Source organism: Gymnogyps californianus, chromosome 16, assembly GCF_018139145.2.
Source record: "Gymnogyps californianus isolate 813 chromosome 16, ASM1813914v2, whole genome shotgun sequence".
In the NCBI taxonomy this organism is placed as follows: domain Eukaryota; kingdom Metazoa; phylum Chordata; class Aves; order Accipitriformes; family Cathartidae; genus Gymnogyps; species Gymnogyps californianus.
Genome location: NC_059486.1, coordinates 5583750 through 5870613, shown reverse-complemented (window position 1 = coordinate 5870613; position 286864 = coordinate 5583750). Strand labels below are relative to the sequence as shown.

Here is a 286864-nt window from a genome sequence, read left to right as displayed (position 1 = left end):
TGAAGTGCAACAAGTGCTTAGGATACTGTTATAGCCCAACAATTTAAATTCATAAACTTCTTTTTCAAAGAGAGAAAATTACATTAAAGCATTTCTGACCTAGTTTTTTATATGACTTTATTGGCAGTTAACTTTAATTTATGCTGCTGGTTTTAATTTCTTTGGGGCGGGGGGGGGAGAGTATTCTTGCCATATTCAGCTCAAAATTAGATGCATTGCAAGCAAGATGAAATACATTTCTTCACAAATGATAGTGGTCCATAGTGGCTCTAGCAGACTTTAGTCGCAGAGCAAAACGATTTTTTTTTTCTTTGAAGAGTTAAGATAATTACAGCTCTGAAAAAGTGGTAAAATTTTTGTAGACATGTATATTGGTTTGTTATTTTTCAGATTTGTATTTATATGCATATTCTTACACTTCTGTCTTACTGTTTTGTTCTGGTTGTTTGTGTCAGCAGTTACTGGAATGAACAAAAACCTATCCATAAACATATTTTGTGGGTCACCAGGATGTATTTGATCACTTGGATATGTTCTATGTCTTTTGGGTTGAAAGTGTTTTAAATGTTGTGCCTTGTTTATGCACTTTTATATGCAAGAGTGTGTTTTTACAATTTTTCATCCCAGCTACAGTGAATTCATGTATTCTCAACACTTTGTTCGATCACAGATGGAAGAGCGTCGAGACAGTATGTTGGAGACAGCCAAATTGTGTTTTACGTCAGCATCTCGCTGTGAGGGAGATGGCGATGAAGAGGAGTGGCTTATTCACTACATGCTGGGAAAGATTGCAGAGAAGCAGAAACAGCCTCCTGTTGTCTATCTGCTTCATTACAAACAGGCAGGTCATTACTTGCATGAGGAGGCTGCCCGATATCCAAAGAAGATTCACTACCATAATCCACCAGAACTTGCCATGGAAGCATTGGAGGTAAAACAAAATTAAATACATAGGCTTGAAAACCTTGTTCTCTACAGATAATGGAATACCAGTTGTTATTAGTTGATATTACTAGGCATATGTACATGGTGCTCTGCATCTGGGAACATTTACAAGACTAAGTTGGAGAATAAAATGGAGTCTGTTATTCAGGCTAGTTTTGTTTTAAAGACAGCTTATTGGACAGACAGGCAGAAATTCCACTTCTGGATTTTGCTGCACGCAGTTCATTAGTCAGTTTCTGTCAAAATCGAATGTGGATAGGTTTCACAAGCATCTTACACCTGTGAAAGCATAAGTTCATGTATGAGTTGGAATAGTAGTCATAACACCTTTGCTTTCACTGTGTTGTCTGGTAAAAATAGTGGATCTAGAACGTATACCCAGTGGTGGCTTGCTTCCAAGGAGACCAGGTCTGCTTTCACTGTTGTATTCCATAGGTTGCAGTCATAAAATTTTTACAGTGTTCAGGTCTTGTAATTTAGAAGCAACTTTCAAAGGCAGGAAAAGTCCTATTCAGGTAAGTTTAGGTAACAGATGACTGTCTTTAATAACTCCTGCAGTTTCTACAGAGAAGAGACTATTTGTAATAGGTTGCAGAGGTATGAATTCTCTACTGACCAAATGGACTTCGGTGTTTTCTAGGTATACTTTCGACTTCATGCTTCTATTTTGAAACTTGTGGGGAAACCAGACTCTGGAGTAGATGCAGAGATACTAGTTAGTTTCATGAAAGAAGCTTCTGAGGGACCATTTGCCAGGGGTGAGGAGAAGAACACCCCAAAAGTTGCAGAAAAGTGAGTGCTAATTTCCAGGAGTGTCCTCTGAAAGCATACTTATAAACTACTGTATAATAAACTAATAAAATGAAGCTGAATGAAATATAAACAAAACAAAGTGATTAGAATTAATTCTAATGTTTGCAGTTTTCAGGTATCGTGAGCAGTAAGATTATACGCTACTTTGAGATTTTCTCAATAATTGGCACAGTGTAGATGGGAAGGGAACAAAATAGAACAATTTTGATCTTGTGATCCATTTTGAAGCCACTGTTTTTATTTATTAATAAAATTAAATTTTTTTATCAACTATTAACAAATGCAAAAGCATTTTAATAAGAGACTTTAGACCTCATAATCTGTCTCATTAACAACTACAAAATGAAGAATGTTTTACTATTGACCAGTGACAAGGGAGGAATATAACCTGTATTAAAAATCCATTATTTAGAATTTGTTAGTAAGATTTGATTACTGTATTGGAAATGTCGTAAGAACATGTAGTCTCCTTTTGTTCTTTGTATATGTCCCTAGTATGTTAACACTTTATTTTTTTTTCTTGCCCCTCCCAGGGAGAAAGCCTGCATGATTGATGAAGACTCTCACTCTTCAGCCGGAACAGTGCCGGGCCCTGGGACTTCCATCCCCTCATCCTCTGGTCCAGGTCTGACATCCCCACCTTACACAGCCACTCCAGTTGACCACGATTACGTCAAATGTAAAAAACCCCGTCAGCAGGCAACGCCGGACGGTACAGTCCCTGTTCTCAATACTGGCAGCACAGGGAGGTGCTCTAATCATGGGGGGTTTGACCAGGAATGATCAAACTGCTCATTTCAAGGAGGGTGATGGGTCTGTGGTAACACGGGCAATATTGAAGCTCATTACCTTTATAAATTCAGTGCTTTAAATAGAATCAATGTACGGTCAGAGCTTTAAATACAAAATTCAAAGTTGTCACCTGCCACCATTGGCACCTGTCACTTAGTCAAAACGGGAATGTCGATAGGAGGAGTATGTAGCTGACTGAATTTTCAGTGATTTTTTTTTTTTCTTTTTAAATTTTTTTTTTTTTCTCCAGAGCTAAATGTCTGTCTGAGCTTATTAGGAAAGATGTGGTTCAGTCTTTTGAGACTGGACACTGTTTCAGTGCCTGTGTGAAATGACCAGGTGAAAATTTGAACTGTGGCTGAAACAAGACAAATTGTTAAAAAGGCAAAACAAAACAGAATTATCCTTTTTTGAAGGAGGCAGGTGGCAACTATTTTGAATATATTGTGTATCAGCACGAAGTGATTTGCATGACAGTCCAGTAGACTTCATCTCTTAATTTTTCTTTATCATTTACAATGACTGGTTAGCAGCTCATCGCTGTAGAATATAAAGTGATATAATAAATAATTGGCTATTAAATGCAGAAGGTAGGGTGGTATCACAGTGTTACTGAAGATTTTGCAATATACATATATAGTAGAAATTAAGTTACTATTTAAGTAACCTGACATTATTATTTGGCTAGGACTTTGATTCTACTCTCTTGGCCATTTGTTTATCCATCTGGATCTATGAGTATCAGGACTCAAGAAGGAGTAAAATATCTGCAACATATAGCATAGTGGCAGGCCCCACAAAAATGCTCTGCTTGATATGAATTTATTTCTGGAGGGTGGGCTGCTTCCTATTGTCATTTTCTGAAGAACAGTAATTTGTAAATAACTTTGTTGACATAGTTTTGAAACAAATGTTCATATGCCTGGAAACTCTGCAAGGTGAATTTATTCATTTTCCCCGACAAATAATTCTTGGTGAAACTGATAGAAGATCCTTCATCTCTTTCACTAAATTGAATAGAGAAATGTTTGTTTTATTCATGCTTACATTCCAAGCAGGAGTAATTAATTGGACAGTTTTGATATCATATGTGGTGTGTTAGTGTGAATGGGTTATGTAAAGATCAGGCTCTTATATTAGCCTTTTGTTGTCTTTTGACACAGCAAACACAGAAGGGAGCAAATATTTAAATATTTCCTAAATGATATTCCCTGTGAGAAGCAGTTCTGCCTAAGACTACATCTGCTTAGGTCCTGAACATTGTTGAAATGTTCCCAGGAGACACATAAGTTAGATAAATATTCCAATATATGTCACTAGTACATTCACTCAAAGTAAGATATTACGGACTGTGGCATGCTGATTGCCCAATGGGAGCAAAGTTGGCTGCTTAGCAAAGCCTGAAGGTGCAAGCTAAGGAACGTCTACCTCTGCCAGGGCTGAAGTAGCAGTTCTTGGGTCTGCTAGCTTAGCCTAGCTAGGGCTAAGCTTTGCTGCTGTCCAAGCAAATCAAAATGTCAGCCGCTGAAAGAAGCGGAGTTAGGGTGATCTTTAGGAAGCCTGTGTGTAACCATGACAAGTAGAATTGCAAAGTACTGCATCATTCATAATGTTTTGTAAGTTGCTGGCACGGCTAAACTCTGGATACAGCATATTGAAGAGCCCCAGGAAACTGAAATATTTGCCTTGGGGCTGTTAAAGATGGAAGGAGAGCTAACAGGCTGAGCAATGCTCAGGAGTCTTCCACTTTTATATTATTACATATACTGTGCTCCTCTGCATGTATTTGCATTTTACTTGTATTAAAATATATACTTTTGAAGTAAAATGCTCTTGACATCTTACACGTAATCACATCACTGAAGAAAACCGGTGCCTGCATTTCCATTGTACCATTCCTAAAAATAGCAAGAAAATATCCATCATTTGACTACTCTTTAGATAATTTTTTTTACCATTCTGACAGCAAACAAAACTGTCTATATTGTTGCTCACAATTTGGCCTAAATTCAGCCTAGATATTTATTCTTTCTGAGGCCTGACTATACTCTTATTTACTCTTACTCTTGTATCGATATTGTTGATCATATATGACATAAACAAAGTAAGAGCATTATACAGAGTCTTACCTACAAAGTTCTCTTCATGTTACCACAAGCAGATATGCTAGTTGGGATCCCTGTCACTGCTGACCTGAGACCTCTTTTGACCATTTTTGTGTGCTATGCCTCAAGAAAACATGACCGGTGAGGAAAGAGAGAAGGAATTGGGATGGTTTGTCTAGAGAGCAGAAGACTAAGGGGAGACATGAAAGCAGTGTAACCTAAATAGTGTCGAAGGCTGTACAAAGAGTTAGAGGCAAAACCCCAGGATTTCCATGTCTATGGGAGACAGAACAGATGATATTAGACTTAAATTGCATTTTCAACCTGGACATTAGAAAATAGTGTTAGAGTTGTATTAGGAAATACCATTTAGCAAAAAAAAAAGTGAAACACTATAATACGTTCCTGGGGATAGTATAGCACTGCAACACTTCAGCACTGGAAGTCTTTAAAAAATGGCGGTACAGCCATCTGCCAGGAATGATGGAGGTATAATTAATCCTGATGGGAAAAGGAATGGACTAGATGAACTCTCGTGGTTCCTTCTGAGCCCTGTTTTTTCTATTAATTTTATGTTGTTTGTGGGGTTTGGTTTTTTGGGTTTTTTTTTTTTTTTTTTTTTTTTTTTAACAAGATATCCAACAATGCGCCTTCTAGTGCAGCAAATTATCTCATTACAAGCAGGAGAGAATTACTGCACAGGCAGACATCTTTTCTTGAAAATATTGGGACTCTGATCTTCAAGCATTCATCTGTAGATAGGTGAAGTTATGAGGGCAGACTTATTTCTGATACATTATATTTAAATGGGTCATTATAGTTCTGTAACTCTCCAGCACGTTTTGCTGGTGGAAAAAGAAGACCAGGATATGCAGAAATCACTGTTAAAGTTGAGAGCGTTGAAACGCTTTATATCCAGTGAATGCTGGTGATACTAGTTTTAAGTCATATATTTGATGGAAATGGGAGAAAGGAACCAGTAAATACAGCTTGTAAAGTAACTAAACTTCTTTTTCTTCATGGCAGCTGCTAGCATATATCTCCTTCAAGGAGACAGAAGTATTGCTGAGTGGCAGCTGTTATTTGCTGGCTGACTAGCTGCTGTCATGTGTGTAAAATAGGCAACTTCTTTTCTCTTCTCTTGTCCTTCCATTCAGCAACATCTTTTCCGTCCTTCTGTTAATCCTGTCTTTCCTGTCATCACCCCTGCCTGTTGCTGTTTTATAACCCTCCAAAATGAAAACTTGCATTTGATAGTAGAAGCCTGAGGTTTAGACTCGTTTTATTTTCCAAGAGCAAAGTAGGAAATAAGAAAAAACAAACTCAGCAGGGTCCAAGACTATCATTACCTGGGATGTCACCATATTTACACAGCTAAATGGCCAGTGTTATATGTCAAAACAGACATGCTTATTGTGCTCCTTTATACAGGCTGAATGTATGTAGTCAGTAAAGACCAATTGCAGTACAGACTTCAAGCAGTTTAAATTTACCTAAATTTTGTGCTAAGCATTGAAGTTAGTTCAGAAAGCAGTAAAAGTATTAAAATTAAAAAAAATAAATCTGAATGAGAAATCTGTTTCCCAAAAAGTGGACTAGGAGATTGTTGTGAGGTCTTTTTTGCTGTAATATGCCTTTGTTGTGTTGATATTCAGTTCCATATTATTGTGGTGGTATGCAGATGACGTATTCAGTATCCATTGCTATTGCAGTGTTAAAATGTCATATTGTTTAAGTCTTCATCCATGTCATGTAGTATGTTGTGTGTAGTTAGATGTAATTGTCCTTTTTTGTGTTTGTCTTTGCCTGATCGCTTTTGCAACCAATATTGCCCGTGCTGCCTCTAACCTTTATACAAATCTCTGTTCCCCAGGCATTCTCTTCCTGCTTTTACCTGTCACGGCTTGCTTTTAATAATTGGCAAAACCTGCATGATAAACTCACTGGGAAAGGCTACTTGCTTCATGCTGTGGGAGAAGTCTCACTTCATAGTTTGTTGGTCTGTAATTCTGCAAATGTTACAAAGATGCACAGTTTTTTGTAAATGAGGGTTCTCAACATCCTGATGAGACAAAGGTGATCTCTGAGAAACTTTCTGCACCAGGTTGTCTAAGCTTCTAAGATGGAGTGGATATTTCTGTGCATAAAAAGAATGTCCACATTGCATTTTGGAACATTAAAATCTTACCCTTCAAAATTCTCTCTCTCCAGCAGTTTAAAATGAAATCTTTCAGTCTGCAGTACATATCCTTTTCTGGCACATGGTACTGGATGTTCATGGGGACTGCATACTGGACTACATGAATAATGAATCAGATCCAGTTTATTGCAATATGCTCCATTTTTACCTTTCCCCAATTTAACCTCTCTCTGATTAGTAAAAGTGTCACACTGACATTTAGTGTGAGATTATGTAAAAAGGATTTGACTAAATAAATGGAACATTGATGAGATACACTGTTGCTCTGCACTTGAAGACAGAACAGCAATATAGGACCGCAAGTTACCGAAACACATTCAGTGTTCAGTGCGGCCAGACAAAACACAGACTCTCATCTTTGACTCATGTTATAAGAGAACTCCCTTTAAACATTCAGAGGACTTGCTGTCCTCAAGAAATTAATCTGCTCCCATGCAAATCTCTGCAATTCTTTTGTTTTTAATAATGTGCGAGTGCCTTTTGATACAGAGGTGAATGTTGTCTTCTGTTATGGGTGGAATCTGTTTCAAGAATGAGAATTGTGTGATACGTCATGTTTCTGACTACAGACTGATAAAGAAAAATGCTCATACATACAAGTGAAGAGGGGAGATACGGTGCCAGGCAGGCAGGACAAAGAGAGGGAGTCTGTACATCCACAGCCTGTGAACAACCCACCTTTATTGCATGAGACAAGATTTTTTTTTTTTTACACAATATATAGTTAGTTATTCATAAGCTCTGAACTGTGCAGCAGGATTTTTCTTTACTGTAAATTGAGTTAGCATATGTATATAGCTCTTCAGAAAAGCCTTCTGCGCCACTCGTTTCTGATTTTTGACTTGTAGCTGATTATCACATTTCAGATACCTTCTTGTAATAACTGGGCATACATTTTCCTTTAGATATTTAAGACAGAAAAAGATACTATTCAGAAAAAGTGAGTTATACCCTATTTGCTTTCTGAGCCTGTTACCTACCCCCACATGCAGATGTTTCAGAGGTCTTCTCCCTCCTCCTTTTAATTTGCAAAAAGTTTCAAAGGATGGAGGGCAGACAACATGATTACTGAGCTGCATAGTAAGTAATTGACAAAGGTGGAATACCTCATTCATATTGGCACCACGAAGCTGTACTTCAGCTCCCCTGAGAATACATTATGTAAGCTTGTACCATGAGATGTGTTACCTGGTCAGCACTTAGCAGTAAGAGCTCTGTCATTAGGATTGTATCTCTGCTAGTTCAGGTCGCTTACACTTTAACACATCACTGTCTCTTCTCTTCCCTCCTTCAGCCCCGTGAGCGGACACAGTTTAGGTAACAAGGCTTACGGCGTATGGTCCGCAGGGCTTATGGGGCATGTGGGAGAATGTTGGCACAGGGTAATGGCTAGTGAAGTATTGAGCCTTTTTTTTCCTGTTGCATTTTAAAATTAAGTAGTCATTTAGATTCCCCAAAGTTTAACACAACTTTTTACTGTTAATTGGTAGGCATGCAGGTGTTGTGCCTGAATGCTAATGGAGCAGTGACAATGACATGCTAATGGCTTTTTCTGGTATGGAGGAATAGCGTGGAATAGGGATTTTTGAAGTCAACCCAGTAAACCTATTTCATTCAGGATAAGATTAATCTTAAAATGCTCTTAAGCATAGAATTAAGTCAAATGGACCACAGATATTTTTCTGATATAAGACATGTGTTTCAGTGATGATAGTTACTTAATTGTCCAAGTGACTGACAGGATCTCACTGTGATACAATAAAGGTCTTGGCAGTATAGATGAACATACAAGTTCTTTCTTCCCAATGACTTCCTTCCAATAATAATTAATTTTTTTTTTACTAATATCTTGGAAAGTTAACAAGATTCTTCCTTTTGACCTTTCTACATCTTCTGTCCAGAGCTGCTCTTTTTCACCTGTTGACAGAGTAGGTGATATAGTCTGACACAGAAATCCCTGAAATGTCACAAGCTGAGTACATTATGAGGGATGAGTTTAAAAAAAATAAAAAATAAAAAATTTGCTCTCAAGTGCCATTTCCTTAATCTCTAGAAATAAACATGAAATATTTAACTTTACATCACATAGAGATTTCAGCTCGTCAGGTTGTTTGAAATCTTCCTAAAACTTAGGAGTGATGCAACAAAGTAATGAAATAAAATGTAATAATACCAAAGAGAGAATCTGGTATCAGGACATATTTTTAATAGGAATTTTGTTGCAGTTGCTTATGCACAATTTAGTAGACCTTTTTCCCTATTCTCTTCATTTCCACTACAGATAATAATTATTTTGGGACATTAATACCCAGTTGTATTTTTATCTTAGCTTTTGAAATAATAGGAAACTTTACAGGAAGGGACCTCAAAAGAGTATTTAGTCCTTGATTTATCATTTGCTTATAACTGAGGGATCACTTTAGCTTTTTGGAAAAGCTTGCATTTTTGCTGTTGCCAGATGGGGGAACTAAGAAAATACCTTAGGTAAACAAAATATTAAACCCAGTAATTTTTTAACTCTTAAATTACACTGGGTTGCATTAAATTGTCTTTAATTATAGCAGAAATTATTAAAAAGCACTGATGTTTTCCTTGGATTTGCATCTTTCAAAAGGACAGGTATCAATAGCAGTTGGGAATCTGGAATTAATTCTCATGTCTCTCAGACTGCAGTGGTCTTCGGCATGTAGGTTGAGAAACACTAATGACTGTCTCAACTACAGTCAACTCTTACCAGATAAAGGAAAACCTTTATAACACAATGAATGTAATAATATATGCTATGTGTCTGTCTAGTATAGATATATTTGTGAATTTAGGCTAGAAGAGCACATATGAAAAATATGTAATTTTTTTTTTTTTTAAAAGCAGAGTTAGGATGTGACTTGGTGCAGTTGCCATGAGTTCTGCATTACATACTGCAGCATTTAGGTATTGACAGAGCTTTTTTATTGTATTAAGGTACATCTTGGGTAACCTGACAAATGATAGCTCCTTGTCTACCTGCCCTTAAAAACCTCCAGCGATTCTATAGGTTGTCTATGCAATTTTTTAACTGTATGTAACAGTTAAGCTGGAGATTAGGGGGGGGGGGGGGAAAGCGCAATTTTCTTGCTGCAATTAAAGCCTATTGCATCTTGCTCTGTACTTAGTGAATATGAAAAGCAATTATTGTATTCTTATTTTGGTTAATTGTATGTATTTGGAAATTCTCCCTCATCTTTTTGAAGATAAATAAGTCCAGTTCTCCCAATGTTTTTCTTATATGCCATCTCATTAATCTCTCAGCATTTTTTCTCCTCTCCTCTGAATTCATTCTAGTTATTCAGTGTATTTTTTAAAATGTGGGTCCCAAATACAGACACCATAATTAAGCTTAATTTTCATTAGTGCTCAGTAGAACAGGAAGACTCTTATGTATTTTTTCTGTGAAGTTACTGATTATACATTCAAGTGTGCTAGTTTGCTGAATTGCTTTTACAATAGCACAACATTTTGGCCATTTCTGGTTTGAGAATCAATAATTCTTTACAGGCACATGTGAATATATGTGCTGGGATACACACACACATTTTCTACTACTGATGTTTTTATCTTTTAGGTGCTTATAGACTATTTATTTATTTATGTTCAAATAATTCTGTGGAAAATGAAGGCTGGCTGGCTAATAGCTTTGACCTTTTATCCTTTGTAAAGATATGTACTATACTTTATTTTCCATTCCCTGGAACTTCACCCATCCTCTGTGACTTCTGAGAAATTAACACTAATAACTGGTGGCTGCTGCTAATTTCTGAAATACTCTAGTGTTTTTCATCAGACCCACTTAGTTTGAAAGCTTCTACTGCATTCAAGAAGTATCTAAAACAATAGGAAGTTGTCTCAACAGTAGTCTTCCTCTGTTTTTCAGTGATTAAGGAGCCCAATGTTAATATCATTAAGATTTTTTTTTTAAATGTAGTTAACGTACTGAAAGAAAAGGAGAATGAACATACATACCTAGACCTACACTCATTTTAGTAGAAGTTTCAAATCAACATAGCTCGCTAATTGTAAGGAGGCATTTGCATTTGTTCCCTATAGGGAAAAGCTTCCCTATCATGCATACGTTTGAAATTTAACATGCTAGATCATTGTCTATCTTTGCATGCTGAGAAGCTAGTGTAATTTCCTAGTGATGTGATATCACTGGCATATTGGTCTAGCAGTTCTTGATTTACATTCTAATGCATCATCTGTCATAACCCACACATCAGAACTGACCTCCAGGCTTATGGCAACATTTGGAAATGTGCAATTTTTTTTTAATTCCCTAGATGAGTAATTCAGCCTCTTTGGCACAGATGCAGAAACTTCCTTTAAAAAAAGTATCAAGGGAGCTACTGTCAATGTTTTTCCTAATGCCAACTGGGAGTTCAATAGTATCCATTTGTACCACAGAAAGTTATTAAAGCTTTATAAATGAGTCATTTAAAGCTTGACTGACCTCTCTTCAGAATCCTTCTCTTCCTATTCTTTATAATTATATTATTTCTGTATAAAACTTGTCACCATTAACCAACTATATAACTTCCAATTAGGAAGCGAATACTGTTCCCCCATTCTTTTTCAAGATACAGTTTTATTAAGATCTGTTCACTGAAAGGGAAGGTTTTCTTTGTGTGGTAGTGAAAAGCCTACAGAGTGCATCAAATTTGGTTTAAATTTGTTGGAATCCTAATAAGCAGAACCTGATCTGCAAGCTGAAGGTCTGCAGAGGAATTTATCTTGATAAAATGAATTCATAGGAGGCCCTTAGCTCTCTCCTGAACAAGTGCAATTCAGATGGAACAGAAGAAATTTAATTAAATTATCAGCTCATCTCAAAGCAAAGGTTTTTGCTTTTTTAATTTTCTTTCTTGATCTTATCAAGAAAATTAATGAATAAGAATGCAGTGGAACTACGTAGACAATGGATGTAGCATGCCTCTTGGTTAAGGTATTCTTGTGTCTTAAGCAGAAACTGGAAATTAATCTTTTGGGCTACAGATTTAGAGAGAATTGCCTGTATCGGAATTTTGTGTTGGACTGAATTATGTTGGCACAATTTTACAGAAAAATGCCAATTTCCCATCTCAGTGGGAACAGGCATGCATCTTTCTGTTGGAGATACTAAGCTGCATTTTTTAGTTATGCAGGGCTGCCTCTGATAAACCTTGATGTAGAAGAACTGGGGTTATATCAGCCAGGTTTCAGACATGGGTGGAACGTTTTCACTCGCCTGTTTGTTCTGAGGTGTGAATTTTATCCCCCATGATAAAGTCACAATCCCGTACAACTTTTCCTGTGCTGTAACAGCCATCAGCAGATTAACAACTTAGTTGTGACTGTAATGTAGTCAGCAGCCAACGTACACTACTCCACTCTGTCAAGGCAAAGTCACTTCTCCTATTCTTCTGTCTACTGCCTTGAAGTCCAAGAGTTTTCCTGTCTGTCTTAGACTTAGTTCTTTGATAGATTGTTTATTTGCTGTATCAAATCACCTTTCAGAACATTTGGTGAACAGCATCTAACACCTGCAGGATAGATGGCATCAGTGATCACTCCTGTAAGTCTTTGCCCTCTAATGGTACTGATTTTTCTGTCCTTCATGAGTAATTTTTACCAGTATTGTTGTTCGTGGTTTTGTTTTGTCAATTGAGCTTTGCTTGTGTCAGACTCAAAATTATACTGGGTGTTTTTCAAGTTAAATGGCACAGTAAACCCGGGAAATTTTATAGGACCATACTAGCTGAAATATTGCATCCTCAGCCTAACTGCTTTTGAAAGTTGAGCACCATTGCTTTTGAATCAAATTCCAGGATTATATTCTAGGAAGAAATGTGGTGGGGCAGGGACCTCCCTATTACATTAGTGTTAAGTAATACCTAGCGAAAGAAGATGGGTTTTAATTTCTTAGCACAAAGAGGTGAGATGAAAATGATAAGTTGAAGCAGACAATTTAAAAGAAAATAAATACCTTTTAGACAACAGAATTGGTGGTTGTTAAGGATCCTGTATTGCACTTGTAAGAGGTTTGTAGAGTGGCTGCAGTTTTATGTTGCTGTTACCAAGATGCAAGTAACAGCTTGATGAGTATGAAATGGTGCATTCCTTCCTTATCTCTTTTGCAGAGAGGAGTCAGGATAGCACTGCAGCGGTGCTGTCTGACTCCAGTTCCACACAGGATATGTTTAATGAGCCTGCCAGTTCTCAAGACAGCCTGAGGAAGACTTACACAGAGAAGAGGATTTCTACTACCTGTGCTGATACACTGATGCCCAGCAAAGAGACCCTGGGATCTACAGAGGAAAAGAGTATGCCCGAATTAATAGATTATGTCAGCTGCTATATTCTCATTAAAATGTTTTTTCTGGCATGCAGAAACACTGAAATATGCTGCACTGTGACTGAGAATTTTAACTAGGCATTATTGCTGCATGTGTGTAGCTTAAAATTGGAACTGTGCTTTGTTTATGTGGCCATCCTCCCAATTTGTACTACCTGTTAAACCTTAAAAAGAAAAGAATAATGATAAACTGCCGTCTGTGGTGGCCCTTTGACTGGCTTGCCTTCTTTTAGGTTATTATTTACTCTTTCTTCAATGTTTCAAATCTTTAAATAATTTAAGAAGTCGTTATTTGAAGATAATCGCAAACAAAACATTTTTTCTTTTCCCCAGGTATAGATGCCCTTTTTGTTCTGGCCCAGTAGCAGCTTGATATTCAGTACATAGAAGAGCACAAGTAGTGGAATTAGATGTTTTATTCCATTGAATACTTTATTTCAGTGAAGAAGTGGAATTGCTCTCTACCAAATTTTTCCATATATAATAGTACTAAGTGTTCTGTATTCCACTGGAAAAATTGTTTCAAAATCCATTAGCTGGAATTTCCCTTCATCTGATGTTTGTACAGTTGGATGTGGCAGTAGATAGAGAGGCTGGACTTCAGTAGGGAAAGACAAACAAGACTAATGTGTAAATTTTGCCCACCTTTCCGGGTTGTGGCCCTTTGTGGGATGTTAACTCTTTTTTGCCAGTTCACACTATACTTCAGTCTTTTCCAGTTTCATAGATCCAGAAACCATGGTATGTGGATAGCTCTGATTCACTTCACTGGTCTCACTAGGAACAACTGCCGACTAGTCATCTTTTTGTTCGCAGACTTGGATTAGTTTGGTTTCTTGTTTTTAAGAGTATTTTACTTCAGTCTTGCCTAAGCTAGGGAAGTCTATGATGATGTTTGCATCAATACGGTGAAATAGATGCCACTTCCTAGTTTTGTGAAATAGTACTTACATAATCACTAAATCCAGTAATCTTTTGGGTACTAGACTAAAAACATGGCTCTCTTTCAGGCTTGCAGTGCGTTGTGTTATTGTCATCAGTTGTCTGTCAGAAAAACTGTGTTGAATGCATTCTTACATTACGGACATTTATTAGAACAGAAGTTGTGTTTTTCCATAAAACTATCTGTAGAGTAAAATTATAATGGATACATAGATTGTGCAAGCAAATTTTGAAAAATTTCTGTTCTGGAAAACATGTTCGACTCAAAGTTCAGCCTTAGGAAAAAAGCTAAGGAGCAGCTTTGTACTTGAGGTTGAAGTGTATTCTACTGTATCTCTAGCCTGCTAGGAGATAAGATCTAATTTAAGAGGCTCTTTATTCTAGCAAAGACAAAGACACAGTAAACTTCCATGACTAAAAATCAAAGTTAAAAAAATTAATCTGCATGTAGCACGCATGTTTTCAGCAATAATGACTAGCAAACAGGAAACGTGGAAGCTCCTGCTGTCACAGATGTTTTCTGAAGTAAGATTTGGTATCCTTCAAGAAAAGATGGGTCAATTGAACTATGAGTTACCAAGTTAATCGCAAAAATATTTGGATGGAACTGTAGGTCCTACATTATCCAGAAGGCCAGGTTAGCTGCTGCTAATCATTCTGTCTGAGCCTAAATTGTGTTCTGGAATTGTGTTCTTCTAGGTAGATTGTTAAGAATAATACATTTCACTTGGCAGAATGGCTTTAATTTTCTGTTCCTTCTTACTTTCTTTGCAATAGAATTTTACTGAATTTACACTTTCATTTTGTTGTTGTCCCCCCTCCTGCCCCATCTTCCAACAGTATATAAAATCCTGCATTGTGTAAGGTGTGCTGAATTCTTACTATTGCTCAGGGAAAAACCCAAATAAAGACAATGGTGAGATCAGTGTGTGGCTCTGTTAATGAGCTGAAAATTACTTATTCATTAAACATAGGAATAGTCATAATTTTTTCAGGAACCACTCAATAATTCTGTCTATGCTTTAATGAAGAAAAGGATTACCATTTGTGTATTTAATTTTTGTCATTTTGTATATTTCATTTGCCATTTTGTAATTTTCATTGTCACTTTGGTCTTCTCTTAATGTTCCAGTTGCAGGAAAGTCAGAAGAGCTGCTGGAGAGCTCAGAATCTTACCATCCTGCTGAGCCTACTGGCCAAAAAATTCTGGTGGATCCTCAGTCTGCTTCTGGCAATCCCATCAAAGCTGCAATCCCCCCACCCTCCCAGTGGGACTGCAAAAAGAAAGCTGAACCTTGTGGAGATACATCTGAATTTCCTCATGGTCTTCCAGCAGACCTTGAGGAACAGCGGAAGTTCCTGACAGAGCAGTGCATTGCCTCCTTCTGTTTGTGTCTCAGCCGCTTTCCCCAGCACTACAAGAGCCTGTACAGATTGGCATATCTGTACACATACAGCAAAACACACAAGGTGAGCAGACCACCGATACAGTAGCTGACTAGCTGTGTTTATTGCCCAAGTAAACAAACTGTATTGTCATTTGTACTAATTCAGAAGTCTCAGTGTTAAAATACAGCAGGTAAGTTTGTTTAATGCAGTTTGGATTGGAACTATGCTTTGGGAAGTCTTCAGCTCATAGATTGTCTTGATTCATGTGTGAGAGGCCAGTTGAGTAGAAAATCTCTTTTTTTTATGACTGCACAAGTCATTTTTTGTCATTCAGCAGAGAATTATCTTTTAGATATGTCACATAAATTAAGATATTCTCGTAAAAATGACAGCAATTATTTATTTTACTGAATAAGTGGACTGAAAAGTGACTTGAAAGCAGAAATGCATCAGTATTGGTGTAAACACATCATGTGACACAGACTTTCTGGGTTTCTTGGGTCTTTGTAGAATGAAAGTTTTTCTACTGTCAGAGCACAGAGGTCATCCTGAGAAAGACAAAATTATTTGCTGTTTAGAAATCACTGAGTGAAAGTCAGTCAGAGGTCCTACTGCTCATGAGCTGGTGATTTTGGATTAAACAGGAATAACAATGTCTTGGTGGCTGTAATAGTATCAGTTCCTATTTGAGGTGATGGGAAAATAACTTGCTTCCTCCAGCGTGACCCTTGCATATTCTTCATAATAAAATTAATTTCAAAAGCCTTCTGCTATGAATTATCATTGTTTTGGTTTTAAAATTATGTCATTCTTTATTTTACTTCTGCATACTTCTGTTATTATAATCCTTTGTCTTTCTGAAGTATCAGTTAGTAAAATGTGTATGAATAGTAGGTTGAAATTATCAGTGTTATTTCACTAATTGTCATAATCAAGGTTTGAACTCACAGATTTTGTATTTGGAAGTCTTGTGTTATGTCATGTGCTGCACTGCATGGCTTCCTGTATTCTCTTCCCCATCAGTACTGAAGCTTGTGTGAATAATAGGGAAGGGAAGGTAATGGAAACAAATCTTATCCCTTGCCTCATAGTAGCAAAGCATATCAACAGTACTGCTGCAAATTGAGCAGTAGCATGTCGTACCGATCTACTGAAAGGTGATGAATATTCCATTTTGCTGTACAGTGATTATCCAGAAAAATATTACCATTTTTTTAAAGATAGCTTGTTTTGAAAACATTCTCATGCTGTTTGTATGTGACAGTTGTTAAATTTTTCCATGGAGCTAATCATTAATAGGAGCCGTAGATTCCTGCAATCTGTCATTACTGTTGCTGACAAATGATTTTGTATCAACATTCAACAAAAAAGGCTGCCTGTTTTCAATTTACTGGTTCAAATAGCATGTCCTTGCCTGAGGAACTGCTTGCAAAATGTTTTCTTCTATTTTTTTTCCCCATGAAGCCTTCTCTTTTGCTTTTTATATCTTTCTCCCTATATAAATATCAACTTAGTGATTTGTAATGTTTTTCTGTATGAAATACACATTGTTTTCTAAATCTGTCTCCTCTTGGAACTCAGAAAAATTGAATCCTGCCTGTTTGAGCCTAGTAGTTACCAGGTTGGCTTCAACTAGCCAATTGTTGGGTTTTACTGCCCTTTTTTATTACTTCTCTGCATAACAAACAACTACTTAACACTGCAAAAAGAAATCTTCCTACTGATATATCTATACTACATACTTTCATGAGGTTGTAATTTTCTTTCTTTGATGACTCATTCAGGTTCTTTTGTAGAGCAATGTCAAATGTCTGTCTTAATGGTATGCTAATATGTCTTTAGTGGGAGTTATACTCCTGAACAAACTTAAAACACAAAATGCATCTATGCGTTTTCAGCAGTAACTGGAGTAAGAAGTATGCTTAGATATACTGATGATAAGCCTGATTTAAAAAATGAGATAAATTACATCAAGTTGAGTTGCTGTGGGGGCAGAGTGGATTACTGGTAAATTTTAGAAAGCTGAAATTAATTTTTAAATGCATATAACAATCTTGGAAAATTCAGCATTTATGTACCAGTGCCAGGAATTTGTATGAAGAATTTAGACTGATAGCCAAAATTCATGGTTGGCTGGGAAAGGAGGGGATTGGCAGGTCTCCATAGTGCATAGAAAAACAAGTTTTCCATATGCAATCTGTTTTCTCCCATTTTACAGGTTTTGCTGTTGCGAGATTAATAAAAATAGTTGTTGAGTGCTTTTTTTAACATCTTTTCAAAATCTTTCAACATTTTGTTTGGCTACATGTTCTGTTTCTTTTTCCCCTGCAAAATCCTGCTTACTATTTGGAGGCTATTTCTCTTTGTTTTACTCTGTTATCAGAGCAAATTTGTACATAGCTGTTTTTTGTTGGAATAAATGTGCAGGAAAGTAAGGATGAATTTTCAGAAGTTACTTCATTGCCAGTTTGGGCAGTAGTTCTAGTTTCCCATTCACCTTGTCTCTGTCTTGAAGTAAAGTCTTCATCCTTTGTGATTTTTACCTCCAAAATAAGTGTTGGCACAGTTTGGAAGGAGAAGATAAGACTTGGCAAGACGCTGTTCATCAGTATAACTAAAAAGTTTTGTAAAAAGTATTTGCCTTATGGTCCTTATGGATCAATATGTAGAACTGGTCTGATACTCTGCAACCAGCAGACTGTCAGGAAATAAAAAAGCACATAAGTAAATATTTTTATCTCAAAATAAAAAATACTCTGTAAATCCTGGAAGAATCTGCTCATCGATATTGTTTGTATGACTTAGTTTTTTTAAGTTTGTATCTTCTATTATGTCCATTATTAACAGAGCCCTTAATGGGGAAATTAATGTCAGGTATAACATAATGTCAGTGGCATGACAATTTAGTCAAACTAGGCATAATACATGCATGTAAAAATTACAAGATTATATCTATGTAGGTTTAATATATGCTTAGAGACGGGCATAATCTGTAAGCATAATAGATGTAAGCATTTCAAGTAGCAACAGTTTGGTAATAACAGTGCATTCAAAAGGCTACCCTTCAAGGTCAATAGTGTTTTTATTTTGCTTTTATTTGATGCAGTAGCACTAGGGGTTTTTTGAGACAAAGCCTTCTAACAGACTATAAAAGAAAATGGAGGGAAGGATTAAGGTATAGTAGAATGTTTTGTACACCTCTCAGCAACACTTCATGGAGTTTCCAAGTTAGGTAAAGGTGGCTTCTGACACCATTGAGTTAAGGGGTATCCATCTCAGGTGACTCAGATTTCCACTTGGTTGACCATAAGAGATCTTCCTTTTCCACTTTAACAATGCTGGTAAACTGTTCTGCAAGTTATTGTACCCTTGTCAGTTGTCTTGTCTTTGACTCTTGGGGTGATAAAGATGTGGGAGGCAACAGCTGAACTGGAAAGAGTACTTCATAATTGCTCTGAGTCAGACAGCCAAATCCAGCATTTCAGACTGGCAAGCAGTGTGCCAAGAAGAATAAATCCTTTTTGCTATGTCCTGGATCCCTTCACCCACTCCTAATAACTTCATCAGCTAAAAACTAAGCAGAGCGGACTCTGTGAAACCTAATGAGTTGAGACCTGCTCAGGCGTATTTACTGGGAATAACTGATCATGCTGATTTAAGGAGAAGGGTAGTGGAAAATCTGTAACTACATCTTTTATTCCCATTAGTTTTGATTGTGTGAAGTTACTGTGTAATTGCCCCATTTGTCTGAATGATCTTTTTTCCTCCTAGCTAGGTTACTGTCATCATCTTTTCAATAAAAGCCTATGAATTATATGTACCAAATACATGCCTATGGATGGTCAATATAATGTGCACAGCAGATCACCAGAGCATGATGCTACACTTAATGATCTCTTAACATTTTCATCGTAAAACTCAGATTCAGGAATACATCCATAGCTAAAATTTGTTTAGACTGGTATTTTTATATTTAAGCTTTGTGGTGGTAGCTTTCTTAAGGGTTTTGTTTTCCTTTAATTTTTATGTGATAGTTTTAACTGTAAGATTCAGATTGCCACACATTAGGTAATTTTTTACTTCGTTTTCACACTTGGAATTTACTTATGTTTCTGATAACTATGATTGGCACAAAGCATTTATGTGCCTGGATCTTGGACGTTATGATAGGCTTATTTTTGCTGGATTCTGATTTTATTCAAAACAGGATGACTTTCACGGAAGACCAGATTTTTGTATGTTCTTTTCTGTGTTGTATTTTCTTCTGTATGTATTTCAAAGTATTTTGCAGGCTTAGGTTAACAGGATTACAGAAATACATATTATAAAAGAAGTACCGTAGGAAAAAGTTAGTATACAGTTAAGTTTACATACTTGCTTGCTTCAATCTTAATTACATTTGACACTCAACGATAATAATTAAATTTACGGGTTCCCCTGACTAGCCAGAAAGTACCTTGTGATGTTTATGAGTGAACATGTATTTGTTCCGTACCAAAAGAAAGCTATCCAAATCCCCTCGACTGTCATACGCTATAATCATGAAGGTCCTATATAAGTATGTATATCAGCTCTCTGAATGAAAGATTTTTGACATCTGTAAATATCTGGTTAGTATTTCTAATGTTCAGCTCTCATGCACATGAATCACCATTTTGCTAGAGGGGATGCTCCAATTCTGGTAAGACTGGAGATTTCTGCGTGATTACTGTCATTAGGACAAAAGCACTTACGATTGAGCAGGGCTTTTACTGTTTCACCAGGGTCTTGTAAAGCAAATAATCTGGAAGACAGGATAAGAACTTTGCTAATAAACACCCCACCCCCCCGCCCCCTCCCCCCCCCCAAAGATATTACAACTGGAATATACTTCTTGGATGGACATGATTTAATCAAATTTATGACTCACAGAAGCATATTTCCAGCCCACAGAACACAAATCAGAATTCAACATTCTCATTTGTCTCTATGAACCAAACATCTTCCTGTTTCATCTGCTCTGTAGTGAAGTTGTCTCTAAAAAAGGCAGTCTAATGCGACTCAAAGGCTACTTTCTAATACTGAAATTAAAAACTGAAGTAAATCAAAACTTCCGTCAGTGAAACCTTACAATTAGTAATTGTCCCATCTGTTAGTAACGTTTTGCCTGGAGCCAACAGCTGTCCCTAGTTCTCAGCTACACAAGAGATGTTCATGCATTGAACTCTTAGAGGGGTAGTGCTTTTATGAATTCTTGATTGCTGCCTATCATTTAGTCTCCTACCGATACTTTCTTGTTAACTCACTGAGCGCTATTAACCAAATTTGATGATAGGCATGGAATTTTCCAGAGAGGTTAGTGAAATTACATGGAGGGCAATGGCTGGGTAGAGGTAAAAGGCCTGAATTCACCACCCCACTAAAAGAAGGCTGCAGTTTAAGCCCAAAGGTTGCCTCTTCTGTTAGGCCTGGGCGCTAGGGAAGAGCTGAGGGGCGGCTTCCAGAGCGTGTGTGTGGGGGGCAACTGGAGGGACTGAGGGACAGGGAGGGCCAGGCCGGGGCGGGCAGTGAGGGGCCTGGTGTGTGGAGGAAGGCTGCAGGATACCCCGGACAGTGAGTTCCACTGTTTGCTGAGAAACTTTATATGTTTATATATAAATTATTTTATACTGAGCATTAAAATTCAGCTTTTAACAAAAAATTTAAGGTGATTTAAATATACCTATAGTTCAGGTTTCTGTAGGTGATAAGAGATGGAGGGTGGATCTCAATGAAATGAAGACAGGTTAAAAAAAAAAAAAAAGACAAAGCAAAACTTGATGATAGGAGGCTGGACTCAGCAGCTGTAGGGGACTGACTAGTCTGCTGGGGCTGATCAGTCTGGGTGCTTGCTCTGAGAAGCCAGCTGGCTGCTCTCTCCTGAGGGGTGTCTTCTCCAAATCCCATGCCTCTACAAATACTGTTGGAACAGCAGCTACGTGGAAAATGAGAAATGACAATGCAGGTTAATAAATCAAAGCAAGTGAGTGCTTTGTACTTCTACCTATGGTGGCATTTCCATCCCCTGCCTGCAACTCACCTGCCCTGTTTTCGTCCACAGAACCTGCAGTGGGCCCGTGACGTGCTGCTGGGCAGCGGGGTCCCCTGGCAGCAGCTGAAGCACATGCCTGCGCAGGGCCTCTTCTGCGAAAGGAACAAGACGAATTTCTTCAATGTAAGTTTATACAGCTGTTAAACACACCGGTACTTTCTCAGCCATCATTTTAACACCTGTTTCTCATTTGAAAGATTTGCAAAGGGATGATAATGTGAAATTCAGCAAAGGCGCATTAAACAAGCCATGAGCGGCTAAAGGAAAGGCAGAATTGTATTATAGAGATATTTACTGGGATTTTCCTGTCTTGAAGGGAAGCACATTAGAAGGATTATTTCTGATGAGCTTGAAAACGTGGGGAGTGAAGCACCAACATTTCTCAGTTATGCATCATTTACCATGAGCCCTATATAAGAATTCTAATTCTGTTCATCTTAATTATTCTCTTGTTTACTGTTTCTCAACTAGACTTGCACTTCTCATGACAAAAAAATAGTGCTGGTTGCTGTAAGAAATCTCCGGAGTGGGAAGGAGCTTTCTTGTATTCAGCTTTTGTAGCATGGCTCAGCAGAAAGAGTATTTCCAAGTCCCACAGTGTAGTAGCAGTATTGTCGTATAGACTGTCCCTGTGTGATATCTTCTAGTCCATAGGGGTGTCTGTGCCTCTCAGTGGCATGAGACACAGAATACTTCTGAGACTTACATGAACATTTATCTGTCAAATTCCCTGCTGTGATTGCAACTTAACACATTGCTGTTGTCTTCAGTATCTCTGGCTTTTTCTGTTGTATGTTCTAGGTTTTTGTGCCTTCTGTTCTTTTGTGACAGGATTCTTTAGGTGTTTTGTGGCTTGCAATGTGTGGCGAGAACCTGGAGATGTTCTGTTTGTCTTTCTGGCCTATGTATCTGTTACATGGTTGCCTGTGATTGCAGTGACAGAATTTTATGTCTCTGCTTTCCCATCCAGTGCTTCTGTTTTAATATTTTAATTGTGAAATTTATTTCCATTTTATATCTGTTAACATCTACATTCTTGCTGTATGTTGTGTTAATTAGCACCTCTGTGCAAACTTCTGTTAAGTATAAGGTAAGTACTCTTCTCTGATTATAATCCGTCAAATGGGTTGAACAACTAAGGAATACTGACAATGGTTCAAAATTGTATCATGGATCAGTTTGCAAAAAGAGCTTCTATGTCATTCCATCTTTCTGGATAGAAGTTTTGATTAACAAATACTGTCAGCCTGATAGGGTATAGACCAAATAGTTGTGACCTGATTGATGACTGCATGGCTTTGTTCTGGTTATTTCCCTGCAATATCTGCCTGCTTTCTGTACAAGAATCCTGCAATGTGATTAACTCTTCAAGCTGGTGAATACTTTGGCTCAGATCCAGATAACACAAGTATTCTCATAGAAGTTAATGAAATTACTCAACATGCTTCAAGTCAAGTGTGAACTTTGCATGATCGAGGCTGACTTGTTCATCATTGCAGGGTTAAGTGTCAAGAGTATCCTGTTTTCATGTATGAGGAAGATGAGCAGTAGGGAACTGAGCAGTGTATATAAAGGACTGTTTCTACCTGAAAATGTGAATTACCACATTAAGAGAGATCAGTGGTTGACCTAAATCATATCTAGTTTTCGAATGCTAATGCTAGATAACTTAATCTAAAGATAGATTCCATTGTATCCCTAGGTGGATGTTTCCAGCATTATTTCAAAAAACAATCATTCCTTATTCCACATACTGATCTTTTTTATACTCTGAAGGATGAAAAGTGCTAGTATAGATACTAGACAGCTGTATAATAATTGTTTTGTAAATCAACAAAAAATTCCCATAATTGAATATTATTAATTTTCCTTAATAAGAAATTCAATATGCTTTGAAATAAAAGATAACCTTCAACAAAAGGTATATGCTAGCCCAGTGCAATATATCGGCAATACTGTTAGAAAAGAGAAAAGATGTGTGAAAATGATGTTCTCAGCTTGAACTTGGGTCTGCCAACAGACGAAGACAGTGTTAGTCAAGAGTCCTCCATGCAGACCGCTGCCTCCAGGCTTGAGAAATTTCAATTTGGGGACTCAACTCTAGTGTCTCTCAGCTATGGTGATAGTATAACTAGCACATGGAGTGCCTCAGACAGCAAAACAACTTGTTGAGGTCTTTGTGAATCAGTGCTAACATCTTGACTTATTCCTGCATGCATGTAGGTTAGTCTTCCTGTTAACAGGTACAGTGTACATTATGAGTTTAGCATGATAAAATATTTTGGTGGTCTCATTTTCTACCCAGCTATATTTTCAAAATCCTCTTCAAGTAACATTCTGTGTGGAACATGTGGCAGTAATCCAGTACAGATCACACAGACATAGCACAGTGAGAAAATCCAGATCCAAGAGAGAAGGGGCTACAAGCGCCCATGAAGAAAAGCTGTTAGTGTCATCTGACATCCCAGAATTGGACAAACCTAAATCTGTGAACAACTTGGAAAAAAATCTCTCAACACTGCATTGCCCTTGTCTGGGTTAAACCTCAACTAGTTTGTTCTTGCGCAAAGCTCCTAGCCGGGCAGTAGGTAAGCAAATGTACTGCACCATCTGGGTCAGTGCTCAGAATACAGACTTGTGTGTCATCCATTGCATACAGATGGTGTTACAGCCCACTGTCCCAGCTAGTGTCTTCACATACAGAGTCGGGTGATAAAACAGAAATTACAGAGCTCTACAAAAGTAAGTAGTCGCATCTAATCTTAGAAATTAAATGGCCAACCTTAAGATTTTCTAAGCTTATTAATGTCCTCCAGGGTTATTTTCAAGAGAAACATTTTGCCTAAAGTGTTTATTTGCTTCCATGAAACACATTTGGTTTTATTTTTGAGAACTCTTTGGCCTTCATGATGCAAAAGAGTTAAATGAATGTCTAAGTGGCTTTCTGTAGATATTTTACTGTTGAAATACCTTTTTCTTCTGGAGCAAGTAGCACTAGTGTTTTTAATCTCTTGTACAGAAGATTCAGGGTTGTTGAAATTATAGCTGACTCAATTTTACAAGTACAAACAACAGTGTGCAAGAGAGAAAGCTAGCAGCTCAAAGACAAGTAGGGACTGTGCCAGCCTGCTCCTCCCAGACATTTTATAAATCATGCATACTCCTAGCAGAATTATTTATGAAATGTTTATGACAGCACTATATGAAAAGAAATAAACCTGGGTAAAGCTGTCTCCTGTTAAATTTTACTGCAGAATTGCTGGTCTGAATCTGTGTGTCACGGTCTGTTGTCTAATTTGTTAGCTGTCACTCAGCTGCAACTGAAATCTCTTTGAATTCATTTTTTACTGTCTTCAGAATGAGCAAAAAAGGCATGTTCACTTAGCCCTGATTTCTTCTAATTTGACATATTAGAATAATGTCAGGATGCACAGAACTTCCCTTTTTCAGTTCTAAGAAAAAAAAATGCTTACTGCATTATTGTACCTATTTGTTTCCCAAACAGAAAAGAACAGCCCTGATTTTCTAGGACCAGAGGTTTTTGCACGTTCACGGCCCTGCTAGTGATAGCAATCATTGTATGAATGATTATTGCAGTTAGACTTACAGGAGTTTTAGCTGTGTTCCTATAAATGAATACCAAGTCTTTTTTGTTTGGACAGTTACACATTTCTCTATAACCTGCACGTATAGGTACAGTCTAGCTTTTCTCCTCTTCTTTATCTGTGTGTGTAAATATAGAGAGACTTTTTTTTTTTCCCCCAAAAAGAGGGCTCCAGGATGGTTTCTATAGTAACTAAATTAGAAATCAATTCACCAGGCCAAAAAAAAAAAAAAATCCCAAAACATTGCTTTATATAGTAGGGCACTTTTTTTATATATTCGGATTTCATGCCACTATTAATAAAACAAAGTTAAACTTTGTGTACAGATGATGGGTATTCATCAGTCTGTGGGTGGGTGGTGATTGTGGAAGAAGCGTTTTGATGGTTGAGCTCAGTGTACCAGTAACTTCTCCATATGGTTTAATATACAGTATTTGTATTTTCCTGGCATATCTTCTGTGGTAATAATAATCTGTTGTAATAAAGATCTTGATGTCCATCTTTGGTAACTGTTCCCCACATAGGAAAGATGTGCATGCACACAATATACTATAATGCAGACATTCATTTGCATGAAGTCTTGCTGCAAACTGTTAAGGATAATTGTTCTATTTTTAATTCCAAAAGAAAGGCAGTATGTTTATTCTATGCTGTATCCCTGAAGCTCTTCATTCTGTGGTCTGAGTAAGCAGGGTCAAATTAAGGTAGCAGCATCTACTGGGAGCCAGAAGCTGAGAGATAGCAGTGATTTCACTTTAATTTGCCATTGTTCATACCAGGTGTGACTGGGCACTGGCAGGAGATCTCTGCTGTGCAGAACTGCAAGTTCTGGACACTGAGCAGTTGAAGAATAAAGTCTAAGTTTGGTGCTGCAAGTTTCTAGAAGTAGTTCTTACTATAGCATGGTGATGACCAGTGGGCGCTTTCTCTGTTACTCTCCCTGTGTAGCAGGTTCTTTCCGAAGTTGTGTTCCAGGTTGAGAGTTAACGTCTCTCTGTCTTACCAGAGGAAAGTTGATTCTGAAAAGGAGAGCAAGGTGCAAGGACTAACTCTGTTTTGGGATTCTGTACAACCAGAGCCACACAGGTGAATTTGAGATGTAGGAAAGAAGGCTGTTAGAAGTCCCTAATACCAGGGGACTGTCGAGGGGGGGGGGAAGGCAACATGCCTCAGCATCCCTGGAAGCTGGATAGTTATATCAAGGAAGTTTCATTATATGCCTCAATTTTTATACTTTCCCATATACATACATTACTGGTCACTGTCAGAAATATGGCACTGAGTGAGTATATGGGATTTTCTTTTGATCTGATACAGCCTTCTTTTGTTTCTCTCCCAGCTCCTGAAGCGTAACCTCAAGCACTAATGATTCCCATTACTTGAATTAAAATGAAACATTTGTTAAGAGAATTTAATGTCTCTGTTAGAGATAACTGGCTATGTATCATCTAAGGGAAGAGGGAAATCCATTAGGGTGGTCTGAACCTATTCTAGACATTTGTTCTGCCCAGTCTGAGGTTGCCACTAATGTTGACCTGAAGAACCCCCAAATACCACACAGGGCCAAGGGCAGCTCTTCAAGGCTGCTGGTGGCAACCTGACTGAAGCCTCAGGTTCACTGTTTCCTACCATGTACTGGAAAAGCCTGAAACTGGAGACAACAGCAGACTAAAATCACTTTCCTAGAACTTCTACTGCTCTGCTTTCCTTCCTGTCCTTGGCTGGTGATAGATCTGAGTTACTCTCCTCCTGCTCATAGCTGGTGTGTGTCTTTTTAGTTGGCAAGTGTGCTTCCAGCTCCTAGACATCTGCTATGTGGAACATGAGTCTTCTGAGAAAAATAGTGCCATTTGAATCAGATTGGGGGAAAAGGGAAAGAACTTGAAGAAACTTACTGTGCATCCATGTGAGTTGAGATTATGTCTCAACGTGGTGAGAGTTTGAGTTTAATCACGTATGGGGGCTCTAAGAGAATTAATGGTTATGTTTTAGCTTGATCATGATTGGTTGCAACTTTTTGAAAAAATGTTGGTCTTTTTAGTGCTTGTAACATTTTATGTGAAAATGAGTATGAGAGGTTGCCAACTCAAGTTTAAAAAAAAAAAAAAGCACAAGTGACATCCCAGAAATCACAAGGGTTTAGTTATTCAATTTTGCCCTTCTTGCTTCTGAGTGTTTTGGATGCCATTTTTATGCAACCACAAGGGAACAGAAACCATAACGGAATCATTTAAAAAAAACCCTTTTTGATTCCAGCAACTAGATAACGCTTGAAACAAGTTATTAGACTTAGTACCATTTAATAGGTGGTATACAAAAAAAGTGTCTAGAAAAGGTGACCTCCACCATTAACACTGACCTTCTGTGTAGTTGCATAAAACAAAATAATAACGATACCATAATGACAACACATGTTAATAGTCTAATATTTTTATGCTTGTTTTTTTATGCTTATGGTAGGCATATGGGGACATCTGGTTAGAGGATGGTTAAATCCCTATGTAGTTTAAAAGACAGAATTGTCTTTAATCTTTTCAGGAGATGGCCGTATTGTAGCCATGAAATATCTGTGTTTTCACTGTGCAAGAAATAGGCCCTGAAAGAGTGAGCTTTCTGGTTTGTAAAAGTGCCATTCAGTAAATGCAGATTCTTACTGCCAGCTTTCTACTGACTGTGAAGTATTCAGATGTTAAGTAAAAGACATCTCCCTGCTACGTATTTTCTTCTTGTGCTAGGAAGAGCCAGCTACTTTATGAAATGATTTGACAATTTAGAAACTAGGGCTGTCAGCAGTGCGCTGGTGTGCTGCTAGAAGGCACTATGCTGCAGGGAACCTTTGCTGCAGAGGTGCTTGCGTGAGCTGAGGCTGTATGGGTCATCCAGTACCTCTCCTTAAGAAGAGATAACGGAGACCTTGCTGTACTGCATTGGAGATATGTTTGAGCTAGCATGCTGCCTGCCTGGCCTGCTTCCTCAGTAATTTTAACAAGTATTTCATCGCTTTTCCTACGTTCCTGAATAATGTCATTATAAAGCTATTGTTCTTCATCTGTGTGAGGAAACCATTTCTGGTGTGGTGAAGAGACACTTGTGTGGAAAGCTGCTGAGGAATAAATAAAAAACCCTCCAGGAGTCTCTTCTGAGCCAAATGATTGTATAATCCTATGCCTTAATTTGTAAATGCAGTCAGCTGTATAAATGGCAGTTACAGTATAAACTAAAGTTTGGAAGATTGAAGAGTGAAACCAAATCAGTGTCTTCCCATCCTCTGTTTCTTGTTTTTCTTCCTTTTTGGTCTTCATTAATTTTCTCAATTTCCCTTCACTATATCTTCTGTGGAGCAACACCGTGTCACAGGCGTGGTGCTCCCAGCACCCATCATTGAATGTCCATTGAGCCACAGGATAGAGGAACTTGTACTGAAAAAATCATTGTCTCGCCTGCCTGCAGATTCAGGAAGCCATATTTGCGTTGATTAAATATAGTTTGTATATACAAGGGTATTTTTGCATCAAGTCTAGAAACTTTTTTTTTTAAATGAATGCTTAAGTTTTGAATAAGTTGGCTCATTAAAATGCATAATGAGGTGATAGCCTGGCCCTTCTCTCAAACCATGACTGAAAGTCAATTTTGTAAAAGTGAATGTATGGAAGAGAATGTGTTTTCTGTGACTCCATTAAATTTACTGATATTGATGTCTATGTTTGAAACAGGTAGACATTTTCTATGTGGAAAAAGGTAGCTTTTTGAGAATCCGCATATTTTAGTCAAGTAAGCATATTAATTTCCATTGTTTTTCTTGTCTATCATGGTAAGTGGCTTCCACTGGGGGAAGGGGAAGCGGGAAATTGTGATGCTAGTTGCCCCTACAATAAGAGTTAACATTTCATTATTTCTTTTCTGACTTTACCCTTATAGTTGTTCTTTTGCTAGTAGCAAGCCTTTTTCCTTCTCTGCTCCTTTTTTTTTTTCACTTGTAAAGTTAATGTAATTCTACTTATACATCTCCAGCCCAGATTTTCTAACATTTTAATTGGAAGAATGCTTTTAGTGGGTACAAAGGAGTTTGTTCTCTCATTCTCTCTCGCTTGCGGTCGTGTGTGCTCACTTTCTTATGCAATCTTAATACCAACTCTGAAAACAAAGGTAAGCAAGGAGTTAACTGTGCAAGTGAAACTTTCATAGTGATTGGATTAAAACCAGAAACCCAGTAAGCAATGAAGTCTTGAAGTTGCCTATAAAAAGCTAGATAACTTTTTCAACCTCTGCCCAACATGTTATTTACAGTTCTTCATCCTCTTGGAAAAACAGAACTCATCAGTGAAAAATGTCCATCGTTCACAGAGTTTTTTGTCTCAATATATACACGCTGTTCTTTCTGGCTAACTTTGCAGGCTTCCAAGACCCAGCTAGTAAAGATGCCAATAAATCTAAATCCCTGGAGATACAAGCATGGGGTTTTGAACTGTCGTTTGTGCCAGTGGATATTAAACAGCTATTTTTTTTCCATTCTGTTTTCCTAGGAAAAGTTTCTTCTTTTGTTGAGTAGATGAATTTCTAGACAAAGGTAAGCTAGGGAACAAATAACCCTGAAATAAATGAAGATACGGCTTTGTAGAAGAGAGATTGTCATGGAGGTTGTAGTGTGTTACAGGACGTAAAGCAGTTAGTTTTAAAGCTGGATCTTAAAAGTTTAACAGCAACCGTTTCACCCACTCTAAACAGTATTTGAAAGATGCAGGCTTGCTGGAATACTGTGTGACGAGTGTCCTTTTACAAATGTGTACTGACTAAATCCATAATTTGATTTTTCCATCTGCCAGCTGTGTATCAGATATGGATGGGAGAGCTACCTTTAGACACTTAATGGGGTTAGTTTTAAACGTTGGTTAGGTTCTTTCCTTTTAAAAAAATCTAAATAGGACTTTTTTTAAAACTAAATAGATTTTTAAATACAGTAGGAGAGCAGAGTTTTAAAGGTGATGATCCATGAAAGGTCTTTAAAATACATGTTTTTATATTATATGTCTGCTATCTGGTTATCAGACTAGTTTTTGCAGCTTCTTACTGTGAGTTATTTATCCTAGTTTTATCATAGAAATAAATGGCAAGAACAGTTACCTCAGTGTAGACTGCTGCATAAACAAAACAAAGCAAACAAAACCAGAAAAGAGTAAATTTGGAATCTTAAAAGAAAATCTAAGACATAAAATTGCATCTTTCTAATTAGCTAGCACTAGCATTTTCCTTTCCCCTACAAATTCCTATAGCCTCTGACTGAAAGCTTTGACATAACTCCTTTTAATATCAACGTGTAGAGTTCACACAAGAGTGTTGAACACGCAAGTAGTGTGTATGTGTCTGAAGTCATACCTTGTTGTCTTTAAATACCCTCTCCTTTTGTTCTAAAACTGATAGCATTACTCTGAGGAACATAAATTTAATGGATGTATAGCCAGAATCAAGACATACTCAGAGCAATTTTCTTCAACGTTTCTTTCTTAGGTGAAACTATGTGTGATATAACCAAGATGAAGTATTTTTTTTCTTGATGAGCTGTTTCTACCAGCTGTATGTTAAGAAGATTCTGTGACATTAATCAAGGCAGTTTCCTCTTCTCTGTATTTAATTTTGTAGATATTTCCAGGGCTGCTTTTGAGGTAGATATCAGCCTGTATCTGATCTTGCTTAGTACAGCACTTGTCTGTTCCATATTCCAGGTATGACAGATTTTTTTCATTCCTGTATCTTGTCTGTGTAAAAATACCAATCTCACTCTGAAGGTTAAAGGAGCCAAATGGCAGTAAGTGAATACAAAACCAGCTACCATCAGACAAACAGCTCATACTACCTTTCTGAAACCCTGCGACAATTTCATTCTGCACCTGTGATGGTTTTAATTTACCGGGCATTATGGTGATTTATTATAACTTTCATCCTTATAGAAAGAAGAAAGTTAATAGTGAAATTAACTTTATTAAAGCAGTATATTTCATGAGAAATATTCCTGGAATTACAGTTCTCAGCAGAAGGATTGAAGTATTTTTCGTGGATATACATTGCCGTAGTGTAAAAATGAAAACAGAAGAATGTGGGATGACAGCAGGATGATACAAGTCTGTGTGTACATCTGTGCAAGTGGATAGCATTTATAGATAAATATTTTTAATTTAATGGCTACAGCAGGATATAATTGGCCAATTAAAAAGGTTAAGATGGAGAAGATAAGATGGCAGATGATGATAGGTAAGAACATATTTTGTTGTTGTGCAGTAGCTAGCGTATGATGAACGGTTTGCTAGCTGACAGCAGTGTCACTGTGTGGAGCTTAGATGAAGATATTGAAGCAGGAGTTCTCTGAGTAATAGTACTCCATCTTTGGCAAAATTCCTAAAGTTAGAGGAGTAAAAATGTTGAATATTGTATAGTGTATTATTGTTCCAGACTGTTTGGCTCCTGTGGAGGAGGTAGGATTTCCTGGTATAATATGAACACTTTTTGAGTTTGCATGATAGCTACTACGTGAAACAGCAAGGGTTGACCGCTTAAACAAGGTGACTTTCTCAGTCTCCTGAAAGGAATCAAAACAAAATATGATTGAGTGGGTGAGCGCAAGTAATGAGTCCATAGTGGTCAGTATTTTAGCTTGCTCCTCTAAACATTCAAATGTATTACTGTGATCCAACAAGGGAAGTTCCTGTAAGAGCTTGAGTGAAAAATGGCTTATTTCCAGGAGCTTTATAACCTTTGTTCATTTCAGTTGCCCACACTTCATCTCCACCAGTTTACTTACTCACCTCCTGTCAATAAACAGTTTCACAAATTTGGCTTTTATGAAGTTGTTTAATTTTTCTATAGGTTAGAGGAAGCAAAATCAGAAAAAACACAGACCTTTCACTTGAAGCACTTCCTAACAGTTATTCAGAATGAATTATGAATTTTGCTGGCTATTTGGTTTGCTGACACAGAATAAAAATCAGAATTGAAAACTCCTACCAGGTCATTTTCTATTTAGATCTTTTTGTCTTCAGCTGCTCCCTGTGTGTATATTCAAAGTGTATCAGCATTTACACTATGATCTCCTGCTTAGTAGACTGGAACTAGTGTAAGTCATTAATATAATGGCGTTTTCTTAAGTATTCAGATGTTTGAGATAATTTAATGAGCTTGGTGTAACAGCTAAAATGATTTGTTTACACATACCTAGTTTGTTCCTCTGGACAGACTGCACTGTTTAAGAGTATGTGTTGGGGTTTGTTGCTTGTTTTTTCTTAATTAATGCTATAACTATCCAGTACAATATTTCAGGGTCCCTGAGCTCCGCTTACTCCAGTGATACTGACTCTGAAGTGACTAAAGTATTTCCAGAGGGAAAAATTGGGACAAACCTGAAGACAGGCCAGGCTTTTATGTCTATGTAGCTCATCCATGGAGAAGAGTGTAGCCATCCCAAACTGTGACACTTTAACACACTGTCTTCTATCATGACTGATCTGCTTATTATAGAGTACATATTTTATGTTTATAATCCATGCATGTATCACAGCTAGTGGCAGATTCAGTGTTAAAAAACTTTAATAGAATCATAAATCAGATTTTAAAAAGAAGTAGGGACTACAGGCCAGTATAGTTGTATAATGAAGGTGGGACTTTTGATGTGAATGCAGTGCAATGATTTCAAAAGCATTTTCTTTGTAGCATAAGAGAAAATACTCCTAATAGGAATGTAAGTGTTGAAATAAAACGCACATTCCAATTAGTTTGTAAGCTGAAATACTGACAATGGGATAAACTTAATCTTTAAAAATTGTATTTGGTGACACATAAAGGTGATGTTTTCATGTCTGTAACAAAGTAGTTGTTCCAGCAGGCTCAAAAAAACCATCTGGCTTTGTTTGTTTGCCCTTAGTCTGACAGCTCTGTACTAAAGGTCTTACTGAAAATTACTTCCCAACAGGTCTTAGGTCAGGATATTTTCATCGTCATTTTCTTTCCAATAAACAAGAAAGCAAAAGTATTTTTCTGAATTAATTATACTAAAGTGAATGTTGCTTTCAGGACCAAAAAAAAAACCAAACCCTTTATATTTTTTAGCATTTCAAGTAAAATGTGCAACTACATATACAGACTAATTTTTTGAAAGTTAAGCTAATTCAAAACAAAGACTGAGATTTTGGAAGCTTAAGCTTTTACCAAATGTTTTTTAAGAAAACTTTTTTTTTAAATACTTAATTGCAACAGCAAATAAGCAATATTCCATCTAGTTTGTAAATAAAACAGGTATAAAAGTATTAGAAACTGATGAAAATTTAAATTAATAGCTAGTCTTGTTTTTTGTATCAGAGTTGATGAGAATGAAAAATGAAACAAGTAGTGTTTGATGGGCATATTTATTCCTTATTAGTTCTTCCTTTGCACAAATCTTGAAGTAAATGTACTGCATCTCCTCTGTATCTTTTATAACGAGATGTTCTTGCTGCTTTGCAAGCACAGCAAAGCAAGAAAAAAATATTTGTGAGTAATTTTTTCACTTTAACTAAATGAGAATTCACCAGTTAGTGCCATATATGGGAGGAGTTACTCTTCAGACTTTGCCCCCCATAGTTCTTGTGGCCATTGTCGTATGAAGTTTTTTTTTGTTTTTTTCATCTTAACCTTGCAACAGTAACCCCCCAAAACAATAGAATAGAAAGAAACAAGTAATTTTTCACCCTTTCATAGCTGGTCTTCAGTCCTTGCAGCACAATGGATCCATATATGTATCCCAGTTTTCTCCATGGGGGGAGGGGGGGCGGACAGACACACATAGGAAAATGCATCCTGAATGCTTCGTCATCAGTAAAACGGGCTCTGCAGGCAATGAATTCTTGTCTTTCAGGGATTAAACATGAGCAACAGTAAAAGGACTTTTTGAGTTTTACTCTGTGTGCATGCACGTGTGTGTGTTCATGTGTATTTTAGGAGAAAGAACAGTTGTAATGTTGAAGAACAAAGACTTTTTAAGGCAGGGTAAAAATGAAAGAACTATTATTTTTAAATCTATTAGGCAGTAAAACTAATCTTAATAGGAAAGAAATGTTATCTTTAACAGTGGCTAGAGGACTTAGTCCTACTCCTGCAACTGACTGAATTCCAAAACTAAGATTTTGGTGAGAAGATAGTAGCACAATGAGACACTAAAGCACTTTATTTAAGTGCATTGGTAGTTTATTCAAATGTCTTGTAGAATTATGAAAGCTAAAATGAATGAAATAATACTTCTGAGTCCAGTTGCAGCTATTTCCAATCACAAAGAAAAGGGTGGAAATTAGCTTCAAGATGCATTCGCTATACTTCACTGATGAGGGACTGCGCAGTGAGTATGCTCAAACTGGAGGAAGTCTAATGGCTCTCAATCAGGAAACATGCTTGGGTTCTCAGCATTGCTAGGTTGCATTACAGAATTTCAAGTGAAGGAATTTACAAAAAACAGTCTTAACTGCTTTGGAGATCATCAGCATCTGGATGAGAAATTTTGGAAAGTCAGTTCCCATGCTGAAATTCAGAAATATCAACTACCATTTCATAAAAGTTATTATTTCAGCTTGTGTCACGTAGCACCCAGGCACTTAGGAAGCAAAAAGATTTGAATTAGGGAAGAAAAGAGGAGACAGACAGACAGGACTTAACTGCCTTAGACACTTCATGCCCAGAGAGTTCTCAGCCTAGGATTTAGACAATCAGTCAATGTGACCCTGCTGACAAAGCGTGGGAGAAAAGGGGAGAATGATTTTAAGCAGAAGAGTGGGTTTCTTCTTTGTAAATTAGTAATCGGTGAGTATTGCTCTCTTTCTGAAATCTTTGCTAGAAATCACAGACAGTGTATTCTGGGCATAGCATTACTGTGACAATGTAGGCAGGTAAACCATTCACATGTAGGCCTATTTTCTGGGTTATTTTGTCACTGTCTTTTCAGTACGTCACTTTTCTCCCTTCAAAATCTGACAAGTCTCTGCTTGCTTTTTGTGAATAATTGAGCCAGAAAAAAATTTCCTGCGTCTGTATGTTCTGAAATCGATGAGGTAAAGCAAAGCAAAGTGTCTTTCTTCCTGAAAACTTCCGTCTGAGAGCCGTCTCCAGCGGCAGACTGAAGCTGACAAAATGAAAGGCCCACCAGGAGATGAGTCTGAATCTGAAGTCTTTTAAGTATGTGGACAGCAAGGTGAAAGACAGCAAGATGATATACCACAGATTTCTGTTCCAAATCTCCTTTTGGTTTATCTTATTCCTGTTGCTACCTTTTGACATACTCCTCTCCTATTTTTCCATTTGCATTTATTCTTCTTCCATTTGCCCTTTTAAGAACAGCAGTTTAAATGTAGTGTGTGGACAAATAATTAGGTATTATTTTACATTTGTTTGTCTCTAGACAAAGACAGCATATAGTCCATATGAAATTCCCAAAATAATAGCTTTATCCATAGAAATTCCTGTTCTTAAGAGGAGTAAGTTTGTCAGGCATAAAATGATATCGAATTGGTTAAAATATTCTTTTGCAGTCAAAGTTGTGGTTTTCAAGGAAAATAGTAATTGTCAGAATTGAATTACCCTTACTCATTGAATATTGGAAAGAGACAGCTTTTGAAAAGGTACAAGTCCTCTGAAGGTCCAGATTTGACACTTGCTGGTTTATGTTTCTCTTTGAAATTCAAAGGGAATAAAATTACCTCTTAATATACAAGAAATATAAACCTGTCTATAAACAGGATAGCATCTTTGGATAACAAAATTGGTGACTATATGAAATGTGAAAATATATTTTTCTCCCCTCCCTCCTCTTCACTCTCCTTAACCTCTGTCTTTCTGTTACCTACTGACCACTGTGTGGGTTTCACTTTAGTGCAGGTATGTTGTTGGTTTTGGTGGTAGCAGCCAATTCTGCTGCTCAGCATTAGTGGTCTCCTTACAGTAGTTCCAGCACTGATGGAAAAGAGAAATTTGCTTGGAAAATACTTACATAAGACCACAAAATTTGCTACTCTGGATTAGACTGGGTTTTCTAGGCAAATATTCCAATCTGGTAGCTATTGTTATCTGACTGTTTGCAAGAAGATTAAAAATATCTGAGGTAAAGGAAGCAAATACTGCTGCTGAAGGAAGAATACTTTCTAGTTCCTGTAGGACTTCCATTGCACTGGAAACTTGAGATCACTCTTATCTCTACAAGGGGAAAAAAAAAAGAGCCATCTATAAGTGAAAACAATGTCCTACTTCCTTAAAAACAAAAGATGAAATCTACTCTTCTTAAGTGGAAATAGAGTTCATGCTAGGATTTACAATGCATATCCTCTGAACTGAAGAAAATAATTTGAAAGTGGAGCAGAATTTTGAATATAGTGACCTTAACAAACTCATATGCTGTGTTTGCAAGGAAAGCTAGCACCCTTATCTCGACAGTGCAGAGAGGTCTGGAATCTTTCTGAACATTCGTTATTCACCCCAGAACATTTCATCACGAAATCCCAGTGTGCAAAAGTTAAAAATGCTTAAAAGTGTAAAATCACTTCCATCTGGCTCCTAGTATGGTAGTACTGGAGAGCATGTGCTAGAGCTCACATCCCGTAGGTGATTCTGGCTGAGACATTCGTCAAACTTTCTCTGGTTTTTATTGATTTAAAGATGCAGAAGATTAAAAAAAAAAAAAAAAAGAGGGGGTGGCATTTGATGAAATGAGACTCTTAAAGAAGGAAACACGGAAATATAGACTTGCCACTTTTTAATGGTCTGGAAGAGTGCTTTGCCCTCCTCCTTTCCCATCATAAATAACTGAAAGACAAGTATAGGACATGGTCTTTGAGGATTAACAGTTGCACCTAGGGTAATTGTTCTTCCTTCTCAGAGATGAACTGAAAGTATTCGTTATGAGTATTTACTTTTAAAAGGACAAATGTTAGGTCATCTTGTTGACTCTGGGCATGTTTCAAGTTCCCTGTAATTGCTCTGCCAGTCTTTTTCCCATCCATCCTTCCTTGCCAAAATGCATAAAGTCACATTGTTGTGTTCCTGTATCACCTAAACTAAGCTTAAAAAGCAGCAGATGTTAGCTGTTTCTACAGCCCTCATTTGCAGTGTCTCCAGCTAATTAAACAAGAAAATACTGTATCGTCTTTTACCCCTGATCAGCCAGAAGACTTGAATAGAGTGTCCCAAATATTGCGCTGTGTAAAAATAATTAATGTAAAGGCCTTTGATATTACATAGTGTTATGTCTGAACCAAGAATGCAGGCCTAATGGTGCCAGCCATCTTCTGCAGCCGATATATCACCAGTGAGCCTGGAGCAGGTGGCAATGGGAGTAGGACTACCTAAGCCAGAGGTGTAGCTTAGACGTGTGCTTACGGGTGCATGTGAATAACTCGAGGTTATTTCTGACATGAACACCGAACATTTACTCCCTTTTTGTGAACACCAAGTAAATAGTTTTATCCACTTTTTGCCACAACCCTACTGAATTTAGGGCCTCTCTGTAGCGTATCTCCCATATCCAGAATGTGGAAGTCCCATGATATGTTGCTGGTTCCCACAGGGACAGGGGATGCCACTTACACTTCACTGAGCGTCTGTATTTTTTACCTTAGGTAACTAAATTGGAATTCTTTTGCTTAGTAGCACCGTAAGTTTTGAACACCTGCATGTGCCAATAGTGCAAAATTCATTCTGCTTTTGATGGTTCAGACAGCTGAATAATGTGTGCTGTAGGAGTCTGCAGTGCAAACCTGGGAAATTTTGTGGTGATTAATAAAAATGCTGATTGAGAGAGATAAGAATTGATAAGAAACCTTTGGAATTGGACAGATTCAAAGATAAATCTGTGGTGAAAAACATATCCTTTTAAACTCTAAAGAGACAAATTTGTTTCCTTAATTTAAGTTGGTAATGGACCTTTACCAAATAATGTTTCTATACAAAAGCCATAATGAATCAGACATGTCGTTAATATTCCAATTAGTGATATTTTTAAAATTTGCTTGTTTGTAAAGCATTTTGAAATCTAGTAACTATTATTATAATTCTTGTTTACCTTTTATTATCATTTAAAGATGTCTGTGTTCTTGCTGCTTTTTATGGTACCATGACTGTTCACTGCAACAGCTAACAGGTATTAATTAGAAAACAAAATCCTTACATTGCCATGCTTATGGCTTAAAGGTGTTTAGTTGTGCAGAACTTTTATATGACATAATTTCCAATCTAGTGAACACGCAGTCCTTGGGCTATTAACTTTAAACATTTTATGATGTATTTAATTCCAGGTACAACTACTACTTAATTTGCATAAAATAAATGACAATACATAGGAAAAAACGCCAGTGCGATAGAGTAGATAGGAGCTCTGTGGGTAACAGTGACTAAATGAGCAGATGAAAAAGGGCAGGTCAAAAAGAAGCCTATTTGCATGAATACATAGAAAGTAAGTATTCATTTCAGTTCTGTATTTAAAACATAAATCTGTGTTATGCAGTCAAAAGAGTAAAGGTTAATGGATTTTTGAAGTGGTAGTGCCAAAACTGCGTTGTTAATCGGTATAGAACAGGTTATTGTCTTTGGTAGCAAGATGTAAGAGGCGATGAAGACATGGGTTATTTTGAAGAGTGATAATGCTCATAGTGAAATCTTGGCTTTAAAACAAAAAAGCTGACTCTTACAGTTTAAGTGGAGAGATAAGACACAGAGTATTGTCGATTAATGTAATTTTATAAAAAATGGGATCGCTAAATTATTCTTTAGCTTTTTTTTCAAGATGCTGTTAAGCATAAATGTATATATATGAAGTATGCAAATAAGTAGGAAGGGACAAGGTATATGGGGCTTTCAGTGTGAGAAGCCTAGAACTGATGTGTTAAGAGGAACATGAAGAAATGAAAAGATGGGTAAAAAGTGGCTAAAGTGATGGGAAAGAAAGATAATCTTAGCAGCTGCCTTCTGCATAGCATGTAGGGACTGTCGTAGTTGTGGAGCAGGCTTTTAAACCGGAAGTGTTAGTAAACAGGATAGATTTTGAGCACTTCAGAATAATCCTAGCAATCAGGAGGGGAAAAAACCTAACAAAACAAACCCCTGCAATGCTTAGAAAGGCAAGGAGGAAGTCAAAGCAATTGCCCTGCTTGCAAAAGTGAGAGAAGGGAACAAGCGAAGAGAAAATGTTTAAACTTGTGATGAAGGTAATCAGGAGCAGAGCCTGGATGAGTGGCTGGGAAAAGAAGGTAAGTTTAGCTGTGCTAAGCTCAGATTGAGAAAGACAAATCAGAGGGTTTGCGAAGCAGGATTAGATGGACTGAGGTTGGCAGCGGACTGGCGCATGTTTCGGGTCTCTTGACATGGAATTGACCGAAATCATGGAAAGCACGGAGAGGGAAGTATGGGGGGAAAGGACAAGGGTAGACCTTTGTTTTCCCCTTCAAATAGTTTGAGAAAGGGAGAAGGATGTAATGAAAGAGGTGGCAAAGGACTGGTGAAAGGAATGTGCCACCAGCACCCCCTGGCATTGCAGAAGCTGGAGATCAGTTAAAAAGCCCTAGGATTGGGGGAGGGGACGAAATGACAGTATAAAGACAAGGAAATGGTGTGCGAGGATTGTCCTGCCGTTTGGTGAAAGGTGTTTCAGTGACATGAAGGGGAGCTGCAGTGTAGCGCGTTGTGGGGGCGAACACACAGCCGTACTTGCTGCGTGCGGTGGAGGCCCCGCGGCCGCCGAGCAGCCATGGCTGCTGCTGCTGGCGGGGAAGCTGCCCGCGAGGCGGCGGCGGCGGCGGCGGCCGGTGGCAGGAGGCCTCTGCCTCTCCCCGCCGCGCGGAGCATCCCGGCGGGCTCCGCCGGCTCAGCACTGCGGGGAGAGGAGGGAACCGGCCACGCTTGAGAAAAATAGGTCACGAATGGGCCTGCGGTGACGGCGAGGTGAAGGGCGATGAAGCGGCACCAGCGGGGTTAAACTGGGTCAGGGAGTAATTTGGGAAGGTTTGGCGGACAGGTGGGAGCGGATAACTGTTTTTCATTAATGCTCGCAAACCGACAGAAGCAGCTGTTTACTCTCTTGCCCTAAGTGGGATGGCTCCGAGCCAGGCTCGGCAGTAATTGGGACCAACATCCTATGTCAAACAAGACCGTCCTCCGCCAGGAGAGCGAGCAAACAGCTCCAGCCCTGCACGCCGCCCCCCGCCCCCGGCACCCAGTTGCAAAGAAAGCGGGGAAAAAAAAAAAAAAAAAAATAGCCGCGGCGGCAGGAAATCTAAGGTATGCGGTTTCCAGAGGTCGGGCGAACTCCGGTGCGAGAGGAAGTGTGAGCCGAGCCGGGGCGGGGGCGCAGCCGGCGGCGCGGCGGGGCTCGGCCCGCGCGGTCAGGTGGGGGCGCGGGGGCGGCGCGGAGCGGGGCGGCGCGGGGGCCCGGGCGGGGGCGGGCGCGCTCCGGCTCGGCGGGCCGCCGGGGAAGTCCGGCGGAGCGAGCCCGCCGCCTCGGTAATGGTGAGTGCGGGGGGGGCGGCCCCGCGGCCGTGGGAAGCGGCCGCCCCGCGCGGGGCGGGCGCGGGAGGCTCGAGGGAAACTTCTTCCCCCCGCCCCGCGGGGAGGCCGGGGCCGGCGGGCAGGAGGGAGACGCACCGGTGCCGCTGGCTGCAGGCAGGGCGCTGGGCTGCGGGGTGGTGCCCCGGGGGGAGACCGGGGGAGCCGGGCGCTTTGGCGGGGGGGCGGCGCGTGGCCCTCCCTGGCGCTGCGGCGGGGACAGATGCGGTGTTGTAGTAAGTTTGATTTCTCTCTGCCGCCAGAAGCACAAATAGCTGCCGGCTTCCCTCAATTGCAGGGCGTTTCTCGGTGTGGCGTGCCTTTGCCCCTTCCCGTTCGGCTTGCCCGCGGGTGTTAAAACCCTTCCCCGAGCAGCTGGTCGTCACCCGCGGTCGCCGCGGGGAATCCCTTCCCCGGGGCTGGGCTGCCTGGGGGCTGGGCGGGCTCCGGACGCGCGCAGGGTTCACCCACAGCGCCGAGCAGGCAGCCGGCAGCGCAGGGAGGCAGGAGATGTGCTCTGATGACATTTGCCGTCGTGGTTGGGAAATACTTCATTAGTTCGGTTCGCCTTGGGTTAGAGGCTGTAACAGATCTGCTTCGCTGCACGGAGGAAGATCCTGAGAGCAATGGGAAACGGAGGCGTCGAGAGAAGTTTGGAAGGGGGGACGAAAGGGTGAGGGATTTTTGTTTTCTTCTGTCTGCATTGTTTGGGATTTCTCGGTCTCCTTCCTCCACCCCCTTAGTGGGATGAATTATTTAGCACCCTCGTTTTCAATTCAGCCCTAAAGCTTGCAAGGGGAGGCTTTCATGTCTAGAAGAAAAAAGACACGGTAGGTCTGTAAAAATCATGTCTGGCACAGAGCAACCCAGCTGTGATCTCTGGTGTGCACTCTGCTGTTCTGCCTACGACAGCCAGGCTCACACTGGAGATTCCCCTTCTTAACGGTGACCTAACAGAGAAGCCTGTTGTTCAGCGTCTATTTTGCATGAGCTACTATGCTGTAGCAGTCGCTGCTTCATTCAGCTAAAGAGAGAGAGGATAAGAGGATTCCAATTTAATTAGCAGTTTGTTAAAACCAGTCAGCTTTGTCTGGTCACATGTTTATAATTTTAGAACATATGTCTTAATTGCAGTAAATTCTGGTGTTGTGCATAAAGCAAGTGCCACATGCTGTTTGTGGCATTGGCTGTGGCAGCTTCATGTTTCTATTTTTTTAATTTACTGCAGCATGTGTTTATTTGTGCAACGGCAGATTTTTGTGTGTGCTGTGGGTATTTTGCATGAAGCAGATCTAGGAGATCTAGGAATTAAAGCATATGCTGTGGAGGTTTTTATTACCCGGGGAGCTGCAAGATGTGTCTTTTTTATTGGAGCATATTCAGGTTGACATCTTGAATACCCAGATACTGTTCTGATTGTTTTCAGTAATAGGACTTCTGTGTGTTTTTAGCATCTTTATCTTAATCTGAAATAATCTAAATGTTGAGACCTTCCTCACTCCTCCTCCCCCTCAATAATTACTCTGGTTGTTCTCAAATAATTCCTGTCTCACAATATCCCTGAAATCAAACACCAGCAGACTGTCCCCTGTCTTCTGCCTAGCTAACTGAGTCACTGCCATGCCTTGTGCTAGATTAAGCTGTTGTAGTATTGCTGCTGGTTGAATATTGAAGATCCCCTGTGTATACTGTGATTTACGTTATTGTAAATAGGGTAATTGAATTATAGCTTCTCTGCAATGTCTTGTTCCTCTGGTGTTATCAGAGATCAGTTGACTTTAGTTGGGGTGCTAGGCACGCTGCTGCCTAAATGTTTACTTGAATTAGACATTTCCACTAACTCTTACAATTGGATAAAGAACTACTTTTGTTTATAAACCCTGTATTGCTGAGGAAGCCCTGGGAGTCTCTGAAAGCACTATGTGTTAACACACATTCTCCCCCGCCCCCCCCAAAAAAAGGTAAAATACTTGAATAACAGAGTTAATGAAATTCTTTTTTGTTGCATGAATTCCTGTATCAGAGGAGAAACGATATTCTGAGGTAGCTATGGGGTGCATGACAGTAAGAGATTTTTTTGCCTTTTATAGCAGTCAGGACTCATTCAGGGCCTCCACTTGCTGGACAGAGAAGGGAAGTGTTTTATGGATGCTGCTGTAGTGGGGGGAGAAGAGACAAGGCAATGAGTTATCTATCAGCCCCTAATAACTTAATTTGAGGATCTTAATTGATCAGGATGAAATGTGCAAACTCACGTAGAGCTTTAGTTGTTTGAGAGGAGTATGCCTTCTCCAAGGCTTGACTCCTTTTTACCACTGCATATGTCTTTTTCTGGTTCATAACCACTAATATGGGATATTTGTTTCTTATTACCTATTTTAAATAAGCTGCTTCCTGCCCTCAACTTCAGCTGACAAACAGTTTGAAATCCAGGATGTGTACTTCTGTCATTCCTAAGCCAGTATGAAACCTCAGACAGAACTGTGACCTTCAAACATGAACTAAGTCACGTGTTTGCAAACACATATCTTTATAAAACTGGTATTGAAAAAAAGGAATAGGGAACCCTAGTCAGATCTCACAGGATTCTGATTTGAGATTAAAAGGCTTTTCCACTAGCTCCTGCTGTCATTTTACCTCTGTCGGAACACTGAAGGAGTTTAAATTTTTGTTCATTTCAGCTCTCCGTTGCTTTTGTTCTTCTCAACATTGACAAAAGATGCAAGTATTTCTTTGTGCTTCCAGATTGTGTGCACATACCGAAATACCAGCCGGTGATGGAACATGCCATTCTTGCCGCTTTCAAAGGGCTTTTAGAATTTAATGGCTGATAGTGAACAGTTGAGTATAATTTTTTTAGTACCATTCCTGCTACGTATGGCATTTTATATTTTCTCCTGGTTGGTAGTACTTGTTTATATTCATGCTATTAAAAATATTGACAGTTCTTCATTACATTCCAATATGCAGCTCTCTTAATTTTTGTAAATAACTTCACAGTCTATTCAGTGAAATCTAGCTTTTTCCATAATCTTGATTTGTTCCTAAATAAGCTGCAAAAAACCCTACCTGTGTATATTTTGAAGGCTGTGGCTCATAAGCAACTAAACATGAGTCTGAGGTCATAACAACTCTAACGAAAATTTGATGAAACATTGCCAGTACCCAAACAGAGGTAGTCGTTACAACTACGTATTGATATGTCACCTCCTAATGACGACATGGCTCTTTTCTGACCAAGTTGTGGTATGTACAGTACACAAATCTGTTTGGTTTTGTGTTGCATCACCTCGAACCTACTTACTTTTTCATACTTACCAGGTCAGTCAAGAGGAGCTGTGCCCAACAGGTTGCTGAGGAAAAATGTATTCTTTTGAAAAGTCCTTATGTGGGCCCCCAAAGTTAGATGATGTGGCTGCATGATCACTCACAGTGCTCAGATAAGAGAAACTCATGTGTCTGAAGGATGCATCTTAGCCAAAAGGTATTGTAAGGAGAATGCTTCTAGGTAATTTTATATGAAGATGAAATTTTATGTCAAGATGAAATTAAGCTGAAGGCTCTTCTCTAGTAGTTTTAAAGATTATCACTTGATTGTATTTTATGAGCTGCCGTGTGATACTGCTTTAGAGGGTTTTCTCTTTTCAAAAACTGTGATGGAAACTAGTAGCAAGTGGTTTTTTGGACCTTTTGATTTATGTTCCTTCAGGCGTAAAGACCTCTTTCAGCAGGATCTCCTAATGCCATGTATTCTAGTGATTTGGTGTTGACAAGAAAGAACATTGAGTGCTTGATCAGTGTTGTTTTCTGAAATGATAGCATTTTCCTCCGCACTACTGATCTAACCTGAGACCCTCTAGCTTTTGGTATTTTCTGAGATTTTGAGTCTAACTTGGTGATATATTTGTAAAACATACAGGTGGATGTTGTTACTTTTTCTAAGCATTGTATGAATATGCTGATATATTTTGCAAACACTGGGATTTTTATGTGTTGGGTAATGACTAATGTACATCTAGAACTTGGATATTTAGGTAGGTGAAAATGTGGATCTTCAAATCCTGTGAAATCCTTCAAGCCTACTGAAATAGTAAAAGGTGGCATCCTGTACTAGAAGGAGACCTTACTGCAGAGTTTCAGCATGAAGAATCTCCGAACAACTCGTAATTCTACATTAAGAATGTGCCGAATCTCAAAAATTAGCATACCTCTTAATGTTACGAAGTTCTTGTCCTCCTTTTCTTTCTAGTACCACGTATACTGCAGTAGATTATGGAGGTGGATCAGTGTAAGCTGTTTGGAGATAGACAACTTTAGGTACCCGTAAGGCAGGTAGGTAAGATTTAGCATTTTTCCTTTACTGTACTCATCCACCCAACTTGAAAATTAGCTGATGTTCTTGTGAAAAATCTGTCGTCTTGTAGCAACTGCCTTGCCCTTGGCCCATTTGGACATTCCACAGATTGTATCATTCTCCACATCCTTTTGAACATCTGTCTTATGTTTAACTTCTCCATTTAAGCATTGTCCTGTTGTTATTTCCAGAGGAGTGGAAGGGCTACCTTTTGAAGAGAGACATTTGAGACTTACCTCCAAACTTTAACTCTTCTGTCACTGCATTAGACTGCTAAGTGTTTCTAATCTCTCTTCTTCATACCTAGGCTTTGTTATGCTCTACTACTCTTGTATTCTTTTAAGGCAGGAGTGCTGTCAGAATAACATTAGTAATACACTGTGCCAGGTTCACTCTTTTTGGGTGTTACCAGATGTAGGCAAAGATGATAGCTGATAGTTCTGTGTTCTGAAGCAATTTTCGATTTGCTTAAAATTAGGCTGAGGTAACCCTCCCTCCACCAAATAGAATCTAATACGGGTTAAAGTGCATGTACGCTACTAGCTGTTTACTCTCTTAACTTCTGGGGAGATGGGGAGTCACTCTAGTGACAGAAGTGTAGGGGTCTGTGTAAAAAAACCTCACGATCCTGAGACTTGCCCTTCTCTGGGAACCAATGGCTTCTCCCAGCTTTGTGTTAGCCCCAATTCTCTTTCTGATTCTGCAGCGCCTCTGTTAGGAATAAGAATGAGTAGTGGGGCTCGACCTCGGCATGCCACTGATAGAGACCAGAACCACCCTGCAGACTTGCCAGTTGGCATTTATCTCCCCTAACATCTGTCATCTTTATGACTTAGTCATCATCCTTTGCATTCAAAGGAGATAGTAGTTTCTAGCGTGTAGCTCATCTCATCCTAAGGTGGAGCCTATAATAGCTCAGGTGAGCCACATCCCCTAAATACCTTTTTCTGTCTATAAAAGGTTTCTAGGTGATATCATTAAATGTGTGTGCCTGTATCATAGTCATGTGGAGTTAGATTAAATGAATCCCACATGGTGTTGAAAAAATGAGAGTTTGCTAATGTCTGCAGGGGGCTAATGCAGGAGCCTGCCCACTTCCAGGCAGATGGATGGGCTGTACCAAGCTTGTTTCATTAGCTTCGAGTACCATTTGCATCTGATGCCAGGCAGTCTGGTTGTAGCAGATATGCAGAAAAGATCTAAGCAGAAAAATCCTCTTAAAACAAGGAAAGGCTGTCTCTTAGGCAAAACCAGAGCCCCTGTCACTCTTTAGATGTGCCCTGCTAACCATTTATTTTGGTGGTAAAGAAATCTTCCTGTGTCTGGCCCCTGAGAATGCCTAAAGAAATGCGGAATCCTGGTAAAGAGTTTTCTGGTCGAGGGTTTCATATTTTCATTATGTTTCTGCATCAAGTTATTTGCTTATTAGAAGATCTAGAAGCATTCTGTATTCTTTGGATTCCTATGCTTTACATCCTCCCAAAGAAAGAATTGCAAGCTCTTTCGGACAGGGACAGGACATAAAACAAAATGTACCACTCCCCCCAAAGTACTGAAGTAACAAAGGCAGAGTCGGAAATTCCAAAGTGGGTGAGCAGACACCGTTCTCGGTGTTTTCTTTTGAGTAGATGGAAGTGCCTGACTGAATCTCTGGATGACTTCTGCTCTTCTTGCATCCCTTTGGCAAGCCTCTTTCTCTCCTTTTTGAACCCTGGTTTGGCTGCAAGACACAGTGAGTGAAACTTACTGCTGATAATTTAATTCCTTTCCTAACCAATCCCTTTTTCTCTCTTTTCTAAAATACAGCTAGTAAAAGGGAGCAACTTCTGGAGGAAAACCAATAAATGTACTTAAGAAACTTGTCCAAAAGTCTTTTTATCAATAACTGACTTTTCCAGCTTGAGGAGTTGTCCAGCTGTCCAAAAGGGAACCTTTTTTAATGTTGGCAACAGAAGGCGGGGGGGGGGGAGTCAGTGTTCCACAGCTATATCTTCAAATCCACCTTTGCTTTAGCTCTGCAGATTTGCAGAGCAGAGAAATGAGGGGCTAGACAAGAGGGAATCTAAGGATTGTTTCTTAGAGTACTCTGGGGAAGGATACTCCACTGGCGCTGTTGTCGTTAACCCTGAAAAGTAGTGTGGGGAGCAGCCGCCTTCATCCAGGGGATGATGCATTATGCACACACCTCCTGCGTTTCCCGCATTTTCAAGTGGGTGATGTCTACCTGAGGCACACCATTGCAGAGCTCTGGAGGGAACGCAGCTGTGTCATTGCTTGAAGAGGATTGCACCTTCAGAACAGGTTTTAAGGGAACAGCCTGTTGCTCCTTCTCATGTTCTTCTCTGTCTTTCTTTCCATTGTAGCCATGGAATAGAATGGATTCTTTTTTTCCTTTTTTTTATAGTCTAGTTAGCCATTTCTCTTTAAAAAGAGATGATGTGACTTTCTGTTGACATCGTTGTGAAATCACATGGTACATGGGAACCATCTGAGTAAAAACTCCTCAGCCTCCTGACCAAGTGAACAAAAACCTCTAGATTCTGCCTGGCAAACGGCCAAACCCAATGTTTTGCAAAGGCTATCTGTAGACCTCAGTTTCTGTTTCACTAATTCCGCCTGAACTTGTAACTCATCATCTTAACAAGGCATTTCTGGTTTTATATAATTGCTTATGCAGCAAGGAAATTAGTCCCTTTCCCTCCCTCATGTGTGTATGTCCCTGACTCATGCTCACACATGATAGTCTCTTGAAGTGCATATGGCTTGGGTGTATTTTTCATAGGGTTAAAACCAATTTAATGTCAAGTCAACTATAAAATGATTGTTCTAGAAATTGAAAAATCTGAAATTTAAGACTCTGAAAATATGTTGTATTTTGAAGAGAGAAATAAGAGGTGAAAATTGTCCGTTATGTTTCTTTATCAGCATATGACAATTGGAGAATTTTCATTTGTCAATATTTTTCATGCTGCTCTCTTGCTAAAATAATGCTGCAGAATTCCACAGTTCTTCCAGAAAGCATACATGCTGTTTATTCACTTCAAAGTGTGTGTGTGTATTTAAAAAAGAAAAAAAAAAAAGAAATAGACAATATTTACCTTGTAGACCAGGAGTTGTAATCCTGCTTAGTTCTGACTTACTGAAAGGAAGTTGCTGCAATTTTGCCTTATTTCTGTTTCCTTTTCCAGGCTGATAAAATGTCATTTATTTATTATCATACTATTTTTTTATATTCTGTTACTGTACTATGTGAGCAAGACTAACAGTAGACAAGAGGAGTGCTGTTTAAATATTCCGAAAAAGTTTGTAAGATTTTTCTGAAATCGGCTAATTTATTCACAGAAAGCATGGGCTGCCTTTTTTTTCCTTGATGACACAAGTTCCTGCAGCTAATAATTTTAATATTCTGAATATAGCTGCTTTCATTTCTTAATACTTTTGTACCCACTCGCATTCCTGTTCACAGAGGTGGAATTGTTCCGCTACATACTGAATAGCAGTGTGGATGAAATGAGGAATTGAGGAAGAAAAACAATAGAATTGTCTGTAGAAAAGAAGAAAAGCCAAAATCAGATGACAGAGTAAAATAATAAGAGATATGGGAGCATGTCAAGATTGGATGAGAAAAGGTGGTTTAGTAATTTGCGAAATGGGGGAGGGGGCAGCGGTTTTAATGGTTACACTCAGAACTAGCAGGAAGTCATGAGTCAAGCAAACACACGCTTACTGACTTGAACACTAAATAGAGCGATGCTTACAGAGAGGAGTCGGGATATTCAAGGGTCTGGGCTGTACTTTCTTAGCTGAAAAGAGTGAGGTTTCAAATCCTGTGTTGAAACTGTTCAGTTTGAACCATACTCCTTTCCCCAGTGCAAGATGTTATGTTGACGGAAGTAACTGTGAAGAGAGGACACGAGTAAAGCTAGTAGTACTTCAGTATGTTGTGCTTAACCCTGTATTAAAACAGAGACTTAAAAAAAAAATTTAGGAAAGTGTGAGCTTTCCAGGGATTATGAAATTGTGCTTAGTTCAACTTCTGATTTTAAAATACTGTGTAGGTTGTTCCATTATTAATCGGCAGCTTCCCTGCACCACTTTATTAGTTGGTTTGTTAGTTTTGTCATATTTTCTAACAATCTTAAAATAATATTTAAATTAGATTTGTTTTTACTAAAGGCTCTTCTTAGTAGGACATTACTGAGACTGACAAATGAAGAAATGTTGGGTTTTTGCTTTGGTCACTTGAAGGCAGCAGTGGAATTGAGTTTGTGTGTGGTACAACTTGCACTTCTGGGACCCCTTGGAAAAAAAAGAAAAGGAAAAAAAAGAGGGAATTGAGTCATAAGTAATTGGAGGTCTTTATTTGTAGCAGTAGTTTTTTTATGTGTTTGCTTGTTATATGTGAATCGGATCATCTGAAGTATGACTAGCATTTCTCCATTTTGTTAAGAACAGAAACCGTGGAGCATTGAGAGAGTAAAGTTTGATCTCTGCTTAGAAAATGGCTTACTCTGAAGCTCTGCAGTGTCAGCAGCAGCCATCCCCAGAGAAGTTTGGATTTTGTTGAGAACTGTCAGCCTTTCCTCCTCAAGAGAGGCATTCCTAAACCCCAGGGAATCCCCTCCCGTAAAGTTCTGGAGTAAGCAGCGTGGAGGAATAATAAGCACTTCCTTCCTTTCTATTTTCAGTGACTGAACTAGAAAGTATCCACTATTGCTGTAGCTCATGCTCACAAAACCCTGTGCAGCATGGTCCTCTTCTCCTCACCCTCCTCCCCGAGTCTTCAATTCTTCTGCAAGGGGAGGTTGTGCAGCAAGTTTCAAGGTGAAAAAAATTTTAAAAGTGTCACCCAGAATATGGTATACAGACTTCATTATTCGGTTTCATATTTAAAGTAAAATTCAGTATTAAGTTATCGGCAGAATTTTCATGTACTCCCAGATCAGGCTTGCAGATCAGGCTTGCTTCCCCCGCCCCCAGCTCTTACAGAGTGTTTGTTTAGCCAGGAAGGCATGGAGAGCAGCTTGATGTTTCGAATCTTGAGAGGCATTTTGGAGTTGTTGGAAGTATCTAACTCCTTCCTCTAGTTTCATGTAAACAGTTTCGCTGGCTGTTGCAGAAGGGAGGAGAACCTTTCAGCTGCGGGAGTGCTGGCCAGCAAACAGCAGCGGTGCGTTGGACGTAAAATCCTTTTGGTGGCCAGAGCCGGAGACATTTTGTCAAGTGGCCTGAGTGGTGATAAAGAACTGCAAATGTTTGTCACAAGGATCTGCACTCCTCGGTGTGTGTACTTTGAAGAGAGGTACTTTGCTAAACAAATCTGAATTTTTCAAATGATGATATGAAAACTTTAATTTTAGTCAAACTGGATAACTTTTTCCAGCCTCCTCCCCAGTTGTTTCATCACAAGCTTTGCATTTGTATCTTTCTTAAGTTTTGTTAAAAAAAATAGCCTAGCATTCAGCTTTTTAAAAAAGTTGCAGCATATGATCGGAATTCAGAAATACTCTTCCTGAAGGTTATTGATACTTAGGAAGGAAAAATTCATGCCTGATGGGCTTAGTTAAACCTCTCTTTGGGAGAGGTTTGAATGAGACTGTTTCTTTAGTCTCTGACTCAAATTGCAGTCTTAAAAAGAATTCAGCATCACTCATGAAATAAATTCTGATAAACTCACTTTAATATCAGTGTTTTGCATATTGCTTAATAAAATCACAGGAGGTGGAATGAAGATTGTTCTGACTCCTGATGGCAGGTTTCTTTCTGCTTTTGGCTTGAGGCTGCATGTGAAACAGGCAGCTATGTAACATAGGACAGTAATCTTATTTATTGCTGTTTTGCATTTGTAAAACTGCAAGTCAACACATGAAAAGTTAGTGACTTTCCTTTTAAAATCAGACCTTCTTTTGTAATTGCAATGATAAAGTAAACATCCCTTTTGTGAGTTTTAATTTAAGCTCTTCTGATGTGCCCTTTTGTAGAAAGACTGAAGAGCAGCATTCCCCAAAATGTGCAACTTTGTTTCTATCAGATGGACTTTGTCACTTTCATGGCTTTCTACCTGCAATTAGCATATTCTGTCATTGCAAATGGTTTTACTGCACTATTGTAATTTCCGGGGTAGCACGAAAATGTATACATAGGATGTGAGAAGGAGCTGCAGAATTATTTTCAACTGATTCCAGATACGGTATCTGAAAGCGTCCTCCAAGTGATCTGCCTAATTCAAATGAAGGATGAGATAATACTGAAAAGGCCAGGAACCTACACATGGGCTGTCTTCCATTCCTACAGTATGCATCTAAGTTGACCATAAATTGTTTTGTATAGTTAAATTGGCTAAGTAGGTTGTTGCAATGTGGTGCCATTATGAGGCATTCAGTTGTTTTAGGATTTGGCAGAAATCCCGTTTACATATGTGCAGAGAAGCAAAAAATATCAGCTGCGGAAAATGTGTGTGTTTCATCTGTAGCCTGAAAGGAAAGTCATTGTATAGTTTGGGGGAAGGAAAAGCTTCTCTATTTAAGAAAAGAATGTGTGCTGTTTTACGGAACTGTTACCTACAAGATCTGTACGTGCTTGAGAGCTGCTGAGCTACATGAGCAGATAAGATCTTTGCCACCAAGCCGCAGTAAGTGTTTGTGGATGTTGGTAGTTGGGGATAGGAGGAAGCGACGGTTGTGCCTTGGGGGTCAGTCATGGTACAGTTTTAGGTACTTTCTGGAAAAGGGAAGCTACAAAAAAAAGTTTGAAATAAAGCTTCAGGGAGCAAAGAGGAAAAATGGCTTTTTCTGTGATCACTAGGGAGTAAGAGTAGAGAGCATGAGGAAAAGCAAGAGTAAGAAAATTTGGCAGAACAGTCTGTGCCTTACATCTAGTTGAAGTCATTGTTTCCTATTTAAAAACACTGATATTTGTGTGTTGTTTTTTCCCAAGTTCCTATACATCCTATGGAGTAGAACTGCAGATTCTCTGAAGACATGCAGGGGGAGGGTCTGTTGTAGAAAGGCCGGTTACGTATCTGCTTCTTTTGTGGTCAAATGTCATTTATGATTGCAGTGATCATTTTCTTTGCTTCCACCTTGCATTAAGTTCTGAAGAATTTTGCTCACACTGAAAGTAAAGCTAAAAATACCAAAGCAAGACCTTTAAACAAGGATAAAAGAGTAAATATTTGTATATCCTGCTCTCTGAACAGGTTTGGAAAGCAAAATTCATTTTCAGTCAGGTACTTCTATCAATGAGACTATTCTTTCCTGCATTGTCATAAAATGGTATATGTGACCAGAGGATTTTGATCTTAAAGAGCTGCTACAGGAAAAGTTTCAGAGCTGAATAAAGCATGAGGAAAGGGTTTGCACTGATGTAACAGCAGTTTTTGTGAATGATCATAATATAAGTTGCATACTAACATGCAAGCATAGTAGTATTTGCATTGCATTTTTTCAAATATGGCTGACTAGTGTGTTGACAGCATCCATGTTAAATACTTGAAAAAAATCTCCTTAGACTTATTAGACATTGCAAAATCTGAGCTGACTAACCATAATTAAATTATATATTTTCTATCAGTCTCCCGCCTTGTTCCCCAAAGATTCCCTTGTCCCAGAAATTTAATTAGAAGGGTCAGGATGTATGCACAAGTATTTGAATCTGCCACTGGAAAATGGATACTGCTGAGGAATCTGATCCTTCCTATCAGACTGGTTAGTGCCATGGTGAACACTGATGATACCAAGGCAGTAACCAAGTTCCTAAGACATTTAGTAACAGATTATTTGAAGACAGAATCTTGCTGTGGCTGCACAAGAGCAGTGGCTTTTAGGCCAGGAAAACTTAAGTTTTAAGTTACTCCTTGTTTTTTATGGTAGTTGAGCTTTGGGCTTAGGAAGGCGTGTTCACAGACATTTAAGAAAAATGCACAATATAATTTAGGCTTTGCTTGCTTTTTTCTGGGAGTAGTTCAGAAGCATATTTAGAAGATGTGCTGGCTTCTGCAAGCCTCCCTCTTTTGCTACTGGCAGGAATCAGTTGACTTTAAATCCAGATCTCCCTGTCTGAAGGACCACAGCATTTGTCTGTCCATTATTCCCCTGACCCTCAGTGAAATTCAGTGTGCTGCGGAATCCAACCCATATTTTAAGATTTGTGTCCTTTTCAGTTGGATCCCTATTCAGAGGCTTCCTCTTTTCCCTTTTCTGCAGGGAATCTGGCGCATCCCCGTGGATGAGATCGACCGCCCTGGCAGTTTTGCATCTCATATGAACCGCTCTATTGTCTTACTGTTAAATGTGCTGTCACAACTAAAGGATTACAACACCTTGCTGAAAGTCTCATCTATGCTACAGAGGACCCCTGATCAGGGAAAGTATGATACATTTATTTTAATCCATTACTTTGTAAAGCTTTAAATATATTTTGTTCACTGTGTAACTATTTTATTCAATGACATTCTTAGTTTAGGAAAAAAGTCTTTAGACAGATTTCCTTGGGAATATAGTGGAATGATGGTTAATTTTTCTCAGGATAACTATTCCACAATAGAGTCCAGAATTTCTCTGAATTTCTGTTGAAACTCAGAGCAGCCGTACAGCTGCCTTAACAGACTTGCAGAGGTTTTCTGTCATGTGGAGGGATTTGCTGGTGGAACAGAGCATTGTGACTTCTGCACCTCTCTGCTGGCCTCTTGCATAAGAGCTATGTCCAGTGAGGGAGGTCACAGCCCAGGCATCCTGCCTTCCTGTAATCCTTGACAGACTGAACAATGGTTATGTGCCTGTTGGCAGCTGATGCTATTTAAAAAGCTTATCCTATTCAGGGGCGATCTAATTTTAATTGCATTAACCTTATTTAAGAAAAAAGAAGCCATTTAATGTGAGCTATATACAGATTCATATCAATGGGAAGACCAAAATAAACATCTAAGGAAAACATTGAAGCAATTGAGGTAAAATTCTAGTAGCTTGCTGAGTGGGAAACGTTGAAATTAGTCTCTGGCAAATGCTTAAGAAATTGAGCTGAATGATTGATGGCAGTAAGTTGGAGGCATTGAAGGTTTCTTCATGTGTTTTTGAGTGTGAGTGCATGTGAATTTGCATAGATTGTAGTATGTCTGGGAATATGTCACCACATGTTCAGCAAACTTGAAGCCAAAAATACTTTGACTTTTAGCATATCAGAAGTACTGGGCCATAGAAGGTTTAAATTCTGTCCTAACCAAGCCCACAGTTATACTAAAAATACTATGTTATTTATAAGTCTAGACTGAATTTGACAAACAAGTAATTTGACATGTTGGATCAGCCAGTGCCAGCCATGGTGAACTGCAGTTGTTACAGGAACTTATAAATGCAAATATTCTGGGTGTGTCTGGTATATGCCTGTAACAACCCTATTTTTAGAAACGGGTGTTTTTAGCTGAACTGTAGTTATTACTGAACTAATGAGGAGTCAGGTTTTTGTATGTTTTGTCTGAAAACCAAACCATAAAATTACCAATTTAATGTGATACTGTAGAGAGAAAATATGTTTATTAAAAATGTTGGCTTTTTGACTGAAATAGTACCCTTCAGAATTATTTAATTGATTTTTAGCCCTCTCATTAAAACCAGCCAATTCTGAAATAGAAATTCAGTTTTCCATCAAACTCAATTAGGTGGGATTGATGGCTGGAAATGTTTTCCTTGAAAGTGGACTAAAGCATTGTGTCAGAATAGACTGAAGTTACGATGCTCTAGTAAATTAAATGAAGCTATAGAGTTAATAAGTTTTACACATACAATATTATTTTTTTGTAATACTAAATAGGAAAAAAAGTATTGGCACACCAGTGTTTTAGCTCTAAAAAACCTAGATTCAAAGGTAACTGATAGGACCAACGAGAAAGGATTTGCTGATGTCCATAATCTCACATGCACGGTTTATCCAGAACATGAAAATCACCTGACAGTTCAAGATAGCTTTGTGTGACTAATACTCTTTTTCAAGAAAAGATATGAATAAAAAGCTGGTATTTGAAGGACATAGAAGGCTTGGTATAAGAAAACTGTAATGCTGGTTGTCTGTTTTGCTCTGGGTTTGGTGTTAGTTTGTTTTTTCATTTCTTCCCTTCCCTCTGTTTGTAGACAGTGCTATCTTTTGCTTCATGGATGTCATCTTTGATGATTGTGGGGAGGGGAGAAGTGGAGGGGAAACATAGCTAAAGTGTTATATTTCAATATGCAGCTGTATATGTGTTGTTTGTTTTCTTCTAACTTGTTTTAAAATTGTGTTGGTGTTTTTTTTTGTGTGGGGGTTGTTGTTTTTTTTTTTTTAATGTCCTGGTTCTTACTTTTAACGTCCTGTAAGCTTTTGGTAGTTAGCTTAATTTCTGTTATCTTACTGTGGCACAGGAAGTACTTGCGTGATGCAGATCGCCAAGTTCTGGCCCAACAAGCCTTTGTGCTTACAGTGAAAGTGTTGGAGGACACTCTCAACGATCTGACGCAGGTGAGACAGCAGTGTGTTTAATGGTTGTTGATTTAGTAATTAGATTTTTCTAGGTTCAGTTTACTCATTCCTTAGATCTCCTGAGGCTGAAGGGCTTACATTATTATAACTTTTTTCTAATACCTTTTGTTTATATGCAACTACACAGAAAACTTTCTTCCAGCATTGTTGTTTTTCATTTTTGAAATCCAGTAACAAATACAGTTGTTGAGAATGGATTGCAGTAAGTTTGGTTTGACTGTCCCTTAAATTTCAAATGATGATACACGGAGTATAAGAACAGCTACATTTTCAGGTGGAGTCTATTGGAAATTTCCTTTTAAAATGAACTAAGATTCCTCTTGCAAAACAAAACCAGAGAGCTAGATATTACATGCCTAGCCATTTTTAACTGCTAGTCCTTGACAGCAACCACACCTGTTACTACATTTAGTTGTAATTTAGATTTTTATTTTAAAAAGTCATATAGAGACTAATCAGTTTCCAGGTTCAGATAACTGGAAATTGGAAGTTTATTTGGTAAACACATTCAAGGAAGAACTTGTTCCTGAGGGTTTTCCAAGTTAACAGAATATAGGTTTAACGAATTAAATGAAAATGTCCTTAAGAATACTGGAACTCTGTGTATGAAATAGTTTGTTCATAAATCTGGATGGAAGAATTGTATCATTAGCAATTTTTGAAAGAAGAGAATGACGTACTGAGGTTTTCTACCTTTGGACCATCACTTAAGTAAAGGAACAAAAATTAAAATATTATAGCAGAGTTTAGCATACTTCTTGATCTACTAACAAGAGGTAATGTAAGAGCAACCAAAGGGAAGATTCTTAAATTTGAGGTTGATCTGCAGCTGCCAAAAGAAACAGGTTCAGTTTTGACTTCAATACATTAGAAGAAATTTTTATGCTATTAAAACCTTGGATTTCATTTAGTTGGATCCCATAGTGTAGACTGAAGTAGTGGGGAAAAAAAAACATTGCAGCTTTGGTTCAGCCTGTGCTGTTGATTTCTCTGTGGTGTTTTCACTGATTAAAATACTTTAATTGTAAGACTTGTGGCTCGGATTAATTAATATTCAGGAACAAACAAGAATGAACATAGAATAAAGGCATTTTCTTCAGCAGAGGCAGTAATGTAAAGGTACTCCTTGTCAGTATTCATGGTAGTCATAGCTGTGCTCAAATGCTTTCTGATTTCAATAAAAACAGAGAAGAATGACTTCTTTTATTAAGGTTTCAGAAGATCAGAGTTCCAAGTCTTCTAACCTTGCTTCAGGAAGGATGACAACAGACGTCTCTAATAAAACTAGTGCTGAAGAGGGGAAAGATGTCCTTCCCAAAAAGCCAGTTTTATCGGATGGAGTAGTACATAGTACTGAAAATGGAGTAAAGGAAGTGACCCAGGGACAAATTCCCAATGCTATGGACATACTAGAACAAGAGGACAAGAATGACAAGGAAATTAAAGAGCTCCCTGGGCCTGGTTCAGTTGAGCCTATGGATCTTGATGGATATTCCAATGACCCTGAAAAAATTGATTCTTCATGTAAACGCTGTGAGCCAGACCGTCTTCAGTCAGGCAGGAACTCAAAGGAAAGAGCTCTAGAGAGCCGGACTCCAGAACTTTCTTTGGAAGAGCTAAGTATCAGCTCAAAACATCAGCAGCAGGCAGCTAAAGGAATAGTTCAGGCAGTACCTACAGAAGAACCTGTCCAGAGATCAAGCAGGAAGAGGAAATTACTTGAGGATGTGGAGTCTGGGAAGACACTTCTGCTCGATGCTTATCGAGTATGGCAGCAAGGTCAGAAGGTTATGGCCTATGACCTGGGTAGAATTGAGAAGATCATGTCTGAAACGTACATGCTGATTAAACAGGTAAAGTATTTTATCATTAATTGTAATTTCTCAATGTGACCTCAGACATGATTATAGAATAACAATAATGGCCAAACCAAGCAGTATAAAATTGGCCCTATATCTGTTCAAAAGTTGGGGAGATAAATGTCTCCCAAAGAACCACTCTCTTGACAAGACCACTACTAGAGGCGGGGGAAAAAAAAGTAGGACCCTCCATGTTTTGGAACTAAATTTCTGAAATCAGTTAAGAGCTATAATACCAATTATGTGGGGTTTGTTCATGCCAAATATTAGTATGAATTAAGAGAGTTGTGTGTCTTTGTACTCCTGAATAACTTAAGATCACTGTTCTGCTGTAGAAGTGCTGCTTCTCCCCCTTACTCCCATGCTTTACATCCCCATTTCATCTGAATTTAATTAGATTTATAGATGAGCTAAGTAATTACGACTTCATTAGTTGTGATTCTGTGTTCAGGTGGATGAAGAAGCAGCACTTGAACAGGCAGTCAAGTTTTGCCAGGTGCATATGGGAGCATCAACACAGAAACAGGTAAGCTCTGTGAAGTCCCTGGCTGCTTGTAACAAGCTTTTATTACTTAGTCTGTACAGTCAAGTCTGTTGCTGAGTGTTTGCAGCAATTAGAAATAGCTACTTCCCTTGCATTGTCATCTGAGATAAATTGGGCCATATGAGTGTATGGAGCTCATCCCTTTTGTTAGGGTCATTACTACTGTTTATGTCAGGCTTGAAGGACAGTTTGTGTGCCCAAAAGCTTTCGGGGAAACCCCAAACAATCTTCAAATTGAAATATTTATGGCACACTACAATTTTCTTAATGTACACATCATTCCTCAGCATTTCATGAATGATAATTACTTGTCTCTGATCCCTTAGGGCTAACAACCTCATCAGCTCTTCCCTTGCTAACATTGCACTCTGCTCCAGAGATACCAAATATCTTTTCTCTCAACTTGCATGGTTGAGAATCTGATTTTAACTCTGTTGTATTATTCAGTTTGTTTTTTAGCTTATAGTTTCTGGGTTTATCCAGCAAACAATTACAGAGCTTTAAAGGGGTGGGTATTTATCAGTCCTTAAAGTGAAATCAAAGCCAAGAAGAAAACTGGATGAATGACATGTTTAGTGGTCATTCATTTTGCCAGCAAACCGTCAGTTGAAAGCTCCAAAGTATTTTCTAGTTTTGTACTTTCTGTAATTTTTGCCACCAGCACAAAATGAAGCAGTTATTCAGCAGATTTTGACTAGAAGATAAAATACATTTTGAAGAAAAATCTATGTTCCTAGTTAATAGTCTGTGTTTTAATACTGCTCGGGGCTTTGCACATGTTTTACGCTATGAAAACGTAGTCTGTGTTATCAATTGCTAGCTCTCAAAAAGTAATTAAAATAGTTTTTGTCTAAAAAGATTTGAAAAAAAAATCTGTTGGAGTGCAACTTAGAAACCTTCTGTTGTCTTTGAGTGTTTCACAAGTGGTGGTCTGTGTCATGCTTAAGTGTGTAAACCAGGAAGCATCTCTAAGGTTTTCTGTACAAGAAAGGTAGATAATGTGTTGAATCATGTAGAGCTCTTTCAGAAATGTCTTGAACGAACTTGTTTTATGAGCTGCAGAAATTTATTCTGGTTTTCTGCAGTTAGTCTCTTCTGTCCCTCAAGTATCTCTTCTCCTATTGTTTCATCTTCCTGTCATGTGTCTTACCCAGTGGAAGTGTACAAGGAGAAATACATGCTATGACTAGTCTAGAGATATCCACACATTGCATTCCAACTTGCCAGTTACCAGAAAAAAAGAATTATAGTTGCAGGGAGGGGGAGAATTGCCTGCTTTTCCATTGCTTGACTCTTTCCCTTTGCTTAGGCACTAATTTTCATAAAAACGGAAGGACAGTAAAAGTCTTTCGGAATTTCTCTTCATCCTCCAAATTTGGATGAGGCTTTTCTTCTGTAAAATACACACATCTCTGCTTTGCAAAACATATGCTTTTAAGGAGGTACATCTCTGATGTTAGCAAGTTAAATATTGTCTTAATGTGAAAAGGATTTGAATAGCGCTCTCACCTGTTTTTCAAAATAAATGCATCTCTTAAACCTCCAGATAATTCTTCTGGTTTCTGAAGCAAATCCAGTATGTATCACGAGAACACTGCCTCTGTTCTTTAGATCTTTTCAACCTAACCTCAAATAATGCACATTGCCTGGTCGTCCTTTCAGTGTGTTAAGGTACATGACAAATGCTTCTCAGAACTAAAGTGTAACTGTGTTAGATGCTGGTTAATAAGTAGAAGAACTTACAAGGTGAACCTTCTGTATTATATAGACTTAAGAGGTCTTCCTTTTAGGTTTTTTTGCCTAGTGGAGCTGAAGAAAATTGAGGCTGTAGGTCAACTCCTGTAACAAGGTTTAGTGCTGTCTACTCTGCAACTTCAGGAAAAGCAGATATTTCTGTGTCTTTTGTGAAAGGTTCCAGATATTTTTTTTGTTTCCGTTTAAGTTATGTGCCTTCCAGTGGAGCTTGAACCTTGTGTTTTCATGCACATTCTCTTGAATCTATGGGTACTTGTTCTCCTCATCTTATTGTGATGAATATTGTTTTACTGGTGATTATTGCCTTGTCCAGGAGGGTAGAGGAGGTTCAGACCCTCAGGGAAGACTCTGTTGCACAGCATTTGTTCTAGACAAGATTACCTTCACACTAAATTTCTTACTGGAATGGTGTTAGTTTTAGTTGTCAGGAGGCATGCCATCCTGTGTTTTTCCCTGTGCTGTGTAGAAAGTCTGAGTCTTGAGTATCCATAAAGGTTTCCAGTTGTTAATACTGAGAGAAAAATTATCTAACAGTGCATTTAGTTAAAATGTGCATTTGTACAGTGCATCCCCTAGCAGAGTAACAGGAGAGGATGTAAGAGTAAAGGGAGTTTTTCTTTATTAGATTTTTGTGGAGGTAACTTTCTCCTATTTGTGCCCCTAAGGAAGTCAGTAACATTTTTCCATTGAACTATTGAAATGAACAGAAACATCGAGAGGTATTCTAGAAGAAGTGTTTCTTTGCTTATAGTCTGGTATTTAAGATTTTAATTTTTTTTAATATAGAAATCTTGGCTCAAAATGTTAAGACTTTTTTAGTTTATCTTGGGGAAAAAATAGGCGTCATCACACTGTGATTTATGACTTCAAAATAAAAAGAATTTGCTAGTAAGTTTCTTAAAGTAATGTTACTGTTTGCTTTTTGGATGTATTCACCTTTTTAAGAACCGCTCAACAAACTCACATGTATTGGCCAAGTTCCTTGCTGGGCTTTCTTGAAGATTCTAGGTATGCGATTGCTATGCCAGCCTTTCCAGCAAAGTCAACAGTTACTCAGGCATGTGGCAAAACATTAGAATGGTGAAAAACCTGCACACAAATTAATCTTGAAAGCAGATACAATAGGTGAGCTAGTATTTAACTGCACTGGAAGTGATGAGATTTCCTGTTAAATCACTTGAAATAAAACATACCTCTTAACGTGATGCACTTTGAAGGTTGTAAGCATTCCCTTTTAGGAAGCAGTCCCAGCTATTGAGATTATTACATGCTGCAGTCTCATTTTCATCTGTTTCTAGAAGGATCTTGTAAGCCGTGTGAAGCTGCCCCACCACTAGTATAACACTATGAATTAGTGTGGAGACACAGGAATAGCCACCCTTGTAGACATCTGTCTGTTTTCAACAGACTGAATCCTGTTTTATTTAAAATTGGCAAGTATTTGCCTTCTCTAAACAAATGATGTCATGTGTAGAGCTGCCACAGCCCAGAGAAGTGCTTTGTTACTGGATAGTTTGAGTAGGTTTACAGGGCCTGTGGTTCTTCAGTCACTTATCCCAAGAAATTGACAGTCAAAAAAAAAAAAAAAAGTGAACGCAAAATCCACCTTGATATATGTCTTTCTCTGCTAGCTGTTGTATTTTACAGTTCCAGGTATGTGTTTTTTTTATGAAAGTTTTCACTTGCTACTAAAATTAGGAATTATTTGAATTATGGCTTTTCAACTTTCTTTCAAACCAGTCAGAGTTTTTAACCTAAATGTTTAACAACTCTGTTGAAATCTTTTTGTATGCCTCTTCAGGCATAAGCAGGAAATAATACAGCAATCAGTAAATGGAATTTGACAAAGTAGGTGCTTATACTTTTGTGATGAGATCTAATCTTTTTAATAGCTTGGCAATACTGTGACCCTTTCACTTAATTTCAGAAATCCTCTGTAGTCCTCATGACTGATGCAATGTTAACATGTATAGAGCCAATGAAACTCTAGCATCTTCTTCTACAAAGTCAGCTAAATACATGGGGAAGTGGCTTAGAAAGCTTGGCTCCCAGCTTTGAAGGCAGAAAAAGATGGTGGTACAAAACCTTGCCACGATAAGTTCCTGTGCTCCTGGAGAACTGTTGAAATTGAAGTGTTCTCTATTGAAGTATGACACATCAACGAAGAAATTAACGTAGATATTCTGTCATGAGATTTTGCATAGGGAGGCGACGTGCCCTGCTCGTGCCAGGGACAGAAGATTGTGTTTCAGAAAGAGGTCCTTTATACGTGTGGCTGCTGTTCATAGTTCAGGTGTTGCTTAACATCTTTACAGGATGCTTAACAGTATGCTTGTGCTTAGACTGTAATACCTTTAACAGAAAGGTGTACCTATGTGTACTCAGTACAGACTTGGATAAAATGCTATAGCATTAGAGCTCTAGTGTGGTGAGGAACCTTCCCAGTTAAACAAAATCAGTTGAGCATCATCTTATCAGTTAAACATCTTCTCAAACTTAATTGGATCCAGCTCTTACTTTCAGGAGTAATTGATGTTTTCCCATAGTAAACACAATTTTGCTTTACCAAATCCTGCTAATGGGGGCTTGGAGTTTTTAATGCCTAGTGCAGAAGTGGCTGAAGACCTGAAACAGTCATTCAAAGAGGCTACCAAAGAGAGACTTGTGAGCTTGAAAAAGCTGCTAGTAAAGACAATATAAATTAATCCATGTATATTACCGTATTTGAGGGGGGAGGAGATTTTAACTTTATGAATAAGTTGTGCTGTGTTTGTATTGGTGAAGTAAAATCTGAGCTTGTAACAATGTGAAAGTGAAATGGGGGGAGGGGAGACTAAAATGTACACAGTTTTTTTGTTTTTATTAAAAAGGAAAATCCTTTATGGTGTGTGGGAACAGAGTAGCATAAACGGACGAGATTCCAGTAATTGATACAAAAACGTATTCAGTGTAAGTTGCTGGGAGATTCCTTTCAGTATTCCAAAATAATAATAAAAACAATAACAATTTTAAAAAGTGATGTATTTGTCAACTTCAACACACTTTGGTTCAAAATCTAAAGTGATGATGCCACATTCTTAAACACTGATATTAATGCTGTTATTTATCTTTCTTAATGTATCCTCAGAGTTAAGAGGACGAGGGCAGTATTGTCTGATCAGTTTTCAGTGTTATAGAAGATAGCCCAGCAAACACTTTGAAAATAAATACCATTTTATCTGTTACAACAGTATAATGATCAGCCCTTCAGAGAATTTTGTTTTGCTGCTTGTTGCATATTTAACTGCTCTTGTTGAAGTCGCTGAGTTGATCATATGACTAAACTAATGTATGCTGAGGATTTAACAAAATATCTTCTCAAATATTCACATTTTCTAGTATTGCTTATTGACCCTTTAGCCTATTGCACTGTTTTTAAAAACAAGAGACTAAAGTTCCAGAGACTACTTAAATCTAGTTCAGACTATGGCATCTTCCAAAGAAGGGTTATAGGACCACCAGTAATGACCCATCAGGAGTGAGGTTGTGACTCCAAAGACATTTAATTGCTTATGGTAATATTTAAAGTCATGAAGTGAGTAGTCCTGTAACTGGAAAAGGTGGGAGAGCCGTAACTGAGGGAAGAAAGTAAGTAGTTCTGGTTGAACTTACGAGTTGTGATGGTGTTGGAGTTCTCTGAATTTTTTTGTTATTGTTTAAAGTAATACCTCTAGAAAACATGATAGTGAGTCATAGCATAAGAATGTAGCATAGTTAAATCAGCAGTTTAAAGTGAGAACCGCTGCTAGAAGAAGTCAGCCTGCTTCCTTGGTGTCTGCTCCTTCCTCTGCCATGCTATATGTTCCTCTGTGCTGGCACAGGCATTTGTCTGGCCGTGCAGCACACCGAACTGGAGAACAGGTGTGGCTGAAAGTCATTCCTCCTCTTTTTCTCCTTTTCCGTTTAAGTTCTTAAGCGTGAGCAAGAGTTTTGGTATACACATATCAAATGGGCTGAAATTGCTATCTAGTAGTGGTCACTCTTTCATTAGTAGTTAGGTTACTGAAGTTACACGCTAGAGATTAATTCACTTTGTGGTCAAGCAGCATTTTGAAGTATGCTTGTTCTTTTCTTTGATTTTCTCAGTCTGAGAATGTTATCAAAAAGTTGCAGAGATCCTGAAAGCAGAGAGCTATTGCTCTGAGTTATAAGATGTATTTTTAGTCTTGCCAACTGTGTTTTTCATATGAAATTAATGGTCCCTGGAAATGGAATACCAAGGAGGCCTTGTTGAGGGAGAATGAAAGATTGAGGCAGACTAGTTTGACCTTGACGTAGCATTACACTTAAATGTGTGGTCCTAAGGACTAAGGAGGGGATGTGCTGGCAGAAAGCACTTGTGAAGCTAGATAATTAGAGAATTTCTGATAAGCCTTTCCACTGACTGCCTAAAATTGGTCATATTAAATTCTTCATTTTGTATATAATGATGATGTCTGTGATAGTGTTAAGGACGTGTCGGCATGAGAAAGTTATTGCAGCACAAGCTAGGATGAAGCTTCATAGTGCACAGAATATTCTATTAATGGAAGTGGAGATACTTCAGTCTAAGAACACATCTGTCTTCTTTTTTTCTTGACTTGCAATTTGAAAAGGTATTTTTATTACTGTGGACTTAATATTGAATGCCTTAATACTAAAATTACAGCTTTCACCATTGTTGAAACTGTCACGACAGGTAGTCTAAAGAGGACAGGTAAAACTTTGTGGTTGTGTGTTAGGGTATACTGTGTATCGCCAATCCTGAGAACTGAATTTGTATAAAACAAATAGCTTAAAACATTGCAGACATCAACACTGAACGCAGGGCTGGATTTAACATCTCTAAAAATACAAGAGTGTTCAAAGGCAAAGTTCCAAAATGCCACTAAGTCTCTAGTCCTGTGTTGTGACCCTTGAGAATATGGGACTGTACGTAGAAAGTCCTAGTAGTGGGTAGCGTTGTAGCAGCTGAAATTTTTATTGGCTCCTCACAGTATAGTATATCATCTAAATGTCATGAGAAGGGACTGTTTCAACATTGCTGAGTTATTTAGGACTCACTGCTGCCTTAGCCAAAAAATCCTTGCTCTGGGACCAACTCCATCCCTGAAGAGTGAGGGAGAGAAAAGAAAATTTTAACCACCCTTTCCTGTTCCAGCTGCCAAACCTCAAGCTCTCCCTGCACCATTCTGACTGATCAAATCCTCCCTTCCACCCTTAGCTTCACTCACCTCTTCCAAAGTAACACATCCATGACCACCTTCTCCCACTGGCTGGTGCCAAACTCCAACTGCTCTCCTTGTTTCCCTTTCTAAACCTGCAGTCAAAACTCTTCAGCAGCTTTCAGTGTCAGATCTAATTAAACATGATGTTTCATGAAGAAACTGCCACTAGAATCAAAACAAGTAAATTTTATTACAAACATAAAGGCACAATCAGGTTATGCAAATCAACTGTGCCTTTCAGGCTCCTGCCAGCGTCATCCATGATTTTATAAAGTTTTGCTGCTTCTGTAATACAAAAGCAGTATTTGTTGAGGAAAGGCACTGTTTTAGTGCTGCTGTTACTGCCCTACTCTAGTTCCAAAACAGGTAACCGAGGTCTTGTTTTCTCCTTTCTCCAGTGTTTAACTCTTCCCGGTGCTGGCAATGGGTAGCCTTAAACCGCAGCCTAGTACTGAAGAATTTTAGGGGACCATAGGTGATGGGCTTGCTGTACAGGAGGGTCTGTAGCTGGAGCCACGCGTAACCTCAAAAGTGCTCAGACTCTGGAGCATCAGTCTAGTGATGTTACAATCTCTGTGTTGGACCTTACAGTGAATGTGACATTTTATTTGGAACAGAAAGAATTGTCTTCTGTGAGTGAAACTAGAGGGCACTTCAGGGGATTTTTCCCAGTCTGCTGTGGAATGCAGGCAGCACTGCAGTGACATGGTCTTTTAGGCTTTTTTTCTTCAAGGAGAAAACTTGAGAGTGACTTGTTTGAACTGCCTTGAATGTCTAGAGCATTTTCTTCTCGAATTCTCACTTCAAAAAAAACACAAAACAACAAACCACCAAGCTGTTCTGTTCAAGAAACGGCTAAAAGCCTTCTGTAAAGGGACTTTGCTGGGGATGGGAGGAGATAAGTAATATTAAATAATTAGAAAATAATCATCTCTAGTTCTACCTCATGTGTTTTCCCCCCCTTTTTGTTCCACCCACATACTGCTAATTTTCATCTTTTCTTCCTGCACATCAAGACGTCAGAGACTGCTTACAGAAAAAGTTGTTTTTCCTGAGTTGTCTGTATGCTTTATTAATGCAGCAAAGATGACAAGAAAGGAGGGGGAAGGAGGAGGTGGGGATAGGGGGGACAAAAGGGCGAGCTCTTTCATGGTCTCACTCCTACCAAAGGGTGACCATTTTGTTCACTGTTGCGTTTGCCAGTTGCCATGGCATCCCCCTCTCACTCTATCCTGGAGGTGTATTCTTGATATAATTAACAGCTCTCCTCCTTCTGTCTCCTGCAGAAAGCAATCATTAAGTGAACATGAAGGAAAGAAAAGTCACTTTTTATCTTTGTCTATCAATGTTTTTCATCCTGCTACCTTATCTCTCTTGGTCCAATAATGATGTTTTTGTGTATGGAAGCATTGCTGAAATATGGCTGCCTGTGTAGAGCAGGACATTAAGCCCTGGCATGCACTTGTGTAAATGGAGGATTTTGTTAGGCTAGAGTGCAGAAGTTGGAGTGGTAGTATTGGGGAATGTGGCCAGCATTGTTGTTCAGCCAGTTTTGTGTGACAGCTTCCAGGCTTTGTGGTGATGTGCTGGTACTCTTTTAAAAAGGCGCACCTTTTTGTTAAATGGATTCTGACTTCAGTCCCACTAGGGTGCTAAACTCAGACATGGGAATAATTTGAAAAAACAACAAGAAAATGTTATGTAACAGTTGCAGTGCCAGCATCTTTCATTGGGAAACTTTTGTTGGGAAGACCATCGCTTTCCCTTTCTGCGGAACATTTGATCATTACTTTTTCCCACAGCCCCAGAGCAGTGAGCTGTTCCAGAAGTGGTATCAGTAAGGTTCCTGTAGGATTTCTTTGTTTTTCAAAATCTGTTTTGAAAACAACAATAAGTATGGTAAAAATAAACCCTTGGTCAGGTTGTCTGGTTTATGACTTCACAGATAGTCTATGAAGTAAAATTTTTCTCATGTTTTATCTTAATACTCAATTTCTTTTTGCTGCTGCTGTTGTCGCACTACTGAAGTGCCTCACTGGGAAACTACAGGGAGCTATTTTTTCCACTAATATTTCTGAAAAAATTCTGCACTTTTGCTGCTACTTTTCTTGGAGGAAGGCTGTCCCAGTGCTGGCTTTCCTGCATTTTCTTTACTTTTTTTTTACATCAGCTTTCAACATAGGAAGGGTTTGTCCATAGTCTCCATGAAGCTGAATGAACTCTTGAGGAGTATGCTGAAATAGTCAAGGTTTTAACAAATAAGGAGACTGATTTTGTCACCTGTATAAGTCAGAAATAGTCACAATTCACACAAACATGCATCCTAATTATTCATTTAAATTTCAGCTTTATGCAGACTTCATAACAAAGAACATCTTTGCTAAGTATTTTAAAGAAGAGCAAATAAGATAGCAGATATTTATGGAAGTAATGGACTATTTTTCTCACAGTCTATGACATGTCATTTGGATATTAATAAGCCTTAAATGTTTCTTCTATCCACTTTGATAGTATAGTAGTCAAGACAAAAGTAGTACTGCATACTCTTCAGTGCCTCATCTTGTTCTTAGAAGTCCAGAAGGAAGTCCAGTCTTGACAAGATGAACCTGTCATTGCAATGAAAGATAGGAAGAAGGCAGATAAAAGCATTTTCATCTTATTTCAGTTATATGCCCTTGTTCTGTAAGTAGCATCCTCATCAGTGTAAGAGAAGATTCCTTTCCTCTTGGTGACTAAAGCCACTTCGTAATAAAGCTACAGTATTTCAAATGCAGTGGTGGTAACAGAGACGCTCAGCATGGTGATGTGGATTGGAGAGGGGGAAGGAGAATTTCTGTAGTTTTGACTTAGTGCCACAACAAAGTAAAAACTAAAAAAAAATCTCCTAATGAGAAACCACATAAAACACTGGTAAAGGATTGTCACTGCTTCTCAGTTTCCTACTGTATGTTTGTGGAAAATAATCTTTATTATGTCTTACTGCTGGTATAGCAGTAGAAATAGATGAACATAAAGTGCTTCTGGCAAATCCAAGACTTCCTGTAATGAGTTTTTCTGGATTTATTTCTCAGATGCAGTGTTACAAAGTTTTGTCTTTTCCTGGAGGCAGTCACCTGCAGGATGATGAAATGTGGCCCCATAAGTCTTGAGTAGTATCGTTAGTGACGTTGCCCTGACCTGGGTTTTGTGAGTAGCATCACTTACTGATCAGAGGTGCTGGAATTCTTACCCCTACACTAAAACCAAAATCTCTTAAAGAAAAGAATATGTGCCTCACTGTGGTGCTCGTCTTAGCTTTCTGCTTACAGCTTTTGGGTGGTCTTCAGTTTCTGGGTCCAGTAAAACGTACAAAGCAGGTTTAAATCCCTTTTCCATGTGAGTTGCAGAATACACAGTAGCCAAGGGTGGGTTTTTTTAATGCTTTGACTCTTATTTTAAAGATAGCTTTCTCCTCCTTCCACCCCCTCTTTTGAGAAAAGAAAGTCCTTGAGAGGGTTTTTTTTCCTCCTGTCAAGGTCTCTGTTTCATTGGGTTAAAAAGAACCTGTCTATTTACAGAAGCCTTAGACAACTCTTCACCAGGTCACGTCTGGAAGGTTCCCTTTAAAGCCACAAATAAGAAAATCTTTTTTGGTTGCCATTCTTTGGTATAAGGCTGCACTTTTTGATTACACATTAGAATTTTTAGTCATGATTTTACTGAGACAAACATCGTGTTCATTTCAGCTTTATTCTTTCATGGAAATAAAATGTTACTCTCCTTATGAGGCAGGTTGATTCTCTGAAAAAAAAAAAAATCATCTTGCCCAAACCACAACTTCACCTGGAATAACCAATTCAAAATAAAAACTGATTATTTTTTGTTCTTGTCCCTGATACAGCATCTTCATTTTGAGAGAAATTAAATATGAATTTGGTTCCACCTATGTATACCAGTAAGGGTTGTTTCAGTCTCAACCTTTTCTCTCTATGTGCTTGATCATCTACAACTTACAAGATGGCCTTCCTCTTTTCAGTGTTTGTCACTGCCTCCATTGCCTAGTTGAAGGCGTGTTGGCCAACCACTGGGATTCTACCTGGCAGCCAGTTCCCAGCGGCATTCCTCAGACTTATACTGGGGCATCATCCTCTCTGATGCCTTGGATGATGGGATGGAGTGAACCCTTAGCGAGTTTGAGTGGCAGCAACTTGGAGGGCATGGTCAGTATGCTGGAGAGCAGGGCTACCTACCGTTCAGAGGAACTTCAGTAGACTGGAGCATTGACAGGAACTACCTGAAGGTTCCACAAAGAGAAATTCAAAGGCCTGCACCTGGGACAGAATGACCCCTGTGCAACGTAACTGGCCGGGGAACAGCTCTGCCAAAAAAGATTTGGAGCCCTGCACGAGAGGTTGAACACAGGTCCGCAGTTTGCCATTATGGCAGTGAAGTCATAGAGAGCTGGGTTGCTTCATCCTGGAGAGGAGAAGACTAATGGAGGGTGGGGGTATGGAATTGCTGTCTTCAGCAGGGAGGAAGGAACCAGATGAGAGGCACCATTTAAAGTTGCAGCAGGAGAAATTTGGATGAAGTGATAGGAAAAAAATGTTCACTGTGAAGGTGGTAAAGCACTAGAGCAGGGGCCCAGAGAGGCTGTGGAATCTCCATCCTTGGCGATATTTGGAACTGGGCTGGACACGGGCCCTCAGTAAGCTGATCTAACCTTGAAGTCAGCTCTGCTTTGAGCAGGAAGCTGGACTAGAGGCCTCCAGAGGTCCCTTCCAGCAGGAATTACTCCATGATGTTGTGCTCCTTCTCTCACTAATCATTTTTCTTCCGAGTACCATCCAAATATTGCTGAGTTAGTTTCCAAATGTCCTCTTTCTGTCTCTGGAAATAGCTGTGCATTTTTATAGAAATACAGTTAGAGATGCAGACATATTTTTAACAAATACGTACCTAACTGGTAGTACCTTCATGTATTTCCGCTGAAAAAATTTTGGATACAATACAAGCACAGAAATGTCAGGTTCTACATGATGTATTATGTAAGTTAATGAAGTGCATGGGTGTGAAGGGTTTTCCTTCTAAATCACAGCTGAAAACGTTTCCTCTAGTGATCTCACTTCTGGCTTAAGGCTTTCTTCTGCAGTTTAATTTCCCTCAGGTTTGTGTGATCCCATTTGTGCGTCTTGAGACCTTTAGTTCTGGAACCGATGCTTTAAACATCAGAAACTTGCTGCTTTCAGAGGCAGAATAGACCTTTTTTGATCCAATATGGTAATTGTTGTGAATATAGCTGCCATGTTTTATTTTTTGTGTGCACAGAGAATCTGGCAGGTTTTAATCGTGTGCTTTTGAGAGATTGATAAATCAGGTTCAGGAACTTCAAAAATACATTCCATCAATTACTTTAAAAAATGTGTGCTTTCCACCTTTGAATTTTAAACATGTATTTTCTCCAGCTGAAATTTACTCTGTTCTCTCAGTGAAATTCTGCTGACTCTTCTGGCATTGTAATAAATCTTTGGTCATCTAGGACATTAGGGCCCAATTTGATTTTACATTTGACAGCAGAACTCTGTATTTCTATTTCAAACACTCATACTCTATCACCATGGTTAACACAAGTTTTTCTTCATGGTAGAGGTATGAGAGGTAGAGGTATGAGACAGACAATTAAACAGTTGAGGAGTCCATTAAGCCGTATCTTTTACGGTCCAATAAGTCTCCATTAAATGAAGACTGTAAAGAGCAAGAAATAAATGCATTCTGTGGCCTCACAGGCAAGAATACTTTATTTGATTGCTGATAAAAATTATAGAGAAGATACTCATTTTATGGGTCCTTTTGTTCCCTTTGCTGAATTTATGTCACCCTTCTACCTTCTGTCTATATAATCAATGACACCGCATTAAATTCTTAGCTCTGACTTTGGAGAAGAGCGTCGCTCTTGGTGCCACTGTTACTTCTGCAAAGGCAACAGATCTTCCAGAACGTTGTTCCAAGTTGGACACCAGTGTTATTCAGTTCTGCAGTTATTGGGAATTTATGATTTGAGGTTAGGCTGATCACTTACTTTGCAAGCAAATATATTTTTCTGCTTTCTCCATTTCTTCTCACATCATTCACTAAGAATAATTTCTTTTAATAATTTGCTAATTCTCTTAAAGCACTGCAGATCTGTTTGTTCAGGTCAAGGGTTTGTCAATGTGTTTTTGAATTAATGTGTTTCTATTCACAGGAGTTTGTAATTCATGCTTAATAACAGAGTTGAGGAAAGTATATGTTGTGAGGGATTTTTTTAAATAAAGCACTGTAAATGTGAATATGAATAAATGTTCTAGTTTGATAAATAGACCATAAAGAACAGAAAAATAATTCATAAAGGAGAAAGATTTCTTTATAATAGTGATTGATTTTATATTCACTTTAGAGAGTGTTTTCTGTCTGCAGAAAGTTGTACTGCTTGCAGTTGTCACTGAAGCAGGTAGCATATGCAGAATTACTGGCACGTATTTTCTCACTGTCTCTGCCTGCCCTTTTTTGTTTTGTGTAGTCCACAGGAGAGACACCCACAACCCCAAAGCATACAAAGGACAACAGAGAGAGCTTCTTCCCAGTAACGCCAGCCACACTGCATCCTACCGCAGTGAATCCAGACACTGTGACTCCTGAAAATCTCCTGAGACTGAATGATCTGCATTCCAAATCCAAACCAGCCTCTTCCTCTTCGTCCTCCTCCTCCTCAGCATCTTCAGTACCTCCATCCCAGGAGTCACACAGGGACACTGAGCATCTCCGGAGTCAAAATGCAGAGACTGCTCCCAGCATGAGTGATCTCGCACGTGGTAAGTCTCAGGGAGACAGAACGTTTTGGCCTTCTCTAATCAGTTTGCCAAGGCCACATGGTGATTCAGTGCCTGAGTTCTGATTCTGTCCTGTTTTCTAATCACTAGACCACATTCAAAAGGCTACACAGAGATTTTGTCTTGGTCCTGCATTGGGCACATCTACATAATTAATACATATTCTAATTACTAGGATAGATTAAAAGATTGACCACTGTCTATGTACCTTGCATGTGAAATCGTGGAGTAGTAGCCTAAAAATAGTCATATGTTTTAAATAGAGAATTTAAGTTTCTAGTAGCATTAAAAAAAACCCAAGCATTTTTTTTATTTTCTTCAAAGAGGTGAGGATCTAGTTCTTTAAAATACCTGAAATCTTTAAAAAAGTTAGAAGTGATTGCAATTGAAATAAACTGGTGGACAGCCTACATTTGGCTTACAAGTGCCTGATGAACATAATTAGATGCATAGCTGTCACTGCCCTGTATATGCGTGTGGAGATACATAGCTGTGAAAATTCCAAGCTTCTACATGGTTCATAAAGTTAGTGTACCATCACTATTACTTTTCACATTTGAGAAAAGAAGCATCTGGCGGGACTGGAATGTTGGGAGTATATTATTTATAGCCCTAGTATGGTTATGTGCAAGGTTAGAGTACAGAAAAGGACTGAAGAAACAGAAAAAATGTTATTTATTCTATAGCACAATCGTGTGTTTTCTTTAGGACTGTGTCATGTACTTGGTCTTATACAGTTTGTCTAGCTGAGGAAAGAATTAAATGAGAATGCTGTCTTTTTCTTTAATGCTGTCGTGGCAGGCTGGCTTGTCAGCAGTAGTCAGAATCACTGTGGAAGACAGTACTGATCCACTTTGGGGAATGAAGTAAGATTAGACCCAATTTCAGACTTGCCTTGGGTGCCCAAAAGAGACGGTAGTGCTTATTTGTGGGACACTGCACATGTTAAGGTGGCAGAGCACCTTCCATAGCCTGTACTTTCTTGCAACCTTAGCAGGAACACTGTCTGAAAAAGTATCTGCTGCTGCTTGTGCTCACTCCATCCGTTCACAAGCTTGGGCCCTAACACTACTCACAAAATGCCATAGACAAATTCATAGGAGTCCAGATAAAGTTATGAATGAACCATATATATAAGAGGTATTGTGGAAAATGACAGATGAGGATACAGTGGAAAGTGCCCAGATTTGTGAGACTTAATGGTGCATAATATTAATTAATGATGAATAGACTCTGATCTAGTCTGGATGTTTTGTTAATCTGGTATTGTGACTTTCTGAAATTTTTATCTGTGTACTTCTGGTATTTAATTTCTTTCCATATGTAATCAGCCTTGGCATCTGAATACACATAATCTTCTGAATTTGTCAGCAACAAAGAGCAAATTAGGGAGAAATGAGTTTTCCCAATTTGCTAATCTCTGAGTACAGGACAAAATTGAAATTTAACATCCAATATTAGCAGTTGCATTATAATAATCTAATTTTCCTTTTTCACAAATTCAGGGAGAGATTGTCTTGGGAGGGGAAGAAGGAAAGGGGAGTGAGAAGGAAGGTATGGCTTAGTCAAAGTGTACATTGCATTTGTTATTGTCCTTATGAAGGTAAAGAATGGAGTTGCATGGTGTCATAAGGTATCTTGGCAGGCTTGTTCAACAGGGAGTAATTTGGGTTTGTGCCTAGACAACAGGGGAGAAAAAAAAGAATCCTCTGTGAAGTTGCTGTACACTTACTAAGGAGACTGGTAGGAATGACAATGCAGATAAAAACTCATGCATTCTTTTGGTTTTCAAACAAAATTCACGAGCATTTCTGACGTGTTTTCCTCTCTGCAATTTCCCAGGCCACATTGCAGTGATTGGAATGTTTATTTTAATCTTTTGACTTCCTAGGCTTTGTTAGGGTTGTAAAATTACATATTGTTCTTTCTTCTTTCATGCTTTCTATACATCATCTTGGTTGAGGGAGATAGAAGGGTTAGCTGCCAGAATTAGACCCCTGAAACTGTGTCTGAAGATCAAGAGGCATGCTCTGCAGAGCTCTCATTCCAGTGCTGAATGCATGCGTTGTATCTGGCTTTCTGGCTCTCAGACCTACCTGACAGGTCATTTCTCTAGCTGAGACAGACACCAATTACTGCTGTGTCCTTTTTCTTTTCTTTTCTTTTTAATTCTCCTACCTCTGCATCCACCTCCTCTAAAAAGAATTATTTGTAATTCTGTTACAACCCTTTTTCATCTGCCTTCCATTAGCTCTGTTTCTGTAAAAACACGTCCCGTTTTTAGAGTAATCTGTTTTAATCTTTTTTGTCTCATCACCTCCTCCTGTATCTGTTTGTTGTGAAAGTATTCCGCATCAGAGAGTATTAGCTGCTATCATTTTCTGTGACTTCACCCAGAAAAAGGAATGGCTTTCCAAGCAATGTTGATGCTTATGCCACTCATTTCTTATGTAAATATTTTAGTGAGATTTTGTCTAGTACATGACTAACTGGTACAGAATACAGCGTGATGAAGTCCAGCAGCAAAGAGATGGTAGTTTCAGCATGAGAGCTTCCTACGTTTAGGCGTAAATGTACATGGGACTATTAGCCTTTGTGGCTCAGCCTGAAATTTTCTCTGGGGAAACTAAAATAGGACAATTAAGATAAACCCTCTTCAGCCTGTCACACTGTTCCAATATTATACTGTTCTAAATTGCTGAAAAATCTTGACATTTTCTTCTTCTTCGTTGTCCTTATTCCTGTTCATTCCTTATAAGAATCATTATTAGAAAACATTCACATCTGAGTTTTGATACCAAGAGAAGGTTGTTATACTTGGAATTATTTAAAGTTATGTGTTTTGCTTAAAGCCAGCTATTTACCAAATTAGAGTATAAAATCAGAGTAGAAGAGTAACACTTCTCCCCCCCCTTAAATTTTTGTCCATTTAAGGCCTAAGCATTTCCATAGAAAAACAAGGTCATGATAAAGCTGTCCAAACTTAGAAATTCAGAGCTAAGGAAGACAATGCTTTCTGTATTGTGCAGGGAAATTGCACTCTATAAGCCACGTGAATATCCTGCTATAATTTCAGATGGATGTTATCTAGGCACAACAAGGCAAGTAGAGGTGTAAATGTATTTCAACCTGTAGAACTTATAGGCTTTCAGAACCACAAGAAATAAATGCAAGTGGGGACAGTTGCATGGAAAGGTAAGTAGCACTATTGTAATAGTGAGCAATGAAGTTAAATTGTTTAAGTGTGTGTAGGCAGCAGCAGACTCCCTAAAAGACAGATATTCAAAATACAGAGGGTTTTGAAGTGATAAGTCCTAGGAATTCAGTAATGATGTTGTAACATGGCAGTTCATCCTGTAGGCTTTCAACTGGGCATTGGAGTCATAAGAGTAATTTTAGGTGTAAAGAGCGTGTTTTCCCAGAGGTCTGCGGCTTAGTTTATTTTAACAACTGATACATGACCTTAGGTTGATACTGAGTTCTCAGAAGACTGAGGCAGTTTATGTGAGGGAGAGGGAAATACTGCAAAGAATGTCAACTCTATAATTTTGCATTGACACCATCTGTCTTTGTATTAAAACAGTGCATGGCATGAGGGTTCACCTTGATTCCTTACAGTTTCTAGATATCCAGACATCAGTGGACATCCACAATCCCTGTTTCTATCTCAGTGAAATAATGGAGACTGTTGTCCTCTTTAGTTGAGTTTAGCCACATACTGATCTCAGTGTCTTCTGAGTTTGCTTGTCATAAATTTCTAAAGACAAAATATGGATTTTAAGAGCCTGTAATTCAGTGTACTGAAAACTTTCTGCTTACACAAAATGTCCAAAGTATTTGGCCCTGTTGGCCATGCCTTATTTTAACTATGGATTTCAATTCAAACTTTCAGGTACTTCTTAAACAACTGGAAGTAGTAACGTTCAACCCTCTTAATTGCAATCAGTGTCTTACCTTGTTTTTTCTGCTGAATTCAAAATAGTGCTTTAGAGCACAGAGTTGTTCTCAAGAGATGGCTCAAAAAAAGCTGAAACACAGAAAAGGTTAGGCTGGCCAAGGACCTGTGGCCTCATGTGAGCCTTCTTCATATTGCAGTTGCCTGGCATGAGGGTTCTCTCTTAAATGCACGTGTTCTTCTACTCTGTTTTCTTGTGTCACTTGTATGCAACTTTCGTTACTTTCTCCTTCATTTCCCATGTTGACTTGTTCTGGTTTTTGGCAGCTGTCTTCCTCAGTTGCCAAGGCTGAATTCCTCCAAGGCTGTAAAAAGTCGTCTTTAAATACTTGTAACCCCATGCCCTTTGTACCATCCTAGGGTAGAAGCTCCTATCCAGCTGTTAGTGACTGTAAAGTCACTAATAGAAATCAACCAGGCTGCCTTCAGCTAGCTCTGCATTTGCTCTCTGATCTCTTGCTGCTTCAGCCTCCTTGGCATTGGTATTCTCACTTCCCCTTGTCTGATCCTGGCTTTTCACGAAGCTTTTTATTTTTCACAGTGGGTGCACTCTGAAAACAGCTTCGCTGCTGAATGTCAGCAGGGGGTTTCCTGTTTGTGAATGACTTCTTAATTCCTTTTTGCCTAGTGCTCAGACAGTAGCAGTCAGTCGTGTCTTTTCCTCTTCCCTTTGGAAGTACGCTGATTTGCTTTGCTATTGCAACAAATTCATTCCAGAAGAGTTTTTCAGTACACTTAATGTCTATTTCTGATCTTTACCCTTCAAATTTCTTAAGTTTTATTTATTCAATCCAATGCTGTGCAGAAAATCCTTTGAAATTAAAACTGTCGTCGCTTTTACGTACCCATGTTAGATCAGTAAGAACAAATAGGACAACAGCTTCCCAACTGTGGCCTGTGAGGTGATGGTACATAGCCAGGGGTTTAGTGCAGTCTGGGCAGGTTTGTGGTCCAAGAGCCTCTCTAGCCGCGTGCATCCTTAGATCCCTCTGAAAATTCCGTGGAGTCGCTGGCCTATGGATATCTTACACTAATGGAACGCATTTTCTGGAGACCTTTTGTAAAAGAACATAGTAATGATGCTATATTGTTACAATATGTTTCAGTTTCAGTAGTTTTAGATTACTGCCAGCAGCATAAAATTTACATATATTCCTGCACAAATGAAGACTGAAGAGAGCTCTAGTTGTGAGCCTACTGCACAGATATTATGTTACTTACAAAGTTCTTAGAAAATTGTGGGGTGTCATTGTATTTTTTTAAGAGCTAACAGCTCTTTTGCTAATTTGCATTGTGCTTAGCTGGCTGTCAGGCCAAAGAAGAATGAAATACTGACAGAAGGAAAGGTCTTATGGCTTTCATTAGATAACTAGTACATAAAATTCAGCAGCAGTAGACCACAAATGAGTGACTGTTACTATCCACAAGTGCTACTATGTGATGCTCTCCAAATGATGTGCGCTTGCTGAGTCAGATATTAAAACACAAATATCAATTAGCTGTATTTGTATAATGCCATTTTAAAGTTCATGTAGTTGAATATCATACTGTTGTCTCTTTGATCTAGACTCATACTTTTTTATTGAAATTTTGTTTTGTATTAAAAAGAGAGAGAGAGAAAGTTAGTATTGAACTTCAGGGCTTTTCTTTACCAACATGCATGCCAGCTTTCTGCACCTCTAGGAAACTTGGTAGTGGCAGGAAATGTTTTTGGACATGGGAACTCCGCTGTTGCTGCTGTTAGACTGGCCCCAGCATGGCTGTAACAGGGACCTGGAAGGTTGGGAATTAGTATGGGCCGGGGACTATTTCCAGGAAGCACTTTCAGAGCAGCTACCTGTTTTAAGTTTTAATTGCATTAATGTTGTTCTGTGACAGCTAACCTTGGCATTAGGAAGCATTTTGGGGTATGTCTCATATAATTGTACAGTAGACTCCCTGTTCAGGACCCTAGCGATAAATACAGCAGTATGCCATGCTATTACAGTGCGAACTTCTGTTCGCCAGACTGCTTGAATTTCTTTCATTTCAGGGGGCAATAGAACTTGTGTTCTGCAGCTTTTTGCCTCCAAAATTATTCTCATGCTTAGTTTTTAACACATGGCTTCATGTGTCAGCTTTGAATCTAATTTCCTGAATGGCATTTCAAGTCAAATAATTCTACAGCTATGACTTGGTAGTGGGTTTTTTAGAAATAAATTTCATGGCAGGATATTTGGAATGAATTTAGAGAAAGAAAATGTGTAAGGAAAGGCTACCTACTGCATCCTGTGACGAACTAGCATCGCTGCCTGCTGTGGTGTAGTACCTCATGGCAGATAGAGTTTGAGGGCTGATGCCCCCATTATTTCTGTAGATCAGCATCCTTGACCAAACTGTGTTCAGCTGAACCAACCTGTGTTCCAGTGCAGTATTTCCATTGACTTAGTAGCACAGTGTATGAGGAAACTCTGAGTTCCTTCAAATTCAAGCTTTCCATGGCCTTTGCAACTGCTGTATGGGGAAAAAAGCTGTATTAATTCCCAGCATGCTGGAAGGCAAGGCAGATGGAATACAGAAAATTAATTGTTTTCACATGAGCACTGTTCTTTGGAAATGTGGTAAGATATTTACTCCACTATGTCAGGGAGCAAAGGATCAGACCTATTTCCATCACCATGAAAAAAAAAAAATTACCTTGTATAGTAAATAAGTAACAGTCAGTTCTGTGAACAAATGCATGTGCTGTGGGTGGCCATTAAAATACAAAGTAAACCACTTGTTACTGGGACTAGTAAAGTAAGTATTTCCTAGTGCCTATAGGCACACAGCATTCAAACCTTACTCTTTTGAAGTGGTTGGAAGGCAAGGTAGTACAGATTTGCTAAATCATAGTAATGTATTTTCAGGCTTTTTGTCTTGACACACAGAACTGCTGGGGAAGGTGTTTTGCAGAGGGATGAAGACAAGTGGTGCAAGTGCTTTATTTAAGCACTTGAAGCTGTCGTCTGTCCATTTCTCCAAGCATTTGCTTTTGAAATCATGTTAGTATTCTGTCCTGGAGTTCAAACCTCAGCTCCTTCCTTTTTCCTATAATGAAATGATGTTTTGTGCATGCACTGTAAGTTGCTTGTATCCTTTAACATATCTGTGCTATAATACTTCAAACTGCTTCCATCAGAAACTGGAAAACTTTTTTTTCCAGGTGCTAGTCACGTTTTCTGGGCTTATCTTTCAGTTGTCATGTAGTAGGTTTAGTGCATGACTAAAGGATTTTTTGAAATTCCACATAAAATGTTTTATAACACTGTAATGTTAATGTCTCTTATACCTGACAGCATGACCAAATCAAATGATTAAGTGTACAGTGCAGTGCAGAGACCAGAGAAGCTGTTTACTGGTTACAGTACTACTGCTTTTAAACTTTCTCCACATCCGCAAATTGCCAAGTGAATATTTTTGACGGTGTTATTTTTCATTTTATACACATCAGAATAGCAAAGTAAATTGTGTCAGTATAAAAACAGTTGCAGGAGTTGTATAATCTATATGTTTATAGTGTGTGGATATATGTATATAGTGTATTCTCTGTATAAAGAGAGACTGAGAGAGAGAATATTAACTGTGATGAAGTCATGAACCCAGGCGCCCGCTATAGGCATCTGCAAACACTGGTTACCCTGGCAACAAGTGGAAAGAGGTTGGAGAGGAAAGCTGGAGTAGGTTGTTGCATTGAATTGTTTTCAGCTTGTTTCTTCCTCACTAAAGCAGGGAGATGTTGAAAGGTATGATGTCCCTCTTTCTATGTGTATACTATTTTATATGTATTTAGACAGTTGTTGGGAAAGGGAAGGCTTAAAAAAAAATACTTGTAATTCAGCTCGATTGGAGATGAACTTTTCAATATAAATAATAATATGCATTGCAAATCTGTGGTTTTTTCTATGTGCTTAATTTTTGTGTGTTGTGTTGTAAGGTGAGAGTGCTAAGTGGATCTCCAGAGTACAGTACCTGTCCCGTCTTCAGCCTGGAGACAAGTGACTATTGCATATTACGTCTTCAGAAACTGATTTTATTTTAAACTGGGTTTGTAGAGCTAATGTTTGAAAACCTGCCAGGACAGTGCAAGTGCTGGGTATTACCAAAAGATTTGTTAACTGATATTAAATCTGAGCTTCTGAACACCTTCAGAATGTGCTGTACTTATATTCTTGTGCTCTTGCACTTGTGCAGAATATTGTGGCTCATGAGTTAGTGGAGTCTTTACCTCCCTGGGGAAAGTTTTTATTAGAAAAACTAGGACGTTATGTTCAGGGCTATAACAGCATCTTCCACAAGACAAATATCAAGATATTCTCTTCAGAAATCTGTTTTAGACAAATAATAGGAGATCCAGCTGTGTGTTTCTTCTTAATTATCCTTCTCTCTTTTGCCCTTTTCATCTGTAATGAAAAAAGATATAATAAATATCTGTGCACTATATTAAGGTATAAATAGTATAAATTATGGTATATATACCTGAAACAAGCAATTCTTGTCATTTTCAAGAATTTTAAAAAATATCTTGTTCACTAACTTTATTTTTAACTTAGAAATAATGCCACTGAAGTGACTATTTAAAAAAAAAAAAAAATTAAAAATTGCACAGTCCTAAAAGAATAACGTGTATGACCCAATCAGGGGATAGAATTCAGTCACTGTGTATTTAACACCTCTGACAGCAAGGGATTGATTTGACAGTGGTTCTTGATTTCTCATGTACTGAAAGACGCAGCCTAATAGAATATTAACAAGTGTTGTTTCCAGAAGTGCAGTGATAGAAATATACACTTAGCGTGCCAGACTCCTGCCCTTTCATTTCCATTCACTTCTACAGGAAAAAAGGCTGACACATAATTTTATTCAAATTAAATCTAATTTTACTACACTATGAAACTGGATCTTCAAAACTTAACAAAAACAAACATGACATGGAAGATGGAGGTGCATATGAGTGTGCTGATTGCTCATAAAAGAACATAGACTGATATCAGTCTTGTAGCATCTTCCTAGAAACAGGCTGTTCAAAAGAGCTTTTGTCAGTGGGGCATAATTTTGTTAAAATAAAGCACAGCAGATCAGCTTAAGCAATGATATATTTTATGCTGATTATAATCTTTGTTTAATTATAAGAGGTAGAGTTTTGTCATTAAACAATAATGCAAATTAGAGCTCTTATTCTGAATGGTGAACTAATAAGTCCCTAATGTAATTTAGCAATTGAGTACATACAAAACTGTTCTCAGTTAGCAGTATAGTTGAGGCTGTTAGGATTTGCAGTTTATTTGTATATAGTATTGTATCTGCTAAATTAATTACTGTTTTGTATTCTTGGTTAATAAGTGGATAAGAAAGATTCTGTTAGTACTTACCCTACATACTTAAGACTGTGATTCTGGAGTGTTGGAGTAAGTTAAAAAGGAGTTGACTTCTTAGCTGTCTTGTAGGATGATCTTGTGAAATCATCATTTTCATCTTGCTTTTCTTCAAATGTTGATGTAATGTTTCTTCCTATCTTTTGATCAAGTGTCTTGTAGCCATTTCAGTGTGGGAGTCTTCTGGGTTTGCACTACAGCTTATCATCAGACGCTAGCAGTGTAATGGGATATGTGTATATTGGCTTCAGGCCACGTTAGGGCTGATCCTTCTTCATACAGTCTCTTGTACTTTGTCAGCATATGGTTAAATCATACGTGTATCTGGTATAAAGGGCAGGCAAATACACAAAATGATCCTTCAGCTATCCTCTGCTTCTTACACAGGGAAATGATGAATTACGATTTTCCTAGTCAAGATTCCTGGAGTTAAGTACTTCCTTCTGTGTTGTTTTTAAGCTGATTTGGTCTATTAATACAATACATGTATAGATGCAACTATTACTTTCCTACTTCCAATGCTGTATTTTGAAGTTATTCGTAGAGAAATGTGCAAGAGAGTGCTGAGAATGAGAACTACATTCTTCTGCATTAGACCTTTCCATTTTGTGCTTGATAGTGAGTGGAACATCACAGAACAGAAGCTGCCTGTGATTTGTGCTGTAGTGTGTGACCTTTCCTTTTCGGGAACTATTGGAGAATTCTCTACAAGCAAACTCATTTATCCTAAGGCTTATATTGGCTATCAGCTACAAGTTTAGATGATGGGTTCTTTTCTTTACCAATGAAAATTAGTGGATGAAAGAACTTACAGCCTGCTTTGGTAAGCCTTTTTTTGTACAAATTATTCAAGAACCCTAGAAAATCTAGTTCATTAAAAAAGTTGCATCTTTCAAACTGCAATGATCTGACTTTTACCAAGCTGTTAAGCTGTAATGTTGTCTTAAGCATTTTCTGCAAGGGGCAGTCTTGTGCAGGAGAATATTACAGTGGTAAATTCCAAGTTCTTATCTACATTGATGAAGATGGAGAAGTGTCTTCAACACTTGAGGGGGTGAGAGTATTTTTCCGATGAAGAAAAGTTGAAATATATATTCCTTTTTAAGACATCACACTGTCAAAATCCTAAATTAATTTAGAGCATGGACATATAAAGTATTTTAGAGCAAGTTAGACTGTGAATATACATTGCATCTGCTGGTCTGTGATAGCTGCCTGTGCACACCTTAGCCTGTGTAAATATAAGGTGATTCAAATTGGACTAGACAGTCCTTTGTTTTTGAAGGATATCTTCATTTTTATCAGAGAATAAGAGCTTGTTTGTGTGTCCATAGCCTTGAAAGGCTTGCCGCTGTTTCAGTCTGCCCTTCCCAGAAAGGGCACCAGTAGCTCTCAGTAGTTCAGTGAAAATTACTCCTGTTATGTACAATATGCAGCTCAGTGTGTAAGAAAACTGGTTTAACACTGCATTAATTTAAAAGCAGATACAGCTGGTACGTACTAAAGAGATTGTACACACACATACATGGACTCTGAGTTATAAGCATCCCAAGTTCTGGAATGGCAGAAGGTGGGAATTTTAGACTAATGTATTTATAGAGGTACAGTGGACATATGAGTGAAAAGTGGGCATTTAGTATAACTTGATATTGGTTTCATAAAAACCAGATTCGGCCCTGTTACTGGATGTTCACAGTAATTAATCTTACCAGTAAGCTGCACTTCAGTGTAGCATGTACCTGTGGTTGCAGATTAGAGAGGGACCCATCGATCGTAGCTGGCTTGTCATTAAGGGTGGTGGATTTTGCTCTGCATGTGTGGCAGGTGTTTCAACCCTCACACCTCCAAAGGAGAATGGTCAGTTGTATGTGTTTTTCTTGCAGATGTGCAGAGATAACAATGTCATACACAATAATTTTTTCTTTTGATTTTTAAATGACATCTGTGGTTTTTTTAAGAGTTTGAATTGATGGCACCAAGTATGAAAAAGTTGGTATTGCCATCTTAGCTTGCCAATATTCAATTTCACTCAGTTATGTTACGGTTTAGAAATAGAGCAAGGGTTAAAAAAAAATTTCTACCAGTTGGTTAGACAGCAAAAGGATTGAGGCTTAGGAGAGAGATCAGGCTGTGTCTTAATCTGTGAATTATATTTCATTACTAAAGAGGAAGAAGAGCTTGAAGTGCCTTTGGAGGGGCTTGGATTTCAGCAACAGGAGTCACGGCTTTGTCAGCAGATGAAAATGGCTACTGTTGCACCATCGCCAGAGCCTGTTTGCTGGCAAGTGGAATCCGTGCCCAGCACAAATTCGGGACATGTTTGTATCCAAGGTAGGAGCTTTCTGTGCTTCAAAGAATTCTGAAAATGTGTGGATAGCTGTGGATCAGTCTGTAGGGATTGATTGATTGATTGGATAGTTGTGATTGGTATTTCTCAGTTTCTCTGCCTGCCTTCCAGTCAAGTATTCCAGAGTTTAGAGGCATTCCTGGCAATGTCCCAGCTTCCTAGGAAAGTGCCTTGTCATCCCTTAATGGCTATTCTTTTTGGTGCATGACTCACATGCTAAATACCACGGCAGCAAAGCCTAATAAAAAAACCTCCCAGTACCAGGCTATCATGCTATATAGTTTGTGCATCCTTTAAAGTAGAATTTTTCTTTTAATTGAAATCTTTTATGGGGCAATATGACAACACTTTGGATTACGCTATTGGAATATTTAACAGAAGGAAATGATTTTTCACAAAACCTGACTCAGTCTGAGTAAACATAAAAAACAACATTACAGCAGTTAACGTTTTCTATCCCTCCTCTGCCCCCTTTGCAAGAGAAGTAGGAGTTGGTGTTTTAATTGAAAACATGTAAAACTTGGTATTTCAGGTGGCCATAATCTAGATGTTCATGTTTGGAGTATCTTGGTTTTCCTTATTTGTGAGAGGCAGATTATCCTGTGTCTGATTACTGCAGCATTTCTGGTACTCTACTTTGAAATGATTGGCTGCCCGTGGAGATGGGTCACTGACCTTGATGGAAAGCCATGCTTCATCTGTTGTGGCAGTTCTTACATTCTTGTGTACAGTTGAGAGCATACAATTCAATTTTACATCCCTTAGTAGTTAGTTCTACTGCTGGTTGTTTTTCAGGATAGCATCAGGAAGCTGGCATTTTATTTTGCTGTGTTTAAGTGGCCATGTCAGTTCCAGAAATCTGCAAGAGATGGATTTGACAAGACTGAATCTGAAAAAAATGTATATGAACACCTGTCATTATTATCAGTCTGAGATAAACTCTGGTGTTTTCTTTCATACAACTTTAAAAAAAAAAATAGTTTTGACTCCATATGAAGCAGCATTATTAGTAAGAAATTAAGAAATCTCTTTTAACGAATTCTCAGTTTTTAATGCGAAAGCATTGTCTTCTACTGGTTATTGTTGTGTCTCTGTTATTTTGTAATGTGATAGTGCCTGCGGAAGGGCTGGATCCCTCTTTACTTCGTGAGATGAGCCCTGTCTGAGCAAGTTTGCATTGTAAAGACCATAAGCTGAGATACTTGGGAAGTATGTGGAAATGATGCTAACTATTGTGGGAGACAGTGGCATGAGTACACCAAGGAGGTTTTTGTGGCAGGATTTGAAGAGAGTAATAAGGAAATTTTGATGGGTGTTACCATATATTTTTCTTAAATTGTTGAGGAGTTGCTATCTCAATAATTAAAGAAGCAACACTATGGTGGAGGAAACTAAGACTCGTAAGTAAAGGTAAGTAGCTTTATTTGTTGCATTACAGAATGGAGAGGCAGTTAGAGAATGCAAAGACAAGATGATTGCATCTGAAACAACAAGTGGGAAAATGGTGTTTGTAGTAGTCTTGTAACTAGATGTAGATGGGTCAGTGCTACACTGCCACTTGTCATGCTTGGTCAGATTGAGTTTCTGCTGTCCAGAAAGATTTTTTTAAATTATTACTGGTTTCTAGTTGTCATTATAGAATCTTGAGGCACTTTCTTCTGTTTCTGAGCCTTAATTAAAGCAAGGCTTGAAGAAAGGCCTTTTGAGCCAGCCATATGTCTAACAATGAACGGTACCCTCTTCTTTGACATCTGAAATCTTAGATAGCTTCCTAACATGTTTTTTTGTATTATTTTCTGTTTAGCCTCCAGTTCCAAGTCTGAACTCAGCTCCAGTTCACAGACTTTGGGAAGTCAGCAGAACAAGACAGATGGCACCCGAGTAAAAACTCGCATTCTGCCCAACATGCCAAAGCTTTTCATACCTTCATCTGTCACCAAATTTCCACCCGAGATCACTGTCACTCCACCCACTCCCACCCTCCTTTCTCCAAAGGGCAGCATTTCAGAAGAGACCAAGCAAAAATTAAAGGTAATAAAAGGGAAACAGTAATTTTTTAGATTATTGTTTTTATCTTAATTCTCCCCTCAATAAAATACTTGTATGAAAGGAGCAACAGTTCCTGTCCTCAGTTCATAACCAGAGATAGTGTAAGTAGTGGAAGAAGATGCTAGCTGTTATCAGCAGGAGCCGATTTTTAAGGACTGGTGAAATAATGGCCATGGGTGAGATCATAGCTATCCTAGTCCTTATCCCTTTTCTGAGGGAATTAGAAAGAATTATAAAAATGGGTGAGGGAGCTAGTGCAGCCATTGCAATTCTTAGGTTAGTGGAAGCTACCAGAATATTAACTGTGGGGAAGCCTACTGGTAAATGTTATGTTGTTTCACATTAGGATGCCATATCTTTTATAGAAGAGAGCTATTGAATGTGAAGGAAGAGCAACCAGTTGGCTTTTATCCCTGTGATCATGGGTTTATCCTGACTATTTAGCAATATATTCTCTCTCTCTCTTTTTGGGATCAGTCTGCTATTTTGTCTGCTCAGTCTGCAGCGAATGTAAAGAAGGAGAGCCTTTGTCAGCCAGCTTTGGAAATCTTAGAGACCTCAAGCCAGGAGTCCTCACTGGAAAGTGATACTGATGAAGATGATGACTACATGGACATATGAATGAATTCTGGCCATCATCAGCACCAACCATATAACCATTCTTCTTGTTGCCAGCATCTCTGGCAGTTGAAACATCTTCGTTGGCATTACTCTCCATTTAATTGGCATCATTGTGTTCTTCACTTTCATTACCTTTGTTATCACCGCTACCACTTGTATTGCCTTCAAAATCTTCGCCATTCTCCCCATCATGGTGCTTGACGGAAAGAATGATTGTTTACCAGGCAGTTAATTAATTTGGACCACGCTGTCACCTTTAACTTCAGTAAACACAAGGATGTTTTGAGCTGCAATTCATATCTTTCTACTGTTCCTGCTTCTTCAAATCAGAGCCTTGGGAGTCACTCCAGTAGCTCTTTTCGATAGCATTTTCTTTCTTTTAGTTGTCTTTTTGCATTTTCCCCACTAGTTAAGTTTTTCTTGCAGTAATTCAACAACCTAATGTCTGTCTAGCCATGCCACAATTAGTCCAACAGCTCCTTTTAAGGTGAATGGAGTAGGAAAAATTTGCTGAGCTGGTAGAGGTTTTAATTGCATCAAGAAAGTCTGTGGCTGTGTTGTGGGCAAGAAAGGTGAGCTGAGAGTCTGTCAGCTCCTTGGCACTGCTGGGTGCTTTGTTGGAATTTGACTCAGTGACGATAGGCAAAGAACCAGCTTTTCCAGGCAGACAGAGAGGTTGGCCTCCTGTTTGTGCTCATTTCACACCAATGTATGAGGTCCAGCAAAAATTATCTACCTGAATGTTGGCTTAAAGAACTGATCTTTCCAGAATTGTCTTACAGTCCTTTCTCTTCTAATGCCTTGGACAAGCATTTTGAATTGGGGGCTAGATGATATTTTTATGGTGGTATTGAAAAAACTTGAAAGCTTTCAATACCATTTCAGTACTATCTGTTTTTTACAGAATGACACGAAAAGGTGTTTTTTATCTATCTGCAGAGGGACTGCTCACAGTTATTTATATGAGAAAATAATGGTAACAAAGATCCTTTTTTTTGTTTTCTACTGAATGTTAACTTTGTAAAATAATGAATGCAAATCTTGCAAAAAAAATACGTCACACTATATATACACATGCGTGCGCCCACACATATATATGTTTATGTACATATATATATGTATGTATATGAAAAAAGAAAATGCATACAGCTTGCAATGTTGGATTTCTTTGTGTTTGGGGGAGGTGGTTTTCTGTAAAATGCAGAGCTTTGTATAAACTTTTGGGTTTTTTCTAATAAAGTTGAAATGTACTGTTGTCTCTGTTTGTCTGAGAGGGCAAGGTACCATGGTTCTGGAAAAAGTACTACTCCTCCCTTCCTTTTATTTCTTGGATAAGAAAGTAGTGGAGGAAGCGGGGTGGGGGAAGCCTCTTCCTTTTCTGAAGAGTGCCAGACCTCTTCAAATGGGTTTGGTCTTGTGTGACCCAGAACCCGGGTCAGCCAGTGTTGCCAAGATTTCCTGCAGCGGGTTCACTTCCCCGTTGAGACGTGATCTGAATTCTTTTTCACCTATCTGAGTATCTTTGAATGCTGATGAACAGCATAAGGGGGAAGACAACGCATGGTGAATGGGATCACATAGAATATTTGGCTGTACAAATTAGCATTTAATCCACTATTACAGTGATCGCTCTCATTCACTCTAAGAATGGTAAATGGACTGTGGATAAAAAGAAGCAGCATCAAACTTTGTATTGCCAGTTTATTCTCATATTCTGGGTTGGTTGTTTTGAACAAAATGTAATTTATAAGCAAGTGAGCATGTCCATCTTGGGTGTTTTAGCAACTGGTCATGTAACTTGTTCACTTACTACAAGTGATAGGTGAGCTGAATGCAGCTGATATGGAAAAGATCACGTAACAATGGTAAAAGCAAATGGGTATTTTCAATAGTAATATGTTTTCAATGTTTGCTCTTTAATTTGGTGTAAGTTATTATAAATGCAGTGTATAGCATGCTCTATAGTCATTGACTGGTAATAGGCTAAGGTAGCTTTAGATAATCGGGCATGATCTTTATTTTTTTAGAAGATAGCACAGGAAAAAAGAAATCAGCTTCTTAAAAGAAATGGAACACAACTTGGAGGATGTAGTTCTGAATAGGGCTCTTTCACCCAAATAGACTACATAGGCTTTTTGGCTAATGTGTGTTCTTAAATGTAGGGCTAACTTTAAGATCATATTTAAATTCTTAGGTCCGCACTTCTAGCATGGGTTTGATGTATGAAGACAGAGCATTTGATTTTCTTAATTGAATCTGGTCACTGAAAATGGTTGTTTTCCTTTATTATTCTTAAGGATTCCTTGGCATTAGGCATTTTGCGTTTTTATTTTCTTTTTTTTTTTCCTCCAGAGCCTGCTAAAATGCCTAGTCTTGAGCTTTCTTTTGACTTCTAGTCCTGCTTTTTGAGAAGGATTTAATTTTTTGCTGGTTAAGGAAAAGCTAGAACAGTAAGTGAAACTCTTCTGTCAGCAAAGAGAGCTGAACTTTGCTGATCTGCTCTAAACTCATTTTAATCTTCAAACTACGCAACTGTGCAACTTGTTTTATCCTATATTCAAAACTCTTATTTTAATCTGTGATCTTTTATTCCCGTTATGCTCTTGGGTAGCTCAAGGACTTTTTCTCAAGCTCAAGAAGTTACTGAGACTGAACTACACAGGCCACCTCCTTCAAATCCTGCCCTTCTGCTAATGACTAAGTAGTGTGCTGCTCAGCTGTGGGCCATCTTCCACAATGGGTATTACTGCTGATGTATGCTAAAGGAGCCATTCCTCTTCTATATGTGTGAATTCGCCTCTCTGTAAGTACAGTTTATGTAGTTCTTCAGTTCAAGCAGCCATATTTTGGAGTGAAGATGCCGAGATCACTGGATACATTGACACATGATGTTTGTCTGAAGCACCATCCCTAAAGGTACTTGGGGCAAGAACTTCAAATCCTTACAAACAGAAGTATTCGCTTAATATGGCATCTTCTGAAGCCTGGCAATATAATTTTGTAGAGTTTTCAAGAAAAAAAAGCATTATGGTAAAACTGCAGTTAGCTATGAGTTTACTTGAAGCAATTTCTTTGACTTCAGTCTAATCCTAGTTGTAGTAGCTTGAAATCCCAAGTATAGGCAAGGTCCAGCTTACCAAGTTGCCTATCAAATGTAAACACAACATCTATTTTCAGGATTTACTGGGTAACTGTTCCTTCTGAAATCTCAGTGTTCCCAAGTGTATTTTTAATGTGCCAGACAAATAAATGGCAGCTACTGAAGTATATTGCTTTTGTGTTTGGTTTGGTATGGTTTTTCCCTGTGAAGCTATAGGGACAGGAATGTCTGGTGCCTCAAGTAAACTTAAAGGTGAGGTCTGTGACCAAGTAGGGTGAGAGGGAGGCTTTTACTACTTTACTTCCCTCCCTCCCCCCCGCCAGTAATTGATTAAAAAGCAAATCCTTTTTGCCTACTGAAAAGCCAAACTGTTAAGACTTCCAGGCAAATAGCAAAAATGTTTTTGTTCCAAAGCAAATGGAAAAAGAAATCATTTTGAATCAGATTTGAGAGGAATTTGTGGATAGTTGATACACTTTCTGTGCTGTTACTGGGCATTGTTTTTACACATGGTAAGATACCTTTCACTGATCGCCATTGTTAAGGTATATAGTACTGGGATTTGGCTGTGTTTAATGCAATTTCATTTCCTGGCACAAGGATTATATAATCTGTGTATAGTTAAGACCATCAAAAATTTCTCTCTCTGAAGCAAGGAATAGTGTTTTACTAAAAATTAATTTTGTTGGGCACAGCTGTCATTAGTGGCTCCTGCCCACTGAAAAATGCTGTTCTTCAAAAGCTAATAATGTTTCATTCCACAATCAAAATACCGAACCAAGGAAGATACCGAGTGTCTTCCTTAATTTTATCATGTACTAGGGTTTGTCAGTTGTTGTCTCTTGGTTGTTTTTTTTTAATTAGAATGAGGTTTCCTCATGAATAATGAAATTAATGTTTTTTGCAGCCAAAATAAACACCATATGGTCAGGGAGAAAGGGGCCAGGAAAAAATGAGGAAGGCATGGCAGCCGAAGCTGATTAGGAGACAAAATGGACTGAATGGAAACACAGGGGCCAGGTGAGAACAGACTAAGTCTTACTATCCAGAGTGGGATCACACTGTTGTTAAATTTGGTACTCTGGTTTTGGGAGTGGTGTTGATATTTCAATGAAGGTGAAAAATCTGTGGTGTATGTAGCTTGTGTGTACAGTGTTATACAGCAAGCATAGCTCATTTCTGTTACTGCAGGTGCTTGTCATATTTTTTAAGGAAAAAGGTGGCAGGGTAAATCAGTTGAGATGCTCAGAAGAAAAAGCAGCAGACATAAATTTTGTGATCTCTTACTTAGTCATGTAAAGCTGGGATGAAGAAGCTTTGTTCTTGCAGTTGAAGATGATGGTAACTTCAGTGTAGGTGTTGAGTGTTAATTGCCATCTTTCCCTTTCTTCTAGCTGATGACTAGGAATCCACTAATGCTAAGCTTTGAAGCATGCGTCAGGATTTTGGGAGTGACCTTGGGGTACTGTACCACAGGCTGTATGAGCCCAAGTTATGCCTTTGTGAGAACTTCCCTGTGGGACCCTCAGCTGTTGTTGCAGGGCACAGTGCAACAGGTAACATTAAAAAGGGTAACAGACCAGCATCTGAGGTTTGTTGGCTTCTGGAGGACGACTTCTCTTCACTTGAATGGCTTTTTCACATTAATGCTTAGAGACTCCAGGTAAATCTCACCAGAGATTTAAAGACACATCTCTCTTTGGATCGACATTTTTGTTCCTGCTGCTCTTTATCTAATGCATGTATGAGGATGACACCCCATCAGCAAGTGCTTGTGAGCCAGCTCCAGAACCCCGGTTTCACAGTCTTCAAAGCTGTCTTAGAGCTCACCAACCTCTGTGCAGCTTTGTTCACGTAATGTGGGTATCTTGCTGCCTGTGGTTTTTTTTTTTGGCCACAGCTGACCCTTAAAAAAAAAAGTTGGGGCCTTAGAGACTATATATGGAACATGCATGTTTGATTCCACCCCACCCCCCCATATTACCCACAAGCCATCTATACGAAGCACGTGAGCTGTTTGCTACGTCTTTAGGAGTTCAGTGCTTGCAGAGGCTCCAATGCAGGCTCAGATTGCAACCTCGCAATGCTGAGATGTGACAGCACAGTAGCTATGGATGTCAAGGGGCTTTTCTGTATATTATCTCAAAAATACTTTATATCCTATGGATGGATTTATCCCTAATAAAATGTGATGTATGAATAAGAACAAGGCATGTGGCAGGTTTGGCTGGAGTACAATCTCAAGGCTGTGAGTGCATCTCTATGTAGCTGTGTGCCCAGACTTCATCCCGTGTCATTTGGGAGCTACACTGTCTGCTCTGGTAGCGCTAGAGGGGGCCCTAGGACAGAGAAGAAAAAGGAAAAAAAAGGCGGGGGAGGGAGGGGGAAGGGAAAAAAACCAACCCCCACCCCACGCCAAACCCTAAAATGGGTAACCAGATCTATCTTTAAACTTCTGAAAGGCTACATTACATTGGTGGTTTTGACCTCACTTACTTCTAAGGGCCTTCTGCTACTGTACCATATGTCCTTTTCGTAATATATAGTCTGATTCAAAGCAGAGGGAATGAGAATCCTCATAGTCTGTTTATAGGATTCTGTCCCATGTTCCTGGCCATAGCAAAAAAAAAACCAAAAAAACCAAAACTCACTTTGTTACCATTATTATTGCAACTTAGCAGGAAAACAGATCCACTATATACTTGCTTTTCACACGAAATCTGTTTGCCCTGTAACTATGTTTTTCTTTTTTTTTTTTTAATTCCCCTATAAAAAGCCTACTGAGTGTTTTCCATTTTCTTAATGTGCAGCACAGTATAAAGAGAAAGAGTATCTTTGACAGTTAATCTTGTGTAAAAGGACTCAATGCTTTCAGCTTCGTCAGTGTAAATCCTCATTAATGCAATCCTAGTTCGTTGCAGTGGCATGGGATTTGTACCAGTGTAACTGAGCCCAAGAGTAGGTGATAAACATGCAACTCATGGATCTGTAAAGTATTTTGAGATAGTTTCATTAAAGTAAAATTCTAATTAGGGATGAAAATGTGTATGAAAATGATGTAAAACATATGTAGCTTTCAAGCTTGGAAAAAATCTTGTGTAACAGTCTCTGTTATCTAAAGTAGCCAGGAGGAAGATCAAGTACTGTAGTCATCTTGCAGAAATGCCCATGAAATGGGATAGTGAGATGGAGCTGAGGCCACGAACTGACTGCAGAGTCAGAAAAACACAGTCACTTCTACCAAGGGGAAAAGTAAAAATCACACTTCTGCCTGCATTTAAGATTTATCTGTGCAATTAAATGATTGTGTATATAGCTTGGTACAAAAGCATTCAATTATATAATCCCAGTGGGAGGAACACTTCACAATGTCTCTCTAAGTACATTGTCTTATTGAAGGAAACTGCCTATCTAAAATCAAGTCAACATATATGGTAAAAAGTAGTTTTTGCTCTCAGATTAGGCATGGATATCCCCCTCTCAATTTTCATTTCTCAGCCTATTTTTTTCTCTCCCTTCTCTTTCAGAGACCCTGCAAACAACAGTGAACTCCAATAAAAATGGAATATAAACAAAGTTCATATCTGGTATAAGCATATGAGAACCACATTGGAATGGTATTCATTTCATTTTAGTTAGAGTGATACTGTTCTAACTACAAGTGAAAGGCAATGTAGCAGGCCAAAGGTATTTTAGACATAGTGCTTCCTGTGTGAATGCTTCATGGTTATAGATAACTACAATTAGCTTAAGAACCTGTCTACATAGTCACTTTCTTTTTCTTTTTACTTCTCTGAGGTGTTTGACAGATATGGAGGGCTGTTCACAAGAAATAATATGCAACTGAGTTTTATTTCTAAATATGCATGGCATGAACTATTATCTAATATAGCACTGAACACATACTGTTCAGTAATAATTAGTAGAGGATGTTGTATGAGCAGAAAAGCTTCATACTTTAGAAGTGTTCTTTGATTGCTTGTAATGTAAGTCACACCAGAGATTTAATTTCCTTACGTTACACACTAAAATGTATGAAGAGTCACATTTTCTCTTCTAAATGCATGGGTATATATAAAATGTAACTCCTTCAATAAGATTGCAATGATAATTTTCTTTTCCCCTTAAGAGGTGGCACTAGATGTATTCTCAAAGAATAGCTTAACTTGTTAATTGAGCTGACATATAAAACCACCATGCTATGTGAATGTCAGAAAGCAGTAGTTTGAATATGGAAATTTGTCACTTAGGAATGTCTAGACTGTATATTAGATTTCCATTAAGTTAGAGTGGGTTAGAAAAATTAAGGTTTCGAAATTCATAGTGGAAGTTACTTGAGCCTACAACATCAATTTACAACGCTATGCCCTCAAGTAATCAGTGCAAGTTCAAACAAATAACAGTGCTGGTATGACTTTCCCAATAGACGGCACTGCTGGAAATGCTTCCTATACTTAATAAGTAAATGGGCTTTCCTGGGAGCAAAACAAAGAGTCTGACGTATTGTCTCACAGCAAGTAGCAGTGGTACAAGATGATTTTTCAGTTTGGCCGCCTTGAACATAATAACAGCTTGGGATTGCACATTGTAAAGTACTGCTGCAAAACGAAGTGCAGGAGTTTCTTGTTGATAACCTGGGTCCATTGATCCCCTTGCTTTGCTAGCATAAAGAAGCCTTTCAATTCTGCCACTGCAGTTAGAACTAGCCATTGGCATCTAGGCAGTGCTGTCAGTTCACATTTTGATTGCGAGAAGACAGAAACGTGGGTCTTTCTATAGAAGCCAAACAAGTTGAGTGCATTTACTGGTACACTCCTGGATGCACTGTGATGCTTTTCATTGTCTCTAAAATCAATCTTCCAATGAACTGAGCAAAGATTCTCCTACAATGGCAAGTTTTACCAGGCTTGTACTTTTCTTTGGAAGCTGTTAATACAGCGAGTTTTCTCAATGTAAGAAGAAAAATGAGAAGCAGTGCAGGATTGCTAGAAAGCCTGCAGCCTCAGAGCCATTTTAATCCCTCGATGTCTTCCACTGCCTCCCCCTCGGCCACAAATGTGTCCCAATTCAGCTGGGATGGCAGGTGCTCAGCCTTGCCTGAGCGCTGCAGCCCTCCCTCTGCAGGAGCAGAACAGCTAACTCCCCAGGCTGAGCTCCTCGGGCATGTGTATTGGCAGCTGTTAAGAGGCAGACACAAGGTCCTTTAACAACTGCACATAATTCAGATGACTGCTCTGGAGATGTTGCTGTCTAAATTAATGAGTTCACTTTTAGACAATTGATAATTCAATTAAAACGTAAGTGAGAGTCAATAGTAAGTGCTTGTATGCACTCCTGCTGCATTTGCTTTTTTAATAAGATGAACTTCTTACAATTTCAGTGAAACTCAGAAATATTTACATTACCATTATAATGCCCTGTTTGTGTGTATGGTCAGATTTCAGTAATGACAACTCAGATACAAAGACAGCACAGTGTAGCAACTGTCATGTTATCTGGTACTATGAAGACAAATGGAAAAGTAGCTGTAAAGAATATGAAAATATGGAAATGTTATTTCCAAGTGCAGAGAGTCTGCTGGGGAAGAGGGAGAGAGGAGGAAGACAATGTTTCTTCTAAAATATGTGCCTGATTCAACAAGGTACCTAAATATAAATTATTACTGTTGATTTCAATGAAGATAGCAAAGGGCATCATCAGCTTACGTTTCACCGTAGGCTTACATTGTATACAATTTCTTCAGTGACCTAAAGTATTTCTACAACTAAAATTTCCATCGAAAACAGGTGCTTTAAAATAAATAGACTTAACTTCCTTAGTACTTGCAAACTCAAAAGTTCACAGTTAACCACTGAAAAATGCAAAAGGCCAAAGAAAGGTGGAAGTATCTGCTGGTAAAAATTTCAGCCCAAATGAAATTTGTGGGAAACTGAGTGACTATGAAGAATAGGCTTGGGTATGGTAGGGTGTGCAAATAAAATGACAATGTAATGTGAGATTTTGATAGCAAATCAATCAGCGTTAAACAGGAACAAACTGTAGTTTTAAAATTGTGCTACGTTAATTTGAGAGCAGTACTAAGGAAGTCAAAATTCCCCAATTAATTCTCCCTGAAATTATAATGGCTATGGCATATAGGTGAACTTCGGAGAGCAACTGGCGTTATCTACATAAGTTCCAGGAAGGGAGATCACAAAATGAAGTTCTGCTTAGTGATACCTGTCTTTGTGTGATCCCTGGGCCAGGGTGTTTATTAGGAATATAATTTTCTTTAACAGCTTTTTTCCCCCCATCCTCTGTGCTTGAATATTGTTCCAGCAAGGAAAGCCTGGTGGCTTTCAGAACAGCAGCAGCAGAACTGGTGATGTTTACTGAATATGATGAGCTAGAAGCTGGCTTATTCTTGGTGGGTTCTGCATCTGGGTTTTGTCAATATTCACTTTCCACACCTATTTCATAATAACACCATTGATTTCTTGGTTAAATCATAAGGGTCAAAAGAACTGAATTGTGCATTAGAGCTTTCCCACTAGCTGATGAGTTTTCCAATTAACCATTTATCTTCCATTTTTTATCTCCATAAAATGGAAACTACTTGTCCAAAAAAACCCCACCCACCCCCCTCAAATGGCCACTGAATTTGAAGCTAGGACATTTTTATATATCTTAAATTGTTTATAATTTTATCTTCTAACCGATTTTAGTTAAAATGATGGCTTTTTTCATTTTGAGTGAATGAATGTTAATATCCACTACGAATCTCTCCCATAGTTGAGTTAAACAAGAGCAGTACAGAAAGTCACCTGAGTTTTTGTCATGGTGAATGACACAGAGCTTCCCATGAGCAGAATTCTGGAGAAGACTAACAAGTGTCTGCTTGTGTAAGTGTAGAACATGCTCAGTTTTTTGGAGAGTCCTTCACTCTGATTGCTGAGAAATTGGGATAATTCAGTGCAGCAAAACCAAGTCTTTTTTCTAATCAAGACTTACTTTGATTTTTCAGTTTTCCCATTCCCCAGTTGAAATTTCCTGTGTCTTGTAACCATTTAACAATATGTTACTAACCATCCATTATGTCCTGCCTTATTCTCTTTTAGATGAAAGAGCCATGTAAAAAAAGAATTTGCCAACCCCTGTGACTGAATTTGAGCGATAATGTCAATGGAATTAACACATTGCCATTGTTGAATGGTCTCCTGTGGCTATATAAACATCAAGGTAACACATTTCCAAAGCAGAAGACGTTACTGCTGCGATACTGTTGTTTTGAGAATATTTCCTTACTGCCAAAATACTGGTGGAGGATGATGTTTAAAAAAAAAAAAGGTTGATTTTGCTGCTTTTATTTTTGCTGAATTCTGGTTTATTTGCTGAAGAAAATCTATTACATTGTTTGGCTAAACATGGAATGAGAGCGCAAGTACATTGAAGTTTATTTAAGATGACCTCTTATTGGCAAATACATTTACATGACAGCTCTCTTAAGGGCATAATTCCATTTCTGAAGAAGACTTGGAAAAGCTGGGGCAGAACTGCCTTCGGGAAACCCAGGATTCTTCAGCCTGGGGAGAGTTTGCTCGAGAATAATTGTCTCCCGCACTAGCTTCAGCCATTAGCATAACTTTCATCTCTGCGAACAGAAATAGTCTGAGGCTTAAATACCTTTGGTGTGTTGCTGAGTAAAATGTTAGTAAGATGCACTTTTCAGTTTTAACTTTGAGGATGGCAAACAAATCATGAGGCCAGGCTAGTCAGAAAATGTTTTAACTGTGATAATCCCACTGTAGGCTCATTGTCACTGTCTCATGTAATGCAAGAGAGAAATAACTAACATGGATGTTGCACAGAAACGGTTTATAATTCCTTGTGTCACAAAACCATTGACAATAGCTGCACTACAGAAGCCAGAGCTGGTCAGTTAGGACATGCAGGTAACAGTAATGATTTCCTTTATTATGAGTTTCCTTATCCTGGTTGCAAATGGAAAAAGAACCTGTATTTCTGCAAGTATATTTTCATTTGTCTTCAGGCAAGAAAAAATTCAGGCAGTAAGTGCTAAACCAGAGCCTGACAAGTTCCCTTCCTAAATACCCCTTGTTATATGAGTTTAACTTCTCTGCAGTCACCTTTAAACAATGATTCAGTGGATTTGCTGCATTTCTACTAATCAGAGACCGTAACCCAGGTATTGAAAGGTGGGAAGTCAATCTCAAGGTTGACTTCACCAGGCAAAGACAGGACATATCCCTCTCCAAAATCCATGAAACATACCCACTGCCTCTACCAGAGCTAAATCAGTTCTGGAAAAAAGGACTTCAGTTTGCAAAGCTGAATCTGGCACTTTCATGAACATTAGGGCTGAAACAGAAGAGAGGGAGGTATTGTCCATCCCGGTTGTTGGTTGCAAGAACAGCCCTGGGTTGGATTCCTCAAAGGAGAAGACTTTTCAGCACAGGGAATGTTCTGTTTCTGGACTGCTCTTGGGTAACAAGGGATAGAAAAGAAAGTTGTGATGGAAGGAGGGAGGAGCTGCCTATGGCAGGAGGTTGTCAGGACATGGAAAATGACTTGGTGAGTCATGGAACAATGTGCATGAGTTAAATAAACTAAGCGGACATGGTTTGTGTAAACTGAGGTCCTTTTTCCTCCCTTGAGGGCTTTTTGAAGCTCTCTGAAAGCAGAGAAGAGAACAGCTAGTAAACTTTGTGCTTCAGAATTGCAGAGAAACTGCTTCTTTCATCCATGGATCAATCTTTTGTCAGCCCTAACACAATGGCTGACGGCTTTAATGTATCTCCACTGTCACCCAAAGGCACTTCTTGGGAAATGAAACCCAGTGGCTCAATAACTTGACACCTTTCCTATCACTCTGGCCTAGGCCTAGGAGTGGGGAAGAGGAGCGCTCTACCAGGCTCAGCAACATTTAGATTGCAGTCACGCCTCCCTTGGGAGTCAATAGCTGGTCTTTTGTGAATTATGATGTGTGGAAATAAGGATTTTATTTTTGCAAATCCTCAGCTGGGTACAAAAGCTGATGGCAGGACCCCTGAGCCTAGCAAGAAGATACCAATGACAGAAGCATGCACAGCCCGTTACTTTTTTTTTTCCTTCACTGTGTCTTACCTTTCATTGTTTCCCTTGTTTCTTTCTACCCTCACTTTTCCATACAGTTTTCCCCCACCTACCCACTTTTTTTCTATCACTTTTTCTTTTTTTTTTTTTTTTTTTTTTTTTTTTTTTTTGGCAAGTACACAGGATCTCCTGAACAAGTAAGAGACAGCTCCTCTGAAGAACAGGAGTTATGGAGCCCTTCTGCACTTCTTCTCTAGGGTTCTTCAGGAAACCTGTCTGCAGATGGCTCACAGCACCAGTGCCAAAACGGGCACCAGCCTTGCGACAGCTGCAGCTTTGGCCAGCGGCAAATAACACCACTGACAATGCCAGGTAGGAGAAAGTGGTCCATCATCTGAGTCACCTAATATGCTTGTGATTTTGTCACCTCCGTCTGTAGTAAAGTAGTTGTGTATATATATACTGTGAGACCTAAACATCTAGCAGAAAATCTTGTGGGGAAAATTCAGCATGATTGCCGTAGTTTATTTTCTGTTAATTGACACCAGGTCTCCACCATCAAGATTCTGGACAAAAGGCAGGCCTAACTACTGCTCAGGGTTGTTGTTGAGGTTCAAACTTGAGCGTGAAAGGTTCTTTCTTTTTATATTTCATTTGATTTGCACTTTGGCTCTCTTCTGGGTGATCAGTGTTGCATGTCTGGTGCCGTCTTAAAAAACTTGGACAGCTTTGAAATGTATCAGTGTACGGTGTGAGCAAATTATCTCAGAGGAGAAGTAGAGCTACTGTCCCAAGAGACAAATGAGGATGAAGGGGGTGGGTAGAGAGGAGGACTTTGTGTGTTGTGTTAGCTGCGCAGCATGTTCTATTGGTACTTTCACTGTTTTGCTTCTAGTGGAGCACTAGGTAAGTTCTAGTATCTACCCTGAAGTGACACTCAGTTCTGCTCTCTCCTGCTGTGCAGACACATGCTCCCTCCTTGCAACTACTAGCTTCAGGCCTGGACCCCCACTCTGTCTCCACGATGCTGAAGAACATCATACCTTTGGACAATGCCCACTACAAGTGAGAAGCTGTTGAGAAGGCTGATCCCCCTTTCCCTAGATGCTTCATCCAGATCCTTCAGCTCTTAGGAGTCACTGGAAGAAAGAAAGAGTCTCCTTCCAGAGAATTAAGATCACCAGTAAAGCTCTGAAGCAATGTGATTATGTAAGAGAACCCTGGACATTTCCTTCTGCTTGAATCAGTCCATGAGTAAGCCCTGGTTACATTGCAAGCAGTCTGCTCATATGCCAGTAGAACACACATTCTTCTTTGTGGTCCCAGAATTCATTCAGTATTCATTTGAAGAATCATAGGAATAAGAGATGCGTCGGTATCTCAGAGCCTTCTTTGCTGCTCATGTGAAGGCAGGATTGTTCTCTGCAATACCACTGGTTTATGCAAAAATCATTTAACAGTCTAATACGATAAGGGCTTTGCCTGTTATTCTGTGAACAGGCTGCCCTTGCACAGCTGCTGTGTTTTTTCCTGGATACTCAAATTGCTTCTCTCTCATTTTCATTGCTACTAATGAAGATAATTATATCCCTTTGTAGCATATTAATTCCTCTGTCATCTGTATGTTTACACCCTGCAGACATGTTCATTTCTTCTTTGTGCACAGAGCCATCAGTCAATGAAGCTTTACTTACCAACTCTTCCAATCTTTTCTGATGTTCAGTTCATCCAGTCTCCCTCCAGTTCCCCAGTAGCTTTGATAATGAGGTGATAAGAATGACATGTAGTTTTACCAGTTTGTTTTACAGCAGACTAACAGAAAGAAGCCCTGCCACTCCCCTGCTCAACTATAGGCTGTTTTCACATATGCATCCTGTGGTTATATTTGGCTGCTTTTGTTGCCTTGTTGGAAAGAAAAGCATCACACTTACTGCAGAAAACCATATGAACTATCCCTATATTGTAGCCTCCTTAATATTACCATGTTTTTTTTATAGATGGATATGGCTAAACATCACTGTCTTCAAAAGAAAAGTTTAAGTGATACTAAGCAACTCATAGAGGAGAATCTGGAGGCGGGGGCAAGGAACTGCAGAAGTCAGCAATTCCTCCCGTGAAACAACTCCTTGACAATATGATGCGAAGGGAGGAGAAGAAGTAGTTCCATCCTGGAGAGGAAATACAAGACAAAGAGGTCAGAAAGACGTAACGGGGGACCACGAGTGGGCTTAGATTTCAAATTTTTGCTTCAGGTTTCTGATAATCTAAACCGGTTCTCCCAAGCTGCTAAACCAGTCCTCCCAAGCTGCTGTCATAACCTCTCCACTCTGTCCTGTAGAGCACAAGCACTCTTTAAATCTGGTAGGCTCCCTCTGGTCCGTGAGCAGTTATTTGAAAATGAAGTAGAATACTAGCAACTTCTCCAAAACCATAGGTGACTGCAGGGATGCAGGCAGGTTTGATACCATTGTCCAGTCCTCCTGATTGCTTATGTTGTCTTTGGCGCCAGATCATTTTGCACTTGGTGCACAAATACCAGCCGAGGTTCCATGTGGTGTTGACCAGCATGGATGCCTGCACCTTACCGTGGAGCACAGTAGCTGCCTTTACATTCCTAGAAGTGATTTTTATGCCCATGACAGCCTCTCACAATTCCAAGGTGACCTTTTTAATCTCCTTTTTTTTCACTCCATCCATCTTTGACTTTGCATGCGACAAAGGAACATCTCTCAATGCAAAATATGCATAAGCAGGGAGAGAGAGATGGGCAGAAGTTTGGACTCTAACACCGTTAAGTTAGAATATATACAATTTAAGTTCATTAGTTTAAGTTAGAGTATATATACGAATAGTATAATGGGTCATTTTTCCTACTTTAGACATAATAAAAAAACCCCTAGAATTCTGCAATGGAATTTTGCCACAGCTTTGTCCAGTAGAAGCCTTTGAAACCTCAGAGCATTGCAGTGGGATATTCCCCAGAGTGCAGGAGTATTCTCAACATTTCTTCTTCTGAGATTGCTTCAGGTTAGCTCTTGATCACCCAGAATTCATGTGGCAGGAACATCGTGGAGAGGCAGGAAAATTAGACGCTGAATTGTCCTGTCATAACCAGTCCTTAACAAGTATATGTGAAACGTATCTAAAGGCTTGCTTGATCTTGCTGCCTGTTTTTCCCTCCTAATAATTTTTTATAACGCAGTCTCCTGGTTTCAGCCCAACTTGGCAGAAGTGTAGAAGTCACACAGATGAGTTAGATCCTATGGATTTCTTGAAAATGCTCTGTCTGAGGGAGTGGCTGCAACGTGAGTTAACATAATAGTAGACACCAGAGAATCCAAACAGGAAAGCTTCTTTTTAAATGCCTCAGTCATGAGAAAGGCATCAGTTGAAGCTCAGGATGGGCCACAAGGTGCACATTGTAGTAGATGCACAAGCGTGAGCATTCCTTGCACCTGTCATAATCTGGCTGGTTTGGTTTTTTACTTTGTATTAAGAGGAAAAAACTGAGCAGCACCAAGCAGTAAAGCAAGCTAGCAGCGAGGAGGAGGAGTGCTATGAGCTCCTTGGCGGTGAGTCCAAACCTGCATTGCAGGCACACTTAACTCTCACCGAATCTGACCCCGGCAGTAGCTCCCTGCAGAAACTTAAATCAGTAACTGCAGTATTAGGGGGTGGCAAAACCAGTGACCTCATTATTGATAACCATCTAATCTGTGCTCACAAGGAATGCTTGCTCTCAGATATGACGTCGATTTCCTCCTGCACACTCCCCAGCACTCTTCTTAGGAGAATTTAAATATTTCTGTTGAATTTACATTATACTGTTGTTTGTATCTACATTTGATTGGCAGGCACAGATTAGGTTGTAAAGTGCCAGTCATTTAAAAACAGTTTTGCCATCACAAAAGCTTGTGGTTTTAAGAATGATACCTATTATGTGTGTGTTAGTGATCGCTAGGTTAGAGAGGAGAAGAACTCTTAAGTCATTTATGCCTAAGTAGATGAAATCCAGTATTTTCAGTATAATGCAGTCATTGCGCACCTCTGTTGTCCTTGGTCCAAGTGGAACTTGTCTGTATAACTGTTTGGATAGCTCAAAGCCGTGCGTCGTCCCTTGGTTTCTCAAGGAATTGCAACCAATGTATTTAAATCATTCAAGTGCCTGATGTTCTTAACAACTTAGAAGCATTTGTCCGCTATAGTAGGGCTAATTTTTAATTTATTTTTCTAAACACATCTATCCAAAATGATGCTAGGCTTTTATATTCACAGCAGGGAGCATTGTGAGGTTTAAATATCCCTTTAATCACTAAGGATGTAATAAAACCAAGAAGAGTTCTTTGAGCTGCAGAGTGTTACCCAGGGAAAAATCTACTCTGGAGCTTACAAATGTGAGCTGAAGAGACAAACTGGGCAATAAAATCCACAACTACGGACCAAACCGGCTAAAAGTGGGTCTGTAGCTGCCCATCAGGAGCTGGGACTTGGAGGGGGGAAAAGGCCATTCAGCACCTCTAGAGCCATAAGAGCCAGGTCATAAACATTTCACAATCTGCTGGGTAGGGGGAGGGAGCCATGGGTCTGTGATCCTGCCTGGAGTTTGTACCCTGGCCCATGACTGCAACAAAAAATGAGTATGAGGAATTTGCCTATATGAGAAGACTGGAGGAGAAAATCTAGACAGATTAGGGATTGCAGGAAAAAGTGGTAGCTGTGACTGATTACGTCAATTCATGTACGTTTATGACAGCCTCATCCCACTGCTGATTTGAGGAATCCATGAAATCTGACACATGCTTTTTTCTATTGTCGGTGATGCTGAAGGATTCTTACCTGAATATTGTTACTGTGGACCCCAGTATCATTTTGCTACAAGGTGATGAACAAGTTGGGTGAGAAAAAGTACAGCTCAGAGTTTATCCAAGGACTTTCTGCGTAAAATGAATACGTTTCCCGCTCTTTGTTATTGACTTCAAACTTTCCTACAGATTATGTATGTCCCATCATAATGCTCTAGATCAGCTTTCAAAAACTGTCTTGCGAGATGTAGTGCATGAAACTGTCTTGGCATTCATTTTGGTTTTATGGGAGACCCTATAAATAGCTCAGCTCAGACTCTACAGGTTAGTTAGACATCCTGTGGGTTCGGTTCCCTTCTTCCTGTGAGATGTATGCGCAGTTGTATGTATCCTATGGCTATTTAATTTTTTATAGTTCTTATTTAATGATAAATAATACTGTAAAAGGAAAATAAATATGCAGTAATAAAATCTTAGTAAAATGAAACATGATTTATTGTAAAATGCTCTGAATCAAAATATACTGTGTATGGTTTAATTGTTCTCTTCTCATGCTTTCTGGTAATGTTAATTATCTTCCTCAAAAAGTTCTTGAGTCAATAGCGATGTTGGAGGAACTGAGCTCTACTCAGCTCTGCAGAGCTCACAACAGTTTTTATTTTTAAATTCCCAAACCTTTAAATCTTAACAATTTTCATTTGTTCTTTGAAGATAGTTCTTTTGATCGGGAATTATACTGTTTATTGATTTCCTGTTTTGATTAGAACCTTACTGTGATGAACAGTATATGGAAACTTCCTTATGAAACGGATAGAATAAATCTGTCTTGGCAAAACAAAGTAACTTGCAAACTGACTTGCATAATTGAAGTCTGGCTTTTTACCTGTTGATTTCATGGCTTTACAAATGCTTGCGCACCAACAAAAATAAGCTTTTGCAGAAACCAGAGTAGCATGACAGCGTATCTGCAATCTCAGAAGTCCAAAGAGTTTAGATAAAAGCTTCTGGGTTTGAGCTGCTGTTTTTTCCTGAAAATGTCAGCTTTTTTTTAACTGAGATTGCTGAAGCATTGTCAGCTGGGTTTCTGTTCAGCAAAATCCATTCTGCTCAGGGGTTTTTTCTGGTCTCAGTTCATGGTTAAGTAAACTGCCAGCAGTTTTTAAGCTCTGCATGATGGCTTCTCTTTGCATTTGAGTGTGTGCGCATGTGTATAAATATAAAAGTATTTATGTATGGATGTTAAGCCAGAGCTATTTGCTGCCTGTTTTCTAAGGCCGATCCTTTATGGCTCCTGATGGAGACCAGTGGGTTCTGGCAGGGTTGCTGTGTCCCCAGGTGCTGGGAGGAAGAGAGCCTTCCCCGATGCAGGAGAGGAAAGGCAGCGCTTGCACCGTGCTGCTTGGTGGCCCTTTCCTGTGCTGCGTTGCAAAGCTCTTCTTGCTGCTGTAAAGTCCTTTCAGTATGTTTTTTTTGTGGATTTGAGCGGGACAGAGTGCTGAGCTGTGTCTGGGAAACACAATGGGTTGACAGGAAAACAGTGCACCTAACATCAGGAGTCTGTGAAAACTTGAAAGAGCTCTAGACAGAAATATTTTGCATTTGACTCTGGACTGTAGCCTTTGAGGCCAAACTCAGCCTTCAGTGTTAAGTGGCTGCTAAGTATTTCCCTTCTTGTCTCAATGCTAACTAACTGCTGGGAGAAGGGTGCATATTCCAGGAGGGCGGATATGATAAAGGGGAGACAGAAGAGCATCCTCTTTTTCTTTAGTTCAGGAGCACAGCTTTGTGGCCAGATACCTCAATCCACAAACCTGCAAGAGGAAAAGCCTTGTGTTAAACTTGAAATGTACAACTTTTCATTTACATGAGCCACTTTCACATGTTCCCTTCCAAAACAGATCCGTCACTGCTGCAATACAGCCTCCTTCAGGGTGGGCGCAGGCATGTGGCCAGTCCCCGCAGCACACTGCGCCTGGGTCCAGGGATCCTGTTGTGAATTAGCGTTGAGCTGTTACCAACAGGCCCTCCCCAACCAACTGTTTTGTTTTGCCAAATGTGATTTTTGCTTTTTGAGAGCACAGGGAAGATTTGGGGGTGATACAACGTTGGGGCTCAGCATGGGGTTTTCAGCCCTACAGAGGTCTGCCTTCTGCAGGGCCCCTTGCATGGGTCCCAGGGTAGGAACGTCTGTATGGCAGTGCACATGTAACATGTCTGAAGACACCAGAAGACTTTTCCCAGGAAAAAGCAATCAAACCCAACTGTAAAAAGGGGGGAAAAAGGTGCCATTTCCCACCATCAGAAGGAAATGCTGTGTTATGTGAGCTGCCGTAAAGAACTGGGTAGGAACTGCTCCTTATGCTACCACATGATAGGAAATTATATGTACTACTTCTTCAGAGGATCTCAAAACACTTTGCAGGCTTTTACCATTCCTGTAGCCACCCGCAGAGACTTGCTCATAAAGCTTCCCAAATTCAGGCTGTGCCCATGCTGCCGGAGCTCAGCCGCTCTGCCCTGACTGACCCTGCTCCGTTCACTCTGTCAGCTCAGTGCTGAGGAGCTGCGCTTGTATTTCCTTTTTTTCCTGTATGAGATATCGGTCACTAACAAGGACAAGGAGTCACATGCTTCAAGGCTGGCACAGCCATCAGACCAATAGTTTCATCAGGCTTTTTCTCTGCAAAAACACGGCTTTTCCACATGGCCCTGTGTGCATAATCAGGCCCCGTTTGCTCCGCAGTGAGCTGAGCCTGTATTTAAGAGGCAGGTTCATGGATTCTGAAGCTGTCTGGAGAGTCTGAGGCTGCTTCATGTTTTTAATTAAGTATGAAAATAAGTAGCTATCAGTGTAGGGCTATCTATCTATTTTATTTTGGGTCCTGTTAATGACATGCTGTCTTTCCACATTTTCAGTATTCATCCCATGCAGATGGCGGAGTATCCTTCATAAAGAGTTGCCAAGACGCTCTGGGACTGTGGCCTACGTGTGCCAGGTGGGAATCTGCTAAATGAGTCACATTTAAATGGCAGTAAGGCTATCCTCATGTTTCAGAGAGGAGTGTCTCTTAAATGCAGTTTGCACTTCTCCACGTTATTTTTTCTTGCTTGTGCAAACTCAGGCAGACAACACTGCTTCACTTAAGCCCAGTTTTATTAAAGCCGATAGGATAACGCTTTTTCACAACAGTGTGCACAGAGGGAAGCCTGCAGGGATTGGATTGCTGGCTACTGCACCCGAGTGCTGATACACATGAGCAATAATCCAAGACTGGTTCTTTCAAAAGGTTATTCTGTTGCATTTCAGCAGTCTCCCAGGCAGTAACTTTATGCCTTGCACTTGAGCTTGCTCTCAGGGCAGAATGCTGTCCTGGAAGTTCTGCCTGGACAGAGGTCGTGGTGCATCCTGCGCAGCCACTTGCAGACTCAGATCCTGCTAGCCAAAGCTTCCGGCTAGCTGACACATGTTATCTGTTCTCCCGCAGTCTGAGAGCCCCAGACACCAGCCAGAGATGGCAAGACGATCATCCTGTCTGAGAGAGCTCCCAGTTCGGAAGGTAGGAATGGGGGAGGGTATGTGTGCAGACCAGTTCCCTACAGGGTCCTGTTGAGTGTTAAGGGTTAAAGCTTCACTTAAGGCGGGAGAAGTGCCAGAAAACATTTGCCTTACTACAAAACCCAGAGGGGAATGTTTCTTTCTAATCACCTCCTCAAAGAGATGCAAAGCAAAAGCTCTTGGCCTCTGCTTTTGTCATCACACATCCCCTCCCTTCTGCGCTGCCCTACCTCATCCCCTTCAGCATAGCGGGAGAGCCTACTGTTAGAGCTAGGCACAGCAGGATTTTTACCTGCTGCTGTAAATGAGCTTGGAGCAGAGCTATGTATGTCACTGACTTACACATGTCAGATCCACTCTCTCTCCCATCCCTTTCCACACCCCTAGCCTCCAATTTGCCAGTGAATTGTTAGACACCAGCACATTCACCTCTGACTTCCCAGCAAACTGCCTGAGGGCACTCCATGGACAGACAGACAAGAGGGTAATGTGCTAAATTCCCCCTTTCCTAGTGATGAATTTCCTGGGGATTGCTCCTGTTAGCCACCCTTTACAGCAATAGTAACAAACTCACTTTTTTTTTTCACTTTTAAAACCTTTCCAGTGCAACTAGAATGGCTGGGAGAAAGCTAGTTGTTAACTAGTCATGGGTAATTAATGACTCCGCCTTCCCCATCAATCAGCTGGGAAAAGCCAAAAGGATTTGAGTACTTGCAGCAAATGTGTGTTCTCTAGACATGCTGATACGCAGTGTGCAAATGAAGTGGCAGCAGGAGACCATCTCATACCCTTTCGTGGAAGAAGCAGTAAGCCATGATCCGCATCCCATGCTCTTGTCAGGTGAAGAGTCTGAAATTCCCAGTGCTGCTGCTGCTGTTGTGCAGTTTCTAACTGTGTGGGATGTTGATCCATGTTGCTGCTGGCTTGAATCTGACCCAATTTTTGTTCTATTTTTCCTTCTCAGATTCTGATTATGGTTGTCTTTTCTGCTTTCTACAACTAAAATACTAGCATTAGAAAAGCAAGACATGGGGGTGGGGGGCAGATCTGATGCTGGCTTTCCTTTTGGAGCAAAGCAGAAAAGCATTTCTGCGTCCTGTTTTGTTTGTGTCTAGTAGTGGCTGTGCAAGTACAAGCAGAGGAGATATGACCTTGATACCATTTTCAGCTGATCTGTTCCCTTCTGATTTATTTTTCCACATATGTAATAAATAATCTCCAGTTGAGCTACAAGTTGATGTTGCTCCACCACGTGATGGTCCTCTCCTCAGTGGTACTGAGACTCCCCAGCTCTGGATGTCCCCAGGTTAGCTGAAGGAGAAGAGCCTGTGGTCTTCTGTATTACCCAGTAGTCTTAAAGGGATGTCAGGAAGGCTGGATGTGGTCCTTTAAAAGTGCCAGGAGCCAATGGACCATCTCCTGCTATAAAATCCTCCTCAGGACTTCTTGAATTCTCCAACCCCTTTCTTTTAAACATTCTTCCTTGCCACACTAAGCATTGGCTTTTCTCTCCCTGGCTAGTACTGGGATGCCTAAAATTCAATATACTATTGAAAGAGAGCCAGTGCCGCCTCTGATTAAACTCCTTTGTCCTCTTTGCATGTCCTTGCATTGCCTGCTCCAAAAGGCAGTAAAAACAGAACTAAAGGGATGTTGTTTGGGTGTAAGAACTGACTAAATAATTTCAGAATGTTTTGCATGTCAGACTAAAAATCAGATGTCCCAATAACATCACTGACAAAATAAAAATATGTTTATTTTATTGGGAGCAAAACTAGACCGTGAATCAGCTGTAGCCCTATAGCAAGCTCTTTGAAATGAACAGAGCTCCTGAATTTGCTGTGCAGGATCCAACACTGGCCCATTGAGACTGATATCCTGCTTTTGACCTCCACTTTTTGAACGTCTTCGACCTGTAAATGTTAGTATAGCCATTTCTGTATGTGAATGCATAGAACTCCCTTCTTCACCGAGGTGTAGTGTCTGTTTTGTGCCCTGAAGCATGAGGCTTGATTGCTGTCTCGTAGCACTTGTAAGCACTTATAAGTACAAAAGCTAATGGTCACACTTGCAGAATAAACTAATTAAGGGAAAATGCTCAAGTCCTTCAGTTTCTGCTCAGCCTTCCTTCAGTAAGAGCAGTGCCTTGAACAAGGCCTAAAACCAGTGCCTGATCCACCATGAGACTCTTGCATCACTTGCACTAGCCCTGGAAGGTGCCAGCCGAAGGAGTTTGATGCCAGTAAAATGATACGCTAGCATGGCTGTGTCATTAAACAATCGCAACTCTCACTCATGCAGCTCAGCTGAAAAGATACTGCATGTAGAGCAGGCTCAGTCCTGAGCTTCAGGACAGATGTGGTGCAGCGGTGAGGACCCTGACGTAGAAAAACAGTGCAGCAGGAAAATTAACTGTGCGGTTAAGGGCTGTGAATGCAGAGATTGGGTAGGTAAGTAACGTTATATCGTCAAATGTGTTTCTGTTAGTGGAGAAGACATCTGTTGGTGAATGAATGCGTTGCTGCAGCATCCCGGTTGTGAGAGCAAACTTTACCACCGACTGTTATTCACCCACTTGGGAAGGAACAAGCTCGATGCAGTCCTGATTCTGATACCAGAAATCAAGAGTAAAATGATTCTGTGCTCTGGAGATGAAAATTATATCAAATCCATGGAATAGCCAGAAGGAAATTTTTCCTGCTTGCTGTTTAAGGGATTTTTTTATTTTGTAGGTAAGTCTTCAGCTGATGTTTTTGGTCTTGTCTCTATTTGTTTAAAAGTGCGTTAGCAGTAAATCAAGGTGCATTTCCCCTGTAGGGTTTCCTGTATGTCAAAGCCATGTTAATTCTCTTTGATTTTCTTCCCTTAGCCCCAGCCATTGCTGCAGATCCTTCCTCTCTTTGTCCCTTTGGACATCAAAGGATCGCAAGGGGACAGCCCTGGCGAGAAGCTCCTCCCTGCTCATTAGCCTCCATAAAACAGGAACTCACCTTGGCTAGCTGTGCTCGGAGACCCATCCTCATCCCGGTCACTCTTGACACTGGATCTCAGAAGGAAGGGCTTTTGCTTGCTTCAGGAAATCAGACCTGCTTTTGACCTGGACTATTTTGGCTCCCCTTGTAAGAACTCTGGTGGCTCTCTTGGCCGTGCAAGCTCCTAGACTCCACAGTACATGGAAAAATGCAAGCTTTACCAGGTAAGTAAAGGACTCCCTTCTTTTCCTTATGGCGCGGAAAGATCCTAGACTTACGCCAAGAGTGTACAATCATTTTAGAAAGAGAACAAGTACTCCTGAAGGGTTGCCAGCATTTATAGTAGTGTGTAGCTGGAGAGGATTTCTAAAATTTTTTTTTTTTGTAGGAATAGATGAGAAATTATGGGTTTGAGTGTTCTTTGTGAGCCTTGGAAGATCTTTTGTAAGGTAGCAAAGGTTTACTCACAGTTGTGCCCAAAACTCCCTTATCTGTATCACCTCGTGCGGTGTGATCCTTCACTGAAGGCTAGAGGTGTTATTTGTATATTGTCTGCAAAGTACCCTGAGTTCCTTCAGGTTGAAGGCCACAGAAGATTTGGAAATATTTGTTATATTGCTAATAATAGTTCTGATACAAACTATCTGTTTTTTCTTTTGTTTTTTCTCTGCCCTTTGAAAGTATAAAACCCAAGCAGGCATACCCCACCTCTAACAGGTTCATGCCCAAACACAGGACTTTTCTGATTTCCTTAGGGTTTTATTTATTTTTTTCTTCATCAGTCCATCTCATAACGTGCTGTTAACCTCTTCTGCGTGGGGCGTGATCAGATTGGGCACAATGACAGGTACGCATTGGGAAACTAAGGGCCAGTCCAGAGGCACTGCATTTGTCAGTATAACTGAAACCCAAATTTAGACTTGGGTTTTACTCTACATCAGAAGGAAACAACTATTTACCTAGTTTAGGTATGCAGTTCATATGTACACGTTAGAGGTGGCTGGGTATTCTCAGCTTCCTTTCTCTACCTCTGCACGGTGTTGTTTCATTCATAAGCAAAATACATGTGCAATGACTCAGACAATTTCCACCTTCACTGTTGTTTTGGGTTTTTATAAAGCAGTCTGCGCTGTGTTGATCTGATTCATACTGATTTCTGCCACTTCAAGAGAATTTTGATTTGAAAAGCTAAAGAGCAACAATGAAAAAATATAGACTGTATTATGGTATTTTATCATGTTAAAGATTCCAACTGTTGCAGAAGTCATCTCATTTTCTTATTGAGTTGTTTCTAGTGTATGACCCCATGCAGCAGAAATATTCCAGGTGATGACTGGGTGCATTTGAGAGGTGAAGCCATTGCATTTGTAGAAACACCATACTTTCATTATTGCCAAAAAGCTTTCTGGCTCTGAGAAATGAGGTTCCCTCCAGAGGGTCGGGGTGTTTCTACTGACTTTTATAAGATCAGAGAACATGGGGGGTTTTTTGGTTGTTGGCAAGATTAATTTCTCAGATAGCTTTATATATTGACGTGCATTTCTTCCCTGTGGACACTGGATAGCTGTTAGTGTTGGACTTCTTCACTCAGAAGATAACAGCAACAAATGTAGTAATAACTGATTTTAGTGAAGGTAAGAAGCATACCTTTTGCCTTGTTGGAGTTTTCCCAGTATTGCAAACCCTATCCCATACATTTTGGGAAGGCTGCAACAAATTTTCTGACATTGTAACATTGTCTCTGTAGTTGACAATTAATTGAGGAACTACTTTAGGTGAGTGGATTATACTCCAGCATCTTCTATCCAAAGATCGTATCCGCTCTGCAAGCATTACTGAATTGACTCTCATTTCTCTTTCTCTCCTTTCCATCTCCAAGATAGGAATAAGATATGTACAGCCTATTCTAGATACAGAAACTGAAGGACAAACTGCTCGTATTTGTGTAAGGACTTTAAAATCAAGCATGGAATAGATTGAAAATCTCTTAATTTTCAGTGCCTTTATCCTAGCAGCTATCTTCCTTTTCAACCTCATCTTGGCATAAAGAATGTGTTTTAAAATGTGCCACATGCAGTGTTACCACCACAATGATAATAATAATGCTTTTAAAATAGCTTAGAAATAAAATTCTTGGAAAATGTTTAAATCTCTTTCAAATAATACTTAAAATAAAAACTAAGTTACATAGAAGAGGAAACAACAGAAGTACAGCTTTAACAAGTTCAGTTCAGTGCTTGGACACCCTGCCACAAGCCTCTTTCTGCTGTAGTTCCAACATGCAGGCGTCTTTGTGGCGGAGATGTGTGCGTGAGTCTTGGCATTAGTTGCATAGGCACAAACTAGGAGTGAATTTGAAGTGCCTTGCAAGCCAGCCTTTGGCTCTGCAAAGAAAATCCAAAGTGGTTCCTACAAATGGATCCACCACTGCAGAATCCCGCTGAAGCCGATTGCACATGACTGTGTAGTCAGCTGTGTGGATCCTTTAGCAAGCTCACACCATTGCTGGGGTCCAGATCCCCATGCAAACTGTTAGTGTCCTGTTTTCCAGCCTCAGACTGTGCACAAAAAACCCGCAGGGTGAAAGACATTAACTACATTTAAAAATCTTTGCTGCAATGTTTATTGTATGCGCAGCTCTTTTTCCCTGTCTCCTGTAGAATCTCGCTCACACAGGTGCGTCGTGGACGCATTTTGGTAAAAACCAGATTATAACATCTGCCTTTGATTTTTAATTCAGTATTGAACTCCTTTCACTTCAGTTCCTCTTGATTTCACTGGAAGTCTCACCTCAGTAAGGGCTCCTGAGATCTGCCTTGTTGTAGTCTCATTTAATGGCATTGGAATTTGCTTACAAAAATGTTAATTGTAAAATTCATTTGGGGAAGGAGTGAGCATCTGTCTAGCTAATCAAAATCTGTTTGCATGTATTTGTGACTGGATGACTCCTGTGGGAAATCAGCCCAATTTTATTGTAACTCCTTTTGATACATGTGCTGCACTGAGCTACCGGGTGCATCGTCTCATGGCAGCTTTCATGTCTTTGCAAGAGGATATGGGGGAAGCTTTAGTAAGAAGATGTTAACAGGCTAATCTTAGTGAGCAAACTAGGTGTCACTTCTTAGCCAGTTCATTAATGTTGGATCAAAGCAGAAAAAAGGGTAGAGGATATTTTTTTAAAATGCCTGAAGACCTTTACAAACTGACAAAATTACGTTTAAATGTTTTTTACTTCCTAATACTGTGGGAAGAACCCCTTAGACTCACATTGGGTTGTTTTTGTGGAAAGATGTCACTTTCTGAAAAAAGCTAAATTCTCTGTAAATAGTTGTCTACTTTTCATGCTTATTCTTTTGAAGACATTACTCAGGAAAGCTGTAACAAGGCGAAAATTGCCTTATTTCTGATATGCTCTGAATAAGATCTGATCAGGCTGAGAGGCAGAAAAATCTCCCTTTTAAGCAAATAGCTGTGCATGGCTGATAATGCATCACCCAGCAGAAGCGGCCTGCCGGCACTGAACTGAGGAGAGCACTGCTGCTGTGAGTGCCCCCTGAGTCGAGCAGGCTTATCAATACCTCGTTCAGACCGCAGGGCAGTGTTTGTAAAGCCTTACTGGGTATGAAATCAGTCCACCAGTAGCTATACCAGGTCACATTTTGACCTAAAATGAAACTGGTTTTTTTGCCTGGGCTTTTCAGTATGGCAGCAGCAATCTTGCCTGTGTTACAATATGGTTAAGAGCACCTATAGGAGGTTTTTAATCCAAACAGCTTCACAGAGGTGGTGGGTACCATCAACACCAAAGACAGTTCCTCCAGAATAGTTTCCCTTTCCTCTTCCCCAGTACCATAGTTAGTCCTCTGCCTGTAATAGAAAGCACAGGCATGTTACAGGCAGCTCCTCTGATGTGCCATGGTATGTTACTGAAGAGGCACCTTCCACCGCTGTCACAGGCTCCTCTGTGATCTCCATCTCCAAGTCCAGTTCAGACCAGCCGTCCTCTTTTCAGAATATTCCACGGTCTGGCTCTGTCACCTCCCTTTCCTGCCTTCACTTACATTTGCATCTCCTGTCTGTCCCTTCTTTGTCCTCTGGAGAGATTTTTCACCTCTGCTACCACCTGTCTGTCATTTTCTCCCATTACCCACTGGTACACTTAAAATCTTTCCAATCCTTCAGCTTTCATTTTATTCTCTTGGTAAAGTGTTTTGTGTAACCTTGATCATACCAGAACAGGAATGAAAGTGGATTGTGGCTACCTGCCAGTATGAGTTTTGGAACAAAGGAAGTCAGGTCGAGTTTGTACAACACACAAATCTTTACAAAAGAATTTATCAGCTAAAAACAAACCAGTTGGAAAAGCCTTTATGCCTTCTGAGCCTACTAAGTAACGAAAAGCCTTTATGCCTTCTGAGCCTACTAAGTAACGAAAAGCCTTTATGCCTTCTGAGCCTACTAAGTAACAAAAAACCTTTGAAGAAATTTAATGGATTTTCTTTAAGAGGTTTATTGTGGTACAGACTCCCTAGTTCTCGGCAGCACCTGGGACCTTCATGGGTGAAATCATGGCATTCAGCTCCCTGAGCTGAACCAGTGCTGTGCACTGCGCGGTGGTTTGGGACTGAGATGTACTGTGGCCAGACGGGAGGAGTGACGGCCAGATGTACGGACCCCGTCTGTTACAACAGCGTGGGAAGTTCGGTAGCTTCCTGTACTGGAGGGAGCTGGCACTGGAGGGTACTGGGAGGGCCAATGCGGGTGCTGCGTCTCAGGGCCCTGTCCCTGAGCAGGAGAGGCTGCTTCATGCCGGCTCCCCTCCTGCCTGTCTGAAGTTACCATTTTCTCTCTCTCCTGGTAGACGTGAAAGCACCGTGTGAGGCACTTCCTTCCCCCAGCCTGGAGCCCTACCCGCAGAGCTCCATTGTGGTCACTCTTGAGGACATGGGTCTCTGGATGAAGTTTCATCAGATAGGAACCGAGATGATCATCACCAAATCCGGCAGGTGAGGGGAGCAGGACAGCTGCCCACACCGCACCCCTCCAAGCTGTTGTCAACATCTCCAAGTGCTCATTTTTTGAATGGTGGCCCTTAAACTAGTTTTGTAGCCAATTATGCACATCTCCCTGCCCTGGCAGAAGAATTGCACTTTCAGGATGTTGTAGAAGGCCAAACAGTGAAGTGCAAAAGGTCACTGTGGGGCTGATGTGTTGAGAAAACTTCTGTACTCTTATCTCAGCACTTAACACTGATGTTCTTCCTGTCGCTGTGAGGTTGCTCTGGAAAGTGCCCTGGGCTTCCTTTGCCTCGGTCACAGGCAGCAGCAGTTGAGCGGTAAATACCTGGTTTTGAGCGTGCATTTGCAGACAAGAACGTGGCATGGAATAGTAACAATCTGTACATGCAGACTACTCTAAAGTTTAAATGAGTCATGCATTATGGAGCTTGCAGTGAAAGAACATGAAATTGTGAAATTGTAATGTATTATGTCAAAGCTGCTGTGAGCTGAAATAATCCATTTGGGTAGGGAGGTAGGTGTCAAAGCTTTTTTGCAGAGTCAGAAGATGAAAGTGGTGGCAGGGGATACTGAAATGGAAAGCTAGATGGGCTCGTAGATGGGAGCACGTTTTCTACCCACGCTAGAAAATGCTCTGATCTATCCTCCAGGTCTGTGATAGCTGCAGAAGGCTAGGAACTACGTGCAAGTTCCAAATATTTTATTTTAAGTTTCCCGCTGTTGTGTTGCAGGAATCAGAAGAACAAAAGCAGTAACAATGTCAGGCCTTCAGTGGCTGCTGCCCTGTTAGTGCCTATTCCACCCAAGCCCATAGGATTAGACAATACATCAGAAAATGGTAAAAATGTTCAATACTTGGCCTGTAGAAATGCTACTACCAGAACTTTGCACAATAGTGAGTAAACGTGACCTGCTGCTTGATCATTAGACAATATCCACTTTATAGAGAAATCCTTGTACTGTATATTTCGTTTCTCCTTCAGACGAATGTTTCCACAATGCAAAATCAAAGTCTCTGGCTTAATCCCATATGCCAAGTACCTCATGCTGGTAGATTTTGTGCCAATGGACAACTTCAGGTACAAGGTAAGTACTTTAAATAATAGAAGTTATGCTGTCCTTCCATCTTCATTTGAAATAGATTAATCTTTATGCTTCACTGGCCAGGCTGATAAATAAATTGTCTTTGGACAAAGTTCAGAAGTAATTGGTGGATTTTATGCCTCTCTGGAGTTATTTGTCAGTTTTGCTTGGGGAGCAGCTGGGAAGGTAACTAATTTTCATTGTAAGCGGTACAGTTTTAATCATGATTAACATCAGACTTCTCTGACAGCCATTGGGAGAAAGGGAGGAAAAATGAGGCCTAAACTTGGAGCTGTTTTGGTAACATGATCATGGCTTATAAGAGAGAATCTGCTTCTTGTCAGGACTGTGCTTCAGAGGAGTCCACTAAATCAACAGTGAAGAAAGTTGCTGGAGCTTTCCTGTAATGAAAGTAATGGTTTTTTAAGCTCTAGATTTCCATCTTTCCCTTCACAGTGGAATAAAGATCAGTGGGAAGTAGCTGGAAAAGCAGAGCCCCAGCTCCCTTGTCGCACCTACGTCCACCCAGATTCCCCAGCTCCTGGCAGCCACTGGATGAAAGAACCCGTCTCCTTCCAAAAACTGAAGCTCACCAACAACACTCTGGATCAACATGGGCATGTAGGTTGTAGGTGGCCTTTGTGCTGTGCTCTCTTGGAATTCATTGCAGATAGATGTTAAGGGAAATAAGTGAGATTTGTGAGGAAGTAGATCATGTGGAAATTAAAACATATCCAAGTGCTCTCCCTTCCTCAGCTCAGCCCTTGTGCTCTCTTAACTACCTGTGAGGGAAGGCTTTAGTCTGTACTGTCACTACAGAGGCATTGTGGAGACACCAGTCCCAGGCAGGCATCTCTGGTTTGAAATGGATGTCCTGGGAGTCTCCACAGGAGACTTTGCACAGTGTGTTGGCAGTGGTTGCACACAGAAACTTTCTCCTTTGTCTGTCTCTGTGCCAGATCATCCTCCACTCCATGCACCGTTACAAGCCTCGCTTCCACATTGTGCAGGCAGATGACCTCTTCAGTGTCCGCTGGAGCATCTTCCAAGTCTTCAGCTTCCCTGAGACTGTCTTCACTTCTGTTACTGCCTACCAGAATGAGCAGGTACAGCGTGCAAGTACTGCTCTTGGACACGTTGCTAAATAGTCTGTCTTTAGAAATTGTAGAGGAAGGTGTCTCCTTCCAAGCTAGTCGCCTGGGCACCTGTGCTGGACAGTGGAAAGAAATAGGCACATTGTGGTTCCTATGGGAAACATCTACTCTGGGATGAGATCAGTCATGCACCTTAATTGTATTAAGTGCACTGTCAGTGATTAACAGAAGCCTAAATGCAGTAAAAACTATGGGCAAAAGTCCAGATATAGATACTGACCCTGTATATTTCTCTAGTCAGATGAATCCCACCCAAATTCCTGCTGACCCTGTCAAAGTCACTTTGTTCTGTCTGTCAGTTCCTAATCAGTAACGGGAGCTGCTGGGAAAGCTCAGATACTGTGGCAAGGGCATGCCCAAAACCCTCAGACAAACTGTTCTGATAAATACTGAGGTGAAGGTCTTGAAACAGTAAAGAACCCAACCAGTCACCATGATACTGAATCTTGTTCCTTTTATTTTAAGATTACAAAGCTCAAGATTGACAACAATCCATTTGCTAAAGGTTTCCGTGAGCATGGGAAGAACACTCGAAGGTAAACTGTTTTTTTCATCTTAATTTATTTATAACTGGAGTTCACTTGTGAATTTTACCCTTGGCCGTTGAGCAAAACTATACCAGCCAGCTCTGCAGAGCCTGCTGCGTTATGCACACTGCATTTGCCTGTATCTGGGAATGATGTCCCCCTGTGCAGCCTCCTCCCAAGAGACTTGGGGAGTGGGAGGAGATAGAGGAGTTCGTGCAGAAATGTGGGAGTTGTGACAAATTTGAGACCTGCATTCCCTTGCAAGTTGGAGCTAGGCTGGAGTCTGACATGTGAATAGCAGTGATAACAGGAGTCCACAGCAGATCATTGTGTCTCTTTGAGATCAGCTTGATTCTGACATTTGGAGGCTCGCTCATTTCCTTTCCCTGTGTGTGGAAAAGCGTCTCTTCCAACAGGAAATTTTGTCTGCAAGAGGGAAGATGGATACCAATACCAGTCAGATCATCTCTCTGGTCTGAAGGCAACCAGTGGATGAGATGAAAAAAAAATAAAAGCTTAAATGCAACCATAGATTGGCAATAGAGAAGGAAAAAATGTTTTTTTCCAAGCAGAAAATGTTATGAAAATATCTGAGATTTTGTTTTGTGTTATTTTATGCCTGAAAAAAATCTCATTTCCTAATGAAAAAGGCCAAACCTGACTCTTTTTTACTTAAACTTTGAAAATGTCATGGATTTTCTTTCTCCTCCTAATAGGATCATTTCTGACTAAGCTTAGACTCATTTTCCATTTAGGAAAAAGCTGCTTTCAAGCGAAAGACCCACCCTACTATACACATACCTGTGTGCACAGTATGTATATCCAACATCGGACTACACTTACAAACTCAGTGCCAAAACCTCCGGTGCTGAGTTTCCATGTTGATGGAGGCTTTTGTACAAACATGAAGCGGGCAACCCCTTTACCGATTTATCCTCAGTATCCTGCGGGGCGAGGGCTCTCGCTGGAAGCACACACTCATGGCAGGCGGCGTGGCTAACCCTGTAATTCGACTACGGCAAGCGTATTCCCCGAGGGCCTGTCGGGGTGCTTCACTAGGAGAGGTGTAAGTCACAGAGTGTCAGAGAGGGTTCATCCCATCTTTTTGTCTTCCAGGGCTTGTCCAGCATCCCTCGCATATTTATCTAGGCAAAAAGCTTACATACAAGCTACCCCCATGTTTTGTTTCTTTCCAGGGAAGGACGAGCCAAATGCCAGAAGCCTAGTCCAGCCAAGGGCCAGAAGAGGAAGCTGCCCGAGGAAAAGGAGTCCGGTGCTGAGGAACGTGGTAATATTGATCACAACAAACCCAGAGAATGATTTCCAAACAGTGCCCGGGCCACAGGAAGGAAAAGCAACAGCAACATAGCCCCCTCTCTGGGGAGAGTGGCCTGAGTGGAGTCCCTAAAGACTGCTGTGTATGGCTTTGAGTCTCTGACTCTTTCTGGGAATGATCCACAGCAGACTGCTCACAAGTCGCTTGTCATTACTGACTACTCATCAGCTCTCTCACCAGCCTCCCAGCCTGGCCGTGCTTTGTGGCCGCATGTGATCGTAGGCTGTGCTTTCATAACATTTCTCTTCAATAGCAATATGAGCTTGCAGTATCACCCGTTGTTTTCTTCTTGGTTCTCATTGGTGCAGTTGTGCCAGCAGTGCTGTTTGTGCAGCTGGGTTGTGATGCAGATGTGGGAACTGATACCATTAAAAAAAAACCCAAAAAACTTTGCTCTTTCTGTTAGGTTGGTTTTTAAGCTTGATCGTTCCTTGCTGCAGTTCACAGTGCTGCTTGCAGTAGCACAAGGCTGTAGCACAGCTAAGGAGGACAGGGCAGGACCGAACACCACAGTGTAAGGGGAGAAAAAAGCTGGAAGGAGCTAGTCCCATAAGATAGTATGACTGCAGAAGAGGTATTAGTGTGTTTCCTTCCACCATCCTGTGATTAATGCAGCTGCCAATAGACCATTGTGAGCTCTGGCTTGCTCTTCCTCCTCATTTTTTTTTTTCCATTCTTTCTTTTGCCCGCTGTGAGTCAGATTTTGAGAAAGATGAGAATGTAGATGTGAAGGAAGAGAGTAACCCCGTCGTGGTCAGCACCGGATACCCCTTCTGGGTCTCGGAGCAGAATGGCAGCCATGCCTTTCCTGCAGCATCGCCGGTGCCAGCTGACCAGAGGGAGGGTCTGGCCAGAGAGCAGCAAGTGCCTACGCCATCCTACCAGACATATCGGTGAGTCCCACCTCCTGGTGCTCATGTCCAAAGCCACCCTTTAATTGATGGAATTCCTCCTCTTCTACTGGGTATTTTCTAAGAAAAACAGCCACTGGGAGTAAGGAAGGATGCATTTCTGCTGGACAGCATACCTCGGTGATAGGTGCTAGATTAGCATGGAGATAACGCCACAGCAAAGCCTTTCTCTGTTACTTCAAACCCACTGATTCTGGGCATACTCATGTCTTAGTAATGCTCTTTATTTCCCTGTCCTGAAATGCTCTCCCAGCCAGCTCTGTGTACCGCAGAGCTTGCCTGTCCTTCGGAGGAAGTGTGTTGGAGGAGTGGCAGGACTCCAGTGATTTTGCCCTCCTTATCATTGCAAATTCAGGCATGAGTTATAGTGAGCCCAGACTAGAACTGAGCCAGAACTAGGGTACTCTGGGCTTACTTCTCTGGCATTTAGTTATAATTTTATACATTAATAATAATATACATTAATAATTAATAATTTTATACATTTTTGTACTAAAATCCACACTAACAATAAGATGAAGCACTAGGCAAGAGGAAGAAGACACGCTAAGAGCTTGCCCTGCCTTTCCCCAGGGGATCTGTGTGGGTTTTCAGTGGTTTTCTGCTGCGGTAGGTTTGACTCGCTCTTCTCTCTGCCCTCGGGGCTCAGGTTCCACGAAGCTGGGGACAGCCAGCAGCTTCCCACCCGCGAAGCTGCAACCTTGAACGATTTCCGGGCAAGGTGCCACCCCTTGGATCTCGCCACGGTGCCCGAGCACGACTCCAAACAGCTGCCTGAGGGCTTCTCCAACCTGCCTCCGCTCCCCCCGCCTCTGCCTCCTCCCCAGGACTACACAGGAGTGGTGAACATGGCTCTAGACTCTGTCGGGAAACCCGGGGCCCGAGCACCCATGTACAGTCCCTATGGCACCGAGCAAGGCCTCGGCCAGTGGATGGTGCCTTCCCACAGCCAGTACAGGGCAATGAGCTACTCGGCCTTCTCCACAGAGTACAATACACAGGGGGCTCCAGGACATGCCCATGGGACCATGGCAGAGTGGAGCCAGTACCCTTTGTTCCCCTATGCCTGCTGGTGAATGGGGAAGACCCTTCTCAATGAAAAAACTGAAAGAAAATTGTAAATGAGATCAAATTTGCTCTGGGGTGTTGACCTTTTGAAGCCTTGACTACACTAGGCAAAGAGGTATTGCTGCAAGCGGTAGCATGGGACACCTTCACTTCCTTGTCTCCTCGCACAACAACCCTCACCTTATTTCACAAGCAATGGCTAAACTGGTGGCTGCCCTGGCCATGTCAGTGTGGGTCTGGCTGAATCAATCTGTTCTGCAGTGGGTTTTTTTTCCTAGCAGGAGTAGGAAACCACAGGAGCTGCGAGAACAGTATTTAAGAGCTGCTGAACTCTCAGTCTCAGGCTGTTCGCATCTCGCATTTGGCAGTTTCCAAAATCTCTTTGTCCCAGGACTTGCGTGCAAGGAGATAGGGGCTGAGGAGTTTCAGTAAGCTGTCCAGGTGGCCAAGAAGCTGTAGAGAATTATTGCAAAGACGAGCAGAACAAGAAATCCCGGTGTCCCCTTGAGCAGTTTCCTCACTTAGTATAGTCAAACTAAAGCTAGAGTTTTGCCTTTCTTCCAGCAGCATACGAGAGTAAAATACACAGCAACGCGTATGTGGCTGGAGCGCAGCGGTGGGTCATGCAGGCAGGGAAGAGTTTGTCCCATGCAGGAGAAGCGGCAGCAAGGCTGCGTGTTGTGTCTGCATGTCCCCTGTGCCCATCCCTCTTCTGTCACCCCTAGATTCGAGGTTAGTGAAACATTCTTCTTTCTGCCGGTGGTGGAGGGAGGTTGTTCACAGAATGTGGGGGCTGCTCTGGGGGTTTCCAAAGGCCTGTGGTTGTCAGAAACAGGGCCACGAACAGCAGTGCTGGCTGTGTCACTCCGACCTCTTCCTTTCGAGGGAAAGGAAATCTTTCACTGTGAACTTCTTCCTTCTTCCACCCCCTGCCACCCCTGGAGAATATAATTTATAGTTACGGTTACTGTGCTAAACTCCGAGCGAGCTTTGTCAGTAGACAGTTCTCACCAGCCTAGCATTACTCATTGGGCACATACTTTAATTAATACCCTGTAGGCACTGAGCTGGGTGCTGCATTGCTAGTGTGCTCGGCGCCTCCCAGGCTGGTCGGCGAAGTCATCTTGCCACTGTTTGGGAGTCTGTAGGGATGTGCTTCCATGTTTAGTTATCAAAGCAGTTTCACCTCCCTTACCTCTGTGGTCCCATCATGGGGAGGAGCTGTTCTGCCAGTGAGCAGCCTGCACGCTGCCTTGCAAAGAGGATTTCTTTTTATCTTCGTGTTAGAAGGGGGAAGCATCCCTGTTTGCCCAAGTGGCAGAGTGGCCCTGGCAATGGGGTCTTGTCTGAGACAGGCTCTTTGCTTCTCAGGGAGGATAGACATGTTCCTAGGTGTTATTTAGGGAATGTTTTCTTGTAACACTTTAAATAAACTGCTGTGTGGCCTGTAGCCATCAGTAGGCAGTGAGGTGTGTCATTTAGCGTGTATGCCAGATGGTTTTTTCTATGTGTGCGCACGCGTGTGTGTAGGAAGATGTTGTCTGTGAGCAGATCTGGGGGGGTTTGTGACCACCAGTGCATCAGGACCGGTGTGCAGGTACACCAGGAAAGGCTGTGTGCTGGTCTGTTCGGGTGCCAGGTTGGCACTCTGCCTGTGCATAGCATAGAGTTGTCGAGCCATGTTTATTATTGTTAAAATGATTTTGAAAAGTAGCCCTACAAATTTGTGAAACTCGACTAAAATGACTACTTCCTTATTTAAATAGTATATTGCTAACTGCTTTTGTACCACAATTATGATACGTACAGAGCAGCCAAGTACTTCCCCTCGGCTTCACAGGATGGGTGTGAGATGTGCAGCGTTTAAATAAAGGTCAGACTTCACCACGGTATATGTACATAACACCCTATTAGCCTCTCCTCTGATAGCACCCTGGCCAGTAGCAATTTATACCTGCTGTGCATGACACGCATGTGGATGCGAGTGACTCACTAAAAAGAAATCTGGTTGGGGAAAAAAATGTGGAGGAGATTGTTTTTAACCCCAGAATGTTGTGATTTCCTGCTGTCCAAATGCCAGCTGCGTGAAGGCAGGTCAGCTGTAAAAGGCTGTCCTTTGTGGATGAGAAAAATATTCTGTCTCTGACCATTAGTGGTTGATTTTGCCACCGCTGTTTTCCACATCTGGGAAATCAGGTGAGAAGGCTGGCTAGGGAGTTCGGTGCCTTGAGCCTCGTGTGCGGGGACCCTGGGGGTGGTACTTTCTGCAAGGCAGTCCTCCTGGTACCCCGCCATGATCGCTGCCAGTGCCATGCTAACAAGAAAAGAGAAAGTAATACATCCTCCCCACAGGCTACTCGGTTAGATCTGTTTCATTATCTTTGAAGTTGGGTTGTATTTCCCTCTGTCACAGGGTGCTAATGAGGATGAAAACCATGCTGTGGTATGAGTAACTGAGGAGAACTGGGCAGCACAGGGAACTCCTGTGCAAATATAGGTGTAATGTTCTTTTCTTCAAACCTTCAGAGCAGTGTTGCAAGTGCTGCTGCCCCATGGGCCTGTCAGTAGAGCTGGTTTGGCAGATGGCTCTGCACCGGGGTAAGAGACTCAGCCTTGTGCCTAGGACGAGGCATTAATTACTCATCAGCCTTCTGTTGCAACAGGACTCCTTGCCCTTCTTCAGTGAATCACCCGACTTACTAGAAAAGTACCTTTACTCTCCTCTCTCGCCTGTCTCTGGTTAGAGACTGCGGCTTGGCTGGTTTGTGAAGCCTTTGGAAATTTTGCCCATAGGTGTGTGCTCTGGACTCCGCTGCCGCCTCCTCCCTTTGCAGTTCCCACTGTCTTGTTTTCTTCAGCTGTGGCATTTAGAAGTCTGTATGAGCTCGACTGAAATGCTGTTTTTGCACGCATGTGAGATAATGTAATGTCTCTCTGACAGCTTCAATAAAAGGAAATGAGACATGCGGAAGGCAGGCCATTAAGAGCAATAAAATAAACTCGAAAGTGTGGTTTTGTGCATCTTTTTCAAGCACACTAGTGGCTCCACTTTAGTCATGTTACGTGGGGCCAGTTTGTACAGGCATGACACATGCTGTTGATCTCAGCGTTCATTGTTCTCTGCTGCATATTCAGTGAGCCCCAGGTTATCTGCTTGCATTGCTAGATGTGACTCAGTCTCTTGCACTAATTCTTTGCAGCAAGTTGTTTATTTTCTCTGCGTTTTCTGCTCCTCTGCTGCAGAGGAGTTACATAAGGATGAGGACAAATGGACTATAAATGGGATCTAGGTAAATTTCCTATGGGAAATAAAGATCCTGATTTATTTTAGTTTCTCCTACTGGTTTTTGCAGCCTTAAGCCTTGTCTGACACTGTTCAATGCAGATGGGAATGGCAGAAAAATGCTTTCTTGCCAACGCTGCAGTTGCGGTGAGCAGCCGCAGGCTCGGGATAGGCACCTGTGATGCTGCTTCCCTGCAGCACAGCAAAGTACTAACCTCTCCCCACGCCTCTCAAAAGATACGGCAAGTCCTCCTAGGAGTGCAGGGTCCCCTCTCGCCTGGCCCAGGATGTGGCCTCTGCACTTGTACCCACTCGGCCACTCTCTGGCTCTGCAGAAGAAGCTACCAGCTGGTTTCAGTAAGAGCTTATCTGATTTCCAGGCACTGGAGGGAGAGAGAGGTGCTCAGCTGGTGAAAACCAAACTCACTGTCTGGTGCCATCAGATCGGCCTCCTTGGCCCGGCTGAGCCCGGAGGGAGCGCTGCTCACTGGCACCTTCTGCGGCGCCTGGTGTCAGCAGGGTCTGCCTGTCCCTGTGGGTGCCCAGGGGGGCTTCTCGTCTGCAGAGAGGCATAGGGATATCCTGGGGAGCAGCATTTCTGTGTCCAGGTGGGCTGGGGCATTTGAATCGCCTTGTAGCTGGACAGCCAGGCTGAGCCAGACTTGTTGCTTCCTTTGGGTTGACCCGACTGCCCAGTGTGGGAGTCTCTGTTGTTTGGTCGTTGGTGAGCCTCCCAGGAAACTCCTGCCGTGCGTTTCCTTGCTTAGCATATGTACTGGGTCACCTTAAGCAAATCCAAGCAAGCAGCGCAAACCCCCTTCCAGGAATAATAACATTCTTCAAGTCAAATGGGTTTTTATTGCAGAGCTTAAAAGCCACTTAATTCACGAGCCCCAGCTTGGGATCCCATACGGAGCCTCTTAGCAGGGGGGACGCAGCATTTGGCTGACAACAACAAACAGCAGCCGTCACCCTCCGTGCGGGGCTGGACCGGCCCAAAGCCAAATACCTCCTGCCCAGGAGGTGCGGGCAGCTGCCAGGCCCCCTCTCCCTGCTCATCAGCGGCCAAATGTGCGGGGTGCAGGTGTCTTCACTTACCTGCTTCCCCGCCCTCAGCCTGAATTTATTTTGTAAATGGCCAAGAGCAAAGAGAGAGGGGGTAAAGCTGCCCAGGGCCAGCTGGAGAAGGGAGGACAAAGGGTTTTCCCCAAAGCGTGGGGAGGGGGTGGTCTGTCACATTTTCCCCCTCTGCCCTGAGTGATGCCTGCCCAAAGCCCACCCAGAGGCTGGCTGGGCTCCTGCGGTGCTCGGAGGCATGACTTTGCTGCGGTTTTGTTGCGGCTGTATGGGGTGCCTCTTTCTGCCTGTTTCTCTAGGGCTCGGCTCTCGGTTCCCCTGGCTGTGAGAAGCAGGCGTGCTGCTGGCCTGGCTCCCGGCGACTCCAGGTAAGCTGGTTTCACTGTCGTGCTTTGCAGAGATGTAGTAAGGTTTAAATGTGGCTTCTAGACGTTACAGCAAATCTGAGCAGGAGAAACCCAGGGAGAGGTCATGCAGCTGCTTGCAGGCTCACAGGACAAAGTAAGTAAGTCGGGAAAGTGTTTCTCCTCCGCAGCCTGTGCTCCCTGCAGCATGTGGAGTGCGCTGCCCAGAACAAATGCTGAAGCGTTCTCGAGGCCTGGGCAGCAGCGTCAGACAAAATTTTAACCAAGGGTGAAGCAATCCTTCAGTGCAGGGGTGAGGAGAGGCGCTGCAGCCATGATGAACAGCGTTGCTGCTCAGCTTGATTTAGTGTGGTTCTTTTTTTGTTTTTCAAAGTCATGTGAGTTTGTTTTATGGCATGAAGTACTTTGCTGTAGGGTGCTGGATTGCCTCAGACACTTCTGTAATATTCCTTTTGTTTGGTTTTTTTTTCCTTTGAATGTGCAGGTGTATGACTGCAGTGTTCCTGCCCGGACAGCGCCCTGCTTGGTGAGTGTAATGGATGGATTTAATTTCCATCTCCTACAGTTCTTTGGGGACCTGCTGAGATTTTTATTTCTTCCTCTCCTATTTTTACTGAAGAGGAAAAATTTTGTGCCTCCATAAAGGAGAATGGGAGTGGGTAGCTAGCAGTAGAGGACAGGCACACCATCAGTCACGCAGGCAGGCATAAAACATTGCTCAGTTTTGGTATCTCTGCCTCTCATTGTAAAAATAAGACTGTACACGTAAAACACAGCAGCTGTTCACAGGAGAGACCTCCTGTGTGCTGGCACTGTCACTCCTCCAGCTCCCATCTGTGGGGTCGCAAAGCACTGGCACCTGGGATCTCTGCATAACATCCTCGCTGTGAGATGATGTGTTAAGGGTAGATCTGCGTGGAAATGCTGGTGCAGAGTAGAACGGGATGAGTCAGGCCTGATTTCTGTCACACCGCAGGGTCTGTCCCCATGCTGGCTCTGTTCGTGCTGAGCAGCCAGCCCTCTGCTCACCCACAATCTGGTTTTGGCTCTGTTTTACCGTCTAGAAGGGGCTCTGTGGAGACAGAGCTGTCCAGAGGTGAGGGGGAAATGAGAATTGCTGCAGACCCGGTAGTGTAAGTCAGGCCTCCCACATCCTTCAGGGCATACCTGGTCATTGTTCTCCAGGGATAAAAGCAGTGAACAATTGAGCAGTGGAGGGGATGTGATCAAAACCGCCCTGTTTACCAAAGGGATGTGCTGAGCATTGCACTGACATAGGCTGAATGACACTAACGTGCTCCCTGTAGAGCCCCTGAGGACACAAGGGCATTTTGAAAATCATGGATGAGAAAGCTAGGCCAGGACAGCACAGTTTTCAACTCGTCAGGCTGGGCTGGCAGTCTCGGGTGGAGCCGTGCCGCATGTTTCTCATCCCTCGCTTCATCCTGCCCGTATGTCTGTTAATGGCCCTGTCCTGCCTCCGTCCTCGGGGACTAATTGCCTCACACTTGAGCAAATGTGCTTGGTGTTTAAAAGGAGTCTATCGATTTGTTCGTATTCCTGAAAGCCTCACAGGGCTCTGTTTCCTTTGAAGTGTAAAAGCATCTGTCTGCTGCTGCTTCTCCAGCAGTCTCCTGCTCCATTTGCATCTCCTGTCCCACTCTCAGGGGCAGCCTGGGGAATCCACCCCGGCCCCATGCAGCGCTCTGGTTTCGGGCTGCTGAGAGGGCTCCCTGCCATGGGAAGATGGGACTTGAAGACAAAGGTGCAAAGCTTCAGTCTAGGCGGGGGGTTGAGCTCAGCTTGCAGCTCGGGGTGCTCGGGATGGAGCTATTTCTGAAGGCCAGTTTCCAGTACTCCAGTCTTTGGGAATGCTCTCACTGCGCATTTATCTGCAGTGGGTGCCTTGATTAGGAAACAGAGGAAATAGCCCCTGGCTTCTTCCCACTGTGGTACTTAGCTTCTCATGCCAGACGGCACTGGTCGGTAAGGAAATAAGGTCAGACCTGGGCTGCTTTGGATAACCCACCATCCAGGAGCTGAACTGCACAGGGGTGACCAGAACCTGTGATGGTTCTCTGATGTACATTTGAACAAATACTGTTGAAATGCAACCGAGTCCCTGCTCTGTGTGTGGACAATTTGGCCTGTGGTTCTCCCCATCCCACCTCCCCTGGACAGTGGGACTGGCCCTGGGTGGACTGCTTGTCCCCACCAGGGCATTTTCATATAGGCACAACCTTACAGGAGCGACGGTGTTTCTGGAGCCAGGACTAAAGTTCTGTCACTCCTTGGTTATCCCCGGGGTGGTGGTGAGAGGACACTACAGATAAATCCAGGCCTGAATTGCAGGGGCTGCCTGTAGCCAGTGCCGTCCAGCACCTCCCAGATGGTGCGCTGGGTTTCCTATTTCAATGGGGCCTCAGTGGAGCAGCCGTGGCACCTCGCTGTTGGAGGCAGTAAATGGGCTCCCATCTGGTTTTAATGATCAGTAGCACTTCGGTGCTTGTTTATTCCCATGTTTTATGCTTCAGCAATAAAATACTGCTTCAGTTTGTTCAATCCATCCTGGTGCTGGATGGAGATGAGTTCACAGCCTCTGACAAAGTGGTCCCAGCGGTACACAGGATGTTGGTTTTTTTCAGACAGCTGGGCAGGATCAGATGATGTAGTGGCAATTAGTTTGAAATACAAACGTCAGTGGACAGTATAGAAGGTAGGGAGGGCAGCTCATCGTGTGCCTAGCAAAGAAATCTTGTCTTTGCATTAAAGGAGGAGACTTTCAGTTATGGAGCTGGAGCTGTCCTACCTTCTGTCCCCCACGGGGCAGCACGGAGCTCTGATGTGGAGTCCAAATGAAGTTAGTTCCAACTTTAAAACCAGGTACTCAAGGAAAGTTTAGTCCCAAAGTGCCGCCCATGGCGGTCACTCAGCTGCAGTGTTGTGTTTTAACCTCCGATCCTGTTACAATGCTAAAATGGTGGTGAAGATAGCAGAAGTGCTGGCAGGGCCACGTCTCGCCAGGGGCATGGACCGGCTCTGCTGCAGGTTACCAGCGCTGCTCAGGACAGCTACGGTGGGACTGGGAGTTGTTTTACGAAATTCTCTGGAGTGAATACAGTCTACTATTAAATTAATCTAAGGAGGAAACTGTTTGTAAGGGGCTGTGGGGATTTCTGATGTTGCTCCGTCTGCCTAGCACGTTCGTGTTACCTGCCCAGCATGTCCGGGAGCACAGAGCCTGTCTGCCGGCAGCTCTGGCGCTGAGGAGATCATCCTCCGAAGAGACGAGCAGTAACACTTTGCATGTCTCTGGCAGTCGGTATTTGGGGATCTTGAATGATTTTTGCAAATGCTAGTTAAGCTTCTCAGCACGTCTAAACGTGACTCTGTCCCGCAGGGTAGGTGGGGACACTAAGGCAAAGAGAGATTAAAGACAGTAAACCACAGAAGGGAGAAATGGGCTCTTTGTCTCCCTTCTGACTTTTATGGAGACCTGGAAACCTTTTGCTTTCCCGTCTCCCATTTGTCTTCTACCCTAATGGCAGAGGAACAGTCTCCTCCACTTTATTTCCGAACAGTATACTCCTTGGAGGATCTTTAGCTCATACCTCTAAAGAGCATTGATTTTCAGCAGAGATATCCTTTTTCCCAACTGTTTGTCAAGGCTTGGAGCTATAGGTGGCAACTAAAGAGAGAAGGATTTCAACAAACTAATTAACCCCCTTCCGAGTCGTTCAGGGTCCGTTCCCTTGGTGCCACTGATGTTGCATTTGTGCTAATTTCCCCTGGAAGGTCTAATGTAGGGGGAGCGATTAAAGGAAACTTTTCTTGGGCTGCTTTTACGCATCAGGAAGAAGGAAGGTAGGCAGCTGCTGCTCCGTTTGGTTACTGCTTTCCCCAAGGTCGTCCACCCAGCCACTGCTGGAGCCAGGACCAGGCTCCCTGGTGTAGGTTTCAGGCTGATGTACATTTGGAGCGCACCACTGAGATCCGTTGGGTCCCAGCAATGTGCGAAGCAAAAACAGCCCCTCAAACCCTGCCAGGTACCCTCCGAAACGGGGCTCTGGGTTACACCAAATGTGTCACCTCCAGCTTCCCAAACAAACACGGGGTGTCAGTGTGGAGGGAAGAGGGACTTTTACAGAGCTGAGCGGGTTTTGCCATCATCATGTCAAGAAGGGCTGTCTGCTCCTCCGAGGGTGAGCCTGGCCTCTGGCTTTCAATTGCTAATGAAGCAAACGGCAAGTGTTTACAAAGAAACCTCCCTGGCCTCTGCCCTGGCCCAGAGCTGGGTCCAGCATCTTGGCTCTTGACTCACCCTGATGGTGTAAAAGCTCCCGAATTGGGGCAGAGCTATGTCACGGTGCCCTGGAAAGAAGAAACCCTGATCCCTACCGATGCTCTGAGCACCCTTGTGCCGCTGGAGCTGAGTGAGGCTCCGGGTGGTGGGAGACAAGCAAAGGCAGGCAGGCATCGGGGTGCCATGCTCATCCTCATGCTGCTCCCAGCCCAAAAGGGGGGACGGTGGGGAGAAATAACGCTGCGATTCCTGGGATTTGGGGTTGGAACAGTGTGTGAGCTGTGGCACGAACTCCTCGAGTCCAGACTATAAAGTACTTCACAGGGCCGTCCCAATTGCCTGGCCTATTAGCTTTATGGAGGGGGATATTTTAAAGATGCAGTTGATCTCCTTTTACCATGGTAATGAAAATGTAACCGTAGTGGGGAAAGAGAGCCTGGCAGGGAGGCAGTGGGAGCCTGTGTTTGGGTGCCGGGGGTCACCTCTCAGCAGGCTCCCGGGGCCGCAGGGCATCTGTCCGCTTCCACCGTGGCTGAGTGCGGCTGGCTGCCATCTGTGGGTGTGCTTTGGCGAGGAGAGCCTTCGCCCCTTGCCCCAGCTGGGGGTTCCTCCCGGGCACCCCAGCAGAGGAGGAGGCTGGAGCTGGGTGGCTGCACAGGCAGAGGCACAGTGCCACCCAGTGACTGCGTGTGACCTGCGAGGGGACAGCTGGGGCAGAGCTGCGGCAGCCTGCAGTGGCTTTGCTGCAAAGATTTTGAGGCCTGGAAGCCGCAGCGAGGGCGTCCCAAGGCAATGGAGAATACGGGAAAACCCAAGACACCAGCCACGTTGCTGCTTTGTGATTAAAGTGCACAAGGGGCGAAGCTCCCGCGCTGTCACAGTGCCTCTGGAGCAAGGGTTTCGCGTGACTGGTCTTGTTCAGGTGCTGATGGAGGCTGAGTCTAAAGCAAGTTGGGGCTGAAGCAGCTCACTTTTTGGGAGGGACCCTGGCAGAAAAACAAGCGAAGGAGGAGATGGTTACCCAGGACGAGCTGGTCTCCGTGGGGAAGATGTGTCTTTGCATTGAGAAACGCAAGAGAGCTCCTGGGGCAGCGTGGCCGGTCCCAGAGAGACGAGGCTGCCGCAGGGGCTGCCTCGGAGCCGCTCAGCCTCTGCCAGGCTGAGGCTGGACTGGAAGGGACCCCTTGTGTCAAGGTGTCTTGGGCATTAGATGACAGCCGTGTGTGGTGGCTTTCTGACTTGCACCCCAAGGTTAATGCAGGACCTTTCCTCCTTTCTGCCCAAACCCTGCCTACATTCCTCACTGGGTCAAGCCCTGTGTCAGGTTCCCAGGCTATAGCAAGCATCAACAGGCAGCGTGAATGGTGGGGGAAAGGGAAAGGAGCCAGGTACAGTGGGGTGCGGTGTCAGCAGCTCCCAAGGTGGCTCCCTGCACTGTAAATTGCTGCCCCAGCAATGCCCTGAGGTGTTTCCAGCAGGGACTGTCTCATGGAGGAGGCACAGACTATGGCTCTATTTTGGGTGATGACTGCAGAGCCCACGGAGCATTTGGCAGCAGGGAGGCGTGTTAAATCAGCCTGTCCTTCTCCAGGTACATTGTCTCCTCCCTCCACTCCTCTCCATTTTCCATAGCTGTTTCAATGCCGTGCTGCCACTGGGCTGCGGGACTGCAATGTGCGGCTGAAATCAGGGCACTGCAGCGAGGGAGACGTGAGCCCTGCATGCCTGACGGATGAAAGTCCTACATCTTTACTGCCCTGTCAAGGACTGTGCACGCTTTCTGTTCCTAGGCTGCTCTCCAATGTGTCTTTACGTTTGTCTATTTAAATTTAGGCCAGTGTTGATACCGCAAACACCGCTGTGGAGGTCTGTGGGCTGCCACTGCTGTACAGCACAAACCCTAGCTAGGAACCCAGCAGCTTGTCCCACTGGTTGGACGGCTGTTTCCATCCCATCACCTACCCCTGCCTCGGTCAGATGGTCACTAGTGATGGTGAAGGTGGGTCACTCGGCCTCATACAGGCAGGAGCTGCTACTGAGTACTGGAAGGAACCTTTATGTTGCTACTGGGATACGGCCTGCAGTTAGGGATGATTTCGGCCAGAGGTTTCCAATAGTGCTGATATTCTGCATGTGTTGGTCAGAGCTGCGTTAGCCCATTCAGCAGAATCCCAGACCAGAGCCAATTTTAGCCTTTCCATTTCAGACTCCCCCTGATGTGTCCCACATCCAGGCCAAGGTGCTATTTCTTGCAGGGAAATTATCTTTGTTAATTTTAGATCTAGTTCTCCAAAGTGCTGAGTAGCCACAGCTATTCCAGGTAGCTGGAGGCAGCGGGAGGTATTCGATCTTTGAGGGATATGGCTCTTTCTTACATTAGGGAGACCAAGTGTGATGAATTACATTTCCTTTGTGCCATGCAGTGCGTTAGGCTGGATGCTCAGCAGGAAGCCAGCCCAGTGCTGTGTGTGTATCGGTCATCGCTGCAGACTCGGAGCCAGATCACCAGCTGCAATACCTGGAAAGAGAAAAGCTGTTTCTCCTCAAGGTCAGTGGATTAATGATATCACTGGTCACAAGATGAGGGCAAAAAAGAGACAGTCCAAGATTACAGAAATGGATTCAGCATGTAGAAGTCCCAGTGAGAGTCCCTTGAACTACCTCATATCAAATTAGTAAAGTAACCAGATCAAATTAGTAAAGTAACATAAAATACATTAAAAAACGATGGGATTAGAGTCTAGAAATACACGGGGCCATTACTTCACAGTAATGAAAAATGGGCAAGTTTGATTTTTATGTTTTTAATGACAAGTTAAGGATAGTGACTGTGCACTCTAAGACCTGGCTAGGTTTGTCACCTCTTCTGTCAGGAGCATCTCCGGGGATCTTGTTGCCCAGCTTGGCTGCCAAGCGGCGGTGGGCTGAACAGGAGTCGAGTGCCAAGAGTTTCAAACCAGCTCCTGTTGTTCACGTATGTCAGTCCCTTCTGTCTTTTCAAAATAGCATCCTCTCCTCTGACTCACCGCTCCCCCCCAGTCAGTCGAATCTCAGGTGCAGGCGCAGCCGGGGAAGCCAGAGCAGCACATCCAGTGCTGCCTTTCTGCCCCTGCCACCCTCTGACATGCAAGCGAGAGCCCTTCTTGCCCCAGGGCTGGAGAGGATTCATTAGATAGCGCAGACTGGGAAACAGAGTACAGTGGAGGGGTGTTAACAGTCCCCAGGGATCCACGCTTTCTCTGGTGCTTTAGTGCTTAATTTCTAGTCGAAATGCGAGATTACAAGTGAAGGATTTTTCAGCGCTGACTTTCAGCTGCCCTTGTTGGACCAGCCGGGACGTACAAAGCAGGAGCCAGTTCCCTGCGGATACCCCAGATTTAGCTCTGATCCCGATTGTCTGGTGCGCCAGCGGCGGGTTAGACTAATAACTCGTGCAGGGAGGGTTCTGGTTACAAAATGCCTGGAATGAAGCGAGCAGGTGCTGGGAAGGTTATCTGAGGAGAGCGCTGCGTTAATTCCCTGTTGTCTCTCACTCCCCCTGCCCGCCTCAGAAGCAGCATGGATGGCATCTTCCGCAGGTGAGGCTGTGTCTAGCGCACGAGGGGCTGCTGGGTTCCCCCGGTGAGCAGCCACCACAGCACTGAGCAGGGGCAGTAGCTCAGCTTTTAGCTCCCAAGGGTTGTGCCAGTCTGGAGCAGGAGCCCCCGCGAAGTGGAGATGGGTCCGAGTCACAGTGGTGGGCGCTGGGTTCCCAGGCTGCTCCCGTGGAGGGTGGTCCAGCTGGAGCAGTGCGTTGATAACCTGACTCAAGGTGGGCACACAACAGTCTGTGTTAACGAGTTACAATAATTGGTGCAACTTTGGCTGTAGGCAAGCTCTTAGGGCTCAGATTTCGGAGCAGGAGGCTCACTTTGGGACAGCTGTGATGGTTTCTTTCCCTGCTGCCTGCCTGTCCCTCTTGGACTCGCAGTCCTGCTGCAGGAGGGCTCAGCTGTTTGCACAGTGACTGCCACAGTTTGCAGCTCGGGGTATTAAGGTAACTTGAAATTGGAACTGCTTTACCTTACCACACTGAGCTGTGACTTGTGGTTCAACAGCTGCTACAGGGGCAGCTGATCTGCCCTCTAAAAAAAGGCAGAGGGGACAGTGTCAGGGACAGAAACCACTACAGCTGCTCCAAGGTGAGCCGTCCCTGCCGGTGAATACAAACCTGAAGAGCTTTCCTATGTGCACAATGCACGCTATTGTAAATCGTGTTAAAAAAACTACAAGGAAACGTGTTCTTTTGCTGTGGCAGCATTCTATTTGAGTGTAGTCAGGCATATTTCCTACTGGTGTAAGCTCAAACAGGCATACCTCTGGCTGAATCTAAAGGGGCGTTTGTTATTGCACTGGTTTAGAAATAAAACCTTTTAATTAAATGAGGGTGACAAACTGGTAAACCCAGCTCATCCCAGCTAGCTAGCACCTAAAAACTAAGGCTTATGCTGCCTGTTGTTGGACTGACCTAACTAAAAGAATTCAGATTTAAATTAGTGAAAGCCTGTATGCAGGTAGGCCAGAAATAAACCCAGCTTGAGTTACTGCTTGTTTCTCATTACCTTTGACTTTTTGCTGAGTAAACTTGGCTGTTGCTGGAGCTTTAGGTAGCTGCTGTGCTGGGTACAAAACTCCTGATACAAAACCCGAGTCCTGACTGCAGTGAGGGGAGAGCTGTGCCAGCCTGTGGAGAAGCTGAGCGTTAAGAGCAGTGGTCCCCAGCTGGAAAATTATCTGGGAGGTCAGGGTCGGGGGTAGGAAGCCGGACAGAGGGAGGACAGAATCGGTTACAGGTGGCGGAGGGCATGCACTGCTGGGGATTTGTGCGAGGGCAGGCAGGAAGCAGCCTGCATTTTAAAATGCAGAGACAAATCACAGTCCCTTGCAGCCCACTCGGACCATGGAATTTGTCCCTTCTGATAACTGAAATGTGCCACAGTAAAGCAACCCAGCAACCCACTCCTAGGTCAAGTGGTAGAAAGGAGTTATTTCTAAACATGTAATGAATTAAGGGAATGTAGATTGTTGTGGCCTCACATCAATACGAAGCGGTGCAGATTTATACTTGGTGACACCTGATGCATTTTGAGGCACAAATAAAGTTCTTCTGTACAGAACACAAGTATTTTAAACTTCCCCAGGCCCCCAGCTATGAAATCACTTCACCTCCCGCTGCCTAATAAAAGCGTGTGTAGATGCTGCCATTTAGTGTCAGAGAAGCCTGGATGTTACCGGAACAAAACCAAGCCCAGGCCGCTGTCTCATGCAGTCGCTGTTCGTGGCCTGCCCTTGCATGAGCAAGGGAGTGCAGCACCTACGTTCATTTGCATTGTACACATCTCACTACAAGCAGGAGTAGTGCTGCTGCTGCTGCGGCACCTGTGGTTGTAATTCAGTTTGTAGGAAGCAGACGGCTGATATAGCAGAGGACGCTTGGTTTTGCTACATAAATAGTAAAGCAAGAGCTACTGAAGATGTCATGAGAAGCAGCTGGCAACGGGCTAGCACTTCCAGCTCTTGTGAGAAAGCTAAAAGCATACAAAGTAGTTTGAAACAGGATTATGAAGCCTACTGCGTGCACCTTACCTGCTCCTGCTTGCGTATTTGAAATACTACTGTTTTTCTCTGAAATATCACTTGCCAAATGTGAGTATTTGATGGTAAGACACTGTGCAGAGTTGGCTATGAATGTTTATTAACATCACATGGAAATCTGTACTCCAGAGAAGACAAACACTAGGCTGGGAACACACCTACAGAGAGTCCAGGGAAACAACGCAAGTTTTTAGACTTCTCCTTTGCAGCGGTTGAGTGTCTGACACTCCTCTTAAGTTTTTCTCCTAAGATGATCTCAAGTTTCAACACATTGTTAATGATTTAACTGAATGATCCCAAGTATTAAAAAAAAATGTAAGTTCTAGTTAGTGCTATTGTTGATCTGGATTGACTGTAAGAAGGCAAAAGACGACCTCCTGGTTTTGACTTGCAAAAGCAGGTATCTGTGACGTACTACGCTGACACCTTCAACAGTGGCTAGAATGCCAGCCATTCCACTCTCCAGTACCTGCACAGGTTACGCCTTATTTACTCAAACAATAATAAGCTAAATTCAAACTGCATGCATAAACCAGTCATTCTTACAAGCACAGTCAAGGGTATCACAGTAAAAGAAGGTCATGGTTTCTCGAGAGACCTTTAAAAGCCCCAGCAGAAGAGCAGCGTTAAATACAGTGACAGGAAGAGCACTGAAGTGTCGGATGTGAGGGTGGAGGAGACAGTGATAGTCTGTATCACCAGAGATGCATCTTTTTCAGGTGAACCTCCAGAGCAGAGCACAGCTGTATAGTCTGAGAAGAGGCACGAGGAGGGACAGGAGAGTATCATTCAGCCTGGCAACAGCGTTTTTTCCTGCTTGATTCTTCCTTTGATTCTGGGAAACGTCAGTTGGCGCTCTCATTCACCCACAAACAGGGCACCATAATGACAGAGTAAGGACTTAAATACTCTGCTAATATTGTCAAGGTTTTAAGACTAAAGACAACAAATAATACTGTAAGTTGAGGCAAGTTTTATTTAGACTGTACAAACAGGGCACTGGGAAGAAAAAACACAGTGGCTTGATGTTGGGACCAGTTCTATGAAATAAGTGGAGTAAGAAATTAAAAAGGCACTAATCTTAAGAAAAGACACTCCATATATTCTAAGAATATAATTCATTTAATACTGTTAATCTTATAGCACAAAAAATAAAACAAGCTATGATCCCCAAAATAAACTTTAAAAGCTTACACTTTAATATTATTGCCTGAAGATCATGGTCTTTAATTTACATATTGTGTTTTAAAGTTTACACAGTGAAGACTGTCTCAAATACAAGGCCACCTTTCCCACTGCAATAACCGTATCCTCGTCCCAAAACACACTTTCATTTAACACAAGTAAACAGAAAATGACAACTATACAAGAATGCTTTCACTGGTCCCAAAAGGCAGTCTTTTAGGCAGGTCTCGCTTTCAAATGCAGGTATTGAGGAAAATGCTTGAAAACTTGACTAGAAAACAAAGGCAGCCCACTCGTTCCCAGGATGTTAATACAATATAAAAAAATTACTTTACAGGCACATGAAATGGCACAAAGAATGCTGTTTTTCCCTTTACAAAAATAATGCTCAGGCTCTTCAGAGCCCCAACCCAAACAGGATATTCCCTTTTGTTTATTCTTTCCCAATTTGTAAACAATCATGAATTAAATTAGCGCTTATCCAGTGATGGACACTGATTATAACAGTTTTCATTTAAACTTTCAGACTGGTCAGAGGCTTCAATGTCTATATACACATGTACACAACAGGAGGAAGTCAAACAGTAAGCCTTTCATGATAGGTAACTATTGTGGCACCAGGTAATTAAACCAGCTCCTAGTTCAAAAGCAAGAACAACTTTAATGGTGCATAGATTGAAGCCATCACTTGTAGGCTCTCATGCTTCTTATTAAGTATACCTTACACGCCCAAAGAACATTTACACTGATAGGTTATCACTCAAATTTAAGAGGCTTCATAAAGCGACAGACAGCACACATGTAAGCAAGCAAGAAGCGATTGAGAATCCAGAGTCCTTCAAAGAGAAACACAAACTGATCAAATGCAGTCTTCATATGAAAATACTTGTCTTATAGTGAAATAGCAAAGACACATTTTGAAGCAAGGTTACAATCGGCTTAGGCTGGTCAGTATGCTACATTTAAACCACATTTAACATACCTGAACCACACCGCTGCTACTCAGAGAAACGCTGTTCATCCGTGGCCTAAAACCAGGTTCACAGAAATTTAAGAATTCTTGTCTTTGCATCAAATGCCACTACACACAAATTTTGCATAGTTTTGAAGGTAAAATATTTTGCTTTTCTGCAGTATCAGAACATAATTAAACCTAAAACAATGCTTGTGTTCAAAGTGTATTCCTTATTCAATGAGGGGATGAGTCAAGACGTTTATTTCAGTGAAAAAAATCCACGTTAAAAGCTGTGTTCAAGATCTCAAATCTCACAGTATTTATTTACCATGCAAAGGAAGAATTCCACAATCAGTCTTCTGAAGAGCTGCCTGTAACTAGGTCGGGTCTGAAATAAGATTTCTCTGCAGCAGACTGAGTTTAGTGCAGTTTCTGTATTCAAAAGATGACTTTCAGTAGTACAATCTGTGTAGTAAACTTACAGGTACAGTTGGGGAACAGAAAAAGCATGACCTTCTTTAGTTAAGAGAGCTGCATAGCTTTTCTTTGCAAGACAAGATGTCAATGCCTATTGTCAAGAATTACTCTTACAGCACCAAACACTTCAGTCAATGCTACTCTACTTCACAGTTAATTTGGTAGTAAAACGCTCTACAAGAACTTCTAGACTGTCAGCCACTTGATCAATACCACAGCAAATAGCTCATAGATGAACGGAGAGACTTCTTTAAAAAACCCTGGCATTTTGAATGTCTTGTTGCAAATGCCATTTTTGCATTTCTTCAGTGCTTTCCAATTAAGGATCTCATGGCACTTTCACATGAGCTAAGAACAATGTGCTTTTATTAGGATCAAGCGACACAAATCAACAAGAAAACATGCTGGAACTTAAGACAACAACTTTTATATAATTTGACATTTATAAGAACTGGTGAGATTCTGCGGGTGTCTGAAGTTTCTCATTTTGCTACAATTGACAGCCTTCAAAAGTTGAAAAATAGGGGCTGCTGTTTTCCTGTCAGCTTCCACAACAGACACCTTTCTTTAACCAAGCTGTCTGAAAAGGGAGGTTTTGTAGTTGTAGTCTTTGCAAACGTGTATTCTGTTAATTCAGTGTTCCATTATTTTAAAAAGAGCATTCCAGTTCACCTACAAAACACATTTAAAGGCGGCGGCACAGGATACAACTGTACCTAAGCTTTCATATCCTGTACACAGGCTAAGGACTTAACCTGCATGGCATGAATTGTACTTATTTAGCTGCAGCCATATAGTTCCCTACTGTAAGTACAATTACAGCAGTATAGCTTACGTACAGAAAAAGGGAAAGAAGCTATACTGATAATAGACACCTTTGTGGCCTCCTCCAGCCTGAGCGTTTATTTATCACATGGGGGAACCCAGGCAGCTGACTCAAATTAACCATTTTCTAGAGGATGCTGGGAGGGGGAGGGATCTGGGGCATATATAAACCAGAGCCAACTCATTTGGAAGGGTAAAAAAAGATGGCAGCATGCAGAGGACTTGGGATGCACACAAGGAAAAAGCAGGAGGAAAAAAAAGAAGATGAAAGCAGCTCTGGAAAAGAAGCACAGCAACATGGAGACACCCTAGAAAAAAGGTACTGTGTTTGAAAAGGAGCTTTCAACAAGCTGGGGCTGGCATAGCTAGGAAACTTTAGAGAGATAAGGGAGCCTGCAGAGAAATGGGTATAAAAGGTGTATGTTTAAATATGAAGATTTTATCAGTATTTACCAAGTTCTTCTGTCCCACTTCTTTCCTACCTCTCCACACCATGGCAATCTGATCAATCCGTCTACCAAGTAACAGCTTGGTGACAAGCACTTCTATACTAGTAAAACTACACTTTCAACACTGCAGAAGAGCTGTATGTAGACCAGGCCAAAGTGTTTCCCTTTAAAGCTCACTTTCTACAGTTAGTGCTTGCAAAAATCAACAGAAATGCATTAAGTATGTCAAAACAGGTTACAGGTATCAACCCCTCCTTAGTTTCCGTATAAATAAATGCCTCAGCTTCAATGCAGCTCAATCAATGGTTATTTGCATTTAACACACACTGTTTCAGGAAGGTCAACAACAAGCTTAAGAGTTAACAGAAAAGAGCAGCTTCTAATACAACTGCTTAGAATACATAAGCTTCAATTATTGTCCTTTAAAGAGACCATCATTTTAAATGTACTACCTTAGGACAGGTTCTCTTAAAACTAAGTCGTCTTCAGTCCTAAAATTGCATTTTTGTTGTTGCTTTTTGTTGGACAGTAATGCACAAGTTGCATGTTTGATCTAAGATTAGGGCTCTTCCTACTAAGCAAGCCAGAAAAAGTCCATGAAGTCTCAACAGGAAAGGTTTCCTTCCCATACTTCTCTGCTATATACTGTTTCAGTCTTCCTCAGCTTAAGGCCCAATAGAGTTTTAAAAGTGAAACTAAATTCTGGATGACGCAACTATGGTATGAAGGTCAGGCAGTGACTTCAGTTGTATGTATTCCAAATGTATATTAAAAGAACCGTCAAACTGCAGCAAGCTGGAAAATGGGCAATGCTAGCAATGTGCCATTAAGTCATCATCCCACCTCAAACAATGCTAATGATAGCCAGGAAAATGAAGCAGCAGTGTAAATCGGGCAGAGGGAATCATTCGTTCTCATCTGGGTTTTGAGGGTCAAATATTTTGACATGCGTGAATGGGAAGAGCCCTTTTCGACCGTTGACTTCTCCTTCCCACTGACCGTTTATATTCATCCTTGTAACCTTCACAATATCTCCAACCTGCATAATTTAAAAAAAAGTTATCACACGTGGGAATCTCACCTCTGATACCAATACAAATCAAATGAAGAGGAACAACAAATACAAGCCCATCATAGGGAAAAAAAAACCCACCCTCTTCTTGGCATAAGGTTCAGTTGAAAAGTTAACTTTTACTTAACTAAAATACCAACAGTTTGCTGCTAAACATGATAATGTTGTCTGCACTCTTTTTCACTCTTACCTAAATGTATATTTACATATTCAGACAAATTGCTGAACTACACCTTTTCTTATAGGAAAGCTTATAAATTCATGCAACAATATATTTAGCTTAGATATAAATTAACATCACTAAAGCTACTATCAGTAGTGATATCCATTCAAAGTAGCGATATCAGAGCAACATCCATTCAAAGAAGTACAGTACTCATACTGGTTTTAGCATCAGCTGGCTTATTTCAAAGGAAATTTAGTTTTTCAAAGAGAGATTCCTATGGCAAAGAAACTATTACTTGAAGTTCTAGTGCTGATTATCACAGTCTAAGCAGCTTCTGTAGTTTCTAAAATAATGGTACACTTCCGAAGCAGGCAAAAGCAATCTCCAACTTTTTTTTTTAAGTATTAGATGTACATATTGTAGCTTTATTTGTTTTTACCTCTGCTTCCTGCCAAAGAATTTGAAACAGGAATGATGACATGTCAGGCCTTTCCTACCATAGCTATGTCTCTTCCTATTTGGCAGTGAAAGATGAGAAAAGCTAAACTATGATCAAGCAAGAAACATCAGCCCAAATGATGATAAGTTATACTCTTACTGTTGTTCAATGCATATATTTAATTTGGATTAGGATAATTTACACAGCAAAATATCCAATGTGACAAGTAGCGTTTAAGACTAGCTAAATAGTGATTTCTCCCTTAAATGCTTCAGAATAGCTAAACATGTGGTCTGTTGCAGCAGCTCTCTAACTTTACACCTCCCTTCCTGTTTACTTCATTTACTCTATGTGGTAACTATAGTAAATATTAGAAGAGTGACATTAGCAGCTAATAACTAATTTCACAAAGTAGAACCAGCCTATGACCAATGCCAACAGTTCATAAGTTTCTTCCCCACGCTACGTCCAAGCTCTTTGTAGTTGGGTCTCAGTTACCAAGCTACTTCTGTGAAATCCAAAAGGTAACTAGCTTTGATCTTCTTACTTAAGGAAAAACTAGATTTTAGTCCTGATACAGTATGTATAACAATTTGTCTACATTATCTAAATAGTATTAAAATTTAGAACTGATGCAGATAGCTTAAGGACCTTGGCCAAGGGCCTTAGATTAAAACTTTTCAAGTACGACCTGTATATTTTCTTTTAAAGAAAAAAACCGTGAGTTTACAAAACTGTGCATGTCACTAGATGATCTGAAGCCTGTTTAAACGAGTTACCTTTACTCCAATAGATATTTTTTTGAAGATCACTCAGAAGCAAGAATCCTTAAGTGAAGTTTAAGATACTATAATAAACTCGTTGGCAGTCACTCAGTGTTCTATCTCTTAAAATAAAATTTCTCAACCTTTGAAACTCTTCTTAGAGATTTAAGCTTTATATTGCATATTAGAATGAAATTAGACATTTAAGTAAAATGTGTTGCTCCACTCCCATACTTTTTCTCCGCTACTTGAGTTGTCTGTGTCCCATCTGTCCCCGCAAATTTGAGACTGTCACACTTGTAACAATTGTCATCTTGTGCTTTTAAGAGAGGAGAAAACCCTCTGAACTCCCATAAGTTCTTGGGATATAACTGAGACCATGTTACTTTCTTAAATGGACATCTTTACTTAATGCTGTTCCTAAACTCAAAGGTGAAGCCAGCATATACTATTAAGTAGTTACACACTGCCCGTAACAGTTAGCATGTCCATATAGCATTACTTTGACTGGTTTTCATCTCTTCACAGACTACTGCAGCATGCCTTAATTGTGTATTTCCTAAAAAGCACAATTTGTCAGACTTTTCACTTAATAGAAAGGCTAGAGAAAGCTTTAAATAGTAACAAGATGACCTAAACAGGAACCTAACAAATGTCTCTTTAGGAAAAGGCTGATAACATCTATAAATACTCAGTGTTACACTGCTAGATTTAAATAACCCTTGAAGACAGATCTGAGTTCCAAGCTTTAGACCCAAATTCAATAAGATGCAGCCAACATCACAACAGTTAAAACCTAGTAAGAAACTACCTTTGCACCCACCATAAAACCAATCCACTCTCAAACACTTTAATCTTATTCATGGAAGAAAAAATATAATATCTGTAGTACACTGGATCAAAAACATGGACCTGCATTTTCTGAGAGTCTGACAATTTAATTCTGTTCACGTGCTGTAGAGATCCATTATTCATTTTGAAGCTCTAGAAAAAGATACCCTTCAATTTGACTCTGAATGATTTCCAAACCTATTCATGTTGTGGAAGTCTTGCTTCAGCTGAGTGAAAAAATGTTTACAATATAAGTCCACTGCATTGCAACAAACTGCCATGTAGATGAACAATGTAAAATGTTCTTTAGACTGCTGGGTGGGCAAAGTTGCTACAAATCAGTATCTGCCATTAAAGAAAGCTAGCTGACAAAAGCTACTCAAAAATACTCCCATGTGCCAAGAACCACTGGAATAGTGAATTGATTTGCAATAACTTTACATTATTTTTTGAAGGTGGATTGTTTTTTTTTAAAGAAAGCTTCTGAATATCCTCTTGTGCTATATTATTAAAAAAATTGCTGTTCCCCTGAGAAGACTAAATGAAACAGCATGGTGAAACAAGATTTTTGGAGAAGGAACCCTGATGTCATGATAGAATAATTCATGGATCTTATGTTAAAGACCTCCATTTTGACAATGTCTAGAAGAATCTGGTCAAGTAGTTCCTCTATGTATTTTTTTCTACTAACTAAAAGCAGTATTTGGTAAATGCTTTTTAAAGCATCTATAATATGGTCAGCTGTGATCTCCCACTAAAATTATTTAACACGCTATTTTTTTTCAGAGAACATTTTAAGCCAGTCAGAGGGATTGTCTTATGATTAGGCACAGGACAGAGTCAGGAGACCTGGTTCTATTCTCATCTCCGCCACAGACTTCCTGTATGACTCTGGACAGCTCATGGCCCTTATCTATAAATTAGGATAATGCTTCCTTAGTCTCAGCATCTCTCAGATAAGTTAATTCACTTGTAAAGCATGCCAGCATCGCTGGATGGAAGTATCAACTGCTGAAATGAGTAATACTTCTGAAATGCTGCCATTTGGTTCCACCCAAATGATAAAAATCAAAATGTACTTTAGATAGCATCTTTTCATTATGTCCCTGTTACAGCATGAATTCAAAGCCCTGGGGAAACACAGGCTGTGGAACATGCCAGTCAGAAAGGTTACTTCATTCGCTCTAGACTCTTCCATACCTGTCTTCCATTTGAAGCTGAGTCATACACTGCAAAAGGTTTCCTGCATGCCATTTTAGTCACACAGTCAACCAATTCAACATGTTTTACAGATATTCCAACAATTGTATGTTAATAGTTCTATGGCTGATAAGAGTTCTGTAATACAAGTTAAGGAGATAAAAATGCATTAAAACTCTAAATCATCATTTTGGCCCACTGGGTCAATAGCTGTAGAAAACATATTGCTCTCTGGAATTTACAGGGTGTTGAATCTCAGTCATTATCCTAATTAGTGTCACAACTCACCTTCTTTGGTAACACTAGCATTAGTACCAAAAACGAAACAATTGTTCAGACCAGCTGCCTGTTCTGGAGAAGAATAAACAAGGCTCAACACTAAGAAATTACTTGATATCCCATTGTCCCAAAAAGGTATAAAGCTGAGCTACACAAAAGAGGCAGAGTTCAGTCACACTGCAAACAGGACAAAGTGACACTGAAGTAGCTGGTGCTTTACGTACTGGAAGATTCAAGAAACCAATAGGCTGAAAGCACAGCTTAATTATCCTTCACTTCTGATGATGTGTGCCAGAAGAATAATAATTGATGCCCAAACCAGAGAATCAAGTAGTTCAGAGGAAAGACCTTCAACCACTCTTGAGACATGAAAGCAGGTCAAAGGGCAGCATAGAAATGTTGAAGTCCTAGATGCAATTAATCTAGCCTCATCTAGGAACAGAGTAAAACAATAGAAGTTTGCATGTCAAGTATGGCTAGGACAATTGCCAGAGTTGGGCTTGCAGTACTACAGATAAAGTGCTGCTTTTCATTAAATGTTGGTAGCCTGTCTCCATCTGATTAAGCCAGCTGTCATGATTGTACAGAATTTGGAGAGCTCAAAGCTCCCATAGACCATCATCCTTGAGCCACACTGAATCTCGCTGTAGCACAGGATCTGTCTAGGTTATCCATGTCGCCTTCAGTTTCATCTGAAAACAAACTCTGCCAACAGTTCTGAGGGTGAATGTATATTAAATTGTGAGGCACTCAGCACTATCATGATGGGAACATCAATAACTCTGACTGGAAAAGGAAGTTACAAAGATTAAGATTGCACACAAATCTCCAAAGTAATTGTCAGCTGTATTTTCAAAGGTAGCATACTGAAAAGTTGGTGCATGTCAGCACAGACACAGGAATCCTGCTGCCAATGTCACTTTCAATTCAATAGTTATCAGAACTAAAGCTCCCCGATCAACACTTCACACTACACAAGCATAAGCTCAGTATTTTGCTTAAAATCTAGACCTTGTGGGTTAGATGCATTTTAATGTTTCACACAGCAATACTAAGTTTCCTTGGCTTAAGAAAAGCACAATGCTTGTTGTCTAGTGAAAGAAGTAGCCTAATTTCCTAATTAAGAAAGTTCTACTACTAGCACATTTTGGCCTACTTGTCTCAACTTTCCTTTGAAGAGGAAAAAAGTTAACTGTAACCTAATTGTAACAAGCTCAAGAGAAATATTCTAAGTCAGTTATATAATTATGGTGAATGGATATTTATTTCACTAAAACATTCTGGTGACAGGTTAACTCTGTACTAGCAAACATACATGTATATGTTTGATATATCATGAACAGATAAATTACTTAATACTGTAATGCTGGCACAGGTCTAGGAAAAGCCACCATTAGTATAAAAACTTGCTATAAAAATATAGTGAAGCTTTTGTTTAAAAAAACTTCAGATTCCATAACACTGTCATGTTAAGTCTGGAGATGAACTCTAGGACTACTACTGCCTTCAAAATGGTCTATGATACTTATTACAGTGTTTGCAATATATTTAAGAACCATTTTTTAAACACATGGCAGACATAAGTCTAGTGGCTGCTGCTGGTCTCCCATTTTCTGGTTCCTTATGCCATTTCATTCCATTTTATAAGTGAATTTGGAATTTGTTGTTCATGTCCTGAATCAACCTTCAAACAGTTCACTAATTTTTAAGGGAATTATCCACTCTTAGTTTATCTACTGCTTATGCTGGACATAAAGAACTTTGTTGTGTAGAAGTTAGCAATCAATCAACTACTTTGGATCCAAACAAGAAGTACCCAACTACCAAGAGATAAGCTCCTTTAGGAGCTAAGGTAAAACATACCACATCTTAGTCTACTGGGCACTGCATACACATCACATGCTGGTTAAAGCATGCCAGTTTAAAACAAGGCTTCATTAGCATATTATTGGCAACAGGCTGGCTATAGAACTACAGGTTATTAAATGCTGAGAAACTTTAAGGTAGACTTCGCTGCTCTGTATCACAGTAACAGTACCAAAGAATCTCTGCTCTTACAAAATTCATCGCCTTCTTAAAGTGCTATCCTGTATAACCTTTGAACACAGGATTGCCCTCCCAGTCTTCCCAAAGAAAAGCAGGATTGAAGAACAGCAGTACATAACCCTGTAATGTAGAGTTCTAGTCCCAGTAAATACAGGACACTGTATCCCTGTCCTTCATATTCCTTCCTCTAGAGCACCAGAAAGGAAGGAAATTGCTTCTTGGCTAAAAGCACACAAGTAAAGAAACAGATCTGGGTCATTGGTTTTTTTGTTTTGTTTTTTTTTTCCTCGTGGTTTGGCTGTTTGGGTTTTTTTAAATGCAGTATCCATGAAAATACTACACACATTAGTAGTATAGTTAGTTGGAGTGAGAAACTGCAGACTTCAATCATTTCATTAAAAACATTAAATCTGAACTGCCAAGGTAACTAACTCAACTGACAACAGTATATGTAAATCTTAGAAATACATATAATTTATCGTAGGCTTTACTAATTGTTCACTGGTGCAGGGAGATGCCTAGTTATATGTATACCAACTGTACATGTTGAGATAGTAGCTATAGTTAAAACTTTTATTTTAGCCTATAAACAGATTACTAATTTTTTATTTTAGAGAATAGAAGTAGAGCATATAATGCAGTAGGACCAAGTCAACATTTAGACGTTAGTCAATTCAATAATACCAATATGAATGCTAAATAATTGTAGCCCAGCAAGGTTCAAAGTGTAATAAATGCCCTGTTAACTAGTATCCTTACAGGAACAACATTGTAGTTGCCCTTAAACTGTCACACTTTAAATACTACTTAAAACACTCCATCACTATCCCACCAAACAGATCTTGTTTCACATTTTCAGTAGAAGATTCAGGTGTTTTACAAGTTACATTTTTCATGTGATAAATTTTTAAAAATTATACCTTCCTTACAAAACAAAGTTCTCTGTAACAGGCTATAAATCTTTATCTTTTCTTAAAGAAAACTTCTGACAGCTTATGTAAACAATAGCGTGCAATAGAAAAACTGGACTTGCAAGCAGAGAGCATGTCCCATTTTCAAGCTGAACTCAGGAGAATGATATCCCTCCACTTAAAAGGAAGTTGAGCAGATTACTACGCAATAGCTTTATTTACTCCAGATAGTATTCTCTTCCTTTTAAGTACTGTCTGTGTGCTGACCACACAAAGCTAGAGCCAGCAAACAGATATTTTGCTCTCATATTGTTTGATCAGTTTAAATGAGATTACACAATCAGGTACTGTATAATTACACTAACAAAGTGTTCTACCTGTACAAGCTGAACTGCAATTTAGAGTACACCTATACTAAGGTGGAGTACTGTCAAATACTATTATTCTGAAAGAACACCATCAACTTTCTTCCCCAAAACATTCCCATAACCTGTTCTTTCTCTACCATTAGCTACTTTCAGTGCTCTTACAAAATAGAAGCTTCAAATGGTCCAGATTACTTAGTAACATGTAGAGCCCTGACAAGGTTGGGATTAAATACATCATCAGGACCCAGCAAGTGTTAGGCAATCTGAAGGTAGATAATGAAAAGAAGTTGGATTTTTTTTTTTCCTTAAGAGTAGTACATGTGACAAAAAAATATTGCTATGATGAGGTTGCTAAAGTTTCCTATGCATGGATAGATATGAAGAAGCTGTAATCACTGATTTTAATGAAAATGTAGATCAGTTCCCAGAATTCTGCTTCTGAAGCCTCTTGAGAAGCCACAGTGTGGCTAAGGTGCACTTGCAAAGGAAACAGACTACATAGAAAGACAAAATATGCCAGTGGTGGGAGACACAAAGACATTAGGCAAGAAGTGATTAGAATTCAGTGGAAGAAAAGAATCTCTCAAACAAAACTTCAGCAATTTGAAGGTTCAAAACAATTCAAACCTACATGTTGGTCAGACAATTAATCCTACTGGTATACCAGAGTAGCTAAAATGACGGGATTAACTAGGTCACGAAAGAGCCAGTCAGAAAAATCTATTTGACGGCCATCCTTCCAAGTGGTTCTGCTACCCTGCAGCAAAGCAAGTTCCTGAAGTAATTCCATGACACATTGATAACATAACAAAATCAATCGCTTGCCTTGCTTTGTTTTCAGAAGCATGAGTAGTTGTGGCAGGAATATTCTGTACAGTGCAGTTGGCAGTGAATTTACATTTTGCTCTATGATAATTTTCACACACTGTTCACAAATAACAAGCTGCTAGACTTCATAAGACTCAAGGAAAATCCAGTGATACATATTTAACTTTTAACCCCGTAAGAGTAATCACCTCTAGAGGTTTTACAAATACAGGAGGAAAACCACTTAGGGCAACTATTATGAATAACTGGAAGTCACAAATATAACCTTTCAAATTTCAGTCAAAAGTATCAGCTATAGGTAACAGCTTCAGCTTGCAAAGTAATTGAGCAAAAGCAACAGGAAAAGTTCAAAAGTATTTTTAAAACCACTATTCTTTTACTTGCTAAAATGCTGTTGCTGCCTTTGCTTGTTTCCTTGCATTTGCTCCTTGAAGTATTGTAGCATGCTCAAATTTCATCTTTGAGACTTAGCACTTTTTCCAGGTGAGACATTTTTGAACTATGGGTTAACTAGCCTTCAGTATAATCTAAATGTAAAAGTAACAGTCTCAGTGTTCTGGATATAGCTTTAAAAACTTCTTCCAATCTGTCATTTACACCAGTTAAACTAGAATTGTCACATGAATTCTTTACCATTTAAAGAATAAAGCTCTAAAGTCTTAAAGACATCCCTAATAAAAATAAAATAAAAAATGCTTTGGCAAGCACAGAAACTTATTAAAGGTTCAACACAAGTTTAGAGGCTACACTACAGCCTTTCATCTAACCCCCTTGCCCCCAATTTAGGTCTTAAGGTTTCTCAAATTCCACTTTCAAAAATCGAAGTAAAAGGGACTAGAGTACTTCTGATATATTTCTGCCCGGATTTCAGCTCCCAACACCAGATACTCAAGTGCATCTCATACTACAGTTGAGGATCAGAAAGACTATGTTTATCAGCAATCCTTACCTTTCTCTGAAGGATGCTACTGCCAGTTCTCAACCTGGAATACTGCAATGATTAATGAAACATCTCTTTCCTTCCCCAAGATTAGGTGGAGAAGCAAAGCCATCCTCTCACTAGCACTTACTTCCACAGCAGGATGTACACACTCCACTACCCTTGTAACATATTTGCACTGTTGAACAGGCAAGAAGAGAGGGTAAATACAGGTCCTGAAGTAACTTGGTCACTTTTCTCAAAGGAAGTGGTATAGATGAAGCAATTTTTGTAGATCTTTCTTCAGAATGTAACCTACCTTCTTCTCAGTCCCTTGACATAGATAAGCAGATTCCACACAAAGTCATCCACACTAACTTTGCCACTAACAATTTTTAGTTTCTTATTTTACGAAACAATTGAAAACCGTAACACTTTTGAGAGGAAAAACTTACCTCTAATGCCAGCGCAGTCTTGTCATAAGCACAGGGTACTCTCTTTTGGATAGCTTTGGCATAGACTGGTCCATTCTGTGTTGATGGCAGAGGATTGATCACTGCTCCAGGTGTACTGGATACTGAGGGAAGGGGACTTGCGGTTTGAGGCTGAGCATAAGCATGGGCAGGTTCTGGAATACCATAACTGTTGGAATTCCTGTTTCCATGCTTCCCATGAGAAGATCTGACTAGCTTTTCTACATAAGGAACAGGAATCATCCCAATCCGACCATCCTTGTTTCTGGCGCTCCACCACTGTTCTTCTGGCTTCTCTACAATTACCAGTATCTCGCCCTTTTTAAATGGAAGATCCTCAGCATCATTGCCAGGAAAGTCATAGAGAGTCCGAACATACTCCACATTTTCTTCTGCAGTGGACATAGCAGGGGCAGATCCAGATCCCATTGGTGGACTTGGATACCTAAGTTTAAAAAAGATTTGGTATAAGCGATAGCTATTGTTTTTTGTTTCCAGTAACAAAGCTAAGTACCAGTTTTACAGTAGGGACACAAATTAGAGGAGAATTACTTATTCAGTTTTGTAACAAAAGTACTGGCTTGGTAGCACTGTGAGGCATTTCACGAGTAACTCATGCTCTCAAGGTAATTACTTAAATACCCAAATGAGCCTTCCCAGAAACCCAATAAAAATCTATCATGGATGCAGAAAACTGGAAGAAATAATGCAAAATCTTCATCCACCTGTTTTGGATTGTTGTGAGGATCTTAGGGTAGAATAAAATTAATTCTATAGCTTAAGTTATGAGAGTCATGATACATAAAACTAAATGAAAATTATTTGTGTGACCTGGGGTGCAAGGGCTCTTGGAGAGCTAAATAATCCTCTTCAGTTAATCACACCTACATTCTTAACTTCAGCATCCACTTCTAAAGAATTCAGTAACTCTAAATGCTAGACTTGAGGGAGCATAGTGGAAAAAGGGAACAAAAGTAAGAGGAGGGTATGATAAACACTTACAGTTTTCTAACTCAAAGCTAGAAGTCCAATGTTGTCTTTCTGATTGGTAGTACAGCATCTTTCTAACCGAATCCTACTACTTACATGCAGAATTTTGGGGACAGCCAGTCACATTTATACTGAAAACTCTTTCTTTAAGAAAAGAGATAGGCAGATCCTGTGTTTTTAGGAGATAACACTTTTCCCCTCTCTTCTGGAAAGTAATATGAAATTAAGCTCCATAATCTTATTTTTACAACTTCAACTCTCGAAGGGTTGTTATAATATAACAGAAAAATTATTAGTTTCAAAGTACATATCTTTACTGCATATTTAAATACCTAATAACCTGAAAATGACATCTTCATAAAAGACAATATGAAATACTTGCATCCACTGGTAAGAATGGAGTAAGAAATGAAAAAGCTAACCATCTAGAAATATTCCTTTGCCTTATTAACCATATTACCTTTAATTTATTCACATGATTGTTTATGACTATGCCCATCATCTGTCCAATACAGTCACTTCATTGTCTGTGATAATATATAAGATTGTTCATCAAATGAGACTATTTTCACTGCAATCCATTTGCATCATAAATTTTATACATTTTATTCAAAGCAGCTGTCAGAAATCTTAACATATATATGCCATAGCAGATACTTATTACCTAAGCTACGATAGCAAGAATGTATGTCATTAGCCTACTTCACTTCTCTTTTGCTACTTGCAATATAAGATGGAAGTCAAATCCCTATGATTTTTGCTTCTTTAAGACACCCTGCTGCAGCCAAAGCCAGGGGAGAGAGGGAACCCTTTAGAGAGCAGGCACTCTGCATAAGCAAGAGCTCAGGAACATCTGCAATGATGGTCAGAGCTCACTATTGACACAAAACAAACAGAAAGCTTAAACCACTCAGTTTTCAACTGTTTTACAAGTTTAACATGTCATCTCCAAGAGCTAAAAGTGTTGTATGGCTATATACAACAAACTACTTAATCCTACCACGAAAACCACCTCTTCATACTGTACTTTATGAAATTAAAACAATCAACAGCCTTCAAAAGCACAGGCACCTGAGTGTGATGTTCCCCTGAAAATGCCAGAGAAATAAGAATTAGCAATAACAGTTCTGAAGCACATACCTGTCTACCCCTATTCTAAATCTAGTCCATTAACTAAATTAAAAAAAAAAAAAAATCTGGAAATGCTACCTCTCATCCTCCCTCTTGCAGCAGGAATTCTCCTTCAAACAGAATTTCAAACCATCAACCATGTCATTGATCTTTCTAAGAGTTTAGAACAAAAAGCATGCTAAGGAAAAACACCTAGTCAATCCCGTTTGTTGCTTTATAAAAAAGCTTGTAAGTTCACAGTAGGCTGGGTCCCATCTGTCTCTGTATGCTAAGAAAACAATATGCAATCAAAACCTTGAAAATAAGGCAATACTAAAATGTTCATAAAACATTTCACACAAGACTCCTAACAAATACCAAGTGAGCAAGTGGAATCAACTAAGTTTTCAAGTGTTTTGAGAAAGCCAACTCAGTCATTGCCACAAATGATTAAGAACAAGTTTTTAAAATCCAGAAAGGCACAACAGTATCAAGGTTAAGGAGAACAGAGATAAGCATAAAGATTGCTTCAGTGTAGGCTTTTTTCCTCCCAACTATCCACAAGTTTAAGCATGCACATAACACTGGGCAGCTCCACTTAAACATTCCTGCAATGGTGAATGATTTTTTTTTTTTTACCTACCCGTCTCTCTAGCCACAGCACAATCGCTACCCAGAAGACTTCTCAGCAACTTTAAGAGTTCTTGAAGCTAGTGCTTTGTCACATCCCTCCCATCACCTTTTTTTGACCACTTGAGTTTTTCAACTTGACAAGCTATTGTCAACCTTTGACAACTTGCTGATTGTCATTAAGAACTGGCCTATGCCAAGGTTAAATTGTGACTATAAACCTCAAAGTTATTCTTCCCCTGTAAAAACTTGCTAATCTGCGAAACACAGTAAGATTTTAAACTGCAGAATTTAGAAACAAACCCATTTGAATTTCTTTTTTTAATGTCACTACTTTTCTAGCTTTTATTTCACTTCATTCTACCCAGGAAGCCCAAAAGCTTTATAATAAGATACTGGGAAAGGCTTTATTAATTAAAAATAAGGACTATGTTCTAGAGTTCTTGATAAGCAGTTTACCGATGCAAGTTGCAGGTATGTCCCATGTTGGGAACAGGACAAAGAATGAGCTCATAGCCAAGTCACATTTTCCCATCCTCCTAGAATAGCATTTCTCAGTGTAGTGCATGGAATATGCAGATACAGATGAACAGTGCCATAACCAAACCGTGAGAAATAAATGTTTTACATTTTTTTGGGGGTGGAAATGCCACTCTAGAAGTTTGGGAAATGCTGTCCTAGAATGTATTAGAGCTGACTTAACAGAGTGAAGCAGTCTAATCACATAAAGGCCTGTTCTGTTGTCATCAGTGTGGATGCAGGGGCAGACAGCAACTTAAGCTCAGAGGCTTTACTTCAATCACTGAGGAGAAGACTTGTGAACCAGCTTCTCAACCATCCTAGGAACAGAAGGACAATAGCAGAAGAAAAGGTTGACACAAAGCATGACCACACCCTCTTGCAAGGCAATTATAGCCAGTGGTAGAGATGTACACAGTACCTTTACATATGCCTAAACGCACTGTAAGGACAGGCCCTGTGCATTATATGGATGATTTGACTGAAAAGAGCAACCTGTACTGGGCACCGAGATCCAGAGTGCCAAGAAGGACCACTGTTAGAAACAGCTTCAAACGAGGGCCATAAACAACTGTTCCCTTAGTATACATAACATGGCCCTACATCCAGTGCTAAGATCCTGGAGCTACTAGGCTGGACTAAGACGCCCCCACTCCTTGCGCCACCTCGAGCAAAGATGGCAGTGGGTGGGGCGAAGGGAGGGTGGCACTCACCTGGGCGCAGGCTCGATGAGGGTGGTGGTATCCAGGTAGTGGATCTTGTAGAACTCCAGCAGGGCGGGCAGGTGCTCAAACTCCTGGTCGCCGATCTTAAAGCGGCGGTTGGGCAAGGAGTTAATGATGTAGTGGGAAACCCGGGAGTTCTCGGACACCGAGAGCACGTAGTCCCCCGGGCAGGTGGACGAGTCCCGCACCAGGAACATGCCATGCCGCTGCCCTTGCAACCGCGTCTGCGCCTCCGCCCGAGACACCGGGCCCACGTACCAGCTGGAGCGGTCCGACGAATCGAAACGAGCGGCGGAGGACATGGCTCCGAGCGGGGAAGGGGAAGGGAGGGGGGGAAGGAAGGTGAAGAGCCCGAAGGCCCAGGCGGAGGAAGAGATCCGGAGAAGGGAAGGCCTGGGCAAGGAGGCCTGGGAGGCGGAGCGGGCTGGGGGCTAGGAGGAAGCGGCTAGTGCCCAGCCCAGAAGATAGGAAGCCCAGGGAAAGGGGGATAAGGGAGAAGGAAGCTCCCTGCCTCTGGACGCGAAGGACCAAGGAGCGGCTGGGGTGGGGCTGGCCAGACGCGGCGGTCAGGGCCCCCGAGTCTCCCTCAGCGGCGGGGTGTGCAGGGCATCCTTCCCGCCTCTCTCTCAGGCCTGCGGCGGGCCCGGCTGGGCGGGTGGCGATGAGCAGCGGCGGCTGACAAGGACAGGCGGCCCGAGAAGGTTGGCGAGGGTAGCCTGCTACGGTGCCTCAGCGCCGGAGCCAGACGGGGGAGGGGGGGGCGGGGGAGGCAGAAGCGCCGGGCTCCCGCTTTCTCCTATCGGTTCCCTCCCCTCTCAGAGCCGAGCACCAAAATGGCGGCGGCGCCGGGCGGTAGGAGTTCTCCGGAGACACCGCCCCGCGCAGGCGCGCTGCGCGCCGCAGCTCGCGCTGGGGGGGGGCGGGGGGGGAACGACGCGGGGCTGCTGCGCGCCACGGGGGGAGGGGCGGCCGAGGGGAGCCCGGGGCCGTGCCCGCCTCAGGGAAGAGGCGGCCGCGCTGAGGGAGGCGGCGGGCCGGGGGGGCTCCGTGGCTCGGTGCCCCATCCTCGCGTCCGGAGGGGAGGGGGCGGAGGGCCCTCCCTCCCCAGTCCCTCCGGGCGAGAGTCATTCAAACCTTCCCCAGCGCAGCCGGCGCAGACGGGCACCCCCAGCTGGGGGTGAGTGAACGTGAACGGCCCCGGTGGTGTGTTGAGTTGGGGGGGGGTGGTGAGACCCCCGCGCCTTCTGCAGCCCCTCAGAGAGCAGGGCCGTCCTCCCCACAGACCGCTTCCCTGGCATGCTGCAGGCATGCTTTACCACAGGTCGCCCCCAAAAAACTCTGCCCAGTCCATGGGCTGAAGACATCTGAGGGGGGACCTGCCAACATACCTCCTCCATCTTCTCCCCATCCCTCTCTCAGCACATCCTCCCTCCTCGGTGCTGCCCAGCCCCTGGCTTTCCCTGCTTTGCCATGGCGCCCGGAGGCAGGCTACACTTCCCTTCCTTCCAGGGTCCCTCCTGCCCTGCCTCGGGCTGCCGTGGGCCTCCCTCCCCTCTCCCACACCTCCTAGCTCAGTGGGATGCCCCGCAGCCAGGCACCCTGAGCACAGGCGGTTTGGAGACAGAGATCACCTTCCCTGAGGTTTTGTTGGTTTTATTAGTTGATTATTTTTTTAAGGAACAAAATGGACCGCTGTGATAACCTCCTCTTGATCTCGAGATAATTTCGTACGTGCTCTAAGAGACAGGTTCTTGTCTCCTTATAGCCTTGTTCCCAGATAATGGGGTCAAGGCCCTGTGTCTCAGGGCACAGGCGGGAGGGAAGATGGTGTTGCAGCCGCAGAAGAGGAAGGAAACCCCGGAAAGGACTCAGCAGGCCTCACAGGCAGGGGCTCAGCAAGCACTTGGCATGTGGTGCAGCATGAGCTGTTTGAATTTTAGAGGGAGGTTGGCACGCAGTGACCTCAGACAAGCAGCATGGGCCTTTGCGTGGTCTGACTCACGTTTGGGAGGGCTGGCAGTGGCAATCAGCATGTCTAGCTGCAATAGACAAGGGTGCGACAAAATAACTGCACTAATTCCCCAGACATGCTAGAAACCTTTGCAAATAGTGTGATTTTAGCTCAGTCTCATGACTTTGTTTAATTTGTGCTTTTGATTTTGTTTTTTTGTTTTGCTTTGGGGCTGGCAATGTGAAATGAAGTAGCACTTGCAAGCAAAAAACATTTAAAATGGAGAAATAGATTTAAGATGACTGTCTTGAAGTGCCTAACTGGACTGTTGTGCAGTCTTATTCCAGCTTTACCGTCTTTCTTTCATGCTCTGCCTTTTCCAAAAGCTCAGTCACAACATGGTAATTTTTTTTCTCTTTGTTCTTCTTCCTACATTGGCAACTAGTGCCAGCTGAGGTGTTTGGATTGGAACATATGGGCTGTGTCTCTGTAGACATTTAGCCGAGTTCAAATCATCTAAAATGGAAGACTCATCCAGTGTCATTCTTGTGTTTTAGACAAAATCATCCAGGAAAGTCTCATAACATCACTAACAGGAAAGGATCTTAAAGTAGGCCCTGAATACATGTACAGGTATCACTTTACCAGCTGCTGAAATACAACCATCTCCTGGGTGGAAAATAGCAGCTGTTTAGTCATGTACAGCAATACTAGCAAAACAGTAGACCCAGAGATGAATAATACCACCTGAAAATTCACATCTATGCAAAAATACTTTGTCCATTGCTAGGGAAGCTTACTTAGTAGCTATACCTTTGATCCATTCCTACTGGTTTAACTGCTTGCATCTGCCAATGAGAGTCAGTTTTAAACACATGTAGACAGGCTACAATAGATTATGAAGGTTATTATGTTTTGTTCTGTCATTCGAACAGGTTTGGATCGTTTTCTGTTTGGCCATGGCCAAAATTTAGATTAAAAGATAGTAGCTGGACTTGCAATAACATGCTAAATAATGTTTAAAAATAATTACAAAAGCCACAAGTTAGCAGCAGAATTAGTAACACATAGTATATAAAAAGGAAATAAAAATTCCTATTGCTGCATTTTATTGAATTATAATTTTTGTTATAATAAAAATCAAATGTAGTAGGTCAAATACACAGTGATTTTGCTTCCATTTCCTGTGGATAATTCTAAATCTCAAAAGAGCTGAAACATGTCAGGATTAAATAGTATTTAATTATAAACCAGTTTTTGTGCAGTACTGCATGGGGCTGGGCTGATGGTAGAGAACCAGCACACCCACCTTCCCATCCAGAGAGGATTCTAAGGCACAGAGAGGTTTTCAGTTTGGAAGGAACTGCCACAATTAGCTGTTCTGAACTTGTATTCATGCAGGCTGTAGGCATCCTTCAAGTAATTCCCCCCTCAGTTTCAATAACTGTGGTTGAACTCGTCCAGATCTTCTAGGTAAAAGATCCCACGTTCTACTTACGTATGAGAAACAGGTGACTTGTTCAAGATCATTAATGTTATCTGATAATACTGGGCTTCAACTTCCTAGACTACAGACAATCATCTCAGGTGTATTACATTCCTACAACTGCATTTGGTTTAGGAAGAATGGATAAATGTATGGTACCACTTTACCTTTTTATTACATATAAATACATTTATGGTCTTTGTCTTACCTGTTGGCAGCTTCCACCCTCAGAGCATGGCCAAATAGTTGTAGCACAACTGAGGAGGTGGGGAGCTCTTAAAGTGCATCAGCTGCTGATGAAATAAAAACTCAGTTGGCAGAATATTCCCTTGAGAAGGTCCCGTCCCTCTTTCCCCATGGCCAGCTGCTCCTTCTTCCTTTCACCAGAAGCTTCTGACCCCACCAGTCGGGCAGAATGCCAAATAAATTGTACATGTGGCTGGTCTCATAAGTAAGGAGAAGTAAATTTCTGTCAAGGGTATAGAATGAGAATCCTTATTTGTTTCAAATCAAGTACTGGTATGCTTCCAATGCAAAATTAACGACCCTAATTTAAACCATGAGGAAATTTGGATTTGGAGGTAGACAGCTGGAGAAGAAATACAGTAGTGAAAGCAGTTATGAAACAAAACCTGAAGCAATCACAATCACTTCTCCAAATGTGGAAGCCTGAAATACTTCAGGATACAAGTCCACTAATTACAAATCTAACAAATATGCCTATACAGCTTTACCTCTGTGCTGGCAGGAAATAGGAAAATAGATCATCAAGAAACCTAGTTGTTATTCTTCTGGACTTCCTAATGTATCAGCAGTTTAAGGGCTGGTATTTTGATCACTCAGTTCTGGAAGAGTTGTTTGGCTATTCTCTTACAGACCAGAAATAACTTACAGCTTTCTTAGTTCATTGTCCATCTGTCCACAATGTCTTGTGCTATACTGTCTCTGAGGACTCGCTGTAAAAAAATAATGCTTTTTACTGTAAGATACAAGACTGACACATTTAGGAGATCAGCGAACTTATAAATAAAAAAATATGGAATCAGCCTAAAATCCCTATGAGTACATGTTTTTCTTGAGCTAACACAAAGTTTAAGTGGGCTCTTGAAGGCTAAGTTCCTGAAGCATCATTCTTGATAGGAAAACTGATCAATAATAATTATAGCTCTGCGTACAAATCTGTCATCTCTCCTGCAATTTCTTTATATAGGTAACTGTAGTAAACAAGAAGAACGAAGTGCTTTATATCTGCCGAGTTAGATAAAATTGCCAATTTTAAAGCAAAGCAATTTTATTATTGTTTAGCCTATGTGTTAGTTTGAAAAGGTACATGCTGGACTAAAACGAGCTACTGCTAAATGATTAGGATGGTTTGAACTAAGCTAAACTCCGTGGTTTTTTACCTAAACAAAATACATGCAAATAAGATAGTGCATACTGTAACTTTCAACAGTCACATTATGCTCAGATGAAAAGAAATTTTGGGGGTGAAAGCAACAGAAGTTTTGTTTTTATCAAATCAAAATACATAATACCTGCCCTTAGGTTTAGTTCATGTAACTTAGCGGTATTATACCAGTAACTAAAAAAATCAGAAAAAATAATGCAGCACTTCTCTCTAAGGTGGATCATCTGCTTTAAGGAAAAGTAATTTCCTTGTAACTGCATTCTAAGCCTTATATTGATTTGCTTTGCACAGCATTCAACTGCACCATTTAATAAATAATGCAATCACAGAATTGCATATACTGATAAATGGAAAAATGGATCACCTGACTATCTAAAAATCAGTATTCAAACATAGAAGGAGTGATGGGGTAGAAGCTGGAAAAAAAACCCCATGAGTTTTCTCAAGATGTTTCTTTAGCTTAATAATTACTCATGAATGTCTTATATTCTCCTATGTCATCTAAGAATTAGCCTATCAATCATCAGCTTGGTTATTTGTAATAGTAAGTAATACCCTCTAGTGGTATACATAGGAAAAGGAAAAGAAGCCAGACAAAGAATGATTACTTTTTTTTTTTATCGTGAAAGAGGCTAAATAACATTCTCACTTGTATAACATAGGGTATCACTGGTCTGTCAAGAAGTGCTAGTTAAAATGGGAAATGCACTGCAAGCATTAGACTTGCGTTAGATGTCTGGGTTTAGTTAGAACAGCTGGGTCTAGAATATGATCTAGACCACTAAAAGTCTTGAATCACTTGTTGTTTGCAGACAAAACAAATTGCCACTGCAACACTTGCAGTCTGGAAGGAGTGGTTCTAGTGATGTCCGGGTCAGAGAGATCTGTCCTTACATCTGAAGGCTACATTTAATTCCTACACATTAAAAGTAACTCTGTAAGCAAAATAGGAATACTCATCGGTCTCCAATATTGCAGTGTAATAAAGTCTGCATTTCCAGACTCCATGTGCAGTTCAGAGTTCATTATCAAAAAAAGATTTTCTGAAGAAACTCATAATCAGGGTTTCCTGCAGTTATCAGGTCTTTTGTTTTATTTGCCAATTGGCAAAGGTTCAGAAATTGAGGTGAAAACTGACAGTGCTGGAGGAAAAAATCCAACAAATGCCCCTCTTACCAAGAAAAAGCTGTTGAGCTTGTTAAAAGAAGTATGCAAATGCTCTTGAATCTTTTCCAGAAGCCCAGTCTACTAATGTAGAGTCGTCTAGGTCCATTTTGAAATCATCTTTGTTTCCATAAACAAAATATCCCTAAGTAATGGTAATATCCAGGAACTTCTTCCGTTTCTCTAAAGTAGCACGTCAATGTGCAGTATTTGTCATGATGTGATGATACTTGACTAGTATCATATCATTCTGATTGTCACTTTGGTTTTGCCCTTCTCTTGCAACCCCATTATTGCTGCAAGATTTAAAAGCTTTTGGTAGTTTGTCATGATTTTCTGGTGGCACTGATTACTTCCTGCCCCTCCAAAAGGAAGGATCTCATACTATTCAGGTATCACACTGGTTCAGACTTTAAATCAGCTTCTAAACTAATGTTAAGCAAGATGATAGTCAGAAGCCAATTATTTTAAGGCCTCATGAAGGAAGGATTTACTATGCTTTATCTTTCTGAGCTGTAGTAATTCTGTATTATGTTCCTGGCATTAGTTCAGCTACTGCAGGGTCTTGGACCAGTGTAATCTTCAGTACCTCTAGTTACCTCGTTACTTTTTTTCCTATGCTGTGGCAAACCAATCTCTGCTCTCTTTATCCTCTTCTAAAGCATATAATAAAAGAATGAAAAAAATTGCCCATCTCCCAAGCTGGTGTAACTTCACTGATACTAATGTAGTACTATAGGATCTAATTAAGCTCACTAACTTTCAGACTCCACATCATGGTTAATAAAACTGAGACAGTAGTTAAAAAGTTCTGACAAGGATTTATTAATTTATGCTTGTGAACAAACGTGTCTGACAGTTGAATGATGAGATTGCCATACTCTATACAGAGAGTTTTTTCTAGAAATCTTCTTTCCACTGTGGTGACAGAACTTGCAGTGTAGAAGTTCAGGAGTGGGTGTCAGTTCACAGACTCTAACCCAGTTACAAAGATGGCTGCAAGCCCAGATGAGATGAAGGTTCAGACTTTCTTGCTACTGTTTCTGTTTCTGTATGTTCAATCTTGCTGAAAAACCAACCAAGCTGTCTGACATCTGGCACAGGAGGGAGACACTAGGTGTTACCTTCCTGTGTTAAGCTGGCTAGGAAGTTTTATTACCAAAAAGAAAAGGGAAAAAAAAATCTCAAAAAGCTATTTTGAGCTAAAAGCTGTAAGGAAAGAAGCTAGTCAAGCTGAGCCTTCTGTGCCTTTTTTTCTGTCCATGCTGAAGGATGAGAAAAGTCTCCTTCAAAGCAAAAGAACCTCTATACTTTAACTGGGGGAAAATGGCAGTTCTGTGGTTACTTTAAAAATGCTGCTTTCTGGCAGGTGGGCAGATACTGAATGTAAGTGGCATTTTGTGCAGAACACTTGCAGATGGGCAGATATTGACTGTAAATGGCATTTTGTGCAGAACACTTATTTTTCAAACCTTTAAATACTGATTTATGTATATAAGAAAGACATATAAAATCTCTAAGTATTTTCTCCAAGCCTTAATTTCCTCATCCACTGGCAAAAAATAAATATTAAAGTTTTCTAATCTTCACTTGAATTGTCAAATTCCTCCCAGTCTGATACGCTCATAACTTCCGATGGAAAGTCAAGGTGATACTTCATGCGGTCTGCGTGCCATTCTGAGAACCATTTCTCTGTTTCCATTAAAATAGCCCTGGGCAAAGTGAGGACACAGGCAGCCATCCCAGAAATATCATCCTCCAGCTGGGGTCCTTCCTCCCAACAGTCTCTCTCTGCATCGTAAATGTGGACATAGTCCATGCGGATTCCTCTGTTGTGGGATCTGCCTCCCAAGACATAGATCCTGTTCTCTAAGACCGCAATACCTGGCTCTCCATGTCCTGCAGGAAGTGGACATACATTTGTCCACTGATCAGTGCTTGGCTTATAGCAGGCAACCTGTAAGAAAAAGAAAGAGATTAGCCAAAATCAAACTTGTATCTTAGTGACAGAGCCTGGCCATATGGCAAACTATTTAGGAAGCCATGCAATATCATCAGTCTTTTGACAGGGTGTTGATAATGGAGAGAGCATATCACTATGTAGCAGAAGTACAGTACTCAGCAGAAAACTGCATAGTTGCCATATAGCTTTGAGTCACAACTTCTGACCCTGCTGCTGGAGTAACAGCTGTATGTCATTCAAAAAACATATACAAAAGTGAAAGAGCTGGGGACACATGCTAATATAAGCTCAGACATAATGCATCTGTTTGCATTAGGAAAAAAAGTGCTGGAACATACAAATATGACAAATCTGCTAAGCTGTCTCTGCACCATATGTTGGGAAGTTTTAGATTTCATTGGGTACCTACTTGGCTAACTGCTTTTACTTGTAAGCACCTTTTTATCATTCAGATACACTTTTCAGCTAGACTTAATTCTGCCATCTTCATTGGCTTTATAAGAGCAGTTACTTTTTGTGTATTCTCTTCATGTCTCTAGCAGTTCTAGAAGCTGGAATAAGACTCAAGAGAATTCAGCCATCACTTACCAGGTGCTGTACATTTAACTGCATTATACAATTGCCATCCAACGTATCCTTAACAACCCTGTCCTGCAATTACACATTGGTAATTCAGAAGTCCTTGACTTACTTTTAGAAAAAAAATGCACGTGAGAAGACAATGTAAAGTAAATTCAGTTGATGTGCTACTTATTGGGTATGTGCATGCCAATGAATGTTATCCATCAAAGATGTTTTAAAATTGGTAGGAATTCCAAGTGCTAGAGCTTTAATGCTTTGTGGGTTAGACAACGCATTCAAGACAGACAGCAGTAAATAAATCATTGCAAGTTCTGCAATTGAGTGGGGGAGACCTGCTGCAGTAGCTGTTGCTGGGCAGACAGTTTTATTTGCATACTGAGTAGGAGAAAGACATTACATCAGAGTGCAAGCATCCATAAGAAACAGACTCTTACAAGAAAAACACAGGTATGACATGCTCTCACCTGGTGAACATCCCTTCTGTAGCCAGAATCATTGTTGCTTCCTCCAATTACATAGAGCTTTCCTAGCAGTGCAGCCATCCCATGCCAAGCACGTCTCACTGGACCATCTGCTAAAACGTCCCAGCGGTCAGTCTTTGGGTCATAACATTGTAGCTCCTTCAAATAGTCTTCTCCTCTCCTCCCACAAGTAATATACATCTTCCCATCCAGTGCTGCTCCAGCATGTGCATATACCTGTATCACCACATGGGAAAGCAAGAGGTTGAGGTCTGGGTTTATGTATTTCTCCAGATTTCAAAGTATGGAATAGACATTAAGGGAGTGACATTCTTCATGAGTTATGCAGATACCAACATCTGGAAGGATTTTCTTATAGACAATGCCTTTCTAGGTGATTATGCTGTAAGTGTGAATTTCTGAATGAAATACAGTAGAATTTCTAAAACTTCCAGAACTGCAGTGAGTTCTCATTCTTTATTGTTTCTTGATTAGAAGATCATTCATACTATTACTTTTCTCCCTAGTCTACTTGGAAGCCTTTCTGTTGGAGATTTTTCTTATACAAGCGGTGTTATCAGGAATGCAAGATATCCTACTTAGTAGCACTCAATTGGATCTTAAGGCTTTTTATATTCTCAGCATTGACACACATTTATTATTTGTGACCTCATGCAAGCTGTTTATCCTCTCCTGCCTCTGCATCCCTTTTGTAAAATAACAGTAATATTTATATTTTTAAGGTGTCCTGAGATTCTCAATTGAGAGGCATTATGGAATCACAAATATTATTTTGTGCTGGTCACTTGACTCAGAGCTTTTAAAAGGTGTAGTAGAAATCAGCATAGTTTCTTGAAAGATTACTCAGGATTTTAGTTTTCTTCCCTAACCAAGATTCATCAAGCAGTTGTTTGTATTTATCTTCCTCCTTTGCAACACTTTTAACCTGAAAATGGAAATTCTTGCCTTTTTTAGCAGTATTAGAACTCAGAACAAACTCTTCCACTCATAACCCCAATTCCCATGTCACTACATCATTTCCTCGTTCATGGGGTCATGACTGCTAGTTTGGCAATTGCTGTTCTAGAAGGATAAATGGTACTGATGACAAAAGATAGCTATTCACTCACGTATTTCAAATGAGTAATGGTCTTACATTAGCTCACTGCAATGTGATTCTGCGTCACATAAGCTACTGTCACCAGAACTTGTTACCCAATCTCAGTTCTGTGTCCAGGAACTACGTAGTCTATAGAAAGTGATGTACCTTCTTCCTGGGGCATTATCTCTTTTGATCAGGAGTAAAGCATGTTGTGAGGACTGTAAGTGAGAAGCTTGTACTACTGTGGCTCATAGTTTACCTGCCTAGGAGGAATGGGAACTTCCTGTTCCCAGAGGTTATGTGTTCAATTTTAAATGCTTTTAAGGATTAAGACAATAAATGTGCAGGGGAAAACAACAAAACAGGAAAAATAAGCATTTAACCTCAAAATGTAATTTACATATATTAGTATTCTCCTTTCTTGATATTCATTTATCTTATATACAGCGGCTACTGTTTCCCATCTGAATATCAGCAAATTTAAAGCTACACATGAGAAAAGCATCTAAAAAGATTAAATCAGGAATTGGGGAACTGTAGTAGTGCGTGTGGCTAATGCACTCCTTACCTCCTTCTTCAGAGGTGTCACATATTCCCAAGTGTTGCTTTTAGGGTCATACCTCTCCACTTCCCTCAGGTCTTCATGGTAATCTCGGCCTGCGACGGCATATATATAGTTGTCCACAACACAAACACTGAGGTCAGCATGCTCTTGCTGTAGGGACTGGATCTGGAACCATTTGTTGTGTCGCGGGTCATACCTTGTAAAAGAATGGGATCAAAGAAAGTTATTCATACAGCCACAGAATCATTGCTGGAATACCAGACAGCACCACAGATGTGGGTTACTGTACTGTCTTTGGCTGAAATTGAGCTCAGCTGTAAGTGGAGTGAAATTTGGCCTTGTCAGCATTTTATTATTAGCAAAGTTGTTTTATTCTATTTTTAGAAGATGTATTTTAGCTGACATAATCATGCTATAAAAGCCTAGGTTTTCCATTATCTTATACACTGCTGTCAGGTTATATATCAAAATCCCTGCTTGCACAAAGCCATTCTACAAGGTAAAACAGTCTAAAAATAGCACAAAGACTGAATCTAGATCTTCAAGAGTCCCAGAGAGGCATAAATATGTGGTGGGTTCTTTGATTCTTTTCCCCAAATATCTGCTGCTCAAAGTGAACCTCATGATTCACTTTCAGATCAAAATCTGATCTGGTCTGGAAATTTTAGTTACAGAGAAAACTGGTTGTGAAGTGAAACTATGCATGCCATAAAATAAGGGCAACTCAGCTAAAACTAGTAAAAATGACCACAATATAAAGACAAAAGGGTTTGTATCTGATTTTGCAATGGAATGGGCATGAAGGTCTAAACCTGAGACTTCCTCCTGCTCTTCTCCCTGGCACAGAATGTAAGAGGACACTGGAATGCACACAAATTCTTGAAAATCAACCAGTAATAGCATTTTATTTAAAAAAACCCTTTTGGTAGCTAAATCCCTTTCTATTGGGACCAAAACTACACACAGAGGACTTCTAGAAAATCCTAGTTCAAGAGCATCTAGACAATCTAGGGTTCTAGGTTCATTACTGCTTCCCACACCTTTAATACTTCCTCCCTCCAACAAGGCAGAAAAGTAGCACATGTAATACTCTTGAATGAGTAGCTGTTTCTACCCTGTCAGGCTTGGCTTTGTCCCATAAGCACTGCTGGAAGCTTCCTGTTACTATGAGGCTCATTTCTTTTCAGTGAGGCCCCTGCTCAGTTCCTAATCTTTCGGCTAGCAAGTGTACAGCCTGTGCTACTGGCTTACTGACTCAGAGATGGGCAACAGGGTGGTAATAAAAATAATAGCAGGATTATCCTTATCTTACCTCCAACACCTTGACTCTGCTCGAAAACCACTTACATTGTTGTCTCCGCCAATTAAATATACAAAATTATTGAGAACAGCAATCCCTTGGTTGGACATTCTGGGGGCTAGTGCAGCTGTAAAGTGCCTCCACTCTCCCAACAAGGGGTTCAGATACTTGGCTTGATCACTGAGGACAATGGATGGAGTAGAATGCATCCCTCCAAATCCCACTACACACTGGAACTCTGATCTCAGCTGTGTCTGGGAGCTCTGAAGCATTGGCTGAAGACATTCATTCTTGTGGTACATTAATGCATCTGCGACTGTATCTTTTAAAGGACATGGACTTAATTTGTCATGAAGCCTTTGCAGGATCTGGGGTTCCATCAGAGGAAAACGAACTGTCTCAAGTAGCTTAAGGGGTTCCATCAGGGAGACCTGATCTGTCTCCAGTTGCTCTGGAGAATAATGATAAAAAAGTGCCCCATCATAAACTTCAAACTCATAGTTAACCTCCAAACGGTTGCTGCTGAGAAGGGAGTAGACCTTCTGCAAGGGTAGCTGTCGGTACACTTGTGTCCTTGAGAAGGCTGCAAAGTTCTTCAAAATGTAGGAGTCCAGCTGATCACTCAAATGTCTCAAGTCATAATGGTCAGCTAGTCTGTATACATCGAGGATGTTCTCTTCGTCCACCCAGGACATGAGAAAATCACAACAGAACTTAATGACTTCTGGAATCTGCAAGAGAGAGATATTTTTCATTTCAGACACCACTTGCCTCACACTCAAGAGACAGGTGACAGAAGCCTGGGATGACTGCAAGAAAGTTGTCCACAAGACGACTGCTCTCCTCACAGTCTGATCAGCATGTTCACTTGCGCCCAATTCACCTTTCTCCAGAGAAAAAGAACTCAACATGGGTACATAGATGAATATAATATAGATCTTCTAGCCACTCTATACTGCAAGCCTATGAGTTTGGCTTCAGGTGCAGCAACAGCAATGTGTCTTCCAAGACACATGGGACACTGGACAGCCAGGCTACCTGGTTTGTTAGCATGCCACCAAGCTGCAGGCTGCCTGGGAGGCAGTCATGAAAACGGAAGGCATGGAGGACGTGGTGAAAGCCAGGTTTACAGTCACTCCAGAGCACTACAGACATACTGTATCAAAGACTGTATCTGTAACAAATATATCTGCATCACTCAAGAGCACAGGAAGCCATTTGAAAGGAAAATTAATATTTAGAGTTGTCTTCTGAATACCATTTGAAGTTGTATCTGGCAGGAGGGACTACTGGCAAATAAAGAACTAACTGCTGTCCAAGAGCCCCTCTGCTAACAAAGTGGTGCTGAGTGTGTAGAAACCAACCAAAGCAAGCACTCAGAAAGTTTAAGATTTAGTACCAAAGCCTTGTGCAGTGGTTAGCTGCAGGGGAAATTAGAGAAAAAAACTTGTCTTAAAGGCACATGAACTCTGCACTTATTGCAGAAACCATAGTGGTAGGATTTCCTGTAGTGTCAGGGTCAGGGGAGGTTATGTGCCTGTGGACTCAATCTGGGGAAGATCTTGAGCAGCACAACAATTTCTGAGCAGCAAGCCCTGTCCTTTACCATAGGTGAGAGGTATTCTATTTCAGGGAAGCTTTCATAAGCAGATCAGTGGAAGTGAGTGCTATATAAAATAGACCTCTAGATGAAATGGTAAATGTTTATAAGTAATAAAACCATTGGCACAAATGAGATATGCAAGTACTCATTCATCGTTCCTACCCTTCCATAGTTAGTTCCAGTGGATACAGCATCCCAAAGAAATTCTTCTCATCAGACCCATGCTCTTATTCACCCCCTAACCCTCCATCTAACCAGATATCCATGTTTCCTGTTTCTTTCATTGTTGCTTTTGTTTCTTGCTTCTCTTTTGTCACATCTCCCAGTACCTCACCTGAAGCTGACAGGCTGCAGCTAAGGTTTCCTGTACACTGTTCACACTGAGTTCCAGCTCAGAAGTGTAAATGAAGTTCAAGATTTTACACATTGCATTGTAGGAGATGCCATGAATATGAACTTCTTCTTGTTCCATCTCTCTCAGTCCTCCTGCAAACATTCCTCTGTAAAAAAGACAATGGCACATGCTATGGCAGATTTGCATTGAAGCTATTTTCAGTTTGCTTATCTTATGTTTTCCTGGGAACATAAAAAATATTCAGAAAGATAAAAACCTAGCCAGACACTTTTATGGGATTACTTCTTCTCTAAGCCAATGATACAAAGAGTACAGGCCTTTAGGACCTAAGAAAGTAATACTCTTCATTCTGCAGGAAAACAGTAGGGGCCATCTGAAAGGTACGATTCACAGCTGAAGGACTTAAATACAGACCCAGTACATATGGATGGGCAGAGGCAGACTCTGGGTGTGGGGGAAGAGGAAAAACAGAGGAACTTGGGACTGTAGGAATTTTTTCTAAGCTAGAGCAGTTCTTCCTCCAGTTAGAAGTTTGCCTGGATTGCCTTGGGATTTGTTTGTTTGCTCTATGAAAATAAAGTCAGTTCAAGAAGCTGCTAGTCAAACTGACCAGGGGAGTGCCTAATTTAATGGACAGCGAGTCACACTATAGGCACGTAACAGAGGAGTGACCCACTTCCAGTGACTTTTTGTGTATTATGAAATGATCACCACAATAGGCAAAGTCTTACAATGCTAAGGATATGTTAAAAGCCACCCAGAGTGCATTTATGCAGAAGACACCTGTTCAGATAGTCTCTCCTCTTTATATACCTCTAAGTACCACAGGCAGTGAATTCAGTGGAGGTAAGCTCACTGTGCAGGAAAAAGAGCTTTATTTCTGTAGAGAAATAACAGAGAGATGAATAAAGCCATACTTGGTATTTTGCCACACATTCAGCTTCATCTTATGGGTCTAATTTTACATCCAGAAGCAGTGTGCCAAGGCAGAAGATTTGGATGTTGCAGGTTTGAGTAACATTCAGACACATGCTTGTTACTGCTGTACTGAAGTGTACCTGAAATAGTCACAGGATGCAGCTAGAAGTATGCGATGAGCCTCAATAGGTTTCTCTTCCACTACCAGAACTACATCGAAGAGGATGCTGCTGTCTCGGAGAGATACCAAGCCACTGAGCAAGGCCTGAGAGTGTTCTGCACTGCGGTATGTGTTGCTGGTGCGCTGCTGAAGGGAGGGCTCGAGTTGAGCTTTGTGTGGCTGAGTCAGCTCCTGATCCTCCGCCATCCCAGGCAGAAATGCTCAGCCACCAGCTGTAGCAGAATGAAATCTGTGAGACAACAGAATCAGCAAAGGTTTGTGCCTTTTGCTTTATGAGTGGTCCTCTGACCCCCGCCTGTCACAGAAAATAAATCAAACCAACTCTTCAGTCAATGGAGAGACAGTTCTACCCCGAAGAAATTATTCTGAATGATGACACTGGAAATAGACAGGTGTACATCAGCACACCAAAGTGGCAGAACATGTTTTTTCAAACAAGTATTCTGACTTTTGGGGTTTCAGTCCAAGAGTCAGAGTATGTAGCATGTGGGGGTATTTTTTTTTAGCAAGAGTTTCACTTCCCAACCCATTACCAGAACCCCTTGTTTCTTTTGCATTTCTGCATAATTTATAACAAAGAACTGACATAATTTTTGCCAAATTCCAAATTGCCTAATACCCTCAGATAACTTTGCTGCAATATAAACTGCACCTTCCGTCTTTCTCTTGATATTTTACCACAGAATCTGAAAGCTCTCCTCTTTCCCTGTCTTTGCTTTTTCATTTTCCTTAGCTGAGCACATTTCCAACTGTCATTCTATAAAACACTATACGAAACTATAGGCTTCAAAGTGAGTTTCTTTATTGTGACAACTTCAAGCTAGCATGCACAACTGCTTTCCAATTCACCGTGATTCCCTGCAGAGAGAGGGTATTTCCTCCAGTGTAGGCACTGTAGAGAGCGATCCCGTACCTTTTTCTAGGCTGCCACTGACACTGTAGGAAGGTCCCCTATGGCACATGGGGAAACATCTGTAAAAAGCTAGCTGGAAGTGATTGTGTTTCATGTCTATGGTTAAGCTCTCAAAATCTCATGAGTCCTATTCTACCATCCTGTAATTTACCCCTTCCATTGTGTTTGAAGAATGTCAGAAGTTGTAGCAGTTAGAGCTCGTAGACTCTATCCAGTTGTCAGAGCACATTAAAAAACCCTCACATTAGCAAAAGGAAATAACTTAGCTGATATGGCTGTTTAAGACACAGTTATAACAGCCTCTCCTCCAGCGGCCTGGGAAATAGCTTAGTGGCACAAGCGATAGTCACAAGGGCTCATCAGCAGTCAGAGAAGCAAAAGCAGAACAAACCCAGCAAATCCAAACAAACAACGAAGAAATGGAACCATTGTTTAATTGTGCCATCCATAGACAGTGAATGCAGCATTGGAAATCTCTCAAAAGTACTGCAAGGTATTCTGTGTATGGTCAGTGAGGAAGGAACTATCTCGATGACACCAAGAAATATGAAAATGTTTATTGTTCTGCCTGAGGGAAGTTACCGTACAACTGTCCAAAACAAAAGGAAGCTAGGTGGCATTGTGTGGTAAATGGGATGGAAAAAAACCTGAAAAAGCATATTAGTGGTTGTCTGCTCTTTGCCAGCAAAACCAAGACAACCAGCTCAGAAGAGGATCTCTGATGAGACAGCCTTCTAGGGAGCACATTCAGGTTGATTATACAGGGCAAACTATCCATCATCAGCTGAAGAGATGAGTAATGGATTATTTTTCATGACAGGTAGATGCTTTTCCTAGAAATAAGATGACTGCTTTTGAAGCAGACAAAACATTACTGTATCATTTGATTTGCTCCTGGGGAATACTAGAAGTAATGGACTGAGGCAATGGAGATAATATAGTAAGAAAGGCAAGTGAAGGAGTGAGTGTTACTAGATGTTGATCAGAAGTTTCCCATTTCACTAGAAGGGAATAAATGAAGGGAATAAGTAGGGCGAGATATGGTCCAAATGAGGAACAGATTCAGATAAACCACATTAGCGTTGTTAATGTGGTTTAATGTCTTAACACTCCAGAGTTAATATGTGGTTAATGCTCCAAAAAAGGTTGCATTTTTTCAGCTACTTAGAGAGCTATATCAAAAGAAGTCCCTATGAGAGTAAAATCATTGCATCAAAATGCAGAAGTAAATGTAGCAAATGAAGTATTTTCTGAATTCAGAGACTTTTGTGGGTAGGGGAAACAGCATGACCCTTGATACAATCTTATAGTGGGTCATATAGTGTAGCCATTGGTGGAGGAGAGGTAGGGAGAAGTAAGCGAGGTATATTAAAACTACACAGGCCATTGAACCCATGTAACAAGTGTTAGCAAAGAAATGTGTTGTAGGAGACGTGCTTTCCAGAGAGAGAGAGAGAGAAATACATGCAGGGTCGAGTGGGAAACCTGTATAATCATGCCAAGACTTTATTTAAATCTACTTTTAATTAATATAACTGTAGACAATTACTATTCAGAATACATTCTGTATCCCAATAATCTTAAAAAGGAACAGAAAGGGGTGAAGCTTTCAGCAAGTAAAGCCCCAGAAGGGATCCAATCTTACAAATATGGTAACTGGAACCAGGAAGATCAAATAGTATTATGAAAGAGAGTAAATTAAAAAAAAAAAAGAGAGAAATAATTCAGGGATTCTGAAGCCTGTACAAGCATTAGTATCTGCAGAGCTTTCAGTGACAAATGGGGCTGTCTTGGAGATCTGCAGGGAGTTTATCTCATTGCTAGTTCTACTAGATATGGACTTGAGTTATCCCACAACTGTTAGCAATAGTTGAACAAACCAGCCCTTCTAGCAGACCTGTGGTAAGCCCAGTGTGGTCAAACACAGATGCTGGGAGTGCAGCTGAACCATCCTCCGCAGCTGATTTTTGGCTAGTCAACAGCTGAGCTAACAGGTATTTTGCTATGCTCTATTTTCTGAATTTTGGCAGTCCCTACTTCTTGTTCTCAACTTCTGCCCCTGGATTGTATCTTGGCTGTCACTGGTGAGCTGGACTGTCCTCAGGTGGTCACTCATGCATGTACACCAACACAAGAGCTGCCTTGTGCGTTTGGAGCACAGAGCCACTATGATATGGAAATTCACCACTCTCTATAGCTACCTGTGAGTATTTTGCCATCCACAGTTATTTGCTGCTAACCAATTTTGGGTGTGTAGGTTGAATACTGATGCTGCTGTGGAAAAAGGGTGGAATACTACTGAGCAGGTACGGTGTACGTGGTCTAAAACTTGCCAGCACTCATAAGCTCTTTTTGTACCTGGATACGTGAAGTTTCTTAATTACACTGTGGCTACTCAGAGAATCTATATCCTGTCATGCGTATCTCCCTACTCTCCTAAATCAGGCTTCAAGGCTCATAAATAAGTGTGAATGCCTATTGTCATCGTTTTAACCAGTGGTAACACACTACTCTAGAAAAATTCTCACTGCTATGTTTTTTATGAATTGTTGCCTACTTATAAAATTAAAGGTGAGCATTTATGGTATTAATCCATGATGTCTGACTGATATAGGTGGTTCAGTCCTCTTCTTTGAGCCAGAAGCCAAGGAAAGCCTCTTAACTCATACCTAGGTAGTCTTAGGAGCTGGTAGACAGGACCTTTAAGACAAGGAAGTCTTGTGGGGGATTACCAGCAAGATTCACTTAGCTGATTACTGAGTGCCCTCAGCTTTGTAGTAGCTGTACAAGGAGCAGCTGGGGTTGGGTGGGTAGGAAGTTACAAAGAGTGGTTGTTGAAGCAGGGTTAGTGGAGTTGTGCTGTGGGCTGCTTTGAAAGAAAAGTGGGGTGGTTTTGACATTCAAGTTTTCTGGATTAAATGCAGTATGCTTGGTGAGCTGATAGTTTATTGTATTTCCCTGAATATTGTTCTAAATGTCAACTACAAATTTGTTGGGGAGGGCTATTGGCGTTGGCACAGCACCTTGCTTCTCAGGCTGTATTGCCTAACTATGACCTTTCTCCTGTGTGCTTTGTGCCTTTGTTACTGTGTCAAAATCTGGTACCCCAAAGAGTGGAACTGTGCTATTTTATGTGTGGTGTACCAGCTGGGTGTCGGGGAATGACTGTTACTGTGTCTAGGAATTGTTATGCCTTTTAAGTGCCCATCAATGTTAAAAATAGCAAGGAACTTTATTGAATTACCTCTGTATATTTTTAGCTGAAAATAATTTAACCCCATTTCCTCAAACTTGTATTTTGCTTAATCTTTATTGTCCTTTAAAAAAAGCTAAATGTAGTACCAGCAGTACAGCTCTGAATGGAGAGACAGAACAGGTTTGTTCAGCTTCTTGCATGCTGCAGAAAACCTTCTATTTACTGTTTTCCCTTCCTGACCACTCACGAACTTTGCTGGCTTTTAGGGCTTGAGACACTATTTTCACAGGCTGGCATATCTGTCCCTGTAAATGAAGGAGTTATAGGCAAGCCCTTGCTAGCTAACGTAAATGCACAGTCCCTTGGACCATGCAGCTAAGTTCCCTCCATCCTGAGCCTCTCTACTAGAAGGGAGCTTGGAGGATGTTCTTGAGGCCTCTTTGTTCTCTTACTTCTGTTATTGAGAAACTTGCTCTATGACTGAGCCAAGTTCCTAGAAATCTGAGTAATACTTTTTTCCCCCTCTCATGCAAGTTTCTCAGTGCTGGTTAGCTGTTAACAGTGGGGTTCAGTGACCGGGTATTGCAGGACTGACCCTAAGGTGGAAGAGATGAGGCACTCTTTCTGTTTGCTGTGCTTCTGTAGCAAAGATAAAAAGTATTGTCTTATGTCCTGTGGGATGCTGTCTCCAGAAACAAGGGAAGGCAAGTCCTTGTTCTAACCACTTTGAAACTGCAGACAAAATCAGACTAGAGATTTTCTTAGCTGGGTGCACAAGGTGTTTGAAACTGCAGTTATGTTGGTTTGCATTTGTCTTTTAGAGGACACGGGTTAATGTAGTAATTAATTTTAGGGTATTACAATTGAGCACCCAGTACATAATGAGGAAGGAGGCATATGAGGTCAGTAATTATATGTGCATTTCTATAGGCAATGCTAATGTAGGAAGACATGCACTGTTTGGTCACTTCAAATCAACGAGTTAAAAAAAACAAAACAAAAAAAACCCCTATAAATGGCAAAACCCTCAGAGGTATGTAGAAAGACATGACTGCTCTTTTTCAATAGAATGAAATTTTCTATATTCTGTGCCTGGATTCCATTTAGGAACCAGGAGAAAGCAGCCATGCCTTGCAACAGTAGACATGGAGTGAGCATGGAGGAAATCTAGTATTTCCTTCTATTTCCTGTACTATATTCAAAGTTCATTGTATCACTAGTGGCCTCTTGTAATATGCTATAGACACAGTGGAAGCTAGAGTATCTCAGTGGCTTGCTGATAGCTCTGTGGGATTGTCTTGTATTCAACTTCCATTGCCACAACATCCTTCTGCAGTTCACTTGTATGAAGAAGTACAAGTCTTAGTAAGGCTTCTGATTATTCAACTGAAATAATTGCTTATCTGTACATGAAAAGAGTTGTGGTTCAGGTTTTTTAACAAAATCCCCCCTCTGATCAATGACAGAATACTTGCTTTCACAGCAAAGGTATGTGGTTTATGACTGAGGAGGTTGGCACTGGGACAGGAGGAATTGAGGGAATGGATTGTGGCTTGATCATTCAAACAGCAAAATGGTGAGAGACCGGTATGCTGGCTTGCTCTTGTGCTCAGTGAAAATCCTTATCCTTTTAAGAACACAGGGTATAGGAATGGAGTAGCTCAACTAGAACGGGGAAAGGAAAAGTTAAAGGCATGGTAAAATATATGTGGTAGAAGAGAATGCAGCGTCTGTCCTACCTGAATTTTTAAGTGCAGAGCAATTGTTACACCAAGGTGTTTGTGTGCTGCTCCAGCAAAGAACATTCTGGGGAGTGGGAATTCATACAGCTTACAGCATACACTTCCTGAGATTGAGAACAGAGTCCTGCTTCCCTAAGAATATATCCGTGTTGTACCTGGGAGCACTTCCAAGCAGCTGGGTCAGGGCATATGTCCTGGATGCATCCTGCTGCTATTACTGGTATTGCATGGTATGATACACACCTAGACAAGTATTCACCCCTTCTGCGACTAGCATCCATGTCATACAGTGATGCTTACTAGTGTGTGGCGTGTGGGTAGGTTTTGGGGGTTTTTTGGTACAGTTGTGCTGACAGCCTTGATTCTCTACTGTAGAGAAATGGCTGGATACAGGAAGGATTATCCAAGTTAGTTTCTATGGAAACTCAGACATTTTTGTATTGAAGAGCTTGTGGCTGTCAGTTACATCTCTACAAAGAGGTGTTTTATGCAAATAGTGGTATTTTCTTGTGCATCAGCTGTGCCCAAAATAAACTAGAGCTTGCTGGTGTCGGGTATCCAAATCTGTTTAGCTTACTGCCATATGGACAGGTTGTTCAACCTTGGTGGGGGTCCCATGCTTTCTTAGAATTGTGGAATAATTTAGGCTGGAAAGAAACTTGGGAGGTCTCTAGTCCAATCTCCTGCTCTAAGCAGGGAAAACTTCAAAATGGGGTCAGGGTGCTTGAGAGCCTTGTCTAGTCAAGTGCAGAATCTCCACCGTTGTCAATAATCGGAAAACTGAGTGCTTAACCATCATATTTGTTTTCTTCTTTACCCTGTGTGAATTTCTTTTCCTGTGCTTTGTGACACTTGCCTTTCATCCTTGGCACTGTGCACCACAAAGAAGAGTTTGGCTCTACATTTTCCTGTACCCATCAGATAGCTTAAAAAATGGCAACTGGCTCTCCCCTTAGCCTTTTCTTCTCTGTATTGAACAAACGCAGTTGTCTTGCCTTGCATGTGCTTGTATCTCCTTGTACGTGCTCCTTCTTTATGGTGGTCCTCCACTGAACTCACGTTCTTCTTGCAGCACGGAGCTCAAAGCCGGGCATGGTATTCAGGTTTTGTGGGCTTATAAGTGCTGAATAGAGTGGGAAGTAATAATTTCCCATGACCTACTGGCTATGCTCTTGCTAACACAGCCCAGTATGAAGCTGGCCCCTGTTGGAGAAATCATATTCAACTTGCTGCTCATCAGGACCCCCAGACTCTCTTGTTGAAAAGCTGACTTCTAGCCACGCTTGTCTCCAACCTGCTCCGATATATGGTGTTACTCTGACCCAGGTGCATGACTTCACTTTTGCTATTGAAGTTTATGTGGTTCCTCTTGGTCCATTCTTAAACCTTGCTGATGCCCCTCAGTTGCAGCTCTGTCCTCTTTCTTGTAGGCCATCTTCTTCATAGCTTTTTTCCTAATACAGAGCAACCAATATGGCGTGCTGATTGTGATCCAAATAGATTAGGCCCTTAGAAGTCAGTGCATTGGAGGAAGTTTAAAATCTGTGCCCTAAGGCTTCCCATACCTTCATCTCTCCCTAGGGAGTAACAAGAATTAGGATCTAAGCCAGGCTTCAGCTGAAAGCCTGACAAGATACAAGACTGGAGCAAAATGCTAGTTACGCTGACTCTCAGGGGTTGCAAATGCAAATAGGCAGAACCTGGCTATGTACCAGAATTTTAACAGGGCAGAGGGCACATGAACAAATAGATCAACTAGTCATGGAGTGTGCAGAATGGGGAGGCTGCTGGATGCCTGTGAAAATAGTTCAGAAAACAGATGTGATGCCACAAACAATGTAAACTGAAAAGCAAAAATACTGTTCATTCTAACTGGAGTGCAAATACTGGAATAATTCACCAACTATATAATAATTTGTAATGGGCACTTGTAAGACTGTTTGCTACATAGGAGACAATTGAGTACACCATTATGTGTAGACAAGACTTAGGCCAGTTTCATACTTTTTGAAGAAAAAGGGAAGAGGGGTGAAGGAAAAACAGAAGCTTTGCTCAGCAGTGCTTCTTTCAGAATTATCCCTCTATGAATTCACAACTGTGCAGAAAAAATCTTCTTCCTGAAATACCACTTCACTTTAGGAATGTTCTACAAATATGGGAAACAACCCAAACAACTCCTTTTGACCAAGGTCCCCACAAAAAGAAACAAACAAAGACATCTGGTAGTATATTATATCTCAACATTAGTTTTGAACACTTATCGAATGATGAGATGCTTTTGCTAGGTCTATACACGCCATCTTTCTTTAAGTCACTAATGGAAATATGCAAGCACATCACTCTGGGCTGAATTTCTGAGCCATTTTCAGTTTCTAGCATTAGTAGTATACTTGAAGTGTGGGAGGAAACCAAAAGGCGTGGCTTGGGAAACAGCTTTTGCAAACTATGCGGTCTCAAATTTTCGCATTCATTCCTTTCAGAAGCAAATGCCTGTTGTGGGTTTTTTTTCCCCCCCCAAGCCTATTACAAGTTATTTCTAAGACATATTGAGAATAAAACATCTCATATTTAATATCTATATGGTAAAACTCCCATAAAATGTATCTATGTTTAAATATATAAATATTTAAAAAGATTTTTTCCCCCATGAACAGTAGTATAACCTACAGAGTATGAACTTTCTAACTTGAATATTTTGCCTTATCCATGAGTAATTTGCAACCTACCCAAATTCATAGAATTGTAAAGTTTTCTGTGGTGTATTTTTGGGAGGCGGCCTGTGGCCCAAATGCTACCAAGAAATTGTAATAAGGAAAACAAAAATTCAATACAGTGCTAAAATGCTTTCTCTTATAGCTTCATCATCTTTTTAAGAGTTTGATTATCTCTTACTACTTTTTTTCCCCCCTCTCGTTCCTAATCTTGAAACAAGATTTGCTTTTCAGCTGAGTCTTTCAATAGTCATGTTCTGGTTTGGATGGAGTGGCTGCCTGTGTTTGAAGGAAGGAGTGTTAACCAGCTATATTCAGGCAGGGTGTACCTGCTTACCCTAAAAACAAGTGGCCTACCATTAAGGCTCCAGCTTTTTCCAGAATCAAGAGGTAGTGTTTAGTTCTATGTCCAGATAGATCTGGTAAATCTGTGAAGTATATGTTCTTTTGACAGAATTGTTTTAATTATCCCAAGAACTCTTAGAAAGCCTCTCAAAAAGCCTGAAGTCTTTTCCACAATAAGAACAACGCTTTCTCTAAATGAAGCTTCCACAGGATCAAGCTCTCCAAGTAATAACTACACCAAAATTGACAGTTTATAAATTAGCCAATGATATACGTTCTATGAATATTGAGAGACTCAGCTAGTTGGCAAGAGTTGAACCTGCTTTGTTGAACTGCTTAAACCACATAATGAATTTTTAATAGTTTAAAATACAAGGAGGAAAAAAAAATTGGAAAGGAATTAAATCTGTGCCAAATACAACAATTAAGTGACCTGGAAGAGAGCAAAGGCCTCTTCCAGCACGCTCCAGCTCTGATTTCTGTACCAAACATGAATTCATTCATATTATTCACCACATTAATTTTGTTCTTGCAGGGATCTGTAGGGTTCCCCCTGCCCTGTAACTTATATGCTTCCCCATCAGCAACACAGAATGAGCAGTTTTCTCTGCAGGGGAAAGCTACCTGGAGTTGCACATCATTAAAAGAGACAGCCTGACTCTAGACTAACCCTGTGATGAAGTGGTGAAAGCCAGTTCAAGCATGCTTCTGGTTTTACTTTCCCTTCCCCTGCTGAAAATGCCTTTGCAGGTCCTGAGACCCAATATCCTCCCCCTTGCTCATCCCACCTCCCGCGCAGGCAGCCCAGGCAGCTTTATGCAGGGACGTACGTCTTGGCCTCGACCTCGCCAGGACATCCTCAGGGGCTTCGTGCAAGCAGCAGGGCCTTGGCTTCAGCCGTGGCCTGGCTGGGGTGGCTTCGTGTGGGCGGCAGGGCTTTGGCAAGGGGCTGCCTTGGCCTCGCTGGGACGAGGGCGGCAGTGGGGCTGGCAGGCCCTGCTCCGGTGCCTGCCGCGCTGCCCCCCCGACCTGCTCTGGCCGTCGCGGCCCGTGGGCCCCCCCGTGCCCCCGCCCCTGGGCATCCCTGCGGCGAGCAGGGGGAAGCGGGACACCGCCTCACCCGCTCGGGCCTCGTCCCGAGGGGGCCGAGCCGGGATATGCTCCCGCGCTCGGCCCCCCTGCGGAACGGGTAACGCCGCTGCCGGGGCCGACTGGGGGGCGCCGCCTCCCCGGGAGCACGGGGCGGCCCAGCCGGGGGCCTGCGCTCCCTCTCCCCCCTCCGCCGCCGCCCCAGCTACCTACCGAGAGCGGCGGCCTCCGCCAGCGGCTTCCGCCTTCATGTGCGACCCGGAAACCACGGCGACCGCGCGTGACGCGCCCGCCCGGCGAGGGAGGGGCGGCCGCGGCCGGAACCGGGGCGGGCGGCGGGGGCGAGAGCCCCCAGCGTCACCCGGGCACCCGCCAGCCCGAGGGGCCCCGGCTGCCGGTGGCGCTGCGGTGTCCCTGGGCGCAGGGTGTGCCCGGTCGTGCGCCGGGCCTGTCACCCCCGCAGCAGGGCCCGGGGCTGCAGGTTGGCCGCACCCCCTCGGTGTCGGTGCCCGGGTCGCTACCGCAGGTAGTGTGCCTGGGGCGGGACTACATTTCCCAGCGAGCCCCGCGCCGAGCCGACAGCTCTCGCGAGAGTTGGCCGGACTCGCGCCGGGACTTCATTTCCCTCAAGCCTTCAGCACGCCGGAAGTGGATGCGCGGCACTTCCGCGGTGGTGTGCGGCGGAGCGGCGGCGGGGAGCGCGGCGGCGGGGTGGTAGCGGCGGGCGGCAGCGGCGGGCGGCAGCGGCGCTCGCGGTGGCGGCAGGGATGGACGTGACCGGGCCTGAGACCGACTGGCGCAGCACCAACTTCCGGCAGAAGCTCGTCAGCCAGATGTGAGTGCGGGCCGCGGCCTCAGCGCTAAGTAGGCCGCAGGCGGGCCTCGGCCTCTGCCAGAGGGGCTTCAGCGGCTCCCGCTGCTCCCGGGGCCGCCCGCGCCCGGGTGGCTGTCCCCCACCCATCTCCACTCCTCTGCGAGTCCTTGCCGGTCCTCCCCTTGCTGCCTGGGTTCGTCCGTGATCCCCGGTGTTTCCTCTCCCCCGGGCCCTTTTGCTGTCCCTCTGTGAGGGGGCTTCGGGGGCCTCGTTGCCAGGATTTGCTCAGACCCTGTGTGGGGGGTAGCCGGGCCTGTTCGTCGGCTTCCTTTCTCCGATCCTCCTTCCCTTTCACTTTCCTCTTCCCCAGGAACACTGGCGTCCTGTCCTGCTTGATAGCTTCTGCTTTAGGGGTTCGATTTTGGCAGTGTCTGTAGTGTTGCCAAGTTTGACATATTCTGTCCTATGAAAACCACTGTTATTTTCTTGCATCTGATTTTTTTAGGGCAAAATTGAAATAAAAATGTTGGTGATTTAATGTAAAGTTCAGCTTGTTGCCTTTTCAGTTGTCCTTTGTGAAACAATCGCTTTACTTGAATTACTTTGCTGCTCTGCATGCTTTTTCTATTTTCTGGAAGGCTGTTCTACCCTAGAAAAGGTGGTTATTACAGAAGTGAAAGCACTGTTCAATGCTTCTAAAGTAATGTTGAAATCCTTATTTATGTATGCTTCAAAAGCTTGATCTTGCCTTGTTGCTTATAAGAATCAATATTTAAAAACAGTCTCTTTTTTATGGTATGTAAGCAGTATGCTGTTTTCCTGCCTAGCTGTGGGCTTTACCTAAGGTGCTGTTTCAGAATTAAACTGTTACAGTATTCATTAAAGAAATACAATAATGTGTGTCTGTCAAAGCTATGCAAACTTTCTTGGTGCTCAGAACGGATGTTTTACTTTCTAAACTTTCTGCAAAGTCATTAATCTTGTTAGATTAATCCCCTGCTTTTTCTTCTCCTCCTCTTCTACTTCTTCATCAAAACAAGCAAACAGAAGTGCCCTTGAATGCTGTGTAACTTTGAGGAAATAAATATGAGTAAGCAGATACAAACCTTAATGCAATAAACCTTTGTTTTTGTGTTTGCCCTGCAAGCTGTAACTGTTTTTATCTCTGAGCAGGAAACAATGCTGATAAATGTTTCAATGGAAGCATACAGCAAGAGATTAAAAAAAAAAAATTACTACTACTGACCAATAAAATCTTTAAGGTTAAAGCCATATGAAGAGATGACAGTAGTCTTAAACTTTTAATTCTTGTTGTGAAAAAGCAGAAATTAAATGTCCTCGGTTTATTGTCTTTTACATATGTGCGTAGATGTCTATATATGATTGTGTGCTTTTTGTTATAGATGTATTGACACAGTCTTTTTTTTTTTTTTTAAGATTGTGTCTGTAAGTGATGTTTCTTCCTTGCGCTCCATCCAGTTTTATAGTATACATCACATGTTTGTATTCACTATCTTATTTAAAAAGCAAACAAAGTTGTAACTGGGATAACCGTACAATGACTGCAGCAGATTTTTTTTTTTTTTTTTAAAGTGATTAATATGTGCTAGATATCTGAAAACAACTTGGCTTGGTTTCATGTTGGTACTTGGAATAAAGTGAAGCTAGCCAGAAGTAGAGTTTATAATAGATAGGTTTGTTGAATGAGAAATAGAAGCAATATATTGGCTAAAAAGACTTGAGCTCTGTATGCAACAAGTTCCTATTTCTTTCCATAAGCTTCCAGTTTTGCCATTAGTGAGGCTTATGTAGTAGGTGGAAGAGGGAGGTAATTAAAATAAATGTCTGGTGTATCATCTGAAAGTTTTCTTAATTTGTGGGAAGGTTGTTCCTAACAGTTACGAAAATACACTGTCTTATATGTATGTATATCTTCCAGTTCATCCTGCAAATAACAAGTGATATTTGTCAAGATGAATATTAACCCTTGGTCTTAAAAGTTAACTTAAATGTATGGAACCATTCACATAACTAATTTTGAGTGCCTTGTTATAGCTTCTGGATACAGAAGTCTTAATTTGTTGCTATTTTACACTTGGGTTTCCTTTACAACACTGCATTTAAGTTGGGGGGGTGGTGGGTTTGTGGTATGCGGTTTTTTGGTGGGTTTTTTTGTTTGTTTGTTTGTTTGTTTTTGAAAGAGTGACATTATGTGGATGAACATTTCAGGGATGCTGTGTGGAATAGGTATCCTAGTGAATGTGTCAGTGGCCAATGTGTATGATTTGGTTATCATCATTTGAGAGAATACTGCTTTTGATGACCTAAGAAGCCCCATTCAGTATTAGGTGCTTGTGTGACTGCAGGCCTAAGCAGGACTTTCATACTGTTACAAGATCCAGGAAAGCCTGAGCTCAGATGACTGAGGCCAAGGAGCAGCTTTGGCTTCTCCCAGGTTGTTCCAGGAGACAGTGATGATGTAGGGAGTGTGAATATATACTTGTGCTTGCAAGGCACCCCTTTATTCTGGCCCTTACAGGGAGCAGGCACATACTTGTGCCTTGGGAGTCTCCTTTCTAAATGCCTTTCCTTAATATGTTTTTAGATGTTGGTATTGCCTGAAGGATAAATCTGAACTGGGTTGTGTGGTGGTAAACTCGGTACGTAGTTGTGTACAGTTGCTGCCCCAAGCTACTTCTAGGCTATGTTAGAAGGGAATCACACTGAGCATAGAAAAGGGATGTAACTTAAGTTGTGTGATGGTCCATTAATTTTGTGTTCAGCTTTTTGCCTGAAGTTCTGATATGTATGTATTCACTTAAGATTGAATAGGGTTTAGTTAATGGTTCAGCTGGACGAGAAGAAAGAGCATGCGTGAACAGAAATAAGGATGGGAGTGTGGAGAGCACATGAAAGGAGGTAGAGGTGGTGACCGAGGAACAAGCAGGCAGGAGATTAGTGGATCAGCTAAAGTTTTTTGGGGGGGGGGGGGGCGGGGAAGGAAGATCATCTGCATTACTGCTTTCTATGAAGCACTTCACAAAACCAGTTCATAAAGGAGCCTTAATTTTATATGCCAGCCTAGGTTGTCTGATGAGAATTCAGGCAAAAAAGGCCAAGGAGGCAGATGTTTCTCCCTTCCTGGGACTGTAGAAAGTGAGGGATTAGTTTTATAAATGCTTATTTTGACACAACTGTGAACTGAAGAGGCTACTGCCTCTGCAATACCTCTTCATTCCAAGTGTTTGGGTTGCCATGCAGTGGACCTGATAGGGAAATTTCTCAAAGCTAAAAATAACTCAGGAAAAGTGGTTATTTTTAACCTTGGTTGTTCTTCAGTACTGCTGATGGCACAGCCACACAGACAGTTGTACTGGCATAACTTGGAGGGGGTGGCTTGTTATCTAGTCACCTCTGCTAGAAGATATCACTTCTGCTGGAGGATGTGCTTGTGAAGCTATGAAGGGGTGATTCTGTGTGTGGTGGGAAGGGTTTTTTTTCATTACTGCAGAACTGGAAAGAAAGGTAATGCTAGAACAAGACCTTAGGGTGGCTGGATGGTCCTTTACTTTCCTCTCTGTAGCTGAGGGCAGTGTTCTGGGGACCAAGGCCCTTCAGGCCTTTACGTGTTCTGTCCAGCAGACGTGAATAATGTAGTACGGGTGATTCCTGTTTTGGGTCTTCTGCTGATCTGTGTTGTTATGTGGGTATTCCTGCAGTGAGGGCTGCTATTGATTAAATTTGTTATGTCCGATCTGTAACTAACAGAAATGTTGTTTGAGACAGCGTCATGTGCACAAGATCGAGTGATGAAAGTTTAATGTACTTGTTGGTGTTTACTTGGAGGTTTTTAAACCTTGTAATGTGGATAGATGTGGCTAGCAGCTTACCAGCACACTTTTTTTTTTTTCCCTGTTTTAAGCAAGAAAGGTTTGTTGAACTGAGTGTTATAGTGATCAAATAGTCTATTTCATGAAGCAGCATTTGGTGATGTTACATGGCTTAATGTGATGTTGGCCCTGGAACTCATTGCCCTTTTGTTTCACTGGAACAACTGATTCATGCAGTCATGGTGTGAACTGGATAGGGGAGCTGGTATAGTTTGGAAGGAGAACGTGTTTTGCAAGATTTTTCAGCTAGACCAGCTGGCCTGAGTGAGAGGTTGCACGTTGTTGGGCTGGAAACAAGCTTCTTGGGAATGGAGGGAGAATTCCTGAAGCTGGTGTTGGTGTTGAATGCTTCATCTTGTGAAACTGCAACTTTGAGTGTTCTGCATGAAAGGCAGAGTTTTAGTGCACATCTTATGATATGTGTAGTAAGTGATTATGAGGCAAATGAAGGTTGAATTGGCTGGTACCACCTAGTTTTCAGAGTTTTGTTGAGTTTGGTGTTCTGCAAGGATATGATACATTATTTGGTATCCTTAATTCTATGCTAAAGCTATGGCTGTTTGGGTTTTTTTTTAGTGACTTTCCCAGTCTTTTAAAGTAAATATTTTTATGTTGATTGGAGATGAATATGTGAACAAAGAACAAGTTGTGTGTTTTTTTTTTTTTCTTCCTCCTAGTCTAAACCTTTATTGGAATGCTAACAGATATGACATGGAGCGCTTGGAGTGGCATTATTGGTAATGCAGATGTAGTCATTGTAAAATGTCTTTCATGTTCTATAACATCAAAAGGAAATGGTACATACATATAAAAGTAGATAACTTCTTTGCTGTGGATTTTTTCCAAGTTCCTGATACCACATTGATCACTGTCTGTATCACAGCTGCCTAGCACTACCTACGTGTTGCTTCCTTTACTTGCCTCTGCATAATCCCTTTCTTGTCTTTCAGCCTGTTCTTGGTGCTCTCAAAATGAGAGGCATTGTCATCGTACTATGGGACTGAGAAGTTAAGGAGGATTCAGAGAGTAGTGTGGATTTAGAGGCAGCCTTTCTGAAAGGGAAAACATTAAGAAAGGGAGGTGTCAATAAAGAATTGGATATAGCTTCTTCCTCTGCAGCAGAGCTCCTTCATGAGCAGCTCACTTTAAGGCTTGTTTGCACAGGGAGGAATAGTTGTTCTGCATTATGTTTGAATTCCGCTTCAGTTTGAGTAACCTTCATGTATAAACAGCATTTAGCGTCTGCCAGACCACACGAACAAGTTACCATGAGAGAGCCTTACAACAGGTAGCTATGTTCTACTGTCTTCTACTTTGCAGGCTACAGCAGGTTAGCTGTATGCTACTAGGCTACTAGTTTGCACGGTAAGGGTGTGAGCTGTGGCAGCCTAAGCTGCTGCATTTTAAGGCTGTAGCATCTGCTCTTCTCACTTCTGTGACTGTGTTACTGAGTTAATTCAGGAAGCTGAACCAGCTTACTGCTTATGCAAGCACCATTCCTGCTGCATGGGAGGTGGTAGAAATTCAGGGGGAAGAAAATGGTAGTCCCCCTTCGGACTGGCTGAAACTTTTCAGGGGTCACTACCCTGACACATATTTAGTGTAGAGTAGCTGCTCATGCAACAGCAGTTACTAAGAAATAAGTTGCTGAGATGTTAATTACAAGGTGAAAGTATTTACTGGTAACTTGTTTGTGGAATTTAGACTGTAGCTGCTAGGCTGCTTTAAAACAGAACAGGTTTTGCAGTGAAGTGAAATGTTTCCAAGAATGAGAATGCCCGGAGTGTTTGAATAGGGCTGTTCACCTGACTGAACTCCTTGGTTTAGGATGTCTTTATCTTGTTGCATGTTTCACAGTTGAATTGTTTGTTACTTTTTGATGTACTGAGAGTGCCCCTTCTTTTCCACCCGTGTCCTTAGCAGTGTGTGGTTTTCTGTGCGGTTGGTTTTATTGGTTGGTTTTTTTGGTTTTTTTTAATCTTGCATGTTCAGTATCCCATCCAGAGGGCAGATCTAGATCCAATTTACTAAAGGTGTGATGGAGAAAGGACAGCAAGTCCCCGTGATTCTGGCTGGTAAATGGGAAAGAACAGTAAGAGAATTGAAAGCTTTTTGTTACCAAACCTGTTCTTTTTCTTGCCCTCAACTTTCCATCATCAGGGCCTTCTTTTTATCTGCTTCACCTGCTGCTTGCATGTTGATTGTCCCCTCCCTACCCTGCCCATCGCTGCACCCCTGCTCTTCTCTGCCCCTGATCAATGCTCCCACTCGTTATTCTTACTTATTGGTCAAACCTCTATGCCTTTAGGCAATCTTTTTAAAATTTTTTTTTATTCTTCCACCTTATATGTAGAGGATTCTTTTGGAAATGCCGGATGCTAGGCAGGCTCAAGCCTATTGTTCGCCGAACATGGATGATATTAATCCTGTCATTCAGCTTTCCTCAAATGAACAGGTCCTGGTATTTTGTCAAAATAGTACATCAGGTGGTAAAATAATGCATTGCTTATCAGTTGTTCTTGAATTTCTGCAAAGAATGTTTGTGTTGCCTTTTAGAAATTAGTTGGCTTTTTTCTCCATTATTTGAAGAAATTTTAAAGGGTGGCAATTTTAAGTAATGTATGTGGTGGTGTGTTTTGTTTTGTTTTTTTTTTTTTTAATCTATAAATGAGAGGGGGTAAAAAGCTGTTTTGTAGACCTTCCTAACTACAGAAAGTATTTTCTGATGTCCTCAATTAATACCCAGCCTTGTTTTTTCCTCTTTTTTCAGCGATGACGCTATGAGGAAGGCTGGTGTTGCCCATAATAAATCCAGCAAAGATATGGAGAGTCATGTGTTTATGAAAGCCAAAACAAGGGTAAAGCATCTATATTTGTTTCCAGATGTTACTGGCGTGTCAAAAGAAGTTTGGAACAACCCGCAGAAATAGCAAACCCAATGCACTTAGTTAACTGTCTCTGCTTGGAGTACATAGTTATGCAAAATTTTTGATTTATATGCGCTTCTTTTATCCTGAGGGGAAGTGAGGTGTTTTGCATCCAATATATGCATTAAACTGGACTTCAGTCCAAGACAGCTTTGCTGATGCTGCAGCATTTAATGCATATATGGGACTGCACTTAATTCTTATCCGAAGACTTGTGTGTAGTGAATTGCGTAGGATTTCCTTTATCTACAGTGTAGCAACATTCCGTATGACCAGTTGAGTGGTCAGGAGGGACTAGGATATCAATGAAAAGGCTGTGTCAAGAGTAAGACCAAGGGAAGTGCTGTGGTCTCTGTGAAAGTCTGGTTATCATGTACAATTCTAGACTCTACCGAAATGTAAACTTCTTTCCTGGAGCTGTGTTATGAGAAATTGGATACTGTTGCTGTCTCCAAACAAGCTACGTTTGAGATAGAACTTGTCTTGGTGAAAATTTTTTAATGCTGATGTCACAAATTTATGCCTGCTGATGGCACCCTCACTGGTGAGTTGGTAGTTTCATGGGCAGGAAGGCTATCTCAGCCCTGTGCGGTTTCTCTTACACATTATGAAGCACACTAATAAAATGATGCAAATAATATTTGTCTTTTCACTTCTGACACTTCTATCATATGTTAGTCTTTAAAGTTGTTAACTTACTTGTATTTGCAATACTGACTTAGCTTAAAAAAAGCTCTTGTAGTATGAATGTGACATAGTTCAAGGACTAAAGTAAGTCAGTGTACCAAGTAAGCAGGTTCAATCCTTAAGAAAAAGGAATTAGAGTGGATAAGAAGTGGAAAATGGATGTATTTGTTTATAATTATGTTCACATATTGTGATCCTATTAGTGTAACTGTCACGGAGGTTCTTTCCAGTGAATTTTGTGGTTTCTTGGCCTTCTTGTACCATCAACCACAATGACCTATCAGTAAAAATATTCTCACTTAGTTAATGAACAGACTGTTCCTTGCAAGTGAACTGCTCTGAAAAGCCTACAGACATTCTAAAGTAAAATCCGTTATATTGAGGAAGAATACTGAAGAACCAGAAAGTCATAGTTGCAATGTTTTTATTTCCTATGCTAAAATACTCATTTTTCACCTTCAGGAGGAGTATCTTTCTCTTGTGGCCAGACTTATTATCCATTTTCGAGATATTCGTAAGTAATTGTTTGGGTTTGGGTTTTTTTTCTCAGTAACAGGATTGCTCATCCCATCTTCCCAAAAAAAGAAAATTTTAGGATTTGTGTGTGTGGTTCTGCATGTGACTCTTCACTAGTTGCTTTAAAATTTTTCCTGTAATATACATCCTTAATTTCTAAATACTGTTTCTTTTACACATCCATTTATAATTGAAAAGTCTTTGAGAAATTATTTAAACTTACTACTTTTTCCACCTTCCTAATTTTTTCCTGTATTTTTGCTTTCTTTCCATTGTTTATGTAGCATTCTGGTTACCAAATTGGCTTACGTTAATGTATTTTGTTAGAACTACAGTAGACAGTGGGTTTTTTTACTTTTTAAATTATTTTGTGAATATATTTCTTGTAGAGAGTATATCTGAAGGGCCAGATTTATGGACAAGATTAACAAAGGCAATTAATTGTTCTTCCTTTGCAGACAATAAGAAATCTCAAGCCTCAGTCAATGGTAAGAGTTCCTTTTTTTTTTCCTTTTTTTAACCTCCCCCCCCAAATAGAACAGCTTAGAAACCAGTGCTGTGGTGGACTAAGAATAAGAAGACTGTGGATTCACTGGCTGGAATATTAAATGCTGCTGGAGGAAAGGAAAGGTAGCGTGATAGTCTTGAAGTTGTTCAGTGATGAGGGTGACAGGCTTGGACAGTGTTTTGGATGTAACACAGGAGACTTCTTTGTTTCCCTGTTTGTACTTTTGTTAGCTCACAACACTAAGATTCTTGAAACAACAAGAGTGATTGAAAATAATCTCCTGCTGAGCAGTCCAGGTTTCTCCCTGTTACCAGCTTTGGGTTCCTCAGTGTGTTGCATCAGAGGCAAGTGTTGTGTTTGTGAGGCATATGCGCTCTGCCATTTGACTGAGGTTAGATCCGATCACATCTTCTGCCTCCGTGCTAATTCTTACAGCAGTGTATGTTAGGAACATAGTATGATCCTCTATTTTTTATCCCTCTGTAGGCTGCGATTGATTAATATCCAGCCTAGACAGTTGGAAATTATAAGTATTCTTAAGAAAGAGAGGGTGTTGTGTTCTGTACCTGATTAATATTGCTTCTGCATCCCATGTTGTGTTTTGCCCTCCTGAATTGCCATTCCCTCTTTGACTTCACTTTTCTGTGTGCCCAGGATTCAGATTATGACAGTTGTCTTGAAAGGCACTGAATTTATCCACTGCATAATAAACATGATGTTATGGGGGGAACTGTATAGCAAAGTACTTCCTCTGGTCTGAGCACTGCTTCTCTGTGTTGACCTCAGGAGGAAGAGGCTAATTGGATCCACAGTGGGACTCTCTTCTTGGTTTTTGAGGTTACAGGCTGGATATCCCTATGGAGTTTTGTTGGCAGCTTGTTTTGACTTGCATGTAAATTCAGAGGTGGCTAATAAGTTCCTTTTCTCTAATGTATTTAGAATCTATTTGGAACTTTGCAAATTGGAAGCACTTTAAATAATCTCCACTCTATTTACAGAGAGGCAAAGACGTGCCACAAGCCTCTTGTCTCACAGGTAGAGCAGTGAATGTTAGATTCTCAGGGTATTGGATCTAGTCATGGTCTGAAGCTGACTGATGAGAGAGTGGATGATGGAGAACAGAGGATTTTGGGGAGGCAATTGCATGGCTGGCTGCATATTGGTAACTGTTTTCTTTGTAGATCCGATGAATGCCCTGCAGAATCTAACTGGGGGTCCCCCAGCAGGGGCACCTGGAATGGGCATGGCTTCCCGAGCTCAAGGAGCACCGATGAGTGGGATGAGTGGCCTTGGCCCAATGGGACAACAGATGAGTCTCCCAGGGCAGCAGCAGCCTCCTGGAACCTCGGGAATGGCCCCTCATGGTATGCCTGGTGTCTCTACAGCTACGCAGCAGAGTAAGTGTTCAGTTTGCTTCAACCACTGAAATGGTTAGATCAGCTTTTCAGTATATAACTCTTTTCCACAAGGAAAGGGTGCTGAAGAGATTTCATACTTCTGGCTAAATCAGCCGAGTGAACTGCAGGAAGAATTGATTTCAAATACTGCTACCTAATGGGATAAATGTATTCCTTAGTATAGTGAGGAACAGTCTAGCTGTTGTATGAGCAAATGCTTCGTTCGTCCTACAAGATGTCAAATTCAGAACTTTGTTTTTGTAGAGCTCACCTATGTTTTCTATGGGTACAGTGCTTCCTGCTGGTGACCTCTGTGCATATTTCCTCCTGCACATTTTTACCTAGGTTGCTGACTCAATATAGGCAGTGAGACTTAGAGGTTGGTAGTAGGAAGTGTCATTAATTCTGCTGTTAATGTGCCTCATCCATTTGAGGAGGCAAAAGTGTATGCTGCTAATAAAGAACATGAATGTACTTTAGGGATTATCTTCAATTATTATAAGTTATACTGGGTAACTCTCTCTCGCACTGTTTGGGTCTCGTGTTTTAAGTACAGTCTACTTCTTTTTAGCCCAACTTCAGCTTCAGCAGATAGCGCAGCAGCAGCAGCAGCAGCAGCAGCAATTCCAGCAGCAGCAGGTGGCTTTGCAGCAGCAGCAATTCCAGGCCCAGCAGTCAGCCATGCAACAACAGTTTCAGGTCCAGCAGCAGCAGGCAGCAGCAGCTGCAGCAGCCCAGCAGCAGCAGCAACAACAGCAGTTGCAAGCCGTCCAGCAGCAGCAACAGCATATGCTGAAACTGCAGATGCAGCAGCAGCAAAACCAACAGCAGGTGATGACAAACAATTACAATGGCACTTGAGGTGATCGGTGTTCAGTTACTTGTCAAGTGAGGCTTGGCTTGCACGCAAGTACTCAATATCAGCTCTGCCTGTTACTAACGCATTTCCACTTCAGGGTAGGACTTCTGGCAAGTTAATTGGCAAAAATATATTACATCCCAGAGGAAAGGATCAACAGTCGTTTGGTTGCTTTCTTCTGTCATAGCAATAGAGAATTAAAGCCTTTGTCTCTTTCTCTTTATAAACATCAGGATAGTCTTTCATTCTGACAAGAACAGGGAAGTGGGAAAGAACTAAAAGCACTTGTACTACTCTAGAAATAGTGGCTGTTTTGTCATTGTGTGAATTACACATTGCCACTTTAAAAAATGTGTGTCGAGCACACCATATATACGTGTCATCCTTAGGCACAAAAGCGGAAGAGGAAACTTCAGCTGTCATGCTCTTGTGCAGTTTCTGGTAAATATTGGTGCTGATGCAGGCTGGTTACGTTTGAAGAAATGCTTCTGAGCCCATTTGTACAGGAGGAGCTGATGGACTTCATCTTTGCTTCTGAAAACTTTTAGTACTGAGACAAGCTTGTAATAATGAAACCATGGGATGTGCACTATGTAGAGTTGAGATATATAAAGAGTGAGTGGATAAAAAGGTTGGGCTTTCCCTTTGAACTTAAAACCTCAGCCTCATGTATTAGGATTCTGTTTGCTCTTGGTTTATGCTATAAAAATAAGGCTGCTATCGCATCGCTGGAAGCTTTAGCGTCCTGGCTTTTCCTGCTTTTCAGATGCAGCAGCAACAGCAGCAGCAACAACTACAGCGAATTGCCCAAATGCAGCAGCTGCAGGCAGCACAGGCTATGCAGGCACAACAGCAACAGCAGCAGCAGCAACAGCAGCAACAAATACCACAACAACAGATACAGCAGCAGCCACCTCAACAAGTAATGCAACAGCAGATGCAACAGATGCAGCAGCAGCAACAGCAGCAGCAGCAGCAGCAGCAACAAGTTGCTCAGGCACAACAGTCTCAGCTTCCACCACAATCCCAGCCTCAACCCCAGCCCATGGTATCTCAGCCACAGGCAATCTCAGGACAAATTCCTAGTCAGGTTATGCCTGTTACTCTTACGCCACAGCAATTAAAAGCAATGCAGGTAAGGGCTAGTGACCAGCTGATTGTTGGTTCATTATGATCCTCTAGAGAAATAAAAAAAATTATCTGACTTTTGCTAATAATGAAGTAGGAAAAAACATAGCTTATTAAGAGATCTGTAGTTAGCATGTTATGAGTACGGAGAGTTTAAAGGTTTATGTCTGCCTGCCAGTAGAGAACAGTTTTGTGTCTAAGAGTAGGACTTTGGGAAATCTGTGAAAACCATTTATGCAGCTGATATTTAAAAATAATTTCTTGTCTTACTCTTGAATGGACAAGTAAAAAAAAGAAAATAAAAAAACTCTGGTTAAAGAAAAATCACCTCTGTGATGTTTGCTGTTCTAGAACATGAGCAAGTGCTTTTAAGTGCCTAGTGCATGTGACTGGAGCTAGTGTTGGCTCTCTAGCATGCTGGCTTTGCTTCTGCTGCCATGTCTAGAGGTTTTGGTCAAAGTTTAAGATACCAGTAGTTCCTGCCTTGAAGAGAATGTGGACAAGACAATGGTTTTACTCTGTTGAACCTCTTGCTGGGTCATCCTCTTAATGGTGCAGCTTTTTGAACTGTTGCATTACAGTTAATTTTTTCTGGGCTCCATGTGTGCTGTTGAGCAAAAGCTCAGATGTAATCCCAAGACCTGCTTTTCTTTGGGCCTTGCCGGGGAGGAGTGGAGTGTCAGCCACACTTGGGAAATTGTTGACCCCATATGGACGAGTTGATACATCCACTTTGTGCTCCTACCAGCTAAGCTCAGAGTAGTTTGATGTCATGTACATCACACTGACAGTCATAATGAACGTATAAAAGTTTGAAATGCAGGTCATTAGTAGGTGCTTAATACAGTGTGCTTGAGGGAAATCAACACGTATGTGGTTAACTATGTTTGCCAGAAAGTTGAAGTATCTAGTATTGTCATGGGAAGACCTGATAGTACAGGGAAGAAGTTGCAAGAAGAAATCGAATCTTGAGTGCACAGTCTATGGGAAGACTGTTCTAAATGTTAGAAACATGGGAACTTGTTTTCATTAAAAAAAGCGCAGAAACTCTAGGAAGAGTATGTATGTGAGGCTGATCTTGTCTCCACACCTTTTTTTATCAGTATAGTCAATATAGTTGAAACAGAAGTGTCATACCCTAATCAGATACGTATGTTTACTTCGTTCTTTCTTTTCATACTCAAGGTAAGAGCTCAGCTGGTCCAGCAGCAGCAGGCAGCGGCAGCAGTGCAAGCAGCTCAGGCCCAAGCTGCTCAGATGGGAGCTTCAGGCCAGGTAAGGGCCCAGGAGCCAGTATCACTAGTTATGTAGCCTGTAGCAAGTTATGTAGGCCTGTAGCAAGTGCATGCTAGAGATGAGCATGGAGATGGGTTTCTGGTGGCTTTCTGTTAAGGGGTCTGATATCGGTCATCCCCTTTATAAAGGGGATATGGGCTTTTATGCTGTTTCTCCTTTGCCTGGAGTCAGAGGCAGGATTTCGTTGACAATCTCCTCTCTGTGCATGCTCTCTGTCCCAAGTAGGTAAGATTATTGCCTGTACTGACACAGGAATGCACATCAATAAGACAGCCTACTGTGGTCACGCTACAAGTCTGACTGTTGGTACCTGGAGTGTATCACCTCTTCTTTCGTTAAACTTTCTTAGGTGACTGCTTTGTTGTGTAATCTGATTTCTGTACTGTGAATCTTTGCCTGCTGTCTTTACTCACATGTGATTTACCTTCCATCTCCATGTATCAACCATAAAAAATAGTAGAGACAATGAAATCTCTCTGCACTCCCCTTTCGTTCCTTTCATCTTTCATTCTTTTTGAGTGAAATGGGCAGTAGATATAGATTGCTCTTGTTCTGGATGTGAATTGTGAAGAAAAAATGGCATGTGTCACAAGTGCAGAGTTACATTAAAAAAAAAAAAAGTGCTGGGTGAAAGCTTGTTGTCTAACACGGTTTTCTTATCCTGCAATACACTTGTAGCCCCAGTGATTGTTCCTTGATGTGTGTCTGGTATGAAGGAGACATGGGGGAAAAAATTGGGAATGGCTTGAGCTGAACCTCTCATCCCATTTTCCACAAGAATATGAAATAGTCTTTCGTGGCTTACCTCTGTAGTGTTTCGTATTGAGGCATTTTACAGACATGGGTAAGTACAATTATCACCACTTCGTAGATGAAGAGACTGAGGCAGACAGATGAAATGAGGTTGACTAGGATTAATGGCAGAGTTCACATACTCAGACATTCCATGTCTGCATGCACCGTTTTCCCTTCAGTGCACAAGTAATATTATAGATTCAATAAGACATTTGGAAGCTTTTTACATGGACTGTGATAACAATTGGTTCTTCAACATACATCTCCCAGACTTGTATCAGGAATAGTATCTTGTACCATCATAACTCTCATGTGGCCCGCATCCTTATTGGTGGCTAAATTCTGTTTCTGTACTGGTCCTTTTGCTTGTGTCAACGTAACACAGGATGTAAATGCTGAGCAGTGGTAAGTACAGTTGGTACAGTACTGGCAGCAATGCAGAATTCTCTTTCTACAGTTGAAATATGAATTAAAACTTCTGTTTGTTTCTTAAATAATTTCCAGGTGGGAGCTGCAGGGACTTAGGCTGACTGGAAGGAGACTCTGACTTTTTTTCTTTTTACTAACCTAATGGTGCTCTTTTCAACTCCTAAGCAGCTGGATTGTGTTTATGTAGAGTCAACTTAATTCTTGTCCTGTTTAGTGAATTCATATGCCAGTGGCTTAACAGCACAGTGCATTTGAAAAGTTTCGGATGATAAGATGGTTGACAGTGGGTTTTGTGTTGCAGCTTTATTCAGACATGTAGTAACTCAGGGATTGCTCGTTATCTATCACACGTGGAGTTTAGAAAATTCCACATACAGGCTTTACTCCATTTGTGTTCATGCCATTGCAATATGAGTCTACTAAAATTCACTTAATGCTATGAAGTCCAATAATTCAATGGGTTGCTTGTACTTGTGTAAATATTTTCTGTATATAATATTTAGTTTTAAGATTGTGGCTCTGTACAATATTACAATGCAGCTTTGGTGTTGAGAATGTGTATGGATGTTCTTTAATTTCTAAGAAGTTTCTTTTAAGAGTAGATTTTGCTTTGTATTTAGTACATTTTTCACTAGCACCAGCATTTTTAATAAATCTGCCTTGATTTCTTCATTTGGTTCAGGGAAGCTTTTGTTATAAACAAACCCTATCCTAATCTTTGCTTGTTACATTTAAACTTAGTCTATAGGGGTTTTCAAACTGGGAATTTTGGTTGGTATGGCTGCGATTTTCCTTCTCCATAAAGTTTCTGTTCATCCTTCCTACATAAAAGTAAAAGCAATCCCAGGTTTAAACATGGATCTATGTGAGTTTTGAAGTTCTTCTCTGAAGCTGTAAAGACACCATGCAGGTCAATGTTACTCTGCTTGGGTGTCTAGTCCTTGTGAGCATGTAACTCACAGGTGAAGCTGATAAATAAACAAAGTAGTGTCCTAGTGACCACAGAGTGCTACACAAGTGCTTGCAGCACCAAGACAAAATCTGTAATCAACTGGAGTTAAGTATTAATCAAGTTTAAATCACTGTTCTGGTGCAACTCCTTCAGGTGCTCAGAATGCAGATTGGCTGTTGCTCTTTGAAAATCAGAGCTGCCTTTAGCGGAGTGACAGTGGGCACAGTACTTACATATGCTCACCAGAAGCTGCATATTTACGGAATTCTGAATCTTTGGATTTTAGATGAAAGAAAATTACAGGTTCAGGATTCTAATTGTTATATTCCACTTCATTTTTATCAAATAATGGGTTTTGTATCTTACAGTGGAGGGAGACGCTCTTCCTCTGCTTGCTCTCTGTTTTTATGGGGTAAAATTCTTAATTCTGTAAATTGAGATAAATCAATTTCACTTGTGGAGGAGGATTTGCCTTCAGTTTAAATCTTTTTCAAAAGTACTTGAACACTTCTGGTTGTCTTCTGGTTTTAGACTGACAAGAACAACTCCTTCATGGATATATTGCTTTGCATAAAACAGATGCAATCTTTGGAACCCCCTTTCCCAACTCCTTTGTCAAAGGGTCACAGGTTTCATAAAAGTGAATCAGCTGGAGAATGGGAAAAATAGATTACTTTTGTTAAGAGAGTGGAATTGGTGTCACTTTATATATACACTTCCTTTCACATTCCAAAGCACACATTTCAAAAAACAAAAAATACAAAAAAATCAAAACCAAAATTATGTGCATACATGTTTGACCAACCACAATACAACAAACAGCTGAAAGCCTTTGAATCAGAGTTTGTCATGCTGGTGTTCAGTGGTTTGCCAAACACTTGAACTGTGAATATGCTTCTAATTTCCTTGACCTCGGAGGAAGTAATCTAAATCTTCACACTTTGGTGGTGTGGCATGAGAAACAGGACCAAGATGGGACATGTGGGTCACCATAACATCCCTGGGATTTCACACACTCCAGAGATCCATGTGCATTCACGAGGGTCTAAGATGGGGTGATTGTGCCTGGAAGGATATGTTGGTTTTTTTCCTAGCAATCTCCCTTTTTGGTTTGTTTTGTTTTTTTGTGGTTTGGTTGTTTGGGGTTTTTTTTGGTTGTTTTTTGGTTGGTTTTTTTATTTTTTTGTTAGGGTTGTGTTGCTTCACCAGCTCTCATGTTATACTGTAGCTCTTCACTGCACTTTGTAGCATCCACCTGTGCTTTGTGCCAGTGCTGGGTTGTTGTGTTTGCTTGTGGTGGCTGTTGCATGCTGTGTGTGTACATGTGCATGTGTGTGTGATGTCTGAAGTGCTCTCATTTGTTTCCTGTTTGAAATCCTGTCTCTGACCATCCCTCTTTGCCTGGATGGAAAGGGACTGCATTGCTCTGATGTTGTGAACTAACAGCTGTGCTGAATTTGACACTATTTTCTTTATCAGTTATTGCTTTCCTTTTTCAGTCTTGCTGTGTTGTATTTAATTTTATTTATTTTTAACAATTGTAAGCACATGCATATTCTGACTCTCTAGAGACATGTTGCTGGCTGCTTCAGTCCATTTACATAGAACACTAAGCAAGAATGTCCCAAACCATTTACTGAAAGGAGATTTCATTAACTCGTAGGGAGTTAGGGCCTGTGTAGGTTCCTTGGTAATATGTACACTGGAAAAAAAAAGTAGCCCAGAGAACTTTACTATAGATGTTTGAAGTACCAAACAGAAGCTCTTTTACTGATAAGTGAATCTGCCAAAGTTAGCCGAATACTACCTCAAAAATATACTGTATTTGCTGTAAATTCTCAGCATACATGGTGTAATATCAAATTTTAAGTAACAGAGGGCTATACAGATAGATATGACTAGATCTGTGTGGCTCATGCAGACTGATGGTTCAGAAAGGTACTTCTAGACACTGCAGAGTAGCATAGTCCTAATACTGTTTTAAAATACAAATCCATTCTAATGCTAACCTTCATCATTTGTCCTCAATGATTGTACTTTAGGGTGTGCTCAGTGTATACATCTGGAGAATCAAATAGTGCATGAATAAGCTTGAGGCAGATTATGGACTCAGAATATTTTAGCACAGTTTAGTAATAGAGGAGTGGGTATTTGTCAAAATGATGAGGATTACAAGGATATTTTTTATTATTCTGTGGGTTATAAAAGGAAGGAAATAGCTTTTTCAAACCCAGAAGTCCTTTTTGTTGTCTTTGGCATTGTTATACTGTCATAGGTTAGGTTGGTCTGAAATTTTTCTCACTGTGGAGCATTCCTACTAACAGTTCCTGTTGAACTGTCTGCCAGATTCTTTTTATAATGAAGGGTGGCATATGCAAACACTGCTAAATCCTTTCAGTCCACAGTGGGGAAAAGCACATCAGAAACCTATGGCGTTATACAGCTTCTTATATGGAGCATTCTTGACAACAATCTTAGTGTACTTTTTTCAAGAATTCTAGAAATTCAAGATGTCAGGCAAAATTAAGGAAAAGCCCTTCATGCAAATGATAGCGTAGTCAACCCTTGACCCATGAATCTGAATCTACATATCAGCTCTCTGAAGATACCTAGAATTCATTAGATGCTTTCTGAAAATGGATAGAAAGGGTATAAAAAGGAGTTTGATTTATAAGCTAGCATGTTAGGTTAACCTTTAGAGAAAAGCTCACTAACCTTCCCTTCATGCTCCCCCTCCCCCTAATTCCTGGAGGTTGCATGTGCTTCTCATCCTGCCAGTGCACTGCATTTCTTGTTTTGCGATTACTTTTGTCTGTTGTCCCTCTGTCCTCAAAGATGATCACCGCACCTATGGCCCGAGGTGGGATGCAAATAAGACCACGGTTCCCGCCTACCACCGCTGTGTCTGCTACGCCGCCAAGCTCCATTCCTTTGGGCGGACAGCAAATGCCACAGGTATTTACTGAGTCAAAGCACATTGTGTCAGGAATTGTGCAAAGCATTCAATACGTGATTGTATAGCACTTGCTTTCAAGCAAGGGGAAGTTCACTTTTTCATTAAACAACTAACTTGCTGGTGTTACTCAGGGTATTGGGCTGTTTAGGTTTCTTATGGATCCTTTTTCATTTTAAATAATAGGTTTTCTGAGAGCTCAGGATGTCAAAGCATTTTTAAAGTGGCATAGATCTTTATTTTAACATTTAAAATGTTTCCATGTTCATAATCGATTCAAGTCTCAAATTAGAACTTAGTGGTTTCTGTTTAGTCTTTGTCCATACTCCATGAGTGTGCATTTATGAGAGTTGCAAGTCAGTACTGCAGTGTACTGGCTGAGTTGTGTCTGGGACCTTACTTATCATGTGTTCATGCTCTGTACAGGTGCTTCTTTCGTTAATAGTAAACTTGGCTCATTTCAGTTTGAGTAGCTTCTTGGCATGGTATCAGGGACCAAGAAAAATGGAGCTGTTCTCTTCTTTCGTGGTTGTGTAGGAGGAACTGCCAGAAGGATTCCACTTGTACCTGCATCAGAGAAGAACCTCTGTAGGCAGGCTGGCAGCACCTATCCAGCTGTTGCTGGAAGGTGTGTGAGGTCAGAGTGCTGCATCTGCCTGGTGCAGGTCTGGATCTGCTGAAGACCTCACAGTCATGTTTTGCAAGCAAAATGTGTCACTTTGGGGGAGCAGGAATGGGGAAAACTAGAATGAAATAGAACTGAGTTCTTACCAGTAAGTCACAAAATGAGGCGCTGCTCTGCTCTGCAGAAGTTTGCTGAGCCCTATGTGATTGGTGTTGGTTTAAATGAGTATCATGTTATGATGGTGGAATAGTGTTCAACTGCATTTTTCTATCTGTTATTCATGAACCTCATGTCTTGTTCTTCTAGATGCTAATTTTCAAATTTAGTACCAGGTGCAGTTTTAGTTCTTAATACCACTGCATTTCGTTCATAGGTTTAATGAAAGTTTCTTCACTCTTGCATTTTTGTTTCCTTTGCAAGCTTGTCATGGGGCTGTGGAATGTCTGAAACTCTGCTTCCTAGTGCTGCTGCATCAAGTTTAGTAGGCACAGCCTTTGCTTCTCAGGAATTTGCTAAGGTAGATACAGGGACCAGAAAGATTCTGCAGACCTAGGCAAACACATCTGTTGTTGTTTCTGGTTTAAGATGGATGGTCATTTCAATCCAGGTCGTCGTTTATGTGTTAACTGAAATAAAACCCAGGCATAGCTGTTGAGTAAAAGGAGAATTTACTTTAAGCTTTATTTGCTGTAGCAGTTTATATATACTGAGACAGTCATCTCCCATATGAAGTATTCACAGTATTTGGTTTGACGATGAGGCCTTCCGATAGATATTTAAGTATTAGATTGGCTTGTATTTAATATTTGAGTCATAGCAAAAGACATCTCGTTTAAGCATTCAGTGCCATGGGCTGATCTTTTAGTGCTGTCATGTCTGTGGTTATTGAGAGCTTTGATTTCTGACACCAAGTGAATTGGCCATCAAGGAGTGCTCTCAGTAGCATGCCAAAGATTGTGAAAATGATATAGAAGACTGAACAACTGGAGAAGGTGGAAGAATAAAGGAAATTTGTTTATGAACAATGATTGGAGTGAAAATGGCTCCTAAGCAGGTAGTAGGATGAGTGAGTCAGTCATGGTTTAATGGTGGCAGGAAGCATGTTTTTAAAGCCAGTCTGACATGCCATATACTTGACAGTTCTGGATCAGCATGAATCTCTAGTTCTGTCTGCCAAAACATTTTGTTCAGGTTAAATAATATGTCTGTTGGATATGTTATAACTTCCTTGTCATCAGAGCCCTTGCAGCTGTTCACAAGAGGAGTAAAGGGCTGTAGCATGTATCTGGTTATTAATTACTCATTTAAGAGCCTGTCATCTCCTTGACTACAGTATCAAAAGTCATTTAGACTTGGTGATAAGTAGTTCAGAGTGTCTTTTCTCTTTAGAAAAGAATCTTGATATTGCATTGAAGAATCTCTTTCAACAAAAGGACCAGATGTGATATCAGTACTGTGTGTCTGTATTTTTACCCCATATGACAAAAATGTCAGTCTGTCCTTTTTTATCGCAAGGCTCAGTTGATTCTGCAGTGGTTTTTTGTTTGGTTGGGGTTTTTTTGCTATTACGGTCTTTTCAATCAAAAGAGTATATTTACTGATATGGCATTGTATTCCACAGTCTCCTGGTCTTTTGAATGGCCAGAGAATTGGAACTGACTTTTTTTTTCTTAGCTGAAGTTTGTTTGTGCCTGAATAGTTCCAGACATGAACTACAATCAATGTTAGTGGCACTTCTGAACAGCTAAGAAAAGTTTCATCTAACATATTTGGATTGGCTCAAGAAACTTGAAATTTTAAAAGATTGAACTAATCTAATACTTAGCTTTTGCTTTAGCAATTAGATAACTAATGTGTTAATACCAATTATTCTCCTGTATTTGTAGTGTCAAAACCGTCAAGTTCTGTCTACAAATTTATTGCAGTCTGCCATAGTATGAACTTCTAATTTATTGTTGGCACAGAAATCTTCAGCAAACTGAAAATATAGGAAAAAAGTGAAACTGAGTTAATATTAAAATTAAGTAAGGGATACTGGCCTCACTGGGAATATGGAAACCTGTACCTGAACTTATTTGAAGCTCTGCAGAGTTTCCATTTTGTCATGTAAAGCAGTATAACGGTGAACTTTAAACCCAGTTTGCAACAGAGCAGGCAAGGCTGTGCTTACTGGCTTAACATTGAAACTGTAAGTACAGTAGTGTAAATGCTTTCTTGAGTTTTCCTTTAGACTAAAAGTGTTTCTACTGTTCCTCATTATTACCCATCACTTCCTTGTTGCAGTCTCCTTTTGCTTGCCATTAGCTTCTGCATATTGTACACTCTTGCTACTGGTAGCTTCTGAAAAGCTCTCGCTAGCCTTATCTCCTGAGTGCCGTTCCTTGCCTAAGACTCAGCAAACTGGAGGTAGGCCTCATAGCTAAGTTCATCTTCCAGCATGGTGTGCTCTAAACACTAAGAATAGCTTTGATTTAGTGGATATTAAGTGCAAACTTTTGCCATGCAAGCCTAAATATCTTTTGGGCAAGACTTCAGAAAATTAGGGCTTGGTGTCATGATCAGGTCACTGTAGGGTTGCAGAGTAAATTCACGTTCAGTGGGCTGTGATAGCTGTCCATGAATATGCTTGTAGATGCAGAAACTCTCATCCTGCAGTGAAAAAATACCTAATTGCATTTCTTTATATATGTTGAAGATGAAGGGTATACAAATGGTCAGTAACCATGGCTTAACTCTGGAGTTAAATGAGGAGATAAATGAGTTTAATGGAGTTAAAGCTCCAGAGGGAGGGTTTTTTTGTCTTTTGGGTTTATTGGCATTTTTGTTTTTTGTTTTTTTTAAGCATTCTTTTTAGTGGGAGTCAGTTGGAAAGAGCATTCCCTAGAAGTTGAAATTTCATTAAATTGTTATAATCTTAATCCATGTCCTTCAAACAATATAGAAATCTAAAGCTGAAAGCATCTTTAGATCTGTTCTATAGAAAGACATCTGAAATTATTATGTAGGAAATTAATTGCTTTCAAAGAAAAGTAAGGCAGTAAGTTCAGAATTGCATACTTCTGAGTGCATGTTTTTGAAAATGTCGCAATTTTGCTTAATATTAGACATTAGCCTTTGGTATTCTGAAATGAAGGTGGCAGAGAGCAAGCTTGTTGCAAGAAGGAAAGCTGCTTGCCTATGCATGTACTTAAATGAGAAGGGGTAATGCAAAAAAGATCTGATTCATTCTATGCTTATGTGCACAGTGGATGCTGCATGTTCTTTTCTTTTCTGCAACATTTGTAACTTAATGTGAAGGGACCTTGGTGTTGAAGTAGATACAGAAGCTTAAATCTGGCAAAAAACCTAATGAAATCTTTCTCCTTCCTTCCCAAAACACAAGGATTTAAGTTTTCAGAAGTAATTTTATGTAACCAACTTGAGACACTTAAAAGGGGCCTGATTTTCAGGAAGTGCTGAACCACTCAAAAGTGGTCTTAGTTTGACTTGATGAAAAAAGGGTGCAGCATCCATATGGGTAAGTTCTAAATCACTTGCTGTTTAATAGAATGATAAATAGAATTGTTAAAAAATCAGGGAGTGCTTTTTGCAGTGTTCATCCTAGCTTCCTTCCAAACAGTGGTGAGATGCTTAGTTTCTGTGGGAGGCAGACTATGCTTTTCAATCTCAGAAATGCTTTTCCACCTGTGGAGGAGACACATGCTGTTAAAGAACGTACCTCATATGAAAAACAGTAAGCACAATCTCAGTATTTGTTGAGTATGGAGAAAAGGAAGATATAATAGCTGACTTAAAACATCATTTCAGCCTCACTTGTTCTAGATATTATCTTCGTAGGAGAGATTGCGAAGATAATAGGATTATTGAAGATTGAAAAAAAAAAATTAAAATCATAGCATGTCAGGCTGCATTTGATTTTAAACTATACTTTAATGGATGATAAACGAGTATCTTCAAATTTAGTAGTTCTGCATTTGCACCTAGCTGGGGATTGTTTGGGCCCATTTATTTATTTTTTTTAGCAGAGTGTTGCATAGCTGTAATGTGATACTCCAAGCAAAGCATTTCCTGTCATATTCAGTGTGTACATGCAAAAGTAGACCATGCAATACTTACTTAATGTGCTAAATATCATATCCTCTGGAAACAGTTGGGTGATTTAGATGGATATTTAACGAGTGAGTGAAGGACGACACGAAATTGCAGTGCCCATGAAGTGTCTGGGACTTGCGGATTTACTGGGACCTTTGCTTCAAAATGGTTTAGACTGAGGGAAACAGAGTGGTTAATTCATAAAGGTGCTAATCAGTGACTTACAGAATGGACGCATGGGTTACTGAGTCACAATATGTGGCCTCTGCAGGCTAATTCAGTTTATCTTTGTATGTATTTATTTATAGCCTCAGGTCATAAGAACTCTGCATGTGCCTTAAACAAACATGATCACTTAATATCTGCATTACTATACCATGCTCCTGGCCACGATACAGTTTTTTTTTGTTTGGTTTTAAGTGATCAAGGGCAAAAATGTCCATTAGAACAAATGTGAGAATTTGCTCTAATTTGAGCATTGTCTGGCACTGGCACTTCAGAGTGTACAGAATAAACTTACTTGTTACCCAGAGTTTGGTGCTGTTCTGGAAATGCTCTTATTCGTCTTTTTGTCCTTTAGGCACACCTCATCATTCTCCAAAGGTCAGAAAGCTACTTCATTTTTTTTCCACCCAGCCGTGCAGTTTGGAGTGTTTCTATCTCCACTCAGATTTTCAGAGCCGAATATTTAAACAAGATGATGATGGTTTGGCTTACTTAATATTTTTTTTTCTTCCTTCCTGCTAAAGAAAACCAGTTGGGAAGCTACAGCAAGTCTGACAGACCTTTGAAGACTGTAATTAAAACGTCAAAATAAGGAGGGGGTTTTATGGCTGTTAATTCTCAAGTTAGAACTGTCTTTTCTTCCTGCTCTTCTTTACTCTAGTTCTAATAAAGTGCAGGTTTTTCAGATGGCACTTCTGACATTTTAATTGCAACATGATGGTTTGGGAAATGAAAACCAATTATTATACAGTTATTCAAATTATGTGCAGTTTTAATGGTTATTTCTAGTAAAGTTGGAAGTACTGCCCTGAGAGCCTCAAGAGTGATACATGGTCATTATGGGACTGTCATTATGGGGGAGAACAGGAAACTAACACTTTCATTTCTTATAGGCCTGAGGATATGCTTCTCTCCGTAGGTAAAGCCTTTTAGTTAGGTTCCCATCCTCTACTCCCTTTTGTTGTTATTGATCTTATCTTTTTCCACATTTCAGGTCAGCCAGAACAATATTACCATGATGTCATCCCCATCTCCTGTCCAACAAGCTCAAACACCCCAATCAATGCCTCCGCCACCACAGCCGCAGCCATCTCCTCAGCCAGGCCAGCCAACTTCTCAGCCAAATTCGAATGTCAGGTGAGCTAGACTGCAACTTTTGAGGACCTTCGTCAGTGCCGTAAGGGTGAGGTTTTCAGAAGCGTTCAATATATCTTACTCTGTTTCCATTGAAGTGAATGAATTTTAATATCAACTTCTGTGAGAGCACAGGTGGCATTGTGCCAAATACACTCTGAAAAGCCCCATTTTAAATAAAGAAGCTGTGTATGAAATCGTCACCAAGTCTGCTGGTAGAGCTACAGAGTGCCATAACAATGCTTACTAAAAGCATATCTTCTCACAGGCTGATCATGCTTCCTTGTCAGATTCTGGCAGGTTTGATTCTATGCTTATTTTTCAGCTCTGGCCCAGCTCCATCACCCAGCAGCTTTCTCCCCAGTCCGTCTCCACAACCATCCCAGAGCCCAGCAGCTGCACGAACACCTCAGAACTTTAGTGTCCCATCCCCAGGTCCTTTAAACACTCCAGGTAAATGATCTGAGAACTATACTGCAGACCATGAGTTGGGATATGTTTTGGTAACTGTGATAGTTCCCAGGAAACCTGTTATTGTTTGGCATGGTGTAAACTTTAAAGAGCTCTACAAAGCAGCCAGCATTGCAAGTAGTGAACATGTCATATGCGCCACATAACACAACAACATGGATATCTCAAATCAAAATCAATTGAAACCTCTTTTCTCATCACTGAACTATGTAATGGGTTTTTCTAACTTCCCCAATCTTTTGAAAAAAGAATGATACTTAATTTAATGGATCAAGTTTATAGAGGCATAATGATTCCTTGGTTCCATGCAGGAAGGAACCCTTAGCAACAGCATGCAATTGTAAAGGATGTAACCACTTAATCACGGGTGGCAGGCTGCTTTGCTCCAAAACACCTTCCTAGGTGTACTCTGACACTTGTGCTCTTCTCTCTCCCAGATGTAATAAGCTGTAACTTCCATTCACAGTATCAGAAGCTTACTGGCTCCTTCTCATACCAGTGTTGTGTACCCTGCAGTTTGGAAAGCACCAACTTAAGGAAAACTGCAGCAAATTCAGTGTGTTGATTTAGTGTTTAATGCACCAGAGTGAAGGCAAAGTGAGGACCTAGAAAATGGGTATCTGAAACTTTGGACCTTTTCAGAAAAAAACTGTATTAAATGGGAATTGCTGTTCTGTCCACAGAACATGTTATTTCTACACAAAGACTAGAGGGTTGGGCAAGCGCTTAAACTGTGGAGGGCATCCAATTGTGGATTTGGATGTTTGACGTGAGCTACACTTTGAGAGTGCCACTTTTCAGATCTAGATTCTGAAATGTAAGAATGCTGTTTTGCAGTATCTTTTATCATCCCTGTGACATGCAGTCTTTACTTCTTGCCAGGAAATCCGAATTCTGTCATGAGTCCAGCCAGTTCTAGCCAGTCAGAGGAGCAACAGTATCTGGAGAAACTCAAACAGCTATCAAAATACATTGAGCCACTCCGGAGGATGATCAATAAAATAGATAAAAATGAAGGTGAGGTTCCCTATATTTAGTCATGCATTTCACTCTGTCAGCTATCTCTTCTGATGAAAGAAGCAGTACCTTGCTTTTTGTGATGGTTTCTATTCCAGGGATTAAAAATGACATTGAAAGTTAGTTGCTCTTTCTTGCCTGTAACTGTAAAGATTTTACTGTGAAGAGTGGGTAAAATCCTCATCCTTAAATTCCCGTCAGTTTTCCTTTACTTCTGATGTTTTTGAGACACATAGAGCTTATGCAATGGATATGATTAGATGAAAGATCTTTGATCCTCACTACTTTCTTCAGTGTTGGCTCATGTTTTCACTTTTAACAGTATACTGTATTTCTGTCTGCCAATATGGAAGCTGTTCTTGTAGTCAGTGTTTGTCTCTCTGATACTATTTCAGACAGGAAGAAGGACCTGAGTAAAATGAAGAGTCTCTTAGATATCCTGACTGACCCTTCAAAACGGTAACTCTTTTTCCTTTTGGCTGGACTTCAGATTCCCCAGCTCTTCCAGAAATGTGTTGTTTAGCATCCAGCCATGTTGGCATTGAGGCTGTCTGTGGGGCTCAGATAGCAGAAACACTTCAGCCAAGGGGACCATTTTGTGGTGATGAAATTTCTCCTTTTCTACAGGTGCCCTCTGAAGACACTGCAGAAATGCGAAATTGCTCTGGAGAAGCTGAAAAATGATATGGCTGTGGTATGTAATGCTTTGCACTAGCAAGAGATAAGCTATTAATTCCAAAAGGTCTTGTGATTTGGCAAGGTAATTTTTTGCATTTCTTGTTGCTCATGCTGTTAAGACTTCAAGTAAGGTTGGACAAAATAAGAAAACAGGAAAAAAATGGGCAAGCATTTACTTCGTGTAAGTCACTTGTATGTATCTTTGAACTTTCAAATTCTTGTGCTTTGTGCAAAGACTTGAGTAATTCTTTCTATGAACTTTTTGCAGCTGATTTCAGGACAGACTTCCTAAATGAAAGCTGCCAGCGGCTTCCCCCCCCCAGTGTTACTGTATGCAGTTTTGAGAATCCTTTACATTTCATGCATTGGGAGTTTACTGCTATAAAATTTTGCAGAATCAATAGTAGAGACTTCTTTTTTGGTGATGATTAAAAGAAAAGGGACTTCTCTTGTGTTTTAGCCTACTCCACCACCTCCCCCAGTGCCCCCCACCAAACAGCAGTACTTGTGTCAGCCACTTTTGGATGCTGTTTTGGCCAACATCCGTTCACCAGTCTTCAACCATTCCCTTTACCGTACATTTATGCCAGCTATGACTGCAATTCACGGACCACCGATCACGTATGTATTATTGACCTGCTATCTGTCTCAAATGTTCATTATTTAAGGAAAAAATATTTATTTGTAGAAACTGTTAAAAGAACAGATGGGTTTATGGCTGGGTGTGAGTTACAGCTTTCCTTTTTATACCTGTAAAATATTTGACAAATGCAGTGTTGGCATGACATTTTCACCTAGTCCTTTTGTGGACTGTATTTTATATAGGGCCCCAGTTGCTTCCCCTCGAAAACGGAAATATGAAGAGGATGAAAGACAGACCATACCAAATGTCTTACAAGGGGAAGTTGCAAGATTAAATCCTAAATTCCTGGTGAACCTGGACCCTTCCCACTGCAGTAATAATGGCACAGTTCATCTCATATGCAAGCTAGGTAAGCAAGAAGAAACTAAAGGCTGAATTCAGAAAGAAGTGCTGAGCTTTACTGAAGAAACCTGAAGAGTTTTTTGCTGACAGTCTTAAATCTTGCCAACTTGTGACTTCTGCACGAAGTCTGTACTTACCAGATTCATAGCACTGCTTAATCATGACGTTCTACACAGCCTGCTTCAGGGTACACCTGGAGATTTCATTCACAATGATGGATCCTTTCTTTGCACTGAAGTTGCAATTGGTAATCTCATTTAGTGTCTAGAAAATTACTTGTTACTAGCAGCAATCTTGATTCCTGATTTGACCTATGCTGATATGTGAGAATTATTTTGCCTCCAACAACTAGGACAGAGCTAGAGAAATGTTCAGTTAATTTTTGGGAGGGTCTATTTCAATTTGTACTAATGATCACTGACAATGGTGTATGTTCAAGAAAGAAATTCAGATTGCATCTTTTTTTTGTCTCAGCTGAATAATCATAAAGTGTTACAGTCTGTTAACTTGTTTTGCTCTTGGATTCCAATGGGGAAAGTAGATTCTTTCCTCCTCCCCTTCATTTGAGAAATCTGAACTGTTTTTGTCCTGAATATTAGTACATAAGGCACTTAACTTTCAAAAATGAGGTGTCTAACTTAGTGAAATTCAGCTGATGAAATGGTGAGATTGGCAAGGTGCGGAAATATGTAAGAGATGGAGCTATGTTTGCCAGGCTTTTCTTCCAAGAATTTAAGAGTGTTGTTAAAGTAAGCAATGAGATTGCCTTCCAATAAAAATGGAGATGTACAGCCTGGTTCCTCCTTGGGGTTCAGAGGCTAGAAACCAAGCTGAATTGTGCACAAAAACCCCTCTGTCCAGCAAGGAATGCTTTGTTCTGATGGGAAGTGTGTTTGCATTCTAGATGACAAGAATCTTCCAAATGTCCCACCACTACAGCTCAGCGTTCCAGCGGACTATCCAGATCAGAGCCCTCTGTGGATAAAAAACCCTAGACAGTATGGTATGAGGATGCTAGCATGACATTTGTTGGGCATGTGTATGTGGTAATAGTGGGGAAATGTGAACACCTAATATTACTCTTTTTTTATTATTTTTTTAAAATTTTATTTATTTTATTTTTATTATAACTCCCTTTATCTGTTTGGTTTTTTTCCAGCAGCCAATCCCTTTTTGCAGTCAGTGTATCGGTACATGACTTCAAAACTATTGCAACTTCCAGACAAGCATTCAGTCACAGCACTCTTAAACACCTGGGCACAAAGTATTCGTCAGGCCTGCCTCTCTGCTGCATAACATCTCACTTTCTAAATGGTGAAACAAGAAAGAAGGTCTCAACAGCTGGCCTCTTCCACATGCCACTGGAAAATCACAGGCGTTTTGGGGAGGGTACTTCAGAAGAAAGAAGCCTTATGTTGTTTTGTTTCTAGGTGTCAGGTTCAGTAGAGAACCTGATGTTAGACTTAGCTTTCATGCTTTTTATCTTCTGCCTCTGTGGACTTTTGCCAGCATTTTTGAATATACAAAATGTGTATATATGGTTCTTGAGACTGTATTAGGATGAGTTTTTATTGTCTTCTTAGAGAAGAAATTATTTGTGGACTTCCATCAGGGAGTCTCTGGTATAAGAGGGAGTAGGGAGAGAATGTCCTAATTTGCTTCAAAGTTTGCTCAGTGCCAGTATTCCTTTCACACTGTATGTTTTGTGACCTGATACTGCCCCAGAAATAAATTAGCTGCAACTAGAATGTGCTTGCAAACTTCTCAGTGGTTGCAGGAATCTTTTTGCCTATTAGCTTTGCCCAGAGATGGGATAAATTACAGCTTTTTTAAGGCATCCCTCAAATATGTGAGATAAATCTGGATAATTATACTTGGGGGTGGGGAACCAAATAGAGCAAAAAAAGTATCTTATAGCTTATTTTAAACACTACTTTGTATAAATGGTTTTTGGTTAGCATGGACCACATGTTTCTCCAAAAGCGTGAGATGATGAGAAAGAAGAGATATTAATGTGCACACTGACTTCCTCTGTAAACTCAGTAAACGTGTACGTAAAGGTTGGGGGGAAAAAACCAATAGTATAAAGCCCTAGTAACACAAACCAATCCAGCAGGCTTGTAGCTACATTTCTTCTTTTACTGAACTGCATCAACTCCCTAAGGAAGCCAGATGCCTCAGAGAGACATCTTAGAAAATGCTTCTATGGTACATCCTTTTGTTAAAAAGAAAAGGAAAAAACCAACATAGCTCAGGAGTAGAACTGACAACTAATATTTTGTGCCTTGAGCAATGATGGGCACTCAAGTCAGTCATCAGCTGCCTTATTGTTGGGCACTTCTAATGAAAATATTTGCTGTGAGTAACTCTAATTTCATGCCTAGTGGGATTGTTTTATTTTTCCCCATGCTTATAAGTTGCTCACTCTTAATTTCCTGGTGCAGAAGAATTTCAAATTTCAGATGTTCCCATTATATCCTGCTCCATCTCCCCGTATTGTGCAGCAAACCTTAAAGAGTAGCTGGGCTCTCTTACAGTAGTGTCAAGAAATTGCTATGACCTTCGTAAATCTGTGTGGTGTCATCAGTTTTAGGATATTTTTAAATGTGGGTACTTAGTAAGCACTGACTGAGGCAGCAGAATTTTGTACATGAACTAATGCATTATCTGTTTGTTTCTATTGTAATAAATTTATTATTATTCCTGTGTTGGATGCTAACATTATACTGCTCTTCCCATGTTGATCCTTAGAAACCAGTTCTGTTGTGTCCATTGGATGATGGTAACTTTGTTCTATGGTAAGTGAAAACTCATATGCTTTGAAGGTTAGGGGAAGAAATCATAAATGGCTCTTCATCCCATGCAACTCTGTCTTTACTGTCCTCATAGTGAATTGGAAGATCTGGTTGAGAGATTAGTAATGGTATCCACAAATGAAAGATGTAGGTTTTTTAACTGGTACTGTTACATGGCTGACTCTTTCCTTAAGGCAAAAGAACCAGCGGCACTGATACAGTTTGTAATACATAATTAAGTCATAACCCAAGAAATGAGGATAGAAATAGATGGGGGTTTTAAAGCTATTGCTAGGGTCTAACACTGAGACATTTATAGCATTTATTTCTTAACAATTTGGTTAAAACATATCTGGAAATAGATGCAAAACATGCATGTCCCTCAGGTTTACAGTAACTTTCCTAGTGCAGTTTTCAGAGCTGTCACTGCAGTAGCTTTCAGTTTCCCTTCAAACAAGATGTAATGAGATGTTAGACTAAGAGGGTGGGGTAGGCATCCTGACATACAGCAACTTCTCAGTTGGGAAATAAATCATGAAAACTGGAAGTGGGTCATGTACCCACAACATGTCAAATCAAGAGCTGTGTATCAATATAGCTGCCTTCCTTTTCTGTTGATGGGCAAACTGTTATAAGCTGCTTATAGATCTTGCTAAAATAAAAAATACAAGCTTATTCCCAAATCCTTGGAAAGATGCACCAAAGTGGAAGTAAGTTAGTATTAACGTTTGGGTACTTTGCCAGCTGTTGGGGCATTAAAAGTGAATTCAGAAAATGCCCCTCTTACGAAAAATTCAGGGCTTCATGTCTTTCAGAAATGCACAAATCTGTTATGAAATCAGAAATACGCAAGTCTAATCCTTTCCTTTCTTGAACAAATGGCATACAAAATTAATTCATAATCAGCTTTTACTGGAAATGAGGTGACAGTAGCAATTGAAGAATCTATCATGAAACTTTAATGTAAATGTTCAAAGCAGTAATAAGGAAACAAAAATGAAGAGAAAGAGTGTTGAATTAAAGTGCGGTTCAATGAAGATGGCTTCTTTGAGTAGCCTGAGTTCTCCTCTGTCTCTCAACAAAGCTGTTCACTAGTGTTTGTTTCAGTGGTGGCAAAATGCCTTTTTTTATAACAGGCACTGGTGTGGCAATCAGACTGCTGAGAGGAATGCAGCAAATCAATGTTACTGTGATCACCTGAAACCATTTCTTTTTCAGTTAGGAAAGGTATTGGGTTAGGATTACTGCCCTACTGGTGAGCTCAGTGATTGTGTGATGGACTGTCCTGTCTGGCTGATGAGACTTCAGTGAGAACTTTTTTCCCCAAAGTTTTGGTATTTTGAATGAACTACTGTTTTTCTTCATGGAACAAGGATATTGTGTGATTGGCTGTTCTTCTGTTTTTCCAAACTTATCTGAGGCATAGCTTTTCTGTGTTAAAGTCTAGTTTCATATCTTTGCTATATGAGCTACCCTGGCATTGTCTAGTACAGCCAGGCAGCAGGTGCATCAGTAGCTGCCGAGCCTAGCACAACACGTCCTGCCTTTTGGTTCCCCAGGGCTGCTCGCTCTTACTAGGCTCTCGAGACTGGATGCTTAAGAGCAGAACGTGGGCAAAACGATCTTGCGGGCACCCCTTTTGGGAATTCTTGTGCTAATTAATACATCTTCCTGTTTTGAAGCACCATGCCGTTGTTTTCTGGACTCATCCTTTTCCCAGTATACTACTGAATATATTTATGCTTTAATATTAATGTACTATAGTTATCTTACAGGATATGGTGATGCTTAAATTTAGGAAAGTGTATTTTTCTCCATTTTCCAAAACTATTGACTCCTACTAGAATGTAGTGTTAAAACTGCTCTGACCTGGTTCATTCTGTGCAAAGGAAAAGCAATTTTGACTTGTAGATCATTTTTTTTATGGGCCAAATTTGACCATAAAAGGCATGAAATGTACTAGAGAGCCAATACAGCTAAGGCTGACAACGTGAGCTAACGTAACTGATTTGCATATCAGTGGACTAAATTAAAAGAATTCTTTGATTCCATTCTGATGAGTGCTACCTTCTTAAGAGGTATTAAGTATTACCATATCTCCTCTCTCTGTTTCTCACCTGTATGAGATCTGAGTTTTTTTTGAGAATATCTCATATGGACGGCACCTTAAAGCACGAAATATTTGAGAGGGGCTGCAGGAAGCAGTGCAGTTCCTGTCATTTGAATCTTCTATGTAAATATTTGAGAAAGCGTCAGTCAAACTCTAAATAGCCAGTGTCTTCACAGAGTGATTCAATCTTTGGAACAACCCACTTAAAGAAGTGGTAGAACACATTCCTTACTCTAATCGCATCTTTAAGAGAACTGCAGATCTGTTGCTAAAACTGGTTATGTAAGACAAGCAAGTCCTTTCTGTCTGGAGGAGAGAGATAATAAGAGTGAAGAGTCCTAACTAACTGTTCTTGGCTGCTTTCTTTTGTTCTGTGTTATTTACTGTCGTGTCTGTTTAGGCAGCAATCGCCTATCTTGCAGATTGTCATAGTGGTTAGTGCTTGGATATGGGCTCTGTCATACTGAAGAATGTACTAAAATAAACAACCTTCTGATTCTCTGGGAAATGCTTTCCAGTTGAGGGGACTGACCTCCAATTTGAACCTGACCAATCTTTAGACTTGTATTCCTCAATGCATTGTTTTCTAACTGCAGTAGCCTTAAAAAATTATCTAACAGGACAAGTGATACCTATGTATGTTAATCTTCATCTGAAGACAAGTGTCTATTCTTCATTGGTTTAGGACTATTAAAAAATATGAGGAGCAGTCTTAAAACACAGAATGGTTTGTGTTTAAAACTTGGTCTGTGTGTGCATAGCTATATACCTAAAATTAAGATATAAAAATCCTTGAAACCTGAAATGGCAGTAATACTGTTGCTTGCTGGGAAGTGTGAATGACAGGATACCCAGACCATAGTTTTTGTGTTGTGTTGTGTTTCTGCTCCCCCACCCTCAAACAGCATCCTTTACAGAAGCATTTTCTAGATTCAGAAGTTCCAGATGGCCTTTACCTATAGAACTTGCACCTCTGACTTCCACTTAAATTCCTGCAAACTTATTGGAAAACTAATTAAAAAAAAATCTTTAAAAAGGAAGATTTTCAGAGTAGAGTACCACATAAGCTATTCTAAGTTGGTTCCAGAATATTAGATTTCTAGAAGCATTTCTTTACCTGATTTCACTGGTTAGTAGTCTCCTGGAACATTTTTGTTCTTGTGGATGTCTTCCAAACATTATTTCAGATGCACTGAGGAAGAGAGAGAACATGCCTTTCTGCTGTTTTTCCGGAAAACTCACTATTCACCATAAACAATGTGGGTTTTGTAGCAGTCCAAATTTAGCTTTGTATGTGTTTCTAAATGGTTCACTTTGATGTCAGTATGATTAGTAAAATGTGCATGATAAAACTAATGGTAATGAGGCCACATAACACAATGGTCATCAGACAAGACATTTTACCAATTTCTGATATTTCTGCTACCCCAAAGGTAGTAAGTCGTGCCTTTTTTTAGTGGTCTTACATGCTGAACAGTGATTTGAACTGGTCATTGCAGAAGATGCAGTAGAAATTTTGTTATCTGGAGAAAAAGAGAGCTGTGCCTGCTGTTTGCCATGCTCCGAGGGCAGAAACAGGCTGGTGAGGAAATGGAGCCCCTTAGTCCCAGGGAAATAAGGATGTTTTGAAATCACAAAATAGTGTGAAAACATCTGCTTTTTATTGTTTAGTACCCTGGGTTGTGCCATTTTGTTAATAAGAAGACACTTGACTGAGATCCCCACCCTTGATTGATTAGAGATGTTTTGAGGGATGGATTTTATTCAATTGCTGAATGTGTTCCCTCCAGAAACCTGACATATCTTTTACTGAGGAACTCTTTTTAGTCAAGTGTTGGACTCCTGTGTCATCATGGGGGGTTAAGTATTGTGATGATAAGCTGGGGATATCACATGAAGGTATCTAACATAGAGATGCACATGACTTCATTTAAAAAAAAAAGTCAACCTTTTATATAGTAGTATCATGGAAGTTGCTAGACAGCATATAGACTTGCTTCTAGAGGACAGCAGTAAATATTTCTACTGCTGGAATGTAAAATAAAATCCAACCGCCAACATTCTCAGCACTGTATTTGGTTTATGTTTCAGAACTTCAGATTCTCTATTAGCCAACAGCAGAGCTTGTAATAAAAAAACCCAAACAAAAAAACCATGATGTGGGAGGTAGTAACCTAGAAGGGGACTCCCTTGCTCTCTAGAACTTTGGAAAAAAGTAAGCATAATTTTTACCTTGTGTGTGTGAATGAAATGTGGCCTGCCCCAGGGCCGTTACAGTGGCACCAGCTTTGGGGAGGTGCATGCGGGGGCTCTGGGCGGCTCCCTCACCCTGTCCCAGTGGTATCAGCCAAGGCAGCAGTGTGGCAGTGCTGGACAGTGATGGAGCTGAGCTGTGCAGTGTTTAACTGGTCCTGAATGTGCCATGAATGTGTTGTTACATGCACATGTGTGGGTGCTCTTGTATTTGTTTAGTAAATGGTTTCTCTCCTGTCTCACTGCTGTGCACAGTCCGTACTGCTTTATGGGAGTATCACTGCTGCAGCGCAGCTGCTTGAGATGGGAACAGGTGGATTCCTTAAGCATTGATGGAACAAAAAAGGTTTTCTTGCCCTTTTCCTGTCAGGGAGAGGACAACAAAGTATTTGTTGAGTATCCAAAGTATTTGAGAGGAATGCTGCTATCTGCTGGCCAAAACTGCCAGGTTATAGTAAGGTTATAGGGGAAACAAAGCAGTAACTTCTGTTTTTACAAGCAAGTGTTAATACCCCATTGAGCACAGTGGCTCCAGAAGAGGTGCAAACACATGGAGAAGTGGTTTATGGAAGCAGAAGACATAAACCTGCCTGGGCTGGGGAGGCCTCAGGCAGGGAATAGGAGGTTTAAGCCCAGCACTGGGCCATGAGATGCCACTCTTGCTGCCTTGTCCCATGTTCTGGTTTTTTTTTTTTTCTATCAGTGCAACTTCCTATAAATTTCTTGGTGCATACTATTCCTGTTGCCTTTGTAACTGCTCTGCCTGTAAGCAAGACTTACACATGCTTTAGAACAGTGTAAGAGGCTTCAATGCAGTTATTGCTGAATCAAAAATATTTCTACATATGGCATGGTTTATTTCAGTATTATAAATACTGATGGCTCATTCTTCCCCCCCTCAAAAAAAAAAAAAAAGTCATTCACTAGATTCTATAGGAACACTTTTATAAAAATAAAATTTACATTGATTATCTCCACTCCACAAGACCACATCATTGTCTATAAAACTCAATTAACTTTAATATTAAAAAATACTTAAGGAAGATCTGATATGATAATTCAAACATTTTAGTCATTGAATCCCAGGCTCATCCTTAAAAAATTTATTTTTACAAGTATAAGCTGAGAGAAGGAAGTTAGTGTTCATGTGGCTTCCATCCTTCAGAGAAAAAAGTCATTATTACAGCATAAAGAAAATACCCAATCAGGATAATGAATGTGCAGCCCACTGGCCCAATGTAAAACCAAGATGCAATGAAGTAGATCATCAGCAAAGAAATGAGAGTCCTGTAGCTAGCCAGAAATCTCAGACTGATTCTTGGTCCCCAGTTCTGGCTTGTTGCATCCTTCACCACAGGACTATACCTGATTTTCTGTATGAGGTGGGGGTTGGTAAGATGATAGCGACAAAGTCTGCCAACAAAATCTTGCCTGGAGCAAAGTACATCCATCTGATCAGCAAACTGAGATAATAAAAGTTTAAACATTAGTATTCTACTGCAACTACTGTCATAAAGTGTAACTTATTTTACAGTTTTCTTCATTTATAGGGTGAGGATTATGGGGGGGGGCAAAATAAAAATGCACTTTTAAATAGAACTGCTTTAGTGCCTTGCATCTATCATACCTATAGGAAGAAAAGGATTTGCTTCTCCTGTTTTAGAAACATTCATTCTGAATGATACTCCATTGTTCATCAAGCATAAAGAACATATTTAAAGTGTTATTGATTAATGTTTTGTGTAGGAAAAGCAGAACTACAGGTAGAGAAGCAGGCCTGATACTATTAGGAAATACCCATCTAGACAACAATAAAGGAGACAGAGCAAGAACAAACCAAGTGTCATATATGTGCAAGTGCAGTGAAGAACAGAACTTTGCAATGGAAAATATAAAAGGAGGCAGTGCTGTACTTACCCTTTCATTAAGCACCGAGGATAAACGAAATAGGAGGCGGACAAGAGTGGCATTTTCGTAGCTTCGGATGGGCTGAAGCTCAGTATCTCCCTGATACTGCACCTCAAATCTGCGTAAGCCGTTTATGATCTAGAAACAGGAAAATAAACCCCTTAGCTTGTAGCTCCCATCTGAAACACCTTTATACTGTCCCAAGTAAGTTGTATTTCTCCTGATGTAGAAGGACAACTTGTTTTTTCAAGAACAATCTAGGGTAGTGATATGGAATCTTTCTTCTCTCACCTGGTACCTGCCAAGGGGTGTAAGAATGAGGCCATCCTCGCTTTCAATGCAGTCTGGAAGCTGTTTTTTGCCATTCTCGTCTTGAGCTGTCCCACACTTCATCATCATCTGGGTCAGTTGGGCTTCATTCAGCTACTCAAGAATAACACAGTTCTAAAGCATGTTTGATCTACCCCCTTCTATTTCATTTATTTCTCCCTTCACAAACTCCTTAGCACTGGAAGCCTTTGACAGCCAGCACAGATAGATACCAAGAACTGCTTAATAGCACCTCTGTTGTTAGACATTAAAAGCAGATAAAAGTCTCCAGATTTCTTGTCTCCCTCCTTGAGAGCTGTCAAATAGCTGTCTTCTAGGTCAATTCTGTATGAGGGAGTGTGGCTGACAGAGAAATTAATCTGTTTTTTTAAGTTTAACCAAAGAAACAGACTATTCTAGTTCATCCATTCATCTATAGCTGCAGTTATACGTTGTATTTTTATAGCTCTTTACATTTGGAAGATACTGGACTGTTTTTAAAATTTAAGCCATGCCTTGCCTGTTTGTAAACACAAGAACAGACACAAGTGAAGAGACAGGTTTGGTATACAGTCCAAAAGAGTTGTCGCTTGAAACAAAGTAGGCTTGATATTTAGAAATTCAGAGCATCTAGTTCCATCTATATTGAAAGGGGTTTTGAAGTGGTCAGGTACAGTCAAGCCTAGAAGACGTTTAGAACAAAATTTGCTAGCAGGGTGTCTGGATGGCTTTGTGACCCCCACAAAGTACAAGAGCGACAGAAGTACGTTCGCAGATTCCTGACTCCTGTTCACACTGCCACATAGGGAAAGTTCTTAGAAAGATGTTACGTACCTTAAAGATTTGGCACAAGTATTCCAGTGCCTTCTCTAAATATTCATCTGTTTTTTTGATGCTGTCTTGCCCAATTTCATCAAGGTCATTGCCTGTGTAGGAACCATTCATCTCAGATGGCGTAAATCTAAACCATGAAAAGAAGGACTGGCTAGCCATTGTCTCTGCAGAATGGTCTGATATGGATTTTGCCGTCTGCTGCGCCTGACAAATTAACTGAGCCAGTTTTAACACCTAAAACAAAAAAAAATTGCATGGGACAAACATAAAGGACTGCTAAGCACCAATACATGGATAAAACTGTGCCTTGATACCTGGCAGTGAGAGCAAACCCAGCAAACTCACTCTCTTAGCTCATACGGACTTGTGCTAAGACTGTTAGTTGCATTTCCAATAGGGCAAAGGCAGTTCTTTGCTGTTGAAGCATTTAAGAAACTTGAGGGCTTCTTAGGATTTTCAGCTGCTTTTTTTTCCTCCTGCTATTTTTATCTGACTGGCTGATAGGTACTAATCAATACAATGAATCAGAGGTTCACAGTAGGCGTGTTTGAGAGGAAATACTTGCAATATACTACTCCGAGGCAGCAAGCTGTTACACTAACTTCTTATTTAGCAAATAGCAAGCAGATTTTTACAGCTGCGCTGGATTGAGAGCCCTCAGGTTCCAGAAGTCACCATCAGTAAACTTAACTATACAGTAGTGCAGGGTGTAAAGTTTTCCGCTCTTAACTTACAATATGGATGCTCAGCATTGAGAAAACACCTGTCAAAGTCGAAAGACACGTGACAAGAGACTTGTTGCTTACCAGATTTCTGACTTCTGTGCCAAACATCTGTTTATACTGGAAGTCCTGTCCTTCCAGGCTGTAAACATGACTCTTCACCTTAAATGAGGCATCTGTAATAGTTGGAGGCCATGATGAGAAGAAGCTCCCACCAAGCGTGGGGGTCATAAAAAGTCGGTGTTGACGATGGGGAATAACAAGTTCTGGCTCCAGGAATAACTGTTCTCCTAGAATTTGAGAAAAGTAGTGAAGATGGTTACATAATACTCCTGGTTTTGCCTGGGGAAGGTCTAGCTACAAAGTATCTTAAGTCTGCTGGGCAACTTGCTTTTAGGTAGGCAGGTAGTTCTAGGGGGAAAGAGGCCTTAATTACCTTTTTTTCATTTAATCCTCTCTGCCCACAGCAGAAAATGTCAGAGTGCATTTAAATGCAGATCATACAGACAGCATTTTAAGCCTGTAACTTTTTTTCAACAAAGGCAGTGGAGAATCATGACACTTAAGACATTGATACTTGTCAAATCTTGCCTCTCTCAAATTTACTGTATCCTAATTACCCTGAAGTGCATACAGCACTAGCTGACTGGCTATCTTGCTAAGTATAGATACCTTTAGAGATAAAAGAAGTTTTAATCCTGAGGTAAATAATCAAGTAAGACAAATATAAGAAAAACTGACTTTATTGTAAAGACCTAGTATTATGTTCTTTATTCTTTAAAGAAAAATTGTGGAATGAAATCTAAATGATGGTGGTTAGAAAAGAACTATAGACATATTAAACCAATAGGACAAACATTAGTGAAGACACACAGACTTTCGAATGACAAAATAGCATGCAAAATGTGAGAGTAACTATTCACCTCAGCGCTTCTGAGGTAAGATGTAGCCATTGTGAAGAAAGATTGAGACAGGACAGCATAAGATATCAAAATATCCATTTACCTTTCAGGATCATTTCAGCTAGATTGGGCTGAGCAAAGACCTTGGCTACTCGGAACACCATGAGAGCATTTTTTGGACTGACCAAGTCTGTTCGAAGAGCTCTGTTCAGAAATCCTACAAACAGCTTAGTATACATGAGTAGGTTTTCTTGAATGAAGGCAGCCCTGTCAAAGTGAGTACAGGATTTGTGAGTACAGCTATCTAAATAATTGTTATTCTGTCTTCTGCCAAATGAGTCATTAAAGGAATGTTTTATACTGTCTCTGGAAAGATGGTCTATTTGCACTAAGACAAAAGAATACTCCTCTCAAAACAAAAGCTTGTGTCGTAACAAATCACCTCTGATCTTGTACAGAAAGCTAATTCAGGCTGGTGGATGCTTCCTGAAATTCTGCTGCTTTACTCAGGATCTGCATAAACTTGAGGCTTGGTTCAGATTACTCACAGCTGCTTTCCTCCTTACCATTTCTCTGACACGCTGCGAGGCAAAGGCTCTGCACTTTGTGGCAGCTTTTCCGGAGCATACCTCCAAGGCTGCAAGTAACTTAACCACATCTCAAGAACCTAAGCAAAATCACACATAAAAACACATGAGTATAAATACTTTTTGGAAAGGAGGACAGAAAGGGTTTTTTGTTTGTTTCTTTTAAACTCAGTGAATATTATCTTAATGACACCTAAACGTTTTTTAGGAATAAAGGTCTCTAGTAATCTGAGTATCTTTGAAAAAGAACTGAATAAGCTAAGTGCACGTTCGTTAGGACCAATCTGGATTTTCTGTAATACCCAAATGAGATAGCACTCAAACAGCTACGACAAAAAAAGAGAACTTAATTGGTGGCTACATTTAAGGTGCATTTAACACCTCTGATAGCGTTCACTGAACCCTACTGAAGTAAGTAAACAAGATGCTACATTAATACCATTTCAGCTCTCGTCTTCTGCATAGACATACCCACCACCCTGAGGAAACACGGTGGAGTCCTGATTGCACTGAAGCTAAGAACAGGTTTGCCATGGCCTCTGTAAACATTTCTTCTGACATTCTGCATTACATGTGTACCTCAAACACTGCGGTATAGCTAACTATAGGTCTAGTGAACAAGATCTAGCCCTGCTACATTCTGCATTTTTAAACTCCTACATTAATTACCAAGAGTCACAGTCTGATGTATTTCTTTTCCTGCTTGCAGGAGGTAATATTTGCAGTGTCTGGCTAGCTTAAATTAATATCGTATTACTTTTGTTTATGACCTATCATGTTAGATAAGGTATTAAGAAATTAGGACCTATAAGAATGTATCTGTTTTAAGAGTAACACCTACTTCTTTTCTATCAACAGCCATTTTCAGTGTCAGGAAAATGAGCCAACAACCTGTAGTAATTCTCACCAAGATCTATTCAACTTCCTTCTGATGTCTAATTGGCACTCTTTCTCTAACATTAAATGTACATGTTATATAAAGAATTTCACTGCTCTAGGAAAAAAAAAGATTTAAAGACCAAGAAATAGCTGCTAAACAGCAATAACTAATTACTAGTTCTGTTGAGTACAGACTTACAAAGAGAAGCAGGTACGTACTGCTCTGAAAGAAGCATCCAGAGGCCAGTGGCCAAAACAGTGTTGTAGAAAGATATAAAGTTTCTCCTGGACAAACCGAGGAATTACAACCCTGCAAACAGATTCAAAGACAGTCACATGTATAAACCAGCAGCAAATTTTAAAAACAAAAAAACCCAACTCACAACCCAACCCACTTCCACAAATGCAAATACAGAAAGGACTGACCCAAACTTGTTCTTTCTTAACTGAAGCTACTTCTGGCCATTGAATTTCAACTCAAATACATAAATATAAAATTCTCCATTAACCTTGGCCAGAATCCTCTGGTAGCTTTTTCTTTTCTCTGACTTGTGCCAAGATATAGACTAGTGTAATAGCAAGACATCGCCCCTCCTGAAGCTGCCCCCCCATCTAGTGGATATGAAAAACATAATCCATTAGCTCTCATGTACTTTTAATAATGTACTTCTGTATTTAGCCATCAAAACAATCTAATTCAACCTCTCAGTGAAAGCAGAGCTTTTTTCAGGGGGAAGTTCTATATGTTTCAGAGACAGGCTGCTCATGTACCCACCTTTTGAACTCCTCTAGTGGACTGGCTGTGTGGGAGTGGGTTGAAGGGGAGAGAGGCTCTGGTTTCAGGCTGTTGCTGAAAGCATGCAGATGTTTCACAAGCAGTCTTACCACTAGCACGTGCTCTTCAGTGGGCTTAAATGACTCCTAGATTCAAAGCAAAAGACAGGAAGATAATAAGTATCATATGCTAAGTGTCCAGGAGATAATCCAGGAAAATTACATTCTCAGATCAGAAATCAAAAGACAAGAAATGCTCTCCTCCTTCTAGGTTCTTCACCATAGTTTGGTGCCACCTTATTTTAGACAGACTTGCTCCGCAGGACAAGCTGCATCAATCTTCCACCATCAGTTCACTAAGAAACAGTAGCATATTTTTGATAATGTGATTGTAAGAAAAAGTATCTACAGTACTCTAATGCACTGAATTTCAGGCTAGCATTAAAGAACAGAATAACTTGTAGATTTCAACTTACCCCTTTCTGAAAAAAGAATATTCAGCCTTTCATTATGGTTATAAGTTCATTGCTGTGGACAGCACAACAGATCCTTTGTTTATGCTCTTGGCTGGCTTTACTGAATTCTCCTTCCTATGCTGGTACTCATCTGCCTTATAAGAAAGAATAATCCTAGAAAGAGTTATGGTAAGAATAAGAACTGCTTGAAGTCCTGCACAATCCTGTTGTTACCCATCATTATGGGTAGAAGTAGCCTGGGCGGGAGTAGCACAAGAAGTGATGGTGAGCCACAGTGACGTTACTAATAAACAAGTGAGTGTATGATATAGCAGGGAGATGAATGAGGTAAAAAAGAGCTAGTTCTCCTGGGTGCCCAGCACCAGAGCTAGTCTGCTGCAGAGTCTGGGGACAAATCACTAACTCCTTTGCTACTGTAATCTGCTTTAAGAGTAGTGAACTAATCTCAATCCACTACTGAAGGCAGATTTTAAGATATCATTCGTATTCTAAGTTTCACAGCTCTCATGTTTCTCAAAAGTTGAGAAGAATGTACATGAAACAAAAGTTACAGCTGCAAGTATAATGGAAGATGCTGGAAGAGTGTATTAGACAATAGCTGCAAGGATGCCAAATGCAGCCATGCTGAGGTAAGACACTGAATATGACTCTAGGGGACTGCCAGGCATTTTTATACAAAAAGCTTCCACTTCTTAAATCCATTCAACAGTATTTCCAGTGCTGGGGGCAGGCAGGGGGGGTGTCTGTGTGTGTCTTCGTGTGTCCTTTCTCTGCAATGCCTGAGGCAAAGCAGATGTGTTTTTACAATCTCTTAAGATTTTTAATACACTGTGAAGTTCACTCCAGGAAAAGATTCAAGGCTTGATGACATAGTCACGTAGTACAGCCACTTCTAAGTACAGACTGTACTTAGTGTAGAGTCTACACTGTAGTACAGACTCTTCTAAGAGAGAGGATAACCTGTTACCAGTTCTAATCAAGGCTGGTCTTGTGTTCTTGACAGCTCTTGGTAAGTCAGCATGTTTGTCCTGAGGAGAGTTTATATAAGAGTGTAGAACTCTGAGAAGTTACTTGCTCCTAGGAGTTTAGATCAGGATCTCCAAAAGCAATTAGAGAGGTTGAGTACTCTGCTATAGGCCTTAAAAGGCTGTAATTTAAAAAAAATTCTAGGCTCCCCTTGAAGGTACCTTTTGAACTTACAAAACCACCAGTACCACTATTTCAATACATCGTTTCAGGTGATGCTAGTAGTTTTTCCACTTAGCAATTCTTATAATTTCCTCTTAGCCTGGATCAGCACCATTACGAACATTACTGGTTTAAAAAGTATTTTTCCTCGCTAGTGTTTCTGTTGTCAAACCTTAGCTTACAGGATGGATATATGCCATTCTTTTCTTAACACAGTGATTAGATAAACATAATAGTAAAAAAGATTTAGAGACAAGTAGTAGTTCCTGTTTTCCTTTCTAAGCAGTACCTTGAGATATCATAGCACTTTATTAAAAAAAAAAAAAAAAAAGGATTAAACAGCAAGAAAATTCAATGTAGTGCTAAAGAGCTTTATAGTATAAGAGCAGCTTTATGGTACATATGCTCAGCCCTCCCCTTTCCCAAAATGAAGACCCAGTGAATAAAGGGCTGAAGTAGGGAAAGAGGAATCGGCAATCTGTTCCAACAGGAATGTTTTTGCATGCACATTTCCTGAACAATCTGCAAACGTACCACTCGTGTGCTTTTGCAAAACTGAACGGTCAAGTTCACATTGCCACAACAAATTTAGTGCTATCTGATGACATTTCACTGGCTAAAAACCCCTAGATGTTACGTACCTTAATTTTAGGTGACAGCCATGCAAATTCTGATCTTCTCTTCCATGCAAGGTTTGCTTAAATGACTAGTGTGTGAGGGGCAGAAATCTGCCATTGGTGAAGCCAGTTTTGGTGTCAAAAAAAGTCAACGTAACTGGTAAGCCTCTTTCTACAATGCATTACAAGAATGTATCTCTAAAAACGGAGTTCCCAATTAGTTCGCATAATATGCTAAATTTTAACTATTTTCTGCATGACGTTTGCTAATACCTCTCTATCTGTTTTCACTGAAAAATTTAGTAAATCTCAATGCAGTGTTGTCAATCAAGTTGTAAAACCACATCTTAGCAGAAAAAGCTGCTGTACAGCTAGCACCAATACACTTTGCAGATTATATGATGGAACAAGATTTTTAAAAAGGAAACAAAATGAAAAGATGATAATACTTGGTATGCGTGGAGGGCCTGGTAGCTGGATTGGGCAGGACTACCGTGGTGTTTACTGGAGATACTGAGTCGGTAGTGGAGAACCTCCAGCTGAGACAACAGAAACAAAAAGGAAGGGGGGGGAGGGAAAAAAGGAGAGAAGAGAGCAAGAGAAAAAAAAAGTGAGAATGAGCCCAAGGAAGAAGGGTGGGGGGAAAAAAATGAACATCACAAATACAGTCAGGGACAACATATCACAATAACAACTGCAGCCACAGTATCCTCTTCTTTCCGGTGTCCAGTAGATTGATTCCACAGTATTTCATACCCTTTATCAACTTGGAAATACAACTGGGAGCAGGTGTCAAAAAGTATAGCTGTAAGTGGCTGTGGCTCTTTTCTTTGCTACCCTCAGAGCAAGTACTGGTAGGGGATATGGAGCTTTTGCCAAATAAAGTCCCCATTTCAGAAGTTAACTGAACTGCAGCAACAAGGATTTACACACTATTACGGTGTTTTATTAAATAATGGAGTAAGAGCATTCAATATTCTGCAAGTTTTTGTAATACTATTTTGAAAACTTTGTCATTTCTTCCTGTGCTGCTGGAGAAGCAAGGTTTTTATACTGGGAAGAAACTCAAATTGATACTTTCTTCTTCCCAAGGAAGAGGAAGGAAAAAAGTTTGCTCAGAGAGGTTGTGGATGCCCCCTCCCTGGAAGTGTTCAAGGCCAGGTTGGATGGGGCTTTAAGCAACCTGGTCTAGTGAAGGTGTCCCTGCCCATGGCAGGGGGGTTGGAACTAGATGATCTTTAATGTCCCTTCCAACCCAAACCATTCTGATTCTGTAATCACTGTGAGCCTGTCCAGTAAGTTTCCAGTTCAGAGAAATCCTCTGTCTTCTCTTTCTACTTAAAGGCCATTTGGGAAGGCTACAGGTCTTGTGAATTTCCTCAAAAGAGGAAATTACTTTTCCTATTAGGGAAACATCACCTGTATAAAAAGGCAAAAGACATACTTAACATACAGTGTTATATGCTGATGCAAAAGGCATCTTGCCTTAACACTGAAGTCTCTGCAAGCTTCAGCCAGATCCCTTCTTGGATGAATAAGGTAAAGAGTATCTTTTGACAATGTGATGGTGAAGAGGATACTGTAGCGACAGTGACACACATGTATGAAATTAATGAAAAAACATAAAACAAAAAATGTACACTACACAGATCCCAATGACTATTGTCAGGCATCTAAACTAACTCTCCAGATCACACCTCTGCTGTCTTTGAACAGCTGCTACCCAATCTCCTCCAGTGCCAGTTTGGTAGCTTTTGGTTTTACACTCTTAGAGTGGTCGGATTGTTACTGCAAGCTCCCTAACAGCTCAAACACATCGTCTGCTTCATAATCGACTCCACTGCCACAGGAATCAGCAAGAGCCTGTAGTCTAATGGGTGTTCCACATGCAGTGCTGGGGTCTGTGGCACCTGGCATTGGAAGGTCGGGAAGCATTACATACAGTTTTATCAAACAACTTCTTTTTAAGGCTTCATTGTGATTACAGCAAAAGGGAATAGGAAAAGAGATGCTGCATGCTTGGGCTCTGGATCATCCGAGAAAGAAAAAGCAAACAGACAATGTAAAAGAATGGGAAAACAGTTGAATTAATGGGGAAAACAGTGAAACTCAGCATAGCAAATAGTGTCAACCTCAGGTTCACACCAGACCCAGAAAGAATTCAAAGCAGTAAAGTAGAAAAGAAGTACATCTTCTCAAAAGAAATTATTTACTATTCATTCCCATTCCTCTGCCTTCTACTTGTAAAGAGAAGTCTGTGATGACATTAACAAGGTTTAAGGAAAATCTATCATTCCTTGAGGCACTTCACAGGAAAGTTACATATCTGGGATCTGGCTTGGCCCATCAAAGCAAACAAGTCTGGCTGCTGGACAAAGAAAGAGCAAGTTCTGTGGAACCTCATCCCACCTTCCAATACAGGTATGTAGCCATTTCAAGTCACTGATGGTCAAACAGGTCTAGATCCAGGGATGACTGGTCACTAATTACCCCTCCTTCCAAACGCACAGAAGGCTAAATGGAATCAAATGAACCTGCATAATTAATAATAATTTTAAGAATAAGGTTTAGGGTGATCTTGGGTTTCCAGCCAAGCCCTTCAACCCTTATGTTAAAACTTGCATTTCTGCATATTCTACTTCCTCATTTGAGGAACTATGAAGCAGACTACCCTCCTTCAGCCCACCCTGAGACCAGTCTACAAAGCTTAGTTTAAGCATCACAGGCTTATGAACAGTCCTGTCCCCAACTGATCTGGAACCTTTCCTCAGTCCTGCAGGAGGGATCCTTTGTCCATTTATGGATGTCATGGGGAATTCCAGTCCCCTACTCAGGTGTTCTAACTCCCAAAGAGCGAAGACTTCCTTTTTTACATGCCCATGACTACTTCCCATCAAAGATGAAACTAAAATACCATCAGGGAGTTATGGCCTCAAGTTGTGGCTCAACACACCTTGTGGAGGATCCTGAAGTGATGATTTCAGAGAACTTTAAGCTCTACCTAAGCCCTATTCCACCATAACATTGATAGTCATTGTCTATAACTGCTGCTCCCTAGTGTTAGAGCATCTGAAATACAGAGGGTGAACAGAGGAGAGAAGTTTAAAGCAATCATTATTTCTGGCCTAAGCACAGCGCTTGATGCACAGAGACTGGACAGACAGACAGACCAAAGGTACTTCAAGCAAAGCCTTTCCATCACAGGTGCACAGCCATGCTGCTGGGAGTCCCAAGTGGAGACTTTGCAACATTAGTGAGTTTGCATTGTGACCTCAACTTTGACCTCAAGACAAAACCCATCACACTTCAGCTCTCCAATGTTTTTCCCTAGCAAAATACAAGTATGTTTGTTATTTTATAGCCTGTGGAGTGAAGGATCAGAATTTCTCAGTCAATCAACTCTCATATTGCTTTTTCACACAGGAATAAATCCCGAGTAGCTTTTATATTTCTCTCCCCTTCTATGAAAGTCCCACTGTGACCCAGAGGGAATTCGGAGGATCAACATTTTCTCCTTCAAATTCCCTTTACATTTATAATGCCTTTGATCTTAGCCTCCCCAACACTTACTTAGTTTTTACATGCAGTAGTTTGTTACTGAACAGGCCACCACAAACTGCTTAAAACAGTGTATTATCTGAGCAAGACCTTGTAAGATGTTCTGAACTCTGTAGCTACAAAATGGCTTCTGACACCATTATGGTGAAAAGCATATTTTGGAATATGAAACAACAAAAATGGCTTATTCACTTAACACTGAAGGACAGTTTAGTAAGATTTCCTTTTTTAATTTGGATTTATGCTAAAAAATGATTACGGATCTTAGAAATTACTAATTGGTATTTCATGAACAGTTGCTATCACTGCTGGAAATCAATTTTAGCTATTTTTAGCAGCCATGTTGCCCAGTGGGATTTAACACAATGGTTTTATAGTGGCATCTTCCCCGTCATTAGTAGTTTGATTACTGGTGTTCAGATTGTTGTGACCATCCCACAAACTTGTCTTTTATAAAAAACAAAACAAAACCAACACAACTTCTGCAATGAAGGCAAATCTGGATGACACACTTATTCACAACATTCTTCATAACTGGATTAGCAATTTTGACAGATTCATGTAGATACTCTGATAAGTCATTTCTTTCCGTTGGACCAATATACCAAAAAAAATTCTCCACAGAATAGAAGATTTACCCCAAGATAAGAGGTCAACCATCAGATGACGCTCACAAATGGAGTACAAACTATTACCTTGACATGAGGGGACTGCATTTTCTGATACATTTCCAGTGAATAATGATGAAGCCACATTTCAACAAAGATCTGCAAAACAAATATTTTCTCAGCTAAGGAGAGAGAAATAATCCAGGACTTGTCAGTCACAAGCTAGGTATAAGGGAAGACCATAGTATATAATCTGAAAACTAAGCTGTATTTGTAAACAGACAGGCACCTATTCAGAGATGTTTCAGGTTATCATCATGTCAGTGCAAATGACTGAGTTGGCATACTGTTAGCACCTGCTAAGCATCAACAGTTCGGTTCAGCAACATGGTAGGAACTTGTTTCAGAACAACTGTTAAGTCCAGATTCTCCTTTCCCTTCCCTTGATGGTGAACAGAACCAACTTCTCTGTGCTCAACCTTTGCTTAGAGCATAGAATTGATGTAAGATTAAAAAAACAAGAAAAAAAAAGAAAAAAAAGAAAATCAGGTTTAGAAACTTTTCTGGAAAAAATTATTCAAATGCCCTTAAGATCAGTTGTTAGATATGCAGTCTAAAAAAAAAAAAAAAAATATTAAGTGCCTTTCTAAATTACAGCCTAATAATTTCACAGTAGTTCTTTGCTTCACTAACAGAAAACAAACAGCTGAACTGCTCAATTCCAAAAACAAGCTAAAGCAAAATGCCATAACTGTCTCTGGTTTAAAAAGAAGAGATTCCTCAGTTAGCAGCAAGAAATGTTGTGGGGTGTTTTATTCTTTAAATCCAACTTACCTGAAGCAGTGTTTCTGATCTCCAGATCTCCTGTGAAGCTGGGTCAGCATTCACAGAAGGCTGATGGGCAATGTGCCGTTTCAGCAAGCTGGTGTGATGCATGCCGTAGGAAGTGAAAGGCACTGCTGGAGACCTTTAAAGACAAATGGAAATACTGAAGTCAGTAAGCCTCAGTACAAGGAAATATATCATTGCTTTTAATCACTGGTTTCTAAACTGGAAAACAGTCTTTAAGAAGTAAAACTGCACAGTTGATTACACATTCAAACTTCTGCAACGTGTTATAATTACTAGTCACTTCAACTATAAACAAACACTACATCACTATTCATACTGCATTGAACCAGCTTTACACAGACCTGATGTTATGTTCAATAATACATGTTTTTTTACTTTCTCCTATTCAGTTTGTTTTCTTTCACTCTGCCTTCCATATTCATAATTCACCTGATCTGTATTTTCCTAGGTATATACTAAGGCTCAACAGACCATGGAAATTGATATTTGAAATGTATTTAAAATGCAGTTATCTAAAATACAATGGCTATTTATTTTTACATTGGTATAAAATTGCTAGTATTGATAACATTTTATAAAATCAAGTGGCAAACCCGATTTTGAAAACATGGACTTTCGCACTTAGCCATTACAAAGAACAAAAGACTAGGTGCTTGTATTGGAGAATTTTCACTTCAGCTTTGTGAGTTTGTTTTTATGCCACTATCACACAGACATATAGAACTTCAGTAAGCGGTCAAATATCTCTCATCCTCTTCCTTCCAGTTGTGGCTAAATAGCTCGATCTATTACCATGCAAAAAGTCACCTGAAATGCAGTCACTTGTTATGCTTTGATTACTAATTATGTCTTGGCTTTTTATATCAGGAAGTTATGAACTAAGAAACCTATGAGCACTATCAGTCTGCAACAGAGCCACAGACATGGTCCTGACACAGCAATTTCAAAGAACTGCAAAATAGGTAATGAGAGCATTAAGCAATTAAGGATGGCAACCTCAGACCTGAAACAAAATGACCAACTGCCAAGTTGTCTGGCTTTCTGGCAACATTAATGAAAGATGCATGTTTGCTTGTAACAGTGGTTATCACCAGTGCCATCTTTACCACATACCATATGTATCTGAAGATAGTAAAAACTACCGTTAAGTACAGTCAGATCTGTCCTACTCCAGTTGCAGGGCACAAAACACAACTGGAGTTGCTGAACTGATGAATTTTTGTTGTTTGTTCATGCCTTTTCTTCTCCAATAATAGCTACCTTTCAGACTTTCAAATGAAACCTTTATGGTAAAATTAAGTGAACATACATCTATTTAATTTTTGTAATTATATAATAAGTACATACAGATCATAAAGAGCGGAGGTGTTTTCTACTTGTTAGAGATTTCGTTCCAACAAGCTGTATTTTGTAAGCACTGTTCCCACAATTTGCCTCTGGCACTGTAGTCATTACCTGGGAGCTGGGGAAGGGATGGCTCCCCCAGGATTTGAAGAAGGTGGAGGAAGGACACTTCCTTCTGTGGGTAGGAAACACTTCAGGTATGTGTCCACCAAGATGAAATAAGCACTGTTGGAAGGGCTGACATGATGGGTGACAGGTGAGTTCTGAAACAGACACACAGGATATACCTGGAGTTATATACTGTTACTTCAAGCCACTGCTAGGGAGTGTCTGCTACACAGCCAGACCCATTTAGTATAAATAAGCAGAAACCCAGTGGTTATAAAGGGTGAACTGACAACAAAGACGCTTTGGAGCAAAGGTAAAGTAACTAACTGTAAGAGAACTGTTGCTGTAGTAGTGAATGTAACCAAGTATGAGAAGAGTGCAGTGTTATATAGCACAGGTAACAACAGGAAGAGGAACCAAATAACCAGACACGAGAGTACAAAGCTGTGGTTATGACTGTATAAACAGTGTATTTGGATGGAGGGGTAAGAAAGCCATTTGGAATCCATTGCCTGCTCCGTGTTGGCATGTTGTTGGACAGACTGCTTACTGGTATATCTAAGGTGGGTATTTTGTTTATTATCCCGTCTTACATCATCAACTGAACCAAAGCAATAACAAATTCTAAAAGTACAGATAAAACTGCTGTTAGTTTAGCTGGACAGCATCTCAGCAGGCTCTTAGAGCATTGTGAAGAAAGGCTAATATTATTTTAAGAGAAAAATTGCGAAAGGTACTTACCTTCTGTGTAATCAAACTAATTGCAAAGTAAAACATGTAATATTCAAATGGATCTGGAAGAACAGAGTCAAGGATCAGATAATAAAAAACAGGTACAGCTGTTAGATATCTGGGGATGCTGACTAGACATTAAATTTTTATTTTGCCAATGCTAAATTAACTTGCTAGAGCTTAACAGCAAATTCAGCTTTGCCTTCTTGCTTTCCAACTGACTCAAACATTGGTAATTCAGGTTTTCTCTATGTGGCAAGGTGTGTTTGCATTACTCTTCTTAGCACATTTGACTATCTCAAACTGCAACTAGTGCAGCTGCAGCTAAACTGCTTCCAACAAGTACACTAGCTGCAAAGTTAACGTGCCCTTTTTCTATCATATTACATAAACTATGAGTAGTTACGAAAACAAAAATTGTGAAATACAAGCTCTACTGAAATCACTGGGAATTTTGTTGTTGACTTGAATAAGGCCAGAAATTCCCCCACAAGGGTTTATAAGAAGAGGACAAATTTTTCATTGGAATCTAAACATTTCTAATCAGCCCAAACTCTTCCGCACAACCGTGATTTACCATAGACACATAATAAATATACAACAGAAATGCTCGTAATCTCTCAGTTTTAGATATTTAAAAGGAATTAAATATCCAACTGTTAAAAGGATACTAAGAGCCAAATTCAAACCTAAACCACCAGATGAAGGAAACTGGACTTTGTTGTGGTATAAAGAGCATTCTGGTAGGACTTGCTCTTGTATTGAAGCCTTCACGGGGCCCTGAAAGACAGAGTAATGAAATATTAATCTGGCTACTCAGCATACTTGCAGAGTATGTTTTCAGAAAGTGAAGTTCTGCTGCATTCCAGCATTCCGGGATGATATCTACATTCAGCTCAGTAGGATTTTACTGCATTGCAGTAGTTCCTTGTGCAAATGCATACTCTTTAGATAACTGCCAACTTTCTCACTGAAAATGAGTATTCAGTATAAGGAAAAAAAAAAAAAAAAAGCCCTCACCAAGATTTTTCCAGTTCAAGTGGGAGCAGCAGAAGACTGGTGTTTGCCTGATGGCTGATGGTTTTGTTAGGGTAACTGAGCTGTGGACCAGCAATAGTAATATACTTAAATGATGCTTCCTTTTGTTGAAGACTGTGGAACTATCTGAATCAATTTCTATGTAGCTGGTAGCAATGGAAGAAACACAGTGAAACAACTCTGCAGATAAACATTTTTGTTTGAAATGTCATAATTCATATCGAGGATAGTAGTTAGTCTTCAAACGCATGGGCACAAAGCACTGCCAGGGAAGGCACTGCTCTATGACGAGCTTGGACAACTATTTTCAATTCCACAACTACTGGTAACCAAGATAAAGCACACAACTTTCTCTGGGGACAGGATAAGAATCACAATGCAGCTTCTTGGCTGAAAAGCACAAATACCTGGCTGCTGACAACCACCATCTCCTACAAAGTTTATGGCTGGGAACTCTCCTTCTCTAGCAACCATTTAAAGAAACGGGTATGCTCTAAACCTGGAGCACTGAGGCTATACCTTGGCCTATATTGAACCGTACATATAAAGTGCGTGCAAAGTTCCAATAGCTGCAACAACAACTACATTCTCTTCTTACAAATTTTTCAGTTACTCACCGGAAGATATGAGACTGGGAAATCATATCTGTACTCTTCTGCTTGGAGTTTGTAAACCAGCTTCATCATTGGGCCACTGCAAACAAGCATCAGAAGGAAAATCCATGGTAAGTACCCTCTCCAGTCTCACTTTTGTGAACTTATGTTTGCACAACAGAAAAAGGTCAAACACTGGCTATTTGTTCACCATACATTTTTTAATCTGTGCTGAAATGAATGAGTTTACCTGGGATCCAGGAAATCCAAAGCCACAGAATATTCAGTAGGATTTGTTCTTCCTTGCAAACAGCGAAGATTCCAGCCTACGATGACGCCATCCAGGCTACCAAAAATGCTCTCCACCAGCCATGGGAAGATGCCATGTAGCTCCTTTAGGGAAAACAGACACAAATAGTTAATGCGTACAATTCCTCACTTGAACAATCTCTATTGCACATACTAGAACGCACAAAGCTACTGTCTGCCAGCTATTTATGACTGTTTCCAGATTATCGCTGGGCAGAGCTTCCATTCACAAGAATGTATTGTAATATAGCAATTACAGGAAATCTATCCTGATTTCTGATCCTACTAAAGTTGCAATGATACTCATCAGCATCGCATGCAATTATTTGTCGCATTTTAAAAACTAGTTTTTCTTGTAAATTGAGGCTGAAAGGTATTAATGAAGTGCAGTCAACTGAAACAATCTTTCACTGACTAGAAAAGGTTTTTAACTCTTGGGAAACACTGGACTCCCACTGTTTTACCTGGGGTCCTCAAAACTCTTGATAAGAGAAACAGGAACAAAGAAAATAGTAATATGAAAAAAGCAAATTCCCCTGAAATATGCCGGTCAGGGAGTTTCTGAAAAGGCAGCGACTGCTCACCTTGGCGGGAAACTCCTCAATGACCGTCTCCAGATCGTGGCACCTCTGAACAAACGGCTTGTTTACACAATCTGCCTTCAAAGTGGCCTGTTACAAATCATAAGGGAAATCAGATCACCGCTGCCAGAAAGGACAACACTTATCACGGCCATGACGTAAAAATCCCCTAATTACGTCGCTCCTCCGGTACAGCATTTCTGTTGACATGGCTGAAGTTACACTGACCGACCTTCTAACTTCACAGGTACATAACAAAGCTGACAGTTAACCAGTAACCGCAAGCCCAACCGAAACGGGACGACCCGCCCGCCCCGCTCGGCACGGCCCCGCGGGCTCGGCGTGGCGCCTCCCCGGTGACCGCCCGCCGCTCCCCACCCACCAGCAGGAAGCTGGGCTGCTGCAGGTGCGGGCCCGCCATGCCGCCTCTCCCCCCGACCGGCGGCCCGCGTGCTTCCGCGCCGCGCTGCAGGAAGAGGAGCGGAAACGACCGTTAACGCTTCCCGGCAGGACCGCGGCGCCGGCTCCCTCCCGGCCAGCCGCCTCCCGCGCTCGGCGCCGGCGCAGCCTTTTGCGTCACCACTCTCGCCCGGCGCGCCGCGGTGACGACACCCCCTGCGGCCACCGCGCCTCGCGGAGGGGAGCGTGCCGCTGTTGCCATGGTGATGGGCCCAGAGCAGTTCCCCCTCCAACATGGCCGCGCTGGCGGAGGGCCGTGCCCCGGCCTGTGGGGTGGCCGCCGCCCCTTCCCCAGAGTCCATGTGGGGGGCTCCGGGGGGCTCTGGAGGTTTCTTTTGAGGACATATCTGGAGAGCTGTTAAAAGTAAACGGTATCGCAAGGCAAAAGGCACCGCAGTCAGACAAGCCCACAGCAGCTTGGGGTTCGGTGGTGGTGAAGCTGAAGGCATCATTTGCGCAGATATTGGTGTTTGTCAGGAGCATCTTGTGAGCAAATTACAAGCAGTGTGGACAAAGCCAGACCTCATTGATAATACGTACTTCCTGGCTGTTCAAAAGGACAGTTTTCGTCCAAACTGTGGGCAAATTTAAAAATGGTGTATTAGAAGAACATCACAATACTGTGGAGGAAAAGTAGGATTTTTTAAATAGAAGTGTATTAAATGGCCAGAAAACTACATCAGAAAATGAGGCAGCTATGACGTGAGACTCTGTTAGACATGAGACCTGCATACATCAGTTGAGCTATAGGAAGACTGTAATTACACATTTCAAGTTAAAAGAGCTGATAAGGAAAGCTGAAGTCACCAGGAAAAATACATAGTTGTAGAGGTAAGGATAATCACTTCTCAGCGTATAAGGAGAGTGAAAGAAATCCTTGTGATGGTAATATCCCACTGGTAATAGAAAAAATAAAATAAAAATTGCTAATAATGCAGAACAGTGTTTGATACATGCTTATGATTCATATTGAGAAGGAAGCAAGATGATAGTTTAATTGCAAAGCGCCAGTAACTTGTGTGCAAGAAAAATAAATGGGCAGAAAAACTATCTGCTGCTCATTTTTTTAAGAATTGGGAATTTTGGGGAAATTCCATAAAACCAGAGGAATGCTCATGTTGTGCCAGTATTCAGAGACAGAATTCCAGTCAGAAGTCTAGAAAAGAATAATTAATTTTATAAAATACCGAAGACAGCTGTATAATTAACACCAGTAAACATGATTACAGAAAATAATCCTGCTCATACAGGATTTGATTTGCTTTTGTTTGTGACAAGATTTACAGGTTTTGTCAGAAAAGATCAGTGTGGGTAAAATGTAGATTTTCTTGATAATTTTATTGTTTTACGTGAGGAGGTGCAGGAATAGTTGAGTGAAATGGTCTGGTTTAGGTTGTGTAGGAGGTCAAACAAAATGATGTGGCCTCATACCCCACTGCTGTCATTAACACTGAAACAAAGCATAAAAAATTGTGTTTGAGAGAACAGAGGAATTCCTTTTGTAACATCAGCTCTGACCCTGCAAGATGACTTTATTCATCCAGTTTAATAGGATTATTTACCAGTGTAAAATGATTCAATATTTACATAAATAATTTTCAATATTTACATAAATTACATAAATGTTTACAGGATCAGAATTAAAAATAGTACATTATTTCTTGTTATTGACATGTGCTTGCACTCCAATCTGCTTTTCCCAAACTGGATCTCAAAACTGCTTTTTGATCTTGGCGGTAAGAGGAGGGAAGGCAGCAGCTCCAGTGGCAGTAGAGCAATCCAGTCTGACTGCTGAAAAGACAAATTGACAGCTTTTCAGACAGCCCCATTTGGAATTCTGCCAGGCAATTCATTTGCTTATTCCTTTCCTTTTTTATATTACGTATGATTTTTTTTTTTTAAACAACTGTCCAGTATTTTGAAAGTAGCAAGCTGGTAACAGACCACAGAAGAGTTCTTTGACACGTACAAAAGTGTGATTGGATAGAACTGTTTGAGCTATGTTTGCTGTGATGCATATACGTATTTGAAACACGTGTGCTGGGTGGGATGCTGGCCATGTTTTAAACGTGCATTTGCAGATGGAGACTGTCTCTGGCTGTGAGTGAACGCTTTTCTTTGAAGGGTCGGTCCCCCCTCCAGGTGGGGATAAAGAGCTATTTTAGCTCCAGAAAAAGCTACTGGGACTTGACGGCAAAGCTTCTGCGATGTGTTTATTTAACTATAAAAGTTATGGGTGTGATTGCCAGAAGTTAAGGGAACAGTAGACCTGATGTATTTTCAGTGGGGGATAGAATTGGAGAAAGCAAACAAGAAATAAATGATTGGGTGAATAAGTGGAAACAGAACAATGGAGGTGCTTGGTAGGGATGGCTCAGTAACGCTTGTGCAAGTTGTCGTGGTTCAACCCCAGCCGGCAGCTAAGCACCACGCAGCCGCTCGCTCACTTCCCCCCCACCCCCGGGATGGGGGAGAGAATCAAGAAAAAAAACCTCGTGAGTTGAGATAAAGACAGTTTAATAGGACAGAAAGGAATGAAAAACAATGATAATGATAATAATAATATGACAATAGTAATACTAAAAGAATTAAACTATACAAAGCAGGTGGTGCACAATGCAATTGCTCGCCACTCGTTGACCGATGCCCAGTTAGTTCCCAAGCCGCGATCCCCCCTCCCAGCCAACTCCCCCAGTTTATATACTGGGCATGATGTCATATGGTATGGAATAGCTCTTTGGCCAGTTTGGGTCAGCTGTCCTGGCTGTGTCCCCTCCCAGCTTCTTGTGCCCCCTCCAGCCTTTTTGCTGGCTGGGCATGAGAAGCTGAAAAATCCTTGACTTAGTATAAACACTACTTAGCAACAACTAAAAACATCAGTGTGTTATCAACATTATTTTCCTACTAAATCCAAAACACAGCACTATACCAGCTACTAGGAAGAAAATTAACTCTGTCCTAGCTGAAACCAGGACAATATCCACCCCTTATTCTATACCATCTACATCATGTCCAGGTCCCACACTTTCCAATGCATTTTCAATTAATCACCACCACTTTTGCTGTCTTTTGATACATATACACACAGATATCATTCCCTTAATCTATAAGCCTTTAAAATGTCCATGTAAAATGTTCGTTGAGTTCATTCAGTCCATGACTTTGGACTCCATCTGTCATAACAGTCTGTCTGGGCAGGAGGGATGGTGCGAAGTCGCCTGTCGGCAGAGCAGGATCCGACTTTGGTGCAGTGCAGCAGGCAGATGACATTGGGCGCAGCAGGAGGATGGTGTGTAGCGTTGGATTGTTGCATGCTGCAGTCAGTCCTGGTTCCATCACTACTGCACTTTACTTGGTTTTATCAAAGTTCATTCTTTATTAATTTAGATAATTCTTACTGTAATACTGTAATAAAATAGCTGCATGGGAGAAATTTATCAAATTATTTTAATACCTAGGGGAACTGCTGAGGAGAACTGTGGAATGACAGTCTATTTATATTTATAGGTCTGTTCTGGAGCCTATTGAAATCAATGGTATAGGTCCATTATCACTCTTACATATACCATTTTCAAATGTATATATCAAGTTTGTATAGGTATTTTTTCCCATTTTGCAGATGGAGAGACAGAGGCCCAGAAAAGTTATGTCACCTGCTGATATGCCATTTACCTAGGTTTCCTTTTTCCCTTTCTCCCAAATTACAGCTGTCTTTAAGTCATGGCAACAAGAAGGGCTTTTTTGTTTTGTTGGTATGTTTTTCCTGAGAGGAATATTCCTGAGATGATAGTTGGAAACCTCTAGCACAATGAATGATAAAAACACAGAGCAAGCACCAAAGCAGATTACTGAATGGAGGTGACTAACTTCAGCCATACTAACACTTCTCCTAGGTAGCTTCAAAGGTAAGCCAGCGTTTTGTCGCCTTGGTGTAGTCACTACGGCATTACGGTTTCAATCAAAGTCTACAGAGGTAATTAAGTTTATACAATTGCCATAAAGATGAATGACTCAGTAGAGCACAAGCAATTTGTGCATAGTCAAGTGAGCTAATACAACACTCAGTACCAGAAAATCCACTAGGAAAAGAGACTCTCTAAATCCTCCGATGGCAGCTTGCACCGTTACTGATGCTCAGGTTAAACATTTGGGATATATAAGAAACCAGACTTGTGTGGTTCTGGTTCTCGTAATACTGTCTCTGGAGCTCATACAGCCTTCTTTTCTGAACGCAGTACTAAAAAACTTCTAATTAAATCATATGGGGCCTCCACTGCATTTTACAGACTTCAATGGGAAGTTTGGGTACAGAAGGAGTGTTACATCAATGCTTTAGTAAGTGGCTTACCCACTTTAAAATGAAGCAGTGTTTGTAGCGAAAGATGCCACCTTTTATAAAGCCAATGGATATCAGAGGGAGAAACAGACAAGCTTTTGGGCACTCTAGCTTCTCCTGAAGTCTGACTCAGATGCAGCAAACGACAAGTCCAAGCTGGGAACAAGTTACTGTAACTTTAACCTGATTATGTTAATCAATGAATCTGAGAGAAAAAGATAAATTAGATATAATCTAATTTAAAGAAACAGCATAGGTTTCTGATAAATTAGACAGACCTTGTTGCTTGTGCAGGATTAATTTAATCTCTTCCTGTAAGGACAGGTTAGAGTGTTGTAACAGCGAAGAATTCTGTCAAATGTTTTCTTTTGGCTGGAGAATTGTTTGGGTGTTGATATGTCAAGGATGGATGAAATTATTAGAAAACATATAGTCTGTTCAGCTGTGATGGGAGCAAAACCAGACTACCAGTTAATGAGAATTCAGCTGGAACAGAGTCTGGAGTCTTATAGGTGAGGAGAAAAGGGGAATTTTCAGAACTGTGATAATGTTTCTGGTCCAACTGAAGCAACTTCTCTTTCCAAAGCTGTTTGGCTCATGCAGACATAAACATTATACTGTCTATAACACGCACAGACCTGCTAAGGCTGTAAGTCAAAGTTTCACATGGATAAAGATGAGATTTCCTTTGTAGTCTGAGAAAACATTAACCCACTCATTGTACGTAACCAGCTTCTCTTCTGAATGAACTTCAGCAGGCTCTCAGGATATGTTTATCCATTGCAGGGCAATGTATCCACATGTCTGCCTCCTTTTAGTGTATAGCTCTTTGACCAGTCTATTGTACGTTTAATTTATTTAGCCAGGACAAAAATTTTAAATATTAAACTTCTCTCTCAGGGTAAATAAATACATATCTAGTAGCAGGATCTTACAGAAAACTATGGATTCTCAATGGATAGGACGTTCTATGGATTCCTCTTCAGATTATAAAAATTCATCCTTAAGAAATACGAGACTATTGCACTTGTGCACTACTGATGCCAGGACACTCTCAGGCAGAAATGGAAGGCTTCATAGAAATGTTGCTCCAGCTTATCTCTTATGTTGCAGCTCTTTTATTAGATCAGAGAGCATTTTCTTTGTCTTTTAATATAAAGTAAAAATTGCAGTAACTCTTGGTTTGAAAAGACCCAGAAACAGGGGACAGTGGTGCACTGGAATGGGTACCTGCTGAAATGTTTACCAGGGGTTGATGGAAAGCAATAGGACAGCTCTGCAGGGAAAAGTGTTTTTTTGAAGCCTTGCATGATATACAAGAGGGAGAGAAAAAAGACACAGGTTTTTTACGTATCAGTTAATTTCTATTGGGGTATATGCATTAATTTCTCCTAATGATTTCTGCAAATTTGTTAAATTTTTGCCTAGCTTCTGCAAACAGGTTGCTTAAGATGTTGCATGACAGCATGGTATCAGCAGTTCCAACTCCAGCTTGCCTCCCACAGTCTTGAGAGTACCTTAAGAATAGTCTGATTTAATAAGCAGTGTATTTTGTGCCTTTTTATGTGTACTTTGAGTTTTGCAACTTTAGCAGTCCCATTTTGAAGATTTTCTTCTCCATATGAAGTGCTAGAAATTTGGTTTTAATTAAAACTGGATTTCTTGCATAATCACATGAATCCAGGAGCTTGAGGCACAAGTAATCTCAACATTTCAACACTTGGGATAAAATATGAGTACTGGTGGCAGAGTGTATAAACAGAATGCATTATGCAGGGAGCTAAAGCAACTCTTGGATCAAGAGTCTGAGGAAGTCTGAATACAGTGAGCATTACTACTGAAACTACTTTCTGAGTTTTGCTTTATTAATATAGGGCTTGAGGTCTGGGATTTGGGCTTCGACAAGTAAAGCAACATTTAATGTATCATTTTCCATTCCAGTTGCTGGTGATCCATATTCTAATTTTTAGTTTAGCAAGGTTAGCCTGGGAGGAAAAACACTTTGTTCCATTTGTGAGAAGCTTTTCCTTTGATTTTGAAGGAAATGGCACTTCAAGCTGATAACTATGGTTTCATTTTGTTTCTGGGTATTACCCCATATTTCTAAAGCAAGGTCTTGATGCAGTAAGATAAGCATGAATTGCTCAGCATTGAGTAATACTTGAAGTGTGCAGTTAGAGCTCTGCTTGCTATTTATACTTTGCCAAATTGACAGACATTCCTATTTCTCAGTTCACCAGGTTTCTGCAAAATGCCATTGACGACAATGTCACCTTTTCTTCTTTGAGTTGCAGTTCTATACTCAGGGCTAGATGTGGGCACTGTGAAGAAGGGGGATTGCCTTTGTCTGCACCTCCGTCATACAACTGGATGTGCATACTGCACCATATAGCACTAAGGGGAGGAGTGGGCTCCCTATGAAATGCCCCTCTGACTGTGGACTTTGTTACAGAGCTCCAATTCAGCCTCTAAATTCTGTGCATTTCCAGCTGTAGAGTCTGGGCCTTCCAGAGAGAATCTGATGTATGTGAGGTAATCATTGTTCTCACTGAGAACAAATGTCTCTTTGTGTTCCCACACATTTCCTAGTGTCTTCCCTAATTGCATGATATTCAACAGTGTGGTGGAGAAGCATCTGTCCTGCAACAGAGGAGACAGCGATATTCCTTGCTAGGCTGTGCTGGGTACCTACAAATGTGATTGCTCTTTCTGTGTGCCTGAAAGGCAGCTTCTCTATCTACAGGATTGGTTGTAGGTGAGTTTTCCCAAGGATCCTATATAGACATCATCATGGCAAGATGTCCTTGGATTATTTTAGCATCCAGGTCCTTTTATAACCCCAGTACTCCAAAAAACCCTGAACAAGTAAATGCAGCTCTAAGCTGCTTAATAAAATGAAATATAATAAAGAATAAATAATAGCCTTAGGAGGGGAGGCAGTTCAGAGCCATAATATGGATGGAGTAAGCTGTAGCTGGTTGGTTTTGTGACTGATACAGTATTTCATGTTATTTTTATCCTTCCAGTTAAAACCAGATACTGCCGTTCTTAAAGAGCAGTGAATCTATTTAATGATACCTTTAATAATCTCCTCTTTCTTTTGAAAGCAGTCTTTGGGAAGCAGAATGTCTCTCCCACTAATGGCTGTCTGCCAACTGGCTTTCATCTTTATCCTTTCTGATTCTGCAGTCATTTACCCATGTGAAGCATTTGCTCTCAGAACATGCAGTTTTTAGCTCCTGGCAGTCAAGATGAGAGAAATCAATGTAAATTGCTGGGGTGAGTGACCAGGAGGTAACAGTTGAAAGCCTTGGATATTGGGTGCTTCAGCCTGACAAGCAAGATGAAGTATGCATGAATGGGAAACTGCATAGAGCTCATGAAGGAGGATTAGTTACAGGACCTCAGAAAAGACTGTAAAAAAGAGCAAATAAAGAAGATCCCCTGAGGTAGAAAGGAATTATTTCTTGAGACTCATGTAAGAAGCTTCTGTGAATACTGGATGGGGCTCTGGGTCTGCAGAAACTAGTGGAAGAACCTGAGTTGACCTCAATACTTGGAGATCATTGTCTTCAAAACTACTTGCCTGTGGACCTTTTAAGATAAGGACTAAGGAAGCTAAGTATTCTCTGACAGAAGTTTCTTATAAGTAAAAGCATCTGCTATTGAGCAGCTTTAGGAAGGGGAGCCTTGAAATGGCTCCTGGAATTTGTTTGCCTACACTGATCTACACCACTGTGATTTGGGACTAGGCTCCCTGATATCTGAAGGAGAGACACTTTATTTTGACTCTGATTTGGTACTGTCAGACCCTAGTGCTCCAAGCCAGGTGAGCGTTTATGAGGTCTTTTTAAGAAGGTGTTGATTCTAGATTTTTTTTTAAATTATATGCAGCATCCCTGAGAGAAACATTTTGTATCGCACATCTTGGAATAAAATCATGGAAGTTGGCATTACTGCTAGTCAGTTGAAAGGATGCATGGAAAGAACTATGAGTGGATTCTCTGCATCCCGAGACATCTTTCTACTAGAAGAATATAGATTCAGTTACTATAAAACTTCCATGAAATATTGGGAGTATATGTGTATTTGACCTAGAAATGAACATCTGTCATAGATAATTGCTTCATGTAAGTTTGAATATTGTCTTTGAGCTTGGACTCTGAATCCCTTTGAGTTTGTGAGATGGATGCTGTTGATTTGACTCGGTCTCCCCTCAGCTGCTCCTCTAGAAAATTCAGCACTGCATTTCAGAACTACTTCTGGTCTTGATTCACCTTTCAAAGCTTTGCGCAGGTTTATTCTCCACTCTCTTTTCTTTATCTATCTGACCTAACTATGTGTATGGGAGACCACAGATTTGCATGAAGATGCTTACAGAAATAGCCTGGACACTTGTATTCAGTCAAATACACTTTAAAGATAGTTTGGATTGATATGATCTTTAATTTCTTTTCAGAAGCTGACACTTTCTTGTTCCCTGAAAATGGAAGATGGATGTGTTTCCCCGAAGTACAAGAGAAATTGTGTTTTGAAGCTGCTTTTCTAACAGTGGTCATGTAACACCATTTTGAATGCATCAGAATTCCCATTATCCATTATTTGCTTTTTTAATTGTTTTTGATTTTTTTTTTCTCATTTCAAGTGCCCAAGTCTGTAAGCAAAATTGTCACCATAAAATTTCACAGTCATATGAGACTGGTACTTGCATAACATTAGAATGCAATTAAGAGTTTGCTTTGGATGCAGAGCCAAGCATTCAAGAGCATTTGAAATGTTGAGATGAGAGAAACTGTCTTGGAACGAGCTGTTTTTATCCTGAACCAGATTTCTTGGTGTATTTCCAGAAGTACTGAAGATAACTGCGAAATGGGACCCAGAAGAAAAATTTGGGACCCAGTAGGACATGACCTGTTCTTCTATTGCTTTGCTCCCTGTGGTGTTAGAGCCAACCTAAAGCAAACTGTCTGCCAGGGGCACCAGGCTCATGCCTGCCATGTGTGAAAGCAAGACACAGAGCTAGCTGGAGCAGACAAATTACCAACCAGCAATTCATCTTATGCATGTGAAGTTCTCGATTGCCAGATTTCCCAGGTTGAAGTTTATTTTGTACCATGAGACCAGATTTAAAATAAACCCTGCCGTTCTTCACTGAGTGTCAACCTATACTGAATGTAGGGGGTCAGTTGGATCATATCAGGTGCAGGATGGTATCTAAGGGCTTACAGGAATATTATAAAAATGGAACATCACATTGTTCTGTTCTCCAAAATACTAGAACTTTATAATCTTGCATCTGAATATGAAATATTGGATAGTGAATGTCACAAAAGGTGCCTTTAAAATCATTCAAGTTTGGGGAATAAGTAAAATGTTTGCCTGAGGGGAAACTTAAATTTTTATTCCCACTTTGGTGGGAAATTAATGTGGTTTGTAGGATTACTGTTGGTTAAAATAAAATATAGTTTATTGCATAAAGATGAAGGGATTCAGATGAGTGCCATGTGCAGTGTTATTTCTGTTGTGCAGTATAAATATATGGCTGTTAGCTATCAACAGCTCCTGTTCTAGGAAGGTTAGAGACTGAGAGTAGGAATTGTATCTGGACTGGGCTATCATTCAAGGAGGATAGAGTTCAGGTTGTGCGGGCAGGTACCTCATGTCTTCATATCCTGTTCTCATATCCTTCATATTCAGAAGTTTAGGAATTGCTGAACAAGCCATAATAGAGGAGAAAAAGACGTTGGCAACCTTAGGTATCTAAGGTGATGTTAGCTTAAAGTTATTGAAATGCTGTTCCCCAAAGCTATGAGAGGACTTGTAGACAAAATGGTCAGCTCAGTTTTCATCCTGCCAATATTTATACTCTCTAGCTTGCATGGAAAAGCAGCTGAACCAAATCTGCTTCCTCTGACTGCCTTACACTTTGCACCTTATCTGAAAATCTCCAAGGGCATGTCAGCTTTCTGTGAACAAGGGATTCACAGAGCGTTTAAGCATGTGCCTAAATTAAGTATGTAAGGAATCTCACAGAAGGCAGTAAACGTGTTTAAATGCTTTGCTGGATTGCCACTAGTCATGTAACTTTTCAGAGCCTCAAGTTCCCCTTTCTGTAATGAAGGCTTTTCTACTTCACAGGAGTGTAGTGAGGAGAAACATAACACTGGAAGATTGCTCTGGCACTCAGGTGACTGCATATCATAAGCACCTTCAAAAGAGCTCTTCTAGACTTCTGTTTTCCTAAATAGACAATTTCCATCAACCTCTAAATCTTATTTACATAAATTCTTCTGCAGGTGATGAAACAGGAAGCCATACAGTATGCTTTGAGGAATCAAAATTAAGGTCAGTCAGTAAATGATCCCAAAATCAATGCTATTTATGAACTTTCTCATTTTCTTAGATAAAAGAACATGCTTGATGCGTGATACCTTTGCTTTGTTTTACTTTTAGTTTTGGAAATAATCATAAAAGGAAGAGTAAAAAGTTCACAGATATAGAAAACAAGACTTCTATGTAGGTAAAGACAAAATTTTTTTGATTGTCTGACTTTAAAAGTGTATTTGAATTTTGTTTCCTGTCTGGCTGTGAAACTGTGCTATGTCTTTCTAAGACCTCTACAGAGAGGAATACAGTGCCTTTTTGATATGCACACTGCATTTTAATCTTCGAACTCTTAGTTGTGTTAGCTTTTTGACTGTGGAAGGAGAGCTGTGTAAGTGTTGTCTTACAGGTGGAGTGAGGAAGAAGATTTCCTCCTTGGTTTTATTCTTAATTCTGCCACTGACTTGCTCTATAGCCATATGTTAATCACTCGTATCTTTCTGTGGATAAGTCATGTCTATCTCTTTCAGCCTCTGCTTTGCTAAGGATAGCAAGGTTTATGTGACCGTCCTGTGTACATTGAGGCAAACTGGGATTCTGCTACTGGATTGTTGCATTCTGCTGCCTTCACCTGAGATAGTCACCTGAGCACCAGACACTGCTGTAGCTTTGTACATATTTGAAGAACAGAGGACAGCATTTATTGTGCTTGGGTAGGAGAGACTTTGCTTAGTGCTCTTGTGCATAAGAGACAGAGGTAAGAGAAACAGGCTGATTTAAGAGGCAAGTAGAGACACACAGATAAGGAAATCTGATGGCGTGATTCAGTCCCAGTACTTAGATAGGTTTTGAGGCTAGAATTGTCTAGAAGAACATTAGGACTGAGATCAAGGAAATTGTTAGCTCCTGTTTGATGGATGCAGTGTCCAGGATAACTTGCTTTGTGCAATTCTTTGTACACAAAAAGGCATAACCAGAACAACCCACAGGTTTGTGAGTGTTGGTCAGCTGTAGGGGTTAAAAAATCAACACCATCAATGCCAGAAGAGCTACGGCTGGACCTAGAGCAGTATCAGTCATCTTCTCCAGACCTACCAACTGTTCTGTGCAGCACAGGGACAGGACGATGTAACGTCAACAATGTTATTGAAGCAATGCTTAAGGAACAGCCTGGGGAAGATCCCTTAGCCCTCTTCCTGTAGGTGTCCTCATCTCCCAATCTATTAACTAAATTGAGTATTAGTTTCTAAATGCACTGAGGCACTGATGCATCGCGCATAGATGTTTCTCATAATACAGCCCACCTGATAGGACAGAGTATTCGTCAAAGCATTACTAGAGAACAGCAGTAGCTCTGGCATTGGGGACTGTTGGGTCCGTCCCCACCTAAACTTTACCAAGTTTTGTGGTGTATCCCATTGCATAAGGCTTGGTACAGGCACAGAGTTAGGGTTAGGAATCTAAGAAAGAGAAATCCTAGATGTACAGTGAGACAGGGGTGCTCAAAAGGGGTTGCCAAAATAGTTGGAAGGCTGTTGGTAGGGTTCCCTGAACAGTATGTGACCTGGGGATGTGGCTGAGATCCTGGCTTAGAGCCCAGTCTAGGTTTAGAGTCAGGATTAGGGCTCTGAGAATGAGAAATTCAAGCCATATAATGAGTGGAGTTCAAAGGGGATACCAAAGTAAATGAGGGCTTATACTGGGGCTCTCACCTGAGTGGTCCTTTGCTTGGGGGACTGGAGTGCTCTATGGATAAATGCCAGCCTAGGGGTAGGTGAGGGATAGGCCCGAGTGCCTCTTAGGCTGGGACAGTGAGGTCATATAATCAGAATCATTTAGGTTGGAAAAGACCTTTAAGATCATCAAGTCCAACTGTTAACCTAGCACTGCCTTCTCAACCAGAGCTTTATACCCCTCTGGCTCCTTCTGAGTTGTATTTCCTATGCTAAGCGTGGATAGTGCGCGTGCCAGCAGCAGGCTGGGCACCACACTACACTGGAAGTGTAAGCAAAACCAGAGGTATACTGTGCCTGCACAGTAGCCCTCAATGCCCTGGCGCAGGATCCACCCAAGCTAAACGGATTAGGGCTGTCACTGCTAGAGAGGAAAAGAACATGCCATGACTATTTTCCCTAGCACAACCAGGGTTAACACAATACAACCTCAACACCCACTCATTTTTCTTGAGACAGAGCTACTTTCCTATGTAAACAGAGATTAAGTTCATTGCATCCTTATAAAGGACCCTGCTATGAAATTGTGTTTAGAATTGCACAGAGGTCCAGGGAGAGGGCAGGGTTCCCAGTTTCACTAATGAACTTTGCTTTCAAGCCTGTATCTTTTTTTTTTTTTTAAACTCTTCTCTATTTCCCAGAAATGTGTTCTGCTTTTCAACCTTTAGTATTGATATCTCGTATATCTAGCATGCTGAGAGATTCCAGCTCCATGCTTCTTTACTTCCTGTCCTTCGTAGTTTAACCATTAGGCATTCACATTGCTTCACCACCATCCTTGAGCTGTAGTTTTGCGATTCCTTGCCTATTGCTAGCCATTTCATATTGTTCTCTGCTGTTCTCAGAGTATTTGAATTTGACATTCCTGTTACTTCTAGTAAAAGGGAAGTGACTAGACACCAAGGAACACAAAAGAGATGACTCTTTGTTTGACGTCAGATTCAATGAATGTTGCTGTATATTGATAGAGAGTGCGGAGCTGCTGGAGTACTAGTTCTTCAGCATATGTAAAGCTGTGATCATATGCATTTCTCCTTTTTAGGGAGTTCCTGACAGTGTCTTGAAAAGCCAGCTGCTTGACAAGAATCCCTTTGCTTTTTCTACATTCTGGCTAGAGCAGAGTTAAGTCAACCGTGAAGAAAATCACAAGTTCATTAGTTATCTTTTAAATACTTCCACTTCTTTTACATCATTTTACTATTGCTGACACTTCATGGCTGATCAGAGATGCCAAATTACAACCCCAAGAAAAACAAAACTTCTGTTCTCTTACAAGAACAATATTTGCAGGATGGGAATTCATGCTGCACTGTCGCAAATGAATAGGCATCAGCTTGGAGCAAGGAGGAAACTGAGGGCTAGTTCCAACTTTTGGCCTTGTTATTCAGGATACTGCTGTGACAGTAGTTTTAAAAATGTAGACACCTGTCCTCTGCAGCAAGTAGTCACTGTTAATCCTCACTTTGCTGAATCACTGAAGAGCCACCAGTGGAACTGCTTGGACTGAAAAGCAAGTTTCATCTTTAATTTCATGTGCAAGCTGGCTATTATGGATAGTAGCTCTTAACTATAGTCTGACCTAAATATTATTCTCTGTCGGAAATTATTTCCAGTCCATCATGTGTTTTCAGCGAGACAGATATGTTGTCACTGCTTCTTTTGTGATTGTCAGTTCAGCAGTTAACACCTTTAATCTCAGTTGACTTCAAGTGTCAACATAAATATAACTGGGATAGGAACTTGCTTTTGGGCCTCTAGTGGGTCATGGGAAATTACGTTTATCATTTGTAAGCTGTGATTTGAGATGTTTCTGTGTTTATGTTGAACTCTTCTGTCACGGCATGTTTGCATTTATCAGGAGATCCCATTTAACTGGCCAACACATCCATGAGGCATGAGCTAAACATTGGCTGTAGGTGCAGGGTTACGGTTGAACAGATAAAGCCTATGTTTTTGGATAAGAGTAAGCGGTTACTCAAATCTCCCTTTTTCTTTCTTATTATAAATCCCTTTTTAGTTCATATTCCAGGACTCCTGCCGGGCTGTGACTGTACTTCAACTTGTTTTTCAGAAAAGCCCCTAAAAGTTGGCTCAGTTGCCTAAAGGGTCCTTCACAGGACAGGCAGCTCTTTCAGTTTCAGCGGGTTTCTTTCTCTCTGATTCTTCCTTTAGAGTAACATTCCCAAAGCCTTTATTTCAGGTCCTTGCATGGGCTCCTCTCTGGGACTTCAGGGATCAAGATGCTGCAGACAGGAGGCTGTTAAAGGGGAGATGATTAGCAGTGGGTTTCAGTCGAAGTATTACTGCTGCCTGCTTTGAGAGTGGCTCTTTCCCAGTGACCTTATGGCCCTGGACTCACAGGAGGTGCAGCAGCAGGTGACAGGCCTGACAGCACAGAGTCCTCTCAAATGGTGAAGTGACAGTGTTTCTTTCCGGTCAAATACAGCTACTTTGACAAGTCCTGTTTTCCTAAAGTGGAGACTCACCACTGTTATTCCACTGCTGGAATAACAGCAGTCTAGGGGCCCTAGGGTGAAGAGCCTGAAGGGATGCAGCACAATGAAGATGTGGACTGCTTCTCTATAAATTCAATGCATAACCAGGAGCGTTCACAGGCACTGGAATGTGACCGTTGGTGCTGGCAAACTGGCCAGCACATTCCTAATAGTGAGTTTGGCCTGTTCCAACCAGCAATTTCCTCAAACAGCTCCTGGGTGTGGGTTGGCAGTTAGGGAAGTCAAGGAACTATTCTCAAAAGGTAGATTGCTGCAGCCATCCAGTTTTAGGACTAACCAATTTACTAGCCTGGACACGGCTGCTCTGTACCAGCTGACATCCATGTGCCCAGCTAATGTTCTAGCATAGATGTTGTCATAGAGCCCAGAACAAACCAAGTCGCAGCTCATGTTCAAGCAGGGCTTGATGCTGATCGAGTGATAGTCGTTGGGTCTTTTAAGTGGATCGCTCCCACTTTTTCCTCATCTCCAGATTCAGAAACCAGTCTTCTAATAGGACCTAGAGGAATCACAAGATTGCCTTTGAGACTTGCAAAAGGAGGCGTTTGAAATACAATTTTGTAGATACAAAGGCAACAGTTAATTGTTAGGAATAGTTCATTGTTGTGTAATACTTAGCCGGCTTTATTGTGGTGTTATGGCTTTTGGAATTGTAACAGCATTAAAAAGCAGATAAAAACCAGGCAGTTTCCTTCATTTTCAAATAAACAATAAGTTTGTATGTATTCAGTATTTTGCATTTAGGGGAAAAATCACTACACATTTATTGCTATACTCTTCCTGCTATAGTCTTCCCTGGGCATCCACTGCCAGCTGCTGTCAGAGGCAGGATACTGAGCTATGGGCTCTCAGTTTGACTCACCTCTCTGTTTTTGTGTTCTTATATGAAGATAGTCAACATCTAGGACTATTGTATAGAAAGGGTGGAAACTGAATGGAAGCAAATGAGACAAATATTCTTCAGATGGAACAGTATATATGACCATGAAACCAGGACAGGGCCGCACTAAATGTCTTTACACTTGAACGTTGAACTAGTTCAGTTTTTTAAAAAAAATATTTTTTCTCTTTCTAAGCAATGTCTGGAGAACAGAGAAGTTTTCCAACTATAAGCACTTTTGCTTTTACTGAGTTTATATTTTCAAAATGGCTGTTTGTTTGGCCTTGAATAAACAAGCCTCCAAAACACTGTGTTGGGCAATCTTGGCCGCTAATGTGTTTGTGATGTATGTGTTCATGTGTGTGTCCAACCCTGTTCAGTCTGACTGAGTTTCAGTGTCAGGCAAGGAAATATAAAACGTGTGCAGTCTGCAGAGAGTCTGGGCTTGGCAGGCTTCTGGAGTCCAGCACAGATCTGCCTTTGACTCTGCAGCAAGTGTCAGACCTTGAGGAGGAAGCAGAAGAGGGGAAGTCCGACTTGGCTCTGAGACTGATAAGTGGCACCTTTTTAGCACTTGACATGAAAATAGAGACTGACATCCAGGAACTGAGTATCACTTGTCTCTTCTTAGTCACCCCAGGTTGTGGGGAGTGGGAACAGGCAAAGGAAGGAAAGAGAAGTGCTGATTGCCTTTTGGCAGGAGCAAAGGGCCTGCTGAGGATTGAGTCCAGAAGAAGTGTTTCTTTTGGACTTGGGGTATCCCTTGGTGATGGCTACCTGGCTTTGAAGGACTACGTTTCCTCATTCCAGGAGGTGATAGATGCTGAGCAGAGCTGCTGAAAGAAAAGAAATGCCCCTGTGGCAGAGGCATGGCCAGGTCCTGCCATGTCAGGAGGGAGTTACCAGGGAGAGAGTGGCCTCAGGCACCAACTGACCAAGAAAGAAAAGAGATGAAGTTTTAATAATAAGGCACTGCCCATGCTTTTGGGCAACCCAGAGGATCTCTGTAACTGATTATGGATTCCACATAGTTTGGGGACTGAATGCTTTATGGCTATGCAGCACTCAAGAGGCTGCACTAGGGATTGCCAGCTGGGAAGGATGTGTGTACATGATGTGGATCTCAGCAAAGTAGCATGGAAGAGGATAGATGCTGTCTATGTGATGGGAACACCTGCAGTCACCTGATGGGAAAGCTGTGGATCTCAACCCTCTGTAATTCATCCTGGGGCCTGAAGTGACAGAAAGGTTGGTCACTACTGGCACACAGCATCCAAAACACTCTGCCTGAACTAAGTACTAAAAGTGGAAGTATTGCGAAAGCTGCTGGTGCAGACAGGGAAGGAGAAGAGGGCCAGAAAGGAAGCCAAGACGCAATTAGCCCCGTGGCTGTGGCACCTGGAGTTGGGGTTTGGTTTCTTGATTTCCAGAGAGGATGATGTGTGAGGCTGAAGGACCAAGTCCATTTCTTCTTTGTTTCATCACCATTCTGGCTGCTAGCATGAAGCTCTGGAGATGCACACTGAGATCCTCTTTCTGTGCTCCAAAAGCTTTCAAATTAATTTAATTTTCATTAAAATAGGACACCCTGACCAGTCACTGCTGGAAGTCCTTTAATCTGTAGCAGACAAAAAACAGATGTTTCTGTGTGCGTTATTTACTTTATGTTCTTTCTACACTGACCCTGGTGCACCATGTAGAAACTGGTCTGTTTCTCATTAAATGCTGCTGCTTCCATCTGCCCTTTGATATGGAGGCCAGTAGCTCTGCTTTTTATGCAAAAAAAAAAAAAGAACATCTCAAGGTTTTCTTGAGTCAACGTTTTTCCTCATGCCACTACCTTTCTTTTGATGACTTCTGTGGAAGTCTAAGCATTACTAGCTTAGGGTTTGAATCCAGAGAAGGCTTGTGGTGAATAAAGCAGAAGTAAATTAAAGCAAAGAGATGAAATGTATTGTGCTGGTACAGCTACTGCCACATGATTTGGAAAGGGACTATGTCATTGTTGGGAACTTTGATTTCTTTACCCAGCAGGAGGCTTGCTCTGGACTGTGTTTTTTAATGTGTGCTGTTGCACTGTCCCACTTCCCAAGAGCTCTCTCACAGGATTTGCAGGAGGTGGCAGGCACCGAGCTGTATTATTTTACTGCTCTAAGTATTTCTGTTTTCCATATCTCTGCTTTTTCCATTTGTACTACCTGTAGTTAACAGGTGTATAGGTTCTTGCTGTCTCTGAAAGAATACTCAGTACATATTTGTCAGCTCAGATATTTTTGTGCATGTTCCAACATTGTCTTGGCAATCTGGTAGTACTATGCATAGCATCCCATACAGCATTCACCAGCCTAAGTGCTGGTCTGAGTAGCCAATCCAGATTTTGGATATAAAAAAAGGGAGGGAAAAAAAAGACTTGCTTATGAAAATTGTAACTGTATAGAATTTATTGCTGACAATAACTTGCTTGCATTTTCCAATTTGATAAGCTGAAAATGTCTTACTCCAAAATGGCAAGAAACCTAACCAGCTGTTGTACAAAGAAAGGTCTTAAAATTAAGTATACAATGTAGAAAAGGGAAGGATATGCATGAAATTCTGAAAACAGCTTATTCTCTGTTGAAATGAAAATATGTAGCACTCATCCAGCTCAGCTCAGCTATTCTTACACTACATATTTAACATCGACAAAGATTAATATTCCAATTCTGAATGCAGGGAAGCAGGTTTTTTTCCATTCCCATTGCGCATTCTCATGAATGAGCAACAGTTGAATTTTTGCAATTTCTACCCCACATTCCAGCTGAGTAAATTTTGGGACTATAATATCAGCATGTCCCTAGAGGAAAAAGTGTAAAATTTTGAAGGAAGAAAGGAGCCATTTACAACAATCACTGTGTGGGAAAGTGGTTAAGGATAAATAATACAACAGCTCCAAAGGGAATTGTGCAAGAGCCTGGAAACACCATTTCTTGAAAGGATTTGAACACTGGGGAATTTCCAAAGTAAAACAGTAGTGAAAGATGAGCAGGAAAAAAGAAAAGGACAGAAAACAAACTCCAGAAGACTGAATTTCTCCCTTCCTGCATGCTGCTCCTCCACTTCCTGGTGAAGAAAGCAAACGCTTTCTTGTATTCTTGCACAAGAAAAGGATTGTTTCACACGAGATCCCAGGGCCATTCAGAAGGAAGGGAAGTCATTATGAAGCAATGCTGTTATCCCTGGGGCCAAGACAGAGCTAGGAGCCCACATCTGTAGTTGCGCAATCAGCAATAACCCTTGTTTTTTGCACCAGGACATGGCAAGGGCTGTTTGTGGAGCTGCTTTTTCTCCTTCTGTCAGCCTCTCCATTGCTTTGCTTGTGCAGTACATGAGGATCATAAGGGCAGTAAGAACCTGCTCTTCCCCCTTCCCTTGCAGAGAAACTCAGCTTGCACTGTGTTTGCTTATGTGCTGGTTCTTGTGAGATCCTTATTGACTTGCAGCGTTCACACATCTGGCTTGTATTTCCAGAATTTACCAGTCCCAAGGAGCTGGAAGTGCACCAGGGAGAGAGGACAGCGGTGCTGAGTGCTTAGGCTGTGTTTAAGCTGGGACTCATGAGAGGGTAGTCTATGGCAAGTGTGATTGAGTCTCTCCAGCTGCTTGTGGCTTCCCAGAGGCACGTCCTGGTCCCTTCCTGCACCAGCTGCACATGTTCTCCCTCCCTCCCCCTTTCAGCACCAGCTCTGATGCTGGTGGATGTCACTGGATTCCAATGAGATGGTAGGGAACTGCAAAACTCCAGTGGGGATGCTGTGTGTATGCTCTCGTTTCTCAGAAAGAGCTGCAGGGATGGACAGAGAAGGGGCCTGCTGTCTCCAGAGGAAAGTGAGATCTGTTTGGCTCTGTTTGTTCTCTGATTGAGCATTCCTGCTCATTTGGGAGAAGAGATTAAATCCAGATGCTAGTCTTGGTCTTTATTCCCAACTCAAAGATTTCAGTGGGATTAAGCACTTTGGAAAGGCTTGCTGTGTGCAGCAGTACAGCTCTGTCATTTACCTGGGAATCCCAGAAAAGTCTGGTCTCATTTTCTTTTCAGTTCTCATTTAGGGGATTTTTAAAAAATACTTCCCCTCCTTGCTCTTCTTTCTGAGAGAATGAGGTTGTTTTCAGATGGTCTCTTAAGACAAAAGTCCCTGTTGTTTCTATATACCCTTAACTAACATTAAGAACTTAAAAAAAAAAAAAAAAAGAAAAAGAAAAAGTTGTACCAGCTGAACAAACAGCCTAATGCAGATGTAGCATCACAGTTGCTTGGGGCTCTCAGTATGTGCAGCCTACGGAGTGTTTGCCCTCTGTCTTTTGCATGGTGTTAGCATGTGTCGGCTGACTGTGTGAGGCTGGAAGCATGGACCAGGGACCTGGAGTGTGTGGGGACGGCAGGGTGTGGGAGATGGGGGGATGTTTGGTGGGGGAGAGTCTCTGCTTTGTGGAGGTGGAGTTAGGAACCAGGGTGATAGGGTCTGGAGAACCAGGCAGAGGGCTTGGGAGAGGACACACAGGCAAGCTTGTGGGTTTTGCCAGCATTTAAATAGTCATTTACATGTGTCCCTCTTTGCCGCGAAGAACAGCCCAGCTGAGCGCCAAGCCCAGATCTTTCAACCTCCCCTGGCATGGGTGTATTGAAACCAGAGGAGTTTCCAAAGCCTCTGTGTGAGTTTAAAGAGGACAGCTCAAGCTGACCTAAGGATTCACCACTGCCCAGGCAGGGAGGTCCCTCTGTATTTCCCCTCTGTGCTTGTTGCACCTCCTCTCACCAGAAATTTGACTTTTAACAGGCTCCTTTTGTTCAACTCCTGAGCTCCCAGGGCTCAGCTCTCATGGTAGATCACAGTATTTCAGGTGCTGCCTGATAAAGAGGAGAATAACTTTGCTTCATCTGCTGACCACACTCCTGAAGAAGTCCAGTATCTGCTGGCCAGATCTGCAGCGTGAGCACGTTGTGGCACATGGTCAGCCTGGCTCCTGTACAAGCCCAGGCCCTTCACGAGAGAGCCTGTGCTGAGCATGGTGTTATTCTGCCCGGGTGCAGACCTTTGCCCTGCTCTTTACCAAATTTCATGAGGTTTCTGTTCAAGTTCATCAAGGTCCCTGTGGATGATGCTCTGCTGCTCATCCTGTCAGCCACTCTCCTTAATTTAGTCTTAGCCAGAGATTTGCTGAGAGTGCATTTTTGTCCTCATTGTTTTCCTTTTTGACTTACCAACTGTATTTCAACCAGTACACCTTTTTCTGAACATCCTTCTAGGGCTTTTGGCATTAAAAGTTCAGGATTTGGGCATGTTGCTTTCTTCGCTCTGTAAAGATCCCTGGCAAAATCATGCATCAGCTTCCTCAGCTGATTTGCTTCCCTTGTACAGTCGGAGTGCGTCGTGCTGCCTTGTGCTGTGCTCTGTACAGACCAAGGGACCTCCAGGCTGCACAGGACCTGGTGAGCAAACCCCACACAGGGCAGCTCTTGAACTGAGCATGGCAGTGAACCATTATTCCACTGATTGTGGCTCACTGAGATCTTATAAAGCATATGATGGCAGCTGTATAGGTTGTTACATATATGTACATGTGCATTTAACTATAAATATGTTATATTTAGTACTTTCAGTGAGTTTAGTACTTTCATGTGAGTTAAAACCCTCCACAGATATCCTTTGGGGTCACTACCATAACACTTTGGCCTAATTTAGTCAATACGGAGTTCAGACAGAGTTTACTGTTGGTGTCTTTGGATGTGCACAAGGCTCCCTTTTGTTTTCTAGTGTCCATACTTTCAGCGGCTACAGTAATTGTACTAATGAGGTTTAGTCTTTAAGAAAACTGCTGGATTTGCTCCAGAAGAGCACTCAAGAGTTAAAGACTGAATCAGAAGGTTTTACTGTTACTCTAATCTTGAGCACAGCTGCACTGTTATAGAAAGAATGAAATGCTGATGCTGTGCAGTAAACTGTGCCTGGATATACTCATCGAATAAAGTTAATGGAGAAAAGTTTCCCTTGGGCAGTGGTCTGTGCCATGTGTCCCACTAAGTAGAGCCATGCAAATAATTGACTTTCAATATGTTGATTGAACTGTAGAATAGAGGATGTTTAGGTTTGGCTTTGACGGAGCATTTCTTTCAGGCATTATTTTGTAACGAGCAGGAAAGGAAGAAGGAGGCAGCATCTCTGCCTTTAACCTAGGAAGATTCAACAAAGATATAGGAGTTCCTGTGATTCTGCTGGGTCCTTTTCTTGATTTCAGTGATGTGAGAAATGATGCGTGTCCTGTGACTGTCCTGTTCAAATGCTTTCCATTTGTTCATGCTGGCAGCCCACAAAGAGAGATCCCTCACAGTGGGAAACTGAAAGTTAGGGTGGCTGAGGAAAAGAGTGACAGACTAGTGTTGGACTGTTGATACATGTCCTCTTCAAGACGTTGGTTTGCCCCCTCCCAGTCATCCATCACTGCCCTGCTGCTGCACTTCTAACACATGGACTGCTTGTGATCACCCTCAAACCCTTCCAGGGCTTGTAGGAGGAATCTGTTTAACCATTACAGCAGCAGCCAGAAGTGTGTTTTCAAGATTTAAGATGAAGTACTGCCAAGTTTCTCAGCTAGAACCAGGAGAGTTGTTCCCTGGCATGCTTTGAAATTAACAGGAAAACCAAAAAGCCTTGATTCACAAGGTACTTTTAAATGTTAATCTCAGTGGAACATAAGTCCATGAGTAATTTTAAAGCATGTTTCCCTTTTCTGATTTCAATAACAAAAGAAGCAGAGTTTGGTTTTCCTGAATCAGCGGAGTTTATGGGCTTAACTTTCATCATGAATTCTGAGAAATAACAGAGGAAAGAGAGACATGAATGAGAAGTTCTTCAGTACCAGAATTTCCGGTTTCTGAGTATCTGTTTTTCCAGATGTCTGAAAACTATACAAACTTGATTTTTGTGGGAGCAAACCTATGGCCCTCAATAAAGAAAACTTGTTTGTGTGCAAAGGAAAACAATGTGCAAAGGTTAGTGTTTATCAGTTTCTGAAAAATTGTACTGAGACAAATGGATCATGAGCACCAACATCTGTGGAACTCACAGCCATATCTCTTAGAAGATTTGAACAATAAATTCCCAGCATGTTGCCTATATTTTTGTAACTTGATTATTGTATAGAGACAACTGATATTCTTGGGTTATAAATAAACATGACTGGAGGAGGGAGACTGGTGTATGAAATACATCCAGTTTGGCTTTTGGTTGCATGCTCTTGGAAACTTTCCTAGACTCTTGTCCAATGGTTTAAACTTAATTTAGAGTTGGGAAATGTAAAATGCACTTCTTATTTATTACAATAAGAGCTTGGTGACTGTAAACAATGCTCTGCAAGCAAACACCAGCAGAAAGAGGCATCCTCTTGAGTATGTTGCAATGTAATTTGGACAGTGTAGAGACAAAAGCAAAGGAGAATGTTTAGGACACTAGCATGAGAGTGCCTTGTGAGTTTGATGTGTGTTTAGGGTTCTTTCAGTTTATATTTTTAAAAGATGAGATGAAGAGTGATAAACTGAGGATCAATATCTTAGTCAGCTTTTCTTTGTTGAGTAGAAATGTCTGGCTTTCTGTCCAATTATGTTCTTTTCTTCCCCTCAATCAATGGAAAGCAGCACTGAAGAAAAGGAGGCATGCAGAAAACACAATGCTTGAAATGCTATTCATGCCACAAACTGACTCTTTTGCTGCAGACAAGGCAGCAACCTTGTTTTCTTTAGTCTGGCCCCAGACTGTCATGAATCCTGCTTCAGCACAGAGGTCTCCATCTTCTCAGAAGATGGCTCCTTGATTTGCGTCTCCAACTTTATTCCGCTCAACGAAAAGTGTGCGTACAGGACATGTAGATGCTGGTGTTCTTTGAGATTGTCTGCTCACCTCCAGGATCCTGAGGCTGGTTATGAGGGCTGGCTTTCAACCAGCAACCAGCTTTCTTTTCCTCAAATATGACTGATACCAGTCATCATCTGAAACCAGCTTCACTGTCAGAGAAGCAGGCTCTACAGATGGTAGCTCAGTGTGTCAAGAACATGTTGGAGCTTGAGGTAAAATTACATTGACTTAGTGCAATACACTGCTGCCAAAACAAGTAAAGGTGTACGCTGTTCCCAGCAAGGCTGAAGGAGAAGCTCCTGGCGCCTCCAGAGCCTGCCCTGGTCCCTTTGGTCACTAGATGATGGGATGAGACTAGCTGCCCCGTGTACTCTCCCCACCAACTCAGACCAATGGCCGAGACCCTTCAACACCTCTGCAATAACCTACCTGCAAGGGGAATTTCTTCCCAACTCCTTCACTTAGTATTTAGGCTCTGCTCTTAAAATCTGAGGATTGCTATCCCTTGATGATTTCTTACCCTCCATAAGGAAGCTGTGGTGTTCACGTCAACCTTAGCAATGCCTATACTTCAGATGTTAAATAATTTCTGAATTTGGTCTCTTGGTTGAAGATTTGGAAAAAAATGTAACAGGACCCCAAGAATATAAAAGACAATTTAAAGATACTGTACCTGTTTATTAGTTAATAAATGGTGATTCTGTTAATAATTACAATTCTAATTAAAATCTCCTTGAGTATATCTTGGCCTATAAGGGTCTTTAAATACCTGAGCTCCTTTTCATGCAGCATACAAAGCTCTTCACGCTGGCAGCAGAGGACCAGAGAGTCCTTGCAGTGAAGTGCTATGTGTGGAGATTTATGCCAAGGCAAACTGCGCTCCCAGGCAATGATGATAAATGTGAAAGTTTTGAGAAACAAACAAACAAAAAACCAAACAGACAAATAGAGGTTACAGTCCTGAGCCCCAGAGTGTGAACAGCTAAGCAGCCTCTCACATGGAAGGGACAGTGCAGACTTTGTAGCATAATATGGTCAAAGTTGAGTGTTGCACAAACAAGACTGTAAAGGTTACACATTGAAAGAGAGAAGGAGGCTCAGACTCCATTAATGTATCTAAAAGACAAATGGGTTTGCCTGTGGGGGGCATCTGTTAGTTGGAATAGATCATAACCATGACTGGGCCTTCCCAGACATGGTCTGGGAGATGATGTTCTCTCTTACCTTTCTTGCCTCTTCTAGGTCTCCTCCTTTGCAGCAAAAGGGTAATTTTCCAGATGTTTGATGTGCTGAGTTGAAAACCAAATTTGATGGAAATTTGGAGACTGCAGTTGAATTCTCCATGGCATTTGATGAAAGCAAATCGGCAAAATCCACTTGAGCCTTGAGTCTATTGGTACTGAGTGGTCAGGGCTTCCAGCCCTGCTATGAATTTACAGGAAAGAGCTTTCCCAAAAAACACAAGAATGATGATTCTTTAAGTGTTATAGAATAATTTGTCAAAAATGAAACATGAAAGTCATGTAGGGATTGAGAAATTTTACAAAATCAGCAATGTTTTGCAATGGGGTGAAATGAAGAGTCACATTAGAGCTGTGGAGGCTTTTTACACATGCCAAGTATATTCACCAAGTCAGACAGAGATGTGGAGACCAAGAAATTATTCCCCAGGGACCATGGTTTTATCTTGGACAAAACCATATATTTTTCTTGGACTGTTCTCACTTCCCCGAGATAACCTTATAGGAAAATACAACTACAAAAAAGACAGTCTAGTCTATCAAATCCATTTCTTGAGATATGATACATGAAATTTTATTACTTAGCTATGAGATAAAGTTTAGTGGGTGCAAGTTCAAAGTGTGTACTGAAATACAGGTGTAAATCTGCGCAGGTGAATTCCCCTTCTCCCAAATCTAGCTGGAAAAGGATCACAGATAACATCTTTTAGAAAGGCAGCAGGCAGATGTGGAGCTTTGTCTTTAATTTTTTAAGTGCAAGGAGAACTGTGTAATTCAGAGGTTCTTAAAGAGCTAGCTGGGGCCAGTTGCACTGTGTAGCAATTCATGCTGCTGATTGCTGCTCTGTTAGGAATCAGGTCCGGTCTTATTTAGCAGCCATTCACTTCCTGGGTGCTGTGGTTGCTGACCAATACAGGCTGAACCCCAGAGCTTTTAGCTTTAATGTTTTGAAGTGCAGAGGCGTGCTGCTTTATTCAAGGTATTCTGTTATGCTCTTTTACAGAAGACGTATGGTGTGGACACTGGCAAGATTTAATGATGAAAAAAGTAAATGAGCAAGATATAATAACCTATAAGGTAAACTAAGAGTAAATATGAAGGTTCCACCTTTGTATTTTATATTTAGCTTTTACTTCTTTGAGTAGTCTTATGGAAAGAAGATAACCCAAGTTTGCAATGTAGGATTGATGTTGTAATTTTCCCAGTGATTCACCATGTAGGCTGCCTTTGTTTAGTAATTTGCTCTATGTGGCAAGAATGTGAAGACAAGGAGGCTGTGTGAAGCCAATAAGCAGTGTAGAGATTTCACTTTGAAGTGCTCCAGCAGTGAATGCGTTAAATGTTTTCATCAGAGACTTAAAAAAAAAAAAAAAAAGGCACATGGTGGATATGCCAGAAAAAGTTTACTTTATAAAAGAGAGTGAAAAGCCTTTCACATGTAAGAGAGCAGGAAAGAAAGAGTACACCGTTTCCTTTTTAGCAGCTTTTAATCGTAAAAAGAATGTAATCTTCAGTCGCAGGGGGCAGAGTCCACTTCAGTGAGACCTCCCTCCCAAAACTGCCGGGATCCTCTACTTCCACCCTGAGCAAAGGAGGCGCCTTCGCAAAAGGAGTGAAAGCCTCCCGGCTGCCTCCAGCGGCATAGGAATAGACATGTCTACGGGGAAGATCTGTTGTCTGGTGCTGCTGACCCTAGGGGTGCTGGCGGTGGTTGTTGCACTCGCGGTCATCCTGACTCAACCCAAGTGCGGTCCTCATCGCTACCTGCACGGTGCCGTGGCTGCTGACACTGAGACCTGCTCTGTCATCGGCCGGTATGTGCACGGACCTCTCAGTTTTTCAGGTTACATGTTGCATATGTCGTGGACTCGAACTGACAGACAGGGCACGTACTAACTACAGGAGCGAGCTGGGTTTCTGCCCTGCTTCTGGGGCTGAGCAGCAATGCTGCTCCCTGGGTGCTCTCCATCGGCAGTGGAGCAGCTCAGAGAGCAGATGGAGCCCTGCCTCTGCAGTTGATGCTTATTTTCATTATCCAATGTCACAAAAATTTGCAGCTCTGCAAACCCATGGACTTTTGGAAGGTACAAATATTTATAGTATACAAATACAAGGTTGTTTTTAAGTGGGGAAGCAGGAAATTAACTGCTTCGTGGTGGTAAGTCTGTCAGATAAGTGGCTTAGAAATAAATTAAGAAGTGAGAGGAGCTAGCAGAGAGCTGCAGCTAGACTTTGGCAGAGGCAAGGAAGGCAGGCAGGCTGAGAGGGTAAGGGGGACTGGGCATCCCAGCCTTTAGGGTGTGTGTTTCTGGACTGAAGCCTGCAGCAGGTGTGCCTGCTATCAAGAAAGACACTCTGTATTGGAAAGCAAAGAGCAGATTTAATTGAAATTCAGCCAAGACAGTATAAGTACAAAAGACATACTTACATCACTAGGAAGGAAAGATGTAAGTTTAAAAAAATTCTCTGGCTGCCCAGGTTGTAATACTTCAGTTTGTGTAACAACTTCTCTCTCAAACATTTTGAGTCTTACGTTATTATTTTACTATTACTGTTATGTCAATTCTTAAATGCTTGTATACATGAAAGTAGAAGGATGGAACTTCACAAGCTACATGCAATGCTGGATGCTCCAGCAATGGATGCTGGAGCTGTGTGCTCTACCTTGTGGCTGGAGGAGTGAGATAAGAAGTGGTGCCATTACACCATGCTTGCCTTGTCGCATGTGTGGTTCTTGCAACGACGTGCTGACACAGCATTTGTGAGTAGTTGGAGAAAATGTACTGTGGCTGCACATATGTCAAGGAATGAGATGGGGTTTTTTACACTAAGCCACAGGTTAGTTCTTCAGAGGGCAGAAGAAGTGTATTTTAAATCAGTATTAATGGAAATAAAGGAAAATACATTATTGGATTACCCAAAGAATCTGCTGGGAAAACCACAGCACGTGTTTTGCAGCTATTGTAATTTTTAACTTGAAGTAGTGTAGAATCAGCTGGAAGGCACTGTAGTGAGAGCCACAGAAATGTGGGATCAGGTGAACAACTGAGCAGCTTTGGCTAGCTGGCTACTGCTGCTGGGCTGTCATCTGTTTCCTTCCCTTCCCTCCACAGGAAGCTCCACCTGCTTCCATAGCATCAACCATTGCTGTAGCTGCGCCTCCAGCGCACTTGCCGACAAGGTCTATGGTGTCCCTCCGGTCTGACAGACCATTTTAGATTTCGTACAAATAGTTTGCCAATGATCCCCACAAGATTCTGCCCTTGCTCCAACTTCCCATCACACATTTCTCCCCCTCTTCCCCAGCCTGGGGCATCTGCACATCATGTTCTGCGGCTCCAAATGTATCAGCTCTCTCCCCCAGCCCTGCCAAGCCCCCTGGATCTCCCCAGCCTCTCTCTCCTCCGTCACCGCTCTACACCACTCACCCTCTGCCCGATGGTTAGCTCTGCTACCCTACTGCTGCATGCTGTCTGCTGCTTTTACCGGTATCCTTTGCCTCCAGCCATTCTTGGAAACCTTTGTGCTCATTCCGTGCTGTCCTTATACTTGGAATGAACCAAACTCCTGTGTTGTTCTCCCAGCTTGAGCTATCTGCTCTTGTTCTTGCAATAGATCATAATAAAAGTAAAACTCTTTATAAAAATGTTCCTCTGCAACAGAGCTTGTGATCAGAAACTTTGTATAATGTTTGCCCTTTTCTTTGTCATTGTCGTATTTCTCTCTTTGTCCCCACTGGCCCACAGTGGTAGCTTGTAAGGAAGGAACATTTTTTCTTTGGAGGAAGCTTATTGCATGCTCTGTACTACATGTGATCTTGTTCATTTTCTCCCAGACATTTCTGTGCTTTTATATCTGTATGTCACATTTTAGCTGTTAGCTATTAGCACATGATAGTCACCACTAAATTAATTCTCATAGCAATCTGTGAAGTGAGAAAGTGATGTTATCTCACTGGTATAAATAAGGAAGTCTAGCATGGCAATTATACTGCATGGATGCCACATCAGAGTCGCTTTGACCAGGGTCTCTGCCTTTCAGAGCTTTCTGTGCTGCTCAGGGTACATCTCGCACTGACCTCCTGTGTGACGCTGCAGGGTGAGGGCTTCCTCGAGCCTGACCCAGAGGTCTTGATGGGAGCATCAGGAGCTGAGGAGCATACAGCGGCCTCCTGCCTAATCTTTGCTGAACAAGATTTTAGCATCACATGGGAATTTTGTCACAGCAGTAGCAATAAAATCCAATTTCTCAGAGTAGTCTTAGCCATTAGGCCCTCCTGTCCCCACCTGTGAGCTGCCACTTCATTTGCCACTTAACTTCAGCAACAAAGCAAGAGTAGGGCAAAGCCAAGCATCCCTCGATGCACAGCCCTAACTCCTTCTCAGACACTACCCAGCCAGTCAAGTGAGTGTTTTTGAGATTACAACAATGCTGTTGACTTCTGCTGTTGACTTCTGCTGTTCAAAAATAATTAAACTCCCAAATTCATGAGACTTAGGAAAGAGGAAACAAGAAGAAATAATTAATCTTGGGGTTTTCTGTTTCTTACTGAGTACTGTATTTAGGTCTTCATGCTTTTTCTGCAGTTATGCAAACATTTGCAAATTTCTACACTGGCTGTTTGGGCTTGGAATATTGTAAAGAGTTGACGAGTTAGGCGAGCAATCATGAATGGCAAGATTCCCAATGGCACAAGAGCTGGGACCTGTACTGCTGGTCCTGAGTCCGTGCTGGGCCCTTTGCTACCCGTGCTGCTGCTCTCTCTCTTCTGCCTAATCGCTGCCTCACCCCCAGCTCTGTGGCTGCTCCTTCCCACATGTACCCATCTGCCTGTGCTGGTGTTTGAGCCTGTGCAGTCACTACTTCTGGTCTTCTCATTCTACCAACACACCACCCCCACTACCCCCCCTGCTCCCAAATTGCTCAACCTTATGGGCTTTCTTCTGCCCTGATCCCACCTCCACAGCTCAGCCACCTCACTCGTCTCCCATCTCCTCTGTGTTTGAGGCAGGACATGGCCACTCTCCTTGCTCATGGTCCAGCCTGGAGAGCACTGAGTACTAAGGATAATAATGTCCTTGTTTTTTCTGTGCTCAAAAGCCATGGCTGTTACCAGATGCAGTTTTTTCGAGGAAGCTGTGCTTAGCCTCTGCAGCTGAGGACTGGAACAGGCTCATTTCCGCTATCATTGCTTAGAAATCACAAGAGAATTAATCTACCAAAACTAGTTAATACCTTGATGACCACACACATCTGCATTTTTGTATATAAAAAGTAAGTAAAAAAAATTATATGATCAATATGATCAAAATTTTTAATTATCAGTTTTGGGTTTTTTTCCCCTCAAAGCAAACAACTTGGCCAAATTAGAGTGACTTGTTTGAACTGGAGGCAGACTACACTCTGGCTTTTTACTTCCACGCTGCAGAGCCTCCTAACAAATTTTCTAGAGGAGTTTAAAACAAGTAAAAGAAGGTAAAACAACAAATTTCCTCAGTCTAATTTTTTGGTAATTGCTGAATGCTTTTAGTGGAAACATACAAAAAGGAAAAGAGTGACTTCCAGCACCATGAGAAAAAAAATTAGGCTTAGTGGCTTGGGTATGGCAAAGCTACAATCAAATGAAAACCACATGTTGTAATTGAACCTGTCAGCCTGCCTGCCCGCCCCACTGGTGAGAGCAGGAGTCATTGCAACCAGTCCCTAAAGGCACACCACAGAGAGATTCAACAGTGCCGGTTTGTCCCTGCTCTCCCCCGCTGACCCCGCAGACCCCCTCTCTGCCGGGAGCCTGACCTGCCCCCCCGCAGCCACCCCTTTCATCCTGCAAATCCCCCCCAAGCTCCCGGGAACCCATGCAGGGGATGCTCGGAGAACCTCCAGTGCAGGATGGGCATGAAACCAATCGCAGTGGTCCAGTGCCTCAAGTCTTGGAAGCTAAAAGCAGCACCTAATCTCTGACCTACTTAAAAAATTTATTCTTTAATTAAAAAATCTTGTTTCTTTAAAAAAAAAAAAAGAAATTCAAACCACATGCTCTGTGAGTTGTCATTAGTAGTAATGAAATTCCTGGGGCATTACACGATACTGTGTTGGTTTAAGATGCCGCTGTTTAAGACAGAGTCTTTGTGTGCTCCTAGTAGAACTTTCAGTTGAACTTATCGAGAATAACTGAACTGAACCTCTTGCCCGAAGAGCAATCTTGTCTTTTAACAAGTGGGATGGTGGGTTGAGGAAAACACCTCAGGACCCTTATATTTCCCTCACTGATAGTTCAGCTGTGAAGGAAGGGTCAGTGAAGGAACTCTGTGGCTCTGTAATTCATTAGTACAAGCAGGACAGACTCACAACCCCTGTTTGCTGCTCTTTTTCTTCAACTGTGCTCAGCTATCATCTTCAGGCTTGGGTTTTCCAGCTCTGGAGATGGTGTTTGTGTATTCTGGGGCTGTATAAGGTTGGACTTTCTGAAATCTTTCTGCAACAGAAAGTGAGCAATCTCAGCAAGCCTCCAGCATGTCATCATCCATGTTGGCAGGTCCTGTGCTAGACTTGCTCTTAGCCATCAGTGCCCAATTCTCAGTGCTGAACAAGGTTGGGTCTTTTGCTGCAAATGGTTTTACTGCTGGAGATTGGGGACTGAAAGCAATATTATGCAGCTGTCTGGTCCAGACAGGGGCCCTGCGCTGGAAGAAAACTTGTCCCTGAACGAAGCGAAACTCTTTGATGAAGAAGGACCGGAGACTAAAAGGAGAGTCAGAGCAGTTTTTAACCCACGGATGTGGATTTGGTACCAAAGTCCACCTCAGTAATTTGTCCTCATGTCAAGAGGCCATGAGGAGACAGGAGGTGATTGCCCTGGCAGTGAGCGGTACCCAAACCCACCTTCACCTCCAACTCTGAGCAACTTGTTCCCTCCTGGCAATGGAAGTGGCTTTTTCCATCAACCACGCTAAAAGCTTTATATTCCGTACCAATGTTCTATTTGAGCTCTGCCATCCACTGCTCTGCATCCATTTGTTTCCCAAATGGCAGAAGCAAGAGCCAGCATAAGGCCAGGGAGAGATTTAGGGAAAAAGTGCTCATTCCTAGCGATGGGATTCGCTGCAGTGAGGTGAGTGGACATGACCTGGCCCAGCAGCCACCTCTGACCCCACTTCTCTAGTGTAGCCTAGCATAAACCCTGGGAACTGGCTTTTTCTGAAACACCCAGGGGACAGGGTGTTGGGGAGGGTAAGAGTGGTGAGAATTTAACAGTCAGAAAATGTCTGCAGTCCTGGGAAGCTCAGTTTTAGGCAGAGAATCTGCTGAAAAAATCCTTCTCAGTGATGGTCCAGCAGCATTTCTGATGAATGTTTATATCCCAAAGGATTTGCCTTCTCTTCTTCTTGTATTGTAACACTTAAATTTGGCAACTGGCCCTTTTTTACAGAAACAGCTGTTGCTTTTGCTCTTCATAAATCTTAAGCAGGCAGCTGCTATATAACGGGTGGTCTCCTCCCAGCCCTCAGCTTTCTTTAGCAGAAAAAAAAGGTCAATATAATTTACCACCTTAGCATTGCCAGTGTATTTAAAATGGCTTCAGGGCTCCTTCTAGCCCAGGGCAGAACAGCAGACTTGGTCTGCAGTGCAGCACAGCCCATCTTTGCTATGAGGATTGTGTGAGCAAAGTGCCATCATTCACCCTTCCTGGGAGGGTGATGTTGCAGAGGAGTGATTTAGGATCCTTAAAGACTCTGTAAAAGCACGACTTAACGGAGTTCGATGGCAAGGTTCACTCTATTACTTACTACATGGGAGAAATATACATTGATTTGCACAGAGACTGGAGATGCAAAAAGGTAAGGGAGACCCTCCCGTTGAGTCACAAGGTTCGGAATGGACCCCCTTGCTTTCCAAACTCCCGATGGAGCTTAGGTGCGGCTAGATCCAAACTTAGTCTCAGACCTGGTCAACGGTTTATGGCTTAGAGATTCAAAGGGTAAGAAAACCTCCCATTGAGTCACGAGGTTCAGAATGGACCCCCTTGCTTTCTAAACTCCTTCTCAGAGAGGAGTTTAGGTGCGGCTGGATCCAATCTTAGTCCCAGACTTGGTCAATGGTTTATGGCTACATATGGGAATTATATGTGCACAATCAATCCTTTATATCACTTAGTTAGGATTTCAGAGTTCAGCATGCTATTAATCACTTACTGATCCGTTCAGGCATCCGGTGTTAGTTCGCTCCGAAGTTCGAGCCCTCGGTTTCCCAAAACAGACTCTCAGGCATCGAGTCTTATAAAAAGAAATAAATAGAGTGGTACAGCAGCAGGGTCAGCTCCAGCTGGGTGCCCACGAAGAGGCAGGGGGGGAGAAGAAGGAGAGGAAAGAAGGAAGGAAAAAGGAAGGACGGAACGAGGGAAGAACCTGAACAAAGAAATCCCCGGGCAATTCTACCCTTACAGACTGTTCACCCTGACACGTTCTTCACACTCTCTTCGTGCATCTTCCACACGGCCTTTGGTCCAATAGTGATTCTGGCCTGACACCTTCTGACTCCTTATTGGATTCCTTCACTGTCTCCAGACAGGCCATTTGTTATCTTGTCGAGTTGCAGGTGCTGTTGATGGCTGTAGCCTTGAAACCTCCTTATCTTCTGATTTACATTGGCTCTGGAGGTCCCTGTTTTGACTAAGTAGGTACATGTTCAGCAAATCTAAGTGAAAGTTTATAGCTTGCGGCCTAAGATTTCAGCAAATCTAGCTACTCATGCTAAGTAAGTAAAGCTAAGCAAACCGCATACTAAATCACACAACTTTATAACTTTAAGAAGTGATTCATTCTATTTAAAACTTACGTATTTAAGCTAATATCTCTTAACATTGAGAGGTGTCCCTGCTCAAGGGGAGAGTTGCCTGGCGTGCAGTCCAGTTGCCATCCAGGGAGAACTCAAACTGGGCTCATCCAATGATCTGTCGTTGGTAAAAGATCTTGTTGCTGGAGATCAGCACCGTGCAGTCACGCTACCTAGCACGGAAAGCTCAAAGAAGGCTCACTTAGGCTGTCATATTTATGGGATAAAGTGGTTGGCTTGTGGTCAAATTGCATACAATGCACGAGACTCCTTGTACCCACAACTTTCACTGTGTTGCTCTGCTTCTTTGTGGGTTTCCTAGCGGAGTTCTGGGCCCGGCTGCGGCTCAGGGCTTTACCTCCTTTGGAGCCTGTACCAAACTGCTGCTGGTTTGGTTAAGGGGGGTCAAGTGCGTCTCTCACAGATGAATCTCTGTTTTGCTGCTGCTGGAGCAGGACTTGGTTGTTAACATCCTCTTCTGCTCCTGACTTTAAGGAAGCTCCATTAATAGCCAAACCCTAAAGCTGAAACTAAGTGGCAGGAAGGATATAGGACAAAACATGTTGTTATCAGATCTTGCCAGCTGTAGCACTAAAATATCCCTAGGGAGACCTGGTAAGGTACCACACTTTGATTGAGGGGTCATGTGTCTCTCCAGGGTTTTGCATTATAATTAAGCTAGTTGTAGTGGTGATCCATATAAAGGGAGCAACCTAATGGGACAGGGTGTAGCTAGATGAGAAAGACGTAATGGCCCTAAATCCCCCAGGCATCACTTCCAAGGAAGTGGCAGGGCTCTGGCCGAAAGCGGGTGAGCCAGGCACGGGGAACCAAGTGTGATATACCAAGAGCCACCTCAGAGAGTGTTTTCTGTTGTGTTTCTGTCTCCAGAGAGGCTGGAGGGAAAGCTGTCGAGACTGGGGGCCAATCTGCAGATAGCATAGAATGGCTGTGGGCCCTGGACCCTGTGCTGATGATGGGGGACACATATCAGGCCTCCTGGGTAAAAGAGCAAAGCAGCTCAAAAGAAATCTTGTTAATAACCCTGATCAGGATTTGGTTTTACCCTTGCTGGGTTCAGTTGTTTCTGAGCTTGAGCTAAAAGCCCACCTGTAAGGCTTGCCTGTCCTTAGCTACCGCCATGCCTGTCCTGTGTCATGGGACACCCCCTGTGCAGGGGTGCAAGTGAGAAACTTGGCAGGCACATGCACCCCCACAGAGCCAGGGAAACAACATCAGTGTGGTGTGTGAGCCCTCCAAGATGTGTTTGTGAGACTTGGGGCTGGTAGTGCTTCCTGCCAGGCTAGGAAGAGCCAAGATGATACCCAGTTTTGGGGAAATATTTCAGCTCCCCTTCCCCCTAACCCCTGTCCCCCAAAGAAGCAGCAGGCAAAGGACCATGCCCAGTATCACGCCGCCCATCCCATACTGAGATGGTCTCAGATGCTGCACACTGTGCTAGTGGATGGGAAGCCTTAGCTCTCCATCCCGTGGTGCTCACTGAAAGGCAGCAGGCAACTGGAAAGCCCTCCTTCCCTTGAGCAAGAAACAGGTTTGACTATGTGTTGTTAGATTTGGTGTTTGCCACCAGAGGTGACAGTGACAGTTGCCACCAATATAGACACAGTAGACAGGAATGGAAAGCACTTTTGGATTATCTAGAAATTCTGTTTTTCTTGTCATCTTGTTTATATTGCAAAATGTGATTAATGAGGGCTAGTGACCAAGGACAAAGCAAAATATGCTTTGCTTTTCTGTGAAAAGGTGTCCCTGTGTTGGCTCCTGGTGTTATTTTTGCTCTATATTGCATTAACACCAAGGGGTCGCAGCCAAGAATCAGGGCACCACTGTGCTAGGCACAGAGCAGGAACAATAAAGACTATCTCTGGCTTTCCGGCCTTCCTGAGGCACGCAGAATGTCAGTGTCTTGGGCATAACCCATCTGAAAACTATTGGTTGGACTAGCAGGCTGGAGTAATCAGTGCTCATAAATAAGCACTTGATTTGCCTCGGCCATGCCAGGCAGGATGTGTCCATCCTGGCAGCTGCTGAAGTCCTCTCCACTGGCCAGTAAACATCCTCCTCCCACTTGTTCCTTGATGCTCTCAGGACATCTGTGTCCCTTTTGCCAATAGCAGTAACACTCTAGGTCTCAGCTCCCTGGAGAAGTTTGCTGCTCTCTTTAGCAGTTAGATACACCTTTTCTGCAGAGGCTGAGACCTCATTTGTCCTCCCTGATCTCAGTGGGAGCCAAGGGCACAGCTACAAACTGGAGTTTACATGGCTTGTGTTATCCTAGCTGTATGTCTAACTGGGAGTGTTAGAGGGAGGGAGCACGGATAAGGTCATGCTAAGAAACTCCCAGGTTTGTATGCTTTGTGCATATGGCACTACATTTGCAGTAGCTAAAGGGTATTTAGCCCACAATGTTACTTTTATAAACAAGTACTTGGGAACACCAAAAAAATCTTAGCATCATCCAGAAACAGGCCATCTAGGTGTACAAATATTAAATTAATAAATTGATTAACTGTGGTCACCCTTTAGAGCATGCTAAGTCAATGCAGTTCCAGTGCAGAGCATGCTGGCTTGGTGCAGATCAGTGTGTGTGTGGGGGAACAGCTCATCTTTTGGAGCAGGTAGGTGACCATCACTAGATGACACAAGAAGGGATGAGGATCTTCATCAGGGAGTGCTCCTCCAGGCACAAGCGTTTCTGAGGACATGGTGAGGGGTGTATTGCACCAGGTTCAGAAGGAGAGTGGCAGGAGGGTCCCGGGACAAGAGGTAGTGCAAGATGTGCAACCACTTACACAACTGTGAATGTGGTTGTGAACTTGGGTGAGAATCTGGTGCTTTTCAGGCTTTGGGAAAATGTGTCTGATGTTTCATATTAAGGTCTTAATGCATTGCATTGAAATGAATATCATACAATCTCACGGTTTCTTTTTAAAGTTGTTTTTCACTGCAAATTATCTCAGAACCATGTTTTTCCCTGGCACCAGGCTTTGTACATGTGCTGCCTCATAGCCCATAATCCAGGGGCTCTGGGGAGCACTGTCCCAGGCCAGTGTAGTGGTCCTTCTCCCCTCTTTCCTCAACTTTCTAACATGCTGCCTGGGCCTTCTGCAGGGGTAACTCAGTGTCTCATGAAGTCTTTGTGTCTTTCCCTTCTATTGCTAGCAATTAAAAAGCTTCAGTTTCAGAAAAACACCACCCAGGGACATTTGTGGTGACAGTCTTACCCCTGCTGCAAGGAGATGAATGGGCAAGCCTGAGCCTCAGTCTCCATTTTCAGAGCTACAGCCAGGGAGCAGCTTGCTGCTAGGAGGCTAAAAGCCATGCAGACCCCCAACAGAAAGCCCTGTGGTTCCCTACCATTTCTTTTCTCCCCACTTGTCCACATGCCATTTCCTTACAGGCAGTGGTTCCAAAGGCACTTACAGAAAGAAAGGAAAGCCACAATCAGTGTGCCTGCTGGCTGCATCCTCTTCCCAGCCCCAGCAGGTCCCAGCCACATCAATGGATGTAAAATAAACAGCAGTCCCTATACGTGCTCTGTGTTCCTATTGCAGCCTCTGGGAGCAGTTGCACTCCAAATAATGAACTACTCCACTTTCCCTTCTGGCTTTGCCTTATCTAAGCAATATCCCAATCCAGTCAGAAACCTTCCTAGGAAATACCAATGCTGGCTAGTGGCAGGCTGTGCAAGGAAACCCCACCCTACTGCATTTCCACTGCAAGGAAAAGATTTTTTTTACAGCTGTGCTTGAGGGAAGCATTTGTTGAGACACATTTCTCTAACAGAAACTCATTGCTGTCAACAGCATGAGGCTGCCTTAATGCCTGTGTGTTCTTCGGTGTGGCTGTGCCTAGGTAGAAACAGTTGAGGGTTTTTTTTCCTGTTTGGTTGTTTGTTTGTTGGTTTGTTTTGCCTTTGGGGATACAGGGAGGGGGCGGGATTTTTGTGCTAATATCACATAAGCCTAGGAAGGCACATTGTAGGAGCAATGAAGGCCTGAATTTTGTGGTAATTGACATGCTAAGTCTCAGGAGTTTGCCTGACATGGACCTATCGTTTCTGCTTCAGTGCCCCTGTCCTGTTGACCAGCATATGCCTTTTTATTGGAACGGTAGGTGGGGAGCTTTGTTTCCCAGCATGTGGAAAGCTCTCTCCTCTGCCGAGAGCATCCTCCTCCACGAATGGGAGATCCTTGCTGTCCCTTTTTGTCAACAGCATTTGTGAGCGGCTGCAGTTCTCTCTGTCCCATCACTCTTTGCCCAGAGGAAGACCAGCCTCGCACAGGTCTGGCCCCTGGCTGCTCTGTCCTCCTGCAGACTCTCCCTTCTTTCCCATTAATTTTTCTTTCTTGCTCCCACAAAGCAAGGCGCCTTTCTGCGCTCTTACACCCCACACTGCTGCCAATAGCTTTCTCCAACTGCTAGCTGCTCTTGTCAAGCTGGGGCTGCCTTGCAAGTGCCCCAGGGAGACATTGTCATGTGGCTCCTCCATTCTGTCATTCCTGAATTTTAACATTGTCTTTTTTCGTCCCTTTCCACCACAGGGACATCCTGAAAAGCGGAGGCACAGCTGTGGATGCTGCCATCGCTGGCTTGATCTGCACCTCGGTGATGAACCCTCAGAGTTCGGGCCTGGGTGGTGGGGTCATATTTACCATCTATAATGCCAGCACAGGTATGGGCCAGCCCTGGCCTCTCCATGGTGCCCCATCACCCTGCAGACACCCAGCTGCTGTGGAGAAGTCAGAATCCTTCATGTTCTCTCAAAGCAATTTTTTCAATATAAAAGCTGCATCCTCTGATCTCAAACCATGCTTTTGCTCTTAACCCAAAGCATCCATTACAGGGAGCGCATCTTTTCACAGCAAGAACGTGGGGGGCAGGGGGAAGGAGCTTTGGATTTAAAATGAACTGACTTTGCTTCTCCTTCCTCCTCCAAAGCAATCCCAAATTATATTTCAAAGTCACATAGCTGACAGGGCAGCAAGGTGTGAGCGGTGCTGTCTGAGCTGCCCCTGGGCTGCCATGGAGGCAGACGGGAGCGGAGTGAGGCGTGTGTGCTGGCAAGGAGCGCCGCAATATGGGGCTGTCACTGGCTCAGCTGAGCCCTTGGGCTGGGACTTCAGGGGCTCATCCTGCACCAGCAGCTCAGGCAGCGCCTGCCGACATGGGGGCTGCATCTCACGCTGCCCTTGCTGGCGTGGTGTCCTGGTTTCAGCTGGGATAGAGTTAATTTTCTTCTTAGTAGCTGATACAGTGCTGTGTTTTGGATTTAGTGTGAGAATACTGTTGATAACACTCTGATGTTTTAGTTGTTGCGAAGTAGCACTTATCTTAAGCCAAGGACTTTTCAGTTTCCCATGCTCTGCCAGCAAGCAGGTGCACAAGAAGCTGGGAGGGAGCATAGCCAGGGCAGCTGACCCGAACTAGCCAAAGGGATATTCCATACCATGGAACGTCATGCCCAGTATATAAACAGGGGGAGTTGGCCGGGAGGTGCGGATCGCGGCTCTGGCATCGGTCAGCGGGTGGTGAGCAATTGCATTGTGCATCACTTGTCTTTTCTTGGGGTTTATTTCTCTTTTTTTGTTATATTCTTTTTCATTGCTATTATTATTATTATCCTTAGATAGTAGTGTATTTTATTTTACTTCAGTTATTAAACCGTTCTTATCTGAACCCACAAGTTTTACTTTTTTTTCCCCCCTCCTCCCCACCCCACTGGGAGGGGGGAGGGGGAAGCGGCTGCGTGGTGCTTAGTTGCTGGCTGGGGTTAAACCACGACACATGGGTAGGACTCCCCAAAGTGGCAGTGAGACTTCCTGTCCCAGGAGATGCATCTTCACTTCAGAAGTCTAAATCTAGCAATGTTCAGGGCCTGCTGGGAAGTCTTTCTGTGTTTGGCTTAACCCCTCGTGTTGTGTTCTTGCTTTTATGTTTTTGATGTTTTAACTGTCTTGGCTCCCAAAAGCCCCAAGAGCTTATGGATCTAAATAGTAAAATCAACAATGAACACAGTAACAATATTGTAGTTTTAAAAACCCTGCCAAGTAGTCTCACAGAGTCACGAGTCTGGAAATGCTTGGGTGTATCTTATGCAATAGCATAATTTGGCAAAACAGCTATATTTTTCTTTTTTCTCTTTTAGCAGAGCCATATAACTTTGCCTATCAACAGTCCTCTTCTACTACCTAAATTATCCTGCTGCACAGAGCCGCACATGGCCATGCATGGCTCAGGTGCTTGGTATACTAGGTAGCACTGTGGGCTCCCGCAGCACAGCTGGCTCTGTGGACTGTGATAGGAAAAGATAAACACAAGGCAGAGGAGGTGGCAAAATAATAGGCTAGACCTGAAGTACGAGTGTATACAAGTGGGTTTTTTGTTGGTTGGTTTTTTTTTTTCCCTTTTGTCCTGGTTTCGGCTGGGACAGAGTTAACTCTCTTCTTAGTAGCTGGTACAGTGCTGTGTTTTGGATTTAGTGTGAGAATACTGTTGATAACACGCTGATGTTTTAGTTGTTGCGAAGTAGCGCTTATCTTAAGCCAAGGACTTTTCAGTTTCCCATGCTCTGCCAGCAAGCAGGTGTGCAAGGAGCTGGGAGGGAGCAGAGCCAGGACAGCTGACCCGAACTAGCCAAAGGGATATTCCATACCATGGAACGTCATGCCCAGTATATAAACAGGGGGGTGCTGGCCGGGAGGTGCGGATCGCGGCTCTGGCATCTGTCAGCGGGTGGTGAGCAATTGCATTGTGCATCACTGTTTCCCCCCCCCCCCCTTTTTTTGGTTATATTCCTTTTCATTACTATTATTATTATATTTCATTATTACTATTGCTAGTATTATATTTTACTTTAGTTATTAAACGGTTCTTATCTCAACCCACAAGTTTTACTTTTTTTTCCTTTCCTCCTCCTCACCCCACTGGGAGGGGGGAGGGGGAAGCGGCTGCGTGGTGCTTATTTGCTGACTGGGGTTAAACCACAACAGCCTTTCAAGCTTCCCGATACATAGAGGGTCTTTAAGTATCACCATTCTGCTTATAAACATGATGGACATGCCTCACCATCGCTTGGAAAATGGCCCACCACAGGCTCATGTTATGTCTCTGACATGTCCCACCTGCAGAGGAAGCGCAGGAACCTGCAAATCAGATGTGAAGCAGCACATCCCAGACCATGTCCCAGGCCCAAGAGCCCTGGGGGGGCACCTTAACTGGCTGGAGGCAGGCCCTGGCCTTGTCCCTATACGTTCACTGCCTCTAGGTAGGCACTGCTTGGTTTGCTCTAAATAAAAGCATGGGAGCAAACGACGGTGTGTGCCGACTGTAGCCTGACCCTGCAAGTGTGCTTGACACATTTGGCAAAAGGCTTCAGGGCAGTTAAGCACGGTGCCGCGGGCTCTGGGGTAGCAGCCTGTGCAGTGCTCACAGCTGGCTGAAATGTGATGCTCAGCTGCTTCAGGAAGACAATGTCATGCATTTCCCCCTTCTCCTTTCCAGGAACAGTCGAGGTGATCAACGCCCGCGAGACAGTCCCACGAGCATTTCTGCACAATTTATCGTCTTGCTATTCTACTGATTTACCCATTGGTAAGGACACAGACTGGGGCACGAGGGCTGTGTGCCCTCCTGGTGTGCAGTGCACAAAGCTCAGGGTGGGGGAACCGAGGACCTTGCTGACTTTATCTGAAGTTCTGTTTAATTGATCGTGATCTTCCTGGATTGACTTTTCCAAAAGTCAGAAAAAATACCAGGTGCATAAAAATTCCTGTTTCTTAGTAATATTGGCAACCTGACCCGTGAGGGGGTGGGGAGCAGAGCATGAGGAGAAATCACAACGTAATTTCTCTTCATAGGAAGTCTGCATTTCAAGACCACATTTCCCAAAGCACTCATTTCCCAGCAGTTCTTACAGAGAAAAAAAGGTCAATAGCTGCTCAGACTTTCTGGAAACAAAGGAAATCAATCTAGTGCACTTGCCCATATCCTTACATTGGGGAAGCAACATGACAGCATCAGGAGTAGAGTTGCTGGGCTCCAGCTTAGCTCAGCTACCTCTCTGCTACCTCACCCCCATCCGAGGAGGCTCCATGTCCATTTGCTGTTACCGGTTTGGCAGCAGGCACTCTCACTTTAGCAGCACATCTTGGATCTCTCCACATTTCGTGCTGCATTCATTCTCCTTCCCTAGCACATTTTCTTTTGGGTCGTGTCCTAGTTCCTGGAGGAGATGTTCCTATCCTTGGAAGAAGAGCCTGAAAAGGAATCAGGAACAACTCTGGTTGGGACAGTTGGAGGTCTCTGCTCCAACTCCTGCTCAAAGCAGAGTGATGTCAGAGTTAGCTCAGGCTGCTCAGGGCCTTGTCCTGTCACATTTTTTAACTTCTCCAAGGAAGGAGAATTTCACAGCTTCACTTGTTCTAGTGTTTGACCAGGCTCTGCATGACCGCTTTTTCTCTTACGTCCAGCTGCCATCTCCCTTGCTGCAACATGTGCCTGTTGTCTCTTGTGCTTTCACCGTGCACCTCTGAGTCTGGCTCCAGCTTCTCTATACCCCTTCTGTTAGGCAGTGGAAGAAATATATGAACAGAAAAAGGAAAGAAAAATAACCAAGCTTGCTTTTAGAAGCCTTAGTGCTGCCTGTACAAATGCATACTTCCAGTCAGAGAGGTGAAACAGGGTGATGATTCACTGGGTGTGACACTGCCACTCTGCTCTTCAGGTTCCCGCTGGATTGCTGTACCAGGAGAACTTCGTGGGTATGAAGAAGCCCATAAGCGATATGGCCGCTTACCATGGAAAGCCCTATTTGAACCAACTATCAAGCTCCTTTCAGAGCCACTTGTCATTTCCCCAGTTATGGACAAAATGATCCATCACCCAGCCTTCTCTACTCCAGGAAAACGTCTGTGGTAAGACCCGTGAATTAAATTGCAGTGTGAGGACCACTGTTCCTTCAGCTTCAGACCCTTCCTCTAACATGCTGACATGGAGCGCAGGCTGCTGCTGTGGCTTCTGCTCAGTAAATACTTGCTATGGAGAGGGAGGGAATAACAGAAGTGGGTTTTTAAAAAATTTTTTCTGTCAGCAACTTTTTTTTTTGGTAATTTAGAGTGGCTTAGCACAGCACAACTGTCTGCTAAGCACATCTGCTCATGAGGAGGAGCTGGCTGTATGTGGCCTGCCGCCATCTGTGTGGAAATCGTCCCCTGACAGCACGGCCCTACAGCAGACGCTTGTTTGGAGAAGCCCCACTGACCTGAGCCAGGGTCAAAGCGTTAGGTCCCATGGAGGAAACTTTGTCTGGGGAAAGAGTGCCTGGTGCTATGGGGAGCAATTGGCTGAGAAGAACTTTTCTCCATGTAGACTGCGGTGTAGCACTGGCTTGGAAAGTATACAACATGCATAAACCAAATCAGCTTTGGGTAGGAAAGAGATTGGCCCTGGGGACAGAATAAGCACATGCTGTAAACTGATGGATGTTCTTCTTTAACAGCCCACTGATATGTGACGGTCAAAGGTTTCTGAAGCGTGGAGAGACCTTCAGGTGGCCAGCGCTGCAGCAAACACTGAGAGCTGTAGCGGACAACGGAGCTACAGCATTTTATGAGGGACAGATAGGAAAGGCCCTGGTGGAGGACATTCGGAAGGCTGGTAGGTAACAGATACAGTTAATACTAATAGACAGGCATTTTCCCAGCAATTGGCTAACAGTTAGTCAATACCAGGGGAAGGCCAACACATGCCATTTGCTTGCCACTTGGGGTGGTACCTGGCATGGGAAGGGGCCACCTTTCCCCAGTTCTTATAACTCAGGCCCAGATGCAGGGCTGAGAGCCACCTACTGCTCTGGTATTCAACCATAGTGCTCATGCACTGGTCTCTCCAACTCCCTTAGGCTTTGTGGTGTCCTGGGGTTTGGTGGTAGATGAGGACACGTGAAGAACATTGCTGTGCTTGGTGGAAGAAATTTGGAGTATACAGGGATGGCTCTTTACAAGCTTTACCAAGGCTCTGATGTAGCCAGCCCATAGAACCTAGTAGAAGTTAATGTGCTAATGCCAGCTACCCATCTGGTTTTCTGTTGAAGGGTCCATTATCACACTGGAGGACCTTCAGGCATACAAAGCAGAGGTGTCCTCAGCTCTGAACATTACCCTGAACAATCACACCACAGTGTTTTCTCCTGGACCACCCATGGGAGGTGCTGTGCTCATGTTCATCCTCAAGATATTGGAAGGTAAATTCCTGAGGGAAAAGGGGCAGCAAGAGGTTTGCAAAGAGCATTGCTCTAGAGCAGTAGAAAAGTAATGAGCAGAAATGGAGTTGGTGAGCTAGAATGGGACCCAAAGGAGTAGTGTGACCATGCTATGCAGCAGGATGATGAACTGGCTTATTCTTAGAGTGAATCAGCATCACCATAGCTGCTGCAAAGGCCAAAGGATACACGATTTTCCCAAGGCTTCAAGAGGAATTGACGTCACAGTGGAAGTTAGTACTTGGTTGCTTCTGTGTCCACATCCTGCTAAAGCATAGGGGAAACTTGATAAGAACTGGAATGGGAGAAGGAGGTTCCTTTCAACTTTTTTTTTACAATTCTTGAAAAAACATTGCCTTGGGTCTATTAACAAAATTATTTCATCCTGCTCTGTAGAGTATAAACTCCATGAAGCGTCACTGGCGACACCCGAGGAGAAGGTAGAAACCTACCATCGCATTGCAGAGGCCCTGAAGTTTGGCAATATGCTAAAACCCCATATGAGTGACCCAGCCTTCTCTGAAGCTCAGGTGAGCTGGCATGGTGCACAGGGACAGCCACAGACACCCACAGCACTGACAGCTTCTTCTACACTGCTGCTTGACAGAGAAGGAGCAGGGAAGTCCATTTCCTGCTTTTTTTTTTTAAATCTGCATTGTCACCAACTCATTTTAGCCTATGTGCTAAGCCTTCAAGCAAGGCTACCTATTGCCCAGACTATCCTGCCTGCCAGCACAATGCTACAGTACCAAGCAATGCTCTGACTCCCTCCTGCTTTGCAGCCATGGAAGGAAAGAAAATACTTAGAACTGCTAGTCAAGAGCAATGCTGCTCAGTTGGCCAAGGCAGAGGCAGGATTAAGCCATTTACTTTGTCTGCAGTTTCTGTTCAGCTGTAGGCTGGCGCTTACTTGCCTGATAAAGGATGTGCACACACTCATGCTAATGCTGAGGTGCCTCGGTACTGAGCTCGTTTCATTTTCTGTGATGAGGGTGGCCTGGGGATTCAGGCTGGGGCTGAATGCTGCCAATGCAGGTCCCCAAGCTCTGACCACTGGGGCTGAATCCCCCAGGCTTCCGTGTGTCCAAAGAAAGACATGCCTGTGCTTTGGTGACACAAGCTCAGTGTCCTTGCTGTGCTTGCAGGTGACTGTGGGGACCATGCTTTCTGACAAGATTGCTGAGCTTGTCAGACGCCGAATAGATAGCCGTGGTGACCACCCACTCAACCATTACAACTTGTTGGAGTCCCTCTACAACCACAGATACAAAAGCAAGGGCACAAGCCACATCTCTGTGCTCGCTGCAGATGGCAGTGCCGTGTCCGCCACCAGCACCATCAACTACCCGTGAGTAGCCGAGGGGTTGGTAATTGAATCACAGAGGCCATGTATCAGGTTCACAGGGTACCCGCAAGGGCTGTTTACCAGAAATGCAAAACCCTCGGGCTTCACTGATTTAGGCAGTTTCTTACTCGTGAATGCCTTTTTCATGTGACAGCAAAGGTCTCTGAGCATCAGCTCAAAGGAACATCACAATTCATGAAGATGTAACAACTTGCTGAGCTCTGCTGAATTTCTGCGGGTTGGGCAAATCCCCACATGCACTAGTAACAGGGAGCTTATCTCTGGCTCCAGCACAGCAGCACAAATACCTTTTGGACACCCTAGCTGGTGCAGCTGCAGGCTGGGAGGAGACAGAGGTAACCCACAGGGTGCCATGTTCGGTTAATGTCATCCACAACAGGAGAGTACTGGGCACTGAAAGGCTACTTCTTTCCCCCCTGCAGGTTTGGCTCCTTTGTGTATTCTAACCAAACTGGGATCATTTTAAATAACGAACTCGCTGATTTCTGCATAGCAAACAGAAGCATTAAACCAGGTGAGCATTCTCACCCTCAAAATAAAACACAAGGCCAGGAGATGGATATGCAGACCGTGTACAAGTGGGGAGGGACTATGTAAACTGCAGGTACTCTTTCCTTTCCTAGGTCTGGATGAGAGCAGGTTTGTTTTAGACTAACAGAGGGTAAAGCCCTGTAGTGTGTCTTGTCTACTCACATATGCCCTTACATGGAAACATGGGAGTTTTGGATTCTGACCAGGGAAATCAGAGATTTAAAAAAAAAAAAAAAAAGCTGAAGCTGATCATTAATTGATGGGGAGGGAAGAAGTGAAGAAACTACTGCTAAGACAAGCTTGCTGACTTTTTAGGCTCATCTATGAAGAAGTATATAGTTGCTGCACAATCAGTAATGCTAGAGGCTTACACTAAGTTCTGTAACACAGCAGTGTTGATGCAGAGACATCGCTCTGTGAATTAAGCTATCCCTGATGCAATCTCCCTTGGGTCTGCCGTGAGAGAGTACATCAGTACTGCGATGGCAGGATTGCTGCTAATCGTTCCTTGGCTGGGTTGAATGAGCTGCAGCAAGTCCTGAATACTTGTAGGAGGCTGTGTCCTGCACCAAGAGATGCTTTCTATTTAGCCTGTGCCATAAAGGTCCAGTTTCTTGTGAGATGGGGTCTCAGCACAAGGAAGCTAGTTTTTTGGAAGACTTGAGCTCCTTGAGGAATGAGCAGCACCTTGGTTTGCCATGGGGAATGCAAGAAGGGTGAGGTAGATAAACTTGTGTGTCTCTCCAGTCCCCTTAACAGCCACATGGGAGGAATAATACTCTCTGCCTCTGCCCTAGGAGAGAAGCCTCCCTCAGCAATGGTGCCTTCCATTCTCATCTCCAAGACAGGAGACATGCTGGTGATTGGAGGAGCAGGTGGGGCCTGGATTATCAGTGCTACTACTATGGTGAGTGAACATGTACTGCACACTAATGCCTTCCATTGAGCAAGGGGAGCACACATTGTCCTGAACAAAAGGAATTACTTTGCCTCTGCTAGTACTGCTATGTGGAAGGCAGCAGTGATAGTCTATCCTCACCTTCTTGCCTCTAGCATTTCTGTGGTAAGGGCAGGGGCTAGCTTCAGCTCTGCTGTTGAACTGCACTTCCACCAGGAGCGAACAGGAATGGAAGAGGCGGGAGAACCCCCAGTAGTCACCCGTTCTTTCAGCCTTCCCAGATTTCCAGCCATGGTCAGTCCCACCTGCTCTTTCTACTCAGCTCTCCTCAGGTCTTCACTCCTTGGTGCTTTCTTTTATTTGCAATTTAGAGGTCACTAAGGCTGCAGGTTGGAGGCCAGAGCAAGTGCCAGACGCCTCACTCAATTCTTTTTTGAAGGGAAGAAGTTAGAACAATTAAATAGCAAGCTAAGGAAGTTATTAGGAACACAGGCATTGCCCAAAACCTTGGGGCCGCGAAAATAAACTGATGAGCTACGTGATGGAAAGAACAAGAAAAACAGAAAACCACCATTGCACATACACGCAGAGTAACAAATCTTAATGAAAAAGAGCTTGCTGAAGCATGAAGTCTAACAAACATCTCATTCAGCAAACAAGAAATAAAAGCAGATAAGGCCACAAGAGGAAAAAGATTTTTTTTTTTCCTTCATCTTTCTTCAACTGGAGAGAAGCATGGGAAGGAGTCCATGCTAGGACCTGATCTGAAAACAGAAAGAACAACCATCAATAGACAGACATAAGATCCATCAGTAGCTATTGAATTCAAGGACACCACTTTGGCTCAGGGAAAGCATTCTGGGAAGTATCATTGTGCGCTCACCCTGTTCTTATACTTGCCCTGAGCATCTGCTATTGGTCACCATGAAGACAGGAGACTAGGCTAGTAGGACTTCTAGTCTGACTCAGTGCAGCCTCTCTTACAGTCCAGGTTTGCACCATCCTGCAGGCAGGATTTACAGTAGAGCTGGCCTGGCTTTACACCAGTGCGAAGGATGGCAGCATGTGACCCAGGTTCTTATTCAGTATCTCCAGTCAGTCTGTGTGGGATTTGTTTCATTGCAGGCAATTATAAACAAGCTGTGGTTTGGCTATGACTTGGAACATGCCATTTCAGCTCCCATCATGCATACTGAAGGTGACAATATCCTGTTTGAGGAACATTTCAGTGAGGTGAGTGGCCTCGCTTGGATCTTCTTGTCTTCTCCTTTTGGTGAGAAGGAGATTGCTTCTGTAACTCTCCCGAATAATCTGTATTTTGCTTCTAGCTAACCTCCTTCTTGCTTAAATCTCACTTTCTCAACCTGACCCCACATACACATCCTTCATTTTCACACCTGGCAACGCTAATGCCTCAGGCCCCTGCCCCATTCACTCCATTTCCTCTTCTCTCCCCCCTACAGGAGGTTAGGAGCGGCCTGCTGGGAAGAGGACACAAAGAAAAGAAAGTTAAATTTGCAATGAATGTTGTGCAGGGAATTTCCAAGGAAGGAAAATGCATCTCTGCTTACTCTGATAAAAGGAAGCTGGGGAAGTCAGCTGGATATTAGCACGAAATGCCATCACAACTCACAAAAGCACAGGAGATAACTAGATTCAGAACATGCTTTGGCTTGGACATGCCAATATTGCCTGTTCCCATCAGGATGCCTCCTAGAGTATGGGCAAAACTTGTGATTACACCTAATTCCAGTAGACTGCAAGTCACCTTCAGGCAATAGAAGGACAGGTCAGCCAGCCTTGTTTAGAGCTACACTCTCCATTACTTATGTGATATATGGAAAAACATATTTCTTGAGCACATCAGCTATTCAGGATAAGAGAATACAAAGTGGGAAAGGAAAATTGGTCCAAAGCCCACTGGGAACATTGTGAAATGACCAAGCTGTATCTTCCATTCCTGCTGGAGAGTCTCAGTTAAGAGTAGAATTGGTTTCTTTCAGGCTGTTGCCACAATAAGCTTATTATTACCGGGGCTCAGTGATGTGAAATAAGTAACTACTTTGGTTATGAGGATTACAAGAAGTGTCTGTAGTGTCAGGATTTTAAAATCTTGAGCATCTGGGCTTAGAGGGTGGGTTTGGAAAGGGAAGAGAGCAAAAATCCACACTCCTCCTCTTGGTTTTCCCATCCAAAGAAGCCCTACTTTTCCCAAAGGTGGCAGATGAAATCAGCGCACCGTAGCACAAGTCTGCTGCCCTACTACTCTCTGCCTTGGTGATACAAAGGACCCCAAGCTCAGAGTAACTGTACTGAAGCTTCCTTCAACCCTGCACACTGGTGACTTTGAGAATAAGCCTCCCATGGGGCGATGTGAATTCCCTGCTCCTGGGATGGACAGGCTTTAGCTTAGTTCCCCGGGGCACCTCTCCCTGCGGCAAAAGGAGTCCCAATCTGTGCCAGTTCTCCCTCCTCAATGCCGGCAGAAGATAAGTCGTTTGGGAAGGCAGGTGAGGATTGCAGTGGAAGAGATGTTGTTTTTGGAAGCTTTATAACTTTCTTCAAAATGCAAAGGATACATGATCAGAAGACTTCATTTGTAGCCACGAGCTCAGCCTGGCCAGGCAAACACCAGGACTGCTGAGAAGCGATGCAGCACTATCAGGCGTTCGCAGAATATTTTTCTCCCATAGCCTAAGGACATGCTCCAACTCCCTGTTTACCACAACTAGTCTCTAGTGTTCCCTTAAGATCACAAGGAGGAAATTGTAGGACTACTTAAGAACTATCACAGAGAGAGAAAACTTCTGGAGGAGAGACCTGAACTCATGCACCTGGATGCAAAAGGTCTTTTGCAGTTACACCATAACCTTGCCCTGCTCAAAATGGCCAAGAGAATCAAACATTTAAGAAAAAAAAAAAACCAACAAAAAACCCCGCCAAAGCTCTTCTCAAATACCCAGGGGCAAGTTCCCACAATCCCCAACTCCATTTTCTGAAAGGTTATGAGCCGTACTTCCCTATGGGCACAGACAGTATTGTGTGTTTGTTTCTGAAAGTGAAGCCAAACCAGAGCAAAGCACTAGCAGAGCCCTCCCCTTCGCATGTTAGTTCTTACCTCACACACAGCTCGTGGTATTCCTAGTACACAAACAAATAAAATCCCTCTGTAAACACCATAACAAGTATTTGAGCACACGCTATTAAAAAAAAAAAAAAAAAAACACCAAAACAAGGCCATCCACACACACCCTTGCAAACAAGGCCAGATAGGTTTTAAGTCTATGTTCTTACCCATGAAGTCTGTCCAATAAAGCCATCAACTTGTTGAAATCTCAGCCTTCACTTGCATTTTAATGATGATCTGAGTGAAGCTGACTAGAGCCAGACATGTGTTTTCCTTCAGAAATTGTACACTAAGGACTATAGTATGACCGCAGCTGTATCTGAGCTTAATGAAAAAGTATTCCTAAGTTACCATATCATAACCGCAAGCACTTAATCATGCATCTGGAAGACAAGTTACTTATGTATAGAGCCAGCTCCATGCACTGCCCCCCTCCTTCCTCGTCCGAGTGGAATTTATCTTAAATCCCCTAGTTCAGGAAGGACTAATGGTTTCTCCATCAGAGCTGCTTACTCAAGCCATAGAAGTGGCACAGTACCCTGTTAGACAGCATTACAGTACTGCCGAATGTGAATAGAGAAAGGGAATAGGCCTAAAGTTTGGGGGGGGGGGGGGGGGGGGGGGGGGCGGGCAGTATTTATGTTCATTTGGAAGGGGTTACATTGGGGTTTTTTGGTAGTCATAGTCAATCTACATAATTTGCTGAAGTTTTCTACTTTCATTAACTCCCTTACCTCAGCTACCAGTTCCTGGGTGCATTGGTTCTAGTGTCAGAAATAACACCCCAACTGCAGAGTTGTCACAGGGGAAGCACTTACGGGCACCAGACACCATCTGCAGCTCACATTTCAGGACCAGACGGACTAACTAGACCGGATGCTGGCTTTAGCAAGATCTGTAGTTATTTCTAGCTAGCCCAGCCGAGAATGGCACTGGCTGGAGACAGGGAGAGCAGTTCTTGCTTCAGGGCAGCCTTCAGCAGTGCCCTGGGCCGTACTCCATCACGTTTCACTAGCAGAAAAACCAAGTCACGAAGTAACTAAGCCTCCAATTACCTTCACTTCTGACACACCTTAGGGTAAAGCACACCTCAGTAATCCAGCCTATCACCTTTCCAGTGCAGTAGTTTCACAGCTACTTCCCACCATGAAGGCATGTGAATATTACCTGTAGTCCAGCGCTCACCGCAGTTTAACTACTTTGCTACTAACACTGAAACTGAGCCAATTAAGCAGTTTTAAAACCCATCACAGCTTTAATTTGCAAGACAGAAAGGAATGAGAGTGCAGATCTCTCGCTGTGGCAGAGACTTCCAGTCCTGTAGTCCTCACTAGCAAAACATCTGGTGAAGCTGAGGGATTGTACCTCTCTCAGCACCTCTGCTCTTGCCCTGCCACCTCCTCACCGCTGCTGAAGTTTGCTTGAGTTAAGAGCCTCCCAGTTTGGTCTCTCCCCATTCATGCTCATGCCAACAGGAGAGCGTTATTTTTGTACTTAGTCAACTTACACGGACTTTTAAAGCATCACTGTACAGAGGCTGCTCTATTTTCTAATGAAGTCTTTAAATTATATTTTTAATAAAGTGTTTTTAAACCTGTCTGGGAATTTCTCCTCTGAAACTGTTGCCTACCCTAACACACAAGCAGTTGTTTGAGAGAAGACTTTCACACAGGTGTTTCCAGCAGTAACAACTGTTCATTCTGGAGACTCAATACACCACTGGAGAAACTGAAGAACTGTGCAGAACACCACATGCCACTTGTCTCTCACAGCTTGGTTTTGGCACTTCCCTGTAGCCCTTCCAGGGGCTGGACAGTTGCCAAAAGAAAATTGTGGTAACATTAGACTGAAGAACGGGGAAAGAGGTGAACCCTCCAGTTCCCGATCTGAATTGCCTTTTAACAGTACAGCTCCCTTTCAAATCAGCTGGAATGGGTCACGGCAACATGGCCTGTTCTCCATACCCTGCATTGTGTCAGGCAGCTTAACACGAAGACATTACATCTCTGCTCAGAAGCGGAGGGGGGAGGTGATTGCGTTCAAAGGGGTGGGACAACGAGCAGGAAGAAGCCTTTGCTTGTAGCTGAAACATTCAGACACGCTGAATGGCCTGCAGTGTACAATCAGGTTTTACGGTATGAACCATTGACTGACATTTGCCTGTTGATACACAGACAGCCTCAACGTAGTGTGAGTAGTGGAATGTGGTATCAAAGCAGTGGCAGAAGTGCATGCCCTACGTACAGATATGTCCAAATGAGACTTAGATAATTACAGCATGCAGAAGTATCCATAGTTTTTTTAAAAATGCAGGATGTAAGTGCAAGCCTTAGCCCAGTTTAAACAAACCAGTCCTCTGTAGTGATACTCCTAAAACAACCAACCAAACAAATCCATTTCTGCAGAGTGCCAAGAATTCAAATGCATTTATAAGAATAGTTTTCAACAGAAGTGGTTTTAGCCATGGCAAAATCTGAGCTTTCCAAAAGGGAAGTTTTGTAACATAGGTTATAAATAATAGGGGAGTTTTCTGACTAGCTAGAAGAAATTCAGGAACGTAAGTAAGACTGCTGTACCACGAACTGTTAGAAGCAGCCCAGCAGCAGTTACTCAAACTTGCTTCAGAAAGCATGTTTGTCCAACAGTCGTTTCCCAGAAAACAGTTACCTTGCAGTTTCAGAGCACAAGCTTTTTCTGTTGTAGTTCAGACTAACTACAGTGACTGCAAAGTTTCAATAAGCTTATTTTGCTGTGCAATAATTTGTTTATTTCTCAGATCACACTTGGCCAAGAAAGAGCTCAGCTAGTCCTAAGTCCAAAGGGCCAGGTATTTCCAACAAATAGCAGCTGATGCTGTTCCATACACAAACTTGTATCAGAGCTTCCTAAAATGGCCTGCAAACTAGATTTAAACAGCAGCCTGCCACTGAGTGGCATCTGTTGTGGAATTACAAGAAGCAGAAAAGTCAAAGTCTCAGTTCAGTGATAAAAGGATACAGGTTTGGCCCCAAACCATCTCATTCTTAAAGGAGCACAATGACTCTAGCTTATTTACAATCACTGCCTTAGCTGCACCTAACACATCATCATCAGTAACAGCTCAGGAAAAAGGAGCACAGAGCACATCCCAGGCAACTTCTGGTAAAAGCCACTCATTTAGTGGAAGTGATATAAGCAAATATATATGTCAAAGTCATGACTCACCAATTTAAGCATGATCTAGCTATCACGTTATTTCTTGAAACTAGACTCTCCTCAATTCCAGAAACTACTGGGAAAGAGAGGATGCCTCACGCCTA

At 41.4% G+C, this 286864-nt stretch overlaps 7 protein-coding genes and 1 long non-coding RNA gene across 16 annotated transcripts in view; 5 read left to right on the top strand and 3 right to left on the bottom strand.

Moving 5' to 3' along the window:
* Positions 1-87500, top strand: part of CABIN1 (calcineurin binding protein 1) — a 116233-nt gene extending 28733 nt beyond the window's left edge. The window contains exons 23-36 of the mRNA XM_050906552.1: positions 671-931; positions 1586-1737; positions 2292-2470; positions 13008-13190; positions 15303-15634; positions 21633-21746; positions 53321-53484; positions 55508-55604; positions 56837-57478; positions 57936-58010; positions 71568-71859; positions 83392-83556; positions 85377-85603; positions 86099-87500. Of these exons, the coding sequence (XP_050762509.1) occupies positions 671-931; positions 1586-1737; positions 2292-2470; positions 13008-13190; positions 15303-15634; positions 21633-21746; positions 53321-53484; positions 55508-55604; positions 56837-57478; positions 57936-58010; positions 71568-71859; positions 83392-83556; positions 85377-85603; positions 86099-86242 (3027 nt within the window). The 3' untranslated portion in view covers positions 86243-87500. The remainder of the gene's footprint in view (positions 1-670; positions 932-1585; positions 1738-2291; positions 2471-13007; positions 13191-15302; positions 15635-21632; positions 21747-53320; positions 53485-55507; positions 55605-56836; positions 57479-57935; positions 58011-71567; positions 71860-83391; positions 83557-85376; positions 85604-86098) is intronic.
* Positions 87501-109952: 22452 nt separating this feature from the next.
* Positions 109953-120849, top strand: LOC127023030 (T-box-containing protein TBX6L). The gene is made up of 9 exons (XM_050906916.1): positions 109953-109968; positions 114606-114750; positions 115746-115848; positions 116302-116466; positions 116805-116951; positions 117465-117535; positions 118723-118814; positions 119563-119755; positions 120423-120849. Exons 1-9 carry the CDS (start codon positions 109953-109955, stop codon positions 120847-120849), a joined length of 1359 nt encoding a protein of 452 aa, XP_050762873.1.
* A 4641-nt stretch (positions 120850-125490) lies between these two features.
* Positions 125491-136463, top strand: LOC127022834 (uncharacterized). Its single transcript, XR_007767378.1, has 4 exons — positions 125491-125569; positions 126051-126092; positions 132293-132417; positions 136223-136463. It is a non-coding gene; the product is annotated as an uncharacterized LOC127022834 (long non-coding RNA).
* Positions 136460-154383, bottom strand: CRKL (CRK like proto-oncogene, adaptor protein). 2 transcript variants are annotated; one of them, XM_050906632.1, is made up of 3 exons: positions 153653-154383; positions 149673-150135; positions 136460-140433 (listed from the first exon to the last, which is right to left on the bottom strand). In XM_050906632.1, the coding sequence occupies exons 1-3, from the start codon at positions 153964-153966 to the stop codon at positions 140299-140301; spliced, it is 912 nt and encodes a 303-aa protein (XP_050762589.1). In that variant the 5' UTR covers positions 153967-154383; the 3' UTR covers positions 136460-140298. The 2 variants fall into 2 exon arrangements, with proteins under 2 accessions (XP_050762589.1, XP_050762590.1); XM_050906633.1 differs by having other exon boundaries at positions 149673-150126.
* A 6099-nt stretch (positions 154384-160482) lies between these two features.
* KLHL22 (kelch like family member 22) lies at positions 160483-178464 on the bottom strand. The gene is made up of 7 exons (XM_050906949.1): positions 178441-178464; positions 168663-168932; positions 167584-167749; positions 165659-166377; positions 164350-164542; positions 162683-162916; positions 160483-161630 (listed from the first exon to the last, which is right to left on the bottom strand). The coding sequence occupies exons 2-7, from the start codon at positions 168887-168889 to the stop codon at positions 161253-161255; spliced, it is 1917 nt and encodes a 638-aa protein (XP_050762906.1). The 5' UTR covers positions 168890-168932; positions 178441-178464; the 3' UTR covers positions 160483-161252.
* Positions 178465-179445: 981 nt separating this feature from the next.
* MED15 (mediator complex subunit 15) lies at positions 179446-209801 on the top strand. 6 transcript variants are annotated; one of them, XM_050906382.1, is made up of 18 exons: positions 179446-179534; positions 186174-186261; positions 187480-187531; positions 187992-188021; positions 189223-189438; positions 190010-190269; positions 191070-191432; positions 192623-192700; positions 202498-202501; positions 203839-203929; positions 204252-204379; positions 205280-205414; positions 205810-205873; positions 206042-206108; positions 206553-206713; positions 206918-207084; positions 207982-208080; positions 208237-209801. In XM_050906382.1, exons 1-18 carry the CDS (start codon positions 179467-179469, stop codon positions 208371-208373), a joined length of 2208 nt encoding a protein of 735 aa, XP_050762339.1. In that variant the 5' UTR covers positions 179446-179466; the 3' UTR covers positions 208374-209801. The 6 variants fall into 6 exon arrangements, with proteins under 6 accessions (XP_050762339.1, XP_050762337.1, XP_050762336.1 ...); XM_050906380.1 differs by lacking the exon at positions 202498-202501 and adding an exon at positions 197733-197852 and having other exon boundaries at positions 203787-203929; XM_050906379.1 differs by lacking the exon at positions 202498-202501 and adding an exon at positions 197733-197852 and having other exon boundaries at positions 191064-191432; positions 192611-192700; positions 203787-203929; positions 208240-209801.
* Positions 209802-215159: 5358 nt separating this feature from the next.
* Positions 215160-233608, bottom strand: SMPD4 (sphingomyelin phosphodiesterase 4). 3 transcript variants are annotated; one of them, XM_050906716.1, is made up of 19 exons: positions 233537-233608; positions 233158-233244; positions 232515-232657; positions 232289-232364; positions 231305-231413; positions 230643-230695; positions 229905-230056; positions 228432-228564; positions 227685-227756; positions 223881-223970; positions 221152-221297; positions 220596-220686; positions 219477-219577; positions 219014-219177; positions 218093-218298; positions 217287-217520; positions 216435-216566; positions 216153-216281; positions 215160-215698 (listed from the first exon to the last, which is right to left on the bottom strand). In XM_050906716.1, exons 1-19 carry the CDS (start codon positions 233573-233575, stop codon positions 215372-215374), a joined length of 2484 nt encoding a protein of 827 aa, XP_050762673.1. In that variant the 5' UTR covers positions 233576-233608; the 3' UTR covers positions 215160-215371. The 3 variants fall into 3 exon arrangements, with proteins under 3 accessions (XP_050762673.1, XP_050762674.1, XP_050762675.1); XM_050906717.1 differs by lacking the exon at positions 223881-223970; XM_050906718.1 differs by lacking the exons at positions 223881-223970; positions 232289-232364; positions 232515-232657.
* Positions 233609-260182: 26574 nt separating this feature from the next.
* On the top strand, positions 260183-284153 carry GGT5 (gamma-glutamyltransferase 5). The gene is made up of 12 exons (XM_050906567.1): positions 260183-260343; positions 271927-272057; positions 274886-274975; positions 276108-276297; positions 276882-277039; positions 277476-277625; positions 278040-278173; positions 278789-278991; positions 279432-279523; positions 280338-280447; positions 281564-281671; positions 281902-284153. The coding sequence occupies exons 1-12, from the start codon at positions 260183-260185 to the stop codon at positions 282046-282048; spliced, it is 1674 nt and encodes a 557-aa protein (XP_050762524.1). The 3' UTR covers positions 282049-284153.
* Positions 284154-286864: the final 2711 nt, after the last annotated feature.

What these genes read in the sequence shown, in the direction of transcription:
- LOC127023030 (XM_050906916.1), top strand. An exon ending in TGGACAACTTCAGGTACAAG is followed by an intron (nt 115,849 to 116,301) that starts GTAAGTACTTTA and finishes TTCCCTTCACAG; the next exon opens with TGGAATAAAGATCAGTGGGA. An exon ending in CTGCCTACCAGAATGAGCAG is followed by an intron (nt 116,952 to 117,464) that starts GTACAGCGTGCA and finishes TTTTATTTTAAG; the next exon opens with ATTACAAAGCTCAAGATTGA.
- CRKL (XM_050906632.1), bottom strand. Translation starts at nt 153,966, where the DNA reads ATGTCCTCCGCCGCTCGTTTCGATTCGTCGGACCGCTCCAGCTGGTAC. An exon ending in CTCATCGAGCCTGCGCCCAG is followed by an intron (nt 150,136 to 153,652) that starts GTGAGTGCCACC and finishes TTTTAAACTTAG; the next exon opens with GTATCCAAGTCCACCAATGG. An exon ending in AGACTGCGCTGGCATTAGAG is followed by an intron (nt 140,434 to 149,672) that starts GTAAGTTTTTCC and finishes TAAATTATGCAG; the next exon opens with GTTGGAGATATTGTGAAGGT.
- KLHL22 (XM_050906949.1), bottom strand. Translation starts at nt 168,889, where the DNA reads ATGGCGGAGGATCAGGAGCTGACTCAGCCACACAAAGCTCAACTCGAG. An exon ending in CTGCAGCCTGTCAGCTTCAG is followed by an intron (nt 166,378 to 167,583) that starts GTGAGGTACTGG and finishes TCTCTCTTGCAG; the next exon opens with ATTCCAGAAGTCATTAAGTT. An exon ending in TGACACCTCTGAAGAAGGAG is followed by an intron (nt 162,917 to 164,349) that starts GTAAGGAGTGCA and finishes GTGGTGATACAG; the next exon opens with GTATATGCACATGCTGGAGC.
- MED15 (XM_050906378.1), top strand. Translation starts at nt 179,467, where the DNA reads ATGGACGTGACCGGGCCTGAGACCGACTGGCGCAGCACCAACTTCCGG. An exon ending in ATCTCAAGCCTCAGTCAATG is followed by an intron (nt 188,022 to 189,222) that starts GTAAGAGTTCCT and finishes TTTTCTTTGTAG; the next exon opens with ATCCGATGAATGCCCTGCAG. An exon ending in AAAAAACCCTAGACAGTATG is followed by an intron (nt 208,081 to 208,236) that starts GTATGAGGATGC and finishes GTTTTTTTCCAG; the next exon opens with CAGCCAATCCCTTTTTGCAG.
- SMPD4 (XM_050906716.1), bottom strand. Translation starts at nt 233,575, where the DNA reads ATGGCGGGCCCGCACCTGCAGCAGCCCAGCTTCCTGCTG. An exon ending in TCCCAGTCTCATATCTTCCG is followed by an intron (nt 231,414 to 232,288) that starts GTGAGTAACTGA and finishes TCTGTCTTTCAG; the next exon opens with GGCCCCGTGAAGGCTTCAAT. An exon ending in CCACTAGAGGAGTTCAAAAG is followed by an intron (nt 220,687 to 221,151) that starts GTGGGTACATGA and finishes ATCTGTTTGCAG; the next exon opens with GGTTGTAATTCCTCGGTTTG.
- GGT5 (XM_050906567.1), top strand. Translation starts at nt 260,183, where the DNA reads ATGTCTACGGGGAAGATCTGTTGTCTGGTGCTGCTGACCCTAGGGGTG. An exon ending in CATCTATAATGCCAGCACAG is followed by an intron (nt 272,058 to 274,885) that starts GTATGGGCCAGC and finishes TCTCCTTTCCAG; the next exon opens with GAACAGTCGAGGTGATCAAC. An exon ending in GGAGGACATTCGGAAGGCTG is followed by an intron (nt 277,040 to 277,475) that starts GTAGGTAACAGA and finishes TTTCTGTTGAAG; the next exon opens with GGTCCATTATCACACTGGAG.